The 288358-nt window shown below is 40.1% G+C and overlaps 6 protein-coding genes and 1 long non-coding RNA gene across 15 annotated transcripts in view; 2 read left to right on the top strand and 5 right to left on the bottom strand.

Annotated features, from left to right (window-relative positions):
• Window positions 1–79405: 79405 nt before the first annotated feature.
• Window positions 79406–102948, bottom strand: wapla (WAPL cohesin release factor a). 2 transcript variants are annotated; one of them, XM_030748006.1, is made up of 20 exons: window positions 102570–102948; window positions 101553–101954; window positions 99889–100597; window positions 98587–98885; window positions 98236–98369; window positions 97022–97117; window positions 95713–95874; window positions 94989–95125; window positions 91859–91970; window positions 90495–90725; window positions 89848–89959; window positions 89629–89726; window positions 89250–89326; window positions 88637–88812; window positions 88251–88366; window positions 87917–88132; window positions 86823–87024; window positions 82510–82598; window positions 82313–82408; window positions 79406–81377 (listed from the first exon to the last, which is right to left on the bottom strand). In XM_030748006.1, the coding sequence occupies exons 2-20, from the start codon at window positions 101926–101928 to the stop codon at window positions 81312–81314; spliced, it is 3504 nt and encodes a 1167-aa protein (XP_030603866.1). In that variant the 5' UTR covers window positions 101929–101954; window positions 102570–102948; the 3' UTR covers window positions 79406–81311. The 2 variants fall into 2 exon arrangements, with proteins under 2 accessions (XP_030603866.1, XP_030603868.1); XM_030748008.1 differs by having other exon boundaries at window positions 98236–98366; window positions 102570–102947.
• A 5623-nt stretch (window positions 102949–108571) lies between these two features.
• Window positions 108572–135300, bottom strand: LOC115793242 (serine protease HTRA1A-like). The gene is made up of 9 exons (XM_030748127.1): window positions 134686–135300; window positions 125867–125966; window positions 125097–125301; window positions 112816–113010; window positions 112674–112706; window positions 112475–112589; window positions 110722–110779; window positions 110501–110596; window positions 108572–108740 (listed from the first exon to the last, which is right to left on the bottom strand). The coding sequence occupies exons 1-9, from the start codon at window positions 135143–135145 to the stop codon at window positions 108572–108574; spliced, it is 1431 nt and encodes a 476-aa protein (XP_030603987.1). The 5' UTR covers window positions 135146–135300.
• Window positions 135301–138239: 2939 nt separating this feature from the next.
• LOC115793328 (pleckstrin homology domain-containing family A member 1-like) lies at window positions 138240–161427 on the bottom strand. 6 transcript variants are annotated; one of them, XR_004021102.1, is made up of 15 exons: window positions 161291–161427; window positions 152428–152661; window positions 151186–151242; window positions 151034–151079; window positions 148024–148121; window positions 147568–147699; window positions 145380–145520; window positions 144906–144974; window positions 144279–144343; window positions 144076–144139; window positions 143795–143884; window positions 142520–142593; window positions 141662–141736; window positions 140338–140567; window positions 140062–140198 (listed from the first exon to the last, which is right to left on the bottom strand). XR_004021102.1 is itself a non-coding variant. In XM_030748261.1 (14 exons), exons 2-14 carry the CDS (start codon window positions 152566–152568, stop codon window positions 139967–139969), a joined length of 1284 nt encoding a protein of 427 aa, XP_030604121.1. In that variant the 5' UTR covers window positions 152569–152661; window positions 161291–161427; the 3' UTR covers window positions 139835–139966. The 6 variants fall into 6 exon arrangements, 4 of the variants coding, with proteins under 4 accessions (XP_030604118.1, XP_030604121.1, XP_030604119.1 ...); XM_030748261.1 differs by lacking the exon at window positions 140338–140567 and having other exon boundaries at window positions 139835–140198; XM_030748259.1 differs by lacking the exons at window positions 140338–140567; window positions 141662–141736 and having other exon boundaries at window positions 139835–140198.
• A 1755-nt stretch (window positions 161428–163182) lies between these two features.
• phactr2 (phosphatase and actin regulator 2) lies at window positions 163183–211592 on the top strand. Of its 2 annotated transcripts, none has more exons than XM_030748383.1 (12): window positions 163183–163408; window positions 191158–191343; window positions 192585–192659; window positions 192909–193049; window positions 195869–196400; window positions 196687–196865; window positions 197998–198154; window positions 198529–198584; window positions 199472–199533; window positions 199806–199943; window positions 203053–203129; window positions 206335–211592. In XM_030748383.1, exons 1-12 carry the CDS (start codon window positions 163264–163266, stop codon window positions 206348–206350), a joined length of 1764 nt encoding a protein of 587 aa, XP_030604243.1. In that variant the 5' UTR covers window positions 163183–163263; the 3' UTR covers window positions 206351–211592. The 2 variants fall into 2 exon arrangements, with proteins under 2 accessions (XP_030604243.1, XP_030604244.1); XM_030748384.1 differs by lacking the exon at window positions 163183–163408 and adding an exon at window positions 179692–179885.
• Window positions 211593–218704: 7112 nt separating this feature from the next.
• On the bottom strand, window positions 218705–221122 carry sf3b5 (splicing factor 3b, subunit 5). Its single transcript, XM_030748334.1, has 2 exons — window positions 220988–221122; window positions 218705–219402 (listed from the first exon to the last, which is right to left on the bottom strand). Exon 2 carries the CDS (start codon window positions 219374–219376, stop codon window positions 219116–219118), a length of 261 nt encoding a protein of 86 aa, XP_030604194.1. The 5' UTR covers window positions 219377–219402; window positions 220988–221122; the 3' UTR covers window positions 218705–219115.
• A 10035-nt stretch (window positions 221123–231157) lies between these two features.
• oprm1 (opioid receptor, mu 1) lies at window positions 231158–237739 on the bottom strand. Of its 2 annotated transcripts, none has more exons than XM_030747837.1 (6): window positions 237640–237739; window positions 236493–236842; window positions 233899–234074; window positions 232778–232956; window positions 232389–232575; window positions 231158–231287 (listed from the first exon to the last, which is right to left on the bottom strand). In XM_030747837.1, the coding sequence occupies exons 1-6, from the start codon at window positions 237693–237695 to the stop codon at window positions 231282–231284; spliced, it is 954 nt and encodes a 317-aa protein (XP_030603697.1). In that variant the 5' UTR covers window positions 237696–237739; the 3' UTR covers window positions 231158–231281. The 2 variants fall into 2 exon arrangements, with proteins under 2 accessions (XP_030603697.1, XP_030603698.1); XM_030747838.1 differs by having other exon boundaries at window positions 231162–231287; window positions 232392–232575; window positions 237640–237738.
• A 32471-nt stretch (window positions 237740–270210) lies between these two features.
• The window catches only part of LOC115793085 (uncharacterized), a 19905-nt gene continuing 1757 nt past the window's right edge, over window positions 270211–288358 (top strand). Inside the window, exons 1-2 of the long non-coding RNA XR_004021094.1 lie at window positions 270211–270256; window positions 284956–284996. This is a non-coding gene — a long non-coding RNA (uncharacterized LOC115793085). The remainder of the gene's footprint in view (window positions 270257–284955; window positions 284997–288358) is intronic.

Here is a 288358-nt window from a genome sequence, read left to right as displayed (position 1 = left end):
AATTTCAGTTTGGATTAAAGCGCTTGACTGACAAACTTTAATGTAATGAAAAAATATGAACTGTAAGTTAAAAGTTTGCTTATAAACTAAAAGTACACAGACTTCAAACATAGCTACACAATCTTCCCACCACAAGCACACATTCTTCAGCATTTGCCACAACCTCATGAGATGATTTTCTGAGAATAATTCAATATTCTTGTCATTAACCTTTTCATCCTTAGCGAGTTGGAAAGGCTTAAATAAGGATGTTGCTTTTGTTGTTTCAATAAATGCTGCTTCATGACACGTGTAATGGAGCAAACTATTGAATGTGCATTTCTTTGTTCAATCACTTTTAATGGGTGCAAAAAAAATCAATACATGTGAATGTGTTTCATATCAATGTTCATTATTCTATCTTGACCTTAGCTTACCTTACCTTACCTTACCTCTCTCTGTGCTCTACAGCCTGAAAGTCAATATTTGGTATGACCATGTTTATTCTTCATCACAGCTTGAACTCTCTTAGGCAAGCTTCCTTGCAACTTCTTTTAGTAGTCTCCAGGAATACAGTGGGGGAAATAATTATTTGAGCCCTTGTTGAATTTGTAAGTTTGCTCCAAAGAATTGAACAGTCTCTAATTTTTATGGTAGTTTCATTTTAATGGAAATCAACCAACAATCCAGAAAAAATACATTACATAAAAGTTATAAATCAATTTGCATGTCATTGAATGAAATAGGTTTGCACACATCTCAGGAGGGATTTTGGCTCACTCGTCTTTACAGAAACTCTCTAAATTCTTTAGCTTTCTTGGCTGTTGCTTGGCAACTCAAAGCTTCAGCTATAGGATTTAGGTCTGAAGACTGGCCAGGCCACTCCATTACGTTAATGTGCTTCTTCTTTAACCGCTCCTTTTTTGCCTTTGCAGTATGTTTTGGGTTATTGCCATGCTGGAAGACCCACCCACAACCCATCTTCAGTGCTGTGGCTGTGGAAAGGAGATTCTTGTCTGAGATTGTATGGAGCTGTCCAATCGCGACTCATTGCATCCTATACCCTGAGCAGAAAAACAATCCAAGGCATAATGTTTCCACAACCATGCTTGGCTGTGGAATTGAGTTGAGCTCAGTTTTGATTTCATCTGTCCACAGCATGTTCTCCCAAGCCTTCTCTGAATCATTTAGATCTTCACTGGAAAACTTGACTTGTACTTGTGCCTTCTTGAGCAGTGGGGGTTTGCAGGCGCTGCAAGATTTCAATCCATTATGGCGTATCATGTTACCAGTGCTGTTCTTGGTGACTGTAGTCTCAGTTGCCTTCAGAGATTAAGCTCTTGCCAATCAGACTCTTTCTAGATGGTATAATTACTCTTTTACACAGGGCCTAGTAGGTTTGGGTAGCTTTTTTTCCTTAATAAATTAAGTCATCATTTAAAAACTGAATTTTGTATTTACTTGAGTTATCGTTATCTAATATTATTAGGCAAATTTGCTTGGTTTGATGATCTGAAACATGTAAGTGGGATGAATAGGAAGGGGGCTTTTCACAGCACTATATATATATATATATATATATATATATATATATATATATATACACATACACTTATCTCCTGGAAATATTCATTCTTATTTCTTTTATCTACAAAGATATTTGTCATTAATATATATTAGAAATGTCACACATAATTAGAATGTCAACAGGTAGTAAAGACTGCATTGCTGGTTTCATTCATCGCTATCTTCTTTTGATCCGTGATACATCATTAGTTGATGCCACATATCAAGACAGTGATGTGTGCTTAATATACTAATACACACTTATAAACTTTTTGAACCTGACCTACTTATCAGTCACAACTGTGTTTCTGTGATGTAATGCAGAAAATTTAATGAAGCAAACATCAGGTGGTGAAGAAGGTGTAAGATTTGTATTTAATATTCAAGAAATACTACATCTGCTTAAAAGAACAATGATAAGAACATTCTTTCAAAGGAAACTTTCTTTCTAGATATGCTAATAAGTAAAATAATAAAAATAAGAAATAATTTTAAAGGAAAGCCTCAAAAACAGTTTTTTGGGGTTTTTTTTTTTGCTGTATTGAGGTTAAGGTGATTTTGAACTTTCTTCATAAGTTAAACCCAAGGAAGTAGAAGCAAGCAAGAGAGTGGAAAAGAGAAAATTATAGTTTTAAAAATGTCTTCTCAAAATGCAGTTCCAATATCAACTTTAATCAGCATCAGTATAATTGTTTTTGGAGCTGTGTTTGCTGTGCTCATATTACACCAATGACCCACTGAGGCTCTTTAAATAAACATGGGACCTAGAAACAAAACAGTGGCAAGGTCAAAGCAACGTGACTCATTGTTGTGATAGGACAGAAGACTGGGCACTCACGTTTGAGTCTATAGCTACCCATCAATCGCTCATTCACATTTTGTCAAGAACTGCAGCCTTGGAGCGCACAGCATAGAGGCAATATAAAAAAAAGAAAGAAAAAAAAGAGAGAGGTCAGTGGATTCTGCAGAGGAATTGGGAAGAAGTCATGCAAAATAATTTATGGTGATAGTCTGAGCAGAAACATTTCCTTAGGACTTAAGTTCTTTGCATTCCAAAAATGCTGCACAAAATCTATGTCTACTTGTTTAGATGATAGAAAACATGCTTTGAACATACTGTACAAACTTCATGCTGCAAAAACATAAGCAGCAGAGACTGCAGGGCCTAGCAAACCAGTCATCTTACAGCCTTCTATGTTTCTGAAACGTGTCTGAAGAAAACAGAACAAACTGATTCTGTGCAGTTCATGATGCTCTTGCTTGCTTCAGTACATTTCCAGCAAAGATATCTAAAAATGTATAAATATTGTGGTGTTGAGAGAATGGCTTTTTTGTGCTTTGGCTATATTACAGGTAAAGACTGCAATCAAATGGCCACATTTAGTAAGTTGAATTTATTTTTATGCTTCTCATCCTTTTGCTTATCCTTATCATTTCACTGATATATGAAAAAAAAAAACTTGTCCAGAGAGAATGAATATGCTTTCTGTTCTCGGTAGTACTTCAACTTCATTCAAGCAGCTCATTTGCGGTCAGCCATGCTGTGGGATCTGTGTGTATGCATGCGTGCGTGCGTGCGTGCGTGCGTGCGTGCGTGCGTGCGTGCGTGCGTGCGTGCGTGCGTGCGTGTGTGTGTGTGTGTGTGTGCGCGCGAGTGCGTGCGTGCACGTGAGAAAGAGAGAATTATCTCTGGTGTGCAGCTCTGCACCCAGGGAGCAGGCTGAGTTGACTTGCACTGCCACCTGTTCAGACACCACCAAGTGAGAACTCCACTTCATTATAGCAGTTGTGTGTCTGCATGCACACATATGTGGCTCTTTATGTCAACAGATATGTATATGGCAAGGACTGGGACTGGGCAATTTTTTATTTTATTTTTTTTTTGGGGGGGGGGGGGTCACAGTTATATATACACTATATTGCCAAAAGTATTCACTCGTCTAGCTTCACACGCATGTGAACTTGAGTGACATCCCATTCTTAATCCATAGTGTTTAATAGGATGTCGGCCCACCCTTTGCAGCTATAACAACTTCAGCTCTTCTGGGATGGCTTTCCACAAGGTTTAGGAGTGTGTTTATCAGAATTTTTGACCATTCTTCCATAAGTGCATTTGTGAGGTCATACACTGATGTTGGACGAGGAGGCCTGGCTCTCAATCTTGACTCTAATTCATCCCAAAGGTGTTCTGCTGGGCTGAGATCAGGACTCTGCGCAGGCCAGTCAAGTTCTTCCACATCAAACTCAATCATCCATGTTTTTAATGGACCTTGATTTGTGCACTGGTGCGCAGTCATATTGGAAATGGAAGGGGCCATCCCCAAACTGTTCCCACAAAGCTGGGAGCATGAAATTGTCCAAAATGTCTTGGTATGCTGAAGCATTAAGAGTTCCTTTCACTGGAACTAAGGGGCCAAGCCCAACTCCTGAAAAACAACCCCACACCATAATCCTCCCTCCACCAAACTTTACACTTGGCACAATACAGTCACACAAGTACCGTTCTCCTGGCAACCTCCAAACCCAGACATGTCCATTGGATTGCCAGATGGAGAAGTGTGATTCATCACTCTAGAGAACACAGCTCCACTGCTCTAGTCCAGTGGCGCCGTGCTTTATGCCAGTGCATCTAACACATTGCGCTTGGTGATGTAAGGCTAGGATGCAGCTGCTCAGCCATGGAAACCCATTCCATAAGGCGCTACGCACCTCAGCATCAGTTGACCCTGCTCTGTGATTTTACATGGCCTACCACTTTGTGGCTGAGTTGTTGTCGTTCCCAATTGCTTCCAATTTGCTATAAAACCACTAACAGCTGATTGTGGAAAATTTCACAACTGGACTTGTTGCACAGGTGGCATCCTATTACGGCACCAGACTGGAATTCACTGAGCTTCTGAGAGTGACCCATTCTTTCTCAGATGTTTGCAGAAGCAGTCTGCATGCCTAGGTTCTTGATTTTATACACTTGTAGCCATAGACATGATTGGAACACCTGAATTCAATGATTTGGATGGGTGAGTGGATACTTTTGGCAATATAGAGAGAATGGTCAGTTTTTTCTGAGTCCTTCTGGAAATCAGCCACGTAAATAGTATTGTAATCTGTGTGAATGGAGAGTTTATGTATACATACGTGTTTATGGTGTGGAAGAACAAATGAAAGTGCACGGGGAAGGAGTTTTTAAAGGCCAATCTAATTCATTGACATGACAGGGACTTCACAGGTTATCAGTACCAGATCAGAGCCAGCCAAAGATAAGTATTAAAAAAAATATATTTTAAAAAACACAAATGGATAGAATTATCTGTTTTCCAGTTCCTTCAGTAATGTTTAGTGCCGTGGTATCATCATACCTATATTTTTTTTATGATGTGTGTGTGTGTGTGTGTGTGTGTGTGTGTGTGTGTGTGTGTGTGTGTGTGTGTGTGTGTGTGGGGGCAAAAAAATAAATTAATAAATACACATTTAAAAAAAGGTACAAAAATTACAATACTGTCTCAGTGAAGTGGACAGTGAGGCTCATATATGGATCAGATGTGCCATTTAACCACAAATCTGATGTGGTAGTATGACACAGCTGTTTAAATGTCTCTCTACACTCCATGTATAGCTGTGAAATTGCCACCTGAGAAAAATCTTATATTTTACATTGCATTGTGCAGGTAAACAATCAACTGTGCACTGTGCAAGGATGGCACTGCTTCAGATGGTAAAAATGGTTTGTGCTGTTACCTGCCTTTGTAGAAACATACTTCAACACATTTTGCTCTGCTTCTTTGTTGTACTTTACAAAGTTAAAATATTTCCATGCTACTGAATTCCTTGGACCCTTATTTTCGACAGTGAGCCTTGGGCTGTCTCCATAGGGGTGTCATGTTCAATAACAACATCATTCAAATTTTCTGTTGTCATTTTGTCTTTTAACATACTGGTGTGCACAGCTGCAGTAGCCCATACATTAGCACATGTGCTGCTGCCAGCTGTTCCTCCTACGTTCTGTGTGTCAGCCTAACCTGATGTGGCTCTAACTCTGTTTGCATATGATTGGTTTGGCGCAGCACTATTCTTGTTGTCACTGGACCTTCATGCTGCCTGTCAAAACAAGGCTGGAACAAGTTCAGTCAACTTTATATTAACCATGTCTCATATCATAAAACCCTAGAAATTTGTTAAATATGCTCTCAAGAATGTAGTGTAACCCACATACTACTGATCGTTATGAATGGGCCCTGAGTTCGTATTCAACGACATTAATTACTTAACCACTATAACATCACACACTCTACAATTGGAATTAACAATACCACACTTTAATTAGAAAACCACCAAAAACACACTTAAATCAATATTTCAGTTCTTTCAGGTCAATTAACGGTTCAACAATATATGTATCCCCACACACAACAGTCCCAAATAATGTTATTAAACAAAACAAACCCGTTGCAGGCCTGATTCGGAGCTCGGGTACGGTGAGACCAGAAACTTTGCGGTCCTTTCACTCAATTAGAGCCAAAATAAAATAATAAGCCAACAGTACCTTTTTCCAATATGGCGGTGCAAACGTTCAGTCCACGTTGTCCCACACAGGCAAGAAGCACAGGGAATACCCGTCTGGTCGCCGTTTCCCGCGTAGCCAGAGGAACTCTGAACTATAGGTAGCTCAGAGCGCTATCTGGGATCCTCTTTTGTCTGTGTGCGGTAAGAGTCAGCCGAGTCCTGTAGCGATTAGCCGGGCTAGCCAACCGCAGCTTTCCAGACGATCAGCGCGGCTAATTTCCGCTCGATTATCCAGCGAGCAAACCACGACTTTCAAGTCCAAACACTTACAGGCGTAGGCTGCGCCAAATTAAACTGTCCTCCTTCCGTCCACCTGGCCGATGTCCGAACACGGAGTACCAGTTTAACTCTCCATAAAACTTTCACTTTTTCAGTCAAAGTCTAGCGCACCTCTCTTCTCGGGTCTCTCTTTTTCCTTCTCCCTCGTGCACACTCACACCACCTCCAATCAGCAGCCAGTACAGAAACAGGTGACTAAAATGAAACACTAGATTGGCTTTCCTTCACAACAAATGAAATAAACAAATAAAATAGAATATTTATGGCAAATTAATTATCTTAACACCTTAACATTTGAAATTTTAACATTCACATAAATGCATTTAACCACATTCAATCAACTTATTTATGTCCATTTCCTACAGGGCTACACCCTCCCCCATCAACACGTCTGATGTCCTCAGCAGACTAACATCTTAAGTAACTTAATGAACTGCATGGTAACAGGAAATGGGTAAAGTGTTTAACATTAGCTGTCTTTTTAGCCCTTTCCAATCTGTATCACAATACCTCTGTGTACAATAGTCAATGGTTGATCTCGAGATTTTCCTGGTTTATCGTAGGTCAACCTTACTACTGGTTTCACTGACCTTTTGGGCCTAGTCCTCTTTGTAGGTAGTCTTGAGCCAGGGCTACTAGACTGTCTTACACCTTCATCACTGTTCGAACCATCGTCAGGCTCAGTGCTGGCTTCATGGTCAGTGTCACGGTCAGAGTCTACAGGAGAATGATCTGGTCGGTCAGAGTAGTTGTCACTCAGTGGAATGCAGTCTCCCACCTGTTCCCCTCTACTCACAGTGTCATCCCTCCTCTGAACCATTTTCTCAAAATAAGTCCTATAGGGTCTAGATGGCAAACCACCCTCAAAATCAGATGACTCACTTGAACTCACCCCTTCACTTTGTATGGAATGATGGGTGCTAACCCTCTCAGGCCGCTTCTGGCTGTCTAATCTCTTTGCTCGCTTATTTGATGCATCCTGTGAGTACTCCATCATTGGGATTCGCACTAAGTCTCCTATAGGAAGAAGATTATCCCTATGTAATGTCCTGACTCTGTCCTTGCCATTCTGGGATTTTACTTTGTAGACCGGCAAGTTTGGCATTCGGGCCACAACAACATAGGGAACGTCACACCAGCGATTCTCAAGCTTGTGTTTCCCTTTTATTCCAAGATTTCTCACCAACACTCTGTCACCTGGCTCTAGAGTCTGGGCCACAAGTCTCTTGTCATAAGTCCTCTTGTTTCTCAAGTGCGACTTGCCAGAGGCTTCTGCAGCCAGCTCATAAGCCTTCTGCAAATCCTCCTTCAGTTTGGTGACATAGGAAGAGTGCTGATGTTCTGCCCTTTCATTTAGATGTGTCCCAAAACACACATCCACTGGAAGTCTAGCTTCTCTTCCAAACATCAAGAAGTACGGCGAATATCCGGTAGCATCACATTTAGTGCTGTTATAAGCGTGCACAAGATGTGTAACATGCTGACTCCATTGCCGCTTCTTTTCCTGCTTCAGAGTCCCTAGCATTGACAACAAGGTCCTGTTAAATCGTTCAGGCTGAGGATCACCCTGAGGATGGTACGGAGTAGTCCGCGACTTCCGTATGCCAAGGATTTTCAGCATTTCCTTAATGAGTCTCGACTCAAAGTCTCGTCCCTGATCTGAATGAATCCGGGCTGGCAAACCGTAGTGCACAAAATACTTCTCCACCAAAACCTTGGCGACTGTGAGAGCCTTCTGGTTTTTGGTTGGAAATGCTTGGGCATATCTTGTGAAATGGTCTGTGATCACTAGCACATTACTTATTCCTTTGGAGTCAGGCTCCATGGACAGGAAATCAATACAGACCAACTCCATCGGCCCTGTGCTGACTATTTGGTGCAGTGGTGCCACTCTTTGGCATGGAGTTTTCCTCAAGAGGCACTCTCCACAGTTTTTTATGTAGTGTTCTGCCTCGACAGACATCTTGGGCCAGAAGAATCTGCTTCGGAGCATATCAACTGTCCTTTCCACGCCCATATGACCTAAGTCATCATGCATGGATTTCAGCACCACAGCTCTGAATTCAGCAGGTAGCACCAGTTGGTAAGTCTTTTCTCCTGCACGACTTATACTCAGTCGGTGAAGGAGTCTGTCTTTCATAATCAACTTTCCCATTTCTCGTTTCATGGCAAGTAAGTCTGGTTTTGTCTTGATCTCATCTGGCCATCTGCCACTCTTTATGGCCTCAATGGTTGGTCTTATTACAGGATCTTGTTCCTGTGCTGCCATTAGCTCAGGCTTGGACAATTGCCTCAGATTGTTCAACTCCAAGTTTGTAGAAAAGGTGTAAGCATCAGGCACACAATCTGGATGGGCTCCAAGCTGCTGCGCGTATCTTGGTGAGTCCTCAGGAGAATTAAGGCCACCAACTCTCTGGCAAATAGACTTAACACTCTCCTGAGAGATGTTTCGCATTTCTGTCTTCCTTTCTCCTGGCTCCATCCGGGACAACAGATCAGCATCAATGTTGTTTCTGCCAGGTCGGTAAACAATGTCAAAGTCATACACTGACAAATCTGACAACCATCTATGTCCTGTCGCATTGAGTTTTGCTGACGTAAGGACATAGGTTAGTGGGTTGTTATCAGTGTACACTGTAAAGCGGACTCCATAGAGATAATCGTGGAATTTCTCAACCACGGCCCACTTAAGAGAGAGAAATTCAAGCTGATGGATGGGATAATTCTTTTCTGATGAACTGAGTTTACGGCTGGCAAATGCAACCGGCCGAAGCCCTTCAGGATGCTCTTGATACAAGACTGCACCAAGACCTGACAGGCTAGCATCCACATGCAGCACATATGGCTTACTAGGGTCGGCAAAGGCTAGAACTGGTGCATTCGTGAGGCAGGTTTTAATAGCTTCAAATGCCTCGGTGCACACTTGATCCCATCTGTCTCCAAAGGGATCCCTCTCATCCAAATAGGCATGATTCTGCCCTGTCTTGGGTCTCCTTCCCCTCTGAGTTGGGGCGTACCCTTTAGTGAGGTCTGTCAAAGGGCGGACAATAGCTGAGTAATTGTGGATAAACCTCCGATAGTATCCACAAAACCCTAGAAATGATCGCAAGGTCTTAAGGTTGTGCGGCCTGGGCCAGTTCACGACAGCCTCCACTTTGCCGGGGTCGGCTGCGACACCTTCTGCTGACACTATGTGACCCACATACTTGACTTGCGTCTGACAGAACTGACATTTGTCAAGTGAAACCTTGAGTCCTGCCTCTTTGAGTCTGTCCAACACTTTCAGGAGTCTCTCTTCGTGCTCCTCTAGTGTTTTCCCAAACACTATTAAGTCGTCCAGGTAAACTAGTACCTGGAGCAAGTTCATGTCACCGACGACCCTCTCCATCAACCTTTGGAAGGTCGCAGGAGCTCCAGTGATGCCTTGAGGCATCCGCTCAAACTGATAGAAACCTAGCGGACATATGAAAGCGGTTTTCTCTTTGTCCTCCTCCTTCATGGCTATCTGGTAGTAGCCACTCCTTAAGTCCAGGACGGAAAACCATTTGCTTCCAGATAGACAATCCAGAACTTCATCAATCCGGGGGGTTGTGTATTGATCAGGCACAGTGCGGCTGTTGAGTGTGCGGTAATCAATGCACATTCTGACTTCTCCGTTTTTCTTTCGAACAATGACAATTGGAGAGGCATAAGGACTCCTAGACTCCTTAATTATGCCTGCTGCCAATAACCTCTGTATGTGACGACGCACATCATCAATATCAGCTGGAGCAATGCGTCTGGACCGCTCACGAAATGGTCGCGGGTCTGACAGACGAATTGTATGCTCTACATCTCTGGCTAACCCCACATCAAGTTCATGAGAAGAGAATACATCGGCCCTTTCAGACAATTTCTGACGGAGCCTGGCTTTCCACTCCTCTGGAACAGGAGATGAGCCAAAGTTGATAAGACTGACGTCAAATCCCTCAGACACCAGCTGTTGTTCTGACACGGTTGTAACAACATCAGTCGTGCACAGACAGCCTAAGGTAGTGCCAGCTGGAATCGTTATGTCTTTAAGTGACTCGTTTTGCAGAAGAACTGTGAACTGGTTAGCATCCACAGCATTGCTTGGGATTGTCATGGACTGTAACAATACACCAGCGGGAAGAGGGTTGGTAGAAGAAGCTTCTACCATCAAGATCTCATGAGGCAAGGGCTGTTTTAGCTCAACTTTACAGGTTGCTTTACAGCTGCTCCCTGCAGGTAGCACAAGAGAACCAGGACCCTGCCACTTGACACACCCTACTTCATCATCATCTTCTTCCTCAGGGCAAGCACTGTGCACCATCAAGGGTGAAACAGACACACCTGAGGTACCCTCACAGAGCTGGGCTAGCCTCTTGGGAAGGTTGGCACTGGCATTGGTTCCTAAAATCACTGGAGTCTGGTCAGGGCCTGGGGGGTCAGGACATATCAGTGCTAGGACTGACATAGTGGTTGGTGCTCCCACTACTTTCTTTGGAAACTCTATGTCCACCACCACATAGCCACGATATGGGTAGCTTGAATCACTCAATCCCCAAATGTTTAGCCGACTCACAGGGTGAATAGGGATATCTGATAGGTATCTCTGGTACCAAGACTCAAAGATTATGCTGACTCTTGAGCCGCTGTCTAATAATGCCTTACACAGGTGCCCATTGACTTTCAGTGGCTCTAAAGATGGTGGCCCAATCAGGCCTTCTGGAAGCCCATGGGACTCCAACACGTCCACTGCACTTTTCCTAACTGTACCAGCCACTTCTTCGGGGGTTTGGTTTTACCTGTAGCTGGTTGGGGTTTACCCCTGGTTTTCTTGAGAACTCCAAGGAGTCTCTGAATAACCTTGCTCTGGTTCTCAGGCTTGTTACACTTTGGCGCTATGTGGCCATTTTCCCCACAGCGGTAACAAAAGCGTTCTTCTGAGTCAGGTGACTGCCTGGCTGATGGAGTCCCCACCGCCATCACAGTTGGAGAAGCTCCTGCCTGACAGGACAGCCGTGTACCTACTTTCTTTTGCAACTGCTTCACTTGTTTCTTTAGGGCAACCACTTCAGGGTCCACATTATTCTCTGAAGCTAGCTCTCTGCTATCCAACTGCTTTTCACCCTTCTCTGTTTCTGCAGGAGAATGGGTAGCAAGTGCTGCAAACATGGCTTTTACTTCTTTGAGTTCTGCTTTCAGGCTCTGTATCTCAGATTGCCTGTTGTCAGCTTGTGGCTTAACTTGAACCGAGCTCACTGAGCGGTTCAGCTTAACTCTGGAAGCTTCGTATTCTTCCTCTATGCGAATTTCTCGCAGTAGTTCAAGGAAGGTTGGGGGTTTGGTCCTCCTCTCTCTAAGACGGAGGTTAATTAGCATTAAGTCAGCATCTACTGCACCTTTAAGTAGCTGCTCAACACGTGCGGTGTCCATACTGTTAACTGGGATACCACCTCTTTGTACAACTTTTGTCAAAGCACGCTCTAACCTGCGGAGAAAATCAGACAACTTTTCCCCAGGTTGTTGCTGCAACAGTCTAAAGGCAAAATACAAGTCATCTCCGGACTCTGCCAGTCCAAAGGCAGTCTCTAACGCCTCTAAACATCCTTCAGGGGTCACATCCGGATCAGATAAACGCACTGCTTTTATCACATCTAACGCTGGCCCCTTTAAACTCTCTATGACTCTCCTCCTTTTTTCTTTTGGAGAGCCAGGACACTCTTCGACCAGCAGGTATGCTTGCTCTAACCAGTGGTCAAATTGTTCCTCACCCGCTGGGGTGGGGATGTTACCTGAAAAAATTCTCAGCCGTCGGTGTCCTGCATTCTCTGGGGACCGATTAACTGTTTTGTCCAGCAGGTCACCAACAGCACGCAAGATGGACTCAGTAGGAGACACTGGCTGTGATCCAGCCAATAAAGCTTGCACATCCTCGGCAGACTTTCCTTCAGCCTCCAACAGAGCTTTCAGTTTACCAGCAAAATCTTCCTCAACCCCAGGAGTTTCAGCTACTACACAAATTGGCCATGCTGTCAATCCATCGGGAGAGCGAACTTCTTTTGGGACTGCTGAGTCAGTCACTTTTTGTCGACACTCACAAAGCACTAACACTTGACTGTCTCTGTCACTTAGCATTCGTCCTCTGACTCTTACGCGCCCAAGACACTTGATAGTCTGTAGTGCATCTTCTATCTGCGCAATCTCTGTGTGCTCTGGAACTACAGTCAGTAAAGCGTGATTTTCATCTAATGTCTCTCCACTACACCAGTTCTTCAATCTGGTCACTAGGTTGGTATCCATGTCAAAGATCCTCTATTAACATTCCCTCATGTAATACAGTTAGAAACTCAATACATTTTTTTTTGTTTTTATACACATCAAATATAACACAATCCCAGCGGTGCCTCCATTTATGTAACCCACATACTACTGATCGGTATGAATGGGCCCTGAGTTCGTATTCAACGACATTAATTACTTAACCACTATAACATCACACACTCTACAATTGGAATTAACAATACCACACTTTAATTAGAAAACCACCAAAAACACACTTAAATCAATATTTCAGTTCTTTCAGGTCAATTAACGGTTCAACAATATATGTATCCCCACACACAACAGTCCCAAATAATGTTATTAAACAAAACAAACCCGTTGCAGGCCTGATTCGGAGCTCGGGTACGGTGAGACCAGAAACTTTGCGGTCCTTTCACTCAATTAGAGCCAAAATAAAATAATAAGCCAACAGTACCTTTTTCCAATATGGCGGTGCAAACGTTCAGTCCACGTTGTCCCACACAGGCAAGAAGCACAGGGAATACCCGTCTGGTCGCCGTTTCCCGCGTAGCCAGAGGAACTCTGAACTATAGGTAGCTCAGAGCGCTATCTGGGATCCTCTTTTGTCTGTGTGCGGTAAGAGTCAGCCGAGTCCTGTAGCGATTAGCCGGGCTAGCCAACCGCAGCTTTCCAGACGATCAGCGCGGCTAATTTCCGCTCGATTATCCAGCGAGCAAACCACGACTTTCAAGTCCAAACACTTACAGGCGTAGGCTGCGCCAAATTAAACTGTCCTCCTTCCGTCCACCTGGCCGATGTCCGAACACGGAGTACCAGTTTAACTCTCCATAAAACTTTCACTTTTTCAGTCAAAGTCTAGCGCACCTCTCTTCTCGGGTCTCTCTTTTTCCTTCTCCCTCGTGCACACTCACACCACCTCCAATCAGCAGCCAGTACAGAAACAGGTGACTAAAATGAAACACTAGATTGGCTTTCCTTCACAACAAATGAAATAAACAAATAAATAGAATATTTATGGCAAATTAATTATCTTAACACCTTAACATTTGAAATTTTAACATTCACATAAATGCATTTAACCACATTCAATCAACTTATTTATGTCCATTTCCTACAGGGCTACAGTAGGGTAACTAAATTCTGTAAGTCTTCATCTAGAAAATGGTCGGTCAAGATGTTGAGGTTCTCTTTTCTAACAAGGTCATGAAGGCAGTCATGTCAACACCCATGTTCGGGACAGTGTGATTGCAGTAGAAGATGTGGAGACCATGCTGTTTCAAAGACACAAAAAAAGAATCTGTTTATGATTTATACATGCTTGAAAGGCTGGAGCCTAACAGAGCACTCACAGGTTGAGAGGGTACAACACACTCAGCATTATCAGATGCTTCATGACAGAGTCGAATTACACCTTAAGGTTGAAATCGGTTCACCTAGACAGCATGTCTTTGGGTATTGGAGCACCTGGGGAAACCCAAGTAGGCCCATCCATTTTCTTTAGTTTATCCAATTCAAGGTTGCAGGCAGGGCTGGAGCATATCCCAACAGCCATGGTGCCAGAGGGAGGGTACACCCTCAACATGTTGCCAATCTATCAGAGGGCTAACACAAAGAGATAGCCAAAGATTCACACATACAGACAATTTAGAATCACCAATTAACCAAACCCCCATGCATGTTTTTGGACTGTGGAAGGAAGCCAGAGTACATGGAGAGAACATGCAAACGTCACACAGAAAAGCTCCAGACTGGAGGTGAACCTAGGACCTTCTTACTGTGAGGCAACAACACTAACCACCATACCACCCTTCCACCCAGCCCATGGAGACAATAGGAGAAAATGAAAACTTGACTAGGCTTCAAGACAACAGACAGATTTTAACCCAAGGCCCTTCATGAAATATGGCAATGGAGTTATTTTTCTGTTCAGTACAAGAAAAGTAAACCTCTTCTATATATTGCTTAAGTGTTGTATGCAACCAAATCAGGTACAGAAAAAAGTTAAATGATACCACATGGGAAAATATGTGAGATTATAATCCTGGAACCTAAAAACTAAAGAAAAAGAAAGTTCAGAGACCAGTAATAGCAAAATAGGTTGAATACTGGTGGAACATTTGAATGTGTTATACTAGAAATGGCTAATGCAGCCTGGAGCCACCACCAGCATCAACCAGAGATGAGAAGCAAGCCACAGAGGTCTGGTGAGTTCAGTTATTTTTAACTCTAAATGTTCTTTTTTTTTTTCCTTTCAAACCCACACTGATTCAAGTTAGATCACTTGAGAGGAGTGATTAGATGTGTGTAACCCCCATTGGAGTCATAGAAGTCTTTATGTGACTTTTTCTTTTCTCCAATAGGACATTCGAGCAAATGTATGTGAACATTAAAACTTAATTAAATCATCAACACCAACAGCTCAGCACATTAGGAGGAGTTTGGGCTGGTGAAAGGAGCAGCAGCAGCAAACAGTATTAGCATTTAAGCATAACTACAAGGCTGCCCCATGTGTATGGGGTAGATTTTAGAAGTCGCCTGGTAGCAATGGAGCTTACAGAGGAACCAGTGGTCTATTTTACAGCTGATATTTTTTACTAGAAAAATCAAACTTGTTACACATATTATTCTTAGTGGTTCTGTCATAGTAAGCCACAACAATGTGTCAGTGGCTGAATGTGCACAATACAAGGACCCTGAAACTGAAGCAGCTAAGTGGAATTCAGTCATCATTTACATTGGTATTCATACCTGTCCTTTTCCTGCTATGCTGGTATGTCAAAATATCTTTTGTGAAAAAGGCCAGTGGGGAAGGAAAGCTAAAGCAGTTAATGTTAATGAACTGATGTAAGCATGACTTCAAGGCTCAGAACAGAAACCTGTTTTCAGCCAAGCTGGGAAAAAAAAAGAGTGTGAAGATCCATATGGTGGGTGGGAATGGAACCAAAGTACTTCTCCACAGCTGCTTTATGCTGCATTCTTCTATTAATTAAATCTACAGCCATCTGAAAGCAGTAGTACATGTGTGCTGATAAATCTGCAGCATGAAAGCCTGCAGTGCACGCCCAGTCACTGTGTTTACCTGTATTAAATCATGTGCGAAGGACAACAAGCTGCTACAAGTAACCCCAATCAATACTACTGTAATGGCCCACTGGATGGCAGAACCTAAATGCAGGACAGTAAAAAAAAAAAAAAAAAATACACGGGAGGTCAGTAAGCAGGGCAAAGAAATCAGACATGAAGGAGGCAAAAGGGCAAAATCAGGAACCAAGGTAAAAAAAAAAAAAACAGAAAAAAGGTTCGATAAAAAAAGAAGCTAAAGAATAATACAAACAGGAGAACACAGAAATGTCCGGAAAGCTTCACAGCATAGCACTAAGATTATCTGGCAGGGAAAAAAGAGAACCAGGGCAGTATACAGATTACAGTGATGGCTGATTAAATCATTGAAAACAAATTGCAGTAATTTAACAGAGGTGAGAAAAATTCAATAGATTTGTGCAGACAGTTACAAAGTTAAATCCACGGCTCAGAGGAACCGAACAGCATGCCACAATGCTGCTGTGGTTCCACAAACCTTTTAATAATGGAAATATAGTACTTAAAAAGACAGAACACAATTAAAGGAGATGGAAAAAATAATGGTTAACAATGATGACAGACAGACAATAGGACAGGAAGTGAATTACAAAATAAAAGAATTACAAAATAAAATAGGAAATTGCTTCAAACTGTGATTCACAACCATGACAAGGACAGACATCTGCTTCATATGTTACTTTTGATATGTAGTAAATAATGTAATGTCTCATATGACCTGATTAGTATCATGTGACCTGATTAGTGAACCCACTATCCAAACTGATTTCATAATTTCATTAAACATTAGAATATTGTTCCAGTCCAAAGATGATACTGATGTTTTAGAGGCTGTTTTTCATGAAAACATGTAGCAATTCTCATTAAAAATCAATTAATAATAGCATGATTTAAAAACGGTGTGGTTGCATTTGTTTTTTTTTATTGTCATTGAAGACACCTTTCCAGATAAGCCAGTTATCTAGTTTAAGTAGTTGTATAAATCCTTATACAACTGCAGATGAATTATCAACATTAATTTAAAATGTCTGCAAGTGTGAAAATGTTTGGGCACCACCCACATAGTCAAGAGATTTCACACATCTCTCCTATTTATTCAGTCATTATTGGCTGCCATTCAGTCACTGCTGTGAAGAGATATTCTCCCTCATAATTCAAAACACTCTACGCACAATAACACACAGGGTTTGTTAAGGTTACATCACCCTCAATCACTCCAGAGCCAGCAGACTGTCAGGCTTACAATATTAAACTTTAAATGCACACCTCTGTTATTTAGCATCCCGGGGAGATGTTATACCCGATTTAATTCATTCATTTGTTTTCTTCATGTACGCATTCAGCCTCTTGGAATTTCACAAAGTATATGTCTTTAATGCTGCTCTGGTATCATTATATACTCTTTCGTGATTCTCACTGTGCTTGTATAGCTTTTATTGTCTATGTAACCTTTTTATTCTCCCTCTTTTCAATCCTTTCCTCACCTTTTTTAAAAATGATGTGCAAACATTGACAAACTGGTGGCAAAAGTACAGACATCCTGTACTTAAGTAGAAGGACAGATACTTGTGTTAAAAATACTGGTAAAAGTACTGGTAAAACTTCTTTACTCAAGTATGAAAACTACAGGCTTTGAAATGTACTCAAAGTAAGAAAATAAAAGTAGCTCTTTGCAGGACGTTTCTACCTGCTATTTTTTCTGCAAAGCTACCTGAACTTCCTGCTATGTTAATGTAATAATAAAACAATATTATTACATGAGAATAAAAACTTTATTTCAATCTAAATTCTAATTCTAATGAATGTACTCAGCTTGAACACTATTATGTAGAACATGAGTAGAGAAAAAGAGAAAAAAAGCTCTATTTGCTTTTCCTGCATCGTAGATGGGTGACTCTGCCTCATCACCTAACCAGAAAAATGAGTATAATCAGGATTTAAAGTGGGATTCGGCAGGTGGGGGGACCCTAAGATTGGTTGTAGTGGAGAAAAGAATCCCAGCTCACAATAATTTCTAGTGTGAGCTCCAGTAGATTTTCTTTGTGTGCTGGCTGTGATCAGCTGCTGCTGCTCTGAGGTTTCCTGCTCTTTGTGGATTTACACAGCTGAATTCAACAAGATGTAACCCAGTATTTCACGAGCTATCTTGGCTGATTTCCATCCTCTACACTGATAGTATGCAGTTTATACTGTCTTTATACTGACAGTATGCAGTTGGTATAATGGTTGAATTCAGTTATTGAATCTAAGCATCATTGGCTTAAAATAAAACAAATCTCTGCTACACTTAATGTAACCTAACAATGAACACCACAGCCATGTGCACCAGTCCAACAAAGAGCTTTTCTGTAAATTCACCACAGTTCGGCAAACTGACCTGTTTATCCTGAGCTAAACTGCAGTATTTTGAATACTACAAAGTTGGTCTCCGTCAGTTTGCTTTGCAGGATGTTCCACAGTATGAAAAAAACAACTTCACATCATATCCAAGATCTGATTTTAAAATATAAGCTTTAAATTTCCAGTTTTTCAGATGTCCCTGAGGAGTCCTTACCTTTAAATACAACACCTCCTCTGTCTCTCCTGTCCTCTTTCTTCCATCTTTCTCCATCTCTCAGTGAACTTCTCTCTCTTTTCTCTCCCTGGAAATACAGCAGTTGGACTTTTAGCTAGAAAACACACTGTGTGACAGAATGCAGGCACTTTGTGTGTTGATATTTGTTGAGCATTTAGAAACGTTGCATTTACCTGCAACATGTTACTCCCTTTATTTTCACTCCCCTTCTACAGCGTTAGCTAGACGCTGAAGTACTGCGTAGTTCCAGTTGTTCCGGCCCACTGTGACCCCCGAGTACAACGCTTTGGTATGTGGTTTTGCCTTTGTCAAGTCTTTGTATGCAATAAGTCCCGGGGATGGATCCCCCAGTACGATTGACCCTCGTGTGTTATTGTTCCCTCCATTTAGGCTCAGATCAGTTTGATGTTTGAAGGCTGTCTTCTGAGTCCTAGATTGGGGTCCTATTCCTGCCTGCCACACAGTTGTCTTTAATGGACCAAGGCCCATTAAAGACAAATAAGGATTCATTTAAACTGTGAATAATGTAAACCTACTCTAGTAGACTCCCAAAATAAAAATATGAAACTAGAAGCCAGCAGAAGTTCTCTTTAATGTTAACAACAGTAGCTGTAGATTAACAACTTAATGAAGTGAAAACTAGGCTTGAACTGTGAAGTAAACTGATAAATTACAGTTAAATGTGTGTGTGTGTGTGTGTGTGTGTGTGTGTGTGTGTGTGTGTGTGTGTGTGTGTGTGTGTGTGTGTGTGTGTGTGTGTGTGTGAGAGAGAGAGAGAAAACAGTAAACTTTGTACGTCTCTTTGTCTCTTTTGTTGACTGGTTGATGCTTTAAGGTTCTGCAGTCAAAGCAAGTAAAATACAAATGGTATTCCTTTATCTTGTTTTAATGAGGCAGATCAAAATGTGATCAAACACTGTCTGCAATAAACTTTGAACCTTTGAAGAAAGGTCCTTCATGGGAGAAGTAGAATATATATTTATATATAGGCATTTATGAGACAGATATGGAAAGGAGAGCGAGGAAGCTGTTCTTAAAAGTGTTGCCCGGGGCCTTTTATGCTACAAAGTCGATCCTCAAATCAAATATGATGGGCTTTGACTTCATCAGTTGGAAAAAGGGTGCATATAACACCCCCACAAGAGATAATAGGCAATCTGATATTTGTGCAGACATTTTCAACACATCAAACGTGTACACAGTTTGGTTAAAGATATTGTTTACACACTTGTAACACATAAAAACCACAAAGTAAAATCTTCACCCCTCACACTGAAGATTTTAATTATTCCACAGAAGTCCAACAGCATTTAGTGTTACTAATAAATATTTCAAAGTTGTTTTTCGACATTTTGCTCTTACAATCACACCAAGTTGGTACTGACAGCTACAAATATTGTTCTTTCCAAAATGTAATCTTGTAGTACTGATTGCTAAAACTGAGCTTTTTGAAAACACGAGCACATTAACCATTTCTGAGAACTTAACTTCTGCCCCGTGTTCTTCAAACATGCCTGGAAGCAAACAAGTTTGAAAACAGCACAAAATCACTTGGCAGGAAAGATGTTAAGTTGTCTTGGCTTAACATGCAGACGTGAAGCTGAATAAACAGATTTTTGTGGCTAATTGGGGTGTGTGTGGGGGGTGGGTGGGGGGGGGTCATCGCTGGAAAAAGTTGAAGCACTGACAGTCAGTCACCTTAAGCTCTATGCATTTACAAACAGCAACTGGTCCAGCAAACCAAGAAACCTCAGCATTCTTAAGCAACTGTGATTCTGATGACCTCAAGTTCAACACCTTCCCTCTGAGATGGAAATATCAGCTTTTTTCACTTTTTAACTCCAATTTGGGACAAGACAAGTTCAAGCAGTGAGCAATTGCTAAACTGGAAAATGTATTTCTGCAGTTTTCAACTCCAAGTAAAACCTGTCACAATATAGAGACATGTGACTCTTTAAATTTGAAAGCATTGATCAGTGCAGCTTTAATGTTTTTCTACTGTGAGCCCAACCTGAGAGTATGGTCTCAAGAGCTTATGGAAACACTGCAGGTACCTTGAGGATGCAAACCAGCTTTGGCACACATAATAAAAGGACATCAAAAGGCAAAACATTTCTCATAAAAGCAGTTTGGTGTTCTTTTCAAGCTCTAAAGAAGGAGCTGCAAAGAAGCAAAGAGATGGAGGAATTATCAAGTGATGGAAAAGAAACTTCAGAGAAACAGTGGACAGCATAAGAAAAACCCACTCCACATTCTTGCAAGAGAACAAATCCAGTGGAAAATAAAATAAAATAAATAAATACCACTGTAACAACAATTGATCCAACAACTGAAAAATGATTTTCATCTGTGCCACAGACGTTCATGGTTGTCAAAAAAGCTCAACAAATCCATAAAACACTCCAAGAAAAATGAAACTATATATTAGTGACTGATTGCATGTTATTAGAAAAAAATAGAGTTGAGCTGAAAACTGAAGACAGAAAGGCTGAAAAAAAAATGAACAAATACATTGTTTTTGTGGGTGTTTTTTGGGGATTATTAGGGTTTGCTTTCAGTCTGATATTGCCTCCAATGTTATGGCATGAAACTAGTTGTTTTTCTTTTGTTTGTTTTTGGGGTTTTTTTGTTTTTTTTTTAATGGCACAACAATGACAGGTGATTCACACAACCTGTTCAGGTGGACTGATTTAAAAGTCTTAAATTTGTTGTGAAAATAACAGCAGCAGTCATAATTCCAGTTAAAGGTACGTACCTACACATTGTGATATTTTAGCAAACTGATAAGTTCAGTGCTAGCCACACTGTTAGATATGAGTCTATTAAATTTAGGTATGACTTCAAGTCAGATGCATGTACTATGAGATGATCATGCTTCCTGATAGCTATAATGCACAGCTGCAGTTCCTCCAATATTTGTTTTCATGCTATGTACTCCTTGGAGCGGTCATGAAAACAGCTGGATTTAACATCACACACATCATAGTCTTTTGCAGCAGAACTCACTGAACTGTGTTCTTTTTTTCTGAAACCCTAACATGTTGTTTTGCCCACATAGAGACTACCATCTGTTCCTTTTCTTTTTTTCTTTTTTTTCTTTTTTTGTGCCATGTTTCTATTGGTTGATTGATTCAATACCAAACTGTTGTAGGAGCATCACAGTGGTAATGCTGCCTATTGGTCTCTTAACGCCTGCTTAATGTTTCAAATTACATAATTTTTACTAATGTAAAAACATAAGACAGGGGCCCTATCACAGCAGGATTACAAAAAAGTTGCAATTTTACATTTCCATTCTAAAATCATTGCATTTGATAACATGTAACCATAAGAGTACCATGAGTTTGAAATAAAGTTGTCCTGGTAAAATTCATTTCACTGCACTTCAGTCCCAGCAACACCCTTAGACAAAAGTTGGTTCATCTATGCACATTGTCATTGAGCTACATGCGGTTATTTTGCAAGCATGTTTATGTCGGTTGTGTACCCCTCTGCAGAAATTCTGCATAGGCAGTTATCTACATAAAGAGATACAAATGCAGAACCCTGAAATGGTTAGACAAACATTACAACATCAAACTTTAGAGCAACAGTTCCAAATCCAAAGCCAGAGATACCACCACAATTCGTCATGGTCCTGGGCCGGTGGCCCAGTCTTTTGTGTTTTGCATAGCTCTGTTTTGTTTTTCTTGGGTTGTGCTTTTTAGTGTTTCTTATAGTTTAGTTTTCTCAGTTTGTTGTTTGGGTGTTCTGTTTAGTTTCCCTTCCTGTTGTTCCTTTGGGAATGTCTGATCCCCTTTGTCAAGTTTTCTGTGTTAGGTGTGCATGTGTTATGTTGGTCACTTCCTGTCTTATTTTGGTGGTCTTGTGCTCCGTGTGTGTTGTGCTCAGTTTTGCTTCCTGTATTAAGTTAATTCATTTCACCTGTTTTGCCCCACTATTTCCACTCACCCCTCGTTCCCTCTGTGTATTTAAGTCTCAGTGTTGTTAGTTATTTGTTTGGGTTCTCGTCAGTTTTACATCTAGGTTGATGTTCCCCTGCTGCATGCCTTTGCATTTCAAGTTTCCAGTTTCCTATTTCAGGTTTTCTTGTTCAGCTGGCTCCTGACCAGCTATTTAGGTTTAAGAAGTTTCAATAAAAGCTAAGTCTTATTTAAGCTCTCGCTTGTGTCCTGCACTGGGGTCCTCCCTGCCTCGCCTGCAGCAGCTGTGACACAGTTCTTCTTTATTTGGCCATCTATTGCAGGGATCCTTAAATCCAGGCCTTGAGGTCCGGTGTCCTGCAGCTTTTAGATGTGTCCCTGACACACCTGAATCAACTGGCTGAATTACCTCCTCAGTAGGCAGTCAAGTTCTCCAGAGTCCTGCTAATGACTTCCATATTTGACTCAGGTGTGTTGAAGCACAGAGACATCTAAAACCTGCAGGACATCAGACCTCAAGGTCTGGAATTGAGGATCCCTGATCTATTGTATTGAACATCTATTGATTTGAAATAATAGAGTATATGGCACAGTTAAAGTAATTAGTATATATTTTTATAATAATGTATCACATGAAAAGTAAAATATAAAAAAAAACTCAGTGATAACCTAATTAGGTATGAACTTTAACATTTTTCATTCTTAATGCTGTCTTTGTTTCAATAAAGATTGTATGTATTATGTTGATGGTGACAAAACTACAGAAAAATTTAAAAAATATTGCTCAGTTCATCACTTTTTACTCAGCTTTGCAAAGCCTTTAAGCATGCTTTGGATATCTTTTGGTTTTCTGGACCCTACGTCCATTCTAATCAGAACTGTTTTCTGCTGCAGCAATCAAATGCCCTCATTGAAAAAGAAAACCTACTGTGCAGAGCATCAAACAACAGCAACAAGCTGAGGAACACCATTTAGCAGCTAAAGTGCTGGATATTTCCCTCAGGAGATGGTGGGAATTTAAACAGCTAGAGCTTAAAGGGGGAGTGAATATTGGACTTCCATTTGCCAGATGGCGACCTTTAATAAATGAATGATAATGTTGCTCTGTTACTGCTGAATGTATAAAGGCTGAAAAGTTCACCAAAAAAGTGGTAATATGCTAATGTTGAGTTCATATCTTGTTTTCATGTCTTTTCTGACTCCGGGGACCAAAGCAAGGAAGCAAGGAAACTATAATTACAGGTTGAAATTAAGCCACAGCATACTGTACATTGCAATCACTCCTGCAGACTTAAACTACTTATTGGATTAAGTGGATTCATGGCCTACTTTAAACCTTGGAAATATTATATTCTGCATCAGATATCTGAACCTTTATTTTGACCATTTATTATGGTGACATTTGTATTTATTGTACAGAATTCTTTATGCGAGTGCCGAGCAGAAGGACGTGTTATTGTCCTGTACAAAATGACATTGCTCAGGCAAAGTAGTTGTCATGTTCTCTTTCTTTCTAGAAATATATAACCAATATGTTTTTGAATTGAGTTGCTCAGTTGTTGACCATGTGCAGATGTACCAAGCCCAAGCTGTTTTGACCTTCAATTTTGTTTTTTTCTAATTAGAGTCTGTTGGAAAGCTGAACTTCCATGACCAGTCTCCACGACAACCTTCACAGTGATGTACAAAATAGAGTGCATTAAATTACTGAAACGTGTATTGAAACAGGGCTTGTATAATCTGAGAACATTGGAATTAATTAGAGCCACAAATGCTTACTGTTACTCACTCAACCTAATTTATATTCAGACCAGATGGACACAATGTGTTTTAAGGCATCTATCTGTTCTTGTGAACCTGATTGATGCCCATATGACTGAAAAAAAGAAAAGCCATTAGGAGAGTCATATCCCACAGGCTCTTTTAATGGCCTGTTGTAAGCTTAGCTACAGGTCACTATTCAAGTCAAGACAAAATTCTCAGTGAGTGCATTTCTATCTAGACTGATGACGTGTCTTGCATTTAAAAGGCTCCCACACAATAGTATAAGTGCACAGTTAAATATTTTAGATTATTACACAGCTGCACCATATAAAGACTAATATTCTATTGATTTTCTGTCCGACTTGATAAGTAGCCTTAATTAAAAAGCATATCATTGAGACAGGGAATTTTTGTGCAGTGTCTTATCCATTTTGAAAAACTGATGTGCCCATGTTTTCAAATATAAAACACAAACAAAAGTATTTCAAAAATAACTGAAATTTGGCCAGTGTTAGTTTAAAATTCTTTCACGTGAACAGATTACATGTCTGGTTTATTATTTTCATATACTTTAAAAATGCTCAATCATGTATAAAGTATCATAACATGTAATTACTGAGAGTGAAAGCAGTTAGTGGAAGTCAGAGAGGATTTTGGTGGCTCTCTCTTAGGAACCAGAATTTTCCATAACTTCATCAGGCTGTTTTCCAGCTACTGGGCGATTTTAAGGCAGCCTGCATATTTGTGCATGTTCCGACCAAAGGAATCGGCTCAGTGGGACTTCTTTTGAGGCTATTTTCAGTGAAAACAAAAAAACACCGACAGGTTAAACTCAAGGAAGATGACCATAACAGGAAGCATTTTTGAAAAACCAGCGACTGGAAGCAGAAGCAAGATGAAGAGCACATGCATTTATATTTGATTTTTTTACGCTAACCACAGAGCCAAGAGATTTTAGGTCATCAAGACGACAAAGGACAAAGTTAAAACTCGCTATACTGACCAACCTGGATGACCTTGATATGCACCACGCAGAAAAGGCAGTGCTGGGGAAAGCTAAATCAAAACACAACCACAACACCACAAGTGGCCACCACAGACAGTAAACTGGACCACAGAACTGCGGCAATGCCAAATGTCAGTTTTATATACCTGTGGCCATGGAAGTAATTGGAACACCTGAATTCAATGATTTAGATGGAGGAGTGAATACTTTTGGCAATATAGTGTAGGTGAAAAGTGTAAAATATACATTCCTGTTCAGTAAAAAAATAACTAAAGTTTAAAATCTCCAAAAGCTTAAAAAAAAAAAACAAAAGGAAAATATTCTCCATTGAAAAGACAAAAGATGTCAGACGAAAGTACTGAAATGTTGTCTTCCTCTGATCACAAATTGGACACTTGTCCTCTACAGTAGCACAGAAGCTACAGTGTTATGTACCACCTTCCACTCTAGCACTACATGCCTCTTTGATAGAGGAAGTTTACACAAAGACCTTCAGACTGGTGTAATGTCAGCACTTAACCCCAGACAAGCCCTCCATGAAGCAGCACTGCAACAATCTTTTTGTCTTTAACATCAGCCTACACAAGGTCTTTCCTAAGGAATAAAGAAGCACCTACAGAGTAGACTAAAGAGCCTGAGAAACCAGTAAAGTCAGGAAACGGTCTTGTGGCAAGATTTGTATCACTAATGTCTGACAGCAAAATATGATTGCATTAATCAGTTTAAAAAGAACATTTATGCCCTTTCAAATCATATTCTGTGATGATTCAAACAATATCGATTTGACTCTCAGACATCTGTATTGTCCTGAAGGACAGTCCACATCAAAAATAACACATGCTCTTTTAACAGCTCGTACTGAGGGTTGATCTGTTCCTGTCTCTTCTGTCCTTCAGCAGAGTCCACACTGTAAAAACACATGGGTAAAAGACTAGCACGTAACAAAGACATAAATTCTAAAATCTATAAAAACAAAAAGCGAGAGAAAGAAAGAAAAACCAAGCTCAATTTACCAAGTTATCTGAATAAACAGGACTGAACAGATGTGACCCTGATCGCCTTCCTCTTCCATCTGGGAAGAAACAGGATGTTCTGAGGAAACAAGTGCGGCCTGTTCCAGAAGAAAACCACTAAAACGCTGTCGCCATTAAACAGAGGAGAAACTGAATGATCAACGCAGGCCAGAATAAAGCAGGTCAACCAGGTTACTGATAACACACAAAGACCGTTTTAAGCTAGGACACTTTCTTTTATTAACATGACCTATAAACCTTTTCTTAGTTTTTCTTCAGGAACTGTTCATTGCCTGAAAAGACCTAATAAAAAAGAGAGAGACATTCTTTATCAAATCTATTTTTAGTTTCAACCTTTTCCAGTAGACCAAATATCACCCCGACCCACTTTAATGTTTGAAGAAAAGTTTAAAAAATACCTAAGCTAACAGTCAACTGGCACAGTACTCAGGGTATTATAAATAGATCACTGTGAACTATGTGTTAACATATCTTGTCTATAAAGATGTTAAAATTAGTTAGAAATTTTGCTTATATTGCCTATAGTTATGGTTGTCTTACAGACTCTTAGAGAAATGACTCCAAGATTCCTTCTTGAATAAGGCTGCAATAAAATCCTCACCCAACACTGCAGTGGATCACTGGATTGCATTCCTTGTGTGCCCCGTAGCTTATCTGTACTCACATTAGAAGAGAAGTTGCAAAGAGAGGTTTTGGGGTTCTTTATCAAGTCTAATACAGTGTGATTAAACTGCTAATAATCCTAGTAATGAGAAGTGTCACAAATGCATGGACTCAACACCAAAAAGTTTAATCTAGATGTTTAAAGCAACCTATATAACTCATCAAATATATATGTCATCGCTCAGCCTGTTTTAGGAGTTATGTTTTTACCACTCCGTGGTTTGTCCAGCCACAACTGAATAAAAAACAACAACAAAAAAAAACTAGTGCTGCCTGGATTGTGTTCACATGCCAAAACTTGTACCACTTGCAGTTAAATTTAGACAACAAGTGATTTTTGTGGCAAAAGGTTAAACCGCTGTTTATTTACCAGTACGAGAGATACAATAACCTGCCAAATTGAAATGGAATACTTCCTGTTAGTTCTGTTTTGATCTGTAACGACTCCCGGGGTAAACGTCTGGCTGTTTAGCTTCTAAATGCTCCACTATATTCACTAGCTAGACACTAACTGTCTGGCTGCTGTTTGCTGCTCAGTAGGTAGAGACCAGTAAATTTCACCACTAAAGAGTGAGCTGTAACACTGCAAAGCTCTGCAAAACCAAGGGGAGCTGCAGAGTCCTGTAATTATTTTTTTTTGTTGTTTAATCACAACAGTTCTTTTCATAATGTCATTTGACACATTGCTGTTATAAAAATATCATTAAAATGATAATGACAGCTTTACAGTAACGTAGTAGTTTTAAATTAGTCATGTATGAATGTTATACAATTTCTGGAACACACACACACACACACACACAATGTGTATTGGAATAATTGATAGCATTATTCATCTCTGCCAGATGCACATTGCCACAGGAAAACTGAGTATAGAGGGGTCTAATGATGAATGCCAGATTACATACACACAAGACTTGGCTGAAAAAAAGTGCAAAAAGTTTGGTATCACTTGGAAATAGCCTTCCTTTTTGTGTGGTTGCTTTAATTTGAAATAACATTAAATTGATCAGAGATGTTGAAATGACAATTAACGATTAATGGATTAATCATAAATTATTTATGATTTTAATGGAATATCTATAGCCCATTTTCATCATCTATCACTCCTATGTTCCAGTATTACATTGTATCATGCAAGTTTATCATCCTCTGTTGGGGGCTGTTTTTTTTAAATATTTATGGCTCTACATGCCTGTTCTGTCCTCAATACATGTCCTGTATATATCTCTGGACAGACAGATAAACTCTTTTCTACTTCAAGACTCTGAAGACGTTGTCAGCTTGTCCACAGGTTTATTGAAGACTCAGAAAAGTGTGAAACTAAAACACATGAAAACACAAATCAGTTATATACTAATTTCTCTTAACGTACGTAAGCACAACAGAAATATACACAATTACATGAACTGCATATCTTAACATCACTGTATCTATAACCTCTTCGGTCTAGAAGATATGTTAACTTTATCAACTAACAAGTTTAAACAGTTATCATAGCTTGTTGACACACTGAACAATGTGCTCCGGCGCTAAGCCGTTCCGATACGATTTCCCGTTACCGTCAACAAAATACACACTCGTTCCAAAAAATACACATCTCAAAATAAAGTTGTCTTAGTGTAAAGCGTACATACCCAAGATGCAATCACCACGCCTAAGATGAAAGGCAGATGTTACGCGATACTCTTACATGTGGTATCACAACTCCATGTTTCTTCCGTAGCCATGCTCTCACTTCCTGAGTTAGGTCACATGACCGGAAGCTCCGTAGCTCTCTTAAAGCGACAGTACAAAACTGAACTCAATACATCATGCACTAACGTATTCCGTTAATCGTGTAACAGAACACTCCCCGCCTGACGTGGTTACACGTCACCCAAACAGTTATCATCTTAACTAATACAAACATCTAAACATCAGGAGAAAAAAGAAGAACTATCTCTGAAATAGGTCTAAGAAAGAACGCGTTTCCACCAGGTTTTCACTTCCACCTGGCGTACTCTTCCGTCCTTACTCGGAAAAGTCTTGGTTACCAGTCCAAGGGGCCACTCATGTCTCGGTGCTTGCACGTTCTTGAGAAGAACAACACTTCCTTGTGTGATATCCGGATGAGTGGAATGCCACTTCTTGCGAGGCTGTAGAGTTGGTAGGAACTGCTTCCGCCACCTGTCCCAAAAGGTGTTGGACAAGTGTTGCACTTGACGCCACTGACGTTTGTAGAGGTCCGACTCTCCAAATTCCCCTGCAGGAACTGGAACACCGCTAACCTTCTGCGTTAGAAGAGCAGTTGGCGTAAGTATGAACCGATCATCAGGATCTGTTCCCACAGGAATGAGAGGTCTGGAATTTATAATAGCTGTGACCTCCGCCATGAAGGTCACCAACACTTCATGAGTGAGTTTGTCTTTGAGTTGAAAGAACATGGAATCCAGAATCCTTCGAGCAAGACCTATCATCCTTTCCCATGTACCACCAAAATGGGATGCGTGTGGTGGATTGAAGGTCCACGAACAACCTTGGTTTGACAGGTAAGTCTTCACCTTCGTCCCATCAATATTCGAAGGAATCTTCAAGTCTTTACAGGCACGGACGAAGTTTGTGCCGCGGTCAGACCGAATGTGTTTCACAGGTCCCCGCACAGCGAGGAAGCGTCTCAGGGCGTTGATGAAACTAGAGGTGTCCAGAGTCTCGATGACCTCTATGTGAACTGCCCTTACACTCATGCATGTGAAGATCACCGCCCATCGCTTGCTGCATGAGAGACCTCCTCTAATACGCCGTGAGGCAACGACCCATGGACAAAACACATCCAAACCTACATTTGTAAAAGGTGGGTCTGTTGAAAGACGATCTGATGGCAGACTAGCCATTTTCTGGATGCAAGTTGGAGCTCTTAGTCGTCTACAGGTGACACAAGAGTAGACGATGCTGCTCACTTTCCTTCTCCCGCCAACTATCCAATAGCCAGCTGCGCGGACAGCACCTTCTGTAAACAAACGCCCTTGGTGTTCAGTCTGTTTATGATAGTGTCTGATAAGCAGCGTAGCAACGTGATGTTTGCCAGGTATGATCAACGGATTCCTTTCATTGTGATCAAGGCTTGAATGGTCGAGACGTCCTCCGACTCTCAGAAGACCATGGTCGTCGATATAAGGACTCAGTTTCCTAATAGGATTGCTTTTGTTAATTTCCTCCTGCCTCTGGATGCATTTGATTTCTTGCTCATACTCTTCCTCTTGTGTGGCTCGGATGATGATTGTCAGTGCTTGTTCCGACTCGTCTGCTGTAAACTCTGAGTTGCAGTAATGCCAGCCCTTACAAGAGCCCTTCGCCTTCCCTGCGGTGTTGAAGGCTCTGACTATGTGTACAAGACGAGTAATAGCTCGAGTTACTGCCTTCCAACTGGAGAACTTGGCAAACCTTTGAGACCCAAGTTGGTTGGCTGAAGTTGCAGTACTCAGGGTAGACACAAGAGGTCGAATGTCTGGGTCTGAAGTAGGATCAACCAGACCAAAAGCATTTCCAGACTCGTTTGTTTTTCCTGAGGTCAAGAATGGTGGCCCGGTTAACCAGTTTGTGTCCGTCAAACGGCTTGCTGGGACAAAGCGTGTTGCATGGTCTGCCGGGTTTTTGTCCGTCGACACATAACACCACTGGTCTGGGCTGGAAGATCTCCGGATACGAAGTACCCTGTTGCTCACGTAGACGTAGAAACGTCTAGTCTCGTTATGTATATATCCCAAGACTACCTTGCTGTCTGAGTAGTAAGTCACTGCATCAAGCTTTAGGTCCAGTTCTGTTGAGATGAGTTCTGCTAGCTCCACAGCAAGTACTGCTGCACACAGCTCTAACCTAGGGATTGTGTGCTCTGGTCGGGGTGCTAGTTTTGCTTTCCCCTTTACAAATCCCACAAAGTTGTTCCCAGCTGAATCTGTGACCTTCAAGTACGCGACTGCTGCGATGGCCTTAATTGAAGCATCACAAAACACACATAACTCTCTTCTCACAGCACCGGAGGTTGATGTTGGGGTGTAGGGCCTCGGAACTGAAAGTTTAGATAGCTCTGTTAGAGAGGTTCTCCATGATGTCCAAACTCCTTCCATGTCTTGAGGCAATGGAGCATCCCAATCCCCATTCTCAGCTGTAAGCTCTCTGAGGATAGCTTTGCCTTGTATTGTGACTGGCGCTGCGAATCCTAAAGGATCATAGAGGCTGTTGATGGTGGACAAGACACCCCGTCGAGTGTATGGCTTAACCTCCTCTGAGACAGTGAAGAGGAAATAGTCGGTTTGGAGGTCCCACTTGATACCCAGACTGTGTTGTGTCGGTAGCACGTCTGCATCCAGGTTAAGATCTTTAAAGTCGCTTGAATGATCGCTCTGCGGAAAAGCCTCCATGACCTTTCTGTTGTTCGCTGCGATCTTGTGGAGTCTCAGGTTTGACTTTGAGAGAGTGTCTCGTGTCCTTCTCAACAAGCTAACAGCCTCCTCAACTGTGGGCAACAACGTCAAGCCATCATCCACATAAAAGTCTCGCATCACAAAGTGCTTGACATCTGGGTCCACATGGAAGTCGCTGAGCTGGACTGACTGGTGCAGGCAATGAATAGCCACAGAAGGTGATGGGCTGTTCCCAAACACGTGTACTCTCATGCGATATTCTACAACGTCTTTGCTAAGATCGTTGCCCTGGAACCAAAGGAACCGCAGGAAGTTCCTGTCTTCTTCCCTTACCAGGAAACAATAGAACATCTGTTCTACGTCTGCTGTGAACGCAATCGCTTCTCTTCTGAAGCGAATCAGGACACCAAGCAGTGTGTTGTTCAAGTCAGGTCCCGTTAATAGGGTGTCGTTGAGCGACACACCATCGTATGGGGCGCTTGAATCGAACACCACCCGGATTTTGTCTGGTTTTCTTGGGTGGTAGACGCCAAATATTGGCAGATACCAACGTTCTTCATCCTTGCCGAGAGGAGGAGCTAACTCCGCATGACCATTTTCAAACATCTGCTCCATGAACCTGAGAAAGTGATCCCTCATTTCGGGTTTCCTGTCGAGGTTGCGTTTAAGCGACATAAGACGTTTTAGTGCCTGGGGCCTGTTGCCAGGGAGACGTTGGCGTGGCGATTTAAAGGGCAACGGAGCGATCCAACTACCGTCTGGGTCCCTTGTTAATCCCTCATCCATTATCCTTATGAATGCAATGTCCTGGACTGAGGGAGCCACTTGGTCATCATCCCTGCTGCGCTCAAACACTGTGCGTCCCAGGTGACCTGTGTCACAAGGACTGCTTTCTTCAGGTGATGCTGGCGGATGTTTGAGGACCTGAATGTCACTGTATTTCTCCTTAATGTGGAATACATTAGGACACGGATCAAAGAGGGTAGGACGTTCCAACTCTGTGGTGTGTGTATAGAACGCCCTGACTGTAGGTGGTCTGTGAACTCTTCCAAGACACACATTACCAACAATAACCCACCCAAGATCCAACTTCTGAGCATAGGGTTGGTTGTGCGAGCCATTCACCTGCTTGCGGACCTTATGGACTCTGATAATGTCTCTGCCCAAAAGGAGAATTATTTGAGCCTGTGAGTCAATCTCTGGGATGAGATGGGCTACTGATTTCAGGTGTGGGTGATGAACAGCTGCGCTGGGGGTTGGTATTTCATCCCGGTTGTTAGGAATGTCATTACATTCAATGAGACTTGGTAGTGGGATCCTCACTGTTCCATCTAGTGATTCCACTTCAAAGCCACTGGCCCGTCTTCCCATAGTCTCCTTTTCTCCCGCACATGTCCTCAACACGTAAGGAGCACTTGGGCCTTGGTTGTTAAACAGATCGAAAAACTGAGAGCGAGCCAGCGAGCGGTTGCTCTGTTCATCCAATATTGCATACAGCTTCACTGCCTTTTCTCGCCGGCCGGCGGGGTACACATTCACAAGACAGATCTTAGAGCAAGATCTACCTGATAGATTTTCACCACAAACCTTAGTGCATTTGCTCGTGACTTGCGATTCCGAAAGGTTGTCCTCCTCCCCGCCGTTCTCTTGAGGCGAGGCTTCCTCTCTAGTCCATGGAGCAGGTCCGGGGTGAAGTGCTGAGTTATGCCTGTCACTCTTACATTCTGCACACTGGATTTTAGTTTTACAGTTTCTGGCGATGTGTGTGGATGAAGCGCAGCATTTGAAGCAGACATTCTTCTGTCTCAGAAATGTTTTACGCTCCTCCATGGTCTTTTCTCTGAATGCACGACATTTACTTAAGGGGTGTGGCTTCCTGTGGATAGGACACTGTTTCTCTATGTTTTCTGAGTTTGTTGGAGGCTCACCAGTCTCTGTCGCCGTTTTGAAAGACGTCTCAGTTTTGTGGACGGAGACCTCACTGTATTTGTTTTGTCTCCAGACTGACTTATCTGTCTTTGGGAGAATGTCTGTGTAAGAGGTGAATTTAAAGCTTGGGTCATTCCTTATCCTCGCTTCCTGACCGATGAATTCCACAAAGCACACAAAGGGTGGATAAGAAACACGATTTTGCTGCTTGTAACATGCACCAACTGAAGCCCACTTTTCCTGCAGATGAAATGGGAGTTTTTGAACAATCGGGTTGACCCCTCTTGCTGTGTCGAGGAAGGCGAGACCCGGTAAGTCTCCATCCGCTTTTGCTGCCTCGAGTTCCATCAGCAAATCACTTAACTTTGTCAGTTTTGAGTAATCCCGGCTTGTGATCTTAGGGAAGGAGTCAATACGCCTGAACAGGGCGTCCTCTATCGCTTCTGGTGATCCATATATTTGATCGAGTCTGTCCCATGTCATAGCAAGCCCTGCTGCTGGGTGGTTAATATGAATTGCTCTGATCTGCTCCACGTGCTCTGCAGACTCCTTACCAAGCCACCTGAGCAGTAGATCCATTTCCTCACTTGGCGAGAGGGTCAGACCTGCAGTCACGGTGAGAAAGGACCGTTTCCACGCTCTGTAATTCTGTGGCCTATCGTTGAACTGCAATAAGCCTGTAGCCACTAGCTCACGACGCGCTAAGTACCTCACAAAGTCGTTCGTGTTTATGCCACCGTCGTTGACGTCAGGAGATACTGGGTACGATGTCAAACTCGGGCGCTGCGTGGGGGAGACAAAATCTCTATCAAACTTGACTTTACGTGATGCCGGGCTGTACTTATCTTCATAAGCGTAGGGCTGCTGTAAAGTAGAGTGAACTGCACCGTTTCGCACTGGCACGAACGGTTTTGCTTTTGGCTTGAGGTGTGAGGCGCTGAAGCCTGTGCTCGGCTCTGCCTTTACAGGAGAAATGTCCTCGCCTAGCTGTTCACAATCCTGTGAAAGTTCTGAACCTTTGACTTTAGCCTGGTCGACCACATATTGTCTTGTGCGTTCCGTGGCTTCCAAGGGAGAGGAGTCGAGATTCAGTTTGCAGCTGTGTTTCTCACTTGCTCCATCGACAGCTGCTTCAAGTGCTTCTGCCTCTGCAATGGCTGCAGCAGCTTCTTTTTTATGACTCAGCATTTCTATGCTTGCTTCTAGCTTAGCTTTCTCCAGTTTTAAGCTTACTTCCTCTTCTAGAAAGGTAAGGCGTGTCTTAGCGGCCTCTGCTCTTGCTCTGGCCTTGGCTGCCGCTGAGCCAGTAGAAGATGCTCTGGATACTGATGTTGCAGCTGACACTTGAGAGCGTGTCTTTAACGATGACGCTTTTTCTGCCATGGCGTAGGTTAGCGTTGTAGCTCCACTTTACTGCTTCTGTGATGACTATTCACATGCCACATGTGACCAGGTAAGTAACACTGCGCTGTCTTGTCCGCTAGAAAGCCTTGGTTTCACTGTTCTGTCCTCAATACATGTCCTGTATATATCTCTGGACAGACAGATAAACTCTTTTCTACTTCAAGACTCTGAAGACGTTGTCAGCTTGTCCACAGGTTTATTGAAGACTCAGAAAAGTGTGAAACTAAAACACATGAAAACACAAATCAGTTATATACTAATTTCTCTTAACGTACGTAAGCACAACAGAAATATACACAATTACATGAACTGCATATCTTAACATCACTGTATCTATAACCTCTTCGGTCTAGAAGATATGTTAACTTTATCAACTAACAAGTTTAAACAGTTATCATAGCTTGTTGACACACTGAACAATGTGCTCCGGCGCTAAGCCGTTCCGATACGATTTCCCGTTACCGTCAACAAAATACACACTCGTTCCAAAAAATACACATCTCAAAATAAAGTTGTCTTAGTGTAAAGCGTACATACCCAAGATGCAATCACCACGCCTAAGATGAAAGGCAGATGTTACGCGATACTCTTACATGTGGTATCACAACTCCATGTTTCTTCCGTAGCCATGCTCTCACTTCCTGAGTTAGGTCACATGACCGGAAGCTCCGTAGCTCTCTTAAAGCGACAGTACAAAACTGAACTCAATACATCATGCACTAACGTATTCCGTTAATCGTGTAACAGAACAATGCCACATTTTAAATTGATCTCTTTAGGGATCTCTTGTGTTGTTATCAAAAAATACAGTCACAAGGCTTGTATGATAACCTATGTGTGTGTGTGTGTGTGTGTGTGTGTGTGTGTGTGTGTGTGTGTGTGTGTGTGTGTGTGTGTGTGTGTGGTGGTGGTGGGGTAATCCTAACCATGCTGCATCGCTAAATTCTTACATATCATGTAACTACTGTTGAAACAGGTTATTAGGGTATGACACACTGAGAAAAGAGGCTGGCATCCAAAAAAAAAAAAGTCAGTAGAAGTTAACTTAGGTCAATATTTAATATTTACTTCTTTTTTTTAACAGGATTGTGATACCTATTTATTTGTTAAAAGGAGAAACTTGGGCTTAAACTTCCATACTTTCCCTTTTCAAGAGTTTCAATAGATATGCTTGTTTGTTTTTTAATTGATTTATTTATTGATTACGTACATCTAAAATACAGGACCCTTTTTTTGCTGTTATGTATTCAATAGGCTTAATGCAAAAAAAAAAAAGTTTTTTGGTCCGATGATTTATAACACTGTAGACCCTGCAGTGACACAAATAAATACGCAGCACTATTTCTGGGGAATTCGTGCTCATGTTGTAACACTTAATATTGTGTCATCTCCGACGCAAAGACACATTTCTATGTTCATATCAGATTTGATCAAAGTTAAGAAACAAAAGACTTCGGTTTCACAGGCTGAGATCTTGATGTGTAAAACTGGTGCAATGTGCATTTAACAAAGGAAGCAAATAACCACAATACAAACCACAGGTCTATATTTGCAATCACCGGAGCTGAACCTTGACAAGCTGTCCAAAAACTACCCCATAGCGAGATGCTTAATCCTTTTGATTTATGCAGCAGTTTTGGCCAAACTTCTTCTTTTCAAACCCTACTAGTATGCATGCTATGTTTTGCTCCTTTTGGATTTTTCCTCATACAAAAACATGGTTTACTTGATCAATATTTTATAGTTACGTTAAACTAGAAAAATGTGAAAGACAACTTTCATGAGTTAACATAAACAGAAAAATATGTTTATGTTTTTTTCCATATGGGTGTCCATATCAAGCAAAAATCACCCTGTATTATTGACATTGAAAATGCAGCTGTAACTGTGAGATGAATACTATAGGTGTGTGACTGCTACCCTGTTCCTCCCAGGCATCACTGCACACTGTTGCCACTGGCCTTTTAAGCTGATGCTTTCAATCCAGAGCCATACTGTCACTGCTTATCTCCACTTCCAATGTGTTTGTTTGCACATGAGGCGCATTCTTGCATTAATGAACTCATGTGTGTGCATGTGTGTTTTCTGTTTGCCTGAATACAGGTAAAATATGAAGATTCGTGTTTTATTGACCTTATGTATCTTTGTTTATTCATATTTATTCATGCATTACTGGGTTTAATCATTTGCACATATGTGTAAAAATATCACTTGTAGCCCAAAGTGAAATAATAAGCACTTCACTGCACACAGTGTACCATTAGCTTTATTTTAGCTCAAGTAAGATTGTAGAGAAAAATTACAGCAATTGCCTCGTTTAGTGTTTTCACAGCAGTCCATTCCCAGTGCTTATTACCAAGAAGCTGCTGCATGTATATAACCTTTTATCTGCATATACAACATATAATGTTCTGTTTAGGAAGCTTGAAAATGCGGTAGAGGTTTTATAGGGTCATCTAGATTTCCCAAATGAGCTGGAAGGTGCAAAAGCCAAGGGAGATTAACTGCATGATAAAAAAGATTTACCTAGACCTGGGTTTCTGCAGTGTGTGTGTGTGTGTGTGTGTGTGTGTGTGTGTGTGTGTGTGTGTGTGTGTGTGTGTTCTTATACCTCTGTCTGTAAGATGAAAAGATGGCCACAAAAAAAATTACTAAATTTGAATCAAAAGTGAGAAAACATTGGTGTTGGATTACTTTAGGGCTTTCTTGGTTACATTTGAAACTCAGAATAAAAATTAATTAGGGTCAGCTTTAGGCTTTGTATTCAATAGTTACAAAAAAATTAGGGGTTATTGTTGGCTGTGTTGTTTTCAGGTAGAAGAAAATACATTTCATTATATCCAGAGGAAAGGACAATTTAAAAATGGATCTCTTCTTTGTCCTTCCCATTTCTATAAGACATAACTGAGCTAATTCTACCATCAGTACACTTCTCACATTCAGCTCCTGAGAAATAGCCTTCCTCTACTCTGAGCCTGGGTTCAAGATCTTAGAATTACCCCTTTCTCTGTCACAGCACTGATATTTGTCTGAAATAATCAGATTTAGAGATAACAGTAAGGTCTGACAGAAAGCTTTATTGGCTTATATAAATATCAGAAATTTGTCTAAGGGATCAAATTCAAATCTCAGGAGAAACAGGTCAGAATTCAGTTATCTCCAAACATGGTCTGTTTCTGATGAGACATGAAAAGACTCTTGTCAGGAGTAAAATTTTGTTTCGAGTAAAAGGGAAATAAGTCCCCATAAATATAGAAAAGCATATTAACACCACAGGACTGGGGGTGTTTGAGTGGGTGGGTACATGTTTCAGTAACCTAAAAAAAAATTCAGTCAAAACGTTCTAATGCATTTTTCAGCCTCATAGTGTTTATGTTAAGCATATGCATACTGCAGCATGTAGGGGAATCAAATTGCATATAAAGTGCTTCCATGTGTCAGAGCAATAAAACACAATTAGCTGTTTTCCAGAAAGGGCATGACGATGCAATACACCAAGGTGTGTGGGTGTGTGTATATAGCGTATATGACAGCTGCTGTATTTCAGGCTCTCCTTATCTCAGTTAAGCCATATTTTCTGTAAAGTCTGCTGAGTGCACTGGGATTACAGAAGCTGTTTAGTAACCTTTATCTTTTTAATCAGTCTGCAAGTCACCTCCCTGCCCTCAGTTGTGCCCTTGCTGTTGACGAGTTTAAAACTGTCAATAGTTTCAGTGCTCTTTGTCTCTGTCCCCCCCAAGGCCAGTCATTATGCCCATTTTGTCGCCTGTCGTCTCTCGTGTGCCGCCCTGCCGAATCCCAGTAGCAAATTGCTTAAAAACACTACATAAATAGGACAGGAGGAGAGGGAGCCTGTGGCCTCAAGTATTGTATTCAGGGTTATGATAACACTACATGAGGTTATTTTCAACATTATCATAACTCCTGATCAGAAATGAGGTCTTCAAAAGCAATGCCACAACTAGAAAATTTGATAAAAGAGGCACCAGTGGACAAAGATATGCAATGAACAAAACAGTGAATGGTTGGAAAACTGCTCGTAGTGCATATACTATATGTGTGTATGTGTGTAGCAGGTTATGGTGATCTACAGGGAGGGTCCTTACTTTTAGACACTCAGCACAGTGCATAGGGCAGCTCTGCTGATGGGAGAAGTGTATGACTGTTGACCCCATTGGTGTTGTGGTAGTACAGTGTGTAGTCCTTTTGTTGTTAACTGGTCTCAGAAGCCTAGCTGTAGGGAACTTGCAAACCACTGGAAGTAATATCTTGACCCTGGAAGTGATGACTACATTTACACATAGTAACTGCTGAAATTAAAAAACAAGTTTTTTTTTTATTAATTCATATTTTATGGTGATCACAGATGAGGCCATGGAAAAAAGACTTTCGGACAGCCTCAAAGCGATTCTCGCAAACCATCAGGCAACTCAGGAAAGGAAAGCAGCGCTCTGCTCACACATTGTGTATTGTGGGTGGGGTGCTGCTGACTTCAACTGAAGCTACAGTCGGATGGTGAAAGGAGTATTTTGTGGCATGTTACCCAGAGGTTGATGAGATGGGGCTTCTGAGGTGGCCCCACTCAGGTCCTCAGTACTGTCTGCCCCTAAATTTTATTTGCTCTTTAGAATTGATGTTTTTTGTTTTTTTTTTTGCTTTGTTTTTTTTCAGGGGGGCGGGGGTGTACAGGAACAGGGATAGATGTTCTGGCATGGGTGTTGACCTGCTCCCATGGAGGTTATGGTCTAGGGATCTTTGGTTTCTTTGGCATAGGGGGGTGTTCTGCAGTGTTGGGCAGTTCTCACACACCTGGGGCCCTGGGACTCTGCCGCCAGCCTGTGCAGGGGGCTGGACTCTGGGGAGGGCTGGCTTCCCACTGCCTCGGGTTCTCTGGGGCCCTTGCTCCTCAACTGGGGGAGCTACATCCGGGACCTCCTTCTCCCTTCTGCTGGGGGGGCCGTGCAGTTGTTGTTGGAATGTGTGGCCGCAGGTCTTCGTGATGGGCTGCGGGTGGCCGGGTTTCCTGGGTCTTTCTCTGCCTGCCTCTTGTTTCTGGTGGGCGGAGCTGTAGCTTTCCACCCTCATTAGTAAGTACATTTCATGACAGACACAGACACTCATGCAATCACAACACAACAAAATTGTTGGTTTGTGTAGCCATGCTTCATTTGTATTATTTATCCCACATAAATTTATTTTTCCAAGTATTGTTTGGTTTTTGTATGTTGTTTTTTCTTCTTTTACAGGTGCAGCAGTTGATGAACCATTATGGTTTATTTACTTGTGCTCTATCCCCTATTTCTATCCTCTCCCCTTTCTCTTTTTTTCTTGCTTTTCTTGTTGTCAACTCTGGAATTACCATAACATATGAATGTATGTGAAAAATAACACAAATAAATAAATAAAACAAAGAAGGACAAACATTAACAAGAGGAGCCTATAGAGAATCCATAGAGCTCATCTTGGAAGAGCAACTATATGTTTGGCACAGCAGTGCATTCAGATCACAGTTCTGCCTGCAAAATCTGCCAGACATGACAGGCTTAAAAAAAAAAAAAAAAAGGAATACTTGGTGGACCTACTCAATCCCACTGACATGCGTTCTGTAGCAGAAGCAGAGTCTCGGGACGAGGGTCTGGTGTTGGTGTTAGCCTCCATCGCTCAGTTGGTGTGTGGGCTACCCGCGGAGTGCTAATTTTGAGTCTTCTGGTGCAGTGTTTTTGCTTTGCGTTTTGGCATGAGTACCAAATCGAAGCAAGCAAAGCAGAAATCTTCTGTTTACCCCTGTCCTCAGGGATGTGGTTTGTCTTTGCATGACAAGGACCAGCATGAAGCGTGCCCCATCTGGCTAGGAATTGTCCATGCTAGAATATCATTGACTAAGCCCTTAGCCTGTACGCTTTGTCACCAGCTCCAGCACACAACCCTGGAGAGACAGTTGAGAAAGTGCTGGGAAGGATGGCTGTCACACGGCATGACCCTCTCCACTCCAAGTCTGGGGCCCCATCTTCATCAAGGTCTGAAGGCAAGGACTATCCCATGTTATGATCAATAAAAAAAATGCGTATTCTCAAGCAATTGCAAGTCCTCAGCCAGCAGGCCAAATGAGCCAGGTCAGGCAGGTGATGCCTTTCCTTGCAGACACACTGGGGAGCAACAGCGTAGACTGTATGCTCACCTCCCTCAGTGGCACGCTTGCCCCCCCCCAATTGCTACAGGTTACGGTTACAGTTCCAGGCCAGGCCGCCTCGTTTCCACAGTCTAATAACCATAAGAAACAAAGCAGCAGCAATACTAAGGGAGGAAATAAACACACTGCTGCAGAAAAAGTATGAGTGGTCCCTGCTTTGGAGATGGACAAAGGTTGGTACAGCCGCTATTTTGTCGTTCCAAAATCAGGGGGAGGGCTTCGTCCCACTCTCGACCTGCAGGCCTTGAATAAATACCTGCGAACATACAAGTTCAATATGCTAACACTCAGACAGCTTTTGAATGCAGTTGGCCTGAGGGATTGGTTTACAACAATCGATCTAACAGATACTTACTTTTATGTGACTGTACACCAGGACCATAGGTAGTTTCTAAGGTTTGCATTCGAGGTCGTAGCCCAGGGATCCTCAAATCCAGGCCTCAAGGGCTGGTGTCCTGCAACTTTTAGATGTGTCTCTGCTTCAATACACCTGAGTCAAAAATAGAAGTCATTAGCAGGACTCTGGAGAACTTGACTGCATACAGAGGAGGTAATTCAGCCATTTGATTCAGGTGTGTTGATCAGGGACACATCTAAAACCTGCAGGACACCGGCTCTCGAGGCCTGGATTTAAGGATCCCTGGCGTAGCCTCTGAATTCCTGGTGCTGCCATTTGGGCTGTCTCTTGACCATCGCACCTTCACAAAATGTGCCAATGCAGCGTTGGCTCCAAGACATGGGCGTCCGCATTTTAGCCTATCTAGACGACTGGGCTCTAATAAATGAATGATAATGTTGCTCTGTTACTGTGTAAGTTCAACAAGGACAATCTGTAATTAATCATCTGTCTATTCTTTACATCACTTCCTGTTAAGTTCAGTCCTGTCTTCTGAGTCCTAGATTGGGGTCCTATTCCTGCCTGCCACACAGTTGTCTTTAATGGACCAAGGCCCGACAACGCGGCTTTTGCTGGTTCTGTCACACATTTAAGCAATGGGTTTTTCAATGAATTTTCAAAAGAGCCCACTGGCGCTGAGTCAACAGATCTCTTTCTTCGAGCTGGAAATATGTTTGTTCTCCGGCCGCGCACATTTGTCGGAGCACAGAGTGGCCGCGTTTCGCCGCTGCCTCGCTCAGTTTCAGTTGGGACACAGACTGCGTTTCCAAACGATATTACAGTTGTTGGGCATGATGGCATCTGTGATTGCTGTAGTGCCACGCGGGCTGTTAAGGATGAGAGCATTTCAGCGCTGGACTCTCACTGTCTGCGTACATCATTCCACCTTCGAAAGAAGCTGACGATAACGGCATCTTGCATGTTAGTGATTTGCCCCACAAGGGCGAATCACTAACATGATGCTGCTGCATCAGGGCTCTCAGATTGGGAGGGTGGGGAGGGATTGGGAGGGTGTCATTTCGCAAGGTGGTGTCTACAGATGCCTCCCTGGACGGCATGTCCTATCTGGAGGAGGCCTCAGGCCAGACCTAGGACACGCTGGAGACATTATATCTTTCAGATGGCCTGGGAACCCTCGGTGTCCCATTGGATGAGCTAGAGGAGGTGGCTGGGGAGAGAGAGGTCTGGGCTTCTCTGCTGCCCCTGCAACCCGGCCTTGGATAAGCAGAAGAAAATGGATCCATGGATGAACAACTAGAATGATGAATTATATGCTCTAAACAAACTGTAAAGCTGTGGGTGAAACATGACAAATCTCATAGATTTTTGCACTTTATATCTGAACAAGATATTTTCCTGTTGGTCTACTTAACCAATAACTAAATAAAAAAATTATTTGGGGGCATTTTTTAATTCAGCTATTGCACATTTCTGATAGAGTCATTCAGTTAAGTCATTCTCATATTAAAATGCACTGCCACACTGTGCTTACTCACATAATTAGAATATGTAAGCACATTCTTGATCTGATCTTTCTGTAAATGCATTAGTAAGTTGCTACCAGTGTTTGATTAGGGCATTGAAGTCCACTGTCAAATGTAGAAGGAGGATCTGAGGAAGATTATTCTGCAGCTTAAAAGACAAGTTACAGTCATTCAATTCTGAAGTGAAACATTTACAACACTGTTTTAATGAACTACCCACAAAAACATGGAGGCAATGTGGATCATAAGGTGATGTAGTGAAACTGAACCAAAGTAAGTTATGCTGAGGAGTTATGCAGTTGTCAGGGGAAAGTATGCGGAGTAGCACAGCTTATGTGAAAAAAATAGAAATGTTCTACAGCATAACATGCCTGCTTTTCTGTAGAGCAGAGACAGTCCATTAATCAAGTACATAGTTGAGATAAAATTAATTTGTAACTCATTTGATAATCGATTAATTGTTTCAGGGCTTTGCCAAGCCACATTTGTAAGATTCATTAGTTACAGCTGCTAAAATGTGAGGATTTGCAGTTTTCTCCAACAGTGAATTGAATATTTGGTATTTTGGACTGCTGATCTGAACAAAATGATTAATTTGAAGTCTGTCTGGCTCTGAGTTTTTGAGAGTTCATAAATGGTGCAATCAATTAATACACCCATCAAGAAGATAATATTTTAGGTCTAAACATGACATTATATGTTACATTTGAGAGACCTTGTATTTACATATAAATCCTGCAAAAAAACAGTATTTGGAGTAAAATTATGAAGTAATATAGTTGATTTAGCAAGTTGCCAAAACAGTCTAATACATCTGGCAAAATACTGTCTGCCACTGTTGAATACTGTTATTTCATTTCTGTAAGAAAAAATTAGGCTGCTACACTATTAGTTTTTTGGTACTTATGCTCAGGCAATAACAGCAATTCGTTAAGGTCTCAGGATACAAATTCCAGTCTAAGGCTTAGATGTGTCAAATACTATAGTGCAATGTGAAAACTTCAGTAATATATGCAGACAGGATTGATAGTGTACTAAATGTAGTACCAAATGAGCAGAAAAACTTGAATGGATAGTGATTGACATTTTGATTGAAACCACATGTTGCTTTTTAGGTCTTGGTTGACTAAAAGCAAGCTTGATGACACTCTCAAATCCATCCATCCATCCATTCGCTTCCGCACATCCTGTTAAGGGTCGCGGGGGGGCTGGAGCCTATCCCAGCTGTCATAGGGCGAGAGGCAGGGTACACCCTGAACAGGTCGCCAGCCTGTTGCAGGGCCAACACAGAGGGACAGACGACCTTTCACACTCACATTCATGCTCTCATTCACACCTATGGGCAATTTAGATTAGCCAATTAACCTAACCCCAGTAAGTGCATGTCTTTGGAATGTGGGAGGAAACCGGAGTACCCGGAGGAAACCCACGCAAGCACGGGGAGAACATGCAAACTCCACACAGAGAGAGGGAGAGGCCTGGGCCAAGGTGGAATCGAACCCAGGCCTTCCAGATGGTATTCTAACTGTGAGGCAGCAGTGCTAACCACTACGCCACCGTGCTGCCCACACTCTCAAATAATAAATAAATAAATGGCCAAGCATTTATATTTAGACCAGATTTTGAGATCACTATGTCTTGCACCAAATGCAAATATTGTATTATCTGTTTCTATTAAATGATACATAGTTTTAAAAAATTTGTTATGGACTATGAATCAACAATCTGTATGTCAAAAAGAAACAGAATTTCTCCTGGATCAAGTGATGATCTTCTGAGGCAGATTTTGATCCCTGACCTCCCTGCGGAGGAGGCACAAGTGGAAAAATTATCTCCCCTTTTGGCGATCAAGACACATTAACTGAAACACACCCTGTCTGTAAATGTGCTCTGCATAGGAGCACACATCAGTCACGCGCCGCTCATTTCATTATTCCGCCTGCAGGGAAAGTCCCAAGGGGGATCACTTTCATCATAAACCACACACACCATCGACACCTCCACTCGCACGACTTGGCACACATATGCCCAAGTTCTGGTTTAAAAAAAAAAAAAAAAACAGGAGAGAAATGGATAGAATTAAACAAATCTGCTTTTGTAGTATTTCCTCTTGGTATAAATGACATTAGAGCAAAGCTGTAGATTTATATTTAGTCTTGTGATATACTATGATCCCGTCTCTACCCATGCCTAAAAGCTTTGTTAATACATATTCTGGCTCCACTGTAAGTGTGTGCCTGCCTGGGGGATTGCTTTCTAGATTTAGTTGGGCCCTCACCTAATCTTCTCCTCTGTGCTGTTGAACTGTTTCTAACCATCTCATCATTCTCGCTCTATTTCTCTTCATCTCTCTATTCCTGTCTGTCTCTCCATTTCTGACTGTGACTCCTTTTTTTTTTACTTTCTGTGCGTGTGTTCCTCAGAAAAAGCCAGCAGAGGAGGAGGAGTGTGGCAGGACTATATGATTATTCATCTAGAGAAAGGCAGAGAGCTTTTTTTTCCACTCACTCAGCCCACGGTCAGTTTGCCTATCTGTGATTAAATTCATCAGCACCCTCCCCTTCCTCTACACACTGACACATGACTCTCCTCAGAGAGTTGTCATTAGAGCTCGCTTCCTGTTGGAAAAAGATTCACACAGAGAAACTTCCTGTACACGAGGTCCATCTAAGTATACGTTCTTTCATTTCCTGTAGAAGAGTAGCTTTGTGCTTAGTCCATAAACATCACATGAATTAGATCTGTACATTTTTCCTCCTATTTATGCAAACTTGCAGACTGTGTTCCTCAATAGACCATTACAAACCAAATTGATATTATGCAAATAAGGACAGAAAAAGCATGCACAAGGGGTGCGAGTACTACTGGGATAGTCCAAGGCTGCCAGCAGTATGAATTAATTGTGTCCTAGCATGTGGGGCCGGAGGAAGCAACAGCAGGAGGGGGCTTTATCCCTCTCGGCACGGCCTGGAGCTCTGCTGGAGTTTTAGATCTGGTGATTAGGCTGTGAGGTCGAGCTACTCAGTGAAAATCTCCTCTGAATTCAGAGGAACCGCTGAAGGCATGTTCTTCATCACATCAGAAGAGGAGGGGAAAAAATGATTTTTTTGCAGCCCCACATTCAGCTGGCCAGCACACAAAAGATGAAGTCTTCAAGGTCCTTTGATTGGAATCCAGTTTCTCATTGAGACTTGTGATTGATAGATTTTAAGCAGGACTACAGCCTTTTGCACAGTTTTCTTGACTAAACTTTCTCACTGGTTGCATCCTTTGGCATGTCCATTGTGTCTCAATTTGTAATCCCAGTTAGCTCTGCATTAAAATAATTTGTGTAATATACGCATAGAATTGATTACCATTACAGAGCATCTAACCAGGCATCCTTAAATACTCCAATTTGTAATATACTCACAAATCACCTGAAAAAAAACTGCTTCATATGCAGATTCCCTGGATACTCATATTGCAAGGGATAAAAATGCCCAAGGCTGTATTTCTACTGAAGGCACTGCATTATTCACAAGATAGTCTGCTGTGGATTTTGGTGAACAGCATGAAAACACTCTCCCATCTCTTACAGACAAGGTATAAATCTGACATGATACACCTACTCCTATCATTCAGCTCTGGCTGGTTGTGGTATAAAGAAAGCACGCTCTGTTTTCTCAACCAGCATGACAGACAGGTATTCATGTGTGAAAGCAAGTCTCGCACAAATGTTCACACCATTAATACATAGATACTGAAATCAATAAAGTCTTGTTTTTCAGTGTACTGCACACGACAGCCCATTGTGTTGAGAAGTGAAAACCCCTGAATAACAAACATGCAGCGATTAATCAAAAATACTTAGAAACGTATAGAAAACTGAAAGGAAATTAGAGCATCTTTTCATGATCCATGCAATTGCTTTGTGAAAGAGGAGCAGTGTGTACTCACAGGGGACCTTTGTACAACTATAACTCTAACACAATGCCTGCGCTCTCAACAGTTATGTGAGATGTTTGTCCATCTTTTTAAATCACACGTTTGCAACACTGTGTACAAGAAAACAAATAACAGCAAAGACTAGTGTTAGTACAGCAAATTGACTGAACCCACAGAAATTTTTTCCATCATAAGAGATAAAGGGATTTTCTGTTTTTGCCTCTTCATTCACAGACACCCACGCTACAATGGCAGAGAAGCTGCCATTCAAGTCAGGGACTTGGGGTTCATGGAACTGCCCTAAAGCAGTGCAATACATGGACAGGAGGAGCCAAAGATCTAACCACTGTATTCCGGAGTAAGCACTAGGCCTGTGCCTGTTAAGTGTTGCACTGAATGTTCAGACAGGATATGAAATCCCTTCCGTAATACCTATCTTACATGGGAATTAGAAGGATTATGTCCAAATAATTTGCAACTCTCTAAAATCAACAATTCAATGTTTACTTCATGACTTCTTTTATCACTTTACATGTATACAAAAGAGGAAAAATAAGCCTTCACCATAACTGTTTATCTTTGAAAACTGCAGACCAATCCCCACTTCCCACAGTGAGTATCGTGCAGGGTCTCGTTGCTATGAACACTACAGACTCAGCTGAGCCATACGTGAACTTCATCAGGGTTACTGCCATCTCAAATCAAACACAGCAAGCTGCGCAATTAACCAAAATGACAACCTCCCCATTTAACTGTGATTTTCATGCTAACTGATCCATTTTATGAACATTAAAAACTCTTCCAGCTGGCTATGCATAATGTGAAATTCTTTGACAGTGAAAACAGTAATTTAACAAACATTAACACAATGTCAAAAACATTGTTGTTGATGTTAACTAGCTAGCACATTCCCATCATCAGAGCAAATGACAATGTGCTAGCTAGCTACGATTTCTATTAACTAAAACTTTAAAGTGGCCCTACACTTTCTGCTTCTTAGCCAAGATGGCATCTATTGATAGGTGGGAAATCAATAGCATTTTATACCATTTTTGACCGTTCTCTCTGACAGAAGATTAAACACTCTACAGATGTACCAAGCAAGTTATTGTATCGTGCATAAATCCAGTTTGATCACTGGAAAAATTTACCGTCAAGACCTGGCACATTCAAAGCAAACAAAAAAAAGCCCAAAATTGTGTTGGCAGCTTCATAAAAGTAATGATTTTATGCTTCATAAAAATATAATTACAATATTAAATAGCTTTGGTTTAGGGTTTGAGATGCCAAATCCCAGATAGCACACACATTTAGGTCTGATCTGGGCTACTTATAGTCCTTATGACTCAGTTGGCAAGTGGGGCAGATATTGCCAAAAGTCATAAACCTGTTATGTCATGAGTTCCAGCAAGTGTTGGGTGGCTTAAATGCCATAAAATAGCTGATATCTAGGTGGACTTATGGCTGAGCTGCAATAGGCAAACTCACCTTGAATCCGTGATATCACTGACTACCCCCAATAGAAAAGTGCTGATTTGGGTCACATTTGGAGCAAACATTTTTAATTTTTTTTAAATTAAAAGGAGGACTTTTTAATCTATTTTATAACTAAATGTAACTAATTGTATTACTAATTGTATTATCACACGTTTTGGTACAGTTAACTGTATTTGTCTTCATCTCATCATAGCACTCGTGTAAGACCAATATGCACAAAACCAGCCACCAATAACAGTCCACTTTAAAACAGTACAAATAGTAGCTTACTGTACCTTTCCAATTATTCTGAAGCCAGGTCTTCAAAACCTTAGGAAACCTTAATAACTATAGTTTTAGTTTTTACTTCAGGAGAAAGGAAACTTACACCAAGTACAATAACAGTGTTAAATGTTAAAGTGAAATGTAATCAAATCTTACATAATCCTCAGATATGTTTAGCAGCGCCCACTAAAATCTGACTGACATTTGTTGGTCTTCAGCCACCCACCTACAGATTTAGAATAAGACATTTAATGAGATATTAGGCTTGTCAATATCACCACTGTACTGTAATTGTAAATCAAAAGTACTTGAAAGTACAACGCTAAATCCCAAATGCCTGCCATCTGTTAAGTGCAAAAAAAAAAAAAAAATGCATCTTTTCCTAATACCACTGCCGATATAATAACCGCCGTGCACATCTCGAACATTTCCATGTCTATTTTCAGGTATGACAGGCATGCTGCAAAACATCCATGACTTAAAAATGAGCTGCTTCTAATCTCCTCTTTCTTTCAAGGTGCTGCTCTTGAAGCACTTCCTGTAGCTCCAGCACAGCAGTTAAATCCTTCACTGGGAATTCTTTAATTGCATCACACAGCAATCATGACACACTCCAAGCCCCTTGGGAAGATGAGCGTTTCTTCCTATTCATGTCAATCAAATTTGCTGTGCTTAACCTCTGTTACCTGTCACTCATCTGATTAAACACAGCAAGTGATGAGTAATGTCGTCAGGGCAACTGTTGCTGAGTGTAACAGTTTTCAATAAAGATTCCTAATTATTTGCTGCACTTTCATCATAATGTATGCGATGATGTAGGTTTTACCTTGACATGCTGATTGAAAGCATGAATGCAGCCACATAACCGGCATGCACCTATAATGGTATAGAAGGTTCATCAATCAAATTAACTGGGTTGAGTTTTTATACTTTCTGAAACTAATTATTTCCTTTTTGTTTGTTTTTTTTTTCTTTTTGTCTCACTTAATTTATTTTGCCATTTGTAAAAAATGATTTGAACTGCTGCTGTGTATGCAATGAAAAAAACTGCCTGAAATAAAACCAATAGAAGTATTAATAGAAATATATTCTAATGTGCAATGAGAAAACTAACCTTTTTTTCCTCACACCATGTGCTTCTAGATGATACATCATTAAAGTGCTGAGAAACATTGGAAGTTTTGTCAAAACTGTGCCAACTCCATCTACAAAATAGACCTCGAGGTTATCCTGTTTCTTTGTCAAAATACGGAAAAGTTCTAAGTTCAAGTGCTGCAATAAACAGTATATCAAGATGAAACTAAGTCTCCTTGCTTTCTAAGGAAGTGCTGCAGAGTAAGTCTGACAGTATAAATAATATATATTGCTGCCAGTTTACAGAGCAAAAACAAAAAGCTGCATCATTTCTGTAAAGTATGCATTACAGCAGAGTTCACGAAACATCACTACATGAATTTCTGACTTTCTAGGAAGACAACTCAAAATAATGACTCTCTCTTCATATTTGGAAGTATCCGATCTCCCCTGCCATTCTTAAATTTGCTAACTCCAGTATCTGTCCTCACAGCGCTGATCTATCTTCACTCACTTACAGCAGCTGTTGCTAGGTAACAGCTCACGCCTGCATGTGCTTATTAAGTTTTATATCAAAACTACATTAAATAGTCAATGAATCAAAATGAAACGGAAGTGCCAAGGAATAGTGGTGTTGAAAGTCTAGGTCTAATGCGAGTAGTTTAGTATTTTAATATGGTGAAAATATAGAAGAGTTAACCACACCACTGTATTATTTAGTAATCGGTTAGGCATGTAAGGCCTCAGTCTTCAGGCTTATCATTCTTCCTGTCCCTTTATATTAACCCAGAAACCCATGGCTGAACTGCTCACAGTAAATATGCTGCTCTGGAACCAAAACCTACAGGGCATTTCTAATTAGGTAAGGAAACAGCAGTACACTGTGAGTAGAGGTTGGGATGAGAGGGAGGATACTGGAGGAAGTGAGGAGAAGGGGGCTGATTGGGAAATGAAGAGAGAGGAAGCAAATAGCAGGAGAGAGGTGGGAAGAGAGGGAAGACGGAAGGAAAAACTGTGCAAGATGACAGGAAGACTGGGGACTCATCCATTAATTATAACACAATTGAGGCTGTCATAGATGCAGCATGCCGGGAAAGAGTTTGTGATATGACAAGGAGATTGGGGCAGATGAAGAATATGGAGATTTGTACGTGGATGGAGATTTGCACAAACAAACACAGAAAAAAAGATTGTGTAGTAAAAAAAACAACAATGAAAAAGGACTGAGGGCGTGAAAATGATGTAGGGAACACGATCCCCCCCACACTCACAGACCTCTTAAACATGATCCAAGGTAGCAGCAGGGCCACGTTCTAGCAACCTTGTGCCTACATACCTGACTGTCAACCTGCCAGCCCTAGATATCCCATGGATGATGTTCCAGAGGGGCCAGGCTCCGTGCCGACACATTCCAACACAGAAGCCCTTTCAGTAGGCATGAGCCGGCATTGATGTGGCCAGGGACCAGCCTGGGTCAGCCAGCACTGCAGAACTAATACGTGCCTAGACTTTTACCAGAAAACCCCTCAGGCCCCACAGTCAATGAGCCCAGAGATTGCTGTGCCGCTTTCACTTTGGAAGCCCCAGATCTGAGACTGAAGAGGTGAGATCACGGTGTCTTGGAATGAGAAGTAAAACAAACAGACGTTTTAGCACAGGATATGGTTGGCTGCTTCTATGTCTTACTAGCCCCTGATGTGTATTCAACATTAGCAGCAACATAACACAGCAGCATACTGTATCCTCCCTCTATCAGCCACAGCTAAGAATATTCTTAGTATGAAACTAAAATCAAAGTTTTTTCAAAAGCGTTTCTCTGTGTATCTATTTGCAATCCGCACAGGCAGCACAAGCCTTACCAAATCATACTTGCAAATGATTTATGGGAGGACTGGTAAGTGAGTTCACAGGGATGTTTGCAGGTATTCTGGGAACCTGGCTGAATCAAATGAAAACAAATGATGGTAACACTTCAGATTACAGTCTGCAAACTACAAAGTAATTACACTACTATTGTGCACCTGTATAGTACAGTAACAGTACATATATGTAGGTACTGGGGGATATTTGGAAGTTAACAGTTACTGGGTACATATTCTGGGTTTGTATGCCCTACTGAGCAATAATCTGGACATCTGGGAGTACCTTAAAGATAATTTATGATTACTGGGTACCTTTCTGTTACTATTACAGTATGATATAAAACCTCCAAAACCTCTGGCAAGATGTAGTGATGACTTCTGCATTGCTGCAGTTTTTAGCCTTTGAAAACCATCCTCACCAGTAGACTTCATTACTGGGTGTTCATTTATGTCCTCATGGGTCCACCTGCCAGTGATAGACAAAATTCACCAACCCTAGATGTCACTCACTAGTCTTTCTGTCAGAACACAAGCTGACAACTTTGAAGTTGTTAAAATGATGAAAGTCTTCTCTCCGGCAATCATGTTCATCCAGCTCTACAACTCCTCAAGGTGCAGTCTTAACTCTTTTTTTTTTCAGCTCTGTGCAAGGAAATAAATCCCATCCCAAGAAGAAACACAAATATAGCAATATAAAACACAGGGTGTGAGTCACAATACATATAGTGCACAGCTCCATTCCCCAAACAGGTGTACTGTGTGAAATTTAAAAAAATATACATATACATATACAGATTTGCACATCATTTAAACCTTATGTTCTAATTGAAAATACCACAGAGACCGCATACCAAATAACATGTCGAAAGAAAAATTCCTTCGCTTGTTGGAAAATGTACATTTATTTTGAACTTGATGTCAACAACACGTTTCAAAAAACTCAGGTTAGGGCATGTTTACCATTGCATTGCATCATCTCTTCTTTCAGCAACACTCTCTAAGTGTTTGGGAACTGAGGAGACCAATTGCTGTAGTTTTGAAAGTGAAATGTTTTTCCCAGCCATCGGATGGTGGCTTTTGAACTGTGCACTGATAATAAGCGGGATGGTCCCTTTGCTCTTTTGCCAGCAGGACGCATCATCCATGGTTTCTAAAAAGAATTTTTACATTTTGATTGGTCAGACCACAGGACCGCAGGAGGTTTAACTTGCATTTGTGGATGCAACAAAGAACTGTGTTCACTGACAATGGTTTTTGAACCGCGCCTGAACCCTGCAGTGATTTTCACATCAGAACTGTAACTGTTTTTACCGCAATTCTGCCTGACAGCTATGTGATTTTGGCCGTGTGCCTTACATACAGAGATTTTTCCAGATTTTAAATTTTTTTTTCTTTTTTTAATGATGATAGGTACTGTAGATGGTGAAATCACCAGCTACTTTGCAATTTTAGATAAAGAAATTTTATTATTAAACTGTTAAAAGCTGCTAAACATTTTTACTTCTAAAAGACAGTTGGAATGTTGTTTTTTTATACACAATCAACCTAATGAGTTATGTTCCAGGTTTAGATGTGTGGGTTTTTGTTTTTTTCACATAACAGTTGTAGTCTTTTGTTGTCATTGCCTCAAAATTTTAAAAAACATGTTAATTAGAATTAGTAATCAGATTCATTTGATGCAAACAGTTGGCATATATTAGCTTATGTTAGTTGTGCTTTTTTAAAATTTGTTCAGTTTTAAAATTTGATAATACATTTTTATTAAAATATTTGCAAATTACTGCAAACCAGTTTTATTCAGATTTCCCCTCATATTTTTTTGGAAATGGAGCTGCAGAACTGGGAGCCAGTAGCCTTTTTCAGTGTGTTTTAAGAAACCCGTGGGTAACAGTCCTTCTAGGAGTTCTTTGAATTAGTGCAAGGTGTGTTAAAGTTTGTTTTCTATTATGGTAATTTAAAATTACATATAATTATGCATTAATATATGCATAAAATATATATTTTGTAAAATCATCATTATCTCTCATAACTTTCCATCTTCTTCAGAAGGAGAAAGACAAATTTAATTAACTTCACTGTGAGTGGGAAAACAGTTTCAGATATAATATTTATCTGAATACACAGAAAGAAGTGATATTTACATGAAGCCTCAATTTGTCTCTGATTAAAACTGAAACTTCTTTTGGCTGGTGCCTTATTTACACCACAATGGCTAAATCTGGATATTTGTTTCAGTGGATTTTTATGGCAGATGAGCTTCCTGACTCAACCCTCCCCGGGTTTTGTGTCTCCTCCCCATCTAAAACTGGGGATCATTCATATGCACGGCAAATGTGTTAACCACTACAATGTGGAGCCATATCTCTAAGAAGAAGAGCAGCAAAGCATAAGTCTTTCAGTGCAATTTTAGTTTCACTGTATGACTTCACTGTTTGCCATGAACTTAGTGATTGATTTTTTAAAAATTGAAATGTTACATGTTGTTTTGATGAATCAGGCACTGATGATAAACTGCTGTAATGTGATTTATGCCTATATATAGGCATATTTTCATACTAAAATTGAGTTTGAGAAACACAGGCCTGGTAAATTATAATACATTTTGTCTGAGTTCTATCAAGATTACTGATCTATAAATTGAACACACCTTGTAATAACAGAGCAGGTACCCAGCAGTATATTGTAAGTTATTTGTTGGATCTTAAATTTTTACTGTCTTATAATGTACTTACACATAGCTAATACAAAAGATTATCCTCTTTTATCAGCAGGGTAAATTGTGTATTTTTTCTACTGTAAGCTAAATTTACACACAAATGTCTTATGAAAAATCCATTGATTACAACCATTTCAGAGAGCTACGTCAAGGCATTTAAGATCCTGAAACCAATATTACTTTGTAGTGGCAGTGCGGTGCAGGTGACAAAAATGTCTAACATGATAACCTCCAGTGTAAAGAAAAAAATCCTGCCTTAGTTTCACTACTGCAGATGATACCCTCTCCTTTTATATAAAGACTATTTCAAGTGAGTAAAACAAGATACATACCCTTTTTTTTTTTTTTTTTTTTTTTTTTTGCACCTTTCAAAGCTGGTGCACATTCTTGGAAATACAGAGGTTTCCACTTAAAATGAGCAGAGCTCTAATCAGCTAAGGCAAATGAAAATGTCTGTGTGTGCAAGGACTGCTAAACTAAGTGCTAGAGTTTATTTTAAATACACGAAATCCATACAATTAAGGTAAGATGTATTTTTGTTAAATGTTTACAAAATAGTAAATGTTTTTTTTTAAATAATTATTTCTTATTATATATAGTTATTTCTTACAACTGTAAAAATAAAACTGCTATGAATTTCTGTCAGATTTAATCATAAATACTTAATTTGGTAGTAAATCCATCTGAGCACTGAGAAGGCCTCAGTTTTACTTAGGTAAAACTAGTTGAATGGAAATGTTGATGCAAGCTGTTGCGCCATTCAATTTCAATATGCCAAAAATATTTATCAGGATGTGTGGAGTGTAAAGGTTAGGACCCAAACACAGCAGGCTCGAAGCAAAATGACTTAAAGGAAAACAATCTTCTAATGCTGCACGTGAAAGTCCAAGGGTGCCAAAAGATATCCAAAAAGGACAAAGCATGAGCAAAGACACAGAGGGGTACACTGCAAAGCAAGATCAATGGGTTAGTGAACAGTGTTGAGCTTAAAGTCAGAGTTTGCAGGGTCACGGAGTTGGCTCTCTTTTTACCTAGCTAAATCACCATGGTAACTTATGCTGAATACATAACCTGATCTGAAGCAAGGTATGTTTAAGGCTTTGGTTTGAAATTGGCTGGAAGCCATACATTCACTGATTCTTTGTTTACAGCGTGTTTTAAGTACAATATAATATAGAGTCTCTGCTTGTTAAATACATTATGTTTGTATTTTTTAAGCCATACCTTACTAACATCCCGCATGATGCCCAACTGTAGTTACAGTAGTGCAAACTGTGCGTCACATGTCACTGGAATGTGCATACAGTGATTTGGTGATGCAGAAACTGTATAAATCTTTTTATACTTGCACTTATTTGCTGTTAAGTTTCTTTATAACTGCTGAAACTTTAGCTACTAGAACACAGAACACACACCAAGAACACCTGATCAATCAATAACATTAATTTCACTTTAATCTGCCGACAAACTAAAGTGATTTCCCTGTCTCTTTTATTAGGCTGGAGGACAGTAACCTTTCATGTTTAAATGTATCCAGTTTAAAGTTTAAAGCTCTAGAGAAATGAACATCAGCACTGAGAGCACACTCAGCATTAAAATGATTAGCTCAAAATAAAATGTTTATTTTACTGCTCCGTGCAATAAATCCAAAGAGTAATGATTTTCTGTTACATTAATCTCATCTTATTTGCAACGGTGTTGCATTTTACTGTTGTACACTATACTGCCAAAAGAATTCACTCACCCACTGAATTCATTGAATTCAGGTGTTCCAGTCACTTCCATGGCCACAGGTGTATAAAATCAAGCATCTAGGCATGCAGACTGCTTCTACAAACATTTGTGAAAGAATGGGTCGCTCTCAGGTGTTCAGTGAATTCCAGCATGGTATCATCACAGGATGGCATCTGTGCAACAAGTCCAGTTGAGAAATTTCCTCCCTACTAAATGTTCTGCAGTCAACTATCACTGGTATTATAACAAAGTGGAAGTGATTGGGAACAACAGAAACTATGCCATGAAGTGGTACATCCATTTCATGTGGCCTTCAGATTAGCTCTAGAACAGTGTGTAGAGAGCTTTGTGGAATCAGTTTCTATGGCCAAGCAGCTGCACCCAAGCCTTACATCACCAAGCACAATGCAAAACATTTGATGCAGTGGTGTGAAGCATGCTACCACTGGATCCTAGAGCCCAGGAAACATGTTAGCTAGAGTGACAAATCACGCATGCATGTTTTAAATGCTATATAGATTCTCTACTGCAGAGATAAGTTTTACAACTGTAGCAGTTAGAGCAGCATATACTCTGCTTCAGAGAAATTCGCATGTATTCTGTTGGCAATGCAGAAAGTGTATATAGTAAATGTTTTATGTTTGATACTAATCTGCTGCCAAGTCAGTTTGGAATTGCAGCTGAATACAGATTAAAAGTTTACCAGATTGTTTTTGTTGGATATTTAAAACCAAAAATATTCTGTTAGTAAAATTTATTTCACTTTGATCTGGCAACAAACCAAAGAGATTTCGACATCTTAAGGCCATGAGAGAGAGTCAGACCTAACTGTACTGAATAGCTTTTAATGTTTAAAGTTTCAGAGTTCTGATATGCAGGTAACATTAGAAACAAATTGCAGCATCAAGCAGTAAGATATATTTATTAACTCATTTATATGATTAATTTAAATTTTATGCCATTTGCTTTTTTCTGTAACTGTGAAATTTCATCATTGCGTGATTGTTCTTTTTAGATCTCTATCACCTATTACTCTGAATATTTAGTTTATTTATTTTGTGCAGAAGAAGAGTCAAATGACACATCGATTATCCCCTTTCATATGAGCGTGCACACAGCTCCGCAGAAAGCCTGGTTTAACAAGGAACGCTGAAAACCAGAGTTGTGATACTCATGATCTCAGACTGGGGTTTTTAGGTTTTATTAATCCAACAATGAAAGCTTGCCTCATTTTACGACCCTCTGGACCACACATGCAGAACAAATACAAGAAACAGACACTGCGACAAAGATTAAGGTGACAAAAGGACTGTTTACACACAGAGGGCTGATTAGGGAATGACCAACAAAAGGGTAACAAGACAAAGGTGAAAGCAATCACACACAGGTGAAGGAAGTCAAGACAAGCAGGTGGAGACAGGAAGCAAATCTGAATTAGGACAAAACGTTAAAGTGAAAACAGAAAGCAAGTGGAAGACAAATACTACAACAAAGAGACAAAGAGCCCCACATTTCCATGCAGACAAAAACAAAGGAACATTGAAGGACAAAGGCAAAACAGAAGGATGAGGCAGGGGAATGAACAATTCAGGAAACACTAAAGAAACTAAACACGTGGGAAATAGCAAACTCACAATAGAAAATAAAGCTAAATAAAGACCAAAACTACACTAAAACAGTTCATCATAAACAGGCATCAACAGGTTAGAACTAATACTTAAGGATGCCAATGAAATTATTAACTAAAAAGGATCATGAAATAGAAACTAAGTAAGGAAGTCGTGTAGTAAAGACATTAACGCTTTCTTTTAAGGCCCGCCTTTAGAAGAAGAAGAAGAAGAAACAGCCTTTATTGTCCCACAGAGGGGAAATTTGGGTGTAACAGCAGCCGCAGTTATTATAAATATAAATAAAAATATAATAATTCACACTATTAAGAAAATAATATATATATATAAAATCAACAAACAAGATTAACCTTAATACTACTAATAATAACACTATATACAATGTACATGAGGCCATAGGGGGTATAGGCCATAGGATAGGCCTGTAAGTAAGTATCCTGTAAGTAAATTTTAGTTATGTGGAATTCTGCCGTAATTATTTTTACTTCCGCCATAATTATTTTTTAATTCAGCTGTAGTAAAATAATTTTGGCGGAATTAAAAATAATTACGGCGGAATTAAAAAATAATTACGGCAGAATTAAAAATAATTCAGCCATAGTAAAAATAATTACAGCGTAATTAAAAATAATTACAACGTAATTCCACATAAATAAAATTTACTTACAGGATAGTTACGGCCTCAGGGCGGGCCTTAAAAGAAAGCGTTACCGACATAAATCAAAGACTCAAGTGTATCACAGGGATGCAAACTCACTATTAGAATACTAAAAAAATCAAAACCCAAACTACCACCTCAATAACGAGGCTTCAAACACTTGGAATAACAATAAAATGTCAACAGAAGCCTAAACTCAAAAATATTCACAAAGAATTCAAACCCCAAACAACGTGATGTTACTTTATTTGTTTAGAATACATTAATTTTTTTTTTTTTTAAATTGGAAAGTCCCGTGCACTTGGTTATCTGTATTATTGTACTATAGTGCTGAAGAAAAAAAAGCTGGTGTCAGATAGTAGCAAGGCAAGTACTTATGTTTCATTAGACTCTGATTCACTTCTATCATAAGATCAAAGTATCCCACATATCCAGGTCAATTTGATGATAGATTCATCAGAGTCGGTGCGTTTGATTGAACGTCCTAAAGCTTCTCGAACCCAATTCTGCGCTCCAGCATAAAGTGAATGAATCCCCCCCCCCCTCCAGTCAAATCCCAGTTTACTGCAGGCTGGATATCATCATCAGTGCATCTGAAGCATAAACATGAAAGCTGATTTCTTCCTTTCCCTGATGGCCATTGAGTTCCTTTGTTTTCTGAGAGCACAGTATATTTCAAAGGCCCTGTGAGGTTGAATACTATTTTGGTCGTAGTAAAAGATGGCTCCAGGTGAGGCCCGGACTCACAGAGAGCTGCTGTGATAGGCATACTGAGTGACAGAACACCATAAGCATGAAGAGACAGGGGGAGGGAGGGTGAAGGCGGGATAAAAGAAATTAATGAGAGTTTAAAATTAAATAATGACATGGGAAAAGAAATGGCATGCAGCCAAAATAACAATCCAACAATACATCTGATTGTGAGCCCGTTAGGAATGTTAACATCGGTAAGAATAAAGTGCACAAAAACCAGAACAGTCGCAAGGAAGAAAAAAACAATCAGGAACTAATTTGTTGGCTTGGTAGAACAATGCATACTAAAGGGAGTAAAGAAATTTAGTACAGTGAGGCAGGCAGTAATGGTGCATTGCTTAAAAATCCAGCATGATGTATTACTTTATTTAAGGAGGCACAAAAATAGGAGTTACTACTAATAAGGATGTCATGATTGATTATTCGTCATGTGCCATTTAGCAGCTGACTCAGAGCTTATTAGAAGGATTAATTAAGAAAGTACTCGGTGTGCCGATTCATGAAAATTGGGGATTAGAAATGTGTTGAGCTTCTAACAATCTGTTTTCAAATAACTTACTGTTGACTATATTACAGACTTTACACCCATTTGTATTTGTTTTTTCAACTCATTGTCTTTATAAAGCTTAAAACTTTCCTTTTTTACAGTACCAGTCAAAAGTTTTGACACACTGGTACTGTACTTCAGTCTCATTGCTCTTACTTGTGGTGTTTTCAGCAGCAGTAGGCAACTATTTTTAGTGTTGAAGATTTTTAAAATCCACTGCATGTCTACCCAACTTCAGGAACACGGGCAGAGTTAGCTATAAGTTGGTAGGGCCGGATACACTAATCAGCCACTTCATTAGGTGTTAGGTCCTATTCAACAGCTTGTCAATGACTAATTGGCTAATAACAGCAACTCAGTGCATTTCGGCATGTAGGTGGTCAAGATGACCTGCTGAAGTTCAAACTGAGCATCAGAATGGGGAGCAAAGGTGATTTACGTGACTTTGAATATGGCATGGTTGTTGGTGCCAGACAAGCTGGTCTGAGTATTTCAGAAACTGCTAATCAACTGTTCCCACACAACCATCTCTAGGGCTTACAGCGAATGATCCAAAAAAAAAAGAGAAGCTGTGAGTGGCAGTTCTCTGAGCAAAATCGCCTTGTTGATGCCGGAGTTCAGAGAATAGCCAGACTGAGTTGATAGTAGCAACAGTAACTTAATAACCACTCACTACAGCCAAGGGATAAAGAAGAGCATCTCTGAATGTACATGTTGAACCTTAAAGCAGATGAACTACAGGAGCAGAAGACCAAAACTGTGCAACAGAAGGCTGAAAAAACATTGCCTCATTTGATGAGTCCTGATTTGGATGGTAGGGTAAGAATTTGGCATAAACAACATGAAAGCACTTATCTGTCCTGCCTTGTATTAATGGTTCAGGCTGACGGTGGTAGCGTAACGGTGTGGGGGGATATTTTCTTGGCACACTTTGGGCTACACTGATGGCTGCTTCCAGCCAAATAATGTGCCATGTCACAAACCTCAGATCATCTCAAACTGGTTTCTTGAACATGACAGTGAGTTCACAGTACTCAAGTGGCCACCACAGTCACCAGAGCTCAATCCAACAGAGCATTTTGTGATGTGGTGGAACAGTCTATTTACATGATGATGTGCAGCAGGCAGATCTGCAGCAACTGTGTAATGCTGTCATGTCAATATGGACCAAAATCTCTGCGGAATGTTTCCATCACCTGGTTGCATCTAGCTCTAAAAACAAAAGGGAGATCCAGCCTGGTACTACCAAGGTGTAATTAATGAAGTGGCCAGTGAGTGCATTTTCCGTTACTTTATGTAATGGAGACTGAGCACAGCTAAAGCAGACTGATTGCACCTGTGCAGTCATCAGTTGGGTGAAAACACAATAGCAAATGAATAAAATGTTTTCACATGTCAGCTACATGTGCAGACTGGGAAGTATTTGCTAAAATATTCATGATATTGACTGTTCAAGGTGATGAAATGTCAGTACCACAGCTTAGTGAATAAATAGTCAAATCCTGTTTTAAGATAAAGTAAGACTTACATTAATATGAAAGTCACGCGCTGCATCTGAAAATATAAAATGTGAAGCATTTTGTTGTATGTCTAAAAGGCCTAATGTATTTGTGTTAATTTAGATCTTCCTTTCCATTACTCAGTTTGTCTGTTCATCCATTAGCTTTACCAATTCATCTCTATGGGGGTTGGAATCATTCCAGCCAACACTGAGAGGCTGCATTTCCCCTGGACACATCGCATGTTATCTATTACATGGCTGACACATATAGACAGAGAACCTTTCACACTCTCAATCACACCTACAGGCAATTTTAGACTTGCCAATTAACATAACTGGCAGGTCTTTGGACTGTGGAAAGGAACTGAAGCTCCAGAAAGGAACAAATGCCAATATTCATGTTATACAAATTTTTCCTGGGAGTAGCATTTGATTTTTAAGACCTTTTGCATGATAGTTTCACAATTAATTTCAAGAATACAGTAATGTCCATTTCCCATTCCTATCAGTTTCAAAAGTTGGGTATACTATGTGGAATTTTAGGGTTATTTGAGATGAACAATATGAAAGAATTGCAGTGATATTTTTGTTCTTGACTTCAAAGTGGTAGCCCTAAAATTTCAAAGTGAGAGATGCTCAGAGTTGGCTGTTGTAAAGGTCCCTCGCACCCAAAAAAATCTGGGACAGAATTCTGACTGTGAGAAGTTTAGGATGGCCATCTGATAATGTGACCAACCAATGAGAATGCACTATGACATGCTGATCAGTGCAACAGATGCACTCTCACAGTATGCAGATGCTTTTACATCTCCTTTTATTTAATTCCCTGCCTTTCTGCAGCAGTCTTAAACTATTGCACATACCTGATCCCCACCTGCCCGTACACCTACTTGTCCCAACACCCTATTCCTCTGTCTATTGCACCTTCCTTTCTTGTCCAGTCCAGCTTCTGTTTTGGTTTGCTGCAAAGAGTCAGGTGGAGGGGAGGCAGGATATAATGACATGTTTGTGCAAAATGTATGCACTAATTAGATGCATCTGCTTACAGTTTCTCAGATTATGTTTGAGACCTCCTATTTTTGCAAAATTTTATTGAAAAGCACCTTTAAAATGAACTGCATTTCTCTCAGAGAAAGGGTTTATGCACTCTGCTCCATTAAGAGTGCATGGAGGATATTGATTAAGGCTGGCCCCCAGTAGTTTTGTGAAAAACTGAAACCTGCCAAAAACTGAACACCTTGCTCAATTATGCAGATCTTCTCATCTTTACCATCAACCCACCAGTGTTCAAATTTGAGTTAAGTAAATCTGATATAATTATTTTCTAATTCGCAGGGATGATTAGGATGTTCCTGAGGCGACCATAATGAAATTAGCTGTTTGATTAGTGATTTCATGCAGTGTAGTGTACATTCTGTTTCTGTCTCATTAAGAAAAACCCAATGAATCGACTGGTACGCCAAACCTGAGGACTCATGCATATCCTCCCCAGGTGTTAGCCCCAATTTAAAATCCAAATCAGTTTTTGACCTTCATGCCACAACAGAACCTCTGGAATATGATGGTGCCATTCTTTTTAAAACAGCTTAATGTCATTATTGCTGCTACTACACCCCTCACCACAGTGTCAGTCTATGCATTGCCATCAGCACCCTGCAATTGAGCAGCCCTGCAGGCCTGGAAATTAGATGCAGCATCCCAGCAGGGGGCAAGCTTGGTGATCCCCAGAGGCACACAGTCCCTTGGCTGATTGCTGAGCTGAAGCTCTGATGGAGAGGGTAACTAAAAGAGATGAGAGCATTAATAGTTCATGAGACATCGTGTGTGTGTTTGAGTGTTTGATGAGACTGGGATTAAAAAAAAAAAGTGGCAGAAAGGTGTAACAATGATCTGGGTCTCTTGTGTAACATGTTTGGTTATATGTACAACTACAGAAAAATGTAAGATAATACAAAAGGCTTTAGGTCCCAGCAGTCAGAGGAACATGCACAGATGTTCATCTGGTATCTTATACAAGTCCACTACTTCCATGGCTACCGTCAAAAAACAATAAAACACACAGAAACAAACACACAGCAACATGAACACTTGATCACAGAGACCATCTGTTAAAAAAAAAAAGGAAGGGAGACCTTATAAATATATATGTGTACGGCAGAAACAATAAACAGTATCATTATGTGTGTGTTCAGGCAACAGGAAAGCAGGCGGGCAGATGTACAAACTGAATTTAATGGAAGATTGCACAAAAGGATGCAAGCAGGCAGGTGCAGGAAGAAGCAACTGCTAAGGTGCTGAGAACAAACATGAGAAACAATGTGACAGGAAGAATGTGTAAGTGGTTGGGAAATTTGGAGAAACAGGTGCGTGAGTGGGTGTGAAAGATCAGCTGGTGAAGGCATGGCAGGTCAATGTGGGAAGAAAAGAAAATCTGAGGACATCTGGTGGACTAGTGGAAATTGGACATGGACTGTAGCCACACGGCGAATGGAGAGACAAAATGAGAAGAACAAATACAACCAGGGTAAGAACTTGGAAATTGCACATCTGCACAACCAAAATGAATTTCTGGCCTTTTATTTAGAAGTGATGAACCATATTTATGACCTGCACTGGAGTCAGCAGATGGTGTTTTGGGTCAATGAGGGGGTAAATAAAGCTCTCTGTTGTGATTCTCACACCAGAGTCCCATCTGTGTTTAGGGTTGGGGGGGGCAAAAGCAACATTTCCTCTTAACAATTCAAGAAAATGCAAACATTCCTTCAAAATGGATTTGCTGCTACAGTTTAGTTTTAATTTCTATGTGACAGAAGATGAGTGCATCAGCAAAAGCAAAAGCAAGCAGGCATTTTCTCTGTAGCATGGATTATGTGGGTTCTTGTTTTGGCAGCCTATGGCCATACCTTTACTGTCCCTATGCTGTCAGAATACGAACAAAACAGGAGAAAATTGATTGGGAAGACTGTGAAGAGTGATGTGAAAATAAATAAGATTGGGTGAGGAAGTAGGACACAAAGAAAGACACAGAGGAGAAATATTAAGTTTAAAAATGGATATGTATTCTTTCTCCCCAATACATGATTTTTTTTTTTTTTTTTTTTTTCTGCATCAGGGAGAATTTGCATTTGGTGGTTCGGGTGTAGCTCAGAGTGGAACAACTGAGGATTATCAGAACAGAGATGCAGAAACTCCAGGTGAACTTTGGAAAGTCTACCAGGCTGTGTCAATACAAGCCAGAGCTTAGGGAGAGCAAAGGAGGGCACACATTGTTGTTCTGGATTTAACCATGCAATGTTTTTAGTCATGCATGGATTAAGAACAACAAAGCCACTTTAAGACTGGAGACCTCTGTTTAAAATGTTTTCATGGCTGGCAGACTCAACTCCACTCTTAAAAAGGTGTGAAAAATGGGTGTCGGCAACTATTATGTTGCCCTACGTCACTCAATAATAGAAAGCAGAATAGGAATAGGTCCACCATTACAGGCAGAAAGACCTTCTCCTGACTCATTTTCAGCATGTGAAAGGAACAAATGAGAGTTGTGGTTACATATTCAAAGTTTCACATCAGTGATCTCCTGACTCACCAAAGGGTAATTATTTTTTTCTGGTATTTTACCACTGATACAATTGGGATAATATGTAGATAAACGTATCATTCTCTTCAGAATTCAAGGTCTCACATTTCAAATTCAGTTCATAGTAATTAAATGAACATGCTGCAAAGATACCTGGACATATTGTGTATATCAAAGGGTGCAGCAGTGAAGCTAATTTGTTGCTCTAAGGCAAATATGAACTCAGCGCTCAGCTTAATTGTGAAAGTCACATCTTGTGTTGCTTATTATGCATTTATTAAACAAATGGAACACTTATTTCAATATATAGAACACTTTCTTTTGTTTGGTTGTTCACAAATGTTCTTGTAAAATGCACAGAAGAAACCTCAGAAAACAAATCTTTTTCTGCCCTTTTTATTTCTGGCATTTATCAGCTTTTCCAAACACATTTATTTCTTTGCATGCAGCTATGCATCGGGAAAACACTGTGGACACTTCATCTTTCAATGTTCAGACTTGACCAGGCCATTTGTGTTTACTACAACCATTCATCAGCTCAAGATGGCACGACGGCCAACAAGCATAAAGGTCGCTCTCTGAACAGGAAAAAAAAACACACACACACACAGAATTGTAAGCAACATAGCAGCACAGCTTTGTGGCATTGTATTGCAGGCCTGTGTACTCAACATCTATCAGATGGATTTCTGTGCAGTTTCCACAGACAGCATGTTGTCCCGTGTGGACAAATCGTATGATTCTAGTGAGCCCATGACTTTCTCAGCTGACATTGTGATCTAGGTCAGGTTATCCACTGTTTTAAGGTATTGATATTTTACTATCAAAGCAAATATATACAGTATCAGTCAAAGGTTTGGACAAATGAAAGCATCATGAAAAAGCTTCATTTTCCCTTTAGTATCAGACACACTGTAACCTGAAGTTGTATTGTGATGGTTATTTGTCATTCCCAGTAAGGTACTGTGCTGACCATAATCTCATTTTGAAGACCCTTGGCTAGGGCCCATCAAACCTGTAACTTGATGAATCAAGCATGATCATCGTTTTAAGTAAATTGACAAACTTGTCCCATCAACTCAAAATTAAGTTTGTCCAATAATTTGGTTTATGACTGAATACCTGCAAGACTGTTTACATAGCCATTAGCCTGACCTGTTTGTGCGATCTTGTGTTAGTAACATGTTAAACTAAGCTGCCTCAATCTGTGCTATATAGGACAGGGAGGAGGATCCAAATACAGACAAAACCAGAGGCACAGAAACAGTTTAGAATAAAATGCATATACAGAGAGGAAAAATGCCACAGTTGTGGACAAAAAAATGTATTATAAAGGACAGTGGCAGGAATGAAGTGAGATGGGTGGCTTTTACTTTATATAAAAGAAGAAGAGAGATTCTGATCCAAGGAATGGATATGACCACTGGGTGTGTCTTTGGGTCTCTTGGATCGCAGAGTGGACCCTCTGTGGATATGCATGATTACATGCACACAGGATCTGGGTTTTGTGGCCTCTTTGTTGGCCTCTATGTTACTTAAGCGATTCATGGTCATTTTTTGTGTGTGTGGTGTGGTAGAGTGTGCACTGTGAGTGCCTCTGTGTTACCACTTCCTGTCTTATTTTGATAGTGTTTTGTATCACATGTAATGTGTTTAGTGTTGCTTCCCCTGGTCTCGTTAATGTGATTCTGCCCACCTGTTCTCCTCAGCCATTTCCACTCTCCTCTCTATCCCTTGTGTATTTATTGTCTGTGTTTTCATCAGTTCTTTGTTGTAATGTCATCTATGGCTCTTTGCTTGTTGTGTGTTCTTCTGACTGGCTGTATCCTAGTTTAAGTAAGTTTTCCTAGTTTGTGCCAGTTCAATCCTGTTTTCGAGTCCTGCATCTCCTGCCTGCCACCCAGCTGACCCTGACAGCTGTGGCCACGAAGGCATGATTCATCTGCAGCAATATTTAGTTGCATGGCATGTGTCAGAGTGACATCCATATAAATGTTAGGGCCAAACATTTCTGAGCAAAACATTGCATTGTTATGGAAATTAACAATCTTATTCACCTCACCTGTCAGTTGTTTCAGTGTGTACAGTGGGTGGATGCTGTGTGACATGATGCAGGTGTGAAACTGAGACAAACAGGGCTCTAACCAAAATATTATACCTATGAAGACTTTGGCATTTAACTTGAACCTGTTTATATTTGTATTAAAATGACAAAAAAACCCACACATGTACCAGTGTTTAAGTTACTATTTAAGCCTAACATAATCATGAGGATAATTTGTCCAAAATAGCCAACAAATTGGAAATAACTTGGCATTTTGTAGCCCTGACTTAGTACATTAGTTCAGCTCTCTCCATTGTGGAGGATGTACAGAAAGTACCAGAAGTGAATGATTCTCTGTACTTTTAACTTTCCTTCTGACTTCTCAAAAAAAAAAAAATCTTGTCTACAGTTACCTCACACAGACTTTCCATATTTCCTAGAATTACTTTCAACAAGTTTGGAGAATTTCTCTGTGGGTTATAGCAGCAAGAGAAGCAGTGATACTGACGGGTATAGCAATAGCATAATGAGACAAAGATACTGGCATTTTCTTTCCTATATAAAAGGATATGTGTTTCACTCGTGCCCTGCATGTCTTTTCGATTGCATCGTAGTCTATTAAAGCTGCTGTTGCAGCAGAATCTCTTCTTCTGTCATGATATATACACTTTGTGGATTTCAGTTGCTAAATGTCAGTGCAAACCCTACAAGCCTATTATTATGTGGCACTGTTATCAGCACAAAGGCTGCAAACAAAATGTTTTGCATTCATTTAAAACAGAGAATGGGCTCAGAACTGTCAGCACATGGCCAACAGTTTCATTTGAATGAGTTCAAGACCATAAGTACATTTCTATAAGTATACATTTTGTGCCTTTTTGTTTTTGGTATTTTCCATGGAAGTCACAGTGCACAGTCTACATTAAGCAGCCTCTGTGTTTTATACATATATAAGAACTGTATTCAAAATTTCATCATTTTGTCTCTTGATGAATGTGAAATACAACACAGATTAAAACACTGAATGTTTCATTAGTATCTGTGAGAAAAGTCACTCATGTTTACAAATTTGAATTACAGCTGCACAGGGTCATAAAATAAACATGAATCAGTCTTATTTATAATAAATTTGTGCTTTAATTTTGATGGTGGAGACATTCTCTGCAGCTAATGCTGAATTACACATTTCCTCATACTGTGCTCCTGACCAAGCAGTGAAGACTGGAAAATCAGCTACCTGAAGATCCGTAAGATACCGGTGCTGGACTGTGTAGTATAACATGCCTAAAGGGGTTTTCATCTCTTCATTCCATTTGGACTCTGGTGAACAGAGCTGTCTTTTACTTATATAAAAGTCTGTGTGTTGACAGTTACCCTATAAACTTCAATAAATCTGGGCTAATTTAAAAATCATTGCATTTTCTCCCTGGATTCATTATTATACATCTGAAAGATAGATGGATTTTGATGATGAAGTTATAACACAATAAAACTTGGTTAGAAATACTCATATAGTGTAGAAATTCAAATATGTTCCAGCACTGTCACACAACTAGAAGTCGTTGTAGGCAGTAAAGCGAGAAGCAATAGGCTACACTTGGACATACCGGCCTGAAAGATTGCCTCACACTAACACTGTTAACACTCTCACTGGGATTTAAATGCATGTGCGCAAGTGTCCTCTGCTAAAAGGAAAAAAAAAAAAATGCAAAATCCAAAACAGTCTGTGAAAGTACAAGTTTCACTATTTAAATGCTATTAGCAGGTTAGTCCAGTTTAGTGTGTTGAGAAAATCCTAAGCAGTCCAGCAGTGAATCAATTCAGTCAAAATGCAAAACATGTTCCGCTTAGCGACCGAGGAGGCAAAACAGTCCCAAATCAATGCTTTCCTTTGTTGAATGCGCAATCACAAACTTTTCCTTCCCCTCGGGCGCAAAACTATTTTATTTCATTTTTTTAACTATGAAAAAGTTTTAAAGTTCTTTGCTTTTTTCCCCCCTCTTTCTTGTTTTTCTACCTTTGTAGCAGACTAGATGCATCTCAGGAGTATGATTCTCCTCCAACAACAGGGAATAGGGTTACCTATATTTTCCAAAGGAGGCTTACCTAGTTTCCATAACGTTGATAAACTCCATACAAACTCTACTCACGGGCAACAAAACGTGGTTTATGACTGAATGTATTTAGAACCAGATGTTTTAAAGCAGCTATAATTAGTATTTTGAGATGAACAGTGCATCACACCTTGCAATGTGTGCAAGAAGTTGCTCGCTGCGATGAGCACATAAGAATTAGTACCCGACGCTGGGCTCTATATGAATTTTAGCATGTTTGAGGTCGTTGCTTAGAGTTTCAGCATGCAGCTGTTTTTGATTTCTTTTTTTTTTTTTCTTACTGCTGTCATAATTGGCATTTCTTTTGGATGCAGCTCACCACACACAGAGACAAACTGAAACAGAATGTAATTATTTTAATAACAATTAGAGGGCAGGACAACTGACACCACGCAAATAAAGTGTTAGTATCTGCCAGCTAGATGTGTAAAACAACAGCTGCTGACTAACAGGTTCACCTTTTTTTCTTTTTTACTCACTGTTTTATATCTTATTTGTCATTTTGTTCATACAGATGGCACTTTAATCCCAGAAACTAGTATACTGCTTTTTTTTTTGTTTGTTTGTTTTTGTTTTGTTTTAAAAAGCACCTAAAAATCTGTTTATACAAAAAAAATGTTACTTATTATAAAGACTATTTTTCTCTGTCAAGGATGTACAGCCTCATCTACCCCATCTTGAGCTGTGATTTAGTGGAAGAGTTGTTAAGTGACATCTTTCCATAAATGATTTTACAAGATGAAATTGGTTTATGGGGTTCTGTGTTCTTTGTTGAGTCACAGCATGTGTGTAAATGTTATTGAAGCATTCTTAAAATTATTCTGGAGACCCCAGAAGAGCAGCTTCTGTTACAATATGGTAGGTAATTGGAGTCTTAAAGAAAAAATAAAATTCCACCCACTAATGAGGGTGAGATGTAGCTGAAAGCTACGGAAGAACTGCAGCAACTGGAACTTGAGGTGAAACATTTTTTATTAAAATAGTTTTTCTACTTCCATGTGCACGTCTGCATGACTTGTAAACATAATTCTAAACACCGTTAAATCCAAATGTGACTCACATGATGCGAGTGCACGTGTTCAGCAACAAAACCATCAATTATATATTTCTGCATATGAAGATGTAGAGAATCTGTAAAGGGATATGACTTTTGATTCTGGAAGATTTGTGGGTTTCTATATGTAAGCAGCAGATTTGATCATTCACCACAAAACAAGAAGTCCAGTGTGGCCTGAATTTCATATTCTTGATAAGAGTCTGAGTCTGGAAACTTCTTTGTGGCAAGATTTAGTCACATTTATTGTAGTGGTAACAAGAAATATCACATTAGGAAGTTTTCATTGTGGGTTCCATACAAAATATAGAGCAACATGACATATAATTAGCATGTGTTCTTGTACGCTACCTCGTGCGCAAACGAAGTGATAACTAATTTGTGCAACAGTCAATTAGAATCCAGGGACTATGATATCCAGACTCACACCTCACAGTGTGCCAGGGTTGCAAGGGCACTTTCACTGCTGCTGACAGATTTAATTGCTATTATTTCTATAAACAACAGAAAGCCATGGTCAGGATTTCTACTTGCTACACCCAAGCCCCAAAAATGTTTGATGTGGTTCCCAAAGGGATTCCTCTGGGTTCAAAAAGAAATCTGGTTACATAGAAGTCTACAGTAAAACAGTCTGTGGCCTCTGATTGGGAACCTCAGTAAAACCTTTCCAGAGTTTATGATCTCAGTCACTAGCTTCAGGTCTTATTTAAGCACAGCATGATGTTTATTTCAGCCACTAACTGTTTATACATGGCTTCTGATAGGAGAAGTTACAATTATTGGCAGAAACACTTGTAAATACCCTGTGTGTGTCCCTTGAACAATGAAACTCTAATTGGCAAGGTTAAAATAAAGTGTTCCTGAAAAGGTGGTTTTAATAGAACGCATCAGAAAAGAAATTAAAAAAAAGAATCTTCATGCGTTGAACCCTCGGGCTTGTGATAGTGGCACCTTCTCATTTCCTCCACACATTTCTGCATCAAAAGCATTCAGCAAATTCCCTCTGCAAACTACAGCGCAACGTGCTAAAGGATCCCAGGAGTGTAGTGTTCATTAAATTGGCTCTACTGTATGTGGTAACTAAAACTTTGTAGTCTACAATTTACTGTGAACAAGTACCACTTTCCCTGTCGTGTGGAAACTCACACTTACTGCGACTGTTTCCTGAGCTGTTGTGCAGCAGTCAGTTACGTGAATGTAACCCAACCAAGTTCTGGGTTAGAAGGGCGGTGTGACGTTGTTGTGTATTACCTCCCCCCATGAAGCCCGTCAAGGGCTCTTTAGTCAAACCCTGCAAAGCACAGTTCAGCCACCCCTCCAATGATGCTGCATGTTTTACATGAAGAGGATCTTGGCATGTTCGCTGCTGTGTCTCTGTGTTCCGCCTTAGGCGCAACAGCTTTATGGGGCACCATGCCACAGGAAAGGATTAATATTAATGCCTTTCCAATTACTCAGAGATTCAATTATGCAAGATAATGCAAATACTGAGTCTTTCAGGTCTGTTTTACTTCCTACACACAGACACAAAGACAAAATCTGCCAGTTGGAGCAGGATTGTCTGACACAGCTATTTTTTTTTCCCCTTTTCTGCTTGTGTGCACCTTTAGTGAGAGGGCTTTTTCTCTGTGTTGGTGAAACATCTAAGTGTAGGGGTAATCACATCTGGGAGATAATGCCACCGCTAATGTATAATACAACTAAAACCTCACCATCAAATGAAACTTCAGTATTGATATTGCCTTTTTTTTTTTTACTTGACATCTCTCGGCACTGCAGAAAGTTTTGCCTAGCTGAATGTCAGCCTCCAGGGAAGTATCACAGGGACCATTAGACCGAGAAAAAAGGAGGTCTTCAAACTCCGTTTAGAGGCTTGTGCTGCTGATGTTTCAGTTTGTGTTTTTGAAGCCACAAGGGTCTCTGCTAGTTGGGCTGGCATGCCCTGAAATGTTTCACACTGGCAGTTAATCACTTAGATCTCCAGCAACAAAACCAACCAGGCAAAGTGAGAAAGAAATATATACAAGAAAGTAAAAAGCATGACTGAGAATAGACCCACAGTCTACAAGGAAAGAAATACAGCACGAAATTAAAAGGTAAATATGATTTTTGCAAGTAGCCAACCTTTCTCCATTTCATTTTCTGGTTGTGTGATGAATATTTTTCAGTATAAACCTGACTTTTCATTGGTGCAGATATTGTAGCATGCATTCAATAAGAAGGAGATCAGGTAACAATGAGTCTCAAAACAGCAAAAACCTGTAAACCAAGCTGCTGGCACTGGACCAACTTCTTGCTTAGGCACCTTCAGACTAAGTCTCCTGCTTTGAACTAGCAGATAAAGACAACAGGCAATCCCTTTAACGCCCTGCAAATCACAGACATTATTTCACAGGCTTTGCAGCATCTAAGATGAGAGCATGTTTACTGACCTCTTGACTGAAGTTGCCGCAGCACCGTTTAGAGCTCTACAAACAGTATCTCTGAACACAGATAGTTATAATATAAACATGTCATCCAGTGTTTTTCACTGGTTCTGAAACTTTTGGGGGCCAGGGACCCTTTTGCAGGAAAGAAAAACCTTTCCAATTACTCTAGGCTTAGCATTACTTTCTCCATGCGCTGTAATGAGCTAAATGGTTCAAAAGCATTGATAAAGTAGCAGGAATGTTTCAGTGATTTCATTACATATTTACCTTCTGTCACAATCATCTCAAATAGTGGAAACAGGATGCTTTTTTTTGTTTTTTTTTTTAACTGACATAACTATACTTTTTAACAGCATCCACTTGATACTAAATTTCAGGTGTAACTAATCACATTAATAAAGGATCTGTGACTTAATAAAGCAGGGCAGCATGGTGGTGTAGTGGAAAACACTGTTTTCCACTACACCACCACCACCAAAGTCATGTATGGTACTCGCAGATCTTTTGAACAAACTCACTCTCCTGTTGGCAGCAAAGCTAACAAGCCTGTAAACTTTGTTGGCTTATGAAATTTCCTGAGAACAAAATGCCAAGGCAGAGTAAACAAAAAGGTACATTCAGCTACTCGCTTATTTCCCAAGGGGTCTGCCACAGCAGATGGATCTGCATGTTTGATTTGGCAGACACTTTATGCCGGATGCCCTTCCCATTTATCCAGGTTTGGGACCAGCACTACAAGTGCACTAGCTTGTGACCCCCTGAGGCTGGTTTTGTGTTTCTTCCCAGTTTTAAATTGGAGATCTTCTGTATGTAAGGCTAATCTGTTAACCGCTACACCATGGAGCCACTAGGGTGGCATGAAGATAGTGTTTTCTTGTTCCTCTCTATTATTCTGGGTTCCACTTTTAACAGTTTTGTTTTTATTATAACAGATGCAGTGTTTTTTGGGGGTTTTTTTTGTCCTGATTTTAATTTGGAATTGCATGTACATTTATTTCTATGCAGGGTATGTTTACCATCCAAGGAGTAATGATGTAACATGTTTTTATATATTTCATGAGTACAAAGCCAGCTCTTTTGGAAGCAGAGAAAACACCATGAAGGTATTCACTAGAGAATCGTGGTGGCAGAAAGTACAAAGTGTGTGCTCTGTTTTTGCTGAAGTGCTGAAATAAAGACAATGCAGGTTATAATATTCCAGCATCTGCGCAGGTCTCTGGTTGCAGCTTTTAAGTATAGCACTTGGTGTTTTTGGAGCTTAATGCACAGATGTTTTTTTTATTTTTTTAAGGGGTCCTGCAAGTCTCTCAACTTTACATTAGTGCAACAGGAATGCAGGACTGGGTTTAAAAAAAGGATATACCTGACAGAAATAATGTTCCACTGAAGAAAACAGAACTTGTTGTACCCTATTGTGAAAATGGATATGCTGCACTAAATCATAGGACAAACTATAAGTACAGGAGGGCAGACCGAAGAGTTAGGAATCTAAGATTCCTTTAATATAACGGTATCTTAGATAAGATACGCTCACACTGCCTGATTCAAATCTGAGTGTCCTGGGATCTTTGCTGCATGTCATGAACCTTTTAAAGTAAAGCCAAACTACCTCTAGGACGGCAGGGTGATGATAAAAACAAATAGCTGGGCTGACTCCAGTTTTTTCACTATCACAAAGTTAATTGCCAGGTTGCTATTTTTGTACAAATTCCTCTGCCTTGACCTTACGCTCTCAGATCTGATGCAGTTGCACAAACGCTGAGCTTCAGAGAACTTTCTTGCAACTCAACCCACACATTTAGCTTCCTCTCACAATCGACTGTTTGCAAAACATTAAATCAGACTCTCTATACCTAATGCAAAAACTGAAGAAACTTGCAGTGATGTCCCCTCTATATGCACACGCATACATACAAACTGCTTCTTGCCCTAATGCATTAACACAGATGGACAGCCATAAACGCACAAACAGGAGCCCCTGCCGACCCCACACGACACTCATCAGGCTCCACCCTGCCGGCACACAGAAAGCAGGCTGACTGAGCCTGGAGGTGGAGAATAGCAAAAGGCAGAGGCAGTGTGGGATAGTAATACTACTACTCTGCTCTGCTCCTCATCTGGCTCGCCTGTGGTCAAAGCCCATCCGTTAGAGTGCAGGTCACGCACACCCAGGAATACAGATGGGCTGGTGAGTCTTTCTGCCCTGCCACTCAATGATTTAAGGGGTGAGATTAGACGCGAGGAACAATCTGGCTCTGAATGAGCAGAGAGTGATGTGTGTACCACTTTTGTTTGGATAAAATGTGAATGTATTTGTCTGTTTACACATTTATTATGCTGCACATGTACCGTACTGATGGGTCTTTGTTTGGTGCTTATATTGTGAGGTGTTTGCACGGAAGTGTGTATTTTTTTCATATGCCTGGCTGATGGTGTTGTGTACCTTCAAATGTGTGTGTGTGTGTGTGTGAGAGTAAACAAGACACCGGTGAAAGCATCCATTTAGGCTGCAGAGCATAGTGTGCTGTGGCAGCACAATAGGGCGGCACTAGTGGACAAACTGTTTGAATAAATTCTTTGTAGTGAAAGCTAAATAATCCCAGGCTTGTACAGAAATCAGCAAGTGCCGGCTCGGCTTTGTGGCCAATGTTAAATTTCTCATGCAGTTGACAGTGTGATGCTCAGGGTTGATTCTAGGGTCCCCTGCAGTTTCAAGATAATACGCTCTGTTCGGCTTCAGTGTTTAGTCTCTGACTTAATCTGTCTTGACATACAAATTGGAGAGCACGAGAGAGGGGGAGAGAGGGAGTTGGTTTTAACAGCAGTGGCAGAAGTTAACAAAATACATTAACTCCAACCGTGTCCTTAAGTACAGCTCGGCCATACTTGCGCTCCTGTATTTCCACTTAATTCTACTTTGTACTCCTTCACTGCATTTACAGATACATTTTATGTTTGACTTAAAATGTATTTGACAGCGATACTGTTATACAAACTGTTTCTTTAAGACATGTCTGCCTCCTATAAACATAGGTCCATTCAGTATGAATAATGACTTCCAGAATGACCACTGAGTTCCAGAATAAAAAATACAGCCACACACTGGGTGACATTTGGTGTCGTTACATTAAATGTTGGCACTAAACAATTTTACAATCTATTATTTATGTTGCTATCATAAATAGGTCCAGAATTTGTTGCACAAAGTCACAATTTTTGTGGATTTTAAGTCAAACAATCAAGATGTGATTGCAGTGCAGACTTTCAGCTTTCTTACCAAAAAAAGAAAAAAAGAAGCATTAACTGTTCTGTAACTACAGCCATTTGTTTTTATAAACAGAGGCTCAAAATTAATTAGACAACTGACTGACAAGCAATTTCATGGCCAGGTGAGGTCTGTTCCCTTGTTACTTCATGATAAATAAAGCAGTCATAATTTCTGAAGGTGATTCAAATTGTTGAATTTGTATTTTATAGCTTTTAACTTTAATTTAAAATATGAAGCCCAAAGACACAGGAGGGCCTGACTGGGCTGCAAAAACTTTAGAAGTGGCTAAATCAAAAGTCTAGTGCATTATTTAAAGAATAAATGCACTGACCAGCTCAACAACACCAAAAGCCCCAAATACCACACAAGGGAATTAAAATGCTTGATGACAAAATTATTTGCATGATTTAAAAAAAAAAATTAAAAAAAACTTCACACAATCTTACCATGTCAAGTACACTCTGGAGGAGGCGGTCAAACATCACTGTCAAGGTCAGCAATCAAGAGATGCTGTCACGAATGGAAATACAGAGGGTTTAAAACAAGATGCAAACTACTGGTTGCACTTAAGACCAAAAAGGCCAGATTACGCTTTACCAGAAAACAGGGGGGCTGGAGCCTATCCCAGGGAGAGGCAGGGTACAACCTGAACAGGTCACCAGCCTGTTGGAGGGCTTACACAGAGAGACAAACGACCATTCACACTAACGTTCACGCCTATGGCCAATTTTGAATCACCAATTAACCTAACCCCACTAACTGCATGTCTTTGGACTGTGGGAGAAAGTTGGGATACCCAGAGAAAACCCATGCAGACACGGGGAGAGCATACAAACTCCACACAGAGAAAGCTGTGTGAATTCAAACCCAGAACCTTCTTGGTGTGACGCAGCAGAGCTAACCACTGTGCTACCCAAAGCCTGCACTGTTAAATTAAATTTAAAAAAAGAATTAGTTTATTTAAAAAAAAAAAAAACTTTGAACAGATGAAACCAAAATTAACTTGCACCAGAATGATGGGAAGAGAAAAGTATGGAAAGAGGAACAGCTTACAATCCACACATACCACACTATCAATTAAATATGGTGGAGCCAATGTCATGAGCATGTATGGCTGCCAGTGGAACAGGGTTGCTAGTGTTTACTGATGTGACCGCTGATAGAAGTAGCACGATGAATTCTGAAGTGTGCAGGGCTGTACTCTCTGCTCACATTCAGCCAAATGCTGCAAAACCGATGAAATGAATAATGGCACAGAGCATACTGCAAAAGCAACCCAAGAGTTTCTCAAGACAAAGAAATAGAATATTCAATTGCAAAGTCATCCACCTGATCTCAGCCCAACAGAGCACGCTCTTCATTTATTAAACACAAAACTTGAATGCAGAAAGAAACAAAAACAAACAGCAACTGAAGGTGGCTGCAGTTTAGGCTTAACAGAGCATCTCAGTGGAGAAAATGGTGATGTCAATGGGTTTGAAACATAATTTTACAGACTAACATAATTTGATATTTAAAATTGATAGTTTAATTTATTTTGAGTCTCTGAAAATAGGGGACTGTGTATTAAAATGGCTGTGATTTAAATGAAAACTGAAAGTCTGCACTTGAATCACATCTCGATTGTTTCATTTAAAAATCCACTGCGGTGATGAACAAAGGCAAAAGTTCCAAAATATTGTGGAGTTTTTTTTGTCCAACAAATTATGGACCTAACCTGTAATATATACTCCCCCACAAATATTCTGTTTCAGTTCAGTTTGACTAATATCTGCAAAAAACTATAGTGCCAGTTAAGTAAATTACTCGAGACTTTAGGAAAAAAAAAAAAAAGTGAGTCATTTTTAAATATTTACATCCTCAGTAGGAACCATTTGTCTTGGGACTCATGCCACATTAATACTATATTGAGTTTCTAAGTTGTAAATAACATTCCCACAAGCTTCCAAGTTGTAATTACAACTGGGAAACTCTTCTGAAACTCCAGCTTGAAACTTTAAAGCTATGGAACTGTCTGAAAAGTTCAAACCAAGCTGTCACAGACGCCTCACAACAGCCAAAGTACCCCGTTGAAGGTAATTAAACCAAAGTGTGGTACATATTGTGTCATCTGTTAATGTCCTGACTTTTTCTGTGAGGTGAACACAAGTTGAATCCTTTTTTCATGAACTCATTTAAAAAAAAAAAAAAAAAAAAAGATCTATTGCCAGCCTTATCCTTTAATTACATCTCAATGACATTAATCTTGTACTATTTCTTAAGGAAAAGTTTGAAGGCAGAACTTTTGTGTTTGGATTAGAATACTTCCCCTTCACCCAAATGCCTCAGTGAGTTAGTGTGTCCTTGAAGAATTATATCTATTAAAACACTCATTAGAAACGCTGTAACAAAAAAACAAAAAAAAAAAAAATCTCTGAAAGCACAAAGACAGATAGCACAAACCTTGCTAAAAAACATTTCTTCACCCGCGTAACTGTCGTGAGGAGCACTTGCAGCTGCACAGAGTGGGGAGATGAACGGGTCTGGATGTTCCCATCTGAGCTTCACGTGTTGGTGCACAGGTGGTACCATGATTCCTTTGTATGACAGCTTGATTTAAGTAAACAAGCGCGCTAATGGTCAGCAAAGCATCAACTGAGCCCCTTCATAAATATTTCACCACTCTCCAGGGCACACGTGAGCGCGTGTGCACGCGACTGCACCATTCTGTCTCCAAAGACAGCAGAGTTCTTACAGCTCGAGGGGAAATCATTAGGCAACACCACTGATGAGAAGATACTTGTGTGTGGGTGTGTGCACTTTACTTCAACCATTCAGAGACTGCGGTCAGAGGCTGAGTACTCACACCACCTAGTGGCATTAAGGCCTTGAATCTTTTTTTTTTTTTTTTCTTCTCTGTCAAGAAGTTGTAAAGACAAAACAATTCTTGCACCTGCAATCTAATCACCCACTCAATCTCTCCACATACAACAAAGTATGAGATAAAGCATCAAATGGAGCCGCAAGGAGTCAAAAAGCTGTGTTTTTGCAGAAGTAATTCCCGTAATTAAAACCACAGAAACCAGAAGACAGCAGTTTATGAAAATGTAAAGCAACATGTGCACAAAGGAAGATGCTGAAAAGCCAAATGAGTAAAGCCAGGAGGAAATGTGGTTGAAGACGGAGGGAGATGAAAGGATGAACGCTGGGAAGAATCGGTTGTAGTTCTCTGCCTTAGGCTGCGCAGCCTGAGAGGGTTTTGACTGACAGGTTGGAAATGTTAATCTCATGTGCTCTCCATTCTCCCCCATTTTTCCCCCCTCCCTCACATTCACCAGCAGTGGAGGACATCCTACCAATCTTGTTATGCTATGGGAAATGCTGCGTTTTTCCTCTTTGTGTTTACTCATCCACTTCCTTGCCACATCGATCATCACATAGGGAATGCTCTCTCTGCCTTTGACCTCCCACTACTGAGAAACTGCCATGAAAGCTATAATGTATAACAGGCGGATCAAAGGCAGAGGTGCCTGTTATCTGCATTCATGCTTTTTGGAATTTCAATCTGCTCTTCTGCCCAAGTCTAATCATGCATTTGCATGTTGGGCAACGAGACATAAAGACATAATTGCATGTTATCTGTGCAATGTTTACTCAACATGTTTCCCTGTCTTGACAATTCCTGACGCTTCACATTTCGAGGCAGCGTTTGCTCCCGTTTGTTGAATCGTGGTTGACACAGCTGTCGCCTGTATGGAATCAGTGTTGTCAGATAGTATATCACTACATTCCCCTCGCTCCCGAAGCTATTTGTAAGTTTGACTCTTGGCTAGCAACCGCAACAAGAATCTTTTGTTTCCATTATGCAGCAGTCAGTCAAGCTGAGGGGCTGCGTTCACAAACTGTCACCGCTGAGTGCTGTTAAGTATAGTGACCATGCTTTGGACTCTCACTCTATCCCAGCCAGTTTGTCAGGGATGAGAGAGATCCAGGGGGTTTTGCACATCCACACACACGCACGCACACACAGAGGCATAGAAACAAGCTGGAATACAAAGTTAAGCATTCAGCAGCTGCTACACATACATGAATACAAAAAGGAAGCTAAACTCCACTTGTGTTTAGTAAAGTGTTTGCCTCCTGTAGCTCTGAATACATAAAAATTTCAACTTGCTGAGAATGAAAGAAAACAATCGAAGAAAGAAACCACATAGGGAGTGTACTCAAAGTAGCAACTTTTTTTTGTCCTTTTTTGAGATACAACTATTTACATGTAACCAAAGACAATGTCCTTGAAACGGGTACAAACATTTTTTTTTTCTCTTCCTGCCATTTTTGTTTTTTGAAACAACTCAGAAATATTGTATAAAATAAAAATATCAGCTTCAGGAAAAAAAAAGTAGTCTAAGCATCTGAAATGTCCATTAACTGGTATGTACAGGAGTATTTACATTCAAACGAGAATTTTTCCAAAGTAACTAACAGTAAACGCAGTTGCAGTTATGTTCACTGCAGCCCTACAAAACAGATAAAACTAGCATTTATACAGGTATGGCTGTCATTCAAATCAGTGATCATACATGTGAGCAGTACAAGACGGAAGCTTTTCCAAGGTTCAGGTGCATCAGTATCATCAGTAAAATGACACCAATATAGAATAAATACTGCATGTTAATGCATATTATCCATCATGATATAATGCGCAAAAACATGAAGCTGAATGTGGCCGGACATAGGGAAACATAAGACTTCCCTAACCCCATCCCACCTACGTTTATTAACGTGCATAAAATTTTAGTGAAAGCAGTGAAGTTTGACGTTGGAAACTACAAATTAAGCAAAATCAGCCACACATATATGTACTATGTCCAGCCACTCAGCTGGATTACATGGGGTGGGGTTATAATGAGACAACTTTTTAACACAAACGAGATCTCACTATGCAGGCTTTGCATTTACACAGGAGGAGAAAGCATTAAATTAAATACATTAAAAATAACTTCATTACAAATATAAAGGAAGCACAACAATCATGGTTTGAGTAATTCATCATGTTATACCAGTGAGTTTAAATGCACACCCTAATTACACACTGCTGAAATAAATGAATTTTAAATAATCTAAACAAACTATAATATGAGCAAACAGACAATGGTTGAGAAGAATTCCAACTTTCAGAGAAGCACGTAATTTTCCGAGTGCCGTTATCAGTCAAATAAAGGACATCCCATTAAAGTCAGCATGTCACGCAGTTCTGATTTCTTTAACAGTAATTCATAATTTTGGTAGAGAAATGCCCTCTAGGCAAAAAGAAAAATCTAAAAATATAATGAGCGGAGGCCTACAAAATCAAGCTTCCAAAATTACTGGGCACAAAATTAAAGGCTTAGAAAATAAGCTAAAAATTATATTTCCCTTAAACATTCAAGCCAACTTCAAACATGTAAGTAAATAGATTTTGCGTTCAAAATCATTCCATACAGGTTTACGTACAGAGACATCATTCAAGCATCGATGAAAATGATTTCATGCTAATCTATGATTTCACCCTTGGCTTGGATGTCGACACGCACAGATTAAAATGTAATGATCCATAAAATTTGATTCAGTGGTTCACACTCCAGCTAAGCAGCCAGAAATCAAGACCCGGTAGCAAACAGGAGAGTCCTCCTCAGTGGCCCGCTACCGTCAAACATCTCGGGACGATGCGTGAAGAAGTCTGCTTCATTTAACATTCCACAGATCACTGGGATTTAGCCTCACGTCTGCCCGATTCTCACCTGAGAACGAATCTGGATCTGACTCTAAATGGGGTGTTAGCCGAGTGGAACTGAAGTTGTCTGAATGTCTGTCAGCTAAATAGGGCTTTGGTTCGAGTTGTGCTCCAGAAAGGGAGTGAAACTTGTGTATATTTGTGCATGTATGTTTACGCACATGTCAGTGTATGCCTTTTTTTCCTCAGTTTAGAGTGATCGCAACAACTGTTGATCAGGTGAAGTCAAGGGAATGCTGCTGAGACTCCAATGGCCCCTTGTGGCTTCTAATGGGTAGGAGAGAACAAGAGTAGCCTGGGAACCATTTAATGTGCAATCGGAGTAAGAGCTCGATAGTTTGCTGTCTGTTAACAGTGCTCCAGGTAGTCGATGACCCGTGAGATGGACTTCTGTCCTGTGGTGCCCATTGCACACTGTGTGGAGACAGAACAGGAAAAACAAAAACAAGTGTTTGAGGATGCCAACAACTTTACTTGTGAGGTCTCGATGCAAACCCTGATGTTTTAGGATGCTTCTGTTCAAAGGCAATGTTTATGAAACAGATGGTTCCTATCTTCAGTTCTGACAGGATGTGTCACAATCAAAGCTGCTGCAAAACACACATCTGTGGCTGTGGTAGTGCTCACTTCAGATGAATCTTTGAATTATTTGAAGATTCGTATCAAGATTCAATTATGCGTCGTGGACACAAAAAATTATTTGTTAACAATGTATTGACCACATTTTGTATTATAAAGAGGGAGCATTTCATAAAAGGCGCACACTACTCAGAGCTTTTTTTTTTTTTTTTTTTTTTTGAAGACAACCAATCAAAGGCTTTCATATATTCATCTTTGAAACTGTTTGAATTCCTCAGTCTTTTCATTAAGTAATAAACTGAAATAAAGGCTCAACATTTCACTCACTTTCTAGGGGGGGTTCTGAAAGAAGCTGAACTGAGCTATAGAAAAACTGCAATTATTTGAAACTAAACGGAAAATGTGGTATTATACAGAATTACTGGGCCTCAAGAATGTTTATTTAATCCAAGCCCCTTCACGGCACAAAAACATGCTTTTTGCTCAATGGATCCAATTAAACAGCTTTTTGTATCTTCAGTTTAATTTGCAGGAAAGCCAAGGATTGCATCAACACTTGAAGGCATTTTGGGGGGGGGGGGCTTCAGTGTCAGTATTTTCACTACTGTCGTTTGAAAATGTTTTGTTTTTAGGAGAAAGATCTGTTTATTTTGTTGGCCCTCTATAATTCTAATATTTGTGTTTCTGCATGTCTGTAGATAATTATAGCTTTTTCAATTTCAACAACATCATGCAACACTGATAACAAGGTTCCTGACAGTCACACTCACAGTGAGGTTCATGAAACTCAAGAACTTCTTCAGCATTTCTGTCATGATGGAGAAATCTCCTTTAGGTAGATGCTCTCTCACAGTAGTCACATTAATCTAAGGATGGGAGAAAAAAGGCATGTGAGCAACAAATATAGAAAGATTATTAAGAGATTTAGAAAAAAAAAAAAAAAATGGAAATCTGCACAGGTTCTCACCTGGCTGCCCTGACAGAGGCAACCCAGCAGTAGAGCCGTGTAGGAAGCAACAATGCTGTCCTCCATATGCTTGCCTGCGTGCTGCAGAGCTGTAGTAAGCACAGAGGAGAAAGAGAAGGTTTCACAATTATTTACACACTATATATTTAGCTGTTTAACTTTACTTTTCAGTTTTCCCAACACCTCTATACAACACTAAAAAGAATGAGTCATGATGAAAATCCACCGCAGTCCCACTGTCCTGTTTTACTCTGCTTCTGGAGGTCGCATTCAATAGGCCTAGCAAACACTAAAGAACAAAGTACTTCTGAACTTGAACTTCAATAGAGCTGGAAAAACTAATCAACTGTAACAATAGCTGGACACATTTCATCATTCATTAATGAAGTCTATGCACCGTGGCATTTTAACATTCATGTAGATGCGGAAAATAACAGCCTCGACACTGCATTTAATCTATCATTCTCAAAATGTAAATGAACCTACCTACCACTTGAATCACTCTGGATCTTGCTCTGACATGTAACAGAAACTGAACATTAATAAATGTCATTACAGTAGATTATTTTCATCAATGCCATGTGCCACCACAGTGCAGAGCAGCTACCTAAACTCTACTCCCGCAGATCTTGTCAGTAGTTTTACATCTTCACTGGGCACGACTCTGGATACTGTGGCTCCTCTGAATAAGAAAGCCTTAAATTAGAAGTGCTTTACTCACTGGTATAACTTACAAACACAAAGCTTACAGCAAATAACCTGTAAGCTGGAGAAGAAATGGCGTCTCACTAATTTAGCCCTTTGTTGCTCTATAAAAAAGCACTCCGTAAAGCTAGGACATCTTACTATTCATCATTTATTGAGGAAAATAAAAATAACCTCAGGTTAACACTGTAGCCAGGCTGACGAGGAGTCAGAGCTCTGTTGATCGAAGTATTACTTTAACTAGTAATGTGTTCATTAAGTTCTTCAAATAAAATTTTAACCATGAAAGAAAATAATATTCATAACCTCCCACAGATGTAACTCACTTGATCTTTCTCAGTTAACTTCAACGTGTCTATTAGACCCCATTTCTACAAGACTGTTCAAAGAACTCCTACCAATAATTAATGTGTTGATCTTAAATATGATCAATATATCTTTATTAATGGGCTACATAACACGGGCTTTTAAGGTCGCAGTAATTAAACCATTACTTAAAAAGCCATCACTTGACCCAACTGTCTTAGCTAATTATAGGCCAATCTCCAACCTTCCTTTCATCTCAAAGATTCTTGAAAGAGTAGTTATAAAACAGCTAACTGACCATCTCCTGAGGAATGGTTCATTTTAAGAGTTTCAGTCAGGATTCATAATTTATCACAGAACAGAAACAACACTGATGAAGGTTAAAAATGATCTTATGGCCTCTGACAGCAGACTCATCTATGTGCTTGTCCTGCTAGACCTCAGTGCAGTGTTCGATATTGTTGATCATAATATTTTAGTACAGAGATTAGTGCATGCCATAGGTATTAAAGGTACACAAACCAATTAGCTAAACTGCAGGAATGTCAAAGCATAAAGGCATGGATGACCTGCTTTCCTGCTTCTAAATTCAGATAACACCGAGGTTATTGTACTCGGACCTAAAAATCTTAGAAACATGGTGTCTAACCGGATACTTACTCTGGATGGCATTACCTTGGCCTCCATTAACACTGAGTAATCTTGGAGGCATTTTTGACCAGGATATGTCCTTCAATGCACATATGAAACAAATAATTAGGACTGCTTTCTTGCATTTGTGCAAAATCTCTAAAATTGGAAACATCCTGTCTCAGAGATATGCTGAAAAACCTAGTTCATGCATTTATTACTTGTAGGCTGGACTACTGTAATTCATTATTATCAGATTGTCCTAAAAACTCACTGAAAAGCCTTCAGCTGATACAAAATGCTGCAGAGAGTACTGACAGGGACTAGGAAAAAAAAAAAAAAAAGCATATTTCTCCCATATTAGCTTCTCTTCATTGGCTTCCTGTTAAATCCAGAACCAAGTCTAAAATCCTAAAGAGCACTTCACTGGCATACTTGGATATTTAAAAGTAGAATGGGAGGCAGAGCCTTCAGGTTTCTCTTCTGTGGAACCAGCTCCCAGTTTGGAGTTGGGAGACAGACACCCTCTCTACTTTTAAGATTAGGCTTAAAACTTTCCTTTTTGATCAAGCTTATATTAAGGTGACCCTGAACCATCCCTTAGTTGTGCTGCTACAAGCCTAGGCCACTGGGGGCTTCCCATGATGCACCAAGGGCTGCTTCTTCATTTACCTCTTTTCACTCTCTATTGTGTTTATACACCGCTCTGTATTTAATCATTAGTTATTAATAATCTCTGGCTCTCTTCCATAGCATGTCTTTTGTCCTGTCTTCCTCCCCTCACCTCCAACCGGTCACAGCAGGCATCTGCCCCTCCTTTAGCCTGGTTCTGCTAGAGGTTTATTCCTGTTTTCCTTCTCACTGCTGCCAAGTGCTTCCTCATAGGTGCTCGTCTGATTGTTGTGGTTTTCTCTGTATTATTGTAGAGTCTTTACCTTACAATATAAAGCACCTTGGGGCAACTGTTGTCGTGATTTTGCGTTACATAAATAAAATTGGATTGAATTAATTGGCAAAGACTAACGACACAGCTGAGAAAGAGGCTAAATTTAAACAGATTAAAGTGTAGAAGTTAATTTGACAAAAGCACAGCTGCACTCTACATCAAGGCCTTCTAAAAAGGCCAATGACGGCAAAACAACAAGAGCTGATGTGGTTGCATGGCACATCATCACTCGATGACCAGAGAAAGCATGGTGGAGCCATGAATCAAGGAGACCCAGTGTCTTACTATTGTAACAAACCCTTATCACAGCTATTCTTAAAGGGTTCTCACACCATTTTCAACAAAATCACTGCTTTGCAGACTGTGCTGGAAATAAAATTTGACGCAGCACAGATCGAGAACAACCAATCAAGAACAAACGGACTTTCCAATATTTCCATGTCTGTAATCCTAAATTCACTGCAAATATCTCTCAAAACTATATCCAAAAAAAATTGTATTTCCTGATGCATAAACTGCAAATAAACAACACATTCTCCCCAAAATCCTTGTCCAGCAAACCTCTCGGCTATGACCAGAAAAACACTCAGCACAGCCACACACGTCTACAGGGGTGCGACCTGAAAAGTCAGCCAGCAAAATCTCGCCCATTAGTGATGCTGGCAACTTTTCCATCTTTCTTCTGTGGCAAATACCCTGTGTGGATTTTGATCTATCAATGTTATTATTATTATTAATTTTTTTTTTTTCAGTAAACCTTTTTTAGTTTTTATTAGAAGTTTGATCATTTACGTAGTGCTACAATTGTCTGCTTCATTATTAACCCGTAACAATTCAAAAAACGGATGAAGTTTGACATCTTCAAGATAAAAATTTGTTGAAATTTGTTTCCCATACATTAATCCAGAAGTCTTGAAAAATTTTAGGAAGCCTACAAAAGGTTAAAAAAAAAAATCTGGGCTAACATCTATCAACAAATTGCTTAGTTAAAATAATTTACATAATAATTGAAATATTCCTAGTTGGAACCTGTATCTTTGGAGTACACAAACTGAGTTTATCAATAAATTACCAATATAAAACTCCAATGGCAACAGGAAAACCATACAAGGCATCCACCTCTGACAAAATCTGTGGCTTATTGACTTTTATGGCAAATTTAAGTCATTAATTTGTCACCATACTTCTGCCTCACCAGCATCCAAAAATTTTCTTGTAACTCAAGGAATTAACAAGATCAATGTGCATTGTAGTTTCAGTGGAAAGCTCTTCCTGTGTTAGTACAATTTATTAAACAACTTATACACAGAGCTAATACACAGACTTTTAAGATGCAAGTGACAACTATTTTCATTATGGATGAATGTTTTGAGTATTTTCTTCATTGTTTGGTCTGTAAAATACCAGAAATTCACTGTCACTTGAAAAGCAGGAACCAAGCAATGTTGGATAAATCTGTCTTCAAAACTTATGACCATTATCAAAACTGCTGTCTTTTTTGCTCCATCAGTTACTGAATACTTAATGGGGATATTTTTCAAAGCTTTATAGTTACGGGTATCTTGCAGTTTTCTGGGCACAAAACACAAATCATTCTTATTCCAGACATTATTAAGTTACGCTTGAATTATTGAGTCAGCATTTATTTAGATCATAATTTTACTCAAAGCTAAAAACAGCTCTTATATGCACAAAACCCCACTTTCAAACCCCTCAAAATATCTACCTTTATTTAAGTCCAACTCTTCATCCTCCTCCTCTTTCTTCTCAGTTTGGCTGTCATTTGTTTCGGCTGCCACCCACTGGATCTCTCCTGATGTCTCTTGCCACTCTCCGCTTTGGTCTAATGCCGGCTTGGGGGCCTCACTGATGAGGTCGTCAGTCTTAGCCTCAGCCAGGATGGCAGCACGCTCCCTCTCAAGGAAGAGCTGGGATTCCAGGGGAAATAAACAGATGTGAACTCCAAACACAAGCCAAAAACCAGAAGCCAAGTAACATCAAATTTTTCATAAATCAAAGAGAATAAAAGAGTAGCAGTTTAGCATGACAGCAAAGGCATTTCATCTTGGCGAGGTTAGAAAGCAAACAGGTATGCCAAATACTTTGAAATAAGCCTTTAGGTCTTGAGCATTAAAAGTAATTTTGAGGTTAATTGCCAATTTATTCTTAAAAGTTTCCAGACTTTCAGAAAACGGGCAAGAACTTTGGCTGAAGTGATAAATAAAAAAGCAAAACCTCAATAAAAGTTTAAGCTGAAAATTCAAATCCACAAACAAGCATGCATTGATTTACAGTTCAATTCAATTCTATTTATATAGCGCTAAATCACAACAAACAGTCACCTGTTTGCTTTATATTGTAAGGTAAAGACCCTACAACAATTACAGAGAAAACCCAACAGTCAGAACGACCCCCTATGAGCAAGCATTTGGCAACAGTGGGAAGAAAAAACTCCCTTGCTTATTACTTGATATTCAAGCTGGGTGCAGCTATAGATGTGTGCATTTAAAGTATTCAAAGGGTGGCGAAATTGGAAATGTTGAAAATGTGTTGTTGTTGAAGATGTGTTAACAGGTGAATGAGTGGGCCATGTGCTCATGGAACAGCCAAAAAAAGGACATCAGAACACCCTGTTATTTTGCTTATGCTCAAATCATTAATACAAAAAAAGATGTGAACTCTTCAAACTTTATTAAACTTTTTTTTTTAAAAACAAAAAGACAAAACAAACAAACAAACAAACAGGAAAAAAAACAAAACAAGCGAGCCACATCCAGTGACTGCTAAATATTGATGTATGAGTTCTGGCACAGTTCCTACCTTCACCAGTGCAGCCAAAGCACCGGAGGACTTAGGCTTGTCAGCCGTATCTCCCTGAGTCTCAGCTGACTCTGCCAATGTGTCAGATTGCGTTGGGTCAGCAGGCTGCATCAGGCTGTCTTCCAGACAGGTGCCATCGACATTGTACTCCATGTCCACCAGACAGTGGCGGTTTCTGGAGCTGTACTCCACAAGGTTAATTAGTAGACCCAGACCCTAGTATACACCACAGAATACACAAATGAGACAATCGCATACATACATAAAGTTACCGACATTGCGCCAACAACTGTACTGTTGCAAAGATGTTTTGTGTTGGAGAAGAGAACCTTACCAGCACACGCACGTCAAAGCGCTGCTCCTGGGGGATGTAGCGTGGGACTTGAAGGACGCAATTTAAAGCAGTCACTATTAGCTGTTCCTGTTCACCTGTCTTAGTGCTTCCCCACTCTGCAGACAAAAATAACCTCATTATTAACCTCTGTTCCAACTTGTCAACATGATTCCCTGCTAAGCACCTGAAACTATAAGCATACATGATACAACTGAATTCTAGCTAACCACACTGAAAAGAATATATTCCTATATATTAAATGCATTGAAGTACACAATGAGCCATTTCATCTTTACACATTTATAGAATTACAAGCCAAATGAACTACAGTATAATACTGACTTATTGCTGTTTTCCATAAATGGCAAAGTTATAAATGAGAATACCATTGTCATGGGTAAGGTTGAGCAGCACTCCAATAACAGCCCTCATACAGTCCTCCACTGCCTTTCCCACATTAGTGAAACTGCAGTGAGGCAGTGCTGCACCCGACGAAGATAGAGAGGTGTTGTTTAATGCCCTGCTGTACCGCTGGATCATGTCCTCACAGTATCGCAAAGCTCTGATAAAAGTATGAAAAGATATTGTTGACAAAAAAGTTTCAAAAAGTGAAATAAAGAAAACAAAAAAAAAGAGAGGAAGGAAATATAAATCATAAATACATGAAGTGCAAGGGGCTTGGCTGAGATCTTTGACTGGTACACTGTGTCCATGAATACAAACAAAGAAGCCAATCCATGGTTAAAACTAAGATCCAACCTGTCTAGAAATCAATTTTAGAAACCATGGACCTGGTTATTAGTGTGGTTTTCTGTTATCCAAATCTGTCTCTGACAGGCATGTGAAGCTCTATAATTCCCCTGAGGCGACTATATAATCTGATGAGTAAAATGATTTTCCAATAAAAAGGACAAACTGAATGAACTCTTCTGACAGCCAACGCTTCAGTATGTGTTTCTGGACAGTCAATAATAGCTGAAAGCAGTAGCAGGTGCTCACCTGGCAGAGGAGACAATAAGTTGAGAGTCTTTGTAGGCAATCAAGTAACTCTGATTTTCAGGGTTCTGCACTGTCACCTATTGGCAGAGGATGAAAGAGAAATGAAATCAATATAGGAGAATGTACACAGAGCCTTGTAAACAAGACAAGAAACACAAAATGAAGGGAGACCCTTTATGTTTTCCTCAGAAAGCTGAATGGCATTTTAAGACAGCTGATAAAGAAACATTCAGTACTTTAAGCAAAAGCATTTTATCAGGTAACTGAAGTCACCAGCCAATTCAGAGCTTAGTACTCAATTACTGTTGCCCTTGATTCTCTCTCACTCTAGTATGACTTTGGTACAAGAGAGAACCCAAATTGACAGAACTGCACTTACACTTTCAAGGACTCTCAGACACCTTTCAGCCCCCCATAAAGATGCTACAAGGTTCTCCTTGTCATCCTCTTGGCTCAGGTTGTCAACACACTCTTTCACTATGACAATGCAACACACAAGGCACATGGCAATTACACAACTGCCACACAAACTCTTTGCACATCTATGCAATGTACAGCACTAGGTCAATATGAGCATGGTGGCACCCAACACACTCACCTTTGTCAACAATATGGTCGAGGCCTCCCAGTAGCTGCAGCTCTTCTTTGAACCAATCACCCGCTCTCTTGGAGGTTAACGAGAGCAATGTCTCCATAGCAAGGTGCCCCGTCTGCAGGGAAGAGGAAAGAAGCATAGAAATGTATGGATGCTCGTTATTATCAAAGAAATATAAATAAATTAGAAAACATGCCAAGTAATTAATGTTAAGTAATATTAATGAAGTAATGTCATTATACTAACTCATTTTTGACTAAAATATTGTTGATTGCTTGTGACATAGCAAATTAAAATTGACAGTTGTGCTGCAGTAAGATTAGTGTGTTTAGATGCAGCTATTCTTTAAAGTTATGTTTATTTTCAACAAACAATTGCTTAGTAAATTCTAAAACATTGGACAGGAATAAGGGAAAGGTGAAAAACAGGGAGGTGCATACAGATAAGCTGAGACTGACAACAGAGGTTATTAGGTCATTAGGTTTTTACCAAAACATTTCCGATGATGCTGTTTAAAATTTTATGTAGTGTTACTTATTAAATAAATATCTGAACAACCCAGTGAGACTGTGGTTACTTGTTAAATCCAAGTTGCACAAAGTCATGAAGATCATTTGTTATGATGATTTCATTATTGATGAACAACCTACCGTGATGTTTTCCAAGTCAAGGTGCTTGTTGTGCACAGTCTCGCACAGCTTTCTGATCTTCTCTTTGACCTTTGCTACCTCCTTTGCTGTGAGCTGATCCTGATGACCCGAGTAGTCCTGGTCTAGTTCTAGCAGCTTGATCATTAGCTCCAGACATGCTCTGTCCAGATCCATGTTAAGCCGATCCCGACTCAAAATGTACATCAGGGCAGCAGTGCAAAGAGCAAGATTCTGATAAAATGACAGATCAGACTTTACAAAGAGGTGCAGGTAGTGCAGAGCATATGGAATGAGACCCTGGATCAGTAAGAAAATCTTATTGTGTATGACTATCATTACACAGTGCTTCAAGTTTCCAAATTACCTTTGAGTCAAGCAAAGTCAACTATTTATATTGTACATCTAAAAACAGGAGTTGGCTAAGAGTGCTATTCAGTCATAGATTACCAATAAGAGAATAACAGAACACAAACAATTATAAACTGCACTAAGAGAGAAACAGAAAACATATTAAATCATAAAATGCCATTAAAATGACAAATTAAAAATGGAATAAGGCCAATGGACAGCAACAACCAGTTATGACTGTGCAAATAATTTTGTCATGCATTCCCTACGTAAATGCAGTGTTTTAATGACGGTCGTACTTAAAAAAAAAAAAAAAAACCATGACGAGCTACCCAATGACCCAGTGTAAACAAGGGAACAGCTAAAATTTAAGACTGTATTCAAAGCAAAGACTAATGTTTTTTAAAACATTACATTAAAAACAAAAATGTATTCAAAGGTACATGTTGAGCATTACTGAATTAATTGCAAACCTATTTATACATGTATATAATAATAATAATAATAATAATGCCTTAGACTTATATAGTGCTTTTCACGGTACTCAAAGACGCTTTACAATTCCATGCACTATTCATTCACACCTCAATCATATTTGGTGGTGGTAAGCTACTAATGTAGCCACAGCTGCCCTGGGCCAGTCTAACAGAAGCATGGCTGCCAATTCGTGCCTACGGCCCCTCCGACCACCATCAAACCAGCGACCCTCCAATTGCGAGGTGAGCACCTACCCACTGCGCCACTGCCACCCAGTGTATTTAACCCTGGTATGTCCTTTGAATCAGTATTGAGGTCTCCATGTACTCTTCTTGGATTTGGATAATTAAATACCAAAGAAACAAGGTTCATGATTCAAAACTTCATCTTATTTGGAAATCTAATAGTTCACTCACAAAATAAACTGAAAGCACCAGTTATTCAAAAAGTGGGCAGCAGTTCCATCTGTCAAAATTTCAAGGAGATGACAAAAATATTTGAGGAGCAGGTGACCAAAAAAGAAATAAATTTTTACTGACCGGGTGTTGCGGAGCGTCACTGAGCATTTTGAAGACCTGTGCCACTTTTCCTCTGGCACGCAGATGCATCCTGAAACTGGGCATGGCACACCGTGTGGCCAGGCTGATTATACTAGAGAAGTGAGAGAAGAGAGTGAAGAATGGATAGGAATGTTACAGAAATATTTATGACAACAGCCTACTTCCAAATCAGAAATTAGAAATGGTGATACCATCTGCAAGATATGATGGCAATACAGTCATATCTACAAACAAAAACAAAAAAGAAATAAAGCAAGCTACACAAGAACCATAAGCTTCAATGAGCAATATCTTTAAATGGTTAAAAATTCATGGTTACATCTCAGTCAGTGAACCTGGATGAAGTCCTTTTTTATAGTCTGCAAAAAGAGATTCAGACCCAGGTGCTACAGCAGTGGGAAGAAGACTTTCAGCAATAGATGATAATAAATATTAGATTCACCACCCAAAAGTTTAAAAAGTTGCGAAGAGCATCAAATTTAACATGGCAAACATTTAAAATGAGGAAAGATTTAAACAATAAGACCTCAAAGTTGTCAATGGTACACTTCTCGCACATAAATAGGAATGCACCAAACCAACCTTCTGTTGATATACAACACCCCCATACCTTGGCTTTGGCTTTCTGTTGATACTCAGTATGGATCCAATACAAGTGTTAAATTATTAAGCTGTTTTCCTCATTGTGAGGAAGAGAATGGGAATGATTATTTTATGTGTAAAGAAATGTCAGTGCTGACTTAAACATTACCTTCCTAAAGAAGGTAAGATCAAACAAATAATAAATAAATAAAAATACATCTAATCAATTTACTGAATAGGCAGACATTAGTAAATAAATGACAATGGAACTAAAATAAATATAGTTTAGCTTATTCATCTAATTCCATTGGACTTACTTCATTTCAGCTCAGTGTGACAGTCATTTGAACCCTGTATCTGAAGCTTTTCAGTCATGTCAACTTAGTTGACCAGTTTGAGGGTAAGTAAAGGAATCGAGCATTTGTGAAAGAATGGGTCGCTCTCAGGAGCTCAGTGAATTCCAGCATGGTACTGTGATAGGATGCCACCTGTGCAACAAGCCCAGTCATGAAATTTCCTCACTACTAAATATTCCACAGCTGTTAATGGTATTATAACAAAGTGGAAGTGACTGGGAATGACAGCAACTCAGCCAATGAAGTGGTAGGCCATGTAAAAATCACAGAGTGGGATCAGTGAATGCCGAGTCGCATAGTGCACAGAGGTCAACAACTTTCTGCAGAGTCAATCGCTACAGACCTTTCAAACTTCATGTGGCCTCAAGAACAGTGTGCAGGGAGCTTCGTGGAATAGGTTTCAATAGCTGAGCAGCTGCATCCAAGTCTTACATCACCAAGCATAATACAAAGCGTAGGGCGCAGTGGTGTTAAACACTCCACCATTGGACTCTAGAGCAGTGGAGACATATTTTCTGGGGTGACGAATCACGCTCCTAGCTAGCATAGCTGCCTGAACAACACACCTAAAGCTGGAAATGAGTGAACACACTGCGCCAGGGGAAGAAATTCAGACATCGCCAGTCTACCGCCTTAATTCCTAGGCAAGGAGGTGGTTTGCAGTTTGCGGACTTTGTAAGAAAACGGATAGCTCTACAAGTAAACTTTCTATCATCAGCGAGTATGAGGAATATGAAAAGTTTCGGGAAACCGCCGTCCAAGACAAACCACGACTAGCGGAATAAGGAGGAAAATAATGAAAGGATCGATGTTAATCTCCTTTAAGTTAAAGTAGGTATGTTACAATCACTGGTCATAGGCCAGCGACGTTCTCGGAGCTCACCTGTTTGGAGCCTCGGATAATACGCTGAAGCGGTCTTGCCAAAAAAGCAGGTTTCTGATCAGATGAGGGTGTGTAGTTTCTGTGATTTTATTTTGCTATAATGTAGGTGGAATCCCCCTGGACAGCCTTTTTTGATTTTTTTTTTTTTTTCCCCTCTCATTCTGTCAAGCAATTGCTTTTGAAAAACTCACTGAAGTTTTTCTATTTACATGTGTCATGCCCAGGACACTTGAAAAAGAGATTTTAATCTCACTGCGTTTTTCCTGGTTAAATAAAGGTTAAATAAAAGTAAAAAACAAGTTAATGTCTCAAAAACACTGATTTAAGTCTTATATTTTACCAGCTTGCACTTCTTGTATGAACACATTTTTAAATAATGCAAAATATCGTTTATTATCGTTAGAGGAAATTACAGAAAACATCGAGATGATATTTTTTGTCAGTATTGCACACCCCTACCTCACACATGCACTTTTTGAAAAATGTTCAAAAATTCCCATAAACCCCTAAACCTTGTGGAAAGCCTTCCAAGAAGAAATGAAGCCGTTACAGGTGCAAAGGGTGGGCCAACATCATATAAATCCCTATGGATTAAGGGTGGGATGTCACTGATGAGCAAATACTTTACAATATAGTGTAAACTGAAAACCCTGGATAAAAATGTAGATCATAATTTCGATATTTTAAATAAATGATTTAATTAACCAGTAAAACATGATCAATAATTTTTTTTTTCATGGTTTCAAGGAGAGCACTGTTGTGAAAATGAATATAGAACAATAATAGTTTATCTAGTTTTTCTGTTTTATAAATTACTGGAAGTGAAAAATCATAGAAGAAAATAAAATTTGATTAACAGGCCGAGCCTGAACGGTGGAGGGGAGATAAACAGAAATGTACACAGAGCAGAAAGGATTGTAAACTATAGCTACACAGTCTCTGGTCTGGAGTGCAATTTGATTAAAATTGACTGTTTGTTTTTAAGCATTATCTCTGCATTTTCTCTCTTCTACCACTTTATTGCAAGGATTCAATTCATTCCAATTTTATTTATACAGAACCAAATCACAACAGGATAATAACGCTTACTTTATAAATTTGAAACTTTTATGAAATGTTAACTGGCATGTACTTGTACAGTTCCCTGAAATTTGTAAACTAGTTTACATTAAACAAGTCACTAGAAATTAAAAAAAAAAAAAAAAAATTCAGACCAGACTTAGAACATTTAAGTGTTCCTCTCTACAATGCTACAAAGAAAAAGTGCCAAGCCTTTTATTACACTTACCTAAGGCATCTTGTGTTAAGCGGCTGACTACTCTTGAGCCCCGTCTCCAGGTACTCAAAGTCATCTGTGAACTCTTGATTCTCTCCAAACTCCACCACATCGTTGAAGTGTTTCACATGCTGCACCACAGTGTACAGCTGGTAGAAGGGAAATGGGGTTAATTGTAGCTAATTGAGAAGCACTGCATCTGTCCAGAGACTAAAACTGCTCACACACACACAGCATGAATTGCTCACATTGCTAAATTCCTCTATTGGTTTTATTGCCAGCAAAAGCTTCTAGTATCAATACCCTTCAACAGCAGGTCAGTACAATCAGCAGTTGACTCTGTATGTTTATCAATAGCAATAGTAACACTGTCAGTGAACTCAGCATGACACAGGAAGCAAGACCTGGGTTTATTACAAAATCAGTGTGTGGTGACAGCTTACTGTAGCTGAAGCCATTTTACCTCAGGGGATCTGGGGCTAATAGCCTGATCTGGGGCCAGAAGGCCCATCTGTAAATGACACAAGCTGTAGGGGAGTGGCACTGGCATTGGCATGCATCAAATGAATGCCATCACTTGAATGAGTTAAAGCAGCTTGGCTGAGTGTTAAACAGTAAATATAATTCAGAACAGCACACAAACAAAATGTGAAGCAAGAACTGATCACAAAGATTTGTCTAAAAACTGTTGTTACTCAGCAGGAAAAAAAAAAAAATCTGTGTACTCTGGACTCACCTCCTTGTCTTCTTTTCTGCATTTGAGTGCTGTGACAATATCCTGGTGGGGTCGTGTGGGGATGGTCTCTGACTTAATGACTTTGGGTGGCGGTGGAGGAGCTTTGAACAAGCCGTCATCTTTATGGGAGTTGCTGTCCTTGCTGCTGCTCGATAAAATAGCCTAAGGACGAAAAAGAAGCTGAGAAATGGGGCTCATACCAAAGCAACAAAATCTGTTTAATGACATGTCCACAAGATTTACCACAGCTGAACAGTCTGTTAACCACACAAGTCTTTAATAAGTGCTGTTAACAGATGTCAGATGAGGTAGTGCAAAGTTAACAATAACTTTTAAATCCCAGTCGCCAGACTCTGATTAGCTTGTCTTTAAACAAACATTATTTCCACGGGGGTAATTCAATACAAAATATACAAGCAAACTTCACTTGTCTGGAAAAGTAATTTCACTTGAACAGCAAGACTAATTAGAGCAATTAATACAGAAATTGTTGACTACTCAGAGACCAGTAAGTAATATCCTAATATGTGGACATTACAAACACAAACACAAATAAATGGTACCAGTTAACAGCATATGCTTTACATAATACCCAGTAATAGTGTTTACCTTCTTTGTGCAAAATGAATGTATACATTCCTAATGAGCACTTTAAACATACAAATTCACCCTCAATGACAGATGGACATTTTTCCTTACAACGTGACTCCCAGTTACTACACTGAAAACTGAAGAGGAAAAGTTAGTTAATGTGTGACTGACTTGTGGCATGTTTAAAGCCCAGATTCAGCCACAAAAATAGCATGTGTACCACCTGGTGCAAAAACAGGTTTAGTCTATATTTCCCACTTCACAACATCTGGATTTTTTTGTAACTCACGTGTTTACATTTTGTTATAGCTTATTAAAACTAGGGGTACGATCACTTTGACAGGTGTAAATGGTAATGGACTGTACTTACATAGCGCTTTCATACTCAACCTAAGCACTCAAAGCGCTTTCTTACTACAAGCACTTGGGGTTCAGCATCTTGACCAAGGACACTTCGACAGACTAGGAGATCAAACCACGACCTTCCAATTAATAGACGACCCAATCTACCTGAGCCACGGCCACTCAACATCAGCTGTAGATGACTTGTCTATGAAGCTTCATCTCCACTACTGGAGGACATATCTTGGAGGACAACTTACCACTTTACCCACTGGTCTAAATATGGTTAGTTAAAGCTTAACACTTAGTTAAAGCACTAACATTAAGGCTTCAAACTGCAGAGGCAAAATACAAAAGGCACAATGCAATATCTTACTGGAGCAGTCTGAGATCGAGAGAGTGGAGGTACAGGTATCTCTTCAGGTTCAGGCTGGTTCCAGTGGCGAGCATTGTACACAGCTTTAGCGGGAGACTGAAACAAAGCCAAGAACTTAAAAATTAGTTAATTAACTAAAAGAGCACATACATTTAGTCAGCATAAGGAAATACTATTGGTGCTTTTAGATTGATGCCTTTTGATGCTGACAGTTAAAAATAGAAACTATATAGAGCCGTTTAAATCTCTAAAATAAATAAATAAATAAATAAAATACTTCTAAGTTATTGCTGTAAATTAGCAGAACTGAACACAAACACTGCATGCTGAATTCATGTTGATAGACTAAGACAACAGCAGCCTCAGTGTAGAACATAACAGTCCCCGAGCAGCACACTACATTTCCTGAAAATGACAGATTGTGAAACTCAATTATATCTTACAAAGACAATGTAGGAAGTTTTGCTGAAGATGTAGAAAAAATAAACACACAGAATTAGTAAGACACACAACAAATAACCTAAAGCCACTACAAAACATGATCTAGATAAAGAGAGAAAATGTGGGCGTTACACAAAACAGCACAAACATCACAAATCCAAGAGTTATGAGAAAATATGGGCCTGACCAAGATGGAATATCCTTCAAAGTGAAAATCCACTATGGGTGCGTGCAACTGAATGCTGCACATTTATGGAATTCAAGTGCGACTGCTGTCACAAGTTATTCCCTGGGCATCACAGTTCAATGCCTTAAGTCTCCAACTGTAGGTCTAACCTGCATCACTGCTGAATCACAGAGTTACACAAAATGACAACCATATAAATTTAGTTTTCAGTTGAGCCTCTTACCCACCCACTTGCTCTGATTTTTCTCTGATGCTGTCCTCTCTCTCATTATCTCAGGCTATTTTCAGACAAGCTGGGCACTGTGTTATGTAAATGTCATTTGAACATCAATAAGCCAAGAAGTGTCAGACCTGCTTTAAACCCTGGTCAGGAGTAAGGTCATGAAAAGAGTTAGATGACTCATAGTGAAACAATTAAATTGATCACAGACTGCAGTTAAGAGATTGGTGCCTGCTTATCGTCTATGTAATTAAAAAAAAAAAAAGAACAGAAGTCTGATGGGCAAATATTCAAAGGGACAAAGAAAACATTTGGGTGAATGCAGGCCAAGAAACACACAGCCAATTTCAAAACATGCTCAAATACCTTTTTGGGTCCACTGAAAATCTTTTTCAGTCCGCTGCCAACGTCCCTGGATTTGTCACTTGGCTTCCCTGAGCGTGCTTTCTGGCCCTCTGTGCCACCAGGACTTGAGTCATCAGAAAAGTCAAAAGCATCTGCTGGAGAAACCAGATTGTTGATGGCAAAAAAATAAATGAACAAATAAAAACCAAATAAATAAATAAAACAAGGATGAGTATGTAAATGGGCTGAACATGAACCAAAGTGGGTCATCCAAGCGCTTCAAAGTTAAAGAGATTTTAGGAGTTTATGTGGTTACTGTGCAATAAATTACCAATTACACCAACACCAAATCTGTTTTTAAGGACTGCTCACCTGTATTACTGCTAGCCTGACTGTCCTGAGAGTCACTGGTATGGGGGCTGTCCACGCTGGAGCTCAGAGCAGCTAAGGCTGCGGCTGCCTTCTTGGCCTTCTTTTCTTTGGCCTGAGAGCTCTCATCATCACTGTCACTCTCACTCAGGTCATCAAAGCCAAAGTACTTGATCTTGTAGCTACTCTTGCCAGCTTCTGAACCCTCCTCCCCCTCCTGGTCCTCTTTGTCCTCAAAGCCAAAGAACTCTAGCTTGGTCTCCGTCTTAGTCTTCTTGGTCTTTGTCTGTGTGGGTCTGAACCTACAAACAGGAAGATTTGGGTTTTTGTTAGTTTTTTTTTTTTTTTTTTAAACTGTTGTGTTCCTTTTCCAAAGCAGATGGAAACTGAAGCAGGACAAAGAAAAAAACTCTTTAGTAGAAATTAAGAAAAGAAAACAGAAACCTTTTTTTGTCAATACATGTAACTGTTTAAAGACAACTATAACAAACTGTAGACTTACAATGAAGCACAAACACTAATGCAAGTTTTCCCCAAACACCTGATGTGAATAGCTTAGATGAAAAATAATTCTTATCAATAACTTAATTCAGTATGAATGGTTGACGAGTGATCAGATCACATGCAATGACGCAGAATTTGACATACTCATCTGGCAGCACATAGTACACATTTCAAGCACCATCTGCCATTTTGACTTGTTAGAGTGGGATTTAACATTAATCTGACAAACTAAAGCTTCACCCCCTACTGCCTCTCTTGCTATTGGGGATCCATCTGTCAAAAGCAACAAAATGAAAGAACATGTAAAACTTCAAAGTATGACCCAAAACTTTGAATTGTAAAGCAGGGGACACATCAAGGTAAATCACATTCTTTCAGAACAGAAGCCTAGCCTACACCGTATAACAATACAGTACACGAGAGCAAAATCTAAGTGCCAGTAAAATCTTTATTAAAGTTTAACTTTAGTACTGTGTACACTATGCTGCTCAGTCCTAGTGACAGATCAAGCAAAGGGTGTATCAATATATAATGAAGAAAGACATAATGCCATTTTGGATTTAAAATATTAAACTATCACATGGTGGCTGGCTTACGAAATTGTGTATATATGGTACCAAATATTTAAATTGAAAATATTTAGAACCCAATCTTGACTCCTACAAGAAAATGTATCCAAGTCACCAATCTTTACAGAAAGCTAGATAGCCTGCAACTGTTTAAATAATAATTTTGAATACAACATTTTGAGAATTCTCTCCGCAATGTGGTCTTTAAGACACACAGAAAAATCAGCCTTACCTAGTAGGTTTGGGTGGTGGTGCATCTGACTTCTTCTTCATTTGCCCTGCTTCTCCAAGGTCAGCTGGGGGAGCAAGGCTGACCAGTTCATCGACGCTTCGCTCCATTGAGTCCTGGATGGTGACATTGCACACCGACAGGCAGGAAGGGTGCAGAACTGTGTAGTCCCGTACTCTCCCACCACCCCTGCCCACAGGCTTGGCTGCTGTTTTAGCAGTGGCAGCAGTACTACTTGCACCAGCAGAAAGGGCACTGTTGGGTTTACCTTCGGTACTCGCCGCGTCAGTGGATTTGTTGCGGTTATTTTCTGCAACTTCAGATGATGATTTGTTAGACCGGTTGGGCCGCTGGTATTTTTTGCAATTTGAGACCCTTAGGGTAAATGGGGAAGGGGGAATGTTGTCCACTGGCTCTGGCTGAGCCTCTGCTGAAGGCTCCACCTCTTCACCTTTCATCTCTTCTAATACCAAGCCATCACAAGAAGAAGAGGGTTGGAAGTCTCTGCTACCACCTGGCACGTCGGTGGACAGTTTAACAGATGTGTCTATATTAGGAGAGGAGGAGGTGGGCCTCTGGGAGACGTTCTGATCATCAGAGAGGACTGTGCTTGACAAAGAGGTCCCCCATGCAGGTTTCTGGTTGCTCTCTGATGCACCTTTGTACCAGGGCTGGTTATTTTTAACAGCCTTCTCTTCTGTTGTTTGCTTGCCTGTGAACAAAATAGAAAATAACATGCAAATTTGTAAAAGCTCAGACCGCTACTAAATTGCTAGAATCACAATAAAAATTAATTAACCATGTTAAAGTAAATAGCAAGGTTACACAAAGGCTGTTCTGGGACAGGTCCCGCCACAACCCTAAGTTGGATAAGCAGTTAAGATGATGGATGGATGAATGCTAGGGATGGAACAGTTCATGAAAAAAAAAAAAATCTGTCCAATTCAGTTCACTTGTCTCGGTTCGGGATGTGTGTGTTGTTCGGTTCAGGTCATCCACAAAAAAGCCTTGCGCCAGTAACCCAAATGAAGGGGCAGAAAGGGTAAAACATCTAGTGCAGCAGCCAGGTCAGGGAAATGGCAAGCGGTAAAGACAAAGGAGGCCCAGAGTTAGAGGATGCATCAGTAGCATCATTGTTTTGGTCTGCTGTGTGGGACCATTTTGGATTTAGTGCTACCTATGATGGCAACGGTAAGGAAAGTGGTGGCTAAAACTGCAGTGGTGGGTAAGCACTGTGCAATATGTGTTGCTTATGCTAGGGGCAACACGTCCAATATGACAAGCATTTTGAAATCAGCAATGTCTCCACTTTTACTGTACAAAAATATCACTTCGCTTCAATCTAAGACCTAATGCCTAATGCCACACTGCCTCATTCTTTCAGTTTTTGCATGGCTACATGACATGTCCTTGAGAATAACATATTTCAAACACTGGTGGATTATCTGCTGCCGATTTATGGTATTTCTGGAGCGCTGACAAAATACGAGAACCAAGGCATACCGAACTGAACCAAAAACTGTGACCCCAAAACGGTGATACGAACCAAACTGTGGATTTTGTGAACCGTTCCACCCCTAATGGATGCATTGAAACTGTAAATGTTCTGACATATCAGGGCTGCACTTCAGTGCCCAAATATATTGGTTTATATATTGAAAACCTACTTGTTGAAGACACAGACGCCTCTGCAGAAGTCACAACAGTGGCTGTCCCAGCGCTTTGCACTGTGGTCATCTTCATCACCTCCCCTTCAGGGGCTTTTGTCTGCAACACACTGTGGGAGGTTACAGTCTTGGACTCTTCATCACTGTCAAACCCAAATGGGTCTTCTTCACTATCACTGTCCTCAAGCCTGGGTCTCTTGGGGATCTCAGAAACGTCAGATTTTAACAAAGGCCGTTTGGTTCCCAGCTGAGCCTTGTAGGTGGTCTCTCCCCATTTGGTGGTCAGAGTAGGCTTTTTATTGGAAAAGACCTCCTCAAATTTCGAGTTTGCCTCCCCACCCTTGCGGTTGTACGTTTTGCCGAATCTGGATGTCATGTCGGCTTCTCTATGTTACATATTCCCTGTAAACAGAAGGAGACACCAATAAACATTCAATATATCAGTGGCGTTTCAAATAGTGTATTATAATCAGCGCACATAAATTAATTATAATTTATAAGCGAAGGAAGTGGGGGGGTTTTTTTGGTTTTTTTTTAAAAGGGTGTAATCTTCATGAATGACTGTGGGAAGGTTATTTAAATTAATCTGGCTAAGTTATGGTTCAACTGTTGGTTGATAGCGCATAAAGTTAGCATAGCTAGCTCAAGCAGCACAGCTTTCCAAACCATCATCGGTAAAATGTGGGCAACACGACAGAAAGCTAGAACGATTTAGTGCAACTTAAATAAAACTTAAAGCTCTTTACCTAGCGGTGCGTACTGACAGGACGGCTAACTGCTGTGTTAACTCTAGCTCAGCCAGCCCCTGCTTGTAAAGTTAACTACTATAAAGTTAGCCACTAGCCGTTAGCTTAACATGGCTAACTATGCTAACGTAAGTCTGTTTACATATCTCACTCGGCTGTCGGAAACCTTGCGTTTGAAACATGATTAAGTACTTAAACATATATGTTCGAATGCAGATATTATGGTGTAGAAATCACCCGTGAGTGCAAACGAGTAAGAGCACAGTCTTACCTTTTAACTCCAGCGAATAGCAACCGTCCGCTTGTTTTTTTTAGCCAGCCGGCTAGGCCTGATGTCCCACTCGCACACAAATCAAGCGGGTAAAGTCCGCTCTGCAGAGTAGAAACAGCACTAGAAGCACATCTCTATCCCGAATATGTCCCCACAGCGATGCTTAACAACAAAGAAATGCGTCCTAAACGCTGCGGTGTCTGTAACAGTCTACATATAGTAGATAATCCAGAGTTTTTGCATTTTGTAGTGCTACGGACGGCCATTAAAATATCCCCTCCCTCCTCGAGGCTTGGCAAGACCATCATGTAGAGGGCTGCTCGAAGGGAATCGACCAACCAGCAACAGGAAGGGTTTCCTGTGCTTTGAGACTCTGTGAGCAAACGCGACTGTGATAGGTCTAAAAGTGAAACCAAAATAAACAATAGGGGGCGCAAGAGGACCACATTAGTTTAGTTAAACTTGACTACTTGCCAAAGAGAAGCGGCGTTAACGGCTGTTGCAGACTTCAGCGGACTATCCATAGGTTTTCTGTGGGTGTACAGTTCATACTTTTGTCTAATTAAGTCTAATTGATATTTCACTCAATTTACAAAACATACTGTGAATAATTTTTTAAAAGACTTATCTGCAAAATGGTGTTCAAATGAAACCTTTCACACATGGAGTACTGTGCAAAATTCTTTATATTTTGCTAGGAAAACACTGTGTGTTACTGTCCTGGTATACTTTTACTGCATTGGCGGCGTTTGGGATCATTGTCATGATGAAAAATTAAGCTGTTGCCAATCAAAGGCTTTCCAGGTATTGCATGGTGGATCAAAATCTGTACTTTTCTGCATTCATAATTCAATTAATTTTGACAAGATCCCCAGCACCACTGGCTTGCTGTATTCAGTTTCCTCAGTTATGTCACACATAACAGACAGTTGTCTGTTATGTGTGGAGACAACACTGGTTCATCCCTTGAGGTATTTGCCTTTTTCATACTTGAATTATTCAAACATCCATGTGAAAATGGTTAGGTATAAGGACAGGACTGAAAACGAGTGAAAAAGCAGCCAATGTCTAAAGAAAAACTTTCAAAGACCTTCAGAAAGCCTGAAGAACTATTGCTCAAGAGCAAAAAAAAAACCAAAAAAACAATTCCAGTAAAGTCTTTATAAAGAAATGGTTTTCTCAAGACTTTTGCACAGGACATGTTCAGGATGGGTTTTAATGGGGGTCTCTGGCAATTATGTCCCAAATAAAAAGGCGCATGATAGCTAAATACACTTATAATTAAATGAGAAAATGTGAAAAATAAATTTGATTGAGCCCATCTTTTGATAGAGGAAACAAATCTTGTTTAACTACTTCAAATTAGGGTACTTAAGGTAATACATGCAAACGAGAACAGTCTGATTTGCACAGTATTTCTGTTTTAATTTCCATATCAGACACACAATGGATTGTGTAGATATATGTTGCTTAGACAGTTTTCTTACTAGAATATATTTTACATGATCAATATAAATGTAGTCATATACTGCCAAATCTGATTCTTCTATACTCAGTGGAGTGAATTTTCAAACACATCCAACACACGGTAAACAGAAAGCATACATACATCACCCACGCTGGCACTTGCCTGGGGCACAGATGGTGTCAAATGAATGCATAGTTCGTTCCAAACAGCCTGGGTCTTCAGGGCCAAATGGTCCCAAGTGTGTCAACACTGAAATGAGCATTACTCATCCAAAGCAGACATCACAACATCTCCTTAAAAGCATGAAAATCTTTTGTGGAAGTGTTTGGCCTCAGTTCAGAAATAGTGGGATACTAGTTTCCCGTGGGATCCATTTGAAATGTTTTAAGGTTTGTTTGGTTTTTCATCTGTTTCTTGCAATAATAAATAAATAAATACCCTTGCCATAATATTGTAATGGGGAAACAGCTGTCACACTAGACTGTAATGTCCTGATATAAACAGTTAATTGTTAACATACTATATGGGCATATTTCTTAGTTTTTCAGATGAATCACAGACCATAAATAATCAAATTCTTAGTCAGTGTGATTCTATTTTTGCAACACTTGAACAATGATAACATGGTCTATCATTTATAGACTGATAAATGAAACGTAATCAGTGTTAAAAAAAATACAAACATTTGTATGTATTTGGGTCAGAAAGGAGACTGTCAGTCCACATCAAAAGCCCAGAGGTGGTGAGGTAATATGACCATGCCCTGTTTGACTGATGGTTCTGAGCTCAGGTCTTGGCAGTCTGGCAGTCATGACTTCATTAACAGGCAAACTTTACAGTTAAGTCAAATGCACCGCATGCATTCTGTAATCTCTGAATGTTTTGTCTGTGTAGATTCTCAGTTATCCAGGTCATAGTAGTCTCTGGAGCTTGAAAAAAGGCGACTGGACTTCTTTTTGTTTCTTGAAGACGTTTCACCTCTCATCCGAGAGGCTTCTTCAGTTCTCAACCAAATGGTGGAGAGACCCAGGTATTTAAACCCCTGTGGGCGTAGTCCCCTGGAGGTGGTTATGACCCTCTATTGATCATGTGCTTGAACACATGTGCCCAGGTGTGAAGGGGGCGTGGGTCATATTTAATCAGTGGTTTCAGTTGAAACCAACTTAGGACTCCGCTCCATTGTTTCCTGTGGCCTATTGAGGTCACTGGAACAAAGGTGTGAATGGGGGTTGAGACGTCTGGGAAGGGAGCTCAGGACAGCACTGTAAGCGGGGGAAAGTTGGTGACGTAATCCACCTCCTCTGTTCAATGATGGTTGTTCACAGTGGACATAGATGGCTTCTTTCACTCCTCTTTCAAACCATCTGTTTTCCCTGTCCAAAATGTGGACATTGGCATCCTCAAAAGAGTGCCCTTTTTCCTTCAGATGCAGATGTACTGCTGAATCTTGTCCTGTCGAAGTGGCTCTTCTATGTTGTGCCATTCGTTTGTGAAGAGGCTGTTTGGTTTCACCAATGTAGAGGTCCGAGCACTCTTCACTGCACTGAACAGCATACACTACATCGCTGATCTTGTGTTTGGCGGGTTTGTCCTTGGGATGAACCAGTTTTTGTCTTAGGGTGTGACTTGGTTTGAAGTATACTGAGATGTCATGCTTGGAGAAAATTCTTCTGAGTTTCTCTGACAAGCCTGACACATATGGGATGACAATGTTGTTCCTCTTGTCCTTCCCATTCTCTGTAGTTTGTGTTTGGCCTTCATTCCTGTGCATCTTAGCTGATTTGATGAAGGCCCAGTTGGGGTAACCGCATGTTTTGAGGGCTTTCTTAATGTGTGTGTGTTCCTTATGCTTCCCTTCTGCCTTAGAGGGAACACTTTCCGCACGGTGTTGTAGGGTCCTGATCACCCCAAGTTTGTGTTCCAGAGGGTGGTGGGAGTCAAAGAGGAGATACTGGTCTGTGTGTGTGGGCTTCCGGTAAACTTCAATGTTGAGGCTTCCATCTTCCTCGATAAGCACCGCACAGTCCAGGAATGGTAACTTGTTATCTCTGGTGTCCTCCCTGGTAAAACGTATGTATTTATCCACTGAGTTAATGTGACGAGTGAAGGCTTCTACTTCTCGGGTTTTGATTTTGACCCAGGTGTCATCTACATATCTGTACCAGTGGCTAGGTGCCGTCCCTTTGAAAGAACCAAGAGCTTTACTTTCCACTTCCTCCATGTAAAGGTTGGCTACAATGGGAGACACTGGGGAGCCCATGGCATCTCAGTATACTTCAAACCAAGTCACACCCTAAGACAAAAACTGGTTCATCCCAAGGACAAACCCGCCAAACACAAGATCAGCGATGTAGTGTATGCTGTTCAGTGCAGTGAAGAGTGCTCGGACCTCTACATTGGTGAAACCAAACAGCCTCTTCACAAACGAATGGCACAACATAGAAGAGCCACTTCGACAGGACAAGATTCAGCAGTACATCTGCATCTGAAGGAAAAAGGGCACTCTTTTGAGGATGCCAATGTCCACATTTTGGACAGGGAAAACAGATGGTTTGAAAGAGGAGTGAAAGAAGCCATCTATGTCCACTGTGAACAACCATCATTGAACAGAGGAGGTGGATTACGTCACCAACTTTCCCCCGCTTACAGTGCTGTCCTGAGCTCCCTTCCCAGACGTCTCAACCCCCATTCACACCTTTGTTCCAGTGACCTCAATAGGCCACAGGAAACAATGGAGCGGAGTCCTAAGTTGGTTTCAACTGAAACCACTGATTAAATATGACCCACGCCCCCTTCACACCTGGGCACATGTGTTCAAGCACATGATCAATAGAGGGTCATAACCACCTCCAGGGGACTACGCCCACAGGGGTTTAAATACCTGGGTCTCTCCACCATTTGGTTGAGAACTGAAGAAGCCTCTCGGATGAGAGGTGAAACGTCTTCAAGAAACAAAAAGAAGTCCAGTCGCCTTTTTTCAAGCTCCAGAGACTCTGAATGTTTTGCAGTCTTGGAGCGAGTGAGTCACGAATCTGTGGCATCGCCAAGTGAAATAAAGACATTGAATTTCAATGCTGAGCGTAATATCTGTCCAAAATGTTCACAGCAAAGTTGGATTTGTAAATTAGAGTGACAGACTGTAACAGTGAGACAAATCCATGAGATGGCAGCAACACTGCTTAGCGTTTATATAGACATTATATGCCATTATCAAATTTATTAAAATGTCCATTATGTCATTAAAATAATGTTTAATTGGGATACACACCTTTAGGTTCCTTAACATAATGGGAAAGAATGACTTTGCAATATAGCTTCCATGTGGTTCATGTGAATGGAAAATTGGGGAATTGGGGAGATAAAGATCCACTGGCTACTGTACACATGGTCTGCAATTTAAAAGTAAAAACTGGGAAGCTGACCACTGAATGACAAAATATGTTCCACTGTCATTTAGACTTACTTGTAAAGCTGCTGAAGTGCAATTTTATCTCCTAATACATGCAGCATAATAGACCATGCATTTGACTTTTTGGTCAAAGACCTTTTTGTGTAGCTTGAAGCTGCAGTTGTAGGTCTCATGAGGTTTACTTCATCATCTGCCTCCAACATTTATGTGGTAAACAAAAATCTCTACCAAAACATTAAATGTATTCATGCGAGCCCCACATCTGTGACCACTGCATCATGGGTCGGATCTCAGTTTGGCTCGCACTCCTGTCTCTGAGGTCAGCCTGCGGAGACCCTGGCCCAACAATCACACCAGACCACTATCGAGCCCATATGAAGGTAATAAAAGCAAATTTAAACCAGATTCCAACAGGCTGTATGTCCCTCTTTCTGTGTGCTTGTGCACGAGAAAAGGTTAAATCATCTCTGCACACATGCAAAGAAAATACTGCAATATCATCCATTCTCCAAATGTGTGTGCTTATTTATGTGTCTGTTAAATTGAATGAAAGAGGTGGAAATGATTTTTTTTTTTAAAGCCAGATATGCAGGGTGTCAAAACAAATGGAGGTAAAAACCCTTTATTTTCTTCTCCAGTATACATCACATAAACAACAAAAACTTTCTACAGTACTTTTAAAAAGGAGTTTAGAAAACAACAATTTTACAAATCTGATTTGCTCAGCAAGTCGCTTAAAATTGCTTAAAAATTGCAGCGGGCCTGACTGAGCAAAAGTCCATATTTTTAAAAAAAAGACAAAATCAAAAACAATACAAGAAAGCAGGAAAAAACACTATGCCAATAAGTATTTTTTTTAATGTTTGTGAACAAACAGTAGTAGCATTGATCAAAGCGTTAAAAACTAAAAGTGAGAACACACAGGGAAAACAAAGTACAGCGCTGCTTTTAGAGCATCTGTACAGTCATTCCGTTCAAGACAATGCCAGAATTTTCCTGGATGTGGGGCACCATGGGCCTTTGGCCACGGGGAGAGGGTGTGTCAGTAGAAGCCCCCTCCAATATAAGGTCCACTGGTGATGAGTCAAAGCTAGCTCCAGCTCCTGTGGCGTGCTTTCTGGAGGGTCAAGGGTCAATTTCCATGGGAACAACAGTGAGGATGGCGTCTTCATTGCCACGGCGCACAACCACTCTTAAGGTGCCATCTCTCTTGATGGCAGCGCTGACATCAGTTGCCGTTGAAATCCTCTGGCCGTTGATTGAGATGATGACATCATGCTCTTTGAGTCCAGCGCTGGAGGACAGAAGAAGAAAGATGATTGAGGGCTTCATAAATGGAAAAACATGTGCAAATAGGATGAAACATAATCTCTGTTTTTTGAGCCTGGTTATACCAGTTGAGTTATGTGACATGTTGGCACAGTTTAAGCCTCTGAGGAGGTGTAGATTTGGATGTTTATCAAGTCCAGCTGTTGCATGTCACCTCCCATCATTCTATACACTAATTTTTTTGTCAGTTCCACATTGTACATTAAGTAATAGAGCAAAAAGAATGCTGCAAAATCAATGAGAGCAACATAAGAACTTAAATTTCACTCCACTGGTATTCTAATTTTGTCCTATTGTTAAGAAATCCCACAACTGAGACCACAGTAGTCACTGAAGTAATCGGACAACATGCATTCTTTCTGTATCTGTACTTATTCTTTATTTCCAAGCATTTTAAGAACATTTCTGATGTTTTTGAATGAATTAAGGTATATGTAAGATAATACTATACCATTTTATATAACCATAATCAACTATTGCCAGGTTTTTTTTTTTACAGGTATGTGAGTCTCTAAATCAACATCTGTTGTAAGAATTTTAACAACAGAGCAATAATGATCCACTGATAGCACAGTCTGGTTTTAGAGATACACAAATAAAAACATGTTGACTAAAAGCACACCTCCAATGGGAAAAAACAAAACAAAAATAAATAAATAAATAAAACTGGGATCACAAACAGACCAGGGCAGCGACCAGCAGTGGCATCAAAAACCACCTCTTAAAACAGCTGCTTAATCACAGCCACATGTAAACATAGACCACCACACCTTCACTTGGAACAGCATCAACTAACTGAAACTCCAAGAATTCAGTGCACTCAGCTGCTACAGAAACAATCACTCCTCTGCAGCAGGATCAAGATTTCCAAAGTCCATAAACCAACACAACAAAGAGTGAGATCAAAAGTGAAAAAGCGCAGCCTAAAAAAGAGAGGAAAAAAACACAGAGTATCAAAGGAACCACAGAAATGCTATTATGCAAAAAGCTGGGTGATTGGAGCAATGCGTAAACACTGATGAAGTCTTGTAGGAGAGACCACTATGCAGTGGGATGGGTGAGCAAGCGCAGGAAAACCACAGTGCAGCTACTAACCTCCCTGCATGAGGTTTGAAGGAAATAGCTGACCTCAGCGTCTCCCGCGCCCTACTCTGCTGGAGTTGTGGTGGCGGCTGATTAGAGTGGGTTGCGATTGTGGGAGGAGGGGGATATTTTAGAGGGCCAGGCACTCTAGGCATGCTGAAGTGAGCCATGAATTAACATCCTAGTAGGACAGTTATGCAGGAAGCTCTGGGCGTGCATATGTGTGTGTGTGTGTGTGTGTGTGTGTGTGTGTGTATGTGTATGTGTATGTGTGTGTGTGTGTGTGTGTGTGTGTGTGTGTGTGTGTGTGTGTGTGTGTGTGTGTGTGTGTGTGTGTGTGTGTGTGTATCTATGTGCATGCGTGCACTGTTGATGATTAAACTACAGAAAAAATATAAGACAGGAAATGAAATATACTATCTATTTGCATTTCGAGAGGCGAGCAGGGGCTGCATGGAGAGTGATGAGAGTCTTGTGTGAATTAAGTCCAGATGTATTGTATTTCGTGCCAAAGACAATATCCCATAGCTTCGAAAGAGTCTGAGAGAACCTCCATTTGCACTTCACTGAGATCCATAAAGTTAAAATCAAGTTACCTTCTACAGAGCCAGTGCCTTTGGAACCATGTACTATATTGCTTACATTGCAGCTGGTGTCTTTGCAATGACCTCCATAACATAAGCTCCCGAGGTGATGTCAGGGAAGTCACGGTGTCGAGTCTTCAGTTCTTTGGCAAGCCTAGAAAAGAAGGCGAGAGAGTTAAAAACAAAATTCCCTGTGATCTAATAGATAATGTTTATTTAATACATTCTGGGGATTGAATACACTGGCTATGTACATAAAATGTGCTATGTGCAACTTACGCTGGAGTGAGAGTCATCATCCTCACACCAATATACTTCTTCTTTGCTTCTGTTCTCCCTAAGGATGGACAACAAAAATTCATATTCTCTGTTAATGCTTTAGATCACTTCACATTTGCTTTAGATCAGATTGGCTATATTTTATCTATTTTGCAGATGTACAGTGTGCTTATCAATGTACTTCACCTTTTATCTATTTCATCATTTAGAGAAGTGAGACAAATCAATTTGAGCTGGAAGTCACATGTAAAATACAACTCTGCACATAAAAACCAGTAGCTACATGATGGTCTCCCCTCCAGCTTTTCAGAGTGCTTCTAAGAGTTCTATTCTAACCATTTGTATATGCACACCTGTGATTTCACCATGGAGATCAAACATGTCAAGGATCATTATTAGTGATGAGAGTTGGGTCTCCAGCTACAAACGGGAGACCAAACAGCATCTTTTTGTAGTCGAGTCTGCAGGATCATAGCTCAAAGGTGGTGCTTCAGGTAAGGAATGTGACCAGGAGGATGCTCATCATTTTTTCAAATGTTCACTATGATGTGCACTGTTAATTCAACTCGACCCCCCCCCAGGCTAACACTGTCAAGTTGGAGTTCTACGGCAACGTCCCAAGGCATCAAAGGGAGAACAAAGTGGCAGGGACTTTCCCAAAATGACCTCAACTGTGGCATGTACGCTGTATTGAAAAGGCAGCAGGTTTTTGGAAGAAAGAACACAATTTTCACTTAACACCATCCCTACTTGAGCCAGATTTGGCACCCTGTGTCTTCCCTTTCGAATAAAATAAAAATACAGTTTTAAATAGTATGTTCACCCCTTTGACACTGTGGAGGAGGTCCAGCATGCAAAAGAAAGAAAAAAGAAATGCAAGTTCTGAAAGTAGTTTTCCATTCCGTTTTAATTGATTTTGGTCAATGGCAGGACTGGTAATTTGTTTCCCAAACAAATTACATGAACCAACTGTAGAATTGGTTGAATTTACTGTCTTCTCAAGCCAGTTTGATTGTTCTTGGTGCTTGTGCCATTCCCCACCCTGTTGATGTTTCAGCTTATCAATGCCCGCCCCCACACTGCCAGAGCAGTGCAGGCTTTTCTGGCTCAGGAGGATATCCATACACTTCCTTGTTTAGTATTTAGTCCTGATATGTCTCCTACTAAACATGCCTGGGACATGCTGGGTTATGTGTCCACCGCATAACTGTAAGCTGCACTCATCTGCGAAAGGAGAGCAATTTCTCAACAATAGATCCGCACACTTGTACAGACAGGCAAACGCTTGCCTCATGTGTAAAGAAGGCCATACCTCATATATTATAGAGTTAATCTATAAAATCTTTGTAAAACACAAACTTGTGTTTTCTTTTTTGTCCAGAGTAAATCAGGTGAGACCTGCTTTTTATAGGTGAAGCCATGGATCCTCTGGATTACATTCATTGTAAAACACTATTTAAGATAAAGGGCAAAAGCAGAAACGAAAAACAAACAACCCTATATACTATATATAGTTTATTGCAATATCAAAATTCTATTAGGTAATGCTGGGCTTGGATTCAAAAAGCTCTAAATACAGTGAACATATCTCAAGAGAGCACACAGAAATGAAAACAAAAACTACAGAGCTAGTGCTGAATTATAGCCCATTTAACTGAGACCTTGGTCCAATTCTTTATTCTTCTACACTGGAAGTGATCGAATAGAGCCAGTAAAATGAAAATATTTATGAAGTGTCAGTGAGAGCTCATACCTCTGGACTGCCTGTCGTATGATTCGGCCAGGAACTGTCGAATCTTGTCTGAAGGTATGGCGAAGGAGATGCCTGCCGTCACCTTCAATGTGTTGATCCCAATCACTTCACCATCCTATGCCAGTAAACCTCAACTCAGTGACTGTAAACAGTGACTTACAACATATTGTAGTAATGTAAAAATTAAGCACCGGCTTACCAGATTTACCAGAGGCCCCCCAGAATTGCCATACTGTGAACCAAAAATATAAATGACTTACAATCTGTGTTTAAGAGAAAAACAAAGTCAAAGCTAATTGATAATTAGCATAAACTTAATTAATTCATCTTTATTCATTTACATTGATGATGGCATCAGTCTGAATGTAGTCCATGTCAGAGTTGCGAAGGCCCAGCTCTCTGCCCCCTCGCTGAGTGGTGCTGACAATTCCTGTAGTAACCGTATTCTGGAGGGAAAAGGGGCTGCCAATAGCAACCACAAACTCTCCCGGTCTCAGATCTGATGAACGGCCCAGCAGAAGTACAGGAAGCTTGGTCTGCAAGTGGGACACGAGGGTCAGTGTGTTTATATTTGGAATCCAAAGCAGTTAAAGAAAGCATTTTTTTTTTTTAGCCTTGATAGAAAGGCCTTAGAGAAGCAATGGCCGCTGGTCCACTATGGCTTGCAAATTGGCACACTCATGTCAGTCTCAGAATAATTTGCATTCCTTTAGTTGATCACCTGATTTCAAATACTTTATAACCAAATATGCAGCAAAAACTAATAAAGTTTCCATTATAGTTTGTGTTTTGTGCTAATATGCTAATTTAAATGTGGTAAACTTGTTTGCATGCTAGCACTGTCACAGCAATCGTGTAAGCATGCTAACATTTATGTGCAGTCTCTCAGAATAACAAGCTTGCTGTAGAGTTTTAGTCTTGATTAACTTTCCCACAGATATATTTTTCCAGCCATTTTTGTAATTTGTCAGATTTTATAAGAGGAAAAAAAAAGAGATATTTTACCATCTTCCTTTAGCCTCAGCCCCTCTGCCATCTGTTTCTTCATCTTAGCAATGGACCACATATCACAGCATTCTCAATTATATGTTATGCACAGAATAACAAAAAAAAAAACATGCAAAGTGATACAGTTAAACTTCTTTAAGTGTTTTCATATTAAGTTAACAAGTTTTGTTTCACTTTGAAACAAAACTGTATTTTCTTTGCTCCCCTAACATTGTCCAAATAAGGGACTCTAAAAGAGAATCACAAGTTCAGCATTGCTTCATTGGCAATCAGTCTGCTGAGCTTTGAAGTGTTTCTCATGATTGTGTGTTTTATGAGTGAACAGTAGGAAGAACATTACAGCTAAACCACGTCTTCTAAACACAACCCACTCAATGCAGCATGGTCCTGCTCCCACACAAAAACAATCACTCCTTTAAAACCACAGGGGGAAGGGAAATTTATGCCAAACAACCTAAAATACTAATAATCAAGATCAAAAGCTTATTTGAAAGTGTAGCTCAGCTGAGAAATGATTCCTAATGGTAAATGTGTGCCAACAGACCACAGATGATGGAAAATTTACAGATATACAGTAAATAATGAGTACTTTAAGCTATGGTTGGGCCTATTACACTGGGTGGTGGAAAACAGACTACCGAGAGCTCGCCTCAGACACAGAAAGAATATATTTATCCATCCATGGTGACAATTTACTTCTTTATATGAAATCATCTCTGCTGGGTAGCCCACAGTCAAAGCATATGCAATGCCACATCCACTTGAGTCTGTATACAGACTGTACCCAACAACCTGCAGGCAGGCGAGTACTTTCTTAGGGGGGAAAAAAAAGTACCTATCCCAAGAGTTCCTCCTGAGTATCCATTTTGTTTACTTAGGGTTATAAATAGGAGACGCAGGAGGGTGAATGTTCACAGGAACAGTAGCACACGTTGGTATACGCAGACAAAGGGATCACATAGGGAGCAATTTGCAAAATTATATTATTCCCGGAACTAAATCGGGACACCTTACTGGTAATGCATGCAAATACTTTCTGTGTCTACGGATGTCTGCAGATACATGAATCATAAGTGAGCAGAAGTGAATTTCGAAAACCGGGCTGTGGGGAAATGTGAAAGACAAACCTTTTCAGTGAGAGGATGTTAAATCTTTCTGCAAATGATCTCAGCCCTCATGGTGAAGTTATTATTAGAATATGACAACGATGGTAAGTGAGGATGAGAACCTTTCAATATTACCTCATGTGCTCTCACAGACAGAGATACAGAAATATAAGCACAACTAATATATCAGCAAATATCAGAGGTTGTGTTCCCAATTAGTGTGGGCTTGTTTCAACATTGTGGGGCTTGTTAAAAAAAAATATGGCACACACACAAGCTACGTAAGTGTATACACAATCCAGCAAACAAGCATTTGGAATGTCCTGACAGACACCTGACACAGGAGCCCCCCCGCCACACTCCATGTGAGATAAGAGTATAACCAGATGGAGACAGGAAGAAAAAGAAACACACACACAGCTGAATGTGTGTGAGAGAGAGAGAGGACATCAGGTGGATTCAAGTCTCTGCCAAGGCATTTAGGACTCACCCATGCCCGTCACCATGATTATGATAACAGTTAGTGATACCGGTTGTGTCATGGTGACTGTTGCTACCTTACCACCTTTACTCCAGGCAATATGATCTGACTTTACTAAATGCAAGCTGTTTGCTGCTTAAAGACGTTTCTGCCTTACCCTGGGTCACACACACCCATGCAAAATCACACTGCATTCACAAAAACCATGCACATAGAAGGCAAAATGCAGAAGTTGGCCAACATGCAAACAGCACCTAGGCGAGAAGGCAGAATAAACACAGAATGAGTAGACTCCCTCCCCAAAGTTTCGAAAGACCCCGAGCTTACATATCACTTACTAATTGTTACTAGTCAGCAATCTGGAATCACTTGTGGAAAATCATCTCGCCATGTGAGTCTGCCTCGTCTGACCACCCAAGTGACTCACCGTGCTATTTCAGATGCACTGGTACTTTACCCAAAGACACTATAGCCGCACTTAAAGGAAGGAGGCAAGGTGAAAGAAGGGAACAACAAACACCACAAACCACAGGAAGAGAGTCCGAGAATGTGAGACCAGTGAGCAAAACGAAGTTATGTTGGCAGGAACCAGTTTATGACCCAAAAAACATTTTTGGTTTACGATGTAAAAAAGCATCAGTTTTAAAGAATAAAGAACCATAGCCAGGGTGAAGTTTAAAGAAAAAAAAAAAAAGAAGTCTTATCTGACGTCATCTGTGAGGATATTTTTTTTTTCTTAAAATTAAAGCCTCTTGTTTTGTTAGGCTGGAAACTGCTTCATTACCTCACATGATGGCAATGATGCCATAGATTATCCTCTCTTTTTCTTGCCCAAAAAGAATCTGTGTTTTCCACATTCTTGAGCGTTTAGATAAGAGAGAAAAGTGGGCCACCAAATTGCGGAAAGGAACAGCTTTGTTTAGGTTAACCAAAGATGCAGCTGTGTGCAGCACATACTGAGAAAAAGTCAAAGTTTTTGTAAAATCTGTTGTCGCCTAGAAGAGTTTTTTATTCAACCACCTGCATGCTGACAGGTTTGGCAAAAGGACAATAAGATGGATACGCTGGTTGACAGCCCCACAGAGAGACTTGAAAATAGCTACAGAGTTGCTATACAGAGATTTATCATTGTTTGATGTGAAAGCTTTGGTCGTTTGGAGCCTCATTTAAAAGCCATTACACTAACTACCTTTTTATGACTAGACCAGGTGCAAACTTTAACTCCAGGCAAGCTAAGATGGACTGAGGCTTAATAGTATCTCAGGCACACATGGACACACGTATAATCACTCAGAGAAAGGGAGGAGGTTGCCTAGGCATGAACGCTCACAAACTGAAGTCTGTAAATTAAATCCCACACACATGGCACTGCTTAGATATACAACTAAACCACATCAAAATACACACATTCAGACTCAGAGGCTTTAGTTAGGTCAGTGGATGGCCTGAACTGTATTAAAGCGCAACTGCAGTCACTTGGGCTCTAATGTTTCCTTCATGCAGGTGACTTCAAAGCAAGGCGGACATACTTTACAAAACTCTACTTTACAAAATTCATAAGTACACCAAGGTATAGGGTTTTACTGCTGAACTTGTGCCCTCGAGGTTGTGCTGATGCAGATAAAAATGTGGCAGGATTCAGCACGCTCATGCAGCACATAACATCAGAAGATCAGACTGAGGGAGTCTGAAAGAGGTTATACTGACTGTGTGTCTGTGAGTGCTTGCATGGTGTGTAATGGACTAATTTACATGAATGACAGCAGAGGCAGAAAAAATAAGTAGGTTACTACTTCTATGTTTGCAACTTGAGAAAATGTCATAAATGTATGTAAAGTCATAGTCAACACATAAAATAGGTATTTCAAACTTTGTAGGTGTCCACGTCACACTGGGTGAAACCATATCCTTGCTGACACCGGTACAGATACCACTATCGGTTCCATACGGCGTTCAGAAGTTTTGGGATCTGAATAAGAGCAAACATATGTCTGAGAGTTTAGTGTATGTTTCACTCTGTAGCTGTGCATGAAAGCTCAAGAACACTAAAGGGCATCTCAATTGTGGCTAGACACTGCAAATCTTTGAACTATGCAAATCACAGTGATGAGAACAGAGGAGGTCTAGTGGGTTAATTTGCTCCAGGGGAGACATCAGACACTATATGTGGTTCACTTCTCTTTTACTTAAAGTCACACCTTTATTATATGGTGCTGAAAATGTTTCTGTTCTCTTAGGGTAGGTGACCTCTTTGGGGTTGACCCAATTTCTTGGGCAGTGTTGAGCTAGAAATATGCCTTGCATGAGCCATCTGACTCTGAATATAGTAGGAGATTTAGAAAATGGAGTCCTCAAACTCAAAAACCAAAACAGTGGACTGCATCACTGGTAGGTTGACACTGTCTGAACCCAAACTGTGAGTTTTGTGTTGTGACATTTCTATGGTTAAGATGTGACACCTCCATGGTTAAGATGTGACACCTCTGTGGTTAAGCTGTCACACCTCCATGGTTTGGGCATAATATTTTTGTTTGTGAACCAATGACAGTCATACTTAAAACAAACTACGCTTGACTGTCAGCCTGAAACAGAAAGTGAAAGGTTTGATTTGTTTGTTTTTATAACTATCCCCTCTAAAATTCTCCCTGCCTCTTTTCCACATTTTCCACTGATATGGTGCGTGTGCTGTTACCAGTTCTGGTGCCACTTTTGAAAATCAATTTACATTTTTAAAAAAAATGATGTCGTGTCATGAAGCAAAAGCTACAAAAAGAATCTGCAGACTACCATCAATGTTTCCAACTTGACATAAATGTATGTAGAAATTTCCAACTGGTGAAAAAATTTACTGTTTAAAATTAGCATCTGATCTGTAGATTCATTTGTTTCCTGGAAGATGTGTCACTGCTGATTTATAAATATGAGTGTAAGGACACACTCACACATTTGTGATAAGTATACTTGGTTTCAGAGGAGGGTTTCAAATAAAGCCAAAAGCATGTGTCCTTGTTTATGCGCCACTGCGGCAAATGTGGGCGTTTTTTGTTTGTTTATTTTTTCACAAATTTGGGCGGATTAACCTTTAAACATGGAGCCTCATTATATATTTTAGGCACCCAGCTGCCTTGGGTTACCACATGCTTCCATACCCAAAGATGCATCATACCTTGTGTCATTAGGGAAACAATAAAAGTTATTGATAATCAGCACTGACTCAAATATACTGGCAATCCCACAGGCAAGCCCGCTGCAGAGAAAATAATGACACAACCAAAAAGTAGGCCAAGACAAACTGTATCAACACCCAGCAGGGTAAAACTGTGTGTGTCTGTGTGTTCATTTTCCTTGGCTCTTTTCCCACACTATTGCATCTTTAAGCCTGGGAACCCTTTTGGTTACAGGGGAGAGAGATGAAGGAGAATGGATGGGTCAGGAAGGGCGGAGGAAGTGATTCATTTCCTCTCTGCCTGTCTCCAAAGGGCGACACGCAGTGTCTTTCCACTGGCAGAGGAGCATATCCTCCACGTCCCTGCAGTGAGCTGTCCTAAACCTACCCATGTGCACGCACACACACATACAGTACACATTCATAATGATCTGAATAACTGCTTTTGTCTCTCACCTCTGTTAATTGAGGGATAACAAATAAAACATGGGCATCTTCTGCAGAAATATTTACCCAGTGCTACTAATATAAACAGCAAAAAAACAAACAAAAAAACTGATCAAATGCAGGCTGCATTGAGGCCATTAACATAACACAGACACACACACAAAATCCAGTAATAGTCCTGTCCAAACGAACACCAGGCAAATTTCCCAGAGAGACTGGTTTAAGATGATGATTGCCAAACAATGCTATTGTTGCAGACCATATGGGAAATAGAAGGCCTGTTTTGCCACAATACAACACTTGTAAAGCTGATTTTAGAATAAGGGTTAAGTTAATGTCTCATTTATTGGCATTGCAATTGATTTCGTGGGATTTAAGTGTTTTTCAGTCACCTTATCTTCACACTGCTTTTTCCCGTTCTAGAACGTACACTTACAGTGATAATGATGGCACATTTACAGTTCAACATTTGGCCTATTACTGATTTCAGCTGGAGGCAGACAAAAGCAGATTATAATGTAGTATGCAGAAACCATCCTGTTCTACCTGAAATGACAGCTGGTTGCAAATAATACAATATGATTCAGCTACTTTGTCCACTTCTCCGGAGGCAACGGACAACTTTTCATGGCCCAGGATGTCCAAAAAGAGGATAATGGATATTCTTCTCAAGACTTTCTATTCCAGGCCCTGGCCATTGTTAACAATTGCAGTTCAAAGAATGAATTTTTATTGCAGCTCATAAAAAGCTAATTCACTTTCACAATATCTTTAAGAGGTGGCCATCTTTGAAAGGGACGTACAGTTGAGTAATTTAAACAATTATCTCCTCAGTATTTGTACACTTAATAATACACACATCACACACCACAACTGACCTGCGGCCTCGTAGAATTCTCACACTCTGGGGGTTCAAATGCTCTATTACTGTACAGAGCTGCAATGTCAGGGGACTACAGACAGAAGATAAACTATAATGTGGCACCTTTAAACAGCTGAGTCAAAGACAATGTATGCCACTACATTTGTATTATTTTAAACCACCCAAATCAATTGTTAATGACTGCATAGATTATACCATAAACTGAAACATTAATAAATATGGCATCCTGCACAGGACATTTGGAAAATTTGAAGTTAATTCAAGACAGTATGGTTGATACCAAGTCTGTCAGGGTCAACATCAGTCTACATAAACAAATGCCCCAAAGGATTTGGAATCACTTACAGGTATAAGTGAACAAGAATCTGAGAGACTTTTGTAAACTGAGGCTCGATGAGCTCTATCTTTATTGCGCTCTTGCCACATCACGCAGAGCAATCATTAGCCTATTAGCTCACACAGTCTTCCAGACATGTGGATCCATTTTCCAGGCCTTGACCACATCACCCTCTTATTCTCTGTCCCTCTTGCTTTCTCTTTCTCCCCACACTCTCTACACAGGAACAAGTGAGCACAGCACTCCCACCCCCACCCCTTTACTTCCCCCTCTGAAGTTCCAGCTGCTGGAGACAGACTAATGTGTTCCCCAGAGCTGAGGGGTAGACCACATACCCAGGAACAGACTGGGCCTTGCTACCAATAAACTTCAGTTTCACATAGAAAAAGAAAGAGAAAGAAAAGAGAAGAGACTCATTATACAGTCAGGGAAAACTTAACTTCAAACTTTCTCACTCATAAACAATTGTACCATTGTAGAGTTTTATTGATTATCTTTGGCTGCTTGTGTAGCGCTGACATTGTAAACAATCAGTTTTTATTTAACTGAGAGAACACTATGGGGACTAGTAAACAGAAAACAGCAAGCAAAGGCAAATGATGACTGATGGGGGGGAGGATGGCAGACTTCGCTACAAAAAAGTTGAAAACTGGCCTCGATAGCGTAAAAAATTTATAATGCTCATAATCTTAAACAAGAAAATGTTTGGCTTTCTTTACTTTGAAAATTAATATGATTGATCGGCTGTAAAAATAGCGAACAATCACTTTTCTGTTGATATATTCATAGACAGTGAATCTTTAATTTGGCAGCAGAAGATTCATTCAAACTATTAACAGCTTCAAAAAAAAAAGGCAGTCATTTTAATGATCTGAATTATAGACTGTATAGTCTAAGGATGTCTAAGTCTAAGGATGACTGTAGCTTCTGCGTCTGAAAGTCAAACCAATGTAAATGTGCCTTACACACTGTTTCTAATAGCCACCAATGTCCTCTTGTATAGATGTCTAGGGGAAAATGACACTTTGGCACTCTTATCTGTGACCGCAGATAACACTTTCCAGATGAGTTTATATCCTCAGTTGCTAGTTACTGACTACAACATTTTACTCAAATTTTGTAAGTGTGGTCCCCTTTAGAGTGAAAAGGAATATAAAGCAGGTGAAAGCAGTATGAGTGTGCAGTGTTCTTTGGTTTCTCCAGCAGATCTGCCCCTTACTCGTAACATCCAGTTTCAAAACACTAATATGGTGATGTCAAAAATGCTCTGCTGGAGGCTTCACTAACCTTTGGATAGTGTCATGGTGGCTAAGAGTATCTTTTGTAGACAGTCTATAGTCTCTAAGAGTTATTCTGAATGGCTTTAATGACCCTTTTTAATGCAAACCAACTTTGCTTGCCTGCCTGCCTCTTATTATAATTCACTCATCCTCTAATTTTCCATGTATTAACTCTCACTAGTTCCACATACTAAGTCCTACACATTAGTAGAAATCTCAGTTCCAAATAAAAATCTAATGAATGGTGCCAGGGCTGAGGCCCTGGCGGACCAATCCCCAGCTAATGAGGCTAGTTACTGGGATATGAAGCATCACCTCTCTGGTGGAGAAGCAGCCTGAGCTGGTACGTGAGGCTGAGGCATACTGGCTAGATATAGTTTGGAGTCACCTCAAAGCATAGCTTGAGCTCTGGATGATGAAGTGTCTACAACTGTTCAGATTTTTATGTTACTATATGTACTATATAGTAACATAAAAAGTATCAGTCATTCCTGAATCTGCACAGGCACTGGGCATGTGGTGCAAACAAACAGGGGAAATCCCCCTCAATAAAGACCAGACTGTCATCAACAGACAGAACAGCTTTTATCATAGGATGAACAAACACAAAGCATATGTCACAGCTCTTTTCCGCACTCTTTGCTCACATTGTGGACCAAACAAAAAAACCTGAATGCTTCGACCTCTTCAGAATTGGGGGTCTTTGTAATAGACCTCGTGCTGCAATCATGACCAACTTTTCAGCTGTGTCACTGAGCCATGAGAGTGAGCTCCATAATGCAGCACTGCTAAGATTCGCAGTCAATAGGCCGTGGCTCTCTGCCACACATTCCTTCACATGACTGGCTGTGATTAACATGCAACGTGGATCCCTCTGGTCCAGTAGACAGACAAAAACACAGACCAATAGGGACATTCAGAGAACTAAAGAGAAAATGTAACAAACACATGTCCTTCACAGCAATGCATTTTCCTCTACAAAACACTGACCACAGATTTATACTTATCGATAATAAGTGAGTGTTTCTGCAAAGTGGTTGTGAAAAGAGTACTGTAATATCTGTCAGTTGTTTTTGCAGCTTGTTGTGTATGAACACTAATAAGATCTGGACTGACTGCAAGCCAGCTGCTTTAAAGACCCATCTGGTTGCACCTGCATGCTCACTTTGCTTCACTTGCACTCTGAGTAATATGCTAAATTTAGAGCGCTTTCATTCCAGACTTTAATCGCCACACCCACAAACTATTTTTTAAAAGTTGTTTAACAGGAGAATTACAAAACAGTGAGTTAATGTTATTATACTGTTGTCCTAGCTGCAAGTTCAGAAGGCTTGGTCAAAAGTACCTTTGCAGACTTTCTCATTCCAACTGACTCAAGAATCTTTGGATAAATGCTTATGGGTAAAAACCAGAATTTGGCCAAAATGTATAAGTCTTACTCTGGAGTCCAGGATATTCAGCGCTCCGTGGAGTGAGTTTGGAGAGTAATAAACTTATGGTAAATGACAAACAAAGGCATTTCTACAATAAGGTTTTGTAAAACTTTTTTCTCTGCTGCTGTGCAGGATGTAACTAGACATACAGTTGTAGTCAGACATTTACATACACTCATCATTAGGCATGAATGTCATGGTAATTTTTGGCTTTTAATGACTTCTTTGAACCTTTTTTTTTCCAGGGTGGAATGATTGTACAGCAAACATCTTTAATGGCTTTAAACAAACAAGAATTAGGTGTTTGAATTTAATATGATGTCAGCCCACCCTTTGTAGCTATAACTGCTTCAACTCTTCTGAGAAGGCTTTCTACAAGGTTTAGGAGTGTTGTGGGAATTTTTGACCATTCTTCCAGAAGCACATTTGTGAGGTCAGACACTGATGTTGGATGAGAAGGCCTGGCTTGCAGTCTCTGCTCTAATTCATCCCAAAGGTGTTCTATCAGGTTGAGGTCAGGACTCAGGCCAGTGAAGTTCTTCCACACCAAACTTACTCATCCATGTCTTTATGGTCCTTGCTTTGTGCACTGGTGTGCAGTCATGTTGGAGCAGGAAGCAGCCATCCCCAAACTGTTCCCACAAAGTTTTGGAGCATGAAATTGTCCAAAATGTTTTGGCATGCTGAAGCATTAAGAGTTCCTTTCACTGGAACTAAGGGGCCGAGCCCAACTCCTGAAAAGCAACCCCACACCATAATCCCCCCTCCACCAAACTTTACACTTGGCACAGTGCAGTCACACAAGTACCGTTCTCCTGGCAACTGCCAAACCCAGACATGACTATCAGATTGCCAGACGGAGAAGTGTGATTCATCACTTCAGAGAACACAGCTCCACTGCTCTAGAGTCCTGTGGCAGCGTGCTTTGCACCACTGCATCCATTGCTTTGCATTGCACTTGGATGCAGCTGCTCGAATTCAAGGATTTGGATGGGTGAGTGAATACTTTTGGTAATATAGTATATTTGGCCACAATAACAAGAGGAGAAGAGAGGAGGTTTTCAAACAACACTGCACCAGCTGTCAAGCACAGTGGTAGTAACATCATGCTCTGGAGCTGTTTTGCTGCCGGTGATACTGTTACATTGCGTGAAGTGAATGGAATAATGAAGTAGGACAACTACTTCAAATCAACAGCTAAATATGTCATGGTCCTGGGCTGCTGGCCCAGTGTTTTGAGTCCTTTTTGTGTCGTTCTGTTTTTATTATATTTCTCGGGTTGTGTTTCTTAGTTTTTCTCACTGTTGGGTTCTCAGTTCTTTGAGTTTTGTATTCTGTTTTTGGTTACAATTATTTGTATTTCATTCTGGTTTTCCCTTAGTTCTTGTCTTCCCTGTGTCTGTGTTCATGTGTCTGTTTTCCTTTGCATATCTGTCTCCCCGTGTCTTGGCCCTTGTTCCATGTTTTGGAACAAGGGCCAAGACACATGTGTATGTATATATTTAAGACTGTATGTATACATTTGATCCTGTATGAATTAGAGAAAATCCAAAATAAATTTGAACCTGTGCACTCAATTCTTGTTTCATTAAGTCAAAGTTAAAGATGTTTGCTGTACAATCATTCCACCCTTAAAAAAGAACAGTTCAAAGAAATCATTAAAAGCCCCAAATTACCCAGACATTCATGCCCATGATGTGTGTATATAAACCTCTGACCACAACTGTAAGTAACAAAAACTGTTTGGATAAGGAAATAAAAATAAAACTGGAAACCAGTAAAGAGGGAAATAATAGTGTTAAAAAGTTTGGTGGAAAATGGGGAACATTTAACCTTCAGGTTGCCAGAGTAAATTTTTGTATAAAGAATAGTGTTAAATTTTTTAAACAAAATACTTCTCCAGCCAAGAACTAGATGTTGTTTAGAAGCTCAATAACACCCTCAAGTCTGTATGCTAGCTAAGAATTTAAAGCCAAAAGGCAGTCAGCTTAGATATGCATAAAGACTAGAGAAAACAGCAAGCAAAGCTTTGTCTCATTTGTTTAATCACAACATGATTAGAAATGTCAAAAAAGTGTAAACAAGTAGTTACATACTCAAATTATTTCTTGTCAAACAGAGACCGAGAGCATGACTGCCTGGAGTCTCTGCTTTCATTTTTTTTTTTAATTATTTATTTATTTTTTTTGCTTTTTTTTGCTTTCACTAAAAATAAAGCTAGTCAGAACATCTGGCTCTTACTTCATGTTTAATGTAGACAGATGTGTGGTCTTATTGATCTTCTTATCTCATTCTTGGCAAGAAAATGAATGAGAACAATTTCCAGTATGTAAAAATATCCCTTTTATGGAAAGCTTGCTTAGATATGAAGCAACAAAAATGAAAGCTAACAGAAAATTGATGCTGTTCACTCAGCACACCTCTAACTACCACATCTTCTATATTTTGCAAGACTTCTGACAGTCTGTCACTTCAACTGACCGGTGCATCAATCTTAATGAGGGCGATGTCCGATTTCTCGTCCACATCTTTGATTTTGGCATCATAGGAGGCGCCACTCTTTAGCTCCACTTTCACTCTGTGTTTGTTGGCCACCACGTGGGCATTGGTCACAATCTGGCCATCTTCAGATACAACAAAACCAGAACCACTGGCAACTGCCACCTCCCGCTTGGAATAAGTCATCCTGTGGTGGGACGAAAGAGGACAGTGGGAAAAAGTAAGAAAAGATTAGACTACTGGTATTCTTTCTCCTTTCCTTCAACAATTTTTCTAGAATAATAAACAAAACCATGCATAGTGTAATAGTAGGGTAAGCCTTGAATGTAAACTGAAAGCCAACAAAGCTTAAAGCATGGGAATGTGTGCACTAAATATGCATATAAACAGTAAGACGGTGAGAAAAAGTAAGCTGGAGAGATGAGGTGAGGGAGGGAAAGACTGAAGAGAAAGAGAAAAATCTGGAAATCAGAGTGTTTCAGATCTTCAAAAAAAAAAAACCTTCACAAGTCATGGTGACAGACAGAATGGAGACGAGACAGATGAAGACTCAAAGAACGACGAAGCAGAGATTAAAAGCCATAAAAACTGGTGAGATGATTTTTAAAAAGAAGCTGAAAGACCAAATGTGAGTATAAGGTGCTCTACCAACTGCTATGGTGTGTTTAAGTATACAGGTGGGTTGTAAATTCAAGTGTTTTTCAGTCTGCCCCCTAGCACCAAGCACAGACACACAGGTGAGCGGCTCATACTTGCGGTAAAGTTCAATGTGAACCACAGACGGAGCAATTCTCTCCACCACGTCGGCAATGAAGTTGTATTTGTGCCTTGGGCTGTCTGGATTGTCCTGAGCTGGAAAAACACCACATACACACATACACAAATAGGATGTCAGCATGGTGAAAACAAACAAAAGATGCCTGGAAATACTGCATGATGTAAGAGCAGTGTGAGGATAGAAAATAAACAAATAAAACCACATTTATCATAAATCATAACACAGCAGGGGAAAGAAAAGATGACAGTTCATCTGTGGCTGAGACTGTCTAGGTCGGGTCTAACACACATGTACTCACTCATTTACAAACTCTGGCAATAAACCTTACAAATAAATACTTAACACCGACATTTACCCTTATCTTACCCCATGGTTAAGGGTAAAAACAGACCAGCTCTAAAACCATCCACAAGTCTTTTGTCAAGTATAACACACACAAACGCATGCACACATGCACAGTGTGACACTGCATGTTTAGGGACTGCCAAATTCACTGAATCACCCATCCAGCTTTGGGCAAGTCAGGAAATGCTGACTGGTTTACCTGCTAATTAAATCCTACCCAGAGGACAGTTTAAGCAAAGCCATGAATCAAGACACCCCCAACCTTTCCCTCTTAGCTTTTTATCCTTCCATCCATAAGCTGTTATTTTGCCACGTACTTTGAACTATTTTGTCTCACAAGGACAATTTACAGTCATTACTTTCTCCTGGATGACAGCAATTGCAAAAGTATAAGCCCTCAGATGTAAGTGATTGCAGTGAAGGGTTAATGAATAATAAAGAGGCACTTGAGTTGCAGTTAAGCAAACACACTCATTTAATGAGCATCATACTGCTTTAATGAATACTACTAAATAAAAAAACTCCAAAAACGTGTCAAAATGCACAAGGTCAAATTCTTCTGCATGTGTTTAAAGTTCTGGTGGTCGCAGGGAATGACTGAAAGTTGTTTATTAGGAGTTTGTTAGCTGTGAGTGTGTACTGTTAGCTAGGAGCCTTTGCCATAAACTGTAGATAAAAGATGCACATCAATTCTGAAACATAAGTCAAGGCGAACGTGGTTTACACCTGGACTCTTTCTGATGGCCAGCAGGGGGCGATTCCTCCATTTGAAAAAAAAAAAGTCCAGATGCATAGAAGTCTACAGGAAAATTGCTTTACTTTTCACTTGATTGAACACTTTCCTGATGTCAGACTCACACCGCTCATTACTTACAGTTTTAAAACATCAAGATGGTGAGAGCAAAATGTTTAGCTTGAGCATTTTATTTAACCCTGCTTCCATAAAGAACACTTCAGGAAATCATTCCTACCGTTCTCCTTAAAACTACAGCAGGTCTTCTGAGTTTGCACAAATAGTGTACATATTAGTATAATTAGCATTTAATGTCTTTTTCACTACACCTTCGCACAGTCTCAGTCTTGTGTTTCTTTTCTTTAACTTAATTTTTGATTTTCTTTATTTTTATGACTGTTGTTTAAATAAACTTTTTTTGCACTACCTCACATTATAAGGCCTTCACTATGGACCTGTGGTACTTTTACTTGTAACAATGTTTTTATTGTAGATTGCTGCTATAACACAGTATTTTTCTTTGCAGGATCAATAAAGTACCTCTCTATCCTGAGACTTCACAATGGAAGTTCAGTAAACAGTGGGTGCCATCATTGTGGCTACGTCTATCTTTGATTAATTTTATGATCTTTATGATCTAGGATGCAAAAATAAGTGTTGCCCCCCCCTCCCCTCAGCTGAGCTGATTTTTTTTGGCACTTTAACCACTAGAAATACCAATTATTTCTACTGTATGAAGGAGAAGGCAACAATATGTTTCAAACTGGACACCAAACCAATCAAACACATAAACTTTAGTGAACAATTTCTTCAAGCTACACCCCTTGGGCATCATGAATGACTATGTAAAATTTTCCAAATTATTTACTGTAGTAGAAATTTTTCAGAGTCATGGATTGGTTTTCACCCCCTGTATAAATGTACTGAAATCCATTTCAGTCCATCTAATACTCTGTCAAGATATTTATCTACAAAATCTAAAATGCACATTACGGTACAAAAGGAAAAATGAAGGGCTCACCGAAGTTAGAAGGTTTCATTATCTGGGGATTAAGATTCCCTGCACACAATTTTACGGTAATTCATCTAATAGCTGATGAAATACTTTAGTCTGGGTATATGGTGTACCAAATGCTATTCTTAGAGCCAAAAGCTACAGGGGAAAAAAAAAAAAGCAAGTTGCTCATAAATAAATTTAACAACTTTTCTTTCCAAACCCCCACATATATTTTCCTTGTTGAACTTTAAATCAAGTATTGAATGCTATAAATGCCCTACAACTTTCTTACCACAGTATGAAAAAAAGATGGAAACGTTGGAGAGAGTTCCTCCCTGCTAGCTTCACACCCGGGGGGTTTTATGGTCAGCTCTGATAGGATTACTGTGAAAGAAAGCAGGGCCCAGTGTCCAGAATCTGTGTTGACTCTGGAGTGCCCAAACAGGCTCCCAGTCTCTTCCACTTCACCATGTCATAATGAGTGAGGCCTCCTTGCACACATGCGGAAACCAGAAACACACTGCTGCCGCTACAATGCCAGTGTGATGATAGCAGACTTATAGGCCTAGTGGTGATGATTTGCAAAAGACGGGATGTCATGAATCAGCCATTTTCTCCTGACTTATATAGTGACACAGATTATTTAATTGCTTAACTGAGCTTACAGCTGAAGCTTAGAAAGACTTTACTGTTGGAAAATTAAGTTGAAAAGCAGCTGTCTAAATACCAAAAAGAGATTCATTCATTGTGATATGGGGAGAGAAAGTGGGGATTTAAAATCTTCTGATTACTGTCTTTCATGAGCAATAGTATTACTTATGAATAACCGCTCCATCTACTAAATTGCTGCTATACTAAAATGAGGTCTGTGATTGCAAATATGCAAGGTAATTTTCTAAACAGCTAATTGGCTACCACCATATGTGCAACATTCACAGTACCAGTCAAAAGTTTTTGAGTGGTGCTGTATATATTTAAATATTGTCATTATGAGGAAAGAAAAGGGGAGATACTTTAGAGCTTGTAGGAAGTGGTGAGTTCAACTGTTTTTGGAAATGGGTTTGTACTTCCTGTTGTACCATATGTTATAATAGACCTGGAAATGTCTTTCACATTTACTGCATGCAGATTTTAATAGTAAAATTCACCCTCGGGATTTAATTGGACATTACCTATAGATTCAAGATTCAAGATTCAAGAAGTTTATTGTCATGTACACCGCAAAACACTGTGGTTATGCTGAGCAATGAAATTCTTACTTGCGACTGCTTTACAAACAATTGAAATAAGCAACTAAGTTAAAATAAAATTTAAGAACTAGTATATTAGGAAAGTAAAAGTAGAAAATAAAAATAAATAAATAATAAAGCAAGTGCAATATATACAGATATATACAGATGAAAGAAAGGCAGGTAATCACAGTTTGGTAATCAGTCAGTGGTTCAGTAGCCTGATGGCCTGTGGATAGAAACTGTTTTTTAGTCTGGTTGTTCTTGCTTTTACACTCCTAGGTACTCAATACATAGTGTATGCTTGAAATTGATTCACAAGCTAATGTGAAAGTAAGCTGTGGGTCACTAACAAACGAGAAAACTTACTTCAAATTACAGATTAAATTGGAAAGCCAAGTAATACAGCATTTTCACTGCAACTCAGTGCATTTAGGTATACGGACATGGTCAAGATGACCTGCTGAAGTTCAAAGTGAGCATCAGAATGGAATGGACTTCATGCATCCACCTGACTTGTATCAAAAGTTCGGGTTGTTGTTGGTGGTGTAATGGTGTGGGGGATATTTTCTAGGCACACTTTGGGCCCCTTAGTACCAAATGAGCATTGTTTAAATTCCACAACCTAACTGAGTATTTTTACTGACTATGTCCATCCCTTTATGACCACAGTGTTCCCATATGCCATGTCACAAAGCCAAACAATCTCAAACTGGTTTCTTAAACATGACGTTGAGGTCTCTGTACTCAAATGGCCTTCACAGTCACCAAATCTCAATCTAATAGAGCACCTTTGGGATGTGATGGAGCAAGAAATTTACAACATGGATGTGCAGTTGACAAACCTGCAGCAACTGAAGAATATTTACAACAGCTTGTTGAATCTGTGCCATAACGAATTAAGCCAGTTCTGAAGACAACATGGAGTTCAAGCTGGTGCTAGCAACGTGTACCTAATAAAGTAGCTAGTGAGTATATCTATGTGCTACAAAGACACATAAATGACTTTAGAGAAAGTAATCTGGAAGTGTGCTATTTCACATTTTCTAAATCAAGAAATTATATATTTGGTGTAATAGCAAGTACTCACTCTTGTTACTCTAAGTCAAACTGTCAGACACTTAATCTAATTGTTTGTTTTAAAGAAACAGTAGAAACAAAACTACTGACTATACCAGTGGATCAAGAATTGAGCCCTGAGGAACTCCACATGGAAAATGTGCAAAGGAAGATAATTTAGTCCCTTAAAATACTCCAAAAAGGTTACATGTAATCACCATATAAATTATGACGATGCAATAAACAGTTATACTGTAAAAGCCAATCAGCAGCACACAATGAAATATCAGTTGAGTTTTGGGTGAATGGCAGACTGAGACTTATCAAAATTATTATGGGTATCATTGACATTACACTGGTATATAGTGCAATTCAGACATTTTGGAGATGTCGCTCAAGTTGAAAAGGAGGGATGGCTCAAGTGAGCTACATGTAATATACAGTGGATATGGACAAATGGTGTTTAAATTTTTAAGGAGGCCAAAATTGAAATGGTTCTTATGTGGGAGGATGAAATTCCTACTAAGCAGTAACTTATCCTGAGAATCAAATGAATACACACATTCACACACACGACACAATTTAAATGATATACTGATATGAAAACAGTAATAAACTTGCTTTAAGTTGCTGTGACCTCATGAAGTGAAGATTTCGCCCACATGGAAGACATATTGAGAAGTGTGGTAAATGCTAATGAAAGAGCCTAATAAAGTTAAGTATCTATTAACAAAAATCAGATGTGAGAAAGATTGTTTTTGGAGTCAATTCAAGCATTAAATGTGGGGAAAACCATTCAAAAACAACATTTAAAAAAAAGAAAGCTAATTTAAAAGTACTCTGTCCTCCCAACATACACACTCAAAGCCCCCCTAACCTCACAACCCCATACATTCATTAGCCCTCTCTACTCAACACACAAGGGTTCAGCTTTCCCAAATGGTACTCTCAGTTTTACTGGTGACTGCAGACTGTCACTTCCATGTGGGAGTGAAAATAGGGAGTGTAGTCCTTACATAATGTGTGCCAGGTGAGTTAAATTGAGGAACAAAGGAACACAGGAGCCACTCAGTGATGAGAAAACTGGGACAGGAAGTAGGGTAAAGGATGTGAGGTGTTGATGAGTGAGGAAAAAGGGAAAATAAAATGGGTGATTGTCAAAGAACAGTGATAATTGCTTTAAAAAAAAAAAAGCAAATCAAATGTAAGAACCATGGTTTCCTTTTTGCTCTTAAAAAGAAACTAACAACTTAAGCAGAAATTGGAGAACCCTGACAAACGCTGTACCTTTGTAGTGTGTACATTATTATAAAATTACTTGCAGTAAGTCATTGATTTTGGCTTAGTGTACTTCTTCAATGACTCAATAGATATAAATGCTAGCCTGCTACAATGTTAAGACTATGACTCATTTCGTTTTGATGGGGCTCTGATTTTTCCCAGTTACAAAAACACACAGTTGAGCTTTGCCGCTGTTTATAATATTACAATGACACATTGGCAGCAGTTTCAAATGACTCACTGAGTGACTCTAACTAACCCAATTTTTCCATTCCTAATATTGATTCAATTTATCCTATTTTAATCCAATGAACTTAATTTTTTCCATTATGACCTTCATCTAAGGCACACAATTCAACCAGAAACACACACACTGAGTTAGTAACAGGACAGTTAGAGTCGCACGGAGAACTGGAAAATTATGCACGCAGATCAGTACAGCAACTGCAAGATCAGGCTATAACCCTTGTAGTTTAAAAGACATTGCACCAATGAAATATTCAGTGCAGTGTTTTTATAAGATTTATCGTGGCCCAATACTGACATCAGACACAAACCCAGTGACCGGAACAGAGGTACAGTAATTTGGCATTGTGCAATCACATCAGGTTAGTTTCTGTAATTAGTGCAATTTAGGTAAGTAGGGCATACGCATAATGTTTTTATGCTGCAGTCAGTATTAGATGGCATTAAAAAGAAGTTGAGCATGGAAGAGGCTGCAGCAAATGTGGTCAAGCAGAGAGAGGAATGAAGGAAGCAGGAGAATTACAGGCATCAAACACAGGAAGAAAAACAGATGAGAAAAGCAGACAGACAGACATTCAGAACCAAAAGCAGACAGCGACTAGTAGAATGATAAAAACAAAAGTCAAATACACGTGCCCAAAGACAATGTTTTAATATTATGAGTGGCTGAGACAAGTTGAGGAAGAATGTGCATGCTCAGCAAATGTCACTCGCAGGAGTCACACAGTGCATTCTGCAACATTAGCTCTGAATTAAAAGAGCAGAGCAAACTGCATTGGGTTTTCAGCTGGATTAAAGTCTAAACGGATTATAAGAAAGTATTGTCTGCCTCATCTTCATGCTCTCACACCTTCGTGCGACCCCTCTGCAGTTCTGTGTCACAGTTTGAGATGCACCACATAAGTGATTGAATTCTTGAGCTGAATCCTTCTCGCATGCCATCCTCCTCTACGCTTTAACAGCTTTCCTGTCAGTCTGTATCACTTCACATTAATGCTTTTAAACTGCCAAAAGTTTTTTTCTTTTTTTTTTATAATTGGGTAATTCTTAACAAATGTGACACCAAGGTCACAGTCAGATTTTAACCCAGTTTTTTTTTTTTTCCCCTTTTCCAAAATGAACTACGTCTTTACTGTCCAGACACAAAATGACATCATGCAACTACACTCACATGTGTTTTCTTAACATGAGGCCAGGTTGCAGTGTATTTAAAGGCACCCAGAGGGGGTTGAGTTTCTTTTCAGTGTCAGCTCTTGACATTCTGAGTCAACAGCCTTGATCACAATTTACATTAAAATTGATTTGATTTTTCTTTTTTAAAATATGTGCTGCTAGAGACTCTGCTAGTCAGCACCAGCCTGAACAGCGACACATCTAACGCACCAAATGAAATGCAGTTTGTTTCATTGCAGCTATTAAAATTCTCACTGTATGTCTTGGAAAATCAATAGTATTCACCACAGTCTGGGTCAGTTTTAGACATGGTTAGCTGCTTGGGAATGACTTAACCATTCAAGTTGCTTCCATGACTGACAAACAAATGTGGTGATACAGTCTGCCCTACCACTGCGCCCACACGGTTTTTGATGAACATGTAAACCTTTCCCAAAAATACTGGTTACTAATTTTGTGTTTTCCTCGACGTCTCCTGCCTGTTTTAAACAGTCTTGAACAGAGGTGGCATTTTGGTTTTGAATCAGTGCCAGGAATTCCTTTATGTGAATGTTAAGTGTGATTTATGGGTGACAACAGAAACACAGAGCAGGAGTGAGAGACTCTTCCAGAGAAAAGAAGGAGAGAGGAAGAAGTTGGGTTGAATTCAGTAAGTTTCCAAGCCTTGAGGGAAGTTATAGATCTTTGCTGCAACAGGTGTTGAAGCTTGTCATTCTTATGTTTTCAAGTGCACATATGGTGCCTGGTTAGAAAATAAGTACATGCTCAGTAAAACCCAAGACGGATACAATGTTTTTACCACCTGTAGCATCACAAGTGACCATTTTTCATTTGTGAATGTTTTATATTATGAATAAGTTGTACATGATTACAGCATTAATGAAGATAAATGACTCATTGATTCATTTTGTACAGAATGTGTGTTCTCATTTGGGCTGTGCTGTTTCACAGAGCAGCACAAGTGAAGAATGAAGTTGCATTATAGGTGAGCTTTACTGTTTAGGACGAAATACCTGTCACACAACACTATGACAAAATACAGGTTCATACTGAAAAAAATTGCATGTATCATAAATATTTCTCAAGTATTATTTAATAACAGCTTATATCATACACATCAGGCTTTAACAGTTCTTTCTATCCAGCTAATGCACATTTCTCAGGCACCGACTGCATAGCATAAAATAATCAAGCAGATTATAGTTGTGTGACTGCTGGTTATGCATGCCAGAGGTAATCCCAAGGTTTATAGCAGCATGACTTAATTCAGCAAGAAAAAAAACAAAAGAAAAGAAAAACCCTCTCTGATCAAATCTAATTGTAGTGCAGGATCAAGGGGGAAACCCACTTGAATGGTGGCTCTTGTTGTTCCAGACACATGGGGATTGTGTGCCACTGAATGCAGCGTTAAGCTACAACATCTGTGCGAGCTTGACCAGTGAGGAATGGTGAGGTCACGTTCAAGGGCAAGTTGTAAAGAATAAAAGGTACAAGGGCCCAAAATGGCACCATATGACTCAAAATGTGCAATGAGTGATTTAAGCCGCGAAAGTAGTGTTGTTGTCTCACAACACTCAGGAGAGAGAGTAGCCTACTCCAGTCATGACTTTTGATACTGATCTTGTAATGAATCAACTTTAATCATCGAACCAACTCCCTGCCATTTACTGTCCATATCTCAGTATGTTTTGGGGTCCTGGTGTCTTGATCAAAAACAATCTGAGTTTTACCTTTCCCGCAGGCTCCCCGCTGAATGAAAAGAACAGGTGGCTGCTGCAGCTTCTGCGCCCGACGGCTGACCCTCTTCAGCTCGCAGATATTCCGGTAGGACACCCCATCGCTTCCGCAAACCGCTTCGGTGGTTTTGCACACGCAAATCCCACCCTTACTTCTCCTTCTCACCGTCACGGTGTATGCCACCCCACCGGAGACCGAGCACTCCAGCCCCTCTCCGCACACCGGATCCCCGAGCTTCCCGCTGCCGCCGCAGGCTTCGCCTTCACCGGACGCGCACACCGGGCAGCAGTGGCAGGCGTCGAGTGTTTGTCCTGCCGGGCAGTCCGCTGGTAGCCGTGGACACATCGACTTATCACACCGAGCAGGGCATCCGACAACATACCGGCTGGAGATTTGCGCATCTGCCGGCACGGACGCAAAGGCTACGATTACGCACAGCAGTAACCAAAACATGTTTCAGACTAAAAAGAAGCTCCGCTTGAAAAATAAAATAAAAGTCAACAGAAAGTTTAAAAGAGTTAGAAAAGTTCGCGCTCTGCTTGCAGTGCTATGGGATGACAGAGCTCAGTGCTGAGGGGGGAGTCATTCCAGCTGGAGAGGCATTTAACAGAAACTCCACTGCGCAACCAATTACGCGACTTTACGTTTTTGCTGGCACCGCATCAGACGTGCAACTCACTTTCAAGATAATAACAACAAGCAGGGTGATTGGTGGCTTTACGTGACGCGCTGAACGGGAGAGCTGAATTATGGATATGCCTCCCAAAGCGCGAAGATAAATAATCAGAGGAAAAAACAGAAAATGGGCACGTGTGGTAAGGAGGGAAGGGATTTAAAATATACTTATTTCAGTTTATTACAAAACTTCAAATATCTTCAAGTAAGAGCTCTACAAAGAAAGAAGCAGCGTGTATAATCTTTGTTTTGTTGATTCACTCTAGGGAGGGGTCAGGGGGGTCAAGGTCAACTTAAAAACAAACAAACAAACAAAAAACACTGCACTTCTGGAGCAAGCTCAAGAATATTTTAGCCCACCAGTGTTTGCTGACGATGACACGGACTCTGACTTACAAACAAATCATTAATGCAAAAAATGAAACCAGTAAGAGCAGAATAAGGATGCATGCAACCCCCGAAACATCCCGCAGGACTATTTCCTTATGGGGTATTTATTTATTTTTCTTGTTTTAATACTTCCTTTTGAATGAATCACTCCTGGCATCCACACAATCCTCATGGCTAATTAGAAAAGTCAGTGGTGGAACAAAAAATTACGTGGATTGTGGGTTTTATGCGTTCATGTACACTTTATAAAAAACAAAAAAAACAACAACAACTTTGTTCCAGTTGGAAGGCCGCATAAGGACGTAATTTATCTGGGCCTGTTTATCATGATGCGAGGTTATAAGCACCCAGCCAAGAAAGACATAAACAAGTCTATTAGATGTGTCCACATAAAGTATGTGCTTAATTCAAGTTTTATTAATATATTTTTGTCAACAAATAAAATATTCTTAGTCAATGACTTTTTATTTCCAGTATGAGAGGAGCACATTTTAATTCTAGCAAACAGCAAACCTCTGTTAGGTTAAGATGTCGGTGGTGAGCTGTAAGAGACCAGCAAACTCTAATAAAATGCCTCAACAGTGTGATCGATTGTGTGCAGTTCTTTTTTTTTTTTTTTTAAGTGGCTCTTGGTTTAAATTTGGTGGGTGAATGAGGCAGAATGTTTCCCAGAGCCACTCTTGGCACCCTGTGGTGTGCTGGAGCTCAGGAAACCAAAGTCTCTTTATCTGAAGGGCAATTAGAAAGGGGCATAACATGATGGAGGGCAACTGGACTGGACTTTCTTGCACAGCACAGGAAACAGTTACAGTATAGAATGTAGACAGTAACCCAGAGCTGACGTCAAGAGTTAAATGACAGGGTTCGTTCCGTTTTTTCAGCTAGAAAAAGAAAAAAAAAAAAAAAGAGAGAGAGAACACTCTTTAATTTTGATCCAAGACAACACACATTGTTGGCTGACGCAAAAGCGACTGAACCTCATGCAACATCATCAGCTCCATTATGCGGCACTACGTAGGCGAGAAATGGTGGGAAAATTTGCAGATGAAAGCAACCTCATCTATAAGGAACACCCATCCTCCAACTGAGGACAGTGAACGTAGCCAATGATGGACGCCACTGAGGTCTGTGTGATCTCGCCTCCCAAGTTTGTCCGGGCTGTGAGTGAGGCCATTGAAGGACCAAAATGGAGCTTTACTTCCACATTTGAAGCCACACCAAAGTCTGGCATCCTCCAATGAGCATAGGAGCTACGGTATATATGGATTATAAAAGAGCTGTACATCCAAGCTCATGCTTAAAGACACAGTCAACTGTAAATGATTTTGCTTCTTCTAACGACCTGATCTACGCCAAAGCATATACACATACAGTACTCACAACAAACTGCACTATAGAGACCGAAGCCCTGAGTATGCTACAGCTTATCTGGCTGATTAAAGAGCCTTTAAATATTCAGTGTTGCTGCATGACCCAACTCTGTAAATCAATCCACACATGCAATATCAAGCCCAAAGCTGAATATGTAAAGAGCACCTCATTAAGAGATGACAAACAATACTCATATATACACTTAATCCTCAGTGTCGAAGTGAAAATGCCTGCTGTATGTACACTGACTCTACTACAATGCCAAGTTGGCTTACATGTGCATTACTTCTACTCCTCAGTGAAGATGACTGCCTCTTTTCACTCAGCTGTCATGTAGATTAGGATTTTCTCATGAAGTTATGAACAAGGATGTAAATGCCCCACACAAATCATCAAATGTAACTTGCAAATTGCAACTATAAGAGCACATTTTACAGAATTATAACAGAATAAGATTATTACTTTGGATTATGTTTACAATCATTTTGATGCTTTTTTTTATAAAAATGAAAAAAAAAAAAAAAACTGCTGATGCAGGGCTTTTATTTACAGTATGAAATTGATACTTTCAAGAATCCAAAGATTTCTGTTTATTTATTGAAGTTATTTTAATGGCTTTCCTGGTGGGGGGTTAATATTTCTCTAAACATAGAATTAGAGCAAGTAGGGCTCACAGACACACCCCGCTTTGTTTAGGTGGACTTTTGCATGTTTCTTATTATAATTCTTGTCTCGTTCTGTCCGCTCAAACGTCTGATTCATGTGTTTCTTGTGTGTGCTGTTTTGCACTACAAGAACAAAAACCTTTGCAGGCATCCGTGATGGAAACAACTGGTGGTTTATAGAACGCAGTGACATTTTTAATGACAAAGTGAAGATTTTTTCTCTCACCACAAGAGGGCAGAGGAAGCTCTCAGCAATCACATCAAAGACTCAAATCAAGCTGTGACTGTTGCCCAGTTTCTCTCTTTGCAGACTTTGTAAACCTCTCATGTTCCACCACAGATAGATTATACTTTCTGGATAAAGATAAGCACAATACTGAAACCTGAGCACATTTTCAGTGTTTATTTCTTTCAAGTCATCCACATAATAAATAGAGACAATCAAACCAATTACACTAGACTGAAAAGAGGGTGAAATAGCTTGGCTTTGCTGGGTTCTAATACGGCAGGCACTTTAAAAAAAAAAAAAAAAAAAAATTTAGTGTGTATTATTTTGAAGGATTACAGTGGGACATTTTTAAATAACACCGTAAGGCAGCTGCCTGCTACTAGGCTGTCAACACAGAAGTGAACAGGACTAGGACATGCCTAAAAGCATATAAAAAATAAATCTGTTTCTAGACTGCAAATACACAACAACCAAAACATCTGTAGTTAAAAAAAAAAAGACAATCTTAGGAATTATTAAAATCTTAGCATGCAACGAGTGTCTGAGCTTGAGTAGTTTTTCGTTAAACCATGATCTAAAATGTATTCATGGGATCCATTCAGTATGATCTTCAAACTATCAAACACAGGTTTAGGCAATTCATGTAGCACACTCGGACATATCGTTGGGTTTTTTTGTTGTTTTTTGTTTTTAAAATCAACATTAATTACAAAATGCATAGAAGCATAGTCCCGGCTGTCTTCTTGTTCACTTAAAATGCTGTTGCTCCTTTTTAAGCCATCATCAAAAGTCCACAAAGTCCAGTCAAGTGTAAAGAGTGAGCTGGGTCGTGACATGGTGCACATGCTGTTAAAGCTTTCAGGTTATTTTTCTCTTATACGTCTGCACAGCACTTTTGACTTTACTACCAGATGTGGATTAACGGCTAAAACTATTTATTGTAGATTTACACGCAAGTGTAGTTTATCCTGTCAGTAACAAATGATGACTCAGTCAACCAAAAAACTTGTTGAGGACAAAGCTGCAAACAGAACAGACCTTAACCCTCCCGTATATTTAGAAACAAAGAGATTCAAGTCCGTGGCTTGGCCACTGTTAAAAAGCAGACAAAACACATTTTGCCTTGCATAATTATACACATTGGATTGTACATAACTATTTCCATTTTAATTTTTTCTTTCAGTCTAGCCCAGTCCAGAATTGTTGACTTATAATTTGCATTAAAGCGAGGATTTGATCTACAACTTGGCCTGCTCCAAAACATTAACACTGGCCACAGCAGACAAATCCAGTGTTAGAATAATGAGTATGAATGGATCACACAGTTTAGTACGTACGTCTGAGAGGTGACAAAATGCCACTCCTCGGTTTGAACACTATTTTAGACGTGAGGAATTAGCTAGCACCCTTAAAAGCTCTCTTATCTTCTTGGCACAAAGTGGTTTGCAAAATTCCTCTGCAACTAAATGCTTTTAACACCTCTTTATGCCTTTACAGGTTAAAATAAAGCTGTTATTGAGTGCTAATCGACACAAGTTAAGTAAAAGGTGTAAGTCAATTCTTAGTAAATAACATCATTTTAACTATGACAGCAGGCAGGTGGGGGTGGGGCTGGGGGAGTCTGGGTTTTCTTTGGCACAAGAGTACAGTTCAGGGATGAGCCAGCTTGTTTCTCTTGCACACTGATGGAGTTCCAAAAAGTTTGTGACAGATCTTTGATTGGAAAAATCAAATGTTGCTCACAGGGTTTCTTCTTTATCTGTGGCTCTCAGTCAACATCCAGTTGACTTTTAATATCCAGTTAAACGGGTCAGACCTCGCTCACTGGCAGATCGGCATCCTCTAGGTCCAGGGGTGTTTCAGGCATTTGGGGCTCAAAGTTGCTCCGCCGACGCCACGGTGACTCCTCAGAGGTAGCAACAGTGGTCACGGAAGCTTCGCAGGTCACTTTGCCAGGCGTGTTTCCTGCAGGGACAGGCGTGCTGGTGTGTGGCTGTGACTGGGGCGTGGCAGCAGGCTCATGAAATGCTCGCTGTCCCACGCCAAGCTGTGAGCGTGCGCCGCACGTGACAGCACTCCCCCACTCTGGGTTGCATGGTGGCACTGCAGATATGGGCGAGCGAGGGACGGGGGGACCCGTGGGGGTGCGGTAGAAAGTGGAACGGCTGCCGTGTTCCTGCAGCAGAAAAAGGAGGAGGAAAGAAAGAGCGAGAATGGAGGAGACAAGAGGAGTCATCGTTAATAAGAGGAGTCAAATCCTGATGTGTACTTTATGTGAGAAGAGCCAAAGTTAGTTACAGACTCGGAATTAGCACCCGCATTTGAGGCTCGATGCAGCTTGAAGTTGTAGGTGCTCAAGAATGAAGCATTGCTAGAGAATGGAGATGACGGCAGTAGGAGTGGTAGCAGTAGAAGTAGAGGTAGCAGGAAAAGTAGTGTCAGGAGGTTTTAGTTTTGGTAGTCTCAATAGGTTTCAGTAGAAGTTCAAACAGAGTGCAGTGGTTGGTTGTTGCTTATTATTTCACAGCTTTTCAGATTTCAATCTCTGAGAAAAAAACAGAAGCATCAGAAAAAAGAAAAAGAAACTCAGTAGAAATAGTGCAAGCAAAAAGGGTTAGGCAGCAATAGGTGAAATGTAGGTTAGGCAAACACTTTGCAATGCTCTGTAATGCACCAAAATATATACATGTATATGCCACCTTTATAGCTGTAAGATTTTAAACATAGCTTCTTCAAGAAGCTTATTGAGGGTAACGTGACTTTGCAGGCTAGTGCAACTTTCCAACTATCACTTATGTGTCACAAGATTTAAGATCAAAATTGCAGCACAACAATGACAGAAAACCACAGTAAGAGTGACAAGTGTATTAAAAAGGTGCTTTTTGTTGAATCCAAATGTCCAAAATCAAGCTTATGCAGAAATTTAGAGGCACTAGGAGGGAAACTATTAGATAATCTACCAGTATGAAGATTTGGAAAAATAGCAAACTTCACTGTAATACTGATTATCATCCACTGCACGTTTATACAGTTAACCTGTTGCAAACTTGAATTGATTTTTGAGAACATTTAAGAGTCGACCGATAAATACAAAAAAAGTCAGCTGGGATTTTTTTTCCTTTCGACTACCCAAAACAGATTTCCCTAACATCTGTTATGTGTCGTTATTTATGAGTATTTACTAAGACAATATGGCAATGCAATCTAAAAATAATCTTGTTTTATTGTCACAAGTTGTGGATTACTCTTAAACTCTTTATTCCAAACTCGTGTTGCCAACAGGGAAGTTGCAGAGTGCCCTCTGGTGGTCAAACTATGTAACATCAACCATCATATCAGTTGAAGGGTGTTTCTCCTGTCTCTTCTATTCAAATTTTCATTTATTGGCAGTTATAAATGCCAACACTGATATATTGGCCAACAGCTAATATCGGACGATATATCAGCCTGACTGATATCTATTTAAGAGCAAATAAACATGTCACTATGAAAACTGAATTTGTGGCTCTGGACGTGTGGATTCAGCATTAGTGAGTTCTCGTTATACATTCACAACAGTCAGAGATGTGCTTCGGGAAGTCAACATGGAAACAAGGTTTTTATTGCATGGGAACATATGAGAAAGAGAGAAAAACATACAGGCAGCGAACAGGAGGGAGGAGAAGAGACAAGCAGGATGTCACACATCTAAGACAGGTACACAGCTGCAGCAGACTGCAGAGATAACGGAGCATGAAGGGAAGAGAAACAGAAGGTGTGAAAGATGCAGTAGTAAAGACAGCTACAGTCAGGCTTAAAGTATTCATAGCTAAGCTGGTCAGATAGTTCATGCAGTCAGAGTATATTTGTGGATGAATAATTCCAACTTTGCACTGAAATGTCCTTCAGCAACAATGAAAACGTGGGAAAGCTGTGGATGTGAAAAGAGAGACTGCAGGTCTTTGCGATGGTCAGCTTAGAGTCATTTTGTACTGTGCCCCAAAAAAAAAAAAAAAACCTTCCCTTTTTAGCATGTGAAAGACTTGAGGTGTGCTTAATTTGCACTGCCATGCCTGTGACAACAGCCATCACATGCAAGAGAAGCAAGCACACCTTGACTCTTAAAACTCCTGATGCAAGATTTGCATCCATTTAACTGCAAATATTCTAAAAGCAAAAGAAAAAAAAATCTAAACTTTAGCTAAGCTAAGCTTGATAGAAGAGAGCAGCAAAAGAAACAACAACAACAAAAAAAGCAAACGCAATTGAGGGGTGAAGATAAGCAGCTAGAATGAGGATGTGAAAGGAGGAGCAATTGTTGGGTTATCACAGCCATACACAGGGTGTGGTTGGGTCTTAGCAACAAAAAAGAAAAAAGCATCAGATATGCAGTTGGATCTGATCTGTTCTTATTACGTCCACAACCAAAAGGGCCAGCCAATAAGTGAAAAAAGTATTAAAAAGGTGAACCCATAGCTTAAAAAGGTGGGGGGGTGGGATTTAGACGAGCTGACATACGTGCTGCTGCACTCCCCGATTCGGGACGTATACCTCTGTATACAGGGGTTCGACAGCCGTCTGGCCTGCCGCATCTGCAACAACACAGTGCAAAGCAGGATTAGAGCAGATGGGCCATCTGCCCACTGGGAAAGGAGAAGGAACAGACGGAAAGAATGTGAAAGAAAGAAAGGAAGAAATGGATCGAGAGAAGAGGCACAGGGAAGGAAAGACAAGCGAGACAGAAAGAAAGACACAGAAGGCAAGAAAGGAAACTGTAGAGAATCAGACGCTGTGCAGAGAATGACTTCAATCTAACCAAAAGGGACCAAAGGCGGCAGAGGCTTTATTTCATCTGCAGCCGGGAAGTGGTTTATTTCACTGCTCACCTGCCAGATCAAGCTGCCTGACTCCCTGCACGTAGACTGCTGAAAACTAACTAATGCTAAAAGCTAGTGACAGGTGAACTGGTTATCCATTACCTACTTTAGCTAAATCAGTGCAGGGCCATCCCGATGGGACTGGAGCTCAGTGCTAGCCATGAGCTACAATGTCCCCAGTTCATGTCCAGCTGAAGACTTTACATGTTCTCTCTTGCTTTTAATCAAGTGCAAATAGGTTTAATGAAGATATAACACTCTCAAAAAAAATAGTACAAGAAAATCAGTCTTTTGTTGGTGGGCGCTGGTGAAGAAGCATGGGGAACATGCAGAACAGTTCTGAGCAAAGTTCAAGGTGAAAGTTGCAAAAAACAAAAACACACAAAAAAACAACAAAGAATCTTTAAAATATTATAATCAGCTTTTTGGTGAGTTATGCTTTTGTTTATGATTCTTTGCAACCTCACTGCACACATCCCAAAGTCCTATAATGATCCATAGCTCAGGAGTTAGACATGACAAATCTAAGCTACAAAGAACTGAATTTTGTTTTGCCTATGTCACTTCTGGACTATGCAACTACAAAGTAATGTTATTAAAATACTATTATAAAGGCAAATTCATGTGGAAAACACAGCCAAACCGTTTCCGCTATTCTGCATCTGTTTGAAAGGAAGTGAAAAAAAAAGATTGCCATTACAACTGTGTGAGGTCTGGTAAGAATAAGAGAAAAAAAAAAAATGACACAAGTGAAACAACACCTAAGTACCACCATGTCACTCGGTAAGTCTCCAGTTCCACTCATGCAAGACAAAGTCAGGTTTGACGTTATTGTCAATGTTAAGCTTAAATCTAATAGTAGTGACTTATGTTCATTGTAGTAGCTTTGTGTTGTACTGCAGTGGAAGACACTTACTGTGGCAGCTGACCTCCCAGGGCCCCGCTGGGCCACAATGGCCCCTGACACAGCCTTGATCCAGCTGTGCATCTCCTCTGGACTGTCTGCCTAGTGGAGACAGACAAGACAAGAGGCAGAAGGACAGGAAGGAAAGAATGAGAACATAAGGAGTGGAAATCAGGATTAGATGTGATGGGAAGTGAAATGTGCAGCTGGTAAAGATGCAGACAAGACTGAAGGACCAGATTCATCAACATTAGAAAGCAGTAACATTTCTTTCATCACAGAGAGTCATGTACCTGTATGTAAAATGTCCTCGATGTGGTGACAACTTCAAATAGATTATCTCTCATCATGATGTCACTACAATGAAGAAGAAGAAAAAAAAAAGCTGGATCACATTTCTCTCATCTGAATCTTTATCAGGAAAGATAAACACAATCCACCTTGACAAAGACATTTTTTTGCACAATGGAAAAAATGTTGGGACTTGTTAAGATACCTCTGCTTGCACTCCTGGACTTTGTGAACTTCTTTTAGTGGGATCATTCTGAGAGGCTCTTTATCCTAAAAGCAAAGAATTAACTTTTCATAACAAAGGACAAATATTATTTATAATGTATATACACATTTAAAATGCTGTGTCTAATCGGACGAGTAAAAATGAAGCTGAGTTTCTGGCATTATTTTCTTTTTCACGGGGAAAGAAGAAGGCTAACTTTTCAAGAAGTAGCAAAGTGCAAACATTGATGCCTGCAACCCAGCATTTTGATACAGCAGACAGAGAGTCTGTGTCCTTGGGCCCTGTTGATAGCCAAATAGACAGATAAAGTTGTCAAATAAGGGCAGACCCTGACAAGGACAGGGTAAGGGACGTACAGTATTATCCAGAGGACAGTCTGTATGTGTGTACATGAGTGTGTAAGAAAAGCCGGGGGGAAGAAGGCATGATTGGACATGTGAAGTGAAGGCATTGAATTCCACAGGCTATGAATAAAACATGTTGGAACTCGGGATTGTGTTAGCAGATACTTTCCCCCCCTCAGATTCTGAAGGTGAATCAAATTTATGTGTAGCACAAATGAAAACTTTCCGAAAAGCTTCACGTAACTTAATCACAGTTAATTACCAAATCTGACTTGAAGTAACTCATTGAATTCTCTTCCAGAAGGAAATATCGCCGCTTCCAGTTCCTCATCTGGGGAGAAAGAGAAAAAGATACTAGGACTATGGAAACATCTTTTTTCTACTTCTTACACATTTTACTTTGTCTTGAAATTGTCTGGAAGTCTATTATTGTTGAATCTTTTTAAAAAGGTACAGAATTGTACACATCAGAGAAGCTGAATTTCCTCAGACTATCATTTTTTAAAAAAAATATAATGGAGATTAGGATAATGCATTTAATGTATTTTTTGGATGCTGCTTTAACTGCTAGTTTGCCACCGATAATAATGGTACTGGATGTTCACACTAGATGTACCTAATCTTTTTTTTGTAATTGAACATCAGCGAACATGTGAGAGCTAACAGAAGGTCAAATTACATTAAATTTTCAGCTTTTTAGTGAAACTAAAAGCTGGAAACAGTGTCAGATGCTCACCACAGCTCCTTGCTTGACACAGTAACCTGACTTGATGACATTGTGGTCCTGAGTGGGCCTGCCCAGGAAGTAAGGCAGCTGGCTGTGGGAACGCTGCATGGCCTCACGCTCAGCTCTGTCCGCACCATCACTTCCTTCGTGCTGGAGGGTGAAAGACACAAAATACTGTAAACCTGAAGTTTATTTTTAAAAACAACAAATTGATTTGTAAATACCAAGAATTTATTTGTGTGTTGCCACTTCTATGATGACATAAGATCAGCCGCAATCCCAGCTACACTGAATTTTGAGAAGATGTAAGTGCACTCACCGGTCGCTTTGTTAGGTACACCTGTTCAACCATTTGTTTTTTTTTTAATACAAATATATAATCAGTCACGTCAGCATACGTTTAGGCATGGTCAAGACAACCTGCTCAAGTCAAAACAAACATCAGAATGGGGAAGAAAGTTGATTTAAGTGACTTTGAACATGGAATGGCTATTGGTGCCAGACAGGCTGATCTGCGTATTTCAGAAACGGCTGATCTACTGGGATTTTCGTACATAACCATCTCTAGGGTTTACAGAGGATGGTCTGCAAAAGAGAAAATATCCAGTGAGCAACAGTTCTCTGGGGAAAAATGCCTTGCTAATGGCAGTTTTCAGAGGAGACTGCCTGGAGCTGAAAGGAAAACAAAAGTGAATCAAATAACCACTTGTTAGAACCAAGATCTGCAGAAGATCATCTGTGAATGAATAACATGTCCAACCTTGAAGCAGATAGGCTAAAGCAGCACAAGACAACACTGGGTCGACCCCTGTCAGCTAAGAATGGGAAACTGATGCTACAATTAGCCTGACCAAAACTGGACAACAGATTGGAAAAAAAACGCTGTCTAGTCTGATAAGTCTGCTGCGACATTTGGATGGTAGGGTCAGAATTTAGCGTAAATCATGGATCCATCCTACTTTAGATCCATGGTTCAGGCTACCGCTGGTGGTCTAATGGTGTTGGAGTTAATTTTTTGTCACATTTTGGGCTCCTTAGTACCATCTGAGCATTGTTTAAATGTCACAGCCTGAGTATTGTGGTCAACCATATCCATCCCTTTGTCTTCTGATGGCTGCCTCCATGATAACGTGCCATGTCACAAAGCACAAATCATCTCAAACTGGTTTCTTGAATATGACAACAGTTCACTTTACTCATTTGCTCTCCAAATTTGTCAATCTCAATAGAACACCTCTGAGACGTGTTGGAATGGGAGATTCGTAACATGGGTGTGTAGTAGACAAATTTGCATGTGTGATGCTATCGTTTCAATATGGACTAAAATCTGAGGAAAGTTTCTAGCACCTTCTTGTGCCACAAAGAATTATGGCAGTTCTAAAGGTAAACGGGGGTCCAACCTGGTACTAGAAGTACCTAATGAAATGGCCAGTGTATAATTACTGCTTTAAAATTAAAAACTTGTAAATAACATAAGGAAGATTTTTCCACAGATGTTAACATACAATAATATTTTTAATAGCTGCAATTAAGGATTATTTATTTTATCAATAAATTATGGATAAAAGCAGTTATTAAATGTTATTAATCATTTAATAGCTACAATAACAGCTTTGCACACTACAACATAGTGAGATATCAGTTTCTCAAAGCTCAAAGTCAGGTCTTTAAATTGCTTATTTTATCTGAGAGATTATTTACATTCAGGATAAAACTAGAAAAACAGTTCTGCTTGAAGCAGCATGTCTGAAAGCAGCTCTCGTTGGGCACTTTTGTTAGATGAAAACTAATGACCAAAAAGATGGAAATAGCTTGACTAAAATCACTCTAATAGTTTCCTACAGTATAAAAGCAGCATTCTGGGAGTAGTCTGATTTAAAAACAAATGTAAACAGTTTCAAAGCGGGGTAAATAAAGTACATCTTATTGTATTTATCTTACTATCTTACTGATTGGGTCTAAGGACAAAGGTTGGTATATGCCAATATACAGATTACAAACTCCTGTGAGGCAAATTAATGAGACTGTGCCAGAATCAACGATTTAAAGATCTCAGTACTGTATGGGTTTTTAATCATTTAGCACTTGGCATCAATTTGCCACAGCTGTGTTTCCCTGCAGTCGTCTTATTATGTACGCTCTTGTGCGTGCCTGTAAACACAATATGTGGTGCAGTGCACGTATGGATAAAGTTTACCTGTGTTTGGGTGACGATGGGTACTCCTCCAATTATCTCCGTCTTGTAGGAGACTTGTTTTTTGGGCCCTGCAACATCTGGCAAAACCTTTTGGTTCTCTGAATTCTGCTGGCCATCAGACAACTTTGGCACCTTAAAAACATGCACACAGAAGCTTTAGGTAGAAATATCCTCTTTTTCAAAGCTCAAGCCAAACTTTATGTAACTTTATGCATGCAGACTCTGACAAGCCTTTTATCCCCATTTCCCCTCTGTATGCCTAAAACTTCATTGTCCTTTATTCCAGAACTCTGTACAAAGCAACATCCTGTTAGTCACGCTCTGACTAACTTCTATCTAGCTCCTTGAAAGAGGAAGAAATAAAAGTTTTTCCAATTGATAAAACATAAACCAAAAAGAGCAGATTAGAGTAACTGATTCTGAGATGGAGTGTGTGTCTTGTGTTTATAATCTCACAGTGATCTTGGTGGCTTTATTGAGAGCGTTGACCCAGTCTACAAGGTCCTGCTGATCATTGGCCTGCAGGAAGAACTTCCTCATCCCAGCATTGATGACTAAGAGATGATTATATTAAAAAAAAAAAAAAAAAAAAAAAAGTAGTGAGAACAACAGAAAAAGTGAAAACATATTTAGGCCTCCTCTGTCACAATCAGGCTACAATACACCCTCTGATTCATTCTGTGTCTATGAATCACATGCAAATACACATAAAAAGACGTACTTTACAGGATTAAAGTGTGTTTTGGCCTTTCTTGTATGAGTGTCAGAGCACATCCACCACACATTTCTCTGGAAGTGAAAAACAACTGAGCCAAGGGACTCTCCCACACACACACCCAGCAGCATTTTCTCTGCATGGCGATGATGACCCAGCTAGACTCAGCTGTCTCCGTCTGCCACCACCTACCCACGTCTAACCATGACGGGGGGGGGCTCACAGCCACCAACAACCAAATATTCTCACACAGTTTTACAGCCATATGAACATGAGAAAACTCCATTTTCAATCATAAAGAAATTTTTGGGTCAAATGCTGATTAGCTATGGATCAGGATTTTAGGTGCTGAAAGAACTAAAGTCTCTTTTCTCTCTCGCTTTGCCATAAATCCTTCAGTTCTGCAGCTCAAACCGTCCTTGTGTCTCCTCTATTTCCTTCTGACACCGTAGCAATAAATTACATTAAAGCTGGCCTGGTAAATCAGGCGTGGGCGAGCTGTGAAAAGGCAAACTCTGTGGCACAATGAAGATCATTCTTCCCTGTTCTGTGTGTTTAGTCCCATCTTGGACGCCTCACTATATTATTCCACCACTTCCCTATAAAATAAATCTGTTCTCAAGCAGATGACCAGGAGAAAATTACCCAACAGTGTTAAGTTAAAATCTGTCCACTGTTTGTGGGAGAGGTAAACTGCAGTGGTCTTTTTTTGGCGCTGGAATGAAATCTGGGAGAAGGGGTATCAGATTTGACTCATAGTTACACATAACGAAACAATGCATGCTGCTGGGAAATGCAGACAACAGCCAAAGTTCACACAATTGCTCTCAATCTTTCACCATCACACATGAGCTACAAACACGTCCACCATTAATCGCAAAACACCATCAAGTCTGTATTTTTTTTTAACTATAAATAAATTAAACGTCAACATTACTTCACCGTATATCATGTCTTGGCTTGCTTGATACAGGACAAAAGGAGCAACAGGATTCATGGATATCGGACAAAGTTTAAAAATAGCTTCTCACATCTCAGAATCGGGTTCTGATTAGAATGTCGGCATCCTGTCAAAACCTCAACAAGGCAACTGCTGTGTTGATATACACACACGGCGTGGACTTATTGTCACACACTAGTATTTCCTGCTATTGAACTGGACAAAAGAGGAGAGAGGCTAGTAAACAAAATACAAACATGACATAATTCACTCATGCAAAATGAGTTACCTTATTATCTGTTTTTATTTTTACAAATAAATTAATTATGCCGTTACCAGTGGTGAATGTTCATATTAAACATTGTTTTAAATAATGAGGTCAGCATATGGAGAGGTCATCCCTGAGAGTCAAAAGCTTAGGCTGCTCTAAATACTTTCAGACAGTTTTTTTTTCTACTTTTGGTTCTGTAGGAACAATGAAAGGAGATATTGTTAACAGGGTCATCTCAGGCACACAGCTCTGGCTGGGAGGACTGTAGGTCCACACACACACAGCCAATCAGCTGGCTTAAAGGGAGGATGGCCTTAAAGCAAAAGGATAGAAATGCTCATTTCAGAAAGTGGGGGGGAACTCAGGAGTTGTATTGAAGCCCAGAATAAGATAAATAAGGATTATTTTGTACTGTGAATCATGCAAAGGTAATCAGTCTTCTTTTGGCTGCTCCCTTATTCACAAGAGGTCACCACAACAAACAGATCCACGTATTTGATTTGCCTCAGACTTTTTACACCTGGTGGCCTTCCTTACACAACTCTCTCAGGAATTTTGGTCTCCTCCTGGTCTCGAACTCAGGATCTTTTGCACATTAGACAAATGCATTACCCACCACACTATGGAGCCACTAAAGCTACTCCAGTGGAGTCCAAAAATAATAAGCATAATAAGTCCCCTTTAAAGATATTATAATTAGTACTTGACCATTTGTGGTTCTAGAGTAGTTGCACTGAGTTCTTGCATCAGTTTTGGTTTTCTATCACAGGGACTCACGGGCATGCCACAAACAGAGTGATGTGACTCATTTCTGAAGACTGCAGGATCAGTGTGCATCAACATTAGTTGACAGTAACGCCTTTTAAAAACATGCAACACAACAGAAGAAGAGGGCAATTGAAAACTTTAGCAAATGTAGTCAGCAGAAAATATATCATGAAAACTGCCAAGGATGTCTTAATTTAGACTAGCAGGCAAAATTGATGAGATTAAAACCTCAGCAACACATGAAGGACTATTTTAAAATACAAGTGAGATTAAATTTTACTCAGAAAATAGTTAAACGTGGTCAAAAAAAAAAAAAATTAACTGGTGGAGCCTCCTGCATTTTTGTATGTTGACTAAACACAATGTTGAACAAGGCTGCTTGGTCAGTGGTGGAGAAAATATGAGGAAAGTGGTGCTTGACCATGTTAAGAGAGCAGACAAGGACAACAAACAGTTCTCCCTCAGGTTATATTAAGGGTATTCGACTTAGTCAACATGTGATTAAACACACCATGATTGCTCATGTTTTCAAAGCAATGCAGACATTTGTCAAGTTGTATTTTTATTAAGAAGCAAGCTGCTTTCCTGTTTAGTATGAATAATACTGTGAATCATACTGTCCAAGACCCATTAGTTACATCATTGCAAAATATGTTCAAAATCACATTTGACATGCAAGACGTTAAAAAGATGAGTGAAGTCTACAACTGTCAAAAACTATATTTATTATGCTGATTGGAGGAACAGAGTGTGATGATGAGTGTTTTCTTACCAAAGCAGAATTCTGCTTTAGGCCTCAGCTTAGTGGCATCGCTGACCTAAAGGAGGACAAATCCCACAGATGTAACCTTCCAAGCTCCACTAAAAACTGTAAAATATTCCAGCTGTATATAATCTTATAACTTCAGTGGTGATCAGGCTTACCTTAGAGATGTACGTGAGCTTGAGGGAACCAACACAGTCTGTACCAACAGGCAAGTTCTGTGGGAGAATGTGGAGAAGGCAAATACTTGGAATATAAAGGGAGATAAAACTAATGATGCAATTTCACAATACAAGTCCCTGTAAGGCAGGGCCCTTGGCTGTAGAAGACAGAATGTGATTTGGCGTGGGGGGTCAAGTTCTGCAAAGCAAGTCAATATTCTAGAGTAAGTACAGTATACTTTGGCTGCACTCCATCCAATTAATGCCAGTGCCTCGCTGCGTTTCTGAAACTAGGAGATCCAGATTTAACGTCATTAAAATTTAACTTTTTTCAATCTATAAAAAGAAAGGGAGTTACTCAATTATTTATACTTTTTTTCTGCTCTACATCATTTATGAATACTTCATGTAACAGGGCACTTAACAAATACAGCAACTCTAAATCAGATTATGTGCCAGCACAGGACATATTACACTATATAATAAAAAGCGACACTTTGGGGCACAGACACCGATGGCCAACCACTATGATCAGTGCAAATATCACTGTAGTCTTCATGGACGCCTCTCAAAAACAAGATGGCAAAAAGCTAATCCCTCTTGTTTTTTCCCCCCTTTTGTGAATTCGCTGTCCCCTTTCTAATGACTGAACAGATGGAGCTTGCTAGAGTGCTGCAAAACTGCAAGATACACCAACCGCAAGACATGCTGATACTGATGTTGCACATGCATGTTGGTTAACATCAGAGTTAGGCTTTAAGCTGCGCATGTGAGAGTCCTACAGCATCTGCTGTGGGTAAGAAAAGCACCAAACACACCTCCAGCTACAAGTTACTCCCCTGTCGTGCAGCCCACAGACGGCCCTTTCTGAAATGATTTACAGCAGTGTCTGCCAATAGTTACAACAGACACACCAATAGCCCTGAGATACTCTTGCAACTCTAATATGTGCTTCCCAAGTCTGTTAACTAGAATTACATAAAATAAGATCTCCCATCTTTGTAAGGCTGTCTGACTATGGGATCATTTAGCTTGTAATTTTGTCATCATAATATACAGATATCCCTTAGCTATGAGCAGACCACAGTCAGGATACAGGTGCATGAAAGCTAATCATCTATATGATAACTAACGTTAGTTGCATGTAGTTGCCTGCAGACTGCCCAATTTGCCTGTACAGCTACCCAGAGGACGCCTTTCGGTAAAGCTAAGAGCTAAGCTAACACAGCTTTGTGTATTTACCTGTGGGTTGTCCATGAACCACACCAAGCTTCCCTGCTGTGTGTCCAGTATGAAGTAACGGCGCAGGAACTTGCCACTGTTCTCATTTTCCTCAATGTCCAGAAAGCCACAAATGCGGTTCTGTCGGTCCACGTAAGGCATCTCGCCACCGGGACATTCCCTGGCCCGCTTAGGCCGGGAGTGGAGAGAGATGAGCGGACAAGGAGTAAGAAAAAGCGGGACTGGGAGGAATTCCTTAAAGACACATAGAAAAGAGGAAAGAAAGATGCGTAAGGAGGGTGGAAATGGGGAATTTTAAGTTGTCTTTGTGCAAAGTCTTGCTCCCTCTCTCTTTTGCCGTCTGCATCTACTGCATCTATGGTCTCTCTGCCACCTGGATCTTACTAGGCTACAGCCAGTGAGGGGATCATGTGACACAAACCACAACCCCGCCTTTATCCTTTTATATCAGCTTCACCCGTTCTCTCTTCCTCTTTTCTTCCCCCTGTAAAACATATTCTACACTGTCACTCTCTCTTCTACCCACCTCCACCCCCCCACCCCCCACCCCAGCTGAGAAAGTGAGAAAAGAGAGAGAGAGAGAGAGAGAGAGAGAGAGAGAGAGAGAGAGAGACTCTATCTCCTTCCAAATGCTCTCTCATCCGATTTGGCAAGCCTCTGGCCAGCCCCTTCTATCCCCTCCCACCAACCTGCCTCCCTGCCTCCACAGCTAAGCACTGCTTGAGTATTGCCAAAAAAATACCAGTGAGCCTGTCATGTTTGACACACAGGGAGGAAAAAAGAACCCTGGAAGAGCTGTGCAGGAGAGAATGTGCAATATTTAACCTGCTGAGTTCTGCCACATCACTGCCGCTCTCCTTTAACCAACTAAAAAGTAAATGTTTAGACCTACAAGTGTGAATGCGTGGATCTCAATGTCAGCGCTTGCGTGGGTGGGCACAGTGTTACTGTGGGCATATTGTCACATTAGCCTGTTTAAGCTGCTGTCTTTCTGGACCAATCCTACAATATGCGAGATGAGTCTGTGGAAGGCCGAGATAAAGACGCTCTTTCTCCAGAACATTATAAGCACTGTGTGGGTGGATGAGGGCAAAGAAGGGACAAAAGGCCCGTTTGTTGGGCATGCAGTCTAGGCTGTGAGCATCTCAGTTAGTTTCTGGATCTACCCATAAAATCTGCATCTACCCATAAAAGCTTCTGAGTCATCCTACTTGACATACAGGCTTAGAGAAAGGAGCAGCACTATCAGAGGCGACCATCTCAACACTACATACACACCGACTGTCATATGAGAGAGGTTTCTGTGGAGTCTGGTGACACTGTAAATGAAGTACTCTGCAAAAGTTCAGCTGATGGCATTTTAGTGATCCAGAAAAGAGTTTGAGAAATAAAATCCTGATAAAGATAACAGGCAAACATGTACAGACCTAAAAATCAGAATGGAAAAGGGGGCATATTTTCAGAAGTCTTAAAATATTTATGCCAGCTAGACAAACACTGTACCAGCATACAATTTTGTACAAAAACACATGAAATAAAGAAAAAAAAATTCAATATGGACTACAGCTTTGTTGGCTATGTACTAAGTGCGACATAAGGCATAACTAATGCTTTTTTTTTTTTTTAAATCGTGCAATAACAATATAAAATAAATAAAATGGGTTGCCTGTAGAGACAATCCCTCAGAACGATCACAGCATCTCCCTTTATTCTCCAGCACAAGAGGAATCTTTGAGTAAGAAAACACTGTCTGGTGAAGCCCTGGCAAGTGCCACATTAAAACATGTTAACATCAGCAGAAACATAAGAATGAAAAAATAAACAAATATGGAGTAAAGTCCAGGATAGTTTATCAATCCTATGTGACCATAAAAGCAAAGCAATTTTGACTCAAAGAAAATCTTTGCTAGCCTTTCCTCTCAACTAACCGAGGCCATCCAAACACAGTGAAGCATGTAGAGAAAAAACAAACACGAAGCCAAAATATGATAACAAGAACGTAAAAGATCACAACAGACAAAGTGGGTCTGCATCAGTATGGTTTATGCTGGTAATACGGGCACAGTGAAGCTACAGCCTCAGTCTCAGGTTTGTAGCTGCTTGTACACTTAAACATACAAAGAAAACGCAGACACAGTAAAATCACATTATTTTGTTTAGTCTGTGGAAGAACTTGGTAGGTGTTTGAGAGAATCCAGTTTTCCTGTGCTCTCAAACACTATCACAGCATTAACTTTCAATTCAAGGTGAATAAAATTATTTCATCCCTAACAAGTGGTGCCAGGCACAACTAACCCAGCCCCCGGCAGACGTTTTAGCTGATTTGAAGATCTGTCCGTCTCACAAACTCCAAACATTGAATTACAGAGATAACAGATAGGTCCTATTATCCATGCCCATAATTTTCCATGGTTTAAAAAGTTAATATAAAATAACTTTCATTTTATGAATGTAAATGGATTTTCCCCATGTTAAATTCATGTGGCCTGCAAATCCAGAATCTGGATTGGCTCAGTTTCAATTTTAAACCAAATTTAAGCATGAAAAGAAAAACACTGTCAACAGCAAATGCTCTTCCTCCTGGCAGCAGAATCTTTAGGTGGCACAAATCCCCTGGAACTACAAGTTCTAGGACACATAATTACCAAGTCAATGGGGTGCACATGAGCTTTAGTGACTTGCAAATGGCTAAGTAAGAACCAGGAATAAGAAATGCTAAAATCATAACAAATATAAACCACTAAGAATACTCTCACTCTCTGTGAGGGCATTATTACGGTAAGAACTAAGTCATCTGATGCATCTAGGTATGAATTTGAACTTGCTAGGTCACATCATTCTTGAGTTGTTACGTTCACACGATGTTCAGAAAATTTGACCTCTGACTTTGACTTTTAGCTCAAAGTTGCCAAGACTCAAACTGATCCGAGATTTTTAGTAGCTGCATCTCTGGTGTGAACTGAACCTCTTACCTCATGTCATTCGAGTTATCGCGTTCACAAGATTTTCAGAAAAACTTGACCCAATTATGGAAAAAATTTAATCAGGTGATTTAAGGGTCATTGGCCATCTTTTGAGCAAACTTGGTATGAATCAGACTGCTAGTTTTGCTGTACTATTGTTAACAAACAAACAAACAGGGCTGCAACGATTCATTAAGTAACTCAATTAAACAAAATTACGACACAAATTGCTTTGATTCTTTGTTTAACCCACAAAGCTGTTACTAAGATGGTGATCTCAGGTGGAGTGAAATAACATTTTTCTAGCATCCAAAACTGCAGCAGTTGTTCCTGTAATCACCATTAAAATGTTTACTGGGAAAAAGCTGGAACGAGTCCTTCATCAAAGCACCTGTTCAACAAACTCCAACGTGAAGAAAACAGAACTTTGTAGCTCCTCCCATCCACCGCCATTTGTTTTACAAAGCAAAAATGTGCAGTAAAGCAACAGAAGTTAAAATAAAATATGCAGATGAACTGTTAACTTAGTCTGATACGATGCTTAAATCACCCAGCTCGCTGAAGGCAGCTGTCCTGCTTTCTATCACAGCAATACATGGAGCAAGCAGGGGTGAAACTAAAGGGGGGCACGAAGTGTACTAGAACATTTATTTTAAGGCTTTAGAAACATTATTTTGTGGATTTAGATTCATATAGAATATAAATAAAATATTCACATTTAAAAATATACTTTTCCCCACCCATAGTCCAGTAAAAATATACATGGTCCATTAAAACTTTGAGCCACTGACCTGGGGCTGTTGGTTTGGACACTAAATTATTATCAGCATTAACTATTAACAAATGATTATTTGTTAATAATTATTAACATCAGAACACCATACACACAAAAACACATGCACCTGAACACACAACCAAACTACCTCATCCAGGAGATACAATACTGTCAGAATTCTTTTTTTTTTCCAAGAGTACAGCGTAAAGGCCATTTTATTTTATGCATTAGTTTAGGTTGAATGTATAACTCACTGTATGCAACATTACTGCACTTTTGATTATTTATTTTGCAGTTAAGCATGCGCAGATCAGTTGCTGGCTAGAACCCTGAATGAGCAGTTCATTTTAAAAGATCTGTATTTTTTCTCTTTTGAATAAGACAAAGGTTTTTATCTGATTATTAGTTGATGGAATAATTGATAGAATACCTGATTACTAAAATAATCTACAGATGCAGCCCTACAAACAAACAAACAAACAGATAAAACATACCAAAAACAATATCTGTTCCCCCCCTCCAGGGGCAGGGTAACAAAACCTAAAGATTGTAACATTTAATAAGACTTGATAAATAACTGTAATAACTGTATCTGTGAAAGACAGTATTTCTTTCTGTTCTATTAAAAAAAAAAAATGCTGTGGGAAACCCAGTATACAAGACAGGTGACCGCCAGCAACTAAGCAATTAGACATGTTTGTGCACTTGCTTCTGTTTGCAAAGTTGCTGAAAAGGTTGCTATTGACCAGTTGGTAGAATACCTGAAAAAACACAACCTACTCCACCCTATTTTAATGCTAACAACCAAAGTTAGGGCAATTTTAGACAGAGGAGGGGTACTGGGATGAGTGCTTTTGGATTCAGCACTTTGGTCAGTGCTTACTGTTTTAAAGTGCTATATAAATAAATTGGCTTGGCTTGGCATAAAGTTTTTAGATTACAACATAATCATAACTGCATTAAACTGGGAAAAAGGCTAGGTTGTGTCACACTCAGTGTGTCTGGGTCAATAGCATGCTGTCATTGTAAAAAGGGAGTGGGAGGGAGGGTTCCAGGATCAATACTGGGGCCACTGCTATTCAGCTTGTGCATCAATGATGTTCCATCTGTATGTGATGATGCAGAAGTGCTGAGCTATGCAGACGAACAAGTAATTTTCAGACATGGAAAAGAAGCAGAGCATGTAGCTGTTAAGTTGTTACATACAAGGTTTCACATTGGCTTAAATCTAACACTGAATATTGAGAAATCTGCTACAATGGGCATTGCTAAATCTTGTTGGTTAAATAAAAAGTGTAGTTATACATCTAGGTGTTATTTCAGATCACATCAAGAAGACGAGTAATAGCAAGACATATCACTCACAAAGTATCCAGGATGTACCTGAATACAATCATACTTCCTGTTATCTACTACTGTATTGCTTGTTGGTCTCAAGTGAGACAACCTCAAAACCAATGAGATCATTTCCTTAGAAAACACAGCAAATATTCAATTTTAATAATTAATTAATAACTTTGTACTCAGATGTTCGTTTTGTCTTTAAGGAATTTCACAATGCTGCACCTCTGCCATTAAAATGAACTTTGCTCAGAACAGGGGAACAGAACTTCAAGGTCAACTGTTCCCAGTTTAGAGTTCTTATTGAGTTCTTTATAATCATAAAGACATAAAACAACAAATAATCTTCCCTTAGGGTCTGTTAATAAACATCAAATATTTGTCAAAAGACTATAAAGTAACTACTTAACAGTCTGTCTGTTATTATTTTAGGTTAGACGCAATGCCACCGTTTTTAAAGTCAACGCGTTGTTCATCAACATTAGAGCCAATAAGTGCAGCTTTGAAACAAACTCCATTTGGACTTATTCTTTCAAACTTTGTGGCTCAAATTATTCTGTCTTGAGAAAATATACTTGATAGACTTGGTTACAAGTTATACTGAAGCATCTCTGCCCCCTTTTCTTCATCCTCCATTAGTTTTTACTGTTGCTGAAAGCAGTGACAGAGTCCAACACACTTATGCTACTTGGCTAACTTCAGAGAGGGCTATTCAGTAGATTAATTTAGCAAATTTGCAGGTATTGGTGTTAGAAACAGTTAACATTTGACAAATTTGACAATACTCATATCATGCATTAAAATGAAAACGGTATCCTGGTGCCCAGCAGTAACAAAAAAACATTGTTAGACTATTTTGTAAATTAGCTGATTAAACACATCTACAGGTCAACTGTCAGCTGGGTCAACATGGAGCAAACACAGACAGTAACAATATAGATTGGATGCTAACAGTGCTAGCCCAAGTTCAAATGAGGACAAGTAATAATGCTACCTGTGCTGCTCCACCACTATCAGACAGGGCTCAGACAGGGCTACATCCCTAACATCTGCAGAGGAAAAGGGTGCATGACTATTGATTAAAATTAGCACTGTCCTAACATACACTTAAGACTATTTAAAACTTGCTTTCAGCACATGACAAGGAGAACAGCTTTATGCAAATGAATCTGAACTATCTGGGTTTTCAGAAGCAATGTATTGCTTTAGGTCAAGGATGGCTGCATAACATTTAGGACAACAATTTACCAGCACTGGCATCAATTAAAATCTTAATTATATTAAATGACTAGTATGTCTAGTACCGACTACTGGCAATAGCAATGCTTAGTTGTCTAGTTCATGCACAACCTTACTTCAAGTAGGGCATTTTTCACTTCAGTTTTATTCAAAGTGCGTGTTTGACTTCTTCAGATGTGTATATATTTCACTAGTGGGAATCACAACCTCAGTTAGTTTGACAATGGGTTTTTTTTTTTTTATAAACAGAATGGCAGATAGAATAAAGATAGATCTAGGCCTGATACTGAAGTTTGGGGAAGGCCTCAGGGAGGACTGGTGGCAGCTCCCACACCAGGCAGATCCCCAAAGAAAGCATCCCCAGAAGCAGTGATGACTGACCATTACGAGGATCTTGAAGACTGTTATGAATGTATCACTGTTTGGCTTGCAATGACCAGTGGACCATGACTTTGATCAAGTGGTCAGGGATCCCTTTGTGTGAAGCAGATGTAACTGCACCAATACGGAAAGAATGGCTGGAGAAGAGATCAAGAGAAATTCTGGACACTGAGAGGACATGATGGAAGTGTGCGAGGAAGCAGAATCTGGTAGCAACGTGGCCAGTGTCAGTGGTGAACAGAGGGTCTGGGATTTCTGAAGATGGAAGTAATAGGTCAGTGGTTCCTAAGCACTCAGGGGTGAGTTTGTCTTCAAACAGAATATGGACATGGCCTGACTGGTTAGTTTTACTTTGTTTGAGAGAGAAGGTGAGGCAATCTGCTGAGATTAAGTGAAGGTCATTGATGCAGGGATGAAGATATGGACTAAATTGGTCTCTCTCTCTCTCTCTCTCTCTCTCTCTCTCTCTCTCTCTCTCTTTATATATATATATATATATATATATATAAAAATAAAAAACTGCTTTTTACCTTTGGTTGCTCCCTTGTAACAAGGGCTCACTAGAGCGCATAGTTATACACTGGATGCCATTCCCTATATATGGCAAATATAGAAAGTAACAGAATAACAGTAATTTAACACGTCATAATTAATTCATGTTGTGTGGCTGTACGATTTGTGCTTAGCAGTGTGTAGTCCTTGCATGAGTAGGTAGGTTTGTGTCCAGGGCCAGTGGTCATGATAATCTGTACATGTTCAAAAGGATCCAAGGAAGTAAATCTCTGAATGTTTTCCTTATAGGGCACGTGTAATTGTTCAGAGAAAAGCCCTGCACACATGGCAGGCAGTGATCGGTAACCCAGCCTCTAGTAGTATTTTTAGGTTTCTCTAGCAAGAATTCAAAAACAGATCATTGCCAGGACACTTATTAATGCAAAAATTATCTCTGGGCTCACAGAGCAAGGATTTCTGTGTAATGATTATGACTGTAAAGTGAACTTAGGAAAGGTACAGGGAAACACTAAAATAAACTGTAGACAGTGATAATCTGAATACAGTGAACATATGCAAGTTTAAAGGTCAGTCTCTTAAGACTGTGTGATAATAGCCAACTTCTTTCTAGGTCAGATATTTCCCAGGTAGACTGCCTCTTTACATTTGCTGGAAGGCTTCATTAGCACAACCAATGTCACGAGATACGCAAGTCATAAGTCAACAGTTTGAAGTGGACAGTCAGTATTTTGTTTTCATGGTACTAAACCACCGCGGTACCATCTAAAGTAACACAGCAGCTGGAAATAGCAACTGCAGACCAGAAAGTTTATGCTGTCTGTACTGCTGATGTCAAGGAGACTGCAGCAGTAATGTATGTGGATTCAGAAAGCAACACATGAAAGAAACAATGGTAGGGGATTAAAGGTAATCTAAGGAAAGGGGTAGGGGACTCAGCTGGCTTCCCTGTGGGTCAAAGGTGGGACAGGCCATTCCAGTTCAACTAAAATAAACAATTTCTGGTCAGAAAGCTTTACTCTGAATGGAGCCTGTAAAGCCAACAGGTTTGACTGGGTTGGCCTTCATAGTTACTTGGTCAGCCAGGGTCCTCTACACCACAGAAATACCCTACTGTGGGTTTTTCTATTTCCAAAACATGGCAAAATGAAGATGTTCAGTGGGTTTAGTCTACTAGCTGACTCCTGAGATTCTAATCCAAAGGACTTAGGAAACAACAGTCCATAATTCAAGCGTAAATATAACATCACAACCACAAACTGTTCGCTAACGTTGGGTATTTCAGCTTACCACAACACGCCGAAAACGGCTGTGTTAGCAGCATCAGCAGCTGTGGCTCTCTGGCCTCAACTTAACTGGGAGCGATATGGCTCACGTTAGCTTGCAGTTAGCATGCCATAAACTTGAGAAATGATTCGCGAAACAGCAAGCATTCTAATAATTCACCAGCTAAAACTACCCTTTTTGTACTGCACGACCGTTTTTAACCGACTGGAAATAAGAAGTTTTGTCACACACGTTAACCTAACCCACAGCTAACACTGGCGACTCCTGCTAGCCCGCTTTGTTAAATATTAAACTGACAACTTGAAGTACATGAAACAACGAAGTTAGTAGCTTAATTAATTTCGTTTAACGGCCCATGTCGGCTCACCCGAGTCTTCCCTCCTGTAAGTGCTGCGTTGAGCGGCCGTGGATCTCGGTTGTTGTTCAGTCTGTCTGTGCCTCAGCCCATCTCCCTCTGATCCAGGACGGGGCTCCAACACTGCTACTGCCGAGCGAGGACCTCACATCGTCTATTATGAAGATGCTCACTCTGACGCTTAAAAACCATAGCTAACTAGCGAGAGCCATCCATCCATCCATTCTCTTCCGCTTATCCTTGTTCAGGGTCGCGGGGAGCTAGCGAGACATTTTATTTTAATCTAAATCCTTGTTTGACAGGGGCATATTACAGTACAAACACAACACTTTTTAAAGACATCTCAACATGCATCAAAGTCATACGACTATTTATTTTATTTTATTTTTTACAAATTTATAAAGACTAAAACTCAAAACTTAGTTTGGATCAGGCTTTTACGCCAGTATGGATACTGATATCTGTTTAGTTTGATTGCAATCTGCTCAGTTTGCAGATGTCCCTCTTATGTGGTACTGCACAGCTTTTTTACTCCTTGTCTTCCTGTCTCACATCATGAGACAATGTTCTGCCCCTTGTCTGGCTCTGCAGGACATTCACATTTCTGAAGACTGGCTTTTACCCAGTGCATGTCAAGAGAAGGCTTTTTTTTTTATGACAGTCTAATGAAGGTTAGCCTGTCTAATGCTATGTCCATCAAGTCACAGTTGCAAGTTACCAAAAAGTCACAAGCTTAGCAGATTTTGGTGGATATGATGGAAACTATCACAAAGAAAATGAAGAGGCAGTAGATAGTGAGAAATTGAGTTGTTTCCTTTTTTTTTTTTTTTTTGCTGGTTATTTTTAGTTTCATACAGGAGAAAATATGCTGTGAATTGAAACGCCAATTTTAGCCAATTTTGTGCGTCAAAATTGGCCAAAATAAAATACAAGAATTGTCAGATATGTCCCACTTTGTCTCAAACAAACACCGTGTTTGTCCCACATTTAGTTTGCTGGGATCTGGTCAGCCTAGTGGTATTTAAAAGTTATCCATATATTTGGTGCTCGAAAAATGAGAGCAGAGTGAAAGGTCATCATGCATGAATCTGAAAATTGAAGCACTGGGTGTCAACCCGATGTCAACCCGGACGGAAAGCACCAGAGTAATGATTTAGCGACATCTAGCGATTAAAGGCTGCATCCACTGAGGCCTGTGTATGGTGTTGAACTGGCATTTTTAATTGCGTAACGTTTATTTAGAAATCCACTGAAATCTTTCTTCATGCAAAAGTACCTCGTGCTATCTATTTTTTAAAATAATAACTAGCCCTGTTTACTGCTACTGTCTGTCCAACATATTTGAACATTCTATTCTCCACTGATCACAATATTTTATGCATTTATTCTTCTTCATTGATAAATAGACATTTGTATGTATGTGCGCGTTTCTTTTCAGAAAATACATGCAACTTTCAGGTCCTGCATTCAGATGCAGATTCAGTGAGTGTCTTGGCATTATGTATAACTGCAGTGGAGATACGAAATGTGTTCCAGTGCATTAAATATATTTATTTTGCACCTATACAGCCTTAAGTTGCAGCAAAGACGAGTGTGATGCAAATACACGTAGCAGTATACACTGATTGCACCAGCACTAGGATGTTAGAAAATGTGCGGTTAAAGTCATGCTTAAACTCTATCTTAAAATCTTGAAAATGAAAAGGGCTTGAGCAGTGAGTGGGATAATGGGTAGGCAGCCACCACTGCCTTTCACAATTGTTCTTAGTCATAACAGCAAGTCGACCTGCTTGCAGAGGCAGATGATGGGCGTGAACAAATACAGGAACACGTACTGTCTGCGGTGGAAGAAAACTTTGAAGAGGAGGAGGGGAAGGGCTGGCGGGCTGTTGATGTTCATCAGGTTCAATTGAGGTTTCTCGCTTTCTCTTCACTGTGAACTTGTTACTCCTCTCGACCGTCGCGGGCTGACGGACAAGGTGACCATGGCCCAGGAGGAGGAGGAGGGGGATACCTACCGGCAGCTGAAGCTTTTCCCTCAGTTGTGGCCCCGTTACAGGTTCCGCTCTCAAAGTGACACCTCCGGATTTCGGGCCAGAGTGTTGTTCAAACTCCGGGGAGCCCGCTCAGGTAGGAAAGATCTCTCACGAGTGGGCCCAAAAAACTGAAGATAGAGGCTGAATAAGCAAAAGAAAAAAAAAAAGTTTTCACCCATCTTTCTTTTCATCACCAATTTAAGTTTTGCAAGTTATACTAGTTACTTTTTGCTAGACAACATCTCCAAATTGCTTCCTGTGACTTCCTGTTCTCCTGCTTCAAAATAGTTCCCCCTCTCTCTTCCTCTTACTTTTAGGTCTGGATGTCAAAAATAAGCAAGTAGAGAAGCTGTTGTTTTTACTTAATTCTGCTTTCTTGTTTGTGCAACGTTGCTCATAGAGCACTGTAATTACATGAGTAATTCACTGCTCTACTGTGACACACCTGTAATTCATCACCATACAGTAGTTGCACCTTTTTTTTTTAAGTTACGCAATAAATTGCATGGAGAACATCTTTGTCAAGTCAAGTTGCGACACATAAATCACATTAAATACACCAGTAACTGAAAGATTCAAAGTATACAATAACAATATGATCACAAGGACAGTAATATATTTAGTTATTAGGTGTCAGAAGGTCTAAGATCAAGCACTTTTATTTAAAATGTAAAGAGAGTGTTAAAATGATGCAGTGTGAGACCTCAGCCACTGTGTTAACCGACTATGTGTCCTCTTTGACTTTTGTAAATGTCACTGTCACAGTTTTGCTGCCTGAAACCTGTGGCTTGCAGGCTTATGGCTTGAACCACTTCCTGTCAATCATCTCTACACTGTTTGAGCTTAGAGCAATGCTCTCTGACCAATTCACACTCCTGTTTCTGCTTTTGCTCTGCGGGCAAAACGTTTATTGATACACTGCCTTTCCATGAAACATTATAACGTGAAAATAATATTTGCGTTTAAGGTTTGCAGTTACAGTGCTTAAGTAGCCACAGGAAGTACCCTGTGTTTACCGTTAAGCTGTAATTACAGGAAATGATTGTGGAGTGGAGCATTTTGGAAAGTAGATGCCCAAAGTTATTTATGTCTCCTGTTGGTTTGGAGCTGAGCTGAGGCAAGATAATGTTAGTTCAGAAAATTAACAGAGAACGGATTATTAAATACTTATTATTAGCGCCCATAGATATAACACCTTCACTTTATGATCTTAAAATGTATTCAATATATGTAAGAATCCAGACCAAAATTTGAATTGTATAATGGCTTGGAGATTTGCTAAGCACATTATATTGTAAACTGAAGAATTTGTAGCAACGGGGGAGCTACTTCATCTTTCTTAGCAATGATATTTAAATTGCAACTCAGACATTACTTCATCCAGGTGCAGACTGAGGGGAGCAGGCTGGGTTAATTTTGTCTCAGATGATGTGACATTATTAATATATATATTACAAATGACACATTTCTCACTTAAAATATCTGAAATGCAGCACTCTTTTTTTTTTATTTCCTTTTTTATTTTTATTTTTTTTTAAACTTGAAGGGATGAAGAGCTTATGAGAAATTTCCATTCCCAATATAAAATTCCTCTGGTGGGGAATATTAGCATGATTAATGGCTGAAGGGAGGGATGTTCTTTTCATGTTAAGTAAGATTTGTTTACAAACTATATGAGAATAAAAAGGAAACGCCACCCACGGACTTGAGAACATGCGAGGCAACACGAAGCATAATTAGGTGATAAAATAAAGTAGGTTCTTTTAGGAAAATATGAACTTGGAACAATCTATCCTCTTTTCAAAATGTGTTTGTGGTACAGTTGAGGTGTATTAAAGAAATCAATCGAAGTAAGAAACCTTGCTAGATATTATGTGGCTGAAATACAACTATAAAAAACCAAGGCACATTGTCTTTGGGTAAAGTGGGTTAAGTCTATTCTTTAAGCATAATGACAGATTTCAATTTTCTACCTACCCCACCTATTCAATCAGCCATCAGAGCCTCGCAGCACTTGCCTACCTCTTTATAAAATAAATGAAGATATATTGACCCTTTGAGAGTTTTTTTTTTTTTTTTTTGTCACGCCTTTCCATTTATATTCTAAGGAGTATCTCATTGGGTAAATTTAATACAGATTCTGTGTATTTTTTAGTGCAATATTCCATCACTTCCTGAATGTGCAGTAAAATAAGACAGTATGCACATGGATGCACCTCATGGCTCTTAGGTTATGTGTGGATAATGTGCACGCTAAGATGGCCTTTGATGTACTTTGTAAATAATATGCTGTCCTCTAGATGGGTACTGTTTCGCTCTCCTAATTAGAGGGGGGATAAAGCCGAGGAAGAGATAAAATAGTGCAAGAGGCTGGAAAATAGAGCAGAACGATAGAAAGGAAGGCCGAGAACAAAATATATGTATTAATACAAAGAAGAACAATAGTGAACAAACATAGAGGAGCCAAAGAGCAGAAAGTAAGTGAGACAGTTGAATGCAGACAAGGGAACATTATGAAATCAGTGAAGAACAGAGAGGAGGCAGGAAGGGATGCAAGGACTGGATGATTAAGGAGGAGGAGAGGACCGAAGCAAAGAAGACAACAGAGGAGTGTCAGCTTTCTGGTAGCTGTGCTCCTTGTGGCTACTCGCCTTGAAATAACATTGATTACAGACCCTTTTACTCTGCAATAACTGCTTGTTAAAATGTACTGAAATGCAGCGAGTTTCCCTTCCCTCTTCACTGCCCACACATAATCTACCCTCAGCCACCGATGTGGCTTCTGCAGCAGCCAGTGACATACCCCAAAAAAGTTATGGTTTTGGTTTTTCGAGTAAACACAATCTGTAACTATATTGCAGTGTTCACTTATTATCACCACATTTGGCTTTCTTCAGAAATAAAATCTCAAATGTGATTGAAAATTACTAAATTATGTATTTTTTTAATATATGTTGTTGAGGGCTTAGTTTTTAAATCCTGGAGACAGATGAATGAGACAAAGGAAGTTTGGCTTTATATTTGCTGTGTCAGTTGAAAAATATACTGAAGTATAATATTATATAATAAGCTCAAGTTATTCATGTCCAGTTATTTACAAATCAATACCTATTACCCGTTACCCACTCCTACATAACATCTATGTAATCAAAGTAAACATCTGTCACTCTACCCTTAACTGAGTTTTACTGCACTACAGTCTTCTTAAAGAAAGAATAAAGAAAATAAAAATACAATATCATTCCCTTAAAAGTAAATACTGCCCAGAGAGTGCTCTTCCTTGGTGGAAGTTTTCACCTTCTGAGTGCTTTTTGTTATTCTGATTGTGTGATGATACGCAGCTCTGTTGTCTTGGTTGTTAATACACACCCTGGAATCTTCATGAACATGCTTAGAAAGCTTGTTCTAAGAAACTGATTTTCTTTTCTTTCTTTTTTTTTTAATAATCACACTCAGCCTTTGCATGTTTTTGGATGGACTTTATGTGTTGCTCTCACATTAAACTGAGAAAAGAGAATAAGACTGCATGTCTGTTTGATTATCTTGTTAGATACTGGCACTTTCATGCTTTTTTAATCTATTAGTTTCTTTTCCGTGTGATCATACGTGTGCCTGTGTGGGTGGGTGTTACTGGAGTTGATGAGCCAGTTTCTGTTCTTCTCGCTTATTGGGAGCCCTTTCATTGGACTGCATCAAAAGTCAAAGTCTCGCTTTCTCTGTTTCTTACTCCCCCTCCATCTGTCTATCAGTAACTCTGTGCAGTTACTTAATAAGCCTTTAACTTTATTAATATATGTTGAAATGCCTCGGCAGCAAATGAGCAGGATGTTGCTCTGCACAGCCTCTATTAATGCTGTTTACATACAGCAAGTGTATGTTTGTGTGAAGTGGAAATTACATAATCACTTGGCATGTTAATTAAAAAAGCCAGTGGAACAAAGAGACTGCAGACAAGGATAACACTAACAAGATATTTTTATATATACATATTATAATTTATTCACTGAGTCAAGAACAGGTTTAAATAATAAAAAGATAGTGAAAGGGATTAAAACAGGAAAACACCAACAGATGAGAGGTAAGTCACACTAATGGTTGTGTGGACTAATGGTTGTGTCTCAGTCCTGTCTGTCTGATCCATTTTTCCTTTCCACAGGTTGGACTTTGGTATGAAAATAGATCGCTTTATATTGAACAGGAAATTTAAAAAAAAATCACCTGTGCCTAATAGACACACAGAGCCCCCACAAATGTGTAGCAGTGTGTGCATATCTAAAGGAGACAAGCAGTGACTCCTAATGAACTCTGTGAAGCAAGCTGTGGCATCCAGTAGTGAACTTTTGCTGATACACAGCTGATTTATTTACTGTGCATGTGTACGGGTGTCTGTGTTCGACAGAGAGAAGAAAAGAAACAGCCATCTGTCTGGCTCTTAGTATCACAGATAGCAATGAGGAGAGGACCCAGGCAGACTTGGTAACAAAAGGCTGATGAGAAACTTGAGCATTAACAAAGTCCCAAAGGCAAAAACAGAACCAAAATCCAAAGTGGCACGATGGGCACAGAGACAGAGCACACTGGGGAGCATAAAAGATGAAATAGCAGACAGAGGAGGGAAACACAGGGCTATATATACACACAGAGCGCTGATTGGAGGAGCATGCAGAACACAAGAGGAAACAGTTAACTGCAGGTGGAAACAATGAGTACTAACCTTCAAAGTAAAACAGGAAATGGCCAAAGGACGCTAACACAGATCTGAATAGAAACATTTAACAGGGACAAGAGAACACAGAGGGAGGCATAATCAGGGACTACTACTAATAATATACATGAACCAAAACTACGATTCTTCGGTAAAATACTGTGAACACAAGAACCACAGTCTCCAAGTGTGTTCTTAATTATTAGTACCTAATAAGTTACAATCACAGTTAAAACCAGGAGAGAAAAAGGCTGCCAGACAGATGTTCTTAAACTTTGTATCCATGTTTTTAAGTTGTTTTTAAATTGGCAATATAGATTATTTTCAGTACCTAAAAAACTTGAAATGTGGCTACAATCATGTTTATTTTCCTCTGTTATGGTGTGGATTTTTTTTTTTTTTCCTTTTATTTGTTCAGAGCATTATAACAAAGTGTGTCGTGGTTTCTTGTCCAGTATTTGAGTTTTGGTCAATATTTATTTAACTGATGTTCTTTCTATGTTGTTTCTATTTTTCATATTTTCCTAGTGTCTCCCAGTGTGTTTCCCATGTCTTTGTCTACCTCTGTTTGTGTGTCTGTTTACTTGTCTTTCCTTGTTCTCACTTCCTGTTTTATTTTGGTAATGAGTTTCTTTGTGCAGCTCTGGTGTTTTTGCTTCCTTTGTTTTCCCTCCTTTGTGATTGCCTAACCCATTCCCATTAGTTTCACCCGTGTCCGATCAGCCCTCTATTTCTAATTCTTCTCTCTCCCCCTTCAGATTTCAGATGTCAGTTCAGTTGTGCCCCTCTTGGAAAGTATATTAAATAATAATAAATTAAATATATTAAATATATCAGTTTTACTGTATTAATTCTTGAATTATGGCTAAAAGTATGTTTGTTCAGTTCATGTTAGTGCAAAAATATAATTAGCTGTGTATGTTTTTTGGTTCAGCTGGTATGAGGCACTTTTACATGTTACACAACTTGATCTATGCAGATTTACAGTGTTTTATATCACTGTATTAGAGACATTTTACACACGCAGTACAACACCTTCTGCTTATTTTAATTTTATTTTCAAATTCAGTTCAGTCATCCATTTTCTTAACTGCTTATCCAGCTTAGAGTCACGGGGGACTGGAGACTTATATTAGATTTAAGGTGGGTACAGACTGGGCAGTTCACCATCATAGAGCTAAAACAGAGAGACCGACAACCATACATTCACATCCACACCTACAGACAACTTACAATCTCCAGTTAAACCAAGGGTGGGCAATTAAATTTCCCAAGGGGCCATGTGAGAAACTGGGACTGTTGTGGAGGGTCACACTGCTTATATTAATTTTATCTCTTTATAAGTTTATTGGTGCAGCCCTCCACAATGTTCTTGGTTTTTTTTATGTGGCCTCTTAGGAAAATTTATTTCGCACCCGTGAAGTAAACTAACATGCACATCTTTGAACTGCAAGAGGAGCTCGGCGGAAACTCATGCAAGTATTCAGTTCAATTGAGTTTGATTTCCTGGCATGAAGTTTTACGTAAACAACAGCCAAAGCGTCAACAAATATGCAAAAATAAAATGTGTTAAATAGAATATTAGGACTGGCATGTGCTAATTCTATGCAGTATTTACACTATCATCTGTGTGTATATGTGGATGATTGCATGTGCTGTGCCATAGTTTCCTTCTCCTTATTTTTTATTTTATTTTATTTATTTATTTGAAACTTCATCCCATTACAGTGAATATGCTTTCCTTTCCTTCTCTTTTATGTCACTGTGGGATTTCAATGCATTGGGGTCAATTTAAAAAAAAAAGGATGAGCCTGGATCCAGACTGGATAGCCATAAGAAGAAGGAAAAACTTGACTGTAAGGGAGATGGAGAGAAACACAGGATGAGTCGCAGATCGGGAGGGAGAACGAAGACCTGAGATGGAAACAAACATTAACTTTTAATGGTCTTTATTGGAGCGGGGGGGAATGCAGATGGGAGGGAGGAAGAGAGGAGGGGCAAGTGAGTAGTAGACAGTGGAGAGAGACTGAGAGAGGAAGGGAGGGTAGAACAGAGAGAGTGTAGAAGGCAGACGGTGAGAAAGAGGGAGGGAGAGTTGGCAGGGGGAGGGACGGAGGCAGAGAGGTTGTGTGTCGGGAAGAGGCAAGGATCAACTCACACTGCTGATAATATTCCCTGGGTCAAGTCATGGAACATGACGGTGAGTTTCCTCCTTATGCAGTAAGCTGCACTTCCTTGTATATCTTTGTATTTGTGCGTGCATCCAGCATCTCTGTGACTTTGTGTCTGTGGAAAGGTAGCAGGAGCTACTTAGTCTTCACCTAACATGCTGTTCTTTGCTCTGGTTGTCACCTGTTAACCTGTGATTGATTGCTTTACATGTTAAGTCTTAGGCATAGGCTGTAAATCTTGTCTGTATTGCCTGAGTCCCAAAACACTCTGCTTACATTGCCCATGTTTTGCCTGAAGAAAGAAATGAATACTTAGTTTACAAATTAAAAAAGGGGGTTATATTGCATTTTAATGTCCCCATTATTACAGCCTTTAACTGTTTTGCAATTTGAGCCATTGTATGAGAGTCTGAATCATCAGGTTGGAGTTGTTTTTCTAGTACTGCTTTGCACTGTTTCATAATTTAAAAATAAATATGCAGCTATCAGATGTCAGTGTCAACACTCAGTCATGTTGTACGTAAGAGAAAACTTAAGTCTCAAGCATTTGTGTGGAATATTAATGAGGTAGTATTGTTGTTAAGGGTTGTAGAAGCCTTAACAACAATATTTTTTTTCTATAGTTTCACTTAACTAGACTTCTGGAATCCTTTTTGGCTCAGATTTGATGACACAGATTATTCTGGCAATGCTTATGAAGCACTGTAGCTTAATGTATGCTTAATGTGAAAGAAATGAATGCTTTATAGAACTAGAGTTTCTCATATGACTGAGTGAAGACTGCATCTAATAGCAGTAACTTTGTTATATTTCTATTGAGAATAGAAAACTTATTATAACTAATATTTCCTAATGGTCTTTGCTGGAATTAATCTTGGGCACGATAGACAACATGATAATGGTAAGCCTGTGCATTGGTTTGTGTAACACGCACAGCAGGAGGGGGCAGGCAGGCTATATCAGTCCCATGTTATCTAATGTAGTTTAATTACTGTTTGCAGAGTTTGTCATAACATATCACAGGGCTTAATAGCCAAAGTCCTGGCTGTCATATGTCAATGAGGAAAACCAGAAATTTAGGACAAAGCTGATTGATAATGTCCTAGGTAAGCTTTGCAATAAATCTGCATTTCACTCATTCTTTTTGATGAGCCAGTTTCTTGTGTTTTTGTCTTCATTGACAGAGGCTTGTGCAGAGAACTGAATGGATTAAAAAAACAAAACATTCTTGCTGTGGTGAATTTGTAAAACAGCATTTTGCAAGGCAAAGCAGCATCTCTGTGTGCGTGCATTCATATGCATATGTTCCTGCAGACCATTGGTTTGTCATAATGCTATTGGGTGTATATATTTACTCTGGCCACTGTTTTAGAAAAAACACAAGGTCAGTCTGCAAATTGCACATGCCTCTATAACTCGAGTCATTTGCCATTGCACCTGCAGTCAGCACAATATGGATACAGGTTAGACCCCTACAGTTTGTTGATAGCAGATCGACCTCTGCACTCAGGGCTGCTAAAGTTGTGATGACCTTTCTGAGAAAAACAAAAAACACCCAACTTCAGTTATGTCACGAATGCCACGGTGTATATTTGATGTGTATTTTCATGTCTCTCAAGCATGAATATCTGATTTACAGAGGAAACCTGACCTGGTAAAACAACATGGTTTCAGATTGACAGGTTGATGTACTTGTTTGACAGGTACTATAGATCAATCAGTATAACTCACTTGTGTTTTTAAAGAGAATGATCCTCTTGTTACCTGGTTGATTCACTAAATGTCTTGTCTCAAAGATATGATCACAGAGGAGAAGATATTTTACTATTTACATTACCTGTTTTATGGTATCTGTAACCTTGATCTAATGTGTCAGATTAACACAGAGATTTTTTTTTTTTTTAAGCAGCACATTAACAAAACAGACCTTACTGTCAGCAAGAGCCAGCAGGACAAAAGCATCATCATCAAGTGATGAGTCTACTCTAAAACAAACCATGTTTAGCCTTCAAAAGAGAAGTAATGACCTGACTAACAGTCACACAGCACAACTGAGCAAACATGACTGACATGCTCAGGACAGCTGTTTTTGTAATTAACTGCAGCTCTCTAGTAAATCTAGCCTTATATATTTAGAATATTGTGTCCTCTTAAGCCTTCATATCACACACTTCTGAAGTCATGCCTCGTGTTTTCTTGTGTGCAGTAGCTCCTGCTCTGGCCATTATTTTATGCTTATTAGTAAAGACCTCGCGGGACATTAATGGTCTTTCCTTCAGCTCTTTTGGTCCTCATCTCTGCCTCTTTCTCGGCCTTCCTCGCTTTCACCTCTCTCGAGCTCACGTTCTCTTAAGCTCTCTGGCTGCCTGTCTGGCAGGATGTCAACTATTGATTTATACAGGCAGCATTTTAGCAGTGATGGCGGCTTATGGGTTGTGCCAAACAGAATACAACAAACAAGAGATCAGATTTCACACAAGCTTGCTAGCAGATGGGAAGAGGGATGACAGTAACCACTACTGTTGCTGCATTATAATATTGTATAGTTAATATTACCAGTTAAAATGCTTTTATTAGGCATGTAAGAGGGTTATGGGTGGAGAAAAACTTGTTTGTAAGATTGAATATTGGTTAGATTAATTTACTGTATAGACACTTCCGTTGTGTGGAGATGGATCATGAGCAGAACCAGATTTGTTCAATATTAAATTATAATTTTTTACTATCAGCCGGAAAAACTACAATATTTCAAAGCATTCTTCAGTGAGAGCAGACTTAGTGGCTATACACTGTAAAAAAAAAAAAAAAAAAACAATGAACGAAGAAGTAAGTTTAAGTTGCAAGTTTACTTAAATCTGTCTCTATGGCAATACCAAAGTTAAAATTGCAACCATGCTTTGTGTGGGTCAGAAGGTTGGTGTGGTGAGAGAAGTGTTATAGCATAATGGAAACAGTGTTAATGGGTAAATGCTGATGTACATGAAAGACGTGACTCACAAGTCCAGCTTCCACTGCACTAAACTGATGAGGTAAAGGCTTTCTCAAGTTAATACATGAAACAAACATTTCATGTTTTAACCTGAAACAAATGTTTCATGAATCAACTTAAGTTTTTTTCTTTATCACTTGTGCTTTGTTTTCAATATTGATGTATTAGAGAGAACAATTTTCCATCGTTTGAGGTTTGGCTGGCACTTATTTAGTTAGGAATGAGATCTTATCATACTGTCAATCTCTGTAATGTTTTAATGATCCATCCATTTAGATATTTAGTGCCCAACCCTTAATATTATTATATAGCAGCAACAGTGGTACAGTATGTGTGCAATATTTCATGCTAACTTTTTGCATGATGAATGAGAAGATACATTTATAAGACTGTTTAATGCTGCTCCTACATCTTATAGCAAAATCTCCTAATCTATGCAGAAACAAATCATGGTTTCTGCTTTTTGCAGGCTATTAATAATCGTAGCAAAGACAGGTAAGATACTGTAAATTTTGCTGATCACATGTATTTGACAGACACTATTTTAAGTGAACAAAACTCAACAGCACTAGTTTTGCATTGAGACCATTTAAAATGAGTCCTCTCTTCTCAGCTTGGTTTGCTTGTATAACAGAGTCTGTTCCTTGCTGAGTCACACCTGACTGTTATGACAGTTTGCAGTCTGAATCATGATCCTGGTACAGAGAAGTCCGGTTGCTGACTCTTAAAAAGGGTCGTTAGTTCTTAACACAAAAAATCCATTAGAGGAACTTCGCATAGAGCCACTTGAACAGTTTATGCTGCACATGTAAAGGAAAGCCACATATAGAGTATCTGTAAGAGGCACTGTCTCACAGTTATGAAAGCACAAAATAGTATTTGGTTAAGACAATATTCTGAGACTGTACTCTGGGGGAAAAAAAAGACAAAAAAAGAAAAAACCCTGAGTTTAATAAATAAATCAAGGGGAGGGGAGAGGCTCTGAAAAGAAGCACTTAAACAATTATTATCTCTTGTTCTGCTGAGACTACTACTTAATATTTGATGACTCTCTTCCTTTCCTCTGGCCCCTCGCCCCCTTCACCTCTTCTGTCTCTCCTTTTGCTGTTCCGGTCAAAGAAAAGGTCAGGCTCCCTCAGTTGATCTCTGTTATTTAGTGTCAGGACAAGCAGGGCCCATTTCCCGAAGTGTTACCTTGGCAGACGCATTGTCATACTCAAAGTGAAGTATACTTGATTTTGAAGTAATTACCACAGATCAACTTCTTGCACAGATGTACAGTAAAAGAATTAATTTCAGCTTATCTAAAGGGAGAGGGAGGTTCTCCTTACATATGATCAGTAATCTGTCCCTCAGGTAGTTCGTGTCAAACATGGTGATGCTGCTCTTCTGTCTTGTTTTAGTCATTTCATTACTGACAGAAGCAGCAGCAGCAGAAGCAGCAGTTGAGGATCTTCTTTGGAAACCAAAGAAGATCCTCAACTGCATTTCAGTTACAGGAAGTCAGTCTGATTGAGCTCCAGTTACTTACACTTGGGACACTTTCACTTGTTACTGATACACTTGCTTTAAACCGAATGTTAAAGCGAAGTGATCCCGCATCAAGCTGAAGGAATGAAAGTGTCTGAATTAAAGGCCTAGCATTACCAGAAAAACAACAGACTGTATCTGGAAGATGGATATAGCCATTAGGTTGGAGAAGTCAAGCCAATGCAGAGGTGCCTCGCAGGGCCTTTAACACAAAGTCACTGCCGCCAATAGACTCCTATTCAAAATGTGTCAAATTTTTTTCATGTATCAAGGCAATAAAATGTGAACAATCATTGTCATTTCCTGAACTCACTCTTGAATCCCTTCAGTAAGTAGGTCTATTTTGGACTGGGTCCAGAAATGTGCATCTCTGTGCCTTGTTACAATTATTCTGAAACTATGGGAATTTCCCCACTGGTGGGAATAGAGCCACTGTGGGTGGATGGCCAGAGGGAAAATGCAGAGTCAAGCAAAGTTGAACAAATATGATTTATCTATGGAAAAGTTACCTCATGCTATTGTGCTGACATTTAACTAAAATGCAACATGGATCGTTTTTATTGTTAATAATTAATTTTTTTTTTTTTTTTTTTAAATGTGGTGTGTGCAAAAACATGACAACCATTGCATCATGGGAACTGAAGGAACTAGTGAAACTATTTTGAGACTCAGTGTTGTGCTCTTATCTAGATATCAGTGTCGGTGTGCTGGTCACAAAACATAGTGACCTGTCTGTCTCAGTGGTATTATGTGTAGTTGTGCTACAAATTCAGTATGTGTTGTGGATATGTTGTGTAAATGACATTACCGCCCAGTCAGTGCTAACATAGTCAACTTGTTCTGTTAATCTCTTGAACTACTTCCATTCTCTTTTTCAGTCTTCATCCTCCCACCTCTTCACTGACTTCCTTCCTGTTCAATTATCCACTTCCATCTCATTCACTAATGACATCCCCATAACAGTGTGGTTGGCTTGGCAGCTCACAAGTTAATTGTGTATGGTTGAATGCTAGCATTACATATTACTAGCACAAAAGGATTTGAAGTTTTTGAAAAGGCTTATTTGTTGATATGCTGGCTCAAGCAAATGTCACATAATCTTTAGGTTTGATCGCATCCACCTTAAGGGCTGAGGTAGAATTAGGTTTCTGTCACAGCCACATTCAAAGTGCAGGTAATCAGGTTTTATTGGGTCAGAGCAGACAAGAGGTGAGGAGGGAGGCTGCAAAAAATTTTTTAAATTTCTATTTGACAGCTATGCCTGCTGCTGCTGCTGCTGCTGCTACTGCTGCTACTGCTGCTGTAAGATCCAAATGCACAACTTCATTTCTATACCAAAACGTCCCAAATTAGTTTTGTTTAAAGGTCACTGCTGGCTTTAATTCTTATCCTGCCACAATCCTTGAGAAGAACGTGCTCTATGCTGTGACTGCGTAAATGCCAAGACTGCATGTGGCTTCTTGCTGTTTAATGACTTATGGGGAAAAGGGAGCAGGGACGGGAGGGCGGCACTGTCACATAGAAGCAGAATTATGAATGGAACAAGAACGACTTCATGACAAATCATCTTTAGTCTCCCAGTTAACCTGAAGTCAGTTTGCTTATGTAGTTAACACTAGATGGCAGTCTTGGCCTTAGTGGAAAGTTTTTTCAGCTCCAGATCAAGTTAGTTTGATTTGCTCATGTTGTTTTTGTGTGTGTGTGTGTGTGTGTGTGTGTGTGTGTGTGTGTGTGTGTGTGTGTGTGTGTGTGTGTGTGTGTGTGTGTGTGTGTACTAAGGGCTCATTTCTGTCAAGCTGTGCTCTGCAAGGTCTCAACTGACACTGTGTTGACAGTAATGACAGCCAGCGCGCTCTTTCTTTCTCACGGTCTCTTCCATAAACACCAACACATGCAGACACACACACACAGACACGCACACATTAGTTGACTCTCATGCTGAGAGTCGGTGGCAGGAGTGTTTGACTCCGTTTGCCATGCTTGTCACTGAGCAGTTATGTGAGCTCTTGTCTAATATTAAACAGATATTACTTCTGTGTGCTACAAGGAAAGCGCCTAATGACCAGGCTGACGATCCTTGACTGATTTTGCTCTCTTTTGACCTACTCACTGCTGTGCTGGTTCAGGATATACTACTGTCATCTCCCTTTTTCATAATAAATTGTCTCCGGAGTAAAGCCTACTGCTTGTTCTCTGGAGCTGCAGGCTTTGTTCAGACTGTAAGCTCATTTATTTATTAATTATGGACTGTAAGCTAAATACATTGTCATTTCCCAAGCCTGGTCCCATAGATAGGCCCTCAGATGTTTCATTTTTAGGCCAGATGGGGGTACTGTGCTGCTGGAGTGCCAGTAAACTAATACTTAGACACTGCATCTATGAAATCCAATGTGAGTGGATTTGTCATTCACAAAGATCTTGAATTTTGTCAACAAAGCACTGATATACAGTATCATTTAAACCCTATATGGCAGTACATGACTTATTGTGCCATACCATGATTATACTATATATCAGATTAGCAATGCAATGTCTTATTATTGCCATTATCAGTTTTTATGTCACTGTTATATATTTTTCGTGTTAAAAAACATTGGAAAATATCCTTCAAGTTCCAGATCTACCATGTAAAACGATCTATCCTAACTCTTTAGAATTACCAATTACCTGGTTTTCTACGTTATTTGGATCCTGAAATGTGATCAGGGTCATTAAGCTACTAAAACGGCTCACATTTATGGGAAGTACTCCAGGTTACAATAAATTGGTGTTAATATTTAAGGTAATTGCTCTGCTGCAACACCCAACTTACTGTGCACAGTGGACAGCCAGCACCCTGACATCATCCTGCATGATACCTCGATAAAGGTCGAGAACTTGATGATGGTGAGACATATAGTGTCATCACTGCATATTGTCTGGTTTTCCTCAGATAATTCAGCATTAGTTTCATTAGTGAACAAACCATTTTTCCTTGTAGCTCTGCTGAGTGTGAAGATGCCCCTTCTCGAAGCAACAAAGCCTTCAGCTGTTACTCTGGGCTTCTTTTTTTACCTTGTTATTTTTGTGTTGTGCTTTTTGCAGACATGTTAGCTGGCCACCCCCTTCTGTAGGGGGAGTTAATTGTCTCAGTGCATAGACATTTGGCATAACTGTGAACTAATCGTTATCGCTCTGTAACTCGTTGATATTACAGTGCAACTCCTTCCAGTTTGTCTTTTGAGATTTTTGGTTCAGCTCAGCAGTTGCTTCCTATGAATAACAATCTTGAAATGTTTTTTAAAAGTCAGAGTAGCTCTAACAGAGCCTGCAATCACTGACCCCCAGCTTTTCTCAACCCTGACTCCATTTAACTTGTGTTGATGTCATTAGCCTTAGCTGAAGATTTAGACTTCTTTTTCCAGCCCACTCTGTGAAGTATTCAAACCAGGAGAAACCATCAAGTTAATATAGATATTTATATTCAGATACACAATATGGATAAAAGTACTGGACCACCTACACATTACACCGAATAGGCGTAATGGCTTTAACCCATGCAGTGAAGCTCCTGGTGCACAGTTTTTATGCTGATGTTAATGCCAGAGGAGGTTTGGAACACTGCAGTTATTGAGTCAGCAGAGAGTTGGTGACTTTTACGCGTTATGGACCTCAGCGTTCTGTGAGCCTACTCTGTAACTTTATGTGATTTGCCAATTCGTGGCTGGGTTGCTGCGGTTCCCAAATGTTTCCGCTTAGAAATAATACCTCTTACAGTTGATTGTGTAATATCTAGGATAGGAGAAATGTCACAAACTGACTTGTGGCAACTTCCTATTACAGTACCGCACTCAAATTCAGTAAATGGACTAGTTCTTATATAGCGCTTTTCTACTCAGTCTGAGCACTCAAAGCGCTTAAACAACATGTTTTATATTTACCCATGCACACCCATTTATACAAGCACTTTATACTAAGCTAAGTGCTTTAATTATCTAACATTCACACTCCAACGTGAATGTTAAATATCTTGCCCAAGGATACATTGGCATGCAGCCTGGAGTAGCCAGGAATCGAACCGCTGACCTTCTCAGCAGTAGAGCAGGTAGGTGACCTGCTCTACCTCCCAATATTATTTGGTTAAAAGATAGATATGCATGATGAATGGGAGAAAAAAAGATCTGCAAAAAAGATTGGAAAACACAGATGGATGTCCCAGAGCTGTCATGACATCCCACATCTGTCTATCCAGCTGTATATTAACGAAGACCGCTGGGCCAGGTACACTGTAAACCCGGATAAGTTGAATCTACTTAAAAAAACCAAGGTAACTCGTTGCCTTAAATTTTTTAAATTTTAAGTAATATGAACTCAATATTTTTAAGTGGAATCAAAATCTGGGTTTACAGTGTAGGTTAGGATAGCAATTTTTTTTCCCGTAATAAATAAACTAATTGTTTAAAAACAGCATTTTGTATTTACCTGGGTTATCTTTGTCTAATATTAACATTTATTTGATGATCTGAAACACGTAAGTGTGAGGAATGTGCAAAGATAAGAAATCAGGGCATACTTTTTCACAGCACTGCGCATATTGTGTCAAGGCTACGCACAAGATCATACTACAAATGAAAACTTAAAAAGATACAATAATTACAATTTGAACTTTAACATAAGCTATTTAGTGTACTAAGGTTACAATATTGCCTTGTGCAAAGTAGTTGAGTGGAAGTATAAAGTAAATGATGTAGAATAGTTGAATCACATTCACAGCTCAGAGTTCGATTGGAGTGTAGTTCTCGGTTAGTCCCATCATTTCATGGTTCTGGCCGATGTAAACTAGCGGCTGAGGGTGTCGGTTCCCTTCGCCCTTTGACCCCAGCAGCGCCCCTAATCTGCGTAGAGGAATGAGGGGCATTTTTCAGCCGCTCACAGGAGGAGGAGGAGGAGGGGGTGAAGGAGGTGGAGGGAGGGGAAGTTACGACGTAGTAGCGAGTCAGCGAGTGAGTGAACCAAGTTTCCAGCGCCTGAGCCATCACGGTGTAAAACTTCTTTTTTTGAAATGAACTCGCTTGGCGGTCGCGGACGGGGTTTATGCAGGGATAGAAAGCCGTGATAGCGGGTTCTGGGGCCCGGTCCGGCCCGGTGCTGAATATGGGTCAGACCGCCGTGTCTGCCGTGTCTCAGACTGCAAGCGGTGAGTGTGTGTGTGTGTGTGTACATGTGTGTGTATACGTGCAGTGTGCAGTCTCCCTTCCTCTTGTCTCTCTTTCACACACACAATCCGCTATCTTTATTCAGGAAGTCTTCTCGTTTTTGTTTGCTTTCTTTGACATTGCTGTCGGACAACTTCGACACAGTTTAAACAAAGCGCAGTGCTAAATACTCTTAACGCTAATGGGAAGTTTGCTTAATAGATGTTAATTTACGCCGTGTGTGTATATATGAGCGTTTGTGTGTGTGTTAGAGGTTTCTAAATTTAACGCTAGCTCTGCCACCCAGCTGTTGTAAAAAACTAGTCAAACAGCCAGTGTTAAAACAGGATGCAGTGTTGTATAACTCCAGAGTTGTTTATAAGGCTGCATTGTTGCAACTGGGTAATGAAGACTTTATGTATTTAGCGAGCAGCTTGACATGGGTCCAGATGAGCTGAAGGAGCTCATATTAGGCTTTTAACCGTTTCTTTTCCTGCTACAGACCACAGAGCGAGATGACTGTCTGAGCACAGTAAATATACAGTAACGAAGCTGTTAAGGAGCACCCACCGAGTCAGTAAGGGGGCCTGGTCATCTTTGTGAAGACCTAACAGGAAATGTAATTATTAAGAGTTGGGGACTGGCAGACTATTTTGCATAATTAAAAGAGGTGCTAATTAATGGAACCCTAATAAGCCTTTTACCTTTCCGCTGTCATATATTCACTCACCGGACACTTTATTAGGTTCACATTTTGCATTCACAACTTCCTTAATTCATAGTAGCATAGATTCAACAAGTTGCAGGATATTTGGTCCATACTGACATGATATCTTCATGTAGTTGCTGCAGATTTGTTGGCTGCACATCCATGACATGAATGTCCTGTTCCACCACATCCCAAAGATCTCTCTATTGGATTGAGATCTGGTGACTGTGGAGGCCATTTGAGTACACTGAACTCATTCTTGTGTTCAAGAAACCAGTTTGAGATCATTTGGTCATTAACAATCATGATTACATATGTTGATATTTGGCACTCTGTAAATCAAACATTTTATCACTTTACTACTGTATATGTCTGTGTAGATTCTCAGTCATCCAGGTCATAGTAGTCTCTGGAGCTTGAAAAAGGCGACTGGACTTCTTTTTGTTTCTTGAAGACGTTTCACCTCTCATCCGAAAGGCTTCTTCAGTTCATCCAAAGCCGAAAGGCTTCGGATGAGAGGTGAAACGTCTTCAAGAAACAAAAAGAAGTCCAGTCGCCTTTTTCAAGCTCCAGAGACTTTACTACTGTATATTACTGTACCACATTGTTTGCACATCTGTCTCTGCACTACTACTGTCCATCGGCATCTGTATATGTACACTGCTCAAAAAAATAAAGGGAACACTCAAATAACACATCCTAGATCTGAATGAATGAAATATTCTCATTGAATACTTTGTTCTGTACAAAGTTGAATGTGCTGACAACAAAATCACACAAAAATCATCAGTGGAAATCAAATTTATTAACCAATGGAGGCCTGGATTTGGAGTCACACACAAAATTAAAGTGGAAAAACACACTACAGGCTGATCCAACTTTGATGTAATGTCCTTAAAACAAGTCGAAATGAGGCTCAGTATTGTGTGTGGCCTCCACGTGCCTGTATGACCTCCCTACAATGCCTGGGCATGCTCCTGATGAGGTGGCGGATGGTCTCCTGAGGGATCTCCTCCCAGACCTGGACTAAAGCATCCGCCAACTGCTGGACAGTCTGTGGTGCAACGTGACGTTGGTGGATGGAGCGAGACATGATGTCCCAGATGTGCTCAATCGGATTCAGGTCTGGGGAACGGGCAGGCCAGTCCATAGCTTCAATGCCTTCATCTTGCAGGAACTGCTGACACACTCCAGCCACATGAGGTCTAGCATTGTCCTGCATTAAGAGGAACCCAGGGCCAACCGCACCTGCATATGGTCTCATAAGGGGTCTGAGGATCTCATCTCGGTACCTAATGGCAGTCATGCTACCTCTGGCGAGCACATGGAGAGCTGTGCGGCCCTCCAAAGAAATGCCACCCCACACCATTACTGACCCACTGCCAAACCGGTCATGCTGAAGAATGTTGCAGGCAGCAGATCGCTCTCCACGGCATCTCCAAACTCTGTCACGTCTGTCACATGTGCTCAGTGTGAACCTGCTTTCATTTGTGAAGAGCACAGGGCGCCAGTGGTGAATTTGCCAATCCTGGTCTTCTCTGGCAAATGGCAAGCGTCCTGCACGGTGTTAGGCTGTGAGCACAACCCCCATCTGTGAACGCTGGGCCCTCATATCATCCTCATGGAGTCGGTTTCTAACCGTTTGTGCAGACACATGCACATTTGTGGCCTGCTCGAGGTCATTTTGCAGGGCTCTGGCAGTGCTCCTCCTGTTCCTCCTTGCACAAAGGTGGTGGTAGCGGTCCTGCTGCTGGGTTGTTGCCCTCCTACGGCCTCCTCCACGTCTCCTGGTGTACTGGCCTGTCTCCTGGTAGCGCCTCCAGCCTCTGGACACTACGCTGACAGACACAGCAAACCTTCTTGCCACAGCTCACAGTGATGCGCCATCCTGGATGAGCTGCACTACCTGAGCCACTTGTGTGGGTTGCAGAGTCCGTCTCATTCAAAAGTGACCAAAACATCAGCCAGAAAGCATAGGTACTAAGAAGTGGTCTGTGGTCCCCACCTGCAGAACCACTCCTTTATTGAGCGTGTCTTGCTAGTTGCCAATAATATCCACCTGTTGTCTATTCCATTTGCACAACAGCATGTGAAATTGATTGTCAATCAGTGTTGCTTCCTAAGTGGACAGTTTGATTTCACAGAAGTTTGATTTACTTGGAGTTATATTGTGTTGTTTAAGTGTTCCCTTTATTTTTTTGAGCAGTGTATATTGCACTACCAGATTTATTCATATCCCTGTATTCTTTCTTTTGTTTTCCTTGTTTTCAGAGCACTAAGCCCCTGTACAGCTTAGTATAGCTTGTATAACAGTATAGTTTATATAGTTAGTATAGTTTGTTAGTCTGTATTGTTAGTATAGCTTGTATAATTTATACCTCCATTGTTTGGATTCTATTTATTGTGCGTGTTAAGCTGCTGGATGCCCAAATTTCCTTCAGGATCAATACTATCTATCTATCTGGCTATCTATCTGGCTATCTATCTACCTATCTATCTATCTATCTATCTACCTATCTACCTATCTACCTATCTATCTATCTATCTATCTATCTATCTATCTACCTATCTATCTATCTATCTATCTATCTATCTATCTATCTATCTATCTATCTATCTATCTATCTATCTGTCTGTCTGTCTGTCTGTCTGTCTGTCTGTCTGTCTGTCTGTCTGTCTGTCTGTCTGTCGGGATGGACATAGTCAGCAATAATACTCAGGTAGGCTGTGGCATTTAAACAATGCTCAGCTGGTACTAAGAGGCCCAAAGTGTGCCAAGAAAATAACCCAGCCAGTAGGAATAAAGTTGGCTTAAGCAAGGGAGAAGTGAGCTAACATTTCTTGTTTCATACAGTGGCTGGACTGATGGGACTGATTATTTTCATCTGTTGATGTGTTAATAATTTTTTTGTGTCTAATTCCAAAGAGCCATTTTGTTTTTAAATTTAAAACCTTTCTTGCTGTCTGTAGTCCTTGCTCCATTCTTTGAGTCATAAAAATAAGCAATTCACATTCAGTCACATTTTTTATGGGAGCCCTTAAAAGCAATAAGATATGAAGAGACACATGACTGCATGAAAACAAAACTGAACCTGTTTTATGACTCTGTCAGCATTTAAAGTAAAACCCAAACTGAATTGTAATGCACTTTAGCCAACATGCATAGCAACCTGCTGGCCATAATAATGATCTATATGTCCTGCATGGTTGCATTATAAGTTAAATAATGATGTGGTATGCTTTAAATTTACTGTACTAAAAGCAGGAGGGGATGTCTTTCTATCAGGGTCTTATTGAAAGATCATTAACATAATGCTGAGATCTTCTGAGTCTCTCTGCAGAAGTTAAAACATGTTCAGTTTCCTGTTTGATTACTTTTTGCTCTGTTTGCTCTGTTTGCTCTGTCCAGGCTTGGTCTGAGCCTCGAGGTTGTGTGAGTATCATGAGTTGAGCTCTATCGTGCGTCTCCAGCCTTTGCTGGAGAAAGATTTGGAAGAAATGACCCAAGTGTTAAAACTGCAACACTCAGTTCCGCCCCTCCCTCCACTCTCGTCCAGCACCTCTTGTTGCCTTGTCTTCTTCTTTTCCTTTCCCTTTTTGTGCCTTCCTTATTCCCACATTTTCTCACGCACCATCTCAGTGTCCCCCTCGCCCCTTTTTGCCCCTCTTTCATCTCTTCTCCTCTCTTATGTTTCTTTATGCCTCTTTCTCCCCCCTCCATCCCTCTTCCTCTGTTTGTGACGTCTGCCTCTTCCCTCCCTGGTGACTTGCAGTGAAGGAAGGAAGCCTCTCCCTTTTCCCTCCTCCTCAACACATGTTCAGGCTATAATGTCTGAAAGAAAACCTACTGGCTTTGTTACAATACATCTCTTTTACCCTTTAATATTATATCAGGCGATAAATGCAAGACCTTGCCATTTGGAAAGAATTGTTTGGTAAATGAAGCCTTACATATCTGGTTGTTTGCTGTCTCTCAAGTTGTGTTTCTAATTATCCCACCTATAATCCCAGCCAGCTGCAAAATATCCAAGTCCTGACTCACCCGTTTTGCATGACATCACATTTCATCTGTTTCAAAATAAAAATCCTTAGTGTGAAATCCAATGTGGAATCATGAAGTTGAGTCAGCATTTGTGATGTGTGGGCATGCATAACTCAAGTTTAGGGGAGGCATACTGTTGTATATGAAAAGATAAAATACAGCACAGTTTAAAATTAAAATTAAAAAATAAATAAATCAAATGGCAGTCAGCAATTGTCAAATACTGAAAGCAAAAAATATGTTGTTAAACAGCAGATTGATAAGCTGAAGATCTGAATCCCTCCGATTTGGTTTTCTAAAACCTGATTTGGTTTTAGAAAGTGTTCAAAGTGTTCAAATGTAGTGTAATCAAGAGCCAACACGCTTTAAAACTTTCATACTGGCTGTATTCAGTGTAGCAGTTGTTGGGAAATTGTTATTGCACTTACAGTAACATGACATGCTGTTGTCAACTCAGTCAGTGATACCGTCAGTTTCTTCTTTCTCTTGTCAGCTTCATTTAGCTGTATTTGTCACTGTTTGTATTTGGCTATGTAGACAACAAAGTCCAATGTAAGTAGGATGGTGATTGGTTGACAAGTGGACTTGAATAGGGAGGGAGCAACTGTAATGTTCACCACAAAGAGGAACACGCGCCAAAAAAACAATGAAAGATTAAAAAAGCAACGCAAGAAGCATCGACAGCATTCTGCAGTGGACAGTTTTTGTTGCTTTTATTACCCTGTTTCACTTCACTACAAGTAATAATAATAATAAGCGCTCTCATATTGAGCTGAAAAGAGACTGGTGCAAATAAATGAGATGGTCTTCTTTTAGCTGCTTTCTTCAGAGCAGCGGTTTGCTAAGTGTGGGCCGCGGCCCCCTGGTGTGCCGCGAAGGTAGTTCTGGTGGGCCTCAGTAATAACGGAAATTCAGTTTGAAATTACTCACAAGTATGCATAGTTACATAATAAATACATAAATATATTTGTATTTACAAATACATTTATGTATTTGTAAATACACATACATAAATGTATTTATGTACAAATAAAATGTATTTATTTATAAATAAATACATTTATAAATACATAAATGTATTTATTTCTATAAAAAGTGAATTAAAACTGGTAATAGGAGGTGGTTAGTTTGTGATATTATTCACTACTGCTTTAGAGGTTGCTACAGCAGATCATCCTCACCCTATCCCTAAACATCCTCTTCTGCCACACAAACACTGCACGTCCTCCTTAACTACACCCATGAATCTTCTCTGTGGTCCTCCACTTTTCCTCCTGCCGGGCAGCTTCATATTCAACACACTTTGTCAAGTATCCATCCTCTGCACATGTCCAGTCCATCTTATCTACAAACAGCTCAACCTGGGCTTTACCTCTAGTTTCGAATCCTCTCACTCCTAGCCACTCCCAGTGGAAATCTTAGCATCTTCAACTCTACCACCTCCACGTCTACTTCCTATTTTATTTTTGTTAGTGTCATCTTACCAGAAGCTAAACTATTGGTATTGTATCTAAATTGTGAAAAGTTTGAACAATGTACCCTTATTTAAAGCATTGGTTTCTATACTTTTTAAATCCCAGCATTAGACTGAAATATAAAAATTAACCATACACATCTATGCAATCACTCTCTAAAAACAAACAAAAATCTTGCATCTTAAAGCTCTGTTGTTGTGCTGAGGTGAATGAATATCAAACCAATACAATCAATAGATGAACTCAGGATCACCTTTAAGAAAAAACTGTTAAAAAAAATGTAGCTAATATCGACAGTAGTTGCTGTTTTTTGTTTTTGTTTTTTCCTATGACCTGATTCATGATTCCCTTGTTTGTTATGAGTGTCTTCTGTTTAATTGTATGAAAATGTTCTATCAAAATGTAGCTAAAGTAAATGTCAAAGCATTTTTTTTTAATGTGGAGAAAAGTTATATACATAAAAAAGGAAACAGTTCCTTTAACTACACCAAGCAGTAACATTTGGAGTCACTTGTACAGAGGATAGAATGGTTGGGTTTTCTACTGAATGAGGTGAGGATAATAAATGAACTACAGGCGTCGTTTTCTCAGAAAAGATGATCTAATGTTGTACTTATGAGATTTCTGCCAGTGAACACATTCAGTGTAAGTGTATGCACTGCATGCGTCACAATCATGCTGGCTTTAGATTTCCTGTGTTGCTTCATGACATGAGTCTCAAATTTTCCCCTTTCTTTATGATAATTATGTAATTATAAAACCAGGATTTTGAAAAGGCTGTATTAGAGTTGGTTCACAATGATGTGAAGCAGATTGATCTTTTTGTTGCTCTACTCCTGTTTTTATTTTCTCTTCTGTAAACTCAACAGTGAGTTTTCTTCTCTTTCTTTCATTTTCTTTTCTCTGCTCAGCAAGTAATAAGTCCATCCATTGTCCCTGCTTGGTTCCCACTGGAGGTTTGATAGTTGGCCTAATGGTGATGATAATCGCTGTTACCGATTTTCCCATCATTAGTGGTACAGAGTAGCTGCTGAAATGCACCTATTGTTGTCAACACAGGAACAGGAAATGAGTGTGTGTATGCAAAGTATATGTGTGTGCAAAAGAGGGTGATAAATTGGTCTGAGGAGAGCATGCAGGGGGCTCTGCACTGTACTTTTCCATGTCTTCACCCTTTATTGCCATTGTGTTTATGTACACGTTTTTTGTTATAATATCTTTGAGCACTCGATGTGATAAAGGTGATCACAGTGCTGTTGGGACCAATAGTGCTTAAACATTTCTTCTGTCATACTGTGATTTTACAATGCATTCCGTAACAAAGCAAAGTGCTTTTTACTATCTGAGTCCCATTTTACAGTTTAGGTTAATGAGACATCTGAAAATAATCTTACTTTGTCAAGTTTAGATCTGCTAAAGACCACAAAATGCTGTAACTCCACTGAAAACCTGGCTTTAAAATTATATAACTAGAAACATTTCTGATAGAATAAGCTAATGAGACATTATAAGATTTTGTCAGTTGTAAACTTGTGTGAATTTGGTTTAATCATATTTAATTGACAGTAATCAATCAAATGTTTTGATCGATGCACATTAACAGTACTGAGAACAATGCAGAGGAAAAATGAGAGACTTGATTCTCACTATGTGAAAATAAACAACACTAGCAGGAAAAAAAAAAAGAGCATTTTCATTATTCACTGTCAGTGATTAAGCAAATAAATAATGCATTGATCTGTCATTACCACTAAGCAGCAGTCAGCAATAGTTTATGCTCATCAGTTTTAGCCCAGCACCAACATCTAGTATTGGCATCAGCTATCTGTCAACACTGGTGAGAGCAAACCAATCAACAGAGTATTGATTGTTTTCAATTCAGCTGAAGGCTGTGACATGGATTTGCCCCACCAGATATGCTCAGTGAGGAGTGAGTTTAGTCGCTGTAAGGCATACGGTTACCTAACAGCCCTCGTTACTGCCAAGCTGAACATCTGGATCATCTGGTCAGCTAAGCTGAGTGTTTTTTAAGCTTTGGTCTAGTGGAAATCTGGCAGATGTTTTTGCTGACTGTGGGGCTTCATGAGCATCTTAAATAGTATTGAGATGACACTGCACTGTTCCATATTCAACCAAATGTTATTGTTTTGTTGTCAGCACGTATTAAGAGTGACTTGAGCTGGCATGCAATATTATTATTATTAGCAAGCATAGTGATTGTCTCCATGTTTAGTTGGCTTTTGTAACTTTATGAAGACACTTGAATGAATGAGTGAATGAATTCCCTTAAATTTTCCTTGGAATAATCACATTTATCTCAGTTTCTGACATGAGAGCAGAGGCCTGGCTGTCGTACGTGAGTTCACTGTTGAGGTTTTGCAATGATCTTGTATTTTTCAGTTCTTCAAACCAGTTGCTTGTTGTCACCATGCCTCAGCACTGAAATCAAGAGCCAAATCTGGGATTTCAAGTTGCACTCTTGAATATATTTCCCCTAGGCAATAAGAGTACAATCTGTTATGGATCAGCATAACCAGAATTAGCCAATTCTGGATCATGCAGTTGATCTGGGATCTTTTAATGGTAATTAAAAAAAAAAGAAAACTTTTCAGATTTAAGTGAAGCTGTCAATATAATTTTAGACCACATGACTTCCTGTCAAAAACACAAGTATTGTGATGAAGAGGTATCAACTCAAGGTGAACTTGGGCAGGATGCACTGTTTTTTTTTGTAATACAAATAATTGCCTTCAATTGTAGGCATGTTGACTGGTGATGCTGAGGAAGAATATTTAAGTATCAATATTAAAAAAGCAGGATTTGACAATCTTCTAAGCTACTTGTTTAGTCTCTGTGGATATCATATGAAGCTCTGTAGGCAGGGGAGGAAAATATTTGGTAATAATTTGTTGTTTGTGCACACAGCTATATCTGAACCCATTTAAGTACTAAATCTGACTGCATTTTAATATATTAATTCAGTAAAAATAAAATGTTATTCAACACATCGTTCACTAAAGTGATGTTACTTTGTTGAGGCTAGAGTTTGAAAATGAAAAATCTGGTGGTGTGGAGTTTAGAAAATTTGTGCTTACTATGCCTTTTATATGCTTCTTCTTGAAGCTATAAGGTACATTATCCGCCACTTTCAAGACCCCACCCCAGTCTTCTGCTAAGTAATTTTTTTGTTGATCTGCATTGTGGATATTGTAGGCATTGACTTTGATAAGGATGAAAAATAAATGGAAAAATTGAATAAAAAGCAAAACATGTGAGTAAAAGATGTTAAAAGGCAGGACATCTCAAGCCTCAACGAGGACAAATTACTTACATTTCACTTGTTTATTTGGCTCACAGTAGGAATTTTTTCTACTGTAATAGTTTTGAGACATTTGTGTAACCATCTCTCGTCGTGTAAGAGCACTTGTACATTAAAAGCACACAGCTCCTCCTAATACTCTGTGTGCTTTTATCCTCAGCCGCATCCACATCAATCAACTTCATTTCTTACAAGCAGCAATAACTCAACCATTTCTTTGCGCGCACACATGTGAAAAAAAGACATGAATTACTCAAAGTTTGTACAGAAACAAATGATACACATTTGGTCCTTGCTGGGCTCCATACAGTCAGCAGTGATTCAGCAGTGTTATGTAGCTGAAAAAACAAAAGCTTTCCTCTGCTTAAATCTGAGGAATCACACGCACCACCTCTCTTTCCTCTGTAAGCTTCCTGCGCGCACACTTGCACACACTGTCGGCATTATCCCAGAAGGTTCACAGCACTTCTAATCTTTCAGCAGGAAGAGGAGGAGCTGTGGGAGGACAGGGATCTCGCCAAGACACACATACAAGCGCACGCACTGCAAATACTGTTAAAAAAAAATATTTCCACATTGCCGTTGAAAACCGACCTGTAGAGCGGGACAAATGCAACTACTTTTCAGCTTTTTTTAGCACTTGCTGACTCCATCTTAAAAATGTGTGTGGAGTCATCTTCATTTAAAGCTTTTAGTTTTCCGATAATATAGCTGGGCATAATCAGGAAATTCACAAGAACAGCCATATGACAGTGAACACCAGTAATCACTTTTTAAAGAGTGATGAATAATATGAGCAAAATTCCTGTAAATACAGACCCAAAATATAAACGTTCCTATAATCCTGCACATAAAAAAATGCAAACTATAGAGCCAGATCAAGTGCACTGTAGGTTGTGGAAGCTTCCATTATGTTAAGAGAGCCATTTTTCCTGTAGACTTTTAAATGACTACAGGAATAAAAATTAATCTTAAGTGCTATGACTCTATTTTGAGCATCCTGTAGCTGTGACCTAAAGGAAGGCAGTCAGATGATTGCACATGTCTCAGAGCACTTCAGCCAAAGAAGGTCCTTCACCTTCCTTCATTATTTCAGTTGACTAATTTGTTGAGAAGGTCAGGCTTTTCAGTATGTCAAAAGAAGAAAAGCAGTTATTTAAAATACAGTCCAATATATATGCAGTAAAATATGTTTTATACTGTGTAACAACACATTAAATATTTTGAATTTCTTATGATGAACCTGGTGTACATCATAGACGGCCTAAACTTAGCAGTATTGTGCAGCATCAACGAGTTAAAAGAAAGGGGTTAGGTCCAGTATTAGCAGTCAAAATTATGGTTTTTAAAATTATTATTAAACTTTATTTAAACAGGAAGTGATCCTCTTGAGAATAAGAATCTCCTGGGCACAGATGGAAGTAGAAAACCCAACCATATTTTTTTGATGGTGGGAGAGTTCAGAGCTCCCAGAGAAAGACCACAGGCTTACATGCAAACAGATGGGCTCTGCCTGGGTTCGAACCCTTTTGCTGTGAGGCAACAGTGCTATCCACTGAGCCACTGTGAAGCCAACTGATTTATATAATGCAGTGTCTAAATATGGTACACTTTGTTATATATGATGTTTAATATCTCAGTGTATCACAAGACGTACGCTTATGTTTGTTGCACTGTAGTGCACGTTATATGTTCCTGTTTACATGTATTTCTGCTTGTGCATTTCTAGTTGAGGGTCTGGAGAAATCAACATCTCTGCCCAGCTGTGATGTGGCGGTGGACAGTGCTACCAACGCTCAGAATGCCCATGCATCACGGCAGCAGCGAGGCAAGCTGTCAACTTTGGGAAAACTGTTCAAACCCTGGAAGTGGAGGAAGAAGAAGACCAGCGACAAGTTTCAGGATCTTTCGAAAGGTGGGACGTCTTGGGTGTCCGTGTGTGGGCGTGTATGTTAATGACACTGTATCAACAAGCTGATGAGTGGATTCTGATTTGCTCTCCTCAATTAAGTGTCTGGACAGTATCACACATTTCATTTTTGGATTTGTGTGGAACATTGTGCATGAAATGGAGCAGTGTTGCTCCCAGAAGAGCTTTAAAAGGAAAAGCGTGAAAGGTTTGTTTGTAGTTCTTGCTGATTAATTCCTGAGGGGTTGGCTAGGAAATAAAGAGAGACAGAGGTAAACACAAAAACCAGAGACTCTTTTTTTCCTCAAGGCTGCTAGGTGTTATCTTTTGCTTTTCCTGTGTTTGTGTGAAAGTTGTGTACCTCCATGTCCTTCTAATGCTAGTACCCAGGACAGTTTAGAGAAAGAGGGAATATATAAGGTGCTGGTTAGGAAGTAGAGCTTATTTCGCATTTATGTATCTATATATGTTTTTGTTTTTTTAGTTTAGTAGTAACTGTAACAAGATTCTTGGTGTCAAAGTTGTTAAGCTGGTGAAATCTCTTCTCAAGCAAGCATGGGAAAACATTTTGCTTCTGAAATCAGTCCCTTCTGTCTCAAAACACTTAAAGAGTTGTTGATGCAACACAGTGGTAAACATAGCTACCCAACAGCTTTTTTGAAATGTTTCTGGAAACATTTTTCATTTCTTATTGCGCAAAATGTTGGATGACAGGTCTGGACTATAGGTGGGCCTGTTTGTCACCCAGACTCTTATTTCAAGGCCATGCAGTTGGAATATGTCCAGAATGTTGTTTGGCATTGTGTTGATGAAATAAGCAAGACCTTGTTCGATGAAAACATCATCTGAAGGCCAGCATGTTAGTACAAATTTTGTATATATGTTCATTTTTGGTTGGTTGAGTAAATGATTGAACCAATTTTTTTCATCTTTTTTGTAGGATCGCCTCTTAGAATTCATATTCTCTGTCTCGGCTGTGTGCATGTCTTTCTGTGAATATAGCAGACTGATTCCTCATGATCTCATTCTCATAAAGATTTGAGGAAAATTGTAGATTGCTAGCAGTAGGATAAGACATTATTTTAGTTCCTTATTTGTGACTCGGCATTTGGTATTGTTGTTTTGGTTGCATGCAGCGCTTTTACAGACTGTGTGAGACTGGTTCAAATTGATTTTATTTGTTTAAATAAAAGAACACCAGATCAAATTGAATTAATATATTGAACTTGAGCTTGTTGGTCTTTCAGTTCTAGAGAGAAAAATCTCCACTAGACAAACAAGGGAAGAGCTCATCAGGAAAGGAGTTCTCATCCCCGATCAAGGTTTGTCCTGTCTCATTCATATTCATTCATATGCTTTGTTACTCATGTATTTATGCTGGACAGCACAGTGAAATTATAACATTTCCAAAATCACGACACTGACTTGTTCTGAGCAAAAAATTAACCTACATCTTAACATGTTTTTTATTCTTTTCGTTTCAAAGCCTTTTAATTTTATCAAAGGTTATTTGTGTCTGGTCATACCAGAAAATATTACTAAAAAGCAGCTTTGCATTTCTTCTCTCCTAGACGAACCAGTCATCAGTGAAAATCTGAACGGCCATGCCACATCCACTTTGACACCAGAGGAGGTCAAAGTCGACATTGAGTCTCAAGAAACACTGCTGGAGAAGCAGGCCACTGGGCCGGTCAGCACTGAGGAGAAACCAGGTAACTTTTGGATCAGTCACAATATAACCTTTGTCATACTTTGGCCTGTAATCCAGGGCTGGTTGGAGTGCCTAACCTTTGGATTTCTGCACTAGTTGAAGTTACAGGCTCAGGATAACATTCTTCCACCTGCATAGAGTGAGAGTTCACTTTATTTAAGGGTCTGTTTGTTAGTTGTTTTTTTTTCTTTTTTAACAAGAAAAAATCTAGACAGCAAAGTAAAAAATGTTGTGTCACTAGGTTTTATGATTAATGACCATGGAAATAATTTAAATGCTGACTAAATGTTTTCACTGTATATTGTATGTTTTGTTATGCTCCAAGTTTATTTTTAGTCTAGTGGGGTTTTTTTTTTCTAGAACTTGGATATAGTCTGATTCCATAGTGATACAGATTAATACAGTAACAGTTACAAGTTTGGACACACCAGCCCTTTCATATGTGCAGTATAGGCAATAATATTATCTTAGTGAATGACCATTTGCTCAGAGATACACTGTTGTTCCTTGTCGTAGAGTTACTTCCAGGTTTTATTAGAAATGATGTCGCTAAATGTTGTAATAGTCAGTCATTAAGGCTTTACTCATCTGCAATGCTCACACATATTGTGGAATGTGGGCCTTTTGCAGCCCTTTAACCATTCCATTTTTATATACTCGATCTAAATAGTGGAGCTTTTTTTAGGTGCTTTGATGTTTTTTCCTCTGGGCTGTGGAATGCATTAGTATCTGCAGCAGCTTTCTGGTTGACATTGAACTCTCTGTGGGATCAATGAGTGGATCTAATGTGTTCAAATAGAAATTCCCATTATACCAGCCTGCAGTAGGCATTCACAGCCTGAACAGAGCAGTATCTTTTCCTCCTAATGCTTCTCTCTCTCCCTCAGGAGACACGCCACTGTTCTTGTGTCTGATGCTGCTTAAGTGTTGTGCTGTTTTCATCTCAACCCTGTTAGCATTGAACTTGTAGCCATTTGTTTGTTCATTTGTCAGTAATCAGAAAGGCACAGGCAACAAACTCTGTGAGTACAGCGAGAGAACACGCATACCATCACCAGCCCTGGAGGTTGGGAAGGTTAATGGGTTTTCTGGAAATTTGTACAAGAGTTCTTTATAATCATCAGCTCTGTCATATGCCGCCTTTATCTTTCAGTTTCTCCTCTGTCTCTGCATCTCTATTTGTGCATCAGTTTGCACAGATCAGCATCTTTTATCTTGCTTCCAGTCTCTATATTAACCTGCAAATGCCGCACTTTTCCTTCCTGCTCCCTCTCATCTATTTAGAAAGGTCTGATACTAAACCTAATGTCCGGGCAAATCAGGTGCGACCTCGGGAGGTTCAAGCTAAAAAACAGCCAAGTGCCGCTCTGCCCGCATCTTCTAAACCTGCTGGTGGCACTGCAGCCACAGCAAAGCACAAAGATGGTTCCTCTGGGGCTAAAAAGACAGCTAAAACCACTGCCAAGACTGGCTCATCCACACAGGCTAAAGCTAACTCCCCGCGGAACAATAACACAACTGGTCGCGGGACTGGTAAGTTCAGATATTTGGGACTGAAACCAGGTGGCCTGTTGATGTTCTTACCTTCCTACCCTCACTGCATGGGAAAATGCTCTTTTATCATTTTTGGAAGGGAACTAGGACTTGCAATGACCTGCATCTTCTAACCTTCTAATGGCTTCGTGTGCACTCGTGTGCATTTGAAGTCTTGGTCAAGTTTCTGTCAAGTGATTGCAAAATAGTATTTCCCCTTTTCTCCCTCTTCATAATGTTTTTTCTCTGTTACAAGCATTTTATTTATGATATTTCCTTGTTTTCTAAGAAAACAGAAGTGAAGATTTGTCTGTGTAGCTCTGGAAATGTCTCTACACTGTGTGTGTGTGTGTGTGCGTGCGTGCGTGTGGGTGTGGGTGGGTGGGTGGGTGAGAGAGAGAGAGAAAGAGGGTGAGAACATGAATGCGAGTTAGGCCAATTTAGAATGACCTGCATAAAATGAGCTCAGACAAGCTTGTGTGGTTTCAGTAACGTGATGCCAGGGCATGATCATCCCCCTTCTTCCTATATGTGTGTGCATGTGTGTTTATGTACACTTGTCAGATGTATAGCATGGTTAAATGAAGCTTAGAATACTCCATGTGATGTTCATGCAGTCTTTTCTGAGGATATTTGTGTTTTTTGTGTTGTGTTTGCTCAAGTGGCACAAAAGTTGCTTAATCAGTGTTTGGAATAACTAAGTTCACCCCTCTCCTAAGGGTGCTTTTACCAGCACACAAAGAAACTTCACAGAGGCTTGAAAAGCTGCTTCAGTAGTCAGTATATCCTTAGGTATTCTGTATTTGTCACAGTTTTGAAGATATGTTTATTTTTTTCTTAAAATATCAATGCTGCCACCATGTTTTAATAGAGAAGTTTCAGAGTAGATAAGTATTGGAGTCCATACGTGCTGTATGTATACGGTATTAATTAAAAATCTTTAAAATTTCTGGCATGTTACAGCTAAAAAAAAAAAACGATACATTTGAAAAGTAATTTTATTTTAAAATAAGCTGCAGTGCCATCACACTTTAGGTCAAACTGGTGAGTAGCTTTGACTGACACGGAGACCAGAAGTAAGAAGTCTAGTTATATATGCTCCATCATTTTATCCATACAGCCAATCAGAATGCTTCACTTAAACTGTAAAAATCATAGGGTGATATGGATACTGATTAATTTCTAGATAGCAGCCTACTACACATGGAATCAGTATAAGCACATTATCACAAAGTTTTTGTGCAGATCTTCAAAAAACTAGAACTCATTTTCTGTCCTTCTCCTCAGCCAAGTCGTCTCATCCAAAGAAGACAGGATGCACAACGAAAAGCACCTCCACACCTCGTGCTCGTGCATCAAAGGACACTGGCACTGCAGCACAGAATGAAAGGACAGACGGAAGGACCAACCGGAAATCAGACACTCCGATCTCATCCTCTGTACCTCAGAAAGCCTCTGCAGAGACTCTTAGCCCACCTGCAGACTTAAAACCCCCTTCCCTTTCCTCAGACACCAAACCTGTCTCATCTAAAGCCTCAAGCAGTGACACAGGGGGAGCTCAGGGTGATTGTCACTCTGGTCTAGATCCTAAATCTGCTCCTGATTCATCGACTGCAGGTGAGGACACCCATAAAGGTGTGGCTCCTGAAACCACAGGCCAGTCTTCTCATGTCAACAATTCTACAGAACACACATCGTTCGCAGAGGGAGAGGCACGCAGCAGCTCAAAGAGCGAGAAACAGGGGAGGACGGAAGAGAAGCCAGGAGGAGGTGGAATGAAGAAAGGAGAAACAGAGAATGTTGTAGAAAATAGCCCGAGGTACTGTAAAAATCTAGTTAGTACATGCAAGCTGCTCATTCCTTGAATTCCTTATGTTCTCTTTATCTGTATCTGTTTGATGGCATACATTACAGTAGTTTTACTGGAGTCACTGATTAATCCATATATGATTTGTTATTATATGAAATGAGATAATTGATGATGAATCTATAATTTTGATTAACTATATGCTACCATGTAGTGGCTAAGGTTTTACAAAATGTCAGTATAAATGCTTTTTCCATGAATTTGTTTAGTCACACTCTCATATTATTGATTCCTGCAGGTCAGGGGGGGGTGAAGCGGAAAAGCCGCAGCGACCCAGTGTAAAAACAGAGCATGCCGAGGTGACAGTGATACCCGATAGGCCGAGAGATAGCCAAACTAGTGACTCCGACTCTGACGGGCCAATCCTGTACCGGGATGAGGATGAAGAAGAGGAGGATGAAGAGGAGGATTCAAATAGTATGGCATTAGTCTTGTTATGTCACACAACAATGAAAAAAAAAAAACATCTGCCATGTATGTCAGAACTTTTAGAGAAGCTCCTGGTCTGAACTCAAGGTCAGCATTTCAGTAAGCAAAGTATGTGTGATGTGTTGAAGAGGGTATAGCACAGGGGCTCAGTGATTAGAACTGTTGCCTCACAGTTAAAGAGTCCTGGATTTGAATCCAGGCATGGCCCTACTGTGGTTAATAAAACTTTATTTACTTTGCAAATGGTTTCAAATGCAGGCCAAAACTGGCAGAAATAAGCAGATTTAGGTTTTTATTTCTATATTTTCTAATGGCACGTGACCTAGCTTTCTTCTCTACTTGTACACAATTTGTCCATGCCAATAAGTCATATATAATAAGATTAAGATAAGCTATGCTTTATTTATCCCTAAATACTACACATAAGACAAATACACACAAGACTTTTAAACAGAAAAAAGTTCAATTAAATACAAGAGAAGAGATTAATACGTAAAAAGAACTTTGAAAAAAAAAGCCATTTGAGAGTTCTAGAGTCTCTTCTGGAGTCTCTCTCTCTCTCTCTGGAATTTTGGAATATCTCTGCAGATTTTGGGAAAACTAGAGTCATGCAGCATCTATTGATTCAGAGTTCTAGAAATGACCAGTAGACCAGTAGCTCGTGGCTACTGAAAAGACTCCTCTAGTGAAATAATATATCACCAGATGTGTATGATCCCTGAAAGCTTGCAGAAACACATCCATTGGTTTTACATCCCGCTCAGCGCAACAGCTCATTGCGACCAGCATGAAGTGAAAAGATTGTTTACGGCAACACTGTGAAACCACCCAACTTGCAGTCATGCTGTTTAAAATGTCAAAAATTCCTCATGATTTGGCCTCTCACCACTTAGTTTTGGTTGCAAAACTGACCAGTAGTGGTAAATGACATTTAATCTGTTACGATTCAGCTTTGTATTAATACTTATGACTAAAGTGCACTTTCTGTTGATGTTTTAGATTTTTAGATGTCTCATGTGCTTCATTGCTGGTCCATGATATTCAGCAGCTGACCTCCCAAGTTGTTCACTTCCCCCCCAGAAGCCTGTTACTAGCTCTCGCTGTTCCCTCTCTGTTCTAGACTCTCTGGCCAGCAAGATCCGCCGACGAGACACCTTGAACATTAAGCTGGGGAACCGACCCAGCAAGAAAGAGCTGGAAGAGAAAAACATTCTGCCACGGAGCTCAGAGACGGAGAGGCATGAGCTACGCCAGCAGATAGGCTGCAAACTAGTCAGGTACACACACACAAAGCACAAAGCAGGCTGTGAAAATGTAGGTAGGTGTTACTTTTTCATAGGTTTGGCATTGCTTTAGGGTAACAACAGAGATTGTTAATTATTTTTTGGTGTAGCTGTAGGTGGCACACTCTTACAAATGATGCATAATAAAAATCCATCCTCAAGTTTGGCCTTTTCTAACAGATGAGGCAAATTGGCTGGTGCTAAAACAGCCTTCAGATTCTCAGCAACAAAAGGTGTAAAACCAAAAAAAAAAAAGATCTTGTTGTGATAATTTTTCATTTTTCTCTGTACAAGTCTGCAAAAATGTTTAAATCCATACCTATGTCCTGCTCGTAAAAAAAAGTGTGTAAACAGTTTTCTCTTTTTAGGCGCCTGAGCCAAAGACCAACTACAGAGGAGCTGGAGCAGAGAAATATTCTCAAGCGTAAGTATACTCTTCAACTGAGGTGTCATATGATATACCTTTTTTATGATCATCATAATATTTTAAAACCTGAATTATGTCATTTTTCTACCTGTAACCATATTGTGAGGCATCAGGATGGTCACATTAAAGCTGGTATTGCCCTGTTACAGCTGCCCAGCCACAGTCTGTTACTGCCACATTCAGATCTTCAGATATGACCTTGTGTGTCTTATTAATCAGATGGATGAGACAGATATGTCTGTCCAAATTATGACTTACTGTCTATTAGAAGCTTTGTGTCTCCCACACTGGAGTGATGTGTTCAGTCACACTGAGATCTTTGTTACTGTGGCTTCTCTTTGGTTCCAGTATACCACAGTGATAGAAGTTAGCCTGGGTTTTCACAAGCACGCTAATGAGCATACTTGCCATGCTACCAAGCATGAATTAAGTCATTCTGCTGGAGGGTGTGCTCTCGCCTGTTTAGTTCAAATTTGTCGTTCATGGAGACTTTTAGAGGCTTTTAAGAATTGATCATTACTGCAATTAGTAAATTTGCTCTTGGCCTAACTGAACAAATTCATGACTTCTGGTGTTCATCCCTTTGTGGGCAACAGTTTATCTACAAATAGACACTCGTTTGAGGTTTTAATAAAATCTAGGGATAATAATTTACTAACAAAGAAAATGCATCCTGTTAAAAAATCAGAGCAAAAATTTTGCATTTTTCTTATACAATTTTTTTCACCCTTTTTTTTGTTCTTGTTTATGTAAAGGCTGTCACACTGCCGCATAGCCATAGACTTGCCTTAATATTGCAAATTACATCTTGTGCAGTTATAAATAGATGCAGAAGCTTGTTGCAGACATAGTGTGAACTCACTCTTCTGGTTCTCTGCGTGCAGAAAAGAATGAAGCTGAGGAGCAAGAAGCTAAACAAGAGATTAAAAGGAGGCTCACCAGAAAGGTACTGAAAGCATCCTTCATGCATACACACAAGAGAACAGAAAGGACAGAGCAAGTCTATATTTAGCTGCTAATATGTTTTGCCCCACCTTATGAGTCATGGTAGTAGGAAGAAACTGTGTTTTATATAGTGAGATCAGGCCATCTAGTGGACACAGTTGGAACTGTGACTAACTTTTTTGAAAACAAACCTTAAAAACATTGGGTATTTTTAAGTTTGATGTTAGACTAGATTGACTATCTACTTTCTGCTCTTTTCCCTTCTGTGTGCAGCTGAGTGTGAGGCCTACAGTGGCAGAGCTCGTTGCTCGGAGGATTCTTCGTTTTAATGAGTATGTGGAGGTAACAGATGCCAAGGATTATGACCGGCGGGCTGACAAACCCTGGACACGGCTTACTCCTGCAGACAAGGTACTGCTGTTATACACTGCACTGTAAAGCCTAAATTATTACTATATTATTAAGTGTTTGCAATTTCTAGTCAGGGTGCCATAATCTGTGAATTGGTGACACTGAGTACTTGCAAGTGAAACATTAGGTAATTAAAGACATGCAAACACAGCATATGGCCTCCTGAACACAGTGGACAACTATCTGCTTTTATAACAGTCTCCACTTTCTTGACTAGACTTTATAAAATATTTTGGAACTTGGCTGCACGAATTTGACCCCACTGGGCCATAAGAGCATTACTAAAATCAGGCACTAAATGTTGCCTGACTTGCACTCACTGTTCCAGTTTATCCTAAAGGTGGTGGATTGAGGTCAGAGCTTTGTGCAGGCTTTTCCAAACCAAAATTTAAAAACCCATTTATTCATGAGCCTTACTTTGTGGCAGTCTTTTTCTTGTTTCAACATAGCAACTGTGTACTTTTGTGTCGCACATTATTGTCTTAAACATCTCTGTATGTTCTGTTTATGCTTGATGATTTATACATGAAATTCACATTGTTCACACAAAGTAAGATGATGAATATAAATGCAAATCAACCGTACTGTACACTGTACAAATGTAGCTTATCTTAATAAAACCTCCTCAAAGAACATTAAAGACCCTCAGAGTGTGCTGGATTACAGTTTTTATGTCAAGCCTTCCCTCTGCTGTTGATGGTCAGAACTGCACAGCACATAAAAATCACAGACCGTGCTGAAATTTCCAGCCCAGATCCAATTCAATTCAATTTTATTTATATAGCGCCAAATCACAACAAACAGTCGCCTCAAGGTGCTTTGTATTGTGGGTAAAGACCCTACAATAATACAAAGAAAACCCAACAGTCAAAACGACCCCCTATGAGCAAGCACTTGGCGAGAGTGGGAAGGAAAAACTCCCTTTTAACAGGAAGAAACCTCCAGCAGAACCAGTCACAGTCATCTGCCATGACGGTTGGGCTGAGGGGAGAGAAAAAAAGACATGCTTTGGAAGAGAGCCAGAGATTAATAACAATGATTAAATGCAGAGTGGAGTATAAACAAAGTAAATAAGGTGAATGAAAAGAAACAGTGCATTATGGGAATCCCCCAGCAGCCTAGGCCTATAGCAGCATAACTAAGGGATGGTTCAGGGTCACCTGATCCAGCCCTAACTATAACCTTGATCAAAAAGGAAAGTTTTAAGCCTAATCTTAAAAGTAGAGAGGGTGTCTGTCTCCCGAATCCAAGCTGGGAGCTTATAGGTATCCTAGGAACCACAAGTAAGCCAGAAGTGCTCTATTTGGGTGATATGGGACTATAAGGTCTTTGAGATAAGATGGGGCCTGATTATTCAAGACCTAGTATGTAAGGAGAAGGATTTTAAATTCTATTCTAGATTTAATAGGGAGCCAATGAAGAGAAGCCAATATGGGAGAAATATGCTCTCTCTAGTCCCTGTCAGTACTCCAGCTGATCCAAAATGCTATAGCTAAAGGTTTTTCAGGGAGCTTTTAGGACAGCCTGATAATAATGAATTACAATAGTCCAGCCTAGAAGTAATAAATGCATGGATGAGCTTTTCAGCATCACTCTGAGAAAGGATGTTTCTAATTTTAGAAATATTGTGCAAATGGAAAAAAGCTGTCCTACATATTTGTTTAATATGTGCATTGAAGGACATATCCTGGTCAAAAATGACTCCAAGATTTCTCACAGTGTTACTGGAGGCCAAAGTAATGCCATCCAGAGTAAGTATCTGGTTTGACATCATGTTTCTAAGATTTGTGGGGCCGAGTACAAGAATTTCAGTTTTATCTGAATTTAGAAGCAGGAAATTAGAGGTCATCCAGGCCTTAATGTCTTTAAGACATTCCTGCAGTTTAACTAATTGATGTGTGTCGTCTGGCTTCATTGATAGGTAAAGGTGAGTATCATCTGCATAACAATGAAAATTGATGCAATGCTTTCTAATAATATCCACTAGATTGATTTTTATATTAGGTTTTGCATTTATTCACAACACTAAAAAAGGACCTGAAATCTAGAGGCCACGGAGAGGAGAGCACTGTAGAGGGCAACATGGAGAAAAGTGCATGTACAGACCAAACTAAATGTTCTGCTGGCACCCGGGGGGGTCATTTGTATAGGAAAAGCTCTGTCACCAGTTTAGCTACATATTTAGACAACTGCACTGTTACAGCAGACAGACTTGCAGATATATAGATGATTTCTGGTCACACAAATCCAAACTCATCACTTTGGACAATCAAATAAATCATATTAGCCTGGGTTCTAACTAAATCCTTAAATCAGACTTCACAGCAACACCTGCATAATCATATCAAAAATTATACTTCATGTTACCCACAGCAGACTTCTGTGGTCAGTCAAATGCGAGGCAAACTTTTCATGTTAGGTTTAAGGGAAGAGTTTGGTATACACCAGGGGTCGGCAACCCGCGGCTCCGGAGCTGCACGCAGCTCTTTCAGGCTTAAGCTGCGGCTCTGTGCAGCTTGCGGAAGTAAATTATAAGTACCCAGTTGAAGTGCATTTTATTGTTGTTAGTTTGGTTTTTGTTGTAGTTCTAAATTAGAACATTATTGTAATCTTGAAATATTAAAATAAAATCATTTTATTTATTTATTTTCGTTTCTCAATATATGCGTCACTCGCGGTAGCCGTACCGGCTTCCGCTGGTATTTGCGGCTCGCAGTGTTTTCTTTTCCGTGGAAACCGGATTCAAATTGCTCTTTCCATATTAAAGGTTGCCGACTCCTGGTATAAGCATTAAATAAAACCCTTAAATATTATTAGCAAATGATAGTAAGTTAAAACAAATAAGAATAATTATTTGTGGTGTTTTGTTAGTATTTCTAACCTGTGTACTATTAATTCTGAGCAGTTCCCTGAAGCAAAGACTGTAGCAGTGCAGATTTATGGAAATTATCCATAAACATTTCACATTGAAACAGCCCAGAGTAATTTTAAGGAAAAGGTTATGGGGGGGCACGGTTGACCTTGGCCATCTAATGATGTTATTATCTTTGTGTGTGTGTGTGTGTCTGTGTGTGTGTGTGTGTGTGTGTGTGTATTTTCTGGCCCCCAGGCTGCTATCCGTAAGGAGCTGAATGAGTTTAAAAGCCGAGAGATGGAGGTTCATGAAGACAGCAAACAGTTCACCAGGTACTCAAGCGGTCAATGGCCTTGACCATTTAAGTCGACTCTGAAGCTTTATTAGTAATTTACCACAGTAAATGCTGCTGTTTATTAGTCGCATTAATCAATATTTATATTATTCTCGTCCCCTCAAGCAATTTCCACTATCCACATTAAAGTCATGATATACTCCTGGTTGATTCCAGTTCAATAGCCTCAGGCACAGATTACCAGTTAAGTTTAGGGCCACTCTTTCATTTGTTATTAGATCTGTGTGACAAGGGTTTTCATCGCTGTGCCAAGCCCACCTGTAAGAACTAATGAAAGGTTTAATTAAAAATACAACTAGAACAAAACCAAATTTAGTAGAAATTTCTCAATATTTGTTCATGTCCTTTGTCTGTACTTACAAAATTACACACTGCAACCCATGCAGGAAAGAGACACTGAGGCACTATCATTTCCTTGTATTTTATTTCACTTTATTTTATTGACTTAAAGAAAATAAGGAACAAAAAGCAATGTCATGTGTGGCAACTCTTTTGTCTCAAGACTGTATTGACTTGTTAGGACTTGTGAGGCAGGTCAAGAAAGGGGGGAAAGGTATAACAGAGAAAGAAAAGTGGTTTCAGTGTGTAATTTTCACTGTCTGAAATAGAAATCAAGATAAGACTTTCATCTAAAACTGTACATAGGCTGGGCATGGAAGAAAAGGGTTTTTTTTTCTGTTTAGTGTACAAACAGGGTCTGTAGAAAGGCAAAGTTAAAACTGAATTCTTTCCAACAGTATGTTTGGAAGGGAAAAAAAAAACAATGGATGAATGGAGCACCTTGCCAACTGTTGAGCATAACAGTGAAAACATTTGAAAATAACACCTGTTTGCTGCTGGTCTGCGATTTTCATTTTCATTTCAGAAATCAATGAGCTATGTCATTTGTTCTCAGATGCCCCAAATTTAGTTCTTTTGGGTCATTTTTTGTGGGGGGGAAAAACCTACAGACTTATGCTTTGCTGCCAGATTTAAATCCATTGTTAAAACAATGTAATGTAATAACAATTTAATAACACAGTTAAAATACACCAGCACCATTTTCATTCGCTAAAGCCAGTAGGTACAGCTGTGTGTGTTTTTGCCAGATGATGATGCATACCACATGAAAGCGTAGCAGCAGTACATGATTAAAATAGGGTTCATATTCTAACTTGTCTTATGGACAGTCATGCAAAAATGTTTCTGCCTAGAGTTCTGTGAAAATCTAAGTACACCCTTACTCCTTCCATAGGAATAAAAAGGGTAAGTAGGAGCCACCTGCTGATAATCAAATGCACTTAATGAACTGATTATCAAGTGTGACCACCTCTACAAAAGCAGAAATTTGCTGGTCTAGAGCATTCGGGTGTGTGCTAACACAATTCCACAATCTTTCCAGCAAATTCACCTGAAAGTCAGACTATGCAACGCTCTCAGAAATTGCAAAAGATCCAAGAGCTACACTATATTGTCAAAGGTATTCATTCATCCATCCAAATCATTGAATTCAGGTGTTCCAATCCCTTCCATGGCCACAGGTGTATAAATCAAGCACCTAGGCATGCAGACTGCTCCCACAAACATTTGTGAAAGAATAGGTCGCTCTCAGGAGCTCAGTGAATTCCAGCGTGGTACCGTGATAGGATGTCATCTGTGCAACAAGTCCAGTTGTGAAATTTCCTCCTATTTAATATTCCATAGTCAGCTGCTAGTATTATTATAACAAAGTGGAAGTGATTGGGAACAACAGCAAGTCAACCACAAAGTGGTAAAATCACAGAGTGGGGTCAGTGGATGCTGAGATGCATAGTTTGCAGAAGTTGAAAACTTTCTATAATCACTACAGACCTCCAAACTTCATGTGGCCTTCAGATTAGCTCAAGAACAGTGCGTAGAGAGCTTCATGGAATGGGTTTCCGTGGCCGGGCAGCTCCATCCAAACCTTACATCTTTACAGCCTTACGCACGCTATCACTGGACTCTAGAGCAGTGGAGACATACTCTCTGGATTGACAAATCACGCTTCTCCATCTGTCAGTCTGATGGATTGGATTGCCAGAAAGCAGTACCTGTCTGAATGCATCGTGCCAAGTGTAAAGTGGAGGGGAGATTACGGTGTGGGTTTTATTTTTCAGGAGTTGGGCTTGGCCCCTTAGTTCCAGGACATTTTGGACAATTACATGCCCCCAACTTTGTGGGAACAATTTTCTGACCACAACACGACTGCACACCATAAAGAGAGGTCCATAAAGACATGGATGAGCGAGTTTGGTGTGGAAGAACTTGACTGGCCTGCACAGAGTCGTGACCTCAAACCAAGAAAACACCTTTGGGATGAATTAGAGCGGAGACTGAGAGTCTGACCTCACAAATGTGCTTCTGGAAGAATGGTCAAAAATTCCCACAAATACTCCTAAACTTTGTGGAAAACCTTCCCAGAAGAGTTGAGGCTGTTATAGCAGTCGTTGAGTTGACCATGAACTCCTCTGTATACCTCTGTATTCTAAATGTGAAGCCATTTGTATGAGAGCTAAATTGGGTCATGCAACAGGTCAGTGGTCCAAAACAGACCAGTAAATCCCCAATAGAATGACTGAAAAAGAAAAGAAGGTGTTGCAATAATCCAGTTGAAGTACAGACTTCAACCCAACAGTAATGCTCTGGCGGGGCCATAAGAGAGCTGTGCATAAACAAATGCCTGCAAATCTCACTGAACTGAAGCAATGCTGTGAAGAAGAGTCGGCCAAAATTCCCCCACAGTGATGTGAGAGACTGATAAAGTCAAATAGAAAATTATTATTCAAGTTATTGGTGCTAAAGTTCTTGAGTCATGGGTGGTACGTAGCTTTTCATAGGACTGCAGAGTCCAGTGTAAACTTAACCTTAATGCTAAACCATGCCTCTAAAAAATAAACTTTATTTCATACTCAGTGAAATTCAAATAGAAATCGACAGTCCTGGTATTAATCAAGCTTTGGTTTATAGTGACAGGAGTCATGTTAATATTATACTACATAACTAAAAATTTTACATGATCTGAAAAATGATTTCAGATGCAGATTGATTTAAAATAGCAGAAACTGTAACTAAAGAAGCAGCAGTGAATTAAAAAAAAAAATCTAAATTCACGTATTTCTATTTTACGATCTATGTGTTTATTGTGTTTTAAATAAACTAAGCCGGTGTGTTTGTGTTTTCAGATTCCACCGACCATAGTGTCCTCACTGCCCTCTGGACATCAGCGCCACACACTCTCCGGTCAGCGGCTCCCAGCAGACTCCGCTCAGTCCGTTTTGCTCTGGAATTCAGTCAACCTTTTTCACAGCAGATGTTTTGACTTGTCGCGGCAGGAAAAGCACAGGTGTAATTTAAAACATTTAAACATGGCTGTGTTTCGTTCAGGTTAGCCAGTTCCAAGACCATGGTGTTGAGCACACGTTCATACTTTAGCAGAGCGATTGATAGGATGGAGGCATTTTTACTGAAAGATGTTCCACCTGCATTTTTCCTACTGAACCCCATCAGAATATCTAATGTGAAGAAGCTCTGTTGCCCCTGATGAAACTTTAAGTCTGTAATGACATTTATATGTGTGTCTCATAGCCTTGGCTATCCAAAGACACCTATAAAACATTTGCACATATCTATTGTAAGGATAGTGGTGTGTATTGTGCTCAGAGTAGATTTATTTATTATACAGTATCAGAACCAGCTGGTACACAAAATATTTTATGTATTTTTTTTTTTTATATGTTTTTGGTCACCCCTGTATTAGTGAATGTGAGCGTATTATAGTTTGTGTCCTTGCCAAGATATGCCTTGTCATAAACTGACAAATGGCCATATATGGGCATCTTCCAAGAACAGGAAATCGGGGTGATTGGATGGTTTCATGCTGATGTCAGTGCCTATGTCATAGATCACAGGAGAGGAGAGGCAGTTTCTTCTGCTCCGATGTTCCCTTCAGTGATGAATCAGAAATACTGCAGTTCATTTTTTAAACATGTGTTAAGTTGTGCCACTAGAGGGCACTGTATCATAAGAGTTACAGAAGAGGACGGTGTACCTGTAGATGAAGAATAACCTCAAGCGTTAACTGCTAAAGCTTAATAGTGAAACGCACTCCCATTCTGGCCACTTCTAATCCCTCAGCACTCTTTCCTGATGATACATGATGATCATGCACCATCATGTAATCTCTGTTGGGTTATGAACGTCTAACCGCAAAGTGCTGGACTGACTGTTTATGGGATCCACTTATTGTTTTCTCACTAGTTTCATTTCAGGCCTTTGGCTGGGGATGTTTCCTTGGCTCTTTATTTGGTGCCAAAGACAAAGCAGGAGCCTGCTCGTATGTAGGTGTTCTAAATTTAAGAGCTTACAGGTTTCATTTTATTGGGCGGACTTCACAGAGAAAAGGCACAGAGTTTCAGCACTAGTAATGAACTGGAAGTGGAAGAGTGCTTTAATTTTAATTGCCTTGAACATGATTTTGCAATTTAGTCAAGTTCATTTATAGAGCACATTCAAAAACAAGAAATGTTGACCAGAGTGCTTTAATTTGTTGTGATTACATCTTTACATCTAGCCTTAACATGCACCTAGAATCCAGCAAGGTGGCCTGGTGTCATTAAAGCATTTTTTTTTTTTTTTACCATGAATGAGATTATTTAAAGGATTTGTTCCATTTTTTTTGAAAGTTAATCTCCAACTCTGTTTGTTATTTTAATAAGAAATAATCATTTTAGGTTATGTATTTTAGTCATTTGTGGGGAAATGTTTCATATGGCTGAACAGATGCCATATTTAACAGACTCAAGAGGCTTTCCTTTGTTTAAATGTGCAGCTATGCAGCATCTAGTGTGTGTGTAGACATGATTTTTAGCAGTCTGGCTTAGGTCGTTTGGTCACTATTGGTTTTTGGGGGATCTGTAGATTTGCTGTCTCTAAGTGGACTGTCAGATAATTGAGATGCATGTTACGGCAAAATGCAGAGAATCCACGGAAAATGTTTTCTTTCTCCATCAATGCCAGATTGTTTGGCTGAGCTTTGGTAATATTTTTGTCCCATGCCTATTCGACTAGACCAGAGATGTTGGCTGATGAGTGATTGACAGATAGAGCATGCTGACCTCCAAAAGCCTGCGTTCTCATAATAGAGCCCCAACCTCCACAAAAACACTCGTCACACTTCCAAATAGTAACCGAAAAGGGCAGATTGATTGTTTCCACTTCTGAATGTGCGGGGGTTGTAAAGTGAAAAGATGTACGGCAATGAAAAAGAAGCAACAGTATTCATTCATGTTAATGTCTAACTTGTTATATATATATATATATAGATAGATAGATAGGTAGATAGATAGATTATTTTGTACAGAATGTATATCAAGCATGTGCATACATTGATATCAGTTTTACTACCAATATGATACAACTTTGATGTGAATGTTTTAAGCTCGAATTGTAGTTATCTTTCTTTTTCTTAATGCCATCCCCAGACACTGATAAAGAAGTGATTACAGCTGACATGAAAGTGGTGCTTTTTAGGCAGTTTATCAAGCATAGCCTTTAATAAACTTACCTATTTCATAAGATGATAATGATAACAATCTCTGGGAATATCCAGTTTGGGATTTATTTCTTCCTATATCCAGAGTTTTAGTTTGTACAGATTAGAACTGCTTTATAGAATAATCATTCTTGGTTTTAGATATTGAGTTTAAATATGCTCATTTATTTGGGTATAATATCTAGCAGCAGAAGAAAGAGACTGATATTGCAAATATGAGTTTGATCCCTTACAGGCTACCTGAGTGTAGCTCCAGTACAGGTGAACATGTTACAGCAAAAACTGAGATAAAATATCCAGGGAACTCTTATTACAAATTAAAAGTCTTTTCTCATCTTAAGCACTTGACAGACATCTTTGGACATGGTTCTGAGAATCTTTACACAGCTTTCCATTCATCTCGGATGTCGGATGTGGGAGTTATGTTACTCCTGAGTTGAGTGCATTCCAGTAGTAAAGCTGGAAAAAACAAAACATGATTAGTTTTGCTTTTTAGGAAGATCAAGCCATTCATGCATCACAACCAATACAGCGCAGTGCTTGTTTTTTGGGCTTAAAAGCACAGCTGTAACACAGAGCCTGGTCAGTGCTCTGCATATGGCTTATTTAGCAGGTTACAAATATACAACAGTGGTAACAGATTAAAGGTTTTAGAGTTTTACTCATTTTTACATTTACTGCCACCATCTTGGAATGTTAAGTTGGGATTGGGGAGGGGGCTAATCAGAGGGGCCGTGCTGACTGAAAACGCTTAAATTCCGACTGAAGTTGAACTTCAGCTGGGACACACTGTGTGTCATGTGCACCCCGTCATCATGGGTGTTGTTAGGGTCACATGAGCCAAGGTTTGAATCAAGGCATGACTGATTAGGGTCGAGGTGGGCCAAGGTGTGACTGACCCATGTGGCCTTAATAAATCGCATGATGGGACGGTGGGTCAGCGACCTTCAGGACCACCTCCAAGGAGACGACCTTGATGTGGGTTAAATATCTGGGACACACCATCAGCTTTCAGAATTTATGAATCCTCTTAGAATAGGTGAAACATCTTCATGAACATAAAAAGTCCAGTTGCCTTCAACTCAAGTGCTTAAAATTACCATGACCTGGATGAAGCTTCAGACCTTCTGCTTCCCTTCCCACATTCCTGAGTAGCCTAACCCAGCTTATTTACCATGTACAGTTCTGATACAATCAAGTAAATGGTTTATTTAACAAAGCAGATGCAAAGACCTTTTAAGGTTGCTTAATTCATATAAACCTCTATAGAAAACATGCACAACCTGTCAGTAACATAGTAGATTTCATTTGTAAATTCATGTAACATCTACAAGTTAAAAACCTGTGTGTGACAAAGCGGTCGCTAAAAGGTTCATAACATAAATTACACTTACACTCATGTTATTTAGTGTTATTACTCATTATATCACTCATTATGTGCCAGAGTGAGAAGTTGTAATTGGTAACAAAGTAAATTAAACATTTTAGAGCTACATTATAGTGCGTTTATAAATCATTTGAGCCATTTATACACTGATCACCCACATTAAAACCTCCTGTCTAATATATGGTGTAGGTCCTCCTGCTGCCAAAACAGGTTTGACTCTTTGGGGTATTGGCACAGGACCTTTGGGAGGGGGGGCTCGTGCTGTCTGGCATCGGCAGCTAATCATTTAAATCCTGTGGGTTGCAGGTTGGAGCTGCCTTGTCACAACACATTCCACAGGCCCGATCAATGTCCTGAGCTCTTTGTTGTGTTCGTCTGTGGGTTTTTGTGGTTGAGTTGCAGGGTGCATTGTCCAGCTGGGGAAGGCTATTGGCAGTGGGGGGTGGTGTGAAGGCCAGAGCCCAGTGTTTCCCAACAGAACATTGAATCATAACAAGATGATCAGTATTATCTCCTTCAGCTGTTAGCAGTTTTTAATGTTGTGGCTGATTGGTGCACATATCAGTGCTAAATATGGAGGTTAAAATGCAGCATAATCAAATTAGAATATTTAGAAATCTTCTCCAGGCAAAAAAAAAAAAGAAAAACTAGTGTCATCACTTTTAAAATGCAGCTGACTTGATATTAATAATTAATACTGAAACTGTTTACATTTGAATACTTGCGTGGAATATCAACATGTTTATGTCAGGCATAAATCCATATTTCTGTCCAAAATTAGGAATATGGGTGTGGAGCTGTAATCACTTTATTCATCAGGATTCAGAACGAATCCTCTGAAAACGTTGATGGGGGCCATATGTTTCATCTCGTCTGTACGGCAGCTGTAAAACAAACAGTCCGAAGACCTAAAGAAGCTGCAAGCCTACCCCACATTTCCCAGTGTTAATGCTGATGTGGAAAATATATTATTTAGATTTAATTAAAAAAATAAATTGTGAGTCAGTTTGACATCCATAGTAGCGCTTGTTTTTCTTCAGCTGCTACTGTTAATCTGTAATGCTTTCTGCTTCCCCCAGTTCATGAAAATGTTTACATTGGAAAATGTCTCCTGCTGGGGGTGCTTGAATTTTCCTTTATTGCTTCCTGAATGTAAATCCATACTTTAGACTGGAGCCATAACTAGAGTGCAGTCAAAAGCCTTTTTTTTTTTCATCTTGAAGATGTAATCTTTTCCTGACCATGTGAAAATGAAATGTAATTTGCTGCACATTTGCAAATATCATGCTATAACCCCTATATACAGTAATGTACTCACTGTCAGAATAATGGAATTTGTGCTCAGAGCAGCAAAGGCTGAGGAGAGGATATTTCACATGAGCTCCAATCACCTTTACTCTATGTTTGACATTAATAATTCATCTTTGAAGTTGTACTACATTATATATCTCAAAACAGCTACTGTTGTTGTCCAGACCGTGTATAGTGTTTTTGTATATAAAGAGATAAAGAAAAATATTTTTTGTCGTGAGTATTTTTATCACTTATGTAAGATCACAACTGTTTTTTTTTGTTTGTTTGTTTGTTTTCATCAACAGAAAAAACTCAAGCAAACTATACAGCAGTGTAAACTCAAGAGACAAGACATAGAACAGAGTCACACAGTTGTAGCACATTCATGTTGTGAATCTCCCGTTCCACCACATCCCAAAGATGCTCAACTAAATTGCGATCTGGTGAAACCAGGAAATCAGATTGACCTGATTTAAGCTTTTGACACTGAATTATCCTGCTGGAAGCAGCAATCAGAAGGTGGGTACGCTGTAGTTATAAAGGGATGGACATAGTCACTAATAATACACAGTTAGGTCGTGGCATTTAAACAATGCTCACTTGGTACTAAGGGGCCCAAAGCGTGCCTAGAAAATATCCCCCACACCGTTACACCAGCAGCAGCCTGAATCACTGACAGAAGGCAGGATGGAGCCATGCTTTCAGATTGTTTATGCCAAATTCTGACCCTACCATCCAAATGTGACAGTAGAAATCGTGACTCATCACATCAGGCAACATTTTTTCCAACCTTCTGTGTTCCAATTTTGATGAACCCTCCCAAACTGTAGCCTCACTTTCCTGCTCTTGGCTGACAGGAGTGGCCCTCAGTGTGATTATCAAGGTTATCGCGTGTGATCAGAAATGCTCTTCTGTATACCTTGGTTGTAGCCAGTGGTTATTTGAGTTATTGCAGCCTTCCTATCAACTTGAAGCAGTCTGGCCATTCTCCTCTGACCTCTCATCAACAAGGTATTTTCTCCCAGAGAACTGCTGTTCACTGGACTTTTTTTTTTTTTTTCCTTTTTAAGACTATTCTCTGTAAATCCTAGAGATGGTTATGGTAGATCAACAAGCAGCTGACCAGCAGTTGTACCTAATAAACCGGCAGGTGAGTTTACAGGACTAAGCGGTAGGTGACTGAGAATGAGAAAAAAAACTAGACTGAAAGAGAGATGAAATGTTTTTCGCTGGTTGGCAGACAAGTGTATATAAAGGTCCAGAATTTAAACATGTATATTTTCATAAATGCAAAATTTTCAGAGTTTTTATATAATTCTGTCTCTGGAGGTGAGTCTAAAAGAGAGACCGCAGAGGACTGCCAGCTGAGAGAATTACACCCTTTTGGTCGGTCACCGCCTCCCGCTCTGCCCGTGATCTTTCTCGCCAGCATTAAGAGATGTCTGGACCTAGTCAGCGTGCCCTGCAGGGAAGGCTTTTAGACACAGTATGTTAGAGGAATGTATGAATAAATAAGTGGATGCAAACAATGCATACAAAGTGGAACGGGAGATCGCAGAGATGCAGGGGTGTAATGTCAAAATGCATCAACAATAGGAATTTTAATGTAATGAATTTGCACATGCTTCACAAATATATGAGGGTAACGTGAATTTTCATTGATCCCCTTATCTTCTGGTGCTGTACTCTTGCCAGCTGTACGCCCTGCAGGTGGTTTTTGGAAGCAGGCTACGTCTCCTAATTAACTATTCAGAGACATAAAATGGAAAAAGCACAACACTCAGTGGGGTTTTATTTTTTTGAATATGTTACATAATTTCTGTCAAATTTCCTAAAGTACTTGAAATGGTGCCATTTTTCCCCACATTTCAGTTAAGCCTACATGGAACAGTCCCGAGAGAAATTTACTGTCTATCTTGCACCTAAAATTGTGGCAATTAGCACCAATTAAGCTTTTTTTGGATATTAGAAGAAACATAGAAGGCTCAACTCACTTCTTTTCATCATCTTCTATATGCCTATATTTAGGTAAACGGTTAAAGATGACAGGATAATTACACTAACTAAAATTACTGTGTTACAAAAGGTCTCATCCACCTCAGCCAGAGTATGTGCTTTCAAGACTTTAAATAGGAGGTGGGTGTAATGGAGTTGGATTTGAAGAAGAGGACAAGAAAATGAGAACTGGAGATGGAAGGAGACCGGGGTCAAAGAGACCTGGTAAGAGCCTGCACAGACTGAGATGACAGAAGTGCTCATCATTTTTATAGAGCACAGGAGGACAGCAGGAGAACTGTAGCACCTGGTGCTCATGTTTGAAAGATGCTGCTGATACACAGTGATCATAAACCTCTTCCTCTCGCTTTATCTTACACTCACAGACTTCTTTTACTCATGAGAACTGACACTTGTCTCTTAAATCCCCGCCGTTATCTCAGACCTTACTTCTTCATTCAATGCAGTTGTATTTTTCCCCAATCTGAACTTTAAACCTAAACCTTAAATCTAAGCTGAGCCCTGCCTTCTGAGAGTGAAAAGATTCCACTTTAAAAAAAGTTGTAAAACACACACACAGACACACACACCCCACTTTATAAAGTTTTCCAGGCAGGACAGGAAGGCACTTTTATCCATTGCACACTGCCCAGAGGTCTTGACTTTAATGTTGTCTGCTCAACTGGAAGTTGGTGTATTAGTCATCAGTCTAATGCTCCCTGATGTTACAAAAAGTACCTTTTCTTTTTTCAGCTCTGTCATACTGTTCATATTACAGTCAGTCTATTTCTCAAAGTATTTCCGCTCTTTTCCAAACTGAGTGACAGGTTATAAAAGACAACACAAGAAAGAAGAAAAATCAATTCAGCCTTTGAAGTTATATGCTCAATCATGTTTTTGACATGGGTGATGGCTGCAATTTGTTTCAAACTGCATTTAAGTTAAGGATGTTTTAAAGAGAACTTTTATTGTACAAAAGTGCCTCCAGAACTGTGCAGACCAGAGTTACGTAAGTATTTTGCTCATAAAGAAATTACTTCTGAGTGGCATTTTTCTGAGGGAATTCTGTTGCATGCATTTTTTTGAAAATGATTTTGGATTGCATTTGTGCCTTGTTCACACAAAGTATTCATGTGTTTTTCTCCTGCTGGAGAGTCATTACTTGTTGTGTTTGGATGTTTCCACTCCACTGATAAGCCTATCTCAGCAGCAAAGATGAAGAAAGAAAAAAATGGAGTGTAATAGAGAAGAAAAGAAAGAGGTGGTTGTGGCTTGCAGGCGGGGGTTCAAACAGTAAAGAAGAGTGGGTGAAGAGTTTAGTGAAGGAGAACAGCAAAGTGCAAGAGTTAAGTGGTGGGTGACCATGTGGAAAAAGATAATTGAATTTGTGGAGCTTTTATATTTGACGTGGGTGATGGTGCTTCCTGGACCTTTGCATTGTTTGGCTCAGCTCCTGTGCAATCAGAGGAGAGAGCAGATGTGGACGAGTGGCTAAACGAAGAGCTCACATCAGCATGAACACAGAAAGGCCAAGTGGTTTATTAACAGGTGCTATTCACTGTGCCGAGCTCCATTAATAAATGCAAACACACGGTGCTGCCAATTTCCAGGTTCCAGTGTGATTATGGTTTGCAAAGAGTCACATGGAGAAGAATTGATTGCCTCAACTAGATTCTGCAGGATCTTGAAAGGTTACAAAGCTGGGCTGAAAAGGAGATTCAATCAATTGATTGGCTGTGAGATGTTCAAGCAAGCCTGCATTTATTGATCAGTGGGATGGAGCCGTGACATAAAAAGAGAGTTCTTGCAGCTCAACTGCTTCAAATGGAGCAATTATGTGATAATCTACACCGGTCAGATCCCATTCTAACAAAATCAACATAACAATGGAAAAGTGAAGCAGGTATGATGAAAGTCTGCATGCATATGATGAGCTCAGGGGAACGACTCTTGAGCTAAGGAAAACTGGGGGTGAATGATGTGGAGGAGGGCTGCATCCATTGACACTGAAATGACAGCTGACAGCTGCAGAGAAAGAAGCCACTTGAAGATTTGACGGCAGTGTAGCGACTTGCTCATAAACAGAGGTTGTGGCAAAATCGGATGTGACGGGTTAGGTGTGGGAAGAGAGAAAAGGACAATAAATAGATTTCATTCTGTGGGTTTCAGCTTGATCAACCAGCTACTTGATGACCAGAAATAGTTCTGCATATACAACAGGATTAACTTCAATATAATAAATCAGTCCAAGTGAAATATCCATTGAGAATTACCCTTTAGAAAAATAAAACAGCTGATTTCAAAACCCACCCTTGAATCTTTTAACTGAAGTCTGAATAAAGTGACTATAAAGCTATATTCTATAGCTATAGTCTATAAAGACTGTAAAGGGGTTCCATTTCTTCCCTAAACACAGTTTCCAATTGATATGACTGAACCATCTGCACCACATACATGCAGGTTAGTCTGAAGAAATATATTTCCTGTGTGATAAGACATACCAGCATGAAATGAAAGATTTCTTAACTAATTAGGCAGAAGGGGGATTAGTGATAAAAGCCAGTTGTGTGTTTGAGTCATTACATTAAAAACAATAAAAGTTAAACTGTCTCAGTTTGTGGTTTGTTCAGCCAAATATTTCTTTCTTTATTGTTTTTAATTGTCTGACTGGTATAAAATATGAAATCTCTCTGATTTAGGTCAGCTGGGGCCTTTGTGTGTGGAGTTTGCATGTCCTCCCTGTGCCTGCAGGGGTTCTCTTTGGGCACTCCAGCTTCCTCACAAAGTCCAAAAGCATGAATGTTAGCTTAACTGATGATTCTAAATTGGCCACAGGTCTGAATGTGAGAATGAATGTTCATCTGTCTCTATGCTTCAGCTGGGCTGGACATCCAGGGAGTCCCCAGCCTCCCTCTCCCTGTCACGCTCGTTGGATAAAAAGTGCTGGATGGACGGGATGGATTTTTAGTCCAAGTCTAAATACTTTATTTGTCCAATAAATCATCCAAGTATTTTATTCCAGAAATGTTAGGCTCCATCCATCAACTAGAGGATTTATTTGTGATCATTTCAAAAATGAAAAACAGTTTTTACTACTTATTCATGATGAGTAATATATGAGTGTTCAGTATGACCTTGTAATCTTCATGGTGAGGATTTAGCGTGTTGGCAGGCAGGGTCCAGCTTTTATGGTCATTGTGACAGGAAAAAAGGACACAACAGCTGCTACACTGCTTTCACCTTTGCTGTGTGAAGACAGTTTTCAGCTAAAAACATGCTTCAATGCCACTTATTACACAGAACTGTTGCGACATGATAGAACAAGAAAGACTTTCTGTTAAATAAAATGTTTGTCTTACCACTGACAGTGGACCTTGTGATGGTTTTCAGTGGTTTAGAAGATATCCTGATAATTTCTCATAGCTGCTGGTGATTTTTTTTTTCTGTAAAAAAAAGAAGTGATGTGTCATTTTATAATTAAAAACAGTGACTACCCTTCTTTCAGCCTTCTTTCAGGGTGCCTCAACTGCATATTGGATATTGTTCTTGAGATCATATGATTGCATATTAATATTTATTTATGGGCTCATGTCTCAGATAGTTGAGCATGTTACGTGTTTGTGTGTGTGTGTGTGTGTGTGTGAGAGAGAGAGAGAGAGAGAGAGACGGCACATCAACAAAGCCTCATGCGGCTTTCTCGCCTGAGTTGGCAGTGCCGACTCCCTGACTCTGACAGTGAGGACAGATGGCAAGGACTTACCCCACCAAGAAAGCCTCCAACACACACTCCCAAGCATAACGCACAACACAAAAACTTCCCTGGCACCTCCTGACTAGTATCTCGGTCCAACAATGAGTCATGTTTAGCGTTCCCTCCCACCAAGTGTCTGTGTGTGTGCAAATTTGGGTGGCAGCATACTTTGATAAACCACCTTAAGTCAGCAAGTCAACCTCAGCTCCTGCTGTGCTTTTCTGATTGCCGCCCAAGCAAGGTCCATGTATCGACCGCAGCATCACACATCGACTCAACTTTAACAAGCCTGAGGCAATTAGCATTGTAAAGATATGATCCGATGCCTAGTGGCATAATAAACCCACATTCCTAATTGAAGATCCTATTTCAACACTGGAATAACTTTCTTAATGACTTCCCTGAGCTGGGCAGTCTTTGGTGGCCCTGCTTGAAAAGTTTATTTAGAATCTAATTGTTGTTACTTGCTTTTCAGATTTGTAAATAAAATGTACCAGATTGAGCCGTCGAAAGCTCAATTAACTATGAATATCAGATATGCTGGTCGGACATTTCTTTAAAATAAAATACATCATGCCAAGACTCTTGAACAGCTGATTTTTATAAAGTGCTTGAATCTGTGCTCTACTGAACACAGATTAGAAAATTGCTCAGTCTATTTGTCGCCCCTTTTTCACCAAGAACATTAAAACTAATTATTTTCAGATCTCCTTGATTGGGCTTTGGCTGTGTAATATTTTGGAAAACTGCTATGGTGAATGAATAAACATCAGAAAAGGGAGTTTTGAGAAATTTGGATGAATCTGAGCTCACACACACACAATGCTCTTGTACACCTCTGCATTCATCCTGATTATAATTCAACTGTGCCAGTTTTTCTGGCAGTCATACCTGCTCGACCCCTAGCAGGGTGCTTTGTTTTTCGCCTTCACTGTTTTGCCCATTTTAATGTTGATCTTTTCTTCTTCAAAGCACAAATGATTTTATGCTCCCCCACAAGGTCTGCCAGCTTGTTCTCCATGTCCTAGTTTTCCTTTGGAAACCTTCTTAGCTATTGTTTATAAATGTACGGTCCCTTTCAAAAAAAAGTTTTTTCATGCCTAGGTTTAGCAAACTGATCTACTGTGTATGCCTACTAGACATTTTCCCCCTTCACATAGGTGACAAACTGAAAGGAAAAACCCGATTCAGTGGATACACCATAAATACAAGGTCTTTGAATGATTTGCTGGGTATGACTATGACATGGATTTCACAGCAACTGCTTTTCAATCCAACAGCTACAGAAGGTGTGGGCGTATTACAGAAAGCACTTTCCACCTGATGAGCTAATATTTTTTTGCACAAATGGTGCCCACCCCTCCTGTCGGTGTCACAGAGATGAGGGGCATGTATGCCAAGGAATGTTGGAACTGCTTTCCCTTTGTTGCCGACAACACCAAATCAGTTTTTGTTGGTTACAAAACTTTATTCTTTATTTTTTTTTTTACAAATGATTGTATATTAAATTGTAGCACATGAATGAATCTGAACCATGAAACTACTGAATTAAAAAAATGTAAATGCAATCATAAATTTCCAAAATATAAAAGGCAATTTTTAATGACACCAATAGTAAAACCAAGGATACATTTCCACCGTTTAATGCAAATACATGAAAGTACACCACCTTGTACATATTTCCTACCATCTTCTCTAGTATACATTGTGTTGATGTTGATGCACTTTTAGATTTTTAGTTAACAGCTCAGAAAACTGTACTGGGCAAAAAAATCTTTTATGCTGATCCATATGAAACCAAAAAAAATAATTAAAGACCTCTTCTATAAGTAGATGAGGAACCAGTTGTGCGTGTGTGTCTGTCTGTCTTGCAGGGGTATGGGGATTGTGAAGCAGCAGTACTTGTTGGAAAATTTCAGTTGAAAACAACACTGAATGTCCAAAAAAAAAAAAAAAAAACAAAGCCCCTGCTCACTCCGGTGTGATCTAGGCATCATCAGGTTTATCTGCTGGTGGGCCACATGGCTGAAGCATCTTCTCCATAAGGTTGAAGCGGACACGTGCTTTGCTCTCATTCTCAGCCACAGCAAAGTAATTGAGCAGGTCAAAATGTCCCATGTAGGAGCAGTAAGAGTCACGATGCTGATTGACCAGCCATTCCCACTTGCTGGTGTCGGCGTGTCCTGTGCCAATATACTTGGATTGAAGATGCTCAAGCTGACTGTGGATGTTGTAACGGTCTGTCATTCTTGCTGAGATGAGTCCCAGGGGCACTAGACAGAGGAAGAAGTGAAAAAGAAGTTGAAAAAATGCATACATGCATGCATGCATGCAAGCACAGGTAGACAGATCACACAGTGAGATAAAAAATGAAAGACTGAGCTGGCTTCAAATGACTGTAGCGCATTCCTTTTCACAGAAGTTGAGGGTTTACATTTTGTCCTGTTCCACAAATCCAGTGCAGCCTTTTCCTTTACACTAGTGTGTAAAGTGTATTTTGCCCCTCTTTAAAACCCAAACTCAGTTCCCAACAGGCAAGTCAACTCAACCCAAAAAGACACAAAGAGAGATTTTTGGTCATTAAGAAGTAAACCAATTCAGCTGTTTGGAAACAATTGGCTTTCAAGGTGTTTCAAATACATGATGTTTAAAAAGCTCAAGTTTTATTGTGATATGACTTCTGCCATAAATGAGTGCTATAAATACAGGATTGTTATCCCTTGTCCCTTATCCCACATATTAAGACTGCGTTCCACATTCTGACTGGTTCTGGCTTTGCAAATACAATACAGATAAAGCTGAGATGGTTTGCACTTATGCAGATGAGGGACAGTAGATACACTGGACAAAGGATGTTGAAGATGGAGTTGCCTGGCAGGAGGAAAATACTGGAATAACTGAAGATTGTTGGATGTAGTGAAGGAGGGGCTGAGGAGCGATAGTCAGATGCTAGGAATAGGGTGAGATGGAAGCAGGTGATTTACTGTGGCAACTCCTAAAGGGAGAAGCCAAAAGTAGTAGTAGTATAGACACTTTTCTGAAATCTGGTTTTAATCCAGTGGTTATAAAGAAATAGGAAAAGGTTTCCATCATGGATGAAGTGCAGACTAATCAGTTACCAAAAAAAAAAAAAAAAAAATCGCTGCAAACATGCCACGAAGTTTACCAGCACATTTTGGTTTTGTGCACATTATTGTTACCGTGCTGTAAATGTCTCTGATAAAGTCAATAACCTCAACAATCAGCGTGTTTTGATCACACCGTTTTATAACCATTTTTTTTTAAATTGGGAGTTTGAGTTAACCAAGGATATATGATATTTCTGTTTATTAAAATGGTCAGAAATGCTGTTCACTGTTGTGTGCTTCTAAATGTAGTCACACACTAAATGCTCACCAGGAGTCAGGAGAAACCGTTTAGTTTTAAGTTTTGTATAAAAAGCTTCACTGACCCATGAATAAACCGCGATGGTCTTAAATTAAAAGCAACATATTATGTGAGCATCACAAGAAATGTGTGGCTCAAAAGGAGACGTAAGTTCGGTCGTGTAACCTGCATATTTTTTGTGTTAGATTAACAAACTATCAAAGCACCTCTTAGCATTAGTGTTCCCCGCAAACATATGGTCACCAAAGTGACTACATTATTAAATATCCACCTTACTAATTTGAAGTCAAACATTTTCTCTGTGAGCAGTTCTCTCGTTTCCAGCGTTTTTATTGTGTGCCTGTGAGGCTAGTTAGCCAGTGTTAGCCTAACCACCGTATCTAACCGTCCGCAGCTCCTTATATACTCCTTTTAAAACTAAATGCACTCTTCCTGGTAATTACATAAAGTTTAAAGGCAGAAGATACTTACATAAAATGTTAGAAATTCAAATGCGAAGGTAAAGGATGTAAATAAATTACACGACTGTGCCCACGAAGAAGCCGCACCGCGGAGCTTTCCCTTCCGGTAGGTTCCCCCGGTAAAATGAACCGGAAGGGAACATAGTCTGTAACTTTTTGTTTTCGCTTTTAGCGAGAGATCTTAAATCTTAATAAAACTGTATAAAGTTGGTGTTGGTGATGCACGGAAGTACAGAAGTGTAAAAATTTAACTTGACAGAAAAAAGTACCGTTGTTTTTAAATAAAAAGATAATTATCTGCCAAAATTTAGAGAAAAAAAAACTGAAAAAGAAAACTAAGTTTTTCAAATTAACTAGATAATTATCCTGGAAATTCAGCTTATATATATATATATATATATATATATATATATATATATATATATATATATATGTAAATCAAAGAATGTTTTCTTTTTTCTTTCTTTCTTTTCTTTTTTGTGCGACATATTTTACTTTACAGCCAATAAAATAGGTCGACAGTGGGATATCTGGGATATGACATGAAAAAAAAGTGCAGTCACCCCAACTTAAACAACTGGTCACCTTATCTGTAAGCATAACATTTTGGGGTGTGAGGAATAGTAAATAATGTCCACATTTATATACCATATTGTGGAAAAGAAAACGTAAATTATTATTATTATTATTATTATTATTATTATTATTATTATTATTATTATTATTATTATTATTATTTTGATTTTAAAAAGAAATGGCTTCTGCAGAGGTCGGGGGAACGGACAGGCTTATGCTATAAATTCACAGCATTTTCTTCCATTATAGGCTACAGCCAACCCAAAACAGATTCAGCCTTGCTGAAGTAATATAAAGATGGTTTTAATGTCCATTAACCACAGGTCCTCACAGACTGACTGGATGGGGTCATTGAACCCAATAAGTGCACTCATTTACACAATTTCTCATTCAACTTCCAGTGGACCAGCTTGTAGATATATCACACACATATTACAGTATGAGTGCATATTTTGATATTTAAGTTGTAACATTGTTTCAGTCCTTTACAGAAACACAAGATACTCATCAATCAGAACTTCATCTTTTGGGCTTTGCACTCAGCAAAGTCACTGACAGTGCTGCTCAAATCCAAAGTCCTGGTGTGCTCATCCTGCTCTCTAAGCTGCAATAACAGCTTAACCACAGACAGTGTAGTCATGACACTCAATTCAATTCAATTTTATTTATATAGATCTGTGACTATGAACATCTCTTGTCTGCTGTATGAGACTCTTAGAGTTTTTGTAGTTGGGCAGCATAAATGCCATTAGGGTAGCCAACTGAAGAGACAAAGAAGGAATAAAAAACAACATTTGTGAAATCAATAACATTCAGATCATTCTCTGGGAGTGATGAAGGTCTAGTAACAACTATTAGTGCATCCACTGTAACATTTTACTGTCTGGATGAACAATGTAAAATGTTTCTTTGGGGAAAACAAATATTTAAATCCAACATTTCTGCAGAAACTATGACAAAGTTGTTTTATTTTCATTACTCCTCTTCTTTAATTTTGGGTAGTTTTTATGCATCTTGTTGACTGTGTTTATCTCTAATGTGCCATAACAAGAAAATGTCTATTGTTACCTGAAAGTAATTTAAACTTTTACAATAGCATTGTCCCAAGTGTAATATTTATTTTTTATTGCCAAACCTATTACCAATCCCAGCCCTTTAAAGGAACACTTTGTACTTTGCATGATCACCCAAATTTTGCATATTCTTTATATTTTCAGTTTGTTGTTCATAGAGCTCTTTATTCTTATTGTTTTGAGACACGGCTGTGGTCATCCGAGTAGCTGCATAAAACACTGTTTGCTGGCTTTAGCCAGAAATGTTTCTGCTTTTTGGTCCCACAGGAGCAATGGTGAAAAAAAAATTTAATTTTCTAAGCTTTTAAAAGTTAAGGTACGTGTAACAAAGAGTTGGAATTAATCCTGCAATATTTAGAAATAACTAGAAATCCAGAAGAAATCAACAGAGAACTCAGAAAAGTGCCATCAAAGTTCACTCCCCTGATGACTGGAAGCCAGGAATTCAGATTGCTGTTTAGATACAAAAAAGCGTTTCCCATGTTTTAAAACCATTTTATCGAGGTATACTTTTGAGTTTGATTAATCTGCATCACATTCACATCACATTCAGGTAGATCCCATAAGGACTGCTCTTCACCATCAATGGTTTAGTACACCCACTCTGTAGAAAAATATCTGATGAGAATAACATGGTATGATGGATTATAGCAATAAAACAGGAAGATGCATTTATCAAACCGCACCCCAGGGATGATATGAGGACAAAGCTGGGTGACACCTTAACTGTGGTGAAAATGGGATTTTTTTTATTTTTTTTTTTACATTGCTTGTTCCTTTGCATATAGCAGAAAACAAGCAGAGTTTAGTAGAGTTGGGGATAAAAACTCTAGTCTCTTGGGTCTCTAATCCTTTAGAATAAAATGAGCTGAATGCAAAAAAAGGGTCACCGTTAAAAAGATTTGTCATCTGACTAAAGCTATGATTATACTGCTCAGTCTTCTGGTGTCCTCTTGAAGGTTTAACAGTGAGATAGAAGAAGATGTAGAAAAATAGTTGCTGCTAGTACAGCCTTTTAAATTATGCTTAGGCCCTCCATTTTCCAGTTCAATTTCCATTACAATTGCAGTCTGCACTGCATTTTAAGTGGACAACATAATACTGAAACCACAGTGTTGTAAGTAGGCAGAGCATAATTGTGGCCTTACAGCAGAGTAGATTTTCTATTCTAAGATTTTTCTTTTTTCACATATTACGCAACTCTATTAGTAGTCCATTTGTTTCTTGGAAAGAGACTGTTATTACTTATGAATGCACTGAAAGGTTACAGTAAACAAAAATGCAATTAGGTGCTAATTATTGGGAAAATGGTTGGAGTGTTTGGTATGTATCATTCCTACTCTTTTTTTAGTCATCAACTAAACATAGAAAATGTGAAATGTGTCCACAAACAAGAATAAAATGGGATAGAAGTTGTAAAAAGGTTTAAGAATGAGCTGCTTCTTTAGGCCTTTTATTTTAAGGAAATTCCTTGGCAATGTCCTTAGTATGAGAGGCACAGTGATGCTGTGGTTAGCACTGTTGCTTCACAGCAAGAAGGTCCTGGGTTTGGGGCCTTTCTTTATAGAGTTTGCATGTTCTCAGGTTAATTGGTGAATTAAATTGACCATAGGTGTGAATATGAGTGTGAATGTCTGTGTCTATGAATTAGCCTTGCAACAGGCTGGCAACCTATCCCAGGTGTACCCCCGCCTCTCGCCCAATGTGAGTTGGGCAAGAGATGACCCTGAATTGGACAAGTGGAAGAAGATGGATGGATGTTGTTGGGACTTTTTTTTTCGTTTAAGGAAAAAACAGACCTGTTTTACTAGAGGATGAATTCATTTTAAATGAATAATTCTACAGAATAATCTATAAATTTACACTTCAATTAATATGGGAGAGACACAAGTTAAACATAAAATTAATAATAAAAAGCAAGCTTCAAAACTCAGTGCCATAATTTGCTCTTCAGGCTTTTCTTTAATAAACTTTCATCTTAAAAAAAGATTTGACAAACAGAGTAGTTATTCATATGACAGCCAAACGAATCTTAATGTGTAAGAAAATGCACTGAAATATTTTCTAGCCTGAGTCCAAATCACTGAATGTTTTGATCTCTTTGATGCTGGAAAGTCCATCACGCAGTGTTTCTTTTTAGCTGGTATTGCAACTACTCTGTGCAGTTCATCTGCTGAAGAGCCCTTAATAAAAGTCCTTAAGCATGTAACTGCCTTATGATCTGCAGAAGAAAAAGTCATATGTTTATGTTAAACTTTAAATAATGTGTACTATATGTGCAAAAAGTATGAGACATAAGAGTGCAGATACAACATCCATGCTTTCCTGTAGTGTTTTGCTTTCCACTCTGTTAGAAATAAAATAGATCAGGTTTTATTCTCACCTTTGCAGAGTTATACCTACGGTAAAATAATAGCTGCAGAGACATGATAATCAAACTTTGATAGGCAATCTTTTAGTGAGCAGACCTGGGAAGTGCAAAGCAAAGCACTAGGAGGAGAACAGGGTAATGAAATCAGGTGGATTGATGGGAATATTACCTGACTGGATGGTCCCAGTGCCCCACAGTCCTGTTGAGTAATAGTGTAGTAAAAAATGGAGTCAGCAATATTTCCACAGATTTAAAGCTGAGCTCATTCCCAACCACCATGCATTGGAGAAAGACAAAGAAACACAAGCAAATTACACCCTGTTGGGTTGTTAAAGCCATGGCTGGTTGGTGGACTGACAAACGGAGGCAGCTTATTGGTCAGCTGACAAACCGCCCGCTTTTGCTGGATGACGGGTTTATTGGCAGCTAGAGCCATCAGGTGGTGGCAGTTTTGCAGAACTCAGTGGTCTGTCATGCCGATTTGCTTAAATAAGCTCGACCAGCTGGCTGGTTTCTTTTCCTGGCTTACTCTATGGCTTTCCCCTGAGGACAATCCATGACTTTCATTTCCCTGCAACACCTGAGATTCTGACCACGGCATCCACCTTTCACCCTCCCAATGTGCTGTGAACCATGGCAGTAAAATGTTCCTCTCCATCAGATGAGGCGTGCCAGCTAGCCATTTATCTAAGTGTGAAATAGCCTGAGGGAACCACTGCTCTATGACAGCGCTGAGTTGCACTAGGGTATCAAGGCCTGAAGGACTTAAATTGGATTTGACACAGCCCTGAACACACAAACACACTCCTTTTTGACCCTCCTTGTTTGAAATTTCATTAAGGATTTGTTGTTGTTTTTGTTTTTTTTTTCTTTGCTGTTACAAGACAAAACAAACAAACTCTCCATTGTTTAAATGCTTCAGTCAGATAGGAGTTTGTTTAGGAAAGGCTTTGGTATTACATGAGTAAAGCCTCTGGCTTTTGGCTTTTTCCCATGAGGTAAGCAGGTAAGACTGCATGATTCTCAAACAAATAGGAGGCATATTTAAGTGAGTACATAAACAATCCTGAATCTCATTAGTTAGGCCACAACTCTTGCAGATGCTTTGATCCAGCTCTATAATGGACACAATGTGGAGCTTATTTATCAGATCATAAATGTGGTGCAGACTTACTGAAAAAAGAACATTTTCATGGATGGATCATACATGAGGCATATATGTTTTGGAGGATCTACAAATATAAACTTCAAGTATTCAGGGGAAAGATCTTCTATTTTACCAAAGGGAAATGTTTGCTTGCATCATAAATATCTTTTCAAATATGTCAAGTTTAGAGCAAACATTAACAGAAAGAGTGTGCTTGCATACATAACTTATCAGCTCAACCCTGAATACACAATAGTGTATTAAGTTTCCAGACTGGAAATGCATGAAATAGGTCAGAGTATTGTGCTTCTGTATGACTTTATACAATAAATCTCCTCCCACAGACCCTTGCTTTTGTCCCCCAGACAAAGATTTAACCTTTTAAATATCAGATTATTAAAGTTGGTTTGCTTTGGTTGATTGGCTTTCCATATGGACAAGGGCATTTCCACAGCATCAGGTCTGGGTGAGGTCTCGGTCTCTGCAGGAAGATGGGACAATCAGTGTCACTCCATAGTAATTGCTATGACAGGATAAATCATCCTGCCAACTCCAATAAGGCAATGTCTGGCTCCTGAGCAGCCCCTTACATGACAAGATGGAGTTGTAAGTGTGTATGCAGCAAATACATGCTGCAAATATGATGATGTTTTCCAGCACAGACAGAAAACATTAAGTTGTGAATACATTTGTATAATAGACACAAAGTGAAGTGGCATTCTGGGACAACGTGTTTGGAAATAGCCTCTGTAAATCATTTCTTTTTTGTGATCCAGGATTATTTTGTAGCCACCCTAGCAATCAGTCCAAGTGTGAAGAAAATGAAATGTGTTGGAACAGTTTTCAGTCCTTTTGAAATGCCCTCTTTTACTTTTCCTCAACACTTAGTAACATATATTACACCATACTGCATCATATGTCAAGTAAGTGCACTCTTACTGAGTGAGATCAGTGAAAATGAAATGCACCTGGCCATAATCAGGCCCAACAACTGAGAAAAGTATAATTTTGAATGCAAGAGACGGATGATAGATTTTGGTTGGCTTTCATTTGTGTGTAAATCCTTGAACATTAAATAACAACATTTAAAAGAATTAAATGCAGAATTGCGAAAAAAAAAAAAAAGAAAAGAAAAGAAATAAAAAGAAAGAACAGTACTTTATAGTCTATTGAAAATAAAAAGCCCACCACACATGCCCAGTGTGTGAGTGTACGTAATTGTTCCCTTACTCCCTCAATTATTGAAATATCAATCTTACAGGGCACTTGAGTTATTACAGCAGATTTCAAAGCATTTCCCATAAGGGAACATGCTAAGGAAAAGAAATCCACAAAGGCATGTTTAGCCTGTGATGCGCAGGTGTTCATACATAAGTACTCATTATGCATCCCTCACATATAGGTACAAATCCGGCTATGGTTCCAGACTTTTGACAGTGATGATGCATGATGACGCCCACGTTTGCTTCCTGACTACGTGTCCTTTCCTAACTCATCCCCATTTTCTACAACCAGCCCTCTGCCTTCTGCTTCCACTGGGATGTGTGTGCCCAGTGTCCGCAAGTGGTCCTGGGAAAAATGTCTTCAGTCATATCAGTGGATGAAAAATTCTTCAGAAATGCTAAAACAAGGGAAGAAATTATTTCTTTATTTTTTTTTATGTAAAATGTGTGGAAGTAGCATTATGTTGAAATCTTGTCATTTTTAAATTTAACAACATCCTGAGGCTGATGGCTGAGATACGAAAATACCAAATATCACAGAAAAATGTTTTTACATCATTTGGTGATAAATTATAATAGTAGGAGGTAATACGTGATTAATGGGACAAAAAGCTCCAGCCTCTTGCAGAGGGTTGGGGAATGCCTCAAGGCAACAAAATGCATTTTGTATAGTCCATGTTTCATCATGATTTGTTTCTATTGTCATTGTTTGTATTTATCACTGAGTACACAGACAAGCTTCATTGTGTTTCAGTTTGAAAGAGGAAAACATTTTTGCATTTGAATAAAAGGCAGACTGAAATGTAAACAATGCTTTATTCAGATGCAAGAAAAAAGGCATTCAGTTAGATTTATAATTACAATTTATTCCATAGACAATCACCAATTAACTGCAATATTACATATATTGTATTACAGAGAGCCATCTATAAAATCATAAATTATTGTTTATATATTAAGTCACAAGAAATGCCATTTCAAGACTAGAATACATTGTCTAATAAATAAAAAGCGTAAAATGTAAATGACCAAATAAAGAATAGAGAGTTTAACGGCAGCACATGTACAGCTCAAGGACAATAATGACTCACTTTTAGCTTTAAGACTGTATTCTAGGTGCAGTCACATCCAGATGTTGCATCTTGCACAGCTAAAGCAAAGCTAAAAGCACCTTATTGTCCCAAAGAATGTATTATATTCTTTTTCTTCATTTAAATGTAATTACAGTATCATCATCATCTTCCTATCCCTGCCTCTTGCCCCATGGTAGCTGGGATAAGCTCCAGCTCCCCCCTCGACCTTGAATTTGATAAGCTGAAGAGAATGGATGGATGGATCATCTTACTGTAGTTGCACACATGCAGTTGGAAAGTCTAAAGGTGGAAGATTTTTACCCTCAATTTTTTTTTTTTTAGTTCCTCCATCCAGGCAAGAATCAATTTAAAATTGCAGGATAGGTTATTGGTCTTGGCGAATGATGTGCTCTCCAGAGTGGCCTTCTAGTTATTACTGAAGCAATGGATCCTTGATTTTCAACAGAAGTAGACCAAAGCAGGCTTCTTATTTGTAGCAGCAACCTTCAACTTTGTGGACTGAAATCATTGCTTCACCTGTAGTAGGAAAGGACATCATTCACCCCGAAGAGGTCATTAATCTTTGACACAATGTTGGCAAACTTTCAACTCTCATACTCAGCTCTAGGCACTTTAAAGTTTCCAGATATCTAAACAAGCATTTCTCTAGACTGTAGGTGGGAACATGGTTAGATTAAAACCCTTCCTCGCATTGTTTACCGCTGCTTCTCTTTATTCCTGGCCTGAAACATACAGCGTAGCAGAAAAGGTGACATTTGACTCCTTTGTTTACATAATGTGGTTTGTGAAATGAAACATAATGTTCTTGTTGCCAAATGAAGAGCATACTGTGCGTGAAATACAACATTTGACAGCTCATGCACCACAGAGCAAATTCTGTTGCTATTTTGAAGCGTGATAGTCTGAGGAGAATCATCTGCTGTTCAGTCTTCCAGAACTGACTGAGGCAGTATGCACAATATGACATCCTCATATATCAGTTTTAGGTCAAAAAGAAAAGGAAAACTAAAGAAACAGTTTGCAAAGTAAAATTCTGTGTGTACAACATTTTACACATACGTACTCTGATTTACACACACCAGGTTAAAGGCAGATTTAATAAGACAAAATTTATATATAGGACTGCATTTCACATTCATTAAAAAAGCAGAATACTTACAGTATTTTACATGGCAGGTTAATACAATCATTTACCTTTACAGATTCTTAGAAAAAAATACTGGTACACTGAATATGGCACAGAGCTATTTAAAAAAAAAAGCATTGCTCAAGTTTAGCATATGGCACAACACAGAAGCACAAGCAGTTCTAGTGATTACAACAGGTGTACAGTCCTGCTTGGCTCACCTGTTAACTTTTTCAGAGAAGTGACTCCACTTAAACCCATTCCTGTTGTAATGGATGTTTAATTATACACTGGTAAAAGCAAATGTCTGCACTATTTGCTGCAACAGGACACTCTGTACATTGTGCGGGAGAGGCTAATGCACTGTGTTAAACAAATGTACATTCAGAGATGTGTCAGATTTTGCAGAGAAAATACAATGTTGTCCTACATGTGTGCTTAATTGTAAACTCTTTAGTGATTACAGTTCATCGCAACTCATGTTCTTGAAGTGGCCAAAGCCAGCACCGCGCTATGCAGATCACTCAGTGGAAAATGCCCCTAATCAGATGCAAAAGTGTAAGAAGGATTGTGTCAACCCCTGGTGAACTCACACAGAAGCAGCGTGAGGCACTGTAAATAGCCGTGCACCACCAGGAAAAGAACTAGCAATAAGTCGATCCTGTGCTGTGCAGCAGCCCCCAATAGATCTACATTTCTCATGACTTGAACTGTCCTTTCACACATGCAAATGATAAAAAGATATCTGGAGAAAAAGTGACAGACTAATATGAAGCCATATGAACTGATTTCTTTTTTTTTACAACATAATGAATTAGTGATAAGCTGAGGGTTAATATAAGAGACTTAGATCAATGCAGCTGCTCTGTACAAAGCAGTAAGAACAAAACAATATACATATACTTAGTTGTGGCTTGTGAAAGAGGCTTTAATAGTTCTGTTAACATATCTGTGTATTTATCTCATTAAATCTGTAGTCTTTGCAGTACTAATGTAGCAAGAATATTTTCCTTTCAACTTAGTTCAGACACGCTGATGTTGTAATGACTGGTTTTCTTTTAGTATAACTTTTCTTATTTCTGTTACATTTATATTAATATTACAGCTCTGGCTACATTGTGTTTGCATGAGGATCATTTGCAGATTGGCTGCTGCAGCACTATTTTTATAATGAATTAATTAGTGACTACACTAGACATGAGAGCAATGTGCCACTGAGATTCCCTCTGTAAATGTAAAAAAATAGGACAGTCTTCTTTATACATTTTTATGAGAGGTATGTGCAGTGTTTTAAAACAGAAGTGGCGTTTTCTTTTTAATTGTTTGTTTTAAAGGTAGTTAGGTACACTAGTTGGCAGAGTAGTGCCCTGATGTGATGCAGTTAAGCATTATAGTTAAAATGTTCTGTGCTGTTTGAGTTTTAGTCTTGTCCTGAATTTGTTGCGTGAATGTAGCTTATGTGTGTGTGTGTGTGTGTGTGTGTGTGTGTGTGTGTTTGTGTGTGTGTGTGTGTGTGTGTGTGTGTGTGTGTGTGTGTGTGTGTGTGTGTGTGTGTGTGTGTGTGTGTGTGTGTGTGTGTGTGTGTGTGTGTAAAATCAGAGCCCAGTGGTGACCTGTGTGACTTCTGAATTGAGATCGTCATTGGGAACACCGCCACAACAGCGAGAGTCCACCGACGACCCCTCCAAGGCTAGTCATACCTGCAGAGAGTGGAGAAGGTATGTTTATCCTATCTATACTTATTATACACTTCATGAACAAGTAGTCAATAATTCACCAAAAATTCTTGAATAAGTTTGATGTTTGGTGGCATATTCATTCTTGCTTTTTGCTGCCACTTTCTTTGTTGTTATAAATGCTATTTGTAATTAAAAATTGTTAAGAAAAATGGAAAAGAATTATAACAAGTGGAAATTTTTCAGAAATTTTGCAGTAAATCCCCCAATGCAGCTGGACTGGAATTGCTGCGTTTTTGAGTAAGCGATGGTCATTATCCTAATACAGCCATCTGCTATAAACTGCCACAGACGAAGAACCCTGCCACTGTATTTCTGTCCTTCCACTTATAATTTCGAGACCCTTCAGCAGTCATAACAGCCACAGTTACACACATCACAGAGTGGGAGGATGCAGGACCAGATTGGAATTGAGCCTAAAAGCACTTTCATGTGAAAACTAAAACTAAAAGCAGACCGAGGAGAGGAGCATAATGAGACACAGGTGAACTCAATCAGACATTAATGAAGGCACAGGAAAATCACAAGGGAAAAATTAGCTAATCAGAGTAAAGTGTTGCAGCTGTCATTTCTTCTAAGAGCATTATGCCGTGTTCAGTTTGAGACAAACAATTCAACAGGACAGTGTTGAAATTCATTGCTATGCAGTGTACATAGTGCACTATATGACATTACAGTAAAATTATGTTCCAGCCTTAGCCTAACACTAGAAGAAGGTGGAGGTTATTAGCCGTATTGAGCCACTCCTCATTTCTTTATATTTTGCTAAGAAAATTGGAAATAGGTGCAGCGATTTATTGAAACATTCTTAACCATACATGGAAACATAGTATTTAAGGCAAAAACGGAGTCAGTATAATACTGGACTGAAAATCTGTGAAAAAACAGCCAATGTCCAAACAAAAAATAAATAGAACCTTCGGAAAGCCTGGAGAAGTATTGCTCAAGACAAGAAAGTCTGACTTCTTCTAAGCAAGTCTTTCACACTGACACAGAGTGAAAGACTGTGTTTCCCTACATACCTAACTACTCCTTTAAAAATATTCAAGTAGTACAGACACTGACGACCTGTTGATTGGACCTTTCTCCTGTGTTTGCGCTGATGTGTTCGCGCTGTGGGAGCTTGCGGCTACTGGCGCCAGTCCTGGAAGAATTCTGCATCTCCAACACCGAAGGACTCGGTGTACAGAACTCACGGAAACATCGCTTGAAGTTCTCGTCCAGGTAGCCATAAAGGACTGGGTTTAGACTACTGCAGGAGACAAAAACATGACCAAAGCTTGCAACAAGAACAGAAGAAAAATTGTCTTCTTCCTAATTTTACCAACTTCATTTTAGCAGCAGTATAATGTGGATTCCTGATAATATCCTCTTCTTAACCAGGCTTTTGTTTTTAAACTAATAAAAATGATCATTTCAAATAAAATGTTTGCATATTTGTGTCTTCTAGGTACCTGTTGGTGTAGCCCAGGGCGATGCAGAAATGCCAAGTGATAGTCTGCAATGTTGAGTTGGGGATTGTGATCAGAGCTGAGATGATGACAAAGATGTGGATAGGAGTCCAGCAGACAATGAAGACAGCAACCACGACAAGGACCATGCGAGTGATTCGACGCAGATTCCTGTCCTTCTCCTGTGTGTGAAAAAGGTAGGCAGTTTAGTAAGTGGGATGAATCAGGGGGAAAAGATGAAAAAAAAAGTAGTAGAAGGGAGTGAAAGATAAATAATAATGAAAGAATGACAGAGGAAAGAGGCTAGTGTGTATGAAAAGGATGGAGCCCTATAAGGCAGGCTGGGAGACTAAGAGAGGAGAAGTAAGAGGTCTAAGCAGGAACAAATAGGAACAAATCCTATGTACAACAATGTTTATTTTCCCTTATTTCCACTCTAAAGATGTCTTCACATAATGTGGCAACTCAAATACTGAGTGGAAAGTTATTATTTGTTCTAGTGTGGTGTTACTTTACCATCTATCCCCCATTTTAACTAAAAAACAAGCTTGGAAACATTTTGTTCATTAGACTCTTGTGCTGAAAAAAAAAATAGTGTGCAAGCATAGGGATTTGGCATGTGTTCCTAGAGATGACAGAAAAAGTAGGACAAAAACAGTGTACGCAATCCTTTTTAAAAGTTTGGAACCATTGCTGCTGTTTTTTGGGTTTTTTGGCATATTAAAATGGTTTTCACTGAATCGTGAGGCTTTTTTGATTCAGAAGAAGCTGATGCCTTCAAAACAGCAGCACAATTTTCATTCTGCCTATATTCGTGCTAGTGAGTGCTAAGAGGTTAATTAAAACTAATCCACAACCTCAGGCTTAAGTTGATTTTTCCCTAATTACTTAGTCTTGAGAGCAATGAGTGTACCATATTTGCATGCATGCTCCGGGCAGGTTTCTATTGTGTTTCATTATTCTGAAAAATAAAATCAATTAGGTTTATACCCAAGGTTTAATAATTTCAGAAAATGCACCATTTGCATCTAATTAAATCCCCTTGGTACAAAATGCACAAATAAAAAAATATCTCATTATGTGCACAATTTTTGGCTGGTGAAAGAAAACACATTTTTTCTAACCTGGGACCCTGACAGCATTCGCACACTCTTGAGCCGCAGGATCATGAGGCCATAGCAGACAGTGATGATGAGGACGGGCATGATGAAGGCAAAGATGAACACACAGATTTTGAGCAGGGTGTCCCAGTACCAGGAGGGATGGGGGAAATTCAGCTTGCAGTCAACCATGCCTGGGGCTGTGCAGGGTGAGGAGACATAGGTGCATACATTCATTATAAACATCCATTACATGCATGCAAGCAATTTCACAAATGTTCTTTTTATAAACTCTGTTTTTTCTTGGATACCTTTTTTTTTTTTTAATCATTTGTAAAATCTGTTTGTATAATGAAACCAAATGCAGCACTGATTAGAAAATGAATAGTGGCAATTATTTTCATAAAAGTCCAAAAGTATCATTATTAAATTTATTAAAAGTGGCAAATTATACTCAGTTTCAATTCTAATATTTTATTCTTAGACTACTAGGTGACATTTGCATGATTAAGCTGGCTTTCTTTTGATTGGCTTCCCCTTATAAACAGAAGTGTTGCACAGCAAGTGAGCTCGCAGCTGCATGCTTGAAATGACCATATTAAGGATATTCACAATCACGGACATCATACAGAGTCAAGAGCAGCCTAAGCTGTTGGCTCATAGCAATTACTTGTATATAAACAGTCATCAATATTTGAAGCTTTTGGTATGTATACTATAAGCATCCACCGTACTAACAGCATAGGCATATATAAGAAAATACATAATAATACCCTTTTAATAATCTCTTTAAAATGTAAAAAATGCAGAAAAAATACATTTTTCAGAGGGCAGCGTGACATCGAGAGTCCCAAATTTGAGAAATTATTAGTTCACTGTTCAGCGCTATATCATGAAGCAACACAAGGACAGCAATGTCTCCCTGAAGGTGCCTTTAGAAAAACCATTTCACTGAAAACTGTGTTATGTCAAGGTAAAGCAACCACATCTTTAAACACCTTGCCTCCACAGCTCACAGCTTCACAGTAAATCTAATACTCTCTTTTCTTAGAACAGATTGAAAGAACGCTCGAGTTTCTTTTTATTCAGTAACAGTCGTTACGCTGCTCCAGGACACTTTGTCAGGTATCCCTTTCTTTGTGAGCAGGTCTTTGGCTCTGAGGAAGTTGTATTTGTCAGTAGCCTGACACATCCAATAAAGTAGTTATTTGTGCAGTTACACACCAAATATTGTGGATTGTCTCTTCATTTACAGCCTGCTGGAGTGTTTAATTGCTTCTTAAGGTAGAATGAAGAGAATTAACTGAATGTGTGCCTTACTATTTTGTAGTTTGTTTGTCATTGTTGAACTACAACTGGAAAAAACTACTCTTGGCTGCTCCCTTTTTTACAATGGATCACTGCAGGGTATTTGATTTGGCAGATTTTTATGCTGGATGCCCTTCCTGACACAAACGCCAAGGGGTTTGTGTCTCTGCTCAGAATCAAACCAGCGATCTTTTGCTTGTCAGTGAAATGTGTAACCCACTACACTATGGAGCCAATTAACTCCCCCATGGAAATCGATGTAAGATGCTGTGCTTGACAATCATGGCACACTTTGCTGCCTCACAGCATGTATTGTTTATACACATTTTGATATGAAGGGTTGCACTGTATGAGACTGAGCAAGCTAAATGTGATTAACTGATAAATATATAGGGAGGCTGGATTTAGATAAGTGGTTTATTAGAGGGTTGAATGGGGCAGGGATGGGGCAGAGTAGATGACGGATGCATGGAGACCTTGGCGGGTTCAGCGAAGTAACCTTAGCTAAACTGAGCAAAGAGTCAAGACTCTGGTAAACTTATCTGAGCAAGTAAACAATGAAATCTGGTGCAGAGGAGCTGAATTGGACAGGTTTCAGGCCTGCGGAGCAGAGCTGGGGAGGCGAAGGGCTGCAGATTGGATGGAGCAGAGTGGATGAGAGGCAGACTGGCTGCAGATCCAGTAGAACCGGGTGCTGTGACATTGTTTTCTTTATTTTTTTGTCAGTGTTGCCATCTGTGTGGTGAATTTTGGAATGTAGACAATGACTGGATCAGTATGTTCTAACCAGCGCTCAGTTCTTTATTTCAGTGTAACCAATACAGCTTTATTATGGGAAATAAGGGAGCAGCCAAAAGTAAAGCAAATGAAATAATAAATTTGTAAAATTTTTCAAATTTTTCAAATTGAGTTTTTAATACTTATCTTGTTAAGTCTAACTTATGAACACTAAATGAAAATAAACAACTTCTTCAAGAAATGAAATAACCACCACAAGACGATTTAGGGTAAAGATATTTCCAGGAGGGCTAATTTTGTCAGCTTTAGAGTTGTCCATAAAGCAGCAGGACAAAATAGGATGATTGCATATGACTCCAAAATCACCATAATTATCTGCAGAAAGAATAAATATTTAAGGCTGTTTTCATATTTGCTCACTAGATGTTACGGATTATTGGATTATTTGTTTTCACTAAGTGTTTGTGCAGCAAAACATCAATCATTGTGTGTCCATTTATGCACAATATCCCCATTTGTGCTAAAAACTAAGTGTTGGAAATCAGGATCAGTGTTAATGTGTTCATGCTTACAAGTGACAGCAGTAGAGGCCATGAACATGACAGGCAACCCAATTGCCGAAGAAAGAATCCAGTTGCAGACATTGACAATCTTGGCATTGCGTGGAGTCCTGAAGTCCAGTGCTTTGACGGGGTGGCACACAGCGACGTAGCGGTCAATGCTCATGGTGGTGAGTGTGAAGATAGAAGTGAACATGTTGTAGTAGTCGATGGACATCACCATCTTGCACAGGATGTCCCCAAAAGGCCAGGTCCCCATTAGGTAGTTAACACTCTGGAACGGTAGCGTGCTGGTCACCAAGGCATCAGCCAGAGCAAGGTTGAAGATGTAGATGTTGGTGGCTGTCTTCATTTTAGTGTACCTGCACAGAAGACAGATTCATTTTCAGGTATGGAAAAACTCACACATTTCAGTTGTATTTGTTATTGTAAATTTCTTCTCGATTTTTTTGTTCTTTGGATTTGTTTTAACCCTTTTTTAGCTGTTCTTTAGTTGTTTTTCTAGTTTTCTTGTATCTTTCTGTTGGAGTAGAGAACATGAGAACACTCTGCTCTGCTGCTGAGCTCTGTGACTGTCCAGCATAAACTGCTAACAGTCACTTCAAGCAGTGGTTCTAAGCCGAATGAAGTGCATGAAATTTCAAGAATTTTCAAGGTCCTTAGGAGATATTTAATTTAGGTTTTCTTTTGGTCTCTCCTGTCATGAAAGGAAAGAGTAAAAGCATCTCCCAGCATTTTGTGCTTTGTATCTGAATTATTAGTTCTGGTTTTTGGTTATATCTTTGAGTTTTGTTGTTTTTGTTTGTCTTTAGTTTTCTGGGTTTTCATTATAATGGCAATGCCTTTGTTATTGATATCATTGTGTTCTGGTTTTCTGTCTGTGTTAGTATTGATATTTTCAGGCCTTCTTAGTTTTAGTTTTCTGGGTTCAGTTTTTAGTGATGTGAATTTAATCCCTTGTTTCAGTTCTTAACCTATGTTCCCCGTGCCTTCTTGTTATGTCCTTATCTCTGTTTGTGACTCTGTGTTTTGTAATTTCCTGGCTTATTTGGTTAGTCTTTCGTTTCATGTGCTACATTTAATTTTGCTTCAACTACCTTGTTTTTCCCCCCGATTAGTTTCAGCTGTGTTCCCTGGTGTTTCCTATTTCCCTAATTACCTGGTGTGTATATATGGTCTGCATTTTCCCTGCTGTTTGATGAATAGTGTCTTCATGGCAGTGTATTCCTTGGTCCCCTGACTGTCTGAGGTCTCCGGATTATTTTTCCTGTAAAGCCTTGCCCTGCTTTGGTGTTTAGAGCCCTGCAATAAAGTGGCTTTCTGAGTTTGTGCCTGTCTCCAGAGTCTGCATTTGGGTCCTCATTCTGCCAGTACTACTTCCAAATACTGTAAGAACAAAGAAATGGTTAAGAAAATGTAGCAAAAGGACACACATAAATAAAAATATAAAGATGGCACCGCACAGATGTGATCATTTGCTGAATATTAATACCCAGCTGGCATTGTTTCTTTGTGATGCAAGAATTCTGTGTGATCTGTGCAAAGTATTTTGAAATGATTTGTGAATAATTCAGATCTCCTTTGTGAGCTGCCAGCCCATTTTGTAATAGAAAACATCCATCTCCATTTGTTGAAAAGATGACCAGATATCACTTACCTCAGTCCCTGTCATAAAAGGTAATTGCAAAAATATTTGATGAAAAGTAGAATAAAAAAAATTCTAGTTTCATAAGGGCAGAGAGAAAGAAATATTTCTTCTATGTTCCATATTATATTCATAGACTATAGAAATGATAACAGAAGACTACTAAACTAAAGAACTTATTAGAAAGGTCAAGTGAACAATATTGACTAAAAGGACTAAAAAGGCATTGCTGAAATAAACCTCTCCCTTAGTCTGCAGGAGCTTTTTTTGTGATCTGAATGAAGAGTGATCAAAGCATTTCAAGGATGGTCCTCAATATTATTTCATAAAAAATATCCCTTCAGTCAGTATGGTGGAAAATTGGGCAGAGAGGGGTAAGTTCAAAGAGAATGGAAAATAGTGGAGTGTTTATAGAAAACAGAAGAAAGAACACAAGTGACTGAAATGGCTCAACTGTTTACAGCTCTTGTCAGCAAAGACGTATTCTGTGTTTATCGTTTGCTGTCCCTGCAATGGGCTGAGGTTAAGGCTGGATCCCATCAGAAAGATCTTAAATCACATATCTTTTATCTCATAACCCAGGCACGTGAGATTCAACTGAAATATTTAAAATCCGTGTTATATTTGTCATCCATTTTAGTTTCCATGGAAAAAATACATAAAAATATCTAAAATTTATGGATGAAAATGCAGTGAAAATTTTAACCCCAGCCTGAAGCTTAAGGTTGTGTTTGAATGTTTAATAAGTGAAGCATATTTAATCAAGGTGCTTTAGTCTTTCATAATGTTACATTTTAGAGGGATTTCTACTGCTGGCTTCCCTGGTGATTTCAATATGCCTACAAGGTATTAGAGACTTCCACAGAATGGCATCACACAGAAAAGAGCTAATTGACTCAAATAATGAAGCTATAATGAAGCCATCAAGGAATTAGAAGATTCCCTGTGAAGTAGGCTTTAGTTGTACTGTTGTCAGTTTTACTCATCCAGATTATTATTTTCACTTGGATATCAGTTTAGTTGATTCTTTATGTTGGTGGAATTTATTTATTAATTGTTCTTCATTATTATTCTTATTAGGTAAACCAGCAGCATGAATAGACACAGGGGCAACAGCTTACCTGTCCATGTAATCTATATAACAACAGGACAAGCTAACTAGAGCCCAACCAATAGAGGATTTTAAGACCAATGACAGTATTTGGTGATTTAAAATCTGATATATTGGCCAATATATTTTTCTTTCAGACACACAACATAAAACGATTTCCCTAAAATTTGTTATTTGTAGTAATTTATGAGTACTTACTAAGATAACATGAGAATGGTGTTTAAAAATAATTTTGTTTTATTGTTGCAAGTCATGGATTGCTCATCTACGCTCTGACTTTGCTGGTTGTTGTGTTGCCAACAGGAAATTTGCGCAGTGCCCCCTTTGCAACTTTTGATTATTAATGCCAATAATATATATTGGCAAACAGCTAATATTGACAAATTTTTCAGCACCGATATATAGTCCATCCATCCATTTTCTTCCACTTATCCTGTTCAGGGTTGTGGGGGGGGAGCTGGAGCCTATCCCAGCTGACACAGGGTGAGAGGCAGGGTACACCCCATACAGGTTGCCAGTCTGTCGCAGGGCCAACACAGAGAGACAGACAACTATTCACACTCACATTCACACCTATGGGCAATTTAGAGTGACCAATTAGCCTAACCCCAACTGCATGTCTTTGGACTGTGGGAGGAAACCCACACAGACACGGGGAGAACATGCAAACTCCACACAGAGACTTGTTTTTGTTTTTTTGTTTTTATGTACCAAAATTATACCAAAGCAAGTAAAAAATTACAATACTAGATCAAATGTGAGGGTGTGTCTTGGGTTCAACAGCCACATAAGATGCACTGCTGGCTGTACTGGCCAGATATGAAGGAGGTATCAATCTTTCATTTCCAACTTAATATCCAAAGCACAAGAGGGATTGTACTGTTCCGACACTACTCCATGTAAAGACTACTTAGATACATCCCTGCTGGGAAGTTACTAAATTAATATGAATACGCAAAGTGACAATGACATATTATGCCCACTGGCCTTTACTTTATTAAACCCCAACTGTCACATCACCACCAAAGTAATTTGCATCGGTTTTGTTCTAGCACTGTCCTCAATAATCCCAAATCCTCTTAACAACCAGAGATGACAGTTAGTTCATTAAATTCTGATTAACAGTAATTTTGACAGCTTAGTGTATTTGTTATTTCAGACTTTATTTGCACTGGGACCGGCAAGACATCTTGTGATGCAATAAAAGCTATAACCCCCAAACAAAGTAAGGTGATGGAGCTGGAGGTAATTTTCAGCAGTCTGTTACTGATTCTAAGACTCCTGCAGCTGATGACTTGTGTTTCTCATGGTGTTTTAGATCCGAGGCTAAAACATACACAGCACATAGGCTTTGATGGCCTCATCTTATCTGAATGAACTAAATAAGGTGTTTTATCATTTTTTTCACGAAACTGCTGATTCTACTGGCAAAACCCCACGAATGCAGTTTTGTCTGTGCTCAACATTACACACATAGTCTTTGCATCACACACACAACCAGTGAAATATTAACACTACCAGGCATTCATTACAATACATCTAAAATAGAAAAGACAGTGCTCAGAGCAACAAATCTTTGCAAACTAATGTGGCTGTCTAGAAATTGAACAAAAGTTACAGAAATATGAAATAAAAACTGAAATGCAGCCCCCACTGCCCCAGCCTCCAGATATGTACCAGAATATCAGCATACAGTAAACATTATGGTGGTAAGCAAGGTTGCTTGGAGTTTGTTCACTTTGCTCTGCTTCTTCATTCAAACAAGACAAAGAAAAATAGAATCAAATGCGAAGTAAACGGCTATTTGTACATCTTATAAGCCTATGTCCTTTATACAGTTTACTTATGAAAGTAGACAGTTTCTCTGAGTCTTATTCACAAGTGATGGAGAGGAGGTGAAGGGTGAGCTGGACTGGCAGATTGGTGCAGTGTCAGCAATGATATGGGCATATTACTGGACTGTTGTGGTGAAGTGAGAGCTGAGCTGAGAGGTGAAGCTTCATATTTACCTGTCCATGTTCCAACCCTCACCTATGGCCATGAGATCTGGGTAATGAACAGAAGAGTAAGGCTGCGAAAACAAGTTGTCGAAATTAGTTTCTGATGTAGGGTGGCTGGGCTTAGCCTTAGAAATAGGATGAGGAGCTTGGGCATCTGGAGGGATTGGAGCAGCTGCTCCTTCATGTTGAAAGGAGCCAGATGAGGTGGTTCCGACATCTGGTTAGGTTGCCTCCCAGATGCTCCCTTTGGTGGTTTTCCAGGCACACCCAACTGGGAAGAGACTGCATGGTAGACCCAGAACTATCTCATCTGGCCTGGGAACACCTCAGGATCCCAAAGGAGGAACTGGAAAGTGTTGCTGGGGAGAAAGACATCTGGAATACCGTGATTAGCCTGCTGACACCATGACGTGACACTGGATAAGCAGAAGATAATGGATAGATGAATGGATGGATACTGTTATTGATCTTGCTCTTTCTTGTCCTCATCCTCTCAGATCATTTTCATCCATTTTTTAGTGTCAATTTTCAGCTCACCTTTGCTGACCATGCACACCAAATTAATTAACGCTTTACCCTAAAGGGCAAGCCAGCCACCCTTTGGAGGAAGCTCATTTCTGCGATTTGTAGCTACAATCTCACTCATTCAGTTCAATTTATATAGCGACAAACAGTTGCCTCAAAGTGCTTTATTTTGTAAAGACCCTACAATAATACAGAGAAAACCCCAAAAATCAAAACAACCCCTTATGAGCAACTGCTTGGAGACCGTGCTTCACCTCCAGTGTCCACATTCTGGTTTGGTGACCAACCACCATGTATCCACAGCTCTGTAGAGCTGACCTGGAAATCGGATGATACAATTTCAAAATCGATCATTGACCTGTGCCCTAGGGTGTCCTGGCACCACGTGTACTTGGTGTTTATTATGAACAAACTGTGGTTGGCACATAAGTCCAATAACAGAACACCACAATAGTTCTGATCAGGCAGGCCTTTCCTCCCAATTGTACCTCTTTAGGTCTCACTATCATTGCCCATGTGAGCATTTAAGTCTCCCAGTGGGACAATGGAGTTCTTACATGGGGAACCTTCCAGAACCCCATCCAGCGGGTCCACGAAAGCTGGGTACTCTGACCTGCTATTAGGTGCATGTGTGAAAACAAGAGTGGGTTGCGCTTTTATTCTTCATAGAGGATTCTTCTTCATGTGGCCCCTCACCTAGGACCAATTTGTTTCGAAAGACCCTACTAGGGGCAAAAGCCCCTAACAACATAGCTCCTGGGATCAGTAGAATACACAAACCCCTCCACCGTGATTAGATGGCAATTCACAGATGGTACAAATTAATCACTTCGCAGAATTTGGTTCAGTGAGTAAGAATTTGTTTAGAGCTTACAAAAAGGTTGAATAAGATCTGCAAATTATGTCTATCACTAAAACTGTTTAAGCTTTTGCCAAAAGGGTGATTGACTCAATAAACTGGCACTCACATACAATATATCAGACTCAGCTGAAAGCTCAGTGAAGCTATGGTCTCTTCTCACTGTGACAAAATAACCGATGTATAATTTTTTTTCGATGTCTGGAAAAAGCAGAAAATTGAACTGATTAAAGTCAAACTTACATTTTTAATGCACAGTTACTGTATGAGACAGGCACCGAAATGATAGCGCAATCGACACGTTGTGAAGGGTGACGATATACACATAACTCTGAATTTCTTGAAAGGACAAGAATGTTAACAGTAAAGTGCAAACTTTGTGTACGCCAGCAACAGCCAGTGCTTCAACAACAACAATAGATCTTTCCAAGCACCTGCAAAGGCAGAATATTATAACACAAAGCTAGTAGCAAAAGCCCTGTGCACCAGAACATATGCTGACACAGCCAAGCAGCCAAAGCTGGACTTGTACAGACTTGTATCATACATGTAATTGGAAAAGTTCAGGGTTTCACCAGCAGATTGCTGTCTGTAAAATGTTTTTTTTTTCTTCAGTTTTGTACTACGAAAAGAAAGCATAATGATCTTGTAACACAGTTACATATTACATATTACAGTTACATTTGCTACCTGAAAATTACATGACAATGCATTTCAGGCAATGTTGCTTTGGAAGTAACATTATTTTATTTTTCTGAAACGCCGAATGCTGTTTATTAGTGTATAATCACTTGAGCTGGGTGAACAAACTCTAGTCGATTTTAGCTGTGTACGTTAGCTTTCTCCTGTCCTAAGCACAGGAGAATGTGGTGGCTGTAAGAAGTTGGTGCTATCCATCATGCTATCCATGATGAGACAAGACAGAGCCAGAGAGACACATCTGGGAGTCTATTTATATCCCATTTCAACCATGAAGAAAAAGTAATGTGCATATGCCAGCAATCATTTAGGCTTGTTCACATTCAACAGTGAATGACTGGCCCTACTTCAAATTACCATCACACTAGGGAAAACAATGGTTGGAGACCACAAACAAAATCACTGCAACTGGGTCCATTGAACTTGTGATCTTGTTGTCTTTGAAATGCTTGCTTCAATGACAGGGACCAGTTCTGCAACCACTCGCAGTCAGTTATTAAAAAGAAATACATTGCAGATCAGTTGTGCTCATCAGTGCAGACTGACTCTGATTAATTGCAAAATCTTGGCAATCTGTCTGCGATTATAAATTAGACAGCAATTATTTGCAAACCATGAGAGTAATTGCAGTCAGTCCAAGTAAGACCACAATTGTTTAGACAGGTTGCCTCCCACCAGGCAACATCCCTTTTGTAACCTTTTTTTTAAAAGTTGCTTTTATAACCTGTTTTTTGTTATTAGTTTTTAAATTGTTAACAGGAGCAGTAGGTTAATAAGATACATGATCTAACTTGGTCTTAAAAAATCCCTTGTGCATCAACCTAACCACAGGTCAGTTTAGGCAGGCCACTGGGCTTATAAAACACACCTCCTAACTCATTTACTGCCAAGCTGCTGCTCTTTTCTCCTGACATAGGTCTTGTTGACCAGGAGTTCTAAATATTCTTGTTGCATAGCAGAAATCTCCTGTTCAATTAGGGCTACCAAGAAGGCAGAGAGGATTCGGGGTGATAATACTCACCAGAACATCCAGAATATCAACTGCTGCCTTCAGGAAGGAGGTATTCTTTGCCTCGTTGCAGAACAAATAGATTTAAATTCTCATTTGTTCCTACCACTATTACCTTTTTAAATTCTATTAGGTGAGTGTGTGTCTCTGGGTGTATGTGTTGTGTGGTGGATGGTTGCAAAGCAAATTGCCCCTAGGGAATAATAAAGTTCCAGACTATATCTGCATCACAGATGTATTTAACCAATAATGAAAAACTACTCTAATTTGCCCGCTACTCGATCCTTATAAATAAACAAACATGACTGCATCATGTGGGTTTTGTTTCAATCATCCCAATGTTTTTAAACTTTGCCACTTTCCTATCAAGCTGACAAGCTTCTCATCGAGAATGAACATAGGCCACATTTGTTTTACGCTTGCATTACAGTGGTTGGATATCAAAAGAAAATTAATTAATATGTTGTTTCTGTCAAATTTTCAATATTTTTATTAAACTGTCTCTTTTCTCTGCAATAGGCTGGCAACCTGTCACAGGTATACCCAGCCTCTCGCCCTGTGACAGCTGGGATAATGGCTCATGTCTCATTAGCAAGGTTATAATATCAAGTGACATTATACTTCATCAAATACATATCTATTTGCAGTGTAGTGTAGAAGTATTTACAGGCAGAGTGAGGTGTGATGCTGAAATACCAGCAGGTATTAATCAAATTTAAAACCCTTTAGGCTTTGTGTGTTGCTTGAATGACTTGTGTTATATTAATTGGCAACATAGAGCTACAAAATGGATGTCTAAGGAGAAAATTACACAGTAAAGTTCAGAATTCATTTTCATGCCAGCAGCAATTATTTGATAAGTATCTTTCATAAAGAGGATACAGATCTCCCACAGAGTTCTCATTTTGGAAGTAAACTTTGACAGCTCACATAAACAGAAGATAAGACCATCATCTTGTTGTATGCCAGTAAACAAACTGCAGATAATAGACTGAATAATCAGTCCATTATTGACAGAAAGTGACATTAGAGTCAGAAAGAGAGTCGAGGCAGAAGTAATCACTGGAAAAGTGAAAATCGTTATTATGCTCCTTGTGTGAATAAACAACACTCAGCAACTGCTTCATCTAACTCTAAACAACATTTAGATGGTACACTACAGTGCCAAAAGTATTCGCTTGTCTGCCTTAACACGTATATGAACTTGAGTGACATCCCACTCTTAATCCATAGGGTTTAATATGATGATGACCCACCCATTACAGCTATAATGGCTTTAACTCTTCTGTGAAGGCTTTCCACAAGGTTTTCAGAGTGTGTTTGAGGGATTTTTTGACCATTCTTCCAGAAGCACATCTGTGAGTACCAGGAGGCCTGGCTCGCAGTCTCTGCTCTAATTCACCCCAAATCTCAACTTGATAGAACCAAAGGTCACAACTCTATGCAGGCTAGTCAAGTTCTTCCACACCAAACTCGCTCATCCATATCTTGTATGCTGAAGCATTAAGAGTTTCTTTCACTGGAATTAAGGGGCCGAGCCCAACTCCTGAAAAACAGCCCCACACCATAATCCCCCCCTCCACCAAACTTTACTCTTGGAACAATGCAGACCGTTCTCTCGGCAACTCCCAACCCAGACTTGTCTATTGGAGATGGAGAATGTTATTCATCACTCCAGAGAACACCACTTTATGCTTTACACCACTGCATCCAAGGCTTTGCATTGCTGATGTAAGGCTTGGATGCAGCTGCTCTGCCATGGAAACCCATTCCATGAAGCTCTGTGCACTGTTCTTGAGCTATTCTAAAGGTCACATGAAGTTCACAAGGTGTTGCTCCACATATTTAATTTGGCAGCTTTTTACACTGGATATCCTTCTTAACACAATCCCAAAGGGATTTGTGTTTCCCCCCAGGACTGAACCAGGGAGCTTTCACTTGTTAAGCAAATGTGTAAACCACTACACTGTGTAAATGAGTGAACCACTACACTTCATCCATCTTTCAACCTAAAGAACCCAAAGTGTCCCAAAAAAATATCCCACACACCATGCTGATGTAAGGCTTGGATGCAGCTGCTCTGCCATGGAAACCCATTCCATGAAGCTCTGTGCACTGTTCTTGAGCTATTCTAAAGGTCACATGAAGTTTAGTGGTCTGTAGCGATTGACTCTGCAGAAAGCTGGCAACCTCTGTGCGCTATGCACCTCAGCATCTGCTGACCCTGCTCTGTGATTTTATGTACCGCTTCATGGCTGTTTTTGCTGTCATTCCCAGTTGCTTCCACTTTGCTATAATGCCACTTTGTTATATTTAGTAGGGAGGACATTTCATAACTGGACTTGTTACACAGGTGGCATCCTTTCTCAGTAAAATGCTGGAATTCAGAGCCCCTGAAAACAACCTATTCTTTCACAAATGTTTGTAGAAGCAGTCCTGCATGCCTAGGTGCTTGATTTTATACACCTGTGGCCATGGAAGTGATTGGAACACCTGAAATAAACAATTTGGATGGGTGAGTGAATACTTCCAGCAATATAGTGTATATCCCTGGTCCACTAAACCACACAGACAGCAGACAGAAAAATAGATGTGCAGTAATGGGCCTTAAAATCATCCACAGCAGTTCTTTTTGTGAAATATGTATAATTTATAACCTTCCATCAACCCAATGGCTGCGGTTCCCTCCTGGAGGCATGAGAGTCTGTCATTCCTCCTGTTTCTTATCCATCTTCATGCCTCCTTAAATGAGAAAAATTAGATTGTGTAATCATGGCCGATTATCCCTGAAATAATTTTGGCACAAAATGCATTTTACAAACTCATCACACCTGCTGCAGTCCAAAGGGAAAGAAATAGTCTCTCCTCAAGGATTCATTATTTTAATATTCAAATCATTTGACAAATATGAAGATATCTGTGTCATTCATTTAAATAATTTTCCATCAGGGTTCTCAAACTGGTGGCAGTTGAGGATTGGTTGTTTTAATATACACAAATTCAGCATATGATTTTAATGTGGCCACACTATGATAAAGCTCTTTGATTTTTACTCCTACTCTGGCTGATTCCCAAAATAGTACATAAATTATGTTAGCTATGTGACAAAGTATTAAAAAGAAAATTAGAATAACCTCAAGCTTGGCTTCCTAATGAGCTCCATTTATTATTATAATGTAGAGTAATTGGTTATTACACTTCTGTTTTGGGCTATTGTGATTTAGAAAAGTTAATCTGGTAATACATTTAGATTTTCAAATTTCATCACAGTCTATCCAAGGGAGTAGATGATGGTGGCGGGAGAAATGTATAACACAAGTATATAGAAGTATATGTACTGGGCAGGCAACCAACCAGTATGCATAATTACAACCATGTACTGATGGCCACAGTGATAAGTTATACAAGCAGAAAGGTATGTGTCATTGATGGCGCAATGTAGAAAGCAGGAGAGACATTTTATGTAGGTCGAGAAGTGGACTAATGAACTCACCACACACTGAAATAGCGGGGGTCACCAACTGTAAATTCAGAACATACTTAACACATTTATTTTTGCAATTTTTGAGTGAGATCATGCTTTTAAACCAGCTTCATGAGCTGATAAATGACCTCTAATATTAAGTGAATATCAAACTTAAGCCCGTTTGTTACCACAAAGCTTATCAGTGATGTGGGCAGTTAACCTTTTCCTTACCAAACTGGGTCATGTGCCCATAATGCCAGGTGAAAAAAACAAACATAACTACCCAAATAAGTGCCCAGAGGCATTCTGCAAGGGCTGCTGAGTGGGGAGAACGACTTTGTATCCACTGGTTGCACAATGGCTAGTTAGCAGGCCAGCGACGTCCCAGACTGTTAGGTGCTGAGCAAAGTGGTAAACTAACCAACCGATGCAGTTGTCTCTAACACTGTGCTTCTAGAGCGACTACAAAGAAAAGAAAAGGGCAAAAAGAATGAAACTGAAAATGTGCAAAGCTAGGAAGTTTAATGTAAATGTTATAAGTTGCCGTAGCCTCAGCAAAATAAAGGTTCTCTCTCATTAAATGACTTCATTCATTCAACAATTTTCTTTTCTTTTTTTTTTTTTAAAGCTTCTCCAACACAGAGACACCGAATACTATTTACAATCCACACCTACTGTATATTTAGAAGCACCAATCAGTCTAACATGCTTGTTTTTGGACTGTGGGATGAAACCCAAAGAATTGGCCAGGAGGTTCGTTCCCAGAACATTCTCGCTGGAAGGAGAGCATACTAACCCCTGCACCCACCGTTGACTAAAACAGACTTACAAACTAACGTCATACATGTTAAAATCAAAAAAACTCTCCATTGTTGCCATTAATTTTTGCATGTGCTCTCTGTGTGATTGTGCTGAAGCAGGCTAACCCCAGGTGTTCAATAACAAAGGATGAAAATTGGCCCAATGATTTCAGTAATCTCCAAGCCTTCTTTTCCCTCAGGTTCAACAGAAAACTAAACACGGAGACACCAACAGACATGAACACATGTGAGCTGAACAGGCAGGAGAGAAAAACACATTCTGCCCTCACAGCATGCCCCTATGAAAGTACACGGCATGGAGCCATTAAAATGTCCCTGAATGTTAATTAGTCAATAATTGTGCATTTTCACATGTGAGGGTCGCTCTTCACCATGGCAACAACTGTGACCAGGGATGAGATACTATTATAACCGGGACGGTAAAATTTAACGTAATACGCTGTAACATTCATTAGTTTTAATGTTTCTGTGTGGGTTGAAAAATAGCTCAGATTTAATGATAGAGTGAAAATAAAAACTATTTTCTTCTGTCTAGCAAACATTGCATCATCTATAATTAGAAAACTTGCATGGCATATATAGTTTTCTTCTTATTGCCATTAGCTGAAGATATCTAATAGGTTCAGCACCAGAACATTACTTCCACTCTTGTATAATTCACAAAAAGCTGAAATGATTTAAAATAATTCACTTTAGGTTCATTCATTTAATACCCCAGTAATAAAATATAAAAGCAGGCACCAAAAAAGGATGTGGCTATTACCTTTTCAAAATACAAAAACATCAAACAATAATAATTAGTTTATATTATGATCATTTAATGTTGTGAAAATGTAAATCTGGTTCATCCCAAGAACAAAATACCCAAACACAAGCTAAACAACATACTGTGTACTGTGCAGTGCAGTGCAGTGCAGTGAGGAGTGCTCTGACTTTTATATGGGAAAAACCAAACAACCACTCCACAAATGCATTGTATAAAATAGGAGAGCCACCTCAACAAGACAAGACTCAGCTTTACACCTGCACTTGAAGGAGAAAAGAAACTCTTGAGGATGCCAGTCCATTTTGGACTGAGAAGAGAGATTGTTTGAAAGAGGAATAAAGGAGGCGCTCTTCATCCACTGTGAATGACCAGCGGTGGTGGCTTACAATACCAGTTATCTGCCACGCAAAATGTTGACTTGATGTTCCTTCCCAGTTATTTCAACACCCACTCACACTTTACCTCAATGGGGCCTCGATAGCTCAGGACAATATTTATGGGGACAACTCAAGGGGTTAAATACATGGGACTCGCCATCAGTTGTTTTTCAACTGAAGAAGCCTCTTGGATGAGAGGTGAAACTGCTCCATGAACGTAAAGAAGTTTAGCGCCTTCTTGTCAAGCATTTAAGACTACCATGACCTGGATGACTGAGAACCTACATAGATCTAAAGTAAAAAGTTCCTCTGATTTTTGGTTGCCTGTTATGTTTGATGTCTAAAATTGCTAATCTTGGAAAGACAACAGATATTAGGAGACTAACAGACATAACTGGTGCTATAAGCACCAGTAAAAGCTTTGATTTAGAACAAGATTGTTGGGAGACAGTCATCTTATCCTCATATGTCAAAGTAAAAACCCGTACACTTGTGGTCAACAGTTTGGAACAGATTCCGATTACTTTTTATGGCTTTTGTTACACAGCAACCTAAACATAATTCATCATTAGCAGGGGAAGCTCGCCAGCATGTTTGCAGTCTTCTGTATGATTCATGGACTGCTGCTGGCTGCAGATAAACCATTAAGTCCTAGTTGCAGAAACAGAGCCTGCTCATGTGAACAGACATCTGACTGCCTCTGGCTCTGACCAGTAACATAGTCCATGCACAGTGCGAGGAACATGATGGATGTGAGTGCACAGGGTGTGACTGTGTGCATGTCTGACTCACGGGCATGTGTTCTTGTGGCAAGCAGTAAAAGGCTATTGAGATTTTAAGCTAGTAGAAATAGTATTTTTATATTGAGATATCCATTTATACATGCCAGGACTCACAATAGTAGATTTTAACTGAAATGTACTCAATTACTGTAGCCAAAAGGACTCACAATAATGATACTGTGATATCTACTGAATATATGGGGAAAACACATTCAGAAACATCTACTTTCTACTTGTGTTCTTGGTCTTTTTCTTCTTCTTCTTCTTTTTTTTATTTGCACATGAGGTAAGAGTAGACCTTGAACACTGGAATAACATTTAAGGTGCAGGCAGAAGCTACTGGTCTTTTTTTCTCCCCCTCAAAATTTTTTTTTTTAACCTAACAGCAGAAAAGTGCCAAAAACTGTGGTTCATCTAGGTCATTAAAAAGCACCTTCGCAGTTTGGTACAAAAAAGAAACATTTAGAAATATTTTTTTTTTTTTTTTTAAATAATGGGCCTGACTGCTGTGACTGACAGGTGTCCCACGTGGGCAGTTGTAGCGGATCAGTGTCTGTCTGTCCTTACCTTCACTAACTGGAGTCACTGAAGTGGAGCTCCTCAACACGTTTGTGGTGTTGATGCATTTGGAGCATTTCAATGGAAGTATCTGACAAAAAATGACTTGCTCTGTGGTACAGTCCATCCAAAAAGTTTGTACTTCAATTCTATTGAGTTAAATTCTTATGTTTTATTAAAAATGTTCGTCTGTGGATTGCATTAGCACAGTTTGTGGATGCAACTTGCTACCTAACCTTGTTAGGATGAAGGGGTAACTTAATGTTCCAACCTCTCATCCAAATATGGTAACATCTTACTTAAACCAATGCTGAGGCTTCAAAATGTACAAGACCAATGGGTGACATCATGGTACGTGCATCCATCTTTTCTACTCAAAGGCTATTCTCAGCTGCTCCCTCATTCACAAGGTGTTGCTCCACATATTTAATTTGGCAGCTTTTTACACTGGATATCCTTCTTAACACAATCCCAAAGGGATTTGTGTTTCCCCCCCAGGACTGAACCAGGGAGCTTTCACTTGTTAAGCAAATGTGTAAACCACTACACTGTGTAAATGAGTGAACCACTACACTTCATCCATCTTTCAACCTAAAGAACCCAAAGTGTCCCAAAAAAATATCCCACACACCATTACACCACACCAGCCGGCCTGAACTGTTTACACATGAGGCAGGAAATATCCATGCTCTCATGTTGTTAACACCAAATTCTGATCCTACCATCTGAACATTGCATGATAAATTGAGACTGATCCAACAAAGCACTATTTTTCCAGTTTTTTTATTGTCCAGTTTTTGGTGGGTGTGTTCAAATTGTAGCCTCAGTTTACTAATCTTAACTGACAGGATCAGCATCTGGTGTGGTCTTCTGCTGTGGTCTTCTGCAGCTGTAGCACATCTGCTTCAAGGTGTAACATGCAACATGTAGTTCAGCAGTTTCTGAAATACTCAGATCAGTCCACCTGGCATAAACAACCATTTAAACAACCACATTCAAAGACACTTGAATCTCCTTTTTCCCCCATTCTGATGCTTGGTTTAAACTTCAGAAGATCATTTTGATGATGACTACATGCCAAAAGCACTGAGTTGCTGCCATATGATTGACAGATTAGACATTTGTGTTAACAAGCAGTTGAACAGGTACCTAATGTAGTGCGCAGTGAGTGCATATGCAGAGTAAAACTTCATCCAGTAGATGTACTTAATACAGGTGGCAAAATGCCCATTCTAGGGGCAATTGTTTTTTGTTTTGTTTTTTTTACTGGAAGCTGCACGGAGCTTGCGTTAGCTATACTGATTTCTGCAGTGTTGTTTCTACAGCCGTGGTGGAGAATGCTGTTAGCTTAGGATATTATGACACAATAAGTACATTAATTGGAAATATAATATGTATAATACAAGGCAGGACCAAATATATAATATAACCGACCTTTGATACAGAACGATCAAAGGAACAGTTTAGCCTCCCTATGATAGGGTTACTGGGGCCCCACCCTGGAGCCAGGCCTAGGGAGGGTGCTCGAGGGAGAGTGCCTGGCGGTCAGTCCTTAGCCTGTGGGCCTGAGCAGGTGCAGCCCAAAGAGGAAACATTGATCCACCCTCCTGTAAGCCTAGAAGGATCGTAGGGGTCAGGTGCAATGTGCCCTTGCGGACCGATTCCCGGCTATTGAGGCTAGCTATTGGGACATGGAATGTTACCTCTCTGGTGGGGAAGGAGCCTGAGCTAATGCGTGAGGTTGAGAGATACTGGCTAAATACAGTTGAGCTCATCTCAATGCACAACCTTGGCTCTGGAGCTATTCTCGTGGAGAGGAGCTGGACTCTGTTCCAGTCTGGAGTTGCCCTTGGTGAGAGACAATGGGCTAGGGTGGGTATCCTTGTATCCCTCGGCTTGCTGCCTTTACGTCAGAGTCTCCTTGGAGTTGCTGGGTGGGGTGCGTGAGGGTGCTCCATCCAGTGATTCTATTGTCCTACTGGGAGACTTTAACACTCATGTGGGCAGTGCCAGTGAGACCTGGAGGTACATGATTGGGAGGAACATCCTGCTGGATCTGAACGTGACTGTTTTTCTGTTATTGGACTTATGTGGAATCCACAGTTTGTCCATAATGAACACTATGTTTGAACATAAGTGCACATGGCAAACAGGACACCCTAGGTTGCAGGTCGATGATCAATATAGTAATCGTATCAATAGATCTGTGGCTGTATGTTTTGGACATTCAGGTGAAGAGAGGAGCTAAGCTGTCAACTGATCCCCATGTGGTGGTGAGTTGGATCAAGTGGAGGATGCTAGAAAGACCTGACACACCTAAATGTATAGCGAGGGTGCACTGGGAGTGCCTAGCAGAGACCCTGATTCACAATTCCACCTCCAGCAGAACTTCAACAGCATTCAATGTGCTTGTTTGTTGTAAAGTGAAGTGTTTCACTTGCTTTATGGTTCAAGCCTTTGAGTTTTCTTTTAAATTTGGCTTCCAAGAGAATCATGCAAGTTTTATTTAATGTGACTATAAAAAGATACCAATGTCATGTAAGGTGTATCATTAAGTATTAAGAAATTTGTAATCTGTGTAACACCTGATGCAGTTACCTTGATAAAAAATTTACAACTCCTGAATCCAAAGGCTGTACTGAGTTTTACTATGCAATGATTCTTCTTCAGAGCCACAAAGCCCAAGGAAGTGTTAAAGATTACCTCAGTGTTAGGCTTATACATTTTTTATGTATGAGCTAAATGGAAGATCTCGACTATAGTAGCTGTGAAATGCCAACTATAAAAGCAGGAACATACCACTGAAATAGAATACAAGCTGAACTGAAGAAAACCAACTTTTTCATGTTTGAAGTTCAGTTTGTGCCTAAACTTAGCCAAATTATTATACTGTACTATGGTGATTTTTTTTTTTTTTTTTGGACATCACTCAGATTAACAAGGTCCTCATCAGGTGTTGAGGAACCAGGAAATACTCTAATAAGTGGGCTACTGGGACAAGGATGTGGGATAAGTGGACAAGAAATGAGAATAGAGAGCTTTTGTAATGCTACTACGCATGTAACCCCAGTGAAAGGGGTTACATAAAGAGGATGTGCTATCTATGGATTCCTCAAAACCCAATATCACCAAACACCTAGTAGCTCAGTGGTCCAACATCTGGAAGAAATGCAACTAGAGATTGACGAGGTACAACACATGTGCCACAGCAAGGGGAAGTCAGGACAAGAGTGAGAAGTCATCATCCACACACATCAAAGCAGCTGACTTGAAAGCAAAATCATGGCTAAGCTGGAAACCTGGACCCTCCGTAGCTGATTACCAAGACTACATGAGGAACCCTCTCAAAGTCTACTAGAAGATGTGAATGCAGCATTACAGACAATCCCTGCTGTGAATATCAGTTTAACCAATGTGGTACCAACTATACCACAGCAACAGTGATCCCTGAGATGCTTGGCTATAAGATGAACAACAGCCACAAGGAGCAGTATGCTCCATGGAGAAAAAGACTAGAGGCCAAGCTCAAGGGGAGCACAAAGTGAAATTATCCAACTATCAGAACCACAGAAAGGTGTGAGGAAGAAAGGGGTGTGCATACAGAGGCCTTAGAAACTGCCAAGCAAAGACTCACAGCCTTGGCTAACCACTTGAAGAGGTATACCAGAGATGGAGAAGCCAGAAGCATAAACCAGATTGTTATGGTCTTTGGATCTTGGACCAAGGGTTTTGAGTTTTGTAGATATTTAGGGGTATGCTTTTGTATTCTGCCTTGTCTCTGTGTGTTTCCCTTCTGCCCTGGTGTCAAGGTTGCTTATCTTAGTCATGGTCTCAACGTCAGTCTCTTCTTGTTTTATACTAATAGTTGTTTATCTGGTGTGGTTGGATTTAGTTCTGCTTCCCGTGCGTCTGTTCCTGTAATCAGTTTCAGTTGCCCTCCCACCTGTTGCTAGTTTTCCTCATTGCCTTGTGTATATATTCTTCCCTGTGTTCAGACAACTCACATGGCTTTAATATACTTTTAGTAGAATCTTGATAAATAAAATAAATATACATAAATAACTCTGACAACAGTGTAGCCTTGAATAACATGGAAAATAAAGAAAACGTGATAAAAGCACAAAGAAATAAGAAGCACTCCAGAGGAACCACTTTGCATGGCTGGTAATGTGGTCTCATCACAGCCTGAAACAGCTGGATTCAACACAAACATGCAGTGAGAGATTCATGAATTTTCTGCCATCAAACAGTGCTTCTGTCTCTGAGCCGGCCACTTAATTAAACACTTTCAACTTTCACCATTAGTTGTCATAGAAACTCCCGGTGTTTGATAAAATGACGATTATACTGAAGTGACTGTTTGAAATGATTTTGCTGAGGTTTTTGTGTGTGTGTTACTAAGAAAGAAAGATGGCATTTGATCATTACTAACTTTATTACACAGGGTTCTATTTTAGCAGAGACATCAGACGGGTACAAAGCAGGAGGTCGTGTGTTAAAGCTCATTGACAGTGTAGCCAAGCAGCAGTGATATGTGCAAAAGGCTGGGGTGATGATAAAAATAGGAGGATGCGGATCTTAATTAATGCTCTCTTTAGCCCAATATACCAAGGCAATAGATAAAGTGTGTTTTAGGATCAATTAAATGTATTATGACCTGTTTTCCACTGCTGTACCTCTGTGGCTGTACTTCTGCTTTAAACTTACCAGTGATATTAAAAACCTTAAATCTACTGCTTGCACTAATAAACTGTGTGTATGCGGGTGGATTCGTATACCACTATAGGCACAATTCTCTTTGAAACTGACTCAAGAAGCCATGATTTTTGCTTGAAAATGCACATTTCCTGTGCTGTCAAAGAACATATGCAGGGACCCATGTGGACACAGAGAAACAGATGTGCAAACACACACCCACACGTACAAGTGGCAGATAAATAGAAAAGATGAATAATTATACATGTATTGGTCAGAGAGAGTAAACAGCTCAGCGAGTGCATCGTGGTCGTCACACTGTGACAGATGGACACTGTTATGACAGATGTGCCTCTGTTCAAGCTGAGGGTCAATGCTCGCAGGCTCCAAGTGACGCCCACGCAGACTCAGAACTCACACAAAGATCCTTTCCTATATTATAAAACAATAATTATTTCTACACTTAGCACTCGTGTTTTTACAAACTACAGGGGTTCTGTGTGATTTTTCTAATGAATGAAATAACAGAAGTAATCCATTTTCTGTTTTTCTAATTCCATCCCACACAAGACACTTGAGAAGATTTTTTGCTTTTCATAATTATTTAGCAAATATTGTTGTCTATCAGATAAAACTGTCTCAAGAGTGTGTGTGGGTGTTATTTCCCTGTTTTTCATTGTGTTATAATACTGTGTAGCCTATAAAGTTATGACTTTATGCATAATAAGCATTTTAAATAGATAGCCAGCTAAAATAATAAACTCAGCCCAAAGTGCAGGTTCACACAACTGTGGTGTTTCAGGCTTTTCTACATCAAACACACATTCTTGCAAATATAGGCAGTTAGAAGCCCATAAGGAATGGACCAATTATGGAGGTTTTATCCTTCAAAAGGTAGATTTCTGCATTTTCTATTTTAATGTTCTGGCACATATTTTTGCCTCACCGCAGAACAACAGTCACAAAGGGGATGACAACAGTTCCTCCTCTGAACACCTAGCACGTGCTTCGTGATGGAAACATTTAATAAAAGCATCCATCAACAGAATGCTTCTGACCTGACTGTTGTGTGATACAAAGAGATCAATATCCATGAACACATGAAGAAAAATGGTGACGGGGGTAAAACAGCTGAGCTTTTTACCTCCTTTTAGACATTTCCTCCTTTCTATTAATGTAACAGCATGTGGAAATGTAGGCTTTATGTCTGACCATGGTCACTTTTTTGTATCAATTTAATCATGATTTCCACTGGGCATGTCTCTCAGCTCAATAAAAACATGATTGTTTGAGAGAATTCTCTAAAGAGCGATAAAATATATATTATAACATTTTATCTCATCAACTTCTTAGCTCATCTGCATAAAAATTAAGACATCCATCTATATTTCATTTTTACTGCTCCCACATTCATGCTCTCACCTTCTTTCTCTCTCACTCACTCACTCACTCTCTCTCTCACACACAGACACAGACACACACACACACACACACACACACACACACAAGGATTTCACTCTTAGTAACAACAGTGGTTAAGACCTAAAAGTTTAAATATATGGTTTCACTTCACAGGAGCAACAAGTATTTTGCACAAACTGTGGTTCTCTCCATCATAATGGATGTCACCAGAACTGATACTTAAGATAGTTTTTAATACCTTCTGATATCCAAATTCTGAAAATGCAAAAGTACTTATTTTGTTTAGTACTGTAGGTACTGTAGGCAGTGTAAGTTTGTAATTCTTCCAGAAATGATGGGTAAGCATACACCTTCAAGTGTTCTTGTCTATCCTTACATGCTGAAGAAGAAGAAGAACCACAAGCACGGCAAAAAATGCACATGGAAGACTGCAACTGGTACAGCTGCTGTAATAGCCCCATCTCAATTTGTTCATTAGAAAGGCAGTGTCATGTGATAACTAATTCACAAAACACAATATACAAATAATGCCATCTTGGTTTTTGGACCAGAGGAGGAAATACAATTAGTGAATCACCTAAAAGACCAGCATCTAGATCTGTTCAGTGGATTCAAGTTGAATGAGTTTCAGCATCCAAACCAACAACATCCAAAGTTTATCCTGAAATGCAAGTTACCATTTTGTTTGAGACAGCTTGCGTTGCTGTTGGAAGCAACTATATTCCATAGGCTAAAACGTTTCCAGTGGCTAATGGTATATGAATACTTGCAGCCTCAGTTCCATCTGTCAACCACCAGTACTAGGCAAAAATGAATATTCCCCAACCAGTTGTGAATGATTGTTGGAGGATTCAGGAATTCACCGTGAAGTCAACTGCTAAAGTCCAATTCACATAGGCCTAGAAACTAGTCATTGATCATGGCACTGCACCAAAAGCCTCCTTGCAATTGCTTTGTTCGCTAGCAGGTTTCCGCAGGTTGTTTGTAAACAGTGGCCTACAAATGATAATGAAACTGAAAATGGAAAATCTTCACCTTCAAAGCAAAAGTTGTGCCATTTGAAAAATGTTGGTTTCAACGCAAAGGAACAACTTTTACTTTGAAGCGAATATTCTCTGTTTCCATTTAGGATGGCACTTTTCAAGTTTCTCTACAGCTTGGAGAGTAGCTGGCAAGTGTTTGCAGACAAGTTGGTATCTGTCTGTCCAGCATCTTCCCCCGCCATCTGATCCAACTCACCACCAGGTGGTGATCAATTGACAGCTCAGCTCCTCTCTTCACCCGAGTGTCCAGAACATACAGCCGCAGATCTGATGATACAATTACAAAATCGATCATTGACCTGTGACCTAGGGTGTCCTGGTGCCATGTGCGCTTATGGACATCCTTATGTTCGAACAAGGTGTTCGTTATGGACAAACTGTGGTTTGCACAGAAGTCCAACAACAAACACCATTCGGGTTCAGATCGGGCAGGCCGTTCTTCCCAATCACGCCCCTCCAGGTCTCACTGTCATTCCCCACGAGAGAGGTGACATTCCATGTCCCAATAGCCAGTCTCCATAGCCGGGGATCGGTCCGCCAGGGCCTCCACCCTTGGCCATCACCCGACACACATTGCACCCGTGTCCTGTCAACAAAATATATTTTAAATAAACATTCTGTCACCACCATGCCATTGATTTAAAACAACCTTTTAATAAACTAGTTATTTTGCCCCCACCAACTTCTAAACGTCTGTTATAACATCCCTACTCATCACTGCGTGAATTTACTGTAGTTATAAGTGCATTAACATAAATGTAAAACTTTTGTTTATAGCATACCTTCATTGCAACAAAAGGGAAACTTTATATTGCCAAAATTTTATTTTAATTAAATTAATTTAAAGCAAGGGCTTAATCAGTCTGTAAAAACCTGGTATCAGGAATGGAAAATATTGAATGTAACAGCAAGAATAAAATTCATGTTTTAGGACAATACTGCCCATCTTGTAATGAAAACCACGATAATGAGAACTTGACCTAGTTGGGTACGCTTGCATTTAGTTTGCAGAACACTTCAGACAACCTCTAAATGGTGGTTATCTGGATCACAATGACATAAATCACATAAACTACATGTATTCAACAACCTCTGTATTGTGTCCTCCTCGTAGGTTTTACAATTTCTGTGCACTTCATTGTGATTCACTCTGGTAGTGGGTTTCCATCTCCAGAAATATGGCAAATAGAAATAGAGAGCCGCTTTCCTCAGTTTGTCCTAGAAATACTGTAAATCAGACCTTTTTAAGGTCTGATTTACATTGTGCCCTGTCAGAAAATGCAACAGAGTAATGAAAAGGTTTGTCAGCTATCAGAGTGTGATGAATTTCCCTTCAGATGAGGTCATCAGTTGACCTCGTTGGTTTGTTTGTTTCTTCACTCATCTTTTGTGCTTTGTGGCAATAAATAATTTTTTTGGGCAAAGTCATGTTTTTGGTAAAAAGACAAAGACCTAGAGAAGAACAAATCCTTCCAATCTTGTTGAAATGTCAGCCTTGATGAAAAGAGACATGTTTTACAGCACCTATCATAGAATATAAAGAGCAGTTAGGGTAAGTGAGTGAGTCATGTTAGGAATGACAGATTGACAAAAGAGCCAAGAGCGCCCATCAATCATCGAGTTAGAAAAAGGCGAAATCAGTCTTTTGTTCCCTCTTAATTAATCATCATTCCTTCATTCTCTCAGTGCTTACAGTAAGTGATTGTCACCACATTACTTAAAAAAAAACTATTTTGTCTTCTATTTAATCTCCACAGTCTAGTGAAGCTTTCTCTCTGTTTTCATCTGTCTCCGTCATGTCATTCTTTCGTTAAATTCAACAGAACACCTGCTGCTGAAAGCAAACCGACAGGACCCTAATTTTCCAGTAGTGTCCAGTGGTGTTTGGGAGCTCATCACTCACACACACACACACACACACACACACACACACACACACACACACACACACACACACACACACACACACACACACACACACACAGGAAGGCCCGGCTAATTAGTTCTCTGTATGCTCTAACCACAATTGTCTCTTTAGCAAGATATTAGACTCTGTACCATCCTGTTGTGCACAAATACACAAATTTAGTATGAAACGGCAAGCTGAATTCCCATCTCTCTTAGGTTCAAGCTGTGCTTTCAAGCTCCTTCACACTGATTATAGTAATGATCACTGAAATTTAGGCATCTGGTAAATCCACGAGTCAAACAATCACTCTTCGTTAGCAGCTGAAAGTTTATTGTTGCTTTGGTCCCTAAATAAACGGAATAAAATGTTTGCAATCGAAGCCACAAAACACGACACACAGCTGTGTGTCCAGCTGTTACAAAACAGAGGTCAGAGCGCCAATTCTCAGATGCTAGCTGAGAGAAGAGAAATATGTGCCAAGTACAAACACAGATAAATAGAAATCTGCTACTAGCTGTGGGAGTTCCAAGTGTCTGCTATTGATTCATTCAGTTTACCATCTTAGGAGTGCCCCCGGAAAAAATCCATGTGCTGCAGATTAACACAAGCAGATTTAGAACTGCTCACGTTTAGAAATGTTCACATTTGATTCCTAAAAGATTACCTAAATAGAAACATGTCCTAAGAACCGTGTTTGTAATTTGTACAATTCTAATCTATAAATTTAAAATCAACTTCAACTGACAGGACATGAATAGCCATAAACTAGAAGAAGAGATGGTAGAGAAAAAGTCAGGTAACACTCATCAGTTAGTGGAAAAAATAGTTGGTTAGATGAGCAAGGCTAAATATCAACCACAGGAGTGTCTCCCTGAGTAAAGTTCATAGCAGGCTGGGACGCACTTGCAATACCCCTACATAGATTTTCAAATCAAAGTATTTAAAGTGTTATAAGTGGTTTTCTGCTTAAGTTACATAAAGATCAAACCTTGTCATAAATCGGCTTTATAAAGAGGCCCTAGAACTCACATCTATCATGAGCATGAGGATGCTCAAAAATTCACATCAAGGGCACCTGGGTGGCTTAGTGGTGAAGCTGGCGACCACATACATATGCCGCGTTGCGGTGCGGGCGGCGTGGGTTCCTGTCCCGGCCTGTCACCAATTTGCCCGCGTGTCTTCCCCTGTATCTTTCCCCCATTTCCTGTCTCTCTCCACTGCTAACAAAAGCTGCTGTGGCCAAAAATGCAAAAAAAATAAAAATAAAAATTCACATCAAAAGGTGTCTACTTCCCAAGCAACCACAACCTACTGACACTCAAAGAGAAATTTAAGATCAATAGAAAAACAAATCATTCCTGAGGGCTGGTGTTATTTTTATTTATTTATTTATGTATTTTAAATATGCATACCCAGCAGCTAACTTGTATTAATGAGGTAAAGGTCATTCTCTTTCCTCTCACACAATCCACTTCCTTCTAATTGTTGATTACTGTCTGTATCACATTGTCAAGGTATTAAAATAGTCAACATTTCCCAGATCTTTATTCTGCAAAAAGTGTAACTTTTTTAAAGGAGCAGCTGTTTCCACAAATACAGTGCTTAACAAATATATTAGACCACCATCCAATGTAAGGTTTCTGCCCCAGCTGCCCTAAATTAGCAGTATTGGTAATGACCAAGATCATTTTTTCTCTTTTTGTAATGGTTAATCCACCAGTATGCACAAGCTCTTTAATCAAAATGATATTTTTAATGCTAAAATATAATTATTGTTAATATCCATGAATTTCGAATTTACTGTTTTACGAAAAAGCAGAAAAAATAGTGAAGCAATTTATTATTATTTGATTAAGATGCCAAATTACAATTATTTATGTCATGTCCTGGGCCGTTGGCCCAGCGTTTTGTGTTAGTTTATTTCCTAGTGTTGTGATATGTCTGCGTCTCTGTCCTGAGTCTGTGCCTGTTTAGTCAGTATGTTCCTTGGTTTGTCACTTCCTGTTTATTTTGACAGTCTGGTTTTCCTGTGCTTTGTGTTCAGCTTTGCTTCCCCTGTGTAATTAGTTTCATTTGCCTCACCTGTTGTTCCCTGCTGTTTCCTCTTGCCCTGATTACCCAGTGTGTATTTAAGCCCTCAGTTTCCATGTGTTCCTTGTCGCGTCGTTGATGTTTTGTGCCCGCATGTTCCTGTGTTCCCTGTGCCTGCCCTTCGTCTCCCTGTGCCTCCCTTCCAAGGTTTTTGTATTTGTGTTTCCCCCGTTGAAATAAATCCCCTTTTTAGTTATGTTTGCTTCTGGAGTCCTTCATGTGAGTCCTTCCTCGTCCGTTCCCTCCCCGGCCATGACAGAACGACGCAACCATACTAAAGACCCTGCAAGCTCCGGCCGCTACAATGGCACTCGCCTGGCGCTGGGGGGACCAGCTTTTTTGAACGGTCCCCGGCGACGCCGCTCACCGCCCCCGCCTAAACCGCAGGTCTGCCGCGTGGGCGGACTGTTTTTGGCGCCGGCCGCTCCCTCACCTGTCACTCCGCTCGCTGGCCCCTCCTGTCCTCAGCAGTCGCCGCAGCCACGGAGGACGAGATACCGGAGGAAGCGGAGAGACGTTTTCCTGGAGCCAGCGCCCGGAATGACTCCAGAGGAGTCATTTTTCCGATTCCTGGGTCACAGGGGTCCCTGGCCTCCCACCACTTCCGCGTCACCACTGCCTGCTGCTGACGGAGGAAGACCAAGCTCCCGGCAGCATCAGAGAGAATCGCCGCGGGAGCAGAGCGGTATAACGCCGCGGAGACGGTCACTCTCGCCTCAGTCAGCTGTAGCGCCAGCTCATTCTCAGTTTCCCCAGACAGCTGTCGTGCCAGCTCAGTCTCAGCCTTCCCAGTCAGCCGCAGCTCTCCCTAGCTCTCAGTCGCAGTGTTCCCAGTCAGCTGTAGCTCCAGCTCCTCCTCAGTCGCAGTGTTCCCAGTCAGCTGTAGCTCCAGCTCCTCCTCAGTCGCAGTGTTCCCAGTCAGCTGTAGCTCCAGCTCCCTCTGCTCACCCTGCTCCCGCTCCCTTGGCTCCAGCTCCCCCTGCACCCGTACCTGTTCCGCGGGTGGGGGCAGCCACGGACGGGCTGACCTCTGCACCCGTACCTGTTCCGCGGGTGGGGGCAGCCACGGACGGGCTGACCTCTGCACCCGTACCTGTTCCGCGGGTGGGGGCAGCCACGGACGGGCTGACCTCTGCACCCGTACCTGTTCCGCGGGTGGGGGCAGCCACGGACGAGCTGACCTCTGCACCCGTACCTGTTCCGCGGGTGGGGGCAGCCACGGACGGGCTGACCTCTGCACCCGTACCTGTTCCGCGGGTGGGGGCAGCCACGGACGGGCTGACCTCTGCACCCGTACCTGTTCCGCGGGTGGGGGCAGCCACGGACGGGCTGACCTCTGCACCCGTTCCTGTTCCGCGGGTGGGGGCAACCAGGTCCAAGCCTTCGCATCGGTTTTCTGTGTTAGCTGCAGCAGCAGGGTCTCAGTCAGCTCTAGCTCCAGTCGCTCCCCCTCGCCTTCAGTCAGCTCTAGCTCCAGTCGCTCCCTCTCGCCTTCAGTCAGCTCTAGCTCCAGTCGCTCCCCCTCGCCTTCAGTCAGCTCTAGCTCCAGTCGCTCCCCCTCGCCTTCAGTCAGCCCCAGCTCCAGTCGCTTCCCCTCGCCTTCAGTCAGCCCCAGCTCCTGTCGCTCCCTGTCCACTCCAGTCTCAGTCAGCCCCAGTAGCTCTTCCTCGGTCCCCGGTGTCAGCTGTTTCTGTGCCCTCTCAGTCTGCTCCCTCCGCTTTAACGTCAGTTAGCTCCGTAATCCCCTTGGACCCTTCAGTCAGTTCGGTTTTGGTCTCTTCATCTGCAGTTTTTCCATCTTTAGTCGCAGTTCCCTCAGCTCCGGCTCCCTCGGTAGCTCCAGTAATGACAGCTTGCCCAGTGTCAGCTCTTCCTAGCTCTCAGTCAGTCTCCACGCAGACTGCTCCCCGTAGCGTTCAGTCAGCTTCCACGCAGCCAGATCTCCCTAGCTCTCGGTCAGCTTCCACGCAGCCAGATCTCCCTAGCTCTCGGTCAGTTTCCACGCAGCCAGATTTCCCTAGCTCTCGGTCAGTTTCCACGCAGCCAGATCTCCCTAGCTCTCGGTCAGTTTCCACGCAGCCAGATCTCCCTAGCTCTCGGTCAGTTTCCACGCAGCCAGATCTCCCTAGCTCTCGGTCAGTTTCCACGCAGTCGGCATGCTCTAGCTCGCAGTCTGCCTCCACGCAGTCTGCTCTCCCTAGCTCGCAGTCTGCTCTCCCTAGCTTGCAGTCTGCTCTCCCTAGCTTGCAGTCTGCTCTCCCTAGCTTGCAGTCTGCTCTCCCTAGCTCGCAGGCTGCTCTCCCTAGCTCTCAGTCGGGTTCCACGCAGTCGGCATGCTCTAGCTCGCAGTCTGCCTCCACGCAGTCTGCTCTCCCTAGCTCGCAGTCTGCTCTCCCTAGCTCGCAGTCTGCTTCCACGCAGCCAGTCGTCTCCCGGCCTGCTTCCACGCAGCCAGTCGTCTCCCGGCCTGCTTCCACGCAGCCAGTCGTCTCCCGGCCTGCTTCCACGCAGCCAGTCGTCTCCCGGCCTGCTTCCACGCAGCCAGTCGTCTCCCGGCCTGCTTCCACGCAGCCAGTCGTCTCCCGGCCTGCTTCCACGCAGCCAGTCGTCTCCCGGCCTGCTTCCACGCAGCCAGTCGTCTCCCGGCCTGCTTCCACGCAGCCAGTCGTCTCCCGGCCTGCTTCCACGCAGCCAGTCGTCTCCCGGCCTGCTTCCACGCAGCCAGTCGTCTCCCGGCCTGCTTCCACGCAGCCAGTCGTCTCCCGGCCTGCTTCCACGCAGCCCATAGCGTCAGCTCCCATGCAGTCCCCTGCACCTTGGCTATTCCCCGAGCGGCCCCTGCTGCTCAATAAAGCAGCAGTGTGCCCTGTTCCGCAGTCCCAGCCTGCGCATCCGGAGCCTCACCATGTAGGCCCCGCTCAGCCCAAAGGCTCAGCTCAGTCCGAGCCGCCAGGGGGTCCCGCTCAGTCCGAGCCGATGGGGGTCTCCGCTCAGTCCGAGCCGATGGGGGTCTCCGCTCAGTCCGAGCCGATGGGGGTCTCCGCTCAGTCCGAGCACTCCGCGCCAGAGGGTCCCGCTCAGTCCGAGCCGATGGGGGTCTCCGCTCAGTCCGAGCCGATGGGGGTCTCCGCTCAGTCCGAGCGCTCCGCGCCAGAGGGTCCCGCTCAGTCCGAGCGCTCCGCGCCAGAGGGTCCCGCTCAGTCCGAGCCGATGGGGGTCTCCGCTCAGTCCGAGCCGATGGGGGTCTCCGCTCAGTCCGAGCCGATGGGGGTCTCCGCTCAGTCCGAGCCGATGGGGGTCTCCGCTCAGTCCGAGCCAGGGGGTCCCGCTCAGTCCGAGCGCTCCGCACCAGAGGGTCCCGCTCAGTCCGCGCCGATGGGGGTCTCCGCTCAGTCCGAGCGCTCCGCGCCAGAGGGTCCCGCTCAGTCCGAGCGCTCCGCGCACGAGGGTCCCGCTCAGTCCGAGCCGATGGGGGTCTCCGCTCAGTCCGAGCGCTCCGAGCCAGGGGGTCCCGCTCAGTCCGAGCCGGTGGGGGTCTCTGCTCAGTCCGAGCGCTCCACGTCACCCGAGGGTTCCCCACCAGAGCCCGGGGTCGCCCTTCTCCGCCGCCGCATGCCCCGCGGTCGGCCTCCAGTGTCTGCTCCCCGTCGCCGCCGCCGCACGCCTCGCGGTCGGCCTCCAGTGACCCCTCCTCGTCGCCGCCGCATGCCGCGTGGTCGGCCTCCAGTGACTCCTCCTCGTCGTCGCCGCCGCCGCTGGGTGCGCGGTCGGCCTCCAGTGACTCCTCCTCGTCGTCGCCGCCGCCGCTGGGAGCGCGGTCGGCCTCCAGTGACTCCCCCTCGTCGTCGCCGCCGCCGCTGGGAGCGCGGTCGGCCTCCAGTGACTCCCCCTCGTCGTCGCCGCCGCCGCTGGGAGCGCGGTCGGCCTCCAGTGACTCCCCCTCGTCGTCGCCGCCGCCGCTGGGAGCGCGGTCGGCCTCCAGTGATTCCTTCTCGTCCTCGTCGCCGCCGCCGCTGGGAGCGCGGTTGGCCTCCCTCGTTGGGATTTTGCTTTGTGGCCCCTTGGCCTCTGCGGCCTCCTGAACTGTGTGTTTTTTGTTTTTGGATTTCCCACTGACTCCCCTGAACTGTGGACTGTTTTTTCCCCTGCTGTTTTTTGTTTTTTCATAGCTCCTGGACTGTTCCTTGTTTCGACCCCCTGTTTTGGACTGTCTCCGGCCTTGTGCCGTCGCCTTTTGTTCTGGTCCTGTGTTTTTGTTTTCTTCCGGTACGGGTTTGATTTGTTTTGTTCACGCCCTGTGATTTCTGTTTTGCTCCCTGTCTTTGTTTTTGTTTCGGGCCCTCCCTCCTGGTCCCCCGCCTCCCGCCCTTGTCTGGTTTTGTTTTCTGGTTTTGGCCGTCGGGAGCCGGCCTTTGAGGGGGGGGTACTGTCATGTCCTGGGCCGTTGGCCCAGCGTTTTGTGTTAGTTTATTTCCTAGTGTTGTGATATGTCTGCGTCTCTGTCCTGAGTCTGTGCCTGTTTAGTCAGTATGTTCCTTGGTTTGTCACTTCCTGTTTATTTTGACAGTCTGGTTTTCCTGTGCTTTGTGTTCAGCTTTGCTTCCCCTGTGTAATTAGTTTCATTTGCCTCACCTGTTGTTCCCTGCTGTTTCCTCTTGCCCTGATTACCCAGTGTGTATTTAAGCCCTCAGTTTCCATGTGTTCCTTGTCGCGTCGTTGATGTTTTGTGCCCGCATGTTCCTGTGTTCCCTGTGCCTGCCCTTCGTCTCCCTGTGCCTCCCTTCCAAGGTTTTTGTATTTGTGTTTCCCCCGTTGAAATAAATCCCCTTTTTAGTTATGTTTGCTTCTGGAGTCCTTCATGTGAGTCCTTCCTCGTCCGTTCCCTCCCCGGCCATGACAATTTACCTGCATTTCTGAAGAGAAAAAACTGTTTTAGTGGTTGAATGTTACAGTTAATGTAAGTGTGAATGGCTGTCTGTCTCTGTGTTAGCCCTGAGACCAGCTGGCAATCTGTCGAGGGTGTACCCTGCCTCTCACCTCATGACAGCTGGGACAGTCTCCAAACTAGGTCTAGTTCCTCGTGAGGATGGATAGGGTTCAGTTTGGTGGTGGTGGTGGAGTCACATTGCACTCATGCTCAAAACACCTCCCTACGTTTCCATGGTAACAGGAAGCACTCGACACTGGCAGCATACTCCTTGTGGAGCCCAGCAGTTTCTGCTAGGCTGCAATTGATTTTCCCAATTGACCGCACAGATCTCCACTAATGTTTCTTTGCTTATGAGAAGTTTGCGGATGTTTGCAGATGTTTGCAGAGGTTTGCAGAGGGGCAGAGAGATAAAGTAAAAGGACGGAGAGATAAAATGAGAGAGAAAGATAAGCATTTTATAGGTTTAAGGTTCTCATTATTCAGATTGTAAAGGGAACAAATACCTCTCAGGAGTTGCTGTCTCTATTTAATTTCAGCAAAATGCTTTCAAGGCCATGGCTCGATGGGGACAGAGAGTTCAAGACTACATTTCCATTTGCAAGTAAATATCCACAGTGTATCATTAGCTAAATGGCAGTTCATTCTCAATCTGCTGTCAGATAGAAAGTACCATAAGGCAGGCAGAGAAGGTGAAAAAGACAAAGAGAACAATGAATGCTAATGATGCTAATGGGCTGCGGGTTTTGTAAAAAATTTAACATCTACTGTCTGTGCAATTCCATCAAAGTCTCATTTGCTCAAAAAGTTGCAAAAAAAAGTGATCAAAAAGTTTTTTTGATCACTGTCAGGATTACAGGATTAGAACTTATGGCCTTTTGATTACCATGGAGAGAAGCCAGGGGGCATTGGTGGGTCCTAATATGCTTTGTTAAACCAGCAAAGGATGAAAAAGCAAAATTTCAAGTGGCACCCTTCACCATATACAATCCGCATTGATGTCTTTAACACACCAACTGATACATACCAGACAGCGGAAGACACTGGCTGTTTTTCATTGTTCTTCCTTTGTTTTTCACCCACAGGTTTGTTGCTATGGAGGCAGAAGGGAGAAGATTTGCTGCCAGTGATTTGGGGTAGAAAACATCCAGCACAGATGTGGGGGGATAGATGTGCACATTCTTTAGGAGAACAGATATATTTCAGGAAGCACTCAGACTGCAATTAGTGTGGAATGATGTGTGCATGAGCATTCACCTGCCCTTGAATTAGTGGACAAGTGGGGAGAATTATAATTACTATATATTCTATTAGCCACAGTGAAGTAAATCGATACAGAGAAGTCTCCTTGGCAAGCACCTGTGTGACAGCAAATAGTCTTCACTGTCACAATTCAGTGACTCTGCCAGACCAATTAAATAGGTAATCACTGAGTGAAAAAAAATTAAGGCTCGCCACCCTCATCTTTATCTTTGTCCTCCTCATATCATAATTTTCACCAGTGGTCGCCAGCAGTCTTTTCCCCAGCCCTTAAGGTATGCTTCCTTGTTATATCCTCATTTTCCTGCTCCACAAGTCCAGTTTCTTTTATTACCGAATCGAGCCTCGTCTGGAATGACATAGCATCGGCCAGGGGGCATTTAACTGACATAAATGTCAGGGGTTAATTAAAGACCAGTGAAATCCTGCTTCTGACAGTGAGGTCCAATTCAGTAGGCAGACATCCTGAAAACAGTGGATTTTTGCTGCAAATGTAAACACCGGACTCTTTGAGTATCTTTGAGGGTTTTTTTTAATCACTGATGAACCATTGTATGAAAACAGACCTTCTCCCACTTGTGTGAGATTCCGCACATTCTTATGAGTTATTTCTATTATTCAAATTGGTCTATATTGATAATAAAAAGGCAAATGGTCTTGGATTTCACTTCTACAGGACTCATCATGTAAGATAACCCTGTACTCCTTGTGGCAGGTGATTAAAAGGATAAAGGGAGGGCAATTTAGATAGATTTATTAGTGAGATGTGAACATGATAGACACAATTTGGCATGAAAGTGGTCTATATTTAAGAAGGGGAAGCAAGTAAGGACATGCGTGAGTGTCATGCTTTTTTCTGTTTTACGAAGCAAATATTCACAGATCTGCTTGTTGTATGTGTTGCTGAGCCGAGCAATGTCTGTAACTTTTAGCACTTTATGTTAGCAGGTATTTGTTTTAACACCATTCCCAACTATTTATGGATTTTCACTGAATTTGTATGAAAAGAACACACTGACGCCTTTGTCGCCCGTAAGATAGCAGCATCTTACGGACGCTGTGCATTTAATTTTTGTGCAGCACTCGCATGAGAGTTACATGGCGCATGTTCTCATCACAGCATCACATCATTTTTGCTCGTGGATGAAAACGACAGATGGAGGGATATCAGCTGCTGCTGCTGTTTTAAAAGTGAAAAGTAGTGTTTTTGTGCCGCAGCTTTCCCCCGCCTCTCTGTCTCTCTCTCTTTCCCTTCGCTCAGCTCGCGTACTGGAGCTGGAGCAATTTGCTGCGTTGTTGGAGGCATTTTACGCACGAGCGACAGCTGTGTTCGCAGCAGCGCTGTCAACACCGCATGCACATGGTTTCACTCGGCCTCATAAAAAGACACGATTTTTAAAAACACAAGTGCGTCTTAATGTGCTAAATAAGAAGGTGATTATGTGTTAATTTCTGATTGTGTGCAACAAGTCTGAAAACAAGATTCCACTCACATCAGTGTTTTTAAGAGTTTTTTTTTTCCTTTCTTTCTTTTTTTTTTTTTTACTGTCTTACCTGACAATTATATACATGACCAGCACGTTTCCAACCAGCCCCACCACGCACACTATGGAGTAAAGAGCGGTGATAACAATCGCTATGATAACCGGGTTGGCGTCGACGTCCATGCTGCGGTCCCCGCTACTCGCCTCCGCGACGCTTGTGTTGTCGGTGAAGTTCCCACAGAAGCTGCTGCTGTTGTAAAACGAGCACAGCTCGCTCCGATGATCCGCGTCCGAGACGTTGCCGGCGCTGTCCATGGTCCTCGACCGGTATGTACAGCAGGCGCGTTTTTCACCTCCCCCCCAGGTGCCTGTCGGCGCACTCGGTGCCTGTGATGCCCCGCTGGGTGCTTCTCTGTCGTGTGCTCGGAGAAGCTCTGTCTCTCGGGCACGGGACGGACTGCCCGTGGCGTTGAACCTCAGCGTGTTGAAGAATGTGGCGTGGTGAGAGGTAGTGTGGGTTTCAGGTTTAACAGCAGCGTGAGCAAATTTCCTGACACCCTTCGCGCGGCACGGCGAGCCTGCACGGGACAGAAGAGACGACGCGAAAATGAATTAGTTCGCTCCCTTTCTTCCTTCACCCTAGGGTCCTTCCTCTCTTTCCTTATTGCCTCTTTACGATCCTTACATTCCCCCTTTTTGTTCATATATGTCTACTCCTTCATTCCTTCCCTCCCCTTTCGCATGCTTTGTTGTGCTTCCTTCACTCCTCCCTTGCTCCATCCTTTCATCCTTCTTTTATGTTAGTCTCCTTACTTTCATTCCCTCCTTTACTCATCTTTGTTTATCGCACCCTTCCCTCTTCCCACATTTCCTTTTTTCCTTGCTTCTATTTTAATTTTTTTTTCTTGTTTTTTTCTTTTCCGCTCCACACACTTCACCACACCTTCTTTCTTTTCTTTTCTCCTTTTCCATCATTCAATCCTTCCCTCATTTTGTCCTTCCCTCTGCCTTGCCATCTTCCTTACCCCTTCCCTTGCTCCATTCTTTCTTCTTTCTTTTCTTTTCCTATTCTCTACTCTTCCATTTGCTCTTCTTTGTTTATTCCTTATTTTTTCATGCTTTCTTTTTTGACCATTTCCCTCTTCCTTTTACCTTTCTTTCATCTTCATTCTGTACTTTCTCCTCCTCTTTCTCTCACCTTATTTCTGTCTTTTCTATCTTTGGGTAATTTATTTGCTCATCTTTGTTCCTTCATTTTTTTTCTTTATGTTCCTTTCTTTTTGTTTTCTGTACTCCCAGTCTGCGTTTTACTCATTCCCTTTTCCTATCTTTTATACTTTCCTTCTTTATTGCCCTCCTTCCTTTCTTGTTCCTGTTCTTCTTTCCTTCTTTCTTCCACCTTTTCTTGGTTCTTTCTTCTTTGATTTTGTTTCAAGACTTGAAAAAAAAAACAACAACAATTAAGAAATAAACTATATTTATGCCAAGAAAACACTTTTCAGGTCAGTTGTTCCTTGCAGGAAATACACCATCACGTTATCATCACATTTATTATTAAGTGAAGCAATACAGTGATAGTGCTTGCTTATGTAGTACCTGTTGGATAAAAAAAATTCCATGGTAGCAACAGTCTGAGTCAGATCTGAAGACAGTAACAGAAGAGTCTGGGGATTATCTGTCAAGTCACCCATGCTTGTATGCACACCACTTTGATGAGGCTTCTCACTTCTGATTTCAGTTTCTGTATTCTAATGAGGGGAGGCAAGCAAGGGAATGTAGCACAGCACAATCCCATAGGAATTGATTTTAATCAAGATAATGTCCCCACTTGTCTCATTATAGTTTCACAGAGCCACAAAAATGACCAAAGATCATTTACTAAACGTGCCGAAGGCTCGCTCAGAGTAAAGCTTTTCAGCATGATCATTAGTGATTCTCAAAGTCATTGTTGTAAAACTGCTACTTGCAGATGCTTTAATCAACAAAATGTGCACAGAAAGAAGAACTTGAAAGCTTAATTTATCGTGAGTTAAGTAATTATAAAAGAGAGCATTATTGCTGCTGTTGCAAAGGAACCATTTTCTCGCTTCAGTTAAAGCTTATTTGACATTGACAAACCCAACCCAGTCTCCTTCAAAAATACAGCTGAAGTGTTTTTTTTTTTTCTTTCTTGATTGTGATTAAAAATGTAATTGCGGGCTAGCCTTTATTTGAAAGCAGAGTGGGGATTTGTGGCAAACCTGGGGAAGAAAAAGCTTTTATAATATGAGTGTTGATGGAGTTTTGGACTCCCGATGGATAAAGTGCTGCAATGACGTTCAGGGTGGATGGTGGACTTAAAAAACAGGGCTTTAAACCAGAATCCTGTTTATTTTTAGTTTTAGACAACAAACGCACTCTGGTTAAGGTTAGTTAAAACTCCAAGTTTCCAAACATAACCATTAATACACTGAATAATTCTGTAGTCACTTCAAAGGGATATGCATGAGCAGATATTTTGACACATACCAGATGTACATACTGGTGCATCTTGTATCCCCATATTTGCATGTTTAAATAAACGAATTGGCATAACATCTTTGTTATATGTTAAAATGCAATAATGTCTGCTGCCGCAAATTAGTTGTATATAAAGCTTATTTTTTTTAGGAGATGGGGTTGCAAATCTTTGCTGCCACACCGTTTGGTTGTGACATAAAAAATATTTACTTTAGCTCTGACTTTAATAGCAGAAACAGGTTTACTTCTGTAGCCATGAGGCTTTTGTGAGCTCATGGCTGAGTGCCCTTTTTAAAAAGGTCAACTTCCTTTCTAAATGTGTTTTGCAGTGATATGTTTATGATTCAGTGGTGCAAGACTGAGAAGTGTTGCACTAAGAGGTGCTACGCTTGTTGTTGGCTCAACAGCAGAGCATATATGGCAGCTAAATTTCATGGCTAGGCAAAGATTTGTCATGTCAGTCTTAGTAATAATATTAAGAACGACAAAGAAAATGACTGCTGGCCTCTTCATTTATCTAATTCAGACTGCTGTGCACTCATAGAAGCTTAAGGTGAAGCTTTTTTTTCTTTTTTTGGGCTTGAGATTTTGTCCCCTGACATTCATGCTGGAGTCACTTTAGGAAGAGCTCACTTAATACCAGAGCTGTATTTTGCTTTTTGAGGGAACATGACTTCATGTATTAAGTAATGTTTCTGGGAATTTGGGGGTTTCAGCAACCTAAAGGGAGTTCATGTGTTATAAATTCTGAACTTTTAGGAAAATTTTCAGCATTTTTAAATCCCGTAATTGTTTTTCCCACCAGCATCCAGCAGAACTTTATATTGAAAGATACATGATAAAACTTTCGGGGTTTAGTCACAAGAGACTTACAAGTGGCTATTATATGTCACAGACCCTTTCTTTCTGTACTCTACATATTACAATAATCTGTGAACTGTGATGGATCATGAGCCGGATGAGCTGCTACAGTACGTCACTGATGTCCTGGTTTTACAAGATTTTATAGGGATATCTGGGGGCACTGAGCTATGGGTTGTGTTAGCTCTAAAACCTGTATATAGCTTTCAGCATTGATAATGCCTTTCCAGATGTGCAAGCTGCCAGTTCCATAGGTGCTGACATCCCCATACCATCAGAAATGGCTGGCTTGAAAAATAGGTTTTTTTAAAGCACCTTGAGATGACTATTTGTTGTGGTGCTATATAAATTCAATTGAATTGAATTGAAATTTTGAACTGAGTGCTAATAAGAAGCCAGATGGGTGCTCTCCTCTTTAGTTAAGAGGATGGAGAATCCATGGTCAAAAAACAGAACAGTTTTCCACTTTGCTGCACTCCATTTGAGCTTTGGCCCAGAGAAGATGGTGATCTTTCAGGATCATTTTCATGTATGGTTTCTGTCTGTGATAACAGACACTGATTTCTGGAAGTGTTTCTGAGCCCATGCAGAGATTTTTGTGACAGAATCATGCCTGCTTTTAATGCAGTGCTACCTGAGGGCCTGAAGGTCACGTGCATGAAATGTTGATTTTCAGCCTTCTCCTGTGTACACCGAGATTTCTGCAGATTCTCTGAAATTTTTGATGATGATGATATGTACTGTAGATGATGAGATATCCAAAGTCTTAATAATTTTACATTGAGGATATTATTCTGAAACTGTTCCACAATTTGTGTACTCTCTGCCCATCTTTATTTATGAGAAACTCTGCCTCTCTTAGATGCTCTTTCGCTACCCAGTTATGTTACTGAAATGAGGCCAATTAACCTAGTTAGCTGCAAAGTGTTCCTCCAGCTGTTTATTAGCATCCTTTACTAGTCCAAGCTTTTGTTGCACTTATCACAACTTTTTATATATTGCTACCATCAAATTCAAAATGAGCTAATAGTTTCTTAAAATTGTACATTTTTTTCAGTTTAAACATTTGATATGTTTTGTGTGTTCTATTGTGAGTAAAATATGGGTTCTTGAGATTTCTAAATCATTGAATTGTGTTTGTATTTACATTTTATAGAGCATCACTTTTTTTTTTTTGAACTGCAGTTGTGCAAGTTGCGGCTTCTGTGGCGGAGCTGCTCCAATAAATGGTTTGAAGAATCAAGCCTTTGATGTTGAATGCTTTTAGAAATTCTCACATTGTGTAATATTGTAATTCCTCTGAAGTGATGCTGCCTCATTTATGTATCTTGGGTGAAGTGGTTGGCAGTAGGGGCTCCGTCCTGTTGCTATGGTGAGAATTACACTGCATTTCACAGCAAAAATACCTTCACACGCTCCACAGGTGGTTGTTGATCTTGTAGTCACAGCACATAAAATTCACAGCACCTCACCTGCTCGTTTAAATAGGATGTAACCACATGGTGCAGTGTCAAGCAATCTAAAAGTATTTTATTTTATTTTTTACAACTGCTGCTGACTGCATTAAATGCCTCAGATCCCAGGTTCTTTTCTTTCTTTTCACTAATTTATTTTTCTTAAAAAATGAAAAGCAGGGCATATACTTAAAAACCTCTGACGTTAAAACACAAGGTATGTTTCAGCTTATTAATAAATTACATGCTTAGACACAAATATAGCTCACTTGGTTGAGCAGGTGGCCTTTATGAAAGATCTACACTGCTCAAAAAAATAAAGGGAACACTCAAATAACACATCCTAGATCTGAATGAATGAAATATTCTCATTGAATACTTTGTTCTGTACAAAGTTGAATGTGCTGACAACAAATCACACAAAAATCATCAATGGAAATCAAATTTATTAACCAATGGAGGCCTGGATTTGGAGTCACACACAAAATTAAAGTGGAAAAACACACTACAGGCTGATCCAACTTTGATGTAATGTCCTTAAAACAAGTCAAAATGAGGCTCAGTATTGTGTGTGGCCTCCACGTGCCTGTATGACCTCCCTACAATGCCTGGGCATGCTCCTGATGAGGTGGCGGATGGTCTCCTGAGGGATCTCCTCCCAGACCTGGACTAAAGCATCCGCCAACTGCTGGACAGTCTGTGATGCAACGTGACGTTGGTGGATGGAGCGAGACATGATGTCCCAGATGTGCTCAATCGGATTCAGGTCTGGGGAACGGGCAGGCCAGTCCATAGCTTCAATGCCTTCATCTTGCAGGAACTGCTGACACACTCCAGCCACAGGAGGTCTAGGATTGTCCTGCATTAGGAGGAACCCAGGGCCAACCGCACCAGCATATGGTCTCACAAGGGGTCTGAGGATCTCATCTCGGTACCTAATGGCAGTCATGCTACCTCTGGCGAGCACATGGAGGGCTGTGCGGCCCTCCAAAGAAATGCCACCCCACACCATTACTGACGCCCTGCCAAACTGGTCATGCTGAAGAATGTTGCAGGCAGCAGATCGCTCTCCACGGCATCTCCAGACTCTGTCACGTCTGTCACATGTGCTCAGTGTGAACCTGCTTTCATCTGTGAAGAGCACAGGGTGCCAGTGGCAAATTTGCCAATTCTGGTGTTCTCTGGCAAATGCCAAGCGTCCTGCACGGTGTTGGGCTGTGAGCACAACCCCATCTGTGGACGTCGGGCCCTCATACCATCCTCATGGAGTCGGTTTCTAACCGTTTGTGCAGACACATGCACATTTGTGGCCTGCTCGAGGTCATTTTGCAGGGCTCTGGCAGTGCTCCTCCTGTTCCTCCTTGCACAAAGGCGGAGGTAGCGGTCCTGCTGCTGGGTTGTTGCCCTCCTACGGCCTCCTCCACATCTCCTGGTGTATTGACCTGTCTCCTGGTAGTGCCTCTAGCCTCTGGACACTACGCTGACAGACACAGCAAACCTGCTTGCCACAGCTCGCATTGATGTGCCATCCTGGATGAGCTGCACTACCTGAGCCACTTGTGTGGGTTGTAGAGTCTGTCTCATGCTACCACGAGTGTGAACGCACCACCAACATTCAAAAGTGACCAAAACATCAGCCAGAAAGCATAGGTACTGAGAAGTGGTCTGTGGTCCCCACCTGCAGAATCACTCCTTTATTGAGTGTGTCTTGCTAATTGCCAATAATTTCCACCTGTTGTGTATTCCATTTGCACAACAGCATGTGAAATTGATTGTCAATCAGTGTTGCCTCCTAAGTGGACAGTTTGATTTCACAGAAGTTTGATTTACTTGGAGTTATATTGTGTTGTGTAAGTGTTCCCTTTATTTTTTTGAGCAGTGTACTAGGTTACTGTCTGTGCTATCCAATAAAAGCAAAAATGCCATCCTCAACACTTCAAGAGGGTACAAGGAAGATTGCTGTCCCTTTGACCTCATGTTCCCACCATACATTCCTTTCCCTGTCAAGTCAGGTTTTGTTCATTCCTTGTCATCTCCCTGCTGTTGAAATCATTTTTACCCCTCAGCCTAATGATAATAGGCTGAGGGGTTTAGTATTTAGTATTTAGTATAGTATAGTTTAGTATTAGGATTGTAGTTTGCCTTTGTTTAGTTTTCCATGTTAATCCTGGTCTTCCCTGTGTTCCTGTGTGTATTGTCTGTGTCTTGGCCCTTTTGTGTTTGGTTTGACAACCCAGTGTTCCCTGTGTGTTGTATCTAGTTTTCTGTTTTGGTTTGGGTTAGATTCCCTCTGTTAAGTTTACATGTGAGTCTTGATCAGTCACTTCCTGTTTTATTTTGACGATCTTGTGTTCCTTGCGCTTTGTGTTTAGGTTTACTTCCCCTTGTCTCTTTAGTGACAAGTGGAAGTGAAAATATTAACTGAATGTCTTAATGACATTAAAGCCTGGATGGCTTTAAATTTTTTGCATTTTAACGAAAGCAAGACTGAGGTCATGATCCTTAGACCCAGTAGTTCGAGTAGTACTGCAAAATTGGACATGGGCCCACTTGATCCTTATGTGAGGCCCGTGGTAAATAACCTTGGTGTGAAAATAGACTGTGATCTAAAGCTGGAGAAACAGATAAACTCTGTGGTGAGATCAGGGTTTTACCAAGTCAGGCTCCTTTCCAAGGTCAAGCCCTTCTTATCTTTTAGTAATTTTGAAAGTTATACATGCTTTTATTTCTACTCGGCTTGGCTACTGTAACACCCTGTACGTTGGTATAAACCAGTTCTCTCTTTCACGCCTTCAGTTGGTCCAGAATGCAGCCGCTGGCCTTCTTACTAGAACTCCTAAAACTGAGCACATCTCCCCTGTGCTGGCCTCCCTTCACTGGCTTCCGGTACGTTTTAGGATTGATTTTTAAGATCTTATTGTTTGTTTTTAAATCTCTAAATGGGCTGGCCCCATCATACCTCACCAAACTCCTAACCCCTTATGTTCCCTCTAGGTCACTGAGATCTGCAGACCAGCTACTTCTCAGTGTTCCTAAAACTAGGCTTAAAAGCAGGGGGGACCGAGCTTTCTCAGCCATAGCCCCTAAACTATGGAACAAGTTGCCCTTTATGTTAGGTCAGCTTCTACTCTGCATGCTTTTAAAGTGCGTCTTAAAACTTATTTTTATTCCTTGGCCTTTAAATCGGAGTGAGAGCTATCTCTCTGAGCTGGTTTATTTTTTTTATATATTTTAGATGTGTGTGTGTGTGCTTGGTGTATCTATTTTATTTTCCTATGTACAGCACTTTGGTTAACCAGTTATTTTAAATGTGCTTTATAAATAGATTTGGATTTGGATTTGGATTAGTGTATTTCATTCACCTGTGTTGTCACCTGTTTCCTTTTCCCTCGTTATCCCTTTGTGTATTTCAGGTCGCTGTTGCTGGTTTTTCCCTGCTGTGTGCTTTATGCCATGTTTACGCCATGTTCATGTTACGGTCCAGTATTTTGGATTAAAGATTTAAGTTATGGTTAAACTCCTCGTCTGAGTCCTGCATTGGGGTTCTCTGCCTTGCTTGCCAAATCCTGACACCTATGAATGCAAAAAAAAAAAAAAAAAAAAAAAAAAGCCCCAAAAATCTTGTGATGAAACAAAAAAAAAATGCAAGCATTTTTCACACATCCAGAATTTTAAACCCATTCTGAAAAGTAAGAAAAGAAAACAGGGGACAAAAAGTAGACCTGAGACTGACCAACACTGGAAATGTTTCAGTCTATCTGTCCTTATTTTACTTTTTCATTTATTTGGAAGCTTGCATTTGTGGCTTATTTAATGCAACCAGCAGCGTAACAGAGCGCAAAACATCCTATTTGTGTGTAGCGATGACACTGCAGCCTTCTGATAGTGATGTATTAAATGAAGGCTAGACTGGTGCTCTTTTAATTCTATCATTTCATTGTGCAGTGGTTTAACGGCTGGAGAATTAGCACCACCATCTGTTAATTTCAATCAAACAAGATGCTAATTGCTGGAGTGAACTAATGGATGCGTTCATCTTCTTTGTGCAAATTTTCTGTTTAAATTTGCCTGCAATTTGAATGGAAATTTGACCACAGGCATCAATTAAAGAGCAATGAAAGTCAAAAAGAACAATTGCATTTCTCTCATACTTTACAGTTTAAATCTCACCCCAAAAACACATTCTTATGCTGCATTTTTCTTTTACTCTCCATGAGCCACTTGGTCATTCAGACCAGTGTAGATGTAGGCTGGAGCCCTACCTGACATCTGTTTTAGATGTTTGGTGAAAGCTTCTTTAAACGTTTCATGTTATAACTTTTGAAGTAGCTACAATATAGCAACAAGTCAAAATGGTATACATGTGTTTATCTGTAACTTCTTTCACTCAGTGTGAAATGCTTTAATCCTTTCTGATCTAGAGAAATACAAGCTATGCATAACTCCAACAACTTTTCTGCAAATTATAAATGTAAAGTTCTTTCAAGTTAATATCTTAAACTCGTTACTTTAAAATCTTTAGCAGGACACAGTCATCGTCCTCGGTAACAAACGCCGTCATTATTGGTGTCTGTTACCAAGGAGACACGTGCATCACGGGGCAGACACATTCTTCTTACGACCTCCAGTGTGTGTGCTCAGATATCTTCTTACCATACTCAGACTCAGATCTGTTTATACCAGATAAATGTTTATTCATTCTAGCTGGCTACACCTATTTGTCATCTTGAATTTCAAGAAATAGGCTTCATTTGTGGAGGTTTATGTAACCACCTAAAGGCATGAGGCATTTGAGTCTGTACAGTGCATGGCTGTTGAGATGTAATCTCAAGTGAATGCTGTTACATATTCAGAACAAATACTTGAATTAAAGCATGTTTGTTTCAACTAAAATGGATATTTAGACTGAGGAATTTTTTTTTTCCAGAAACCGCATTAAGAGGCAGGGAAAAGCTTTTTAGAAGCCAAAGAACATACCCAAACATTACATGAAAAATGAACTCAACTCTAGATGCTGATTAGCAGTCTTTGTCAGGCACAAAGCTGGCAATTTACACAGCATGTGATATCTGAAGTAAAAAAGCTCTTAAAATGTTCCTAGTCTGGGGGGTCATTTCAGTCAAAATTTTAAATATAGCTCAAAATATAAATTTATTTAGTGGATCAAGAGGAACAGAATCATGACTGCACCTTACAAACTCAGGGAGAGCAATGATTTCAAGTTAGCAAATAAACATGGGAGAAGCATATAAATGCAGTTTCCTGCACTGTCCGTTAATATAAATTTGCAAAAATAACATATGATGATGAATATGCTTTCATACTGATGCAGGTCCAGCAAAATATTGTACTAATAATGTGAGAACTCTGTTTAAATTCATATTTAGTTTGATATATAGAGATGCGATACTTTGCATGTGAGAGCACTCTTTTTACTATGTTTTCATGGCTTAAAAATGACAACTGGATTAATATAAATAAGAGCTAGTTCACTTTAAAATATTAAGAAATACATCAAGATCAGAATATCAGATTTGTACAATCCTACACAATTTTTCCAATTCTCCCTTTCACAAATATCCATATGTAACAATTTCCATTAGGTTAGAGGTCATGTTTATTGCCTATACAGTAACTGGGCTGGAAGAGGAAATTTACTTTCCCTGTACTGTGCAGTGTCTGCAGGTTTTTCTCTCAGGCTGCATCCAGCTGCATCCAGCTAGTCCAATTAGTCAGACAGTAAAACCTGAGGCAAGAACAGCCACAAAATGCTGGCAGCTGCTAATAAAGATTATTGCTGAAAGTGTACGGTAAGAACTGAAGGCAATCCATGATGAGTTTTAGTAATTTAATTCAGCTCCTCTCTTCTCTAATCTGGATAATGAACGCTAATGAAAGGCAACTGTCTGCTGAAATTTTTGTTGTGTTACCTGAAGTGTAATCTACAAATCTGTGAAGTTTGAAAAGTTTGAGAGACTTGCAAAAAATCCTTTGTTATGAAGTGCTTTTATTCTTCGCTTTCACATAGAATATAAAGAAACACATTAAAGCAAAGAAAAACATCATCAGGACAGGAAAGGAAAGATAATTTCACACTTTACATCATCTCATAGTTTTTCCGAAGCCCCAAAGGAGTGGACTAATTCTGCACCCATTACCTCATCATTAACAGCATTTATAGACAGTTATGCCATTTCAATTAAATGCTCTGAAAAGCGATGCCCACTGTTTTAATCATGTAGGTGATTCCACCTTGAACTGAATCGCTTAGTGACACCTTCTTGATGGATGAATGAATCGAGTTAAATACTCCCTTTAAAAATGACTTGAAATTAGATGGACTTCAACTGAATTAGTTGTTTTAGGTCACATCTTGTATATGTCCAGTCATGCCCCTGTATCCTGAGTGACTACGCATGAATTTATTAAAATTAGTAATTGTCCTGACGTTAAAGCCCTTTTTGGGAAGGTCGTTCTGTCTCTGTCATAGGCAGCTCTGGCTATCCCTCCCTCTAATTCAACTCATTCAACACCTTGAGGGATTGTCACTTTGATGAATACATTATTCTCTTCAAAGAGAAGACGATAAAACCTTTTGACAGTGATAGCCACTGATGATGCAGCAAGCATTATGAGTAAAGCTTTGATAAAAGAATGTCAAGGAAAGAGGAAATAATGCAGCACATAACAAGTGTGTTTGTGTAGGTGTGTGTGTGTGTGTGTGTGTGTGTGTGTGTGTGTGTGTGTGTGTGTGTGTGTGTGTGTGTGTGTGTGTGTGTGTGTGTGTGTGTGTGAGCTGTATTAAAGCATAGTTTTCAAAGTGCTATATGAATGTGTGTGAACTTTAAATGCTTTGGTCATTAAGACTGAAAAAGACCATATTGCATTAATACCATTTAGCCTTGATGTGAGTGAAGAGCAGACTTTCAGCTTTAATTAAGCTATTTAACCAATTAACTGTTTTGGAATTAAAGCCATTTCTATACATAGTCCCTCATTTTCAAAGGCTCAAAATTTGGACAAACTAACATAAATTTAAGGATTGTTTTTAATTCTTGGATGAAAATCCTTTGCAGTCAGTGACTGCCTGAAGTCTAGGACCCACAGACCTCAAAAATTTCTTGGTTCCAGCCTTGAGATGCTCTGCAGGACCTTTATTGCAGGTGCCTTCAGTTGCTACTTGTCTGTTGGTCTTTCTGTCTTCAGCTTTGTATTTAACAGAGGTGGCAAAAGTACTGACATTCTGTACTTAAGTAGAAGTACAAGTACTTATGTTAAAAAATACTTTAGTAAAAGTCTAAGTACTGGTTCAACTTCTCTACTTAAGTAAAAGTAAAAAAGTACAGGCTCTGAAATGTACTCAAAGTAAGAAAGTAAAAGTAGTTCTTTGGAGGATGTTTCTACCAGCTATTTTTGTGTAAAACAAACCGAACCTCATTATATATTATTGTAATAATATAAAATAGTACATGAGAATACAAATGTTATTCCAATCTAAATTTAAATTCTAATGAATGCACTCAGCTTGAATCTGTTATGTAGGACACAAACTGTGAAAGGGAATTCAAACACAGCTCTGTTCTCTGTGTCCTCCATAGTAGAGGGTGACTGTGCCTCCACCTAAACACCAACATGAGGATACTCAGGGGTTACAGTGGGATTCAGAAGGTGGAGGAACCCTAAGATCAGCTGTAGTGGCTCTGCATGGGGAGAAGAACCACAGCTTTCTATTGTAGCTGCAGTAAATGATGTTGGTGTGCAGGCTGTGATCAGCTGACCTGCTGCTGCTGCTCTGAGGTTTACTGCTCTGTGTGGATGAACTGAACTCACAAAGATGTAACCCAGTATTTCACAGCTATCTGCTGATCTCCATCCCCTACACTGACAGCATACAGGCTGTAGAAATGTTGGATTCAGTGAATGAATCTCAGCATCAGCAGCTTTGATTCAAACTCATCTCTGCTGCACTGATGTAACCTGTAACTCTGACCATGAACACAAACACTGTGCTCCAGTCCAACACAGAGCTTTACTGTAAATACAGTACAACAAACTAACCTATTTATTACACACTAAACTGCAGTATTTTCACAGAATCTTTGAACTACAAAAGTCAGCATACTTCAGTTTATTTTCCAGTCCTTACCTTTAAATCTAACCTCTCTTCTTCCTCTCCTGTCCTCTTTCTCCATCTCTGAGTGAACTTCTCTCTCTTTGCTCTCCCTGAAATACAGCAGCTCTTCTTTTAGCTAGCAGACACACTGTGTGACAAACTGCACACACTTTGTGTGTTTGCTGATATTTGTTGAGCATTTAGAAACGTTGCATTTACCTGCCACACGTTATTCCCTTCATGCTCGCTCCTCTTCAGTAGCGCTAGCTAAGCTGTTTATGTGCCGCAGCGCAACTTACGGACTCGGTCCGGCCCGATTATAGCACTATAAATGAGACATTAATTATATGGGTTTGCGTATTTAATCCCTTTGTACGAGATAAGCCCCGATGATGGAGGATACGCAGTACGATTGTCTCTTATGTGTTATTATTCCTCCGTTTAGGCTCAGATCGTTTGATGTTTGACGGCGCACTGACCGGAAATGCAAACTTCTCTCTGACGTTAAAAAGTAACGAGTCTGTTTGAAAATGTAAGAAGTAGAAAGTACAGATACTTGTGTAAAAATGTAGGGAGTAAAAGTAAAAAGTAGTCAGAAAAATAAATACTTAAGTAAAGTACAGATACCTGAAAAATCTACTTAAGTACAGTAACGAAGTATTTGTACTTCGTTACTTCCCACCTCTGGTATTTAATAACTGAAAAGCCTGCTCTGCTGGGTTGAGATGAGGTGACTGACTTGGCAGAGAGTCTAGCCCTGTACACTTCAGAATTCCTCCTGCTGCTTCCATCAGTAGCTACATCATCAATAAACAGTGGCCCAGCTCCACTGGCAGCATTAGATGCCCATGCCATAACATTGTCTCCATGTTTGACAGATGATGCCGTATGCTCATTCTGGTACAAGTTCATTTTGGATTCATCTGTTCAAAGTTTTTTTTTTTTTTGTTTTGTTTTTTGTTTTTTTGTGCAGGCTCTGTTACATGTATTCTGGCAAATTCTAATCTGGCCTTCTTGTTCTCAAGTGCAACCTGTGGTTTGCATCTTGTTGTAAACCTTCTGTATTCCCATTCATGAGGGTGTCTCTTGGTGTCAAATATGGTAACTTCTGGCTCCCAAAAACGTAGCAGCAGCTTCGAAATATGTCCATATTTTGTCCATCTTTTATCTACAGTCTATTAAATTAACTAATTTTTGGAGTGAGGCTCAAATTGCTATTTGAAAAACTGCAGTTTTTGTCATTTGCAAATTTGCCTCATTTTTCAAGCCTGGCGTGTTTACCCTTGTTGAAAACTTTGCTGGCAGCTCTAGGTGAAGCCAGAGTGCCAACTAACTGTCATGATCATGGGCCGATGGCCCAGTGTTTTGTGTTCTTTGGTTAAGTTTTGTTATATCTCTGATTATGTTTATTAGTTTTTTTATTGTTTAGATTCTAAGTTTGCTTTAGTTTTGAGTTTAGATTTTGAGCTTGGTTTGTTTCCTGTTCTTGTCTTCCCTGTGTTCTTTTGTTTCTGGCATCTGTCTTCCCCGTGTTTATCACATGTGTTCACTGTATGTTGTGTTGAATTTTGCTTCCTGTGTTTTCATTAGTATGATTCTGTCCACCTGTTCTCCCCAGCTGTTTCCTGTTAGCCCTCATCATTTCTCTGTGTATATATTATCTGCTTTTCCCTCTGTTTTCTGTCATGTCATCCCCCTTGGAGATGTGGTGTTGTTCCAGTTTTGCTGTCTTTCAGTTAACCTCAGTTTTGTTAAGTTTGTTAAGCCTAGCGTTTGTGTTGTTATAGATTATTTCAGTAAATAAACCACCATCAGTATTCTATCATGTTTTGGAGTCTGCTTTTGGGTCCACTCTGCCTGCCACACTTCTCACATATGACACAAATAATAAATATCACAGCAGTCGGTCTGATCGTAGTTGATCAATTTCAGTCGGTACCAAATTGGACTGACTGATCAACACCATCTTGGCTGGATAAAATGTACACAGAAAAAGAAAGTTTGAAGATGTTACTAGCAGGCTTTGGCACAAAAATATTCTCATAATCTTCCATCCATTATTCCCTGAATCTCTTCTATTATATTCGTGTCACTCATAGGTACACACCATCTGTGATTCTTCTAACAAGTGTAAGCAAAGGTACAGTACTTAACTTGTTCCCCACAGGAAGCTGCCACATCAGCCTGCATGCAGCCTTTGTCTTTCTGTGGTGTAAATATTTTTCAAACAAAGCAAGGACTGCCAGAGGGACAAGCAGAGTGCACAATGGTAGATGGATATGAAGTGAGACAGTAAATCTTAAACAAACTGTAATCCATCTAAATAAATGAAGACATATGACTGAAACAGAAGTTGTCGAATTCTCAACACAAAATTAAAAACAGTCACCTTGAATTTACTTGTGAGTTATGTGTGCGCAAATGCATCGGACTGTTAACTGCTCTACTGGCACATCAATGCATCACACAGACGTCTCGCTAAAGAGCTGACAATTAAAAACCAGCTAACATATGAGCTAACTGCATTCTCACATGCACCTCAGTTGGGTAAAGTTTAGGGCTGCAGAGTAAAAGCAGCATAAATCATTATACTCCCTTCACCAACCTTTTCACTCTACTGCTAAAGAAGGTAAATTAAGTAAATCGGTAGAGAAACTTAGAACTGAATTTTCTGCCATGTTTAGAGTAAGATTTTGCATGAAGCTCAGGCACATGTTGAAGGCTGGGTTACAAAAAAAAAATAAATGAGCAAATTTGGGCACACTGTTTTATTACACAAATGAGTTCTTTGTTTTGAAATGTCTGTGTAGTTGCCTCAAGGTATAACATGATGTCAGGATGGGAAGAATTCAAATTATGAGTCCCTTTTGGCGCAGGTACCCTGTAACCTTGTGCCACTGATACTATTTGATGAAAGTGACAATTTTGACAGTGCCTCTAGGTGGATTATTCAGTTTTAATTATTTCAGATATCACTGTAGCCTTCAGCTCTTTCACTGGCAGAGTTTTGAGTAAAGGATGAGCAGCACCAGCTCTGATGTTGGCTGTAGTTCACATACTTTCAAATGAATCATCCTCTGAACGATAGTGAACAATTTGGCAAACAATTCTTTGTTTGTGTTGAACTACACCTGTGTATCCAGAAGATACAAAAATTCCTTCCACTACACAACATAAGAATGGAAGTCTTGGATTATTATGCAGGTTGAGAATCTAAGGAATAATTTTGAGTAATTGCAGATACATTTGTGAAGCGCACACACATAAAATAATCAAAACCCAAACGTATCCTTATGTTAGAAAGCCTCAAATCAGAAGTAGAATAGAATAGAATGCCTTTGTCATTATACAGAATGTACAATGAGATTGTACAAGTGCTTGACTCCTTGGTATAACTCACAAATGTGAGCTTAAAGCAGAAAGCCTGTAAGCTGGAGAGGAAATGGTGTCTCACTAATTTAGAAGATCTTAATTTAGCCTGGAAAAATTGTTTCTCTATACAAAGTGCTCTGTAAAGGTATGATATCTTACTATTGACTTACATGACTGATTGAAGAAAATAAGAACAACCTCAGGTTTCTTTTCAGCACTGTAGCCAGGCTGACAAAGCTCTGTTGAGTTGAGTATTCCTCTAGTTTTAACTAGAAATAACTTCATGAATTCTTCACAAAGAAAATTTTAACCATTAGAGAAAAAAAAATAATAATTGTAACCATCCCAGAGACGTATCTTTGTGTACAGCTACTTTCTGTACTACTGGTATTAATTTAGACTTTTTCTCTCCAATTGATCTGAGCTAACTTCAGTAGTTACTTCCACCAATCAACATGTCTATTTGACCCCATTCCTACAAGACTGCTCAGATTAATCAATCCTTCAATCTTAAATATGATCAGTGTATCTCTATTAATTGGCTATGTACCACATGCCTTTAAGGTGGCAGTAATTAAACTATTACTTTAAAAGCCATCACTTGACCCAGCTATCTTAGCTAATTATAGGCCAATCTCCAATCTTCCTTTTCTCTCAAAAATTCTTGAAAGAGTAGTTGTTAAACATCTAACTAATCATGTGCAGATGTATTAGTCAGGTTTCAGAATTCATCACAGTACAGAAACAACATTAGTGAAGGTTACACATGATCTTTTTATTGCCTCTGACAGTGGACTCATCTCTGTTCTTGTCTTGCTAGACCTCAGTGCAGAGTTAAATACTGTTGACCATAATATTTTATTACAGAGATACAGACTTGTTAATGAAAATGGGGAGTCTTCTTCAAACACTAATGTTAATTATGGTGTTCCACAGGTGTCTGTGCTAGAACTAGTTCTGTCAACATTAAACAAGCTTCCCTTAGGCAGTATTATTAGAAGGCATAGCATACTTTTTCATTGCTATGTAGATGACACCTAGCTTTATCTATCTATGAAGCCAGATGACACAGACCAATTAATTACACTGCAGGAATGCCTCAAAGACATAAATGCCTGGATGACCTCTAATTTCCTGCTTCTAAATTCAGATAAAAGTTTTTTTCTCTGCCTTATTAGTCTTATAAACATGGTGTTTTAACTTACTTACTCTGGAGGACATTACCTTGGCCTCCAAGAACATTGTGAGGAAATTTGGAGTCATTTTTGACCAGAATATGTCTTTCAGTGTACATATTAAACAAATATGTAGGACAGTGCTCAAATACAAGAAAGCTATCTAAAATTAGAAACATCCTGTCTCAGAGTGATGCTGAAAAACTACTTTATGAATTTAGTATTTGTAGGCTGCTGAGCTATTGTGATTCATTATTATCAGATTGTCCTAAAAAAAAAAAAAAAAAAAAAAAACTCACTGAAAAGCCTTCAGTTGATCCAAAATAGTGCAGCAAGAGTACTGACAGGGACTAGAAAGAGAGAGCATATTTCTCCCATATTGGCTTCTATTCACTGGCTTACTGTTAAATCCAGGATTACTTAGTTATGCTTCAATAGACCTAGGCTGTTGGGGGTTCCAATGATGCAATAAGTATTTCTTTTTCACTCACCTCTGTTCACGCTATGTGTTTATACACCACTCTGCATTTAATCATTAGTTATTATTAATCTCTGGCTCTCACAGAGTGTCTTTTGTCCTGTCTCCCTCCTCTCATTCCCAACACCTCACGTCAGATGACTGCCACTCCATGAGTCTGGTTCTGCCCGAGGTTTCTTCCTGTTAAAAGGGAGTTTTTCCTTCCCACTGTCACCAAATGCTTCTTCATAGGGGGTCATCTGATTGTTGGGGTTTTATTATTGTAGGGTCTTTACCTTACAAAATAAAGTACCTTGAGGCAACTGTTGTTGTGAGTTGGCACTATATAAATAAAATGGAATTGAAAATATTTTAATGTTTATGTGTAACCAATCTACATATGCAAATAAACTTTAAAAATCAAATGAACACACTGCCACACTTGTCTTCAGATTTTTCACTGTTGGTATTTTATCTTCAGCTTAAGGAAGCTAAAGC

Source organism: Archocentrus centrarchus, chromosome 15 (assembly GCF_007364275.1).
Source record: "Archocentrus centrarchus isolate MPI-CPG fArcCen1 chromosome 15, fArcCen1, whole genome shotgun sequence".
NCBI lineage: Eukaryota > Metazoa > Chordata > Actinopteri > Cichliformes > Cichlidae > Archocentrus > Archocentrus centrarchus.
The sequence above is the reverse complement of the archived record's forward strand: the minus strand, read 5'-3'. Positions and strand labels throughout refer to the sequence as shown.

What these genes read in the sequence shown, in the direction of transcription:
- phactr2 (XM_030748383.1), top strand. Translation starts at nt 163,264, where the DNA reads ATGGCCCAGGAGGAGGAGGAGGGGGATACCTACCGGCAGCTGAAGCTT. An exon ending in GTTGTAGAAAATAGCCCGAG is followed by an intron (nt 196,401 to 196,686) that starts GTACTGTAAAAA and finishes TGATTCCTGCAG; the next exon opens with GTCAGGGGGGGGTGAAGCGG. An exon ending in GCAGAGAAATATTCTCAAGC is followed by an intron (nt 198,585 to 199,471) that starts GTAAGTATACTC and finishes CTCTGCGTGCAG; the next exon opens with AAAAGAATGAAGCTGAGGAG.
- LOC115793328 (XM_030748261.1), bottom strand. Translation starts at nt 152,568, where the DNA reads ATGCCTTACGTGGACCGACAGAACCGCATTTGTGGCTTTCTGGACATT. An exon ending in TAAAGCAGAATTCTGCTTTG is followed by an intron (nt 148,122 to 151,033) that starts GTAAGAAAACAC and finishes ATCATCTCTTAG; the next exon opens with TCATCAATGCTGGGATGAGG. An exon ending in CTCCCTCCTGTTCGCTGCCT is followed by an intron (nt 140,199 to 141,661) that starts GTATGTTTTTCT and finishes TTTCTGCTGCAG; the next exon opens with GAACACGGCAGCCGTTCCAC.
- wapla (XM_030748006.1), bottom strand. Translation starts at nt 101,928, where the DNA reads ATGACATCCAGATTCGGCAAAACGTACAACCGCAAGGGTGGGGAGGCA. An exon ending in GGCGTCTGTGTCTTCAACAA is followed by an intron (nt 100,598 to 101,552) that starts GTAGGTTTTCAA and finishes TTTTGTTCACAG; the next exon opens with GCAAGCAAACAACAGAAGAG. An exon ending in CTCGATCTCAGACTGCTCCA is followed by an intron (nt 95,875 to 97,021) that starts GTAAGATATTGC and finishes TTTCGTCCTTAG; the next exon opens with GCTATTTTATCGAGCAGCAG.
- oprm1 (XM_030747837.1), bottom strand. Translation starts at nt 237,695, where the DNA reads ATGAAGACACTATTCATCAAACAGCAGGGAAAATGCAGACCATATATA. An exon ending in AGACCATATATACACACCAG is followed by an intron (nt 236,843 to 237,639) that starts GTAATTAGGGAA and finishes TCTTCTGTGCAG; the next exon opens with GTACACTAAAATGAAGACAG. An exon ending in GAATGCTGTCAGGGTCCCAG is followed by an intron (nt 232,957 to 233,898) that starts GTTAGAAAAAAT and finishes TTTCACACACAG; the next exon opens with GAGAAGGACAGGAATCTGCG.
- sf3b5 (XM_030748334.1), bottom strand. Translation starts at nt 219,376, where the DNA reads ATGACAGACCGTTACAACATCCACAGTCAGCTTGAGCATCTTCAATCC.
- LOC115793242 (XM_030748127.1), bottom strand. Translation starts at nt 135,145, where the DNA reads ATGTTTTGGTTACTGCTGTGCGTAATCGTAGCCTTTGCGTCCGTGCCG. An exon ending in CACATTGAACTTTACCGCAA is followed by an intron (nt 125,302 to 125,866) that starts GTATGAGCCGCT and finishes GTCCCACCACAG; the next exon opens with GATGACTTATTCCAAGCGGG. An exon ending in ATGATGACTCTCACTCCAGC is followed by an intron (nt 110,597 to 110,721) that starts GTAAGTTGCACA and finishes CTTCTTTTCTAG; the next exon opens with GCTTGCCAAAGAACTGAAGA.